This window comes from Salvelinus alpinus, chromosome 13 (genome assembly GCF_045679555.1).
Source record: "Salvelinus alpinus chromosome 13, SLU_Salpinus.1, whole genome shotgun sequence".
NCBI classification, from domain to species: Eukaryota; Metazoa; Chordata; class Actinopteri; order Salmoniformes; family Salmonidae; genus Salvelinus; species Salvelinus alpinus.
In genome coordinates, this window is record NC_092098.1 from 10,508,748 (window position 1) to 10,746,487 (window position 237,740).

Genomic DNA, 237,740 nt, shown 5'->3' on the forward strand with positions numbered 1-237,740 from the left:
CTTTGTTCCTCTTCATGTGGGGAGATTGCATGCCTGTGGTGGATGGTAGAGAGAACATCTGTCATGCACATCCTTAATTGCAATCTACACCACTACACGTCGCATAAAACTCTACTTTTATCAAAAACTTTGGCTTTCAGCACCCAAAGAAAAGCTTGCATTTACACAGGACAAACATAGGTACAAAGAAAGCATTAAAGAATGAAAATTTGTACTATCGACAGATAGGGACTCGATGTAGTCAGGGGTGCAGTCCGCCCACACTCGTCACCGCTGAACTCCATCGTATGACGTGGAGTTGAGTTTATGGTCCTTTCAAGACAACTGGGAACTCGTTAGGGATCTTCAGGTCCAGTTCCAGACTTGGAATTCTGAGTTGGATGACCGTTCAAAACGATTTTTCCCAGTCGGAGCTCGTGTTTTATCGTAGTTCCCATGTTGTGTTGAACGCACCGAAGTCGGAAGTCAGAGATTTCCAAGTTCCCAGTTGTTTTTAACGCGGCATTGTAGATCAGTCAGCCAGCAGTCGCCTTCACTGTCAGCTGCATTGTCGAACAATCCCCATTTCCACATGTTAGAAACAAACTGGCTAGTTATGAGGGAAATTCCACTCGAATTCAATCACTTTTTGACAGCATCCCTTTTGATTTAAACAAAACTTTCCCATACATGTTTGCCCATGGAAGAAGTGGTCAGAAAGTAAATTTTTGTACCGGAATACCAAAACATTTAGGAAAGAAAAGGGGCTCAAAGTTGACCCATTTTGCATAGGGTGAATTACGAATAAGTGGGACACTTTGCATTTCCGTCTTCTGTACCCTCTTTCGACATCTATTTAACATATTAACCCAGTACATGATACATTTCTGAAATCAAGATGTTTTCTAATTAAAAAAAACAAAACATTTTGATATCATATTTACAGGAGGCATGACACACCCATTTGTGTATACTGAGGCAAGACCATATTTTCAATTCACATTTGGTAGACTGGGACAGCAGGTTAGCTAAACTGGGACACTATTATTATAGTCCTAATTGTACCCCAATGACAATTCAATAAACTTTTGTGTGATTAGGAAACTTCTGAGGATTTCAGAAATGTATCACGTGTTGGGATAATATGTTGGATAGATGTCTGAAGAGGTTAACTCAAATAACAGTACTACAAGAACCAGAGCCCTGCCTAACCGAAGTACATGGGGTCTCTAATAAAAACTGGATCTCTTTTCTCCATTGGAAAAGTTTATTATGCTTTATCTTTATCTACTCCATAATGTCACTTTATCTACTCCAAAGATATCACTTTATCTACTCCATACTGTTCTACTTTAGCTAGCTATGGTTGGTAAACCAAAAAAATGACAATTACAAAATTGAAACATAATATTGGCAACTTTCTATATATTTTGATGCACCAGTACATAGTATGCACAGTGCATTATTTTGGACAGTTTTAGAACCTTAACATCAAAAGAGAAAAAAAAGCCTTACCTTGAGCTTCGTGTTTGAAGCTTGCTGTGCCCCCCTCTGTGATGTCACACCAATGAAGTGATGGAATTTTGATCATGTGGATTCTCTGCAAGGGTTTAGTAACAATAGTTTCGATTTTCTCTTGTCAGACCAAGAAATAAACACGGCAGGATTAAACTGTCCCAGTTTATATGATGTCCCACCATTTCCAAATTCACCCTACCACAACATACGATAACACATTCATGCCTTCATCACTGGAAAATATAAACGGTTGCGTTTGATATTATTTAATGAAAAGCTAGCAAACAGTCTTCTCAAACTATTTTATCATTTCTTTAAAGAAAATGTTTTTGAATGTTTTTGTTTTTTTAACCTTTAACGTAAATTATCTAAAAACGCTTTAACTCATATTTTTTTTGTGTTGTGCCTGCCATCGGTTGAGACACATCATGCTCTTGATTACAGTATGGGTGTCATTTTAGTCATAAAAATATAATTCATAGAATGGACATATTCCTTCAGGCCACTGCAATTTAGCTGGTACACAATTGACATTTCAATTGAATTGAAATTGTTACTTCTAATTACTGCCACAAAGATGGTCCTCCCACAGTCTAATTTAAACTTTAACGGTCATGTCTATTATTGTCTATATTTCTATGATTTCAATATGGAGGATTGACAGTATAATTTAAAACAACAAATATTCCCATTCAAGTCAACATTCTCTGATGTGTGAACCTCCAACAACCATTTTTGTGGTGCCATTCGAAAGTTGACATTTAATTTCTCCCATTTTAGTGAATTTATCAGCCTAAAAATGTATTCAAGAGAATGTTGTCAACCAATGGCAGCACAACACAAAAAACTCAGATGACAATAGGGGCTAAGCTACAATATATGTGAATATGAAAACAATTGGAGTTTACAGGTTTTTAGATAATTGACGTTTAAGGTTAAAAATGACAATTTTTTTCAACAAGTTATTAAATAGTTTGACAACCATGTTTGTAAGCTTTTAAATTATATCAATATCAACCGTTTATCTTTTCCACTGATGAAGACATGGATGTCTCATGGTATGGTGGGGTACGCAAAATAGGTGAGCTTTGAGCACCTTTATTTCTTGAATGTTTTGTCATTCAGGTCCAAAAAGTCACTTTCTGAGCACTTCTACAATAGGCTCAATATGTATGGAAGGTTTCGTTCAAATCAAAAGGGATGCTGTCAAAAAGTGATTGAATTCAAATGGATTTACCCAGGAGGGACATTTGCATCTTAAATTATATTTATTTTATTGACATAACGCTTGTTTACCCTTAACAAATCAGCGTTTCTAAAATACTTCAGACCATTTGAATGCATCCACCTGGTATTTACGACTTCACAACTGGTAAATTCCCACATCCCATTTGGTTACGAACGCAGCATACTTTCCAACATCAGATAAACAAATTCTCTAAAAGTATGTAGTATTCTCAATTTACTATTTCTTCAACGGTTGAGTGTGCATGAAAGTCAGAAAAGTGAATGAAGAAGAGGGAGTAATGGAGGAAAAAAATGTAAAGAGCTAGCCCAACCGGCCGCAGGAATGCGCTATTATTTCGCAATGGAATAATAGCGCCATCTTGCGGCCAGCTGAGCTAGTCAAGAGCTAAACTTTTCCCTATGAGTAATTCAATCGTGAGAGACATGCATAATACTCGCGGACTATTTGCCTATTAAACTAAATTCAGTCTCGGGGATAGGCTACATCATATCCAGCAGTAGTAGGTTATATTGTGAATTCGACTCCTGGAAGAAGAAAAACTGTTTCAATAATTGCTATGAATGGCATAGTCTACTCTCAAGGATAACTTTTTGGAAAGCGTCTGAAACCTTCAAGAAATAGTCTAACGTGGATACTGTGCGAGGAAGAAGATGACACATTTCTTGCCAGGAAGGATGTAAAGATGTCTGTCTGAGGCATAATTTTAGTCGTAGTAGAGACCAATCTTGTTCTTCAAGAGCAAACCTGAACGAGGATGAAGGGCAGCAGAGGGTGTTTGCCGTTATTTGTTCTTCTGTTGATGGGTACAGTGGTCCCTGTGCCAGGTGAGTCAGCATTGATGATAACAGAGATTCTGTTAACATTTTAGCAATATAAATTACCTCTCAGAAATGATCATAACGTATGTTTTATCATTTGAAAAACTTTCAAAATTGTATTATTTGAAAAACGTATGTGCTTTTCTTTCATTACGGTTTATCTTACTTATGAACGTTTTAGGCAGGTATATAGGGTTAGTCTAATATTACAGTTAATTGACAAGACAATTTTACACTATATTTAATGGTAAACTTAACTCATGCTTCCCCAAGTGAACTTGGTATTCATTAATCTAATTTAGGGACCATATTTACTGAATGTCAGTTTAACATTCAGATTAATATGTGTCCTTTGAATCAAGTGTTTCAGTTTGTGAAGAGCCCAGCCAATGTAACCTCATCCCTGGGTAAGCCGGTGCAGGTGCTCTGTACTCTCCAGGGAGATGGAGGTGGAGAGGAACCTCCGGATGTGGTGTGGTTCAGGGACGGTCAATCCCTGGATTACGCTGACACCAATCAAGTCCAAGTGCCTGTCACTGAAGGAGGTTGGCTGACCATCAGTGAACTCAGGTCATTCTCAATTATGACTCTCTCTCTCTCTGTTTATGTCACACATTCTTGGTCTGACTTATCTTTTTTTCAGCGATAGTAATATGTCTGTCTTTCATCAGAATTGATCATGTGAAACTGTCAGACATTGGGAGATACCATTGCATGGCAACAGTGGGGCGGAAGGACTTGATGTCTCAGGAAGGGGTCATTCAGCTAGAAGGTAGAGTTTCTGTCTGCCTCTTCGATAATCTGTCTTTTTATTTTCTCCAGTATCTTACTCACAGTTCATCGTCTTTTCCAGGAATCCCTCATTTCTCAGTGGAGCCTCATGACGTGACAGTAGTGGCTAATGTTAGCCTCAGCCTGCAGTGTATGGCCCATGGGCCTCCAGAACCTGTCAGGATCATCTGGCTGCAGAATGGAGGACCACTCAACACGCTCCAGGACCCGGTATCCCACTCTCCCTCCACTCTCAACATCACAGGTAAAGACTTTTCTCTTACTTTTGCATTTTGCTTACAAACAGCACATTATACAGGCTTAAAATTGAAACCGCATTCTGTAACTGTATATTTGCTTTTCTGTCAGTCTTCCCTCTGACTGAACACCTCCTTGCATCCCTGTTGTTAGGCCTCAACCATACAAGCAGCTTCTCCTGTGAAGCCCACAACAGTAAAGGTGTGGCTACCTCAGCCTCCGGAACAGTGACAGGTCCGTACCAACAGGGAAGGCGTTCAACGTAAACGACTTATGATTATGTTGATTTGTTTGGTCTTATTCATGACCTCCTCTCTTGTCTTGGTGTAGTGGTTCCCTCCCAGGCACATGAAGTCCAGGCTGTAGAGGTTACCATCTCGTCCCTGCTGATCTCCTGGGAGCCTGGCTTTGGAGGGGTGTATCCTGTCTCTGTGTGCTCTATACAGGCAGCTCCATCTGGTCCTGACCGCACTGCATTGCTTAATCACCTGATCCATAATCAGAATATAAATGTACCACCTGCCCGACACCTGATCCCAGACCTGGAGCCCTACTCCTCCTATGACGTGAGGGTGGCTTGCCGTAGCAGTCAAGGTGCTTCCCCCTGGACACCATGGGTAACACTGCGCACATCTGAAGGAGGTAAGCTGTTTGCCACAGTCCTCAGTCCCCACAGTTGCCACCCGCAACCCATCAGCGAGTGTTTATAGCAATTCTATTACTGATCATGTATTTTGTTATATGTATTCACATCTACAACTCTTAGGTATTCTAGCAGATGATTTCGTCCTGAGTGACTTACAGCACAATAAGTTAATGTTAAAGTGCGATACCTATGTAGCAGAGGTCAGTGACTTACAGGGGGAACAACGAGAGTTGAGTGACTGTGAAACTAGACTGGTTATGGGTCAAAGATTGTTCTGGGGGGGAAAAAACGTTTTGGAATTGGTTAAGGATTCTCAAGTGTTTTTGGTAGAACAGACAGAAGAGATACAGGTTTATGGTTTAGAAAAGCAGAGGGGTCTAGCGTTTCATCCAAAATATTCATCTGAAAAGGGCCAGATGGATGGAACCTGACGTTAAATCAAGATTTTCAGTGCTATTCCTCTGAGCTGGCAACAGACAGTCACATTTGTCAGTAAGAACACCCTCCTCTTCATCCTCAGTGTTTTAAAATATAAACTTCTATATTGAGAAAGTTGCTTGAGCGAAGGAGGAGGTACTGAGGGCAGGAGGGAAACAGATGAAACATTCTCTATTCATGGCTTGGCAGAGGTGGCTCAATCCTGCTGTGTCCATATAATGCCGCAGTGTGTTTGAATTATGGCCGGTGGAGAAGCGGTTTTTCCATGCCAACTCATGCTTTCCGCAGTCTGTAATGTAGACATGTTTGTGTAGAAGGGAAATAGAAAGAGAGACTTTCGGAGAGAAGGGGAAAGGGGGAAACAGCCAATTTCACAGTGGCGTAGTGCACATCAACCCACCATCAACTGACCAATAAAGAATTTTCCTCATGGAAAGAAAAGTCCTCCTTCTATCAAATCAGTTACCAGATGTCAGGCTTAAAAGAAAACACCCTTCTTGTGCTGGGAGAATGCGTGTTTGGATTCATTTGATTCCATTAGCTAAACGATGCTGACCGTGTGAAGCAAAAAGAAGTCACCGTCAAAATTGATTCATTTCAAACACTTTTCTGTTGTTGCATGCGGTAGATAACTCATGACTCCTAGTTCTTAGTGTAACCAAACCATTTAGACTCTTTGCTTTTGTCTCTCCTATTTATCTGAAAATAACATGCGCGCATGACGTGGCAGACCTGTAAGGTGTGTGTGTGTGTGTGTGTGTGTGTGTGTGTGTGTGTGTGTGTGTGTGTGTGTGTGTGTGTGTGTGTGTGTGTGTGTGTGTGTGTGTGTGTGTGTGTGTGTGTGTGTGTGTGTGTGTGTGTGTGTGTGTGTGTGAGAGAACGAGCGAGCTATATTCCTGACCTCCCCACAAAGTAAAAGTATCTTATCCCTCCCATCTACATCTCTCTCCACTGCTCCTGGGTCAGAGGTAGAGGGGAGTGAGAGGGGCGCGGGCTGAGGGAGCGAGCGAGAGAGAGCCGGGTAGATGGAGGGAGAGGGGAAGGTGCTTGTGTTTTTGTTGGCCGGGGTGGAGCCACATGTGGAAACGATCAGCAGTGGAACACTCACCGATGACATCACCAGGCAGGGTCCAGTACAGGCTCCAGCCGCAGCCCACGCAATGACTCACAACGTGACAGACAAAGATGCCTTTATTTACATTGTTGTCTTAATAAGATAAATATTACACACGGAACTTTGCACACTGGTTTTAACAACATGAGTCTGGTAGTGTGTGTTACAGGTCATTTGATATGTTGTAAACATTATTCCTTTTTTGGCATGGATCTGACAGTACCAGAGGCAGCACCAGACAATGTGAGTGGACTGTTTAATGGAACAGAGGTTATTGTCAGCTGGACCAAGCCACCAGGCAGACTGAATGGCCAGATACTAGGGTACATAGTGGAGTACAGAACCCCTAACAAGTCCAAGGTAACCCATATTACAGTTGTCAAAGTAAACATACATTGTAGGCATTCTCTCTCTCTCCCCCTCACATACCATCTTTGCTGTTGTTTTGTTTCCCTGCTTCAGGCTGTTATGGAGTCAGTTCAGTCCTCTGAGCTAGCTATCCCGCTCTCCAGCCTCCTGGACAGTGTGTCCCTGAGTGTGAGTGCCTGTACTGTGGCAGGGTGTGGCCCCTGGAGCCCTGTCCAAACCCTCAAACAGAAACAGCCTGGTGAGTCTGGACAGAACAGAGGGAGACAGTAGGATGGTTGGGATGGGCCAAAGGAGAGGAGAAAACAGCAGGAGATTCCAAATGTTCCCGGTTGATTCATTAGGTAGCATATTCTATTGTTCGTGTAATAGCTGACATACCTCTCTTTCCTGCCTTTTTAGATTTCTCCCCACATCAGGCATTTTCCTGGCATTGGTGGTATGTGATCATGGGGATTGCTGTCAGTCTGGCCTTGATAGGGTTCATCGTGGTATATGCAATCATACTGTGTCAAAGAGAGACATGCTTTGGGTATGTACCTATGGATCTCCCTGTATCCCTTTCTTCAATTGTTTTGTCATTACTGTTCGATGATCAGTTAAAAACACCTGTGTGTGTGTGTGCTGCGCGACAGGAAAACATTTTACCCTATGAGAAACGGTGGTGGGGACTTCGTAGTAAGATACAGCGCCCGACGCACCTACAATCACCAGTCGAATGAAGCCACATGTGAGTTGTCATGCCCGTGACGTAAGAGAAACAGTCACCAGTAAACGCCTTGGAACCAAATGGTGTGTCATGAAGTATGGGAGTTCAGGAACAGATGTTGAAGATCAGATTTCATCCATTTGCTCAATGTTGTTCTGTGCCAGATGTGGTGGGGCAGAGTGGTGTCATGATCTGGCTGTTAACACAATCCGCTGGGGAGCACAGAGTAATTCGTTTGAGAATGGAGTTCAAATCTTTGTAAAGTCACGCTGCTATTATTCAAAGGCGTCTAAATATTTTATTACATTTCTTTCAGGACAAATGGGAAATGTTCTAAATCATAGTTTTGGGATGTGTTTGTTGCCAGAGCATTTTGTTTCAACACACATTGTTGTGAAAAGGCAAACAGGAAGAGAAAACAGACTGTAAGCCTAGAACAGTTTCACAATAATGGACTCATATTCTGTATTGTTTTTCAAAATGGAATTTCTCATTTGTTTAAGGGCAATGGGAGAGGATTAACGCTAAAGTTATTTTCCAATATGTAATGTTTCAAGAATCCCTGTTTCTGTGTAAGAGAGAGTATTAACCCTGTCTGCAGTGAACAGCCTGGTGATCAGTGACGAACTGAAGCAGAAGTTGCAGGATGTGATGGTGGACCGACACAAGCTGACCCTGGGCAAGACCCTCGGAGAGGGTGAGCTCCGACTGAAGCCTTCATCATGCTCTATGTACTGTAACCTAGTCAGTCATTAACTACTCCATCCCAGGGCCTTAAGAGGCTTCGATCCCCAGCTACACCAACCCACCCGACTAACAACACGTCCGTGTCTTGATCTGCAGGGGAGTTTGGCTCCGTCGTGGAAGGGCTTCTGGTGCATGAAGAGACTGTCCTCAAAGTGGCTGTGAAGACCATGAAGAGTGAGTGATCGGACATCCCCACGTGTCTCCCCCATGGTGCAGTATGTGTCAGTTTGACCTCAGCCACCCTCTCCTTCTCCCTCTCGTAGTTTCCATCTGTACTCGCACCGAGATGGAGGACTTCCTCAGGGAGGCTGCTTGTATGAAGGAGTTTGACCACCCCAACGTCATGAGACTCCTCGGTGAGAGAGTGGGCTGATTTTGTTTTGTCACTTATCGAGCTACTATTAAGACGCGGTCGTTGTTGTCTCACAAGAGTCCGTTACCAAGTAGGTCTGACTAGATTCATTCTGTTGTTTCCCCAATCCTCCCTGTAGGAGTGTGTCTGCAGACGGTAGAGAGGGGAGGCTACCCATCCCCTGTCGTCATCCTGCCTTGTATGAAACATGGGGACCTGCACAGTTTCCTGCTCTACTCTCGACTTGGGGACAGTCCTCTGGTCAGTTCCCTTCCCTCCCACGCAGATCGGAAAAGTTTTTGTTACACAAATAAATTGTAGCGTTGTCCTCTATTCTCCTTTCATACATGTTCCATTTGTGCTGCTGTATAGCACCCCCTGTCTGTATCTTATCGTCTGTGTCTCCATTCATCAGTCCCTGCCTTCTCAGATGTTGGTGAAGTTCATGACAGACATCGCACGGGGAATGGAATACCTGAGCAACAAGAGGTTCATCCATAGAGACCTGGCAGCGCGAAACTGCATGTGGGGATTCTCACCTCTCTGTTCTGTCTGTGTCCTCCTGTTTCTCACACATACTCCTCAATGTTTTTCTGTGATAGTCTGAGAGAATGATTGTGAAACAAGTTGAGTGATACGAGTAACAGTACTGTTTTCTGTTGCTATTACGTTGTTTGTGCTCATCTGCATACACACTGTACAAAACATTCAATCAAGTTTATTTTAATTTTATTTTTATATAGCCCTTCGTACATCAGCTAATATCTCGAAGTGCTGTACAGACACCCAGCCTAAAACCCCAAACAGCAAGCAATGCAGGTGTAGAAGCACGGTGGCTAGGAAAAACTCCCTAGAAAGGTGTCGGACATCCCCATGTGCCCAACATTAAGAACACCTTCTTAATATTGAGTTCTACCCACCTTCTTTTGCCCTCAGAACAGCCTAAATTCATCGGGGCATGGACTCTACAAGGTGTCAAAAGCGTTCCACAGGGATGCTGGCCCATGTTGACTCCAATACTTCCCACAATTGTGTGAAGTTGGTTGGATGTCCTTTGGGTGGTGGACCATTCTTGATAGACATGGGAAACTGTTGAGTGTGAAAAACCCAGCAGCGTTGCAGTTCTTGACACAAACCAGTGCAACTGATACCTACTACCATACCCTGTTCAAAGGCACTTCAATCTTTTGTTTTGCCCATTCACCCTTAATGGCACACAAACACAATCCATGTCTCAATTGCCTCAAGGCTTAAATCATCTACACTGATTGAAGTAGATTTAACAAGAGTAAGGGATCATCGCTTTCACTTGGTCAGTCTCTCACGGAAAGAGCAGGTGTCCTTAATGTTTTGTACACTCAGTGTATATCTGTCCTGCAGGCTGAACGAGAATATGACTGTGTGTGTGGCTGATTTTGGCCTATCTAAGAAGATCTATAACGGGGACTACTATAGACAAGGACGCATTTCAAAGATGCCAGTAAAATGGATCGCCATCGAGAGCCTGGCAGACCGAGTGTACACCACCAAGAGTGATGTGGTGAGCTATCCTAACTTTGTCCAGCTACATTATGTGACCCATGTCTCCTACTGTATTTGGGTTTTAACATCCTGCAGCAGAATTCATAGCAAAGAGTAAATACAAGTACATTATTTTTGTGACGCTGCTTATTTCCCTCTCTCGAAGTGGTCGTTTGGCGTGACTATGTGGGAGATAGCCACTCGGGGGCAGACGCCCTACCCTGGAGTGGAAAACAGTGAGATCTACGACTACCTTAGACAGGGTAACCGCCTCAAACAGCCCCCTAGCTGCCTGGACACCATGTGAGTGCCTGTTTCTGGATCTGTACACATGAATCATTGAGTAGTATGACTTATCATTATTTAGTGGTGTATAGTAGAGGCAACCAATGTACCTTTCCTGGAGTATCTGGATTTTGGGGAATTCTGTATGTCCTCTATACTATAGCTACTCCCTGATGTTCTCCTGCTGGCTACTGAGTCCTAAGGACCGCCCGGGGTTCCCCTCTCTGCGCTGTGACCTGGAGAAAGCCCTGGAGGAGATGCCCGAGCAGGAGGAGGCCGATGACCTGCTCTACGTCAACATGGAGGAGCCCTTGGGCTCTCTGTCGGGGGCCGTGGGGGGCTGGGAGCCTTTTGGACTGCCTCACCCGTCCTACCAGAAGAACATGGACCCTCTGGAAACCGTCCAGGTGCATCATCATCATGCTGATCGCTATGTACTCTGCCCTCAGCGCGAGGCCCAGCCCTATCTCAATGACTCTATTGACAGCCTGAGCTGGATGGCCTCCTCGTCGAGCCCCACCCTGCAGCTCCAGGCCTCCTGCTCCTCCTCCCCCACCTCCTCTCTCCTGCTGGACGGGCAGGACAACAGGGAAGGAGAAGGATGGGACCGGAGGGTCTTCAGGAAGTGAGGTTTAAAGGCACACAGAGGGACTTCCAGTAGTTGTGAAGAAATACTGAAGAAAGTAGACAAGTTCACTACAATACGGTAGTCAAATGAACAAGATCAAAACAAATCAAGGATTAGTTGTGTTACGGACGGTTCAACAGTTGTGTACATACTGTATACACTGTAGTCAATTGTCACTAATGTGCAGCCACCAACCACATGCTAAATAAATATTTATCTTCCCAATATGAATATTAAGAAACCAAATCAACTAATCCGTTGGCACGGACTGTGTAATAAATTGGTATAATCCTTTCCTGAAAGGAAACTACATCAAACTGTAAGTGCATCAAAGCCTTTTATTTAATAAACCAATGAACAAACCCATTAATAAACCAGTATTTTTTTGTTTTAATAAAACAAAGTAGCGAGTTCCCTCAAACTAAACAATGTACTGGATACAATAATGCATTCCTGGCATTCAGACTAGCCAGGCTTAAAATACATTCAATAAATTAAAAACAAATAAATACACAAACCCTAGTTACTACGTCAACAACACATGAACCATCGTCGGTTCTGTTGAGAGAAATAGTGATAATTAAAACAGATGCAAAGAACATTTCAGGAAAAACCTTGTGAGTTGAAAAGCAGCAGTTGAAGAGCATTTGAAGTCAATGCTGTACTGTATGTAGTGGTTATAGCGCTTTTCCAGTGGGCTGGTAAATTATTATCTAAGAGACTGCTGTGTAAATAGTACCATCAACTATACTCCAGTTGTGTTTACAGTATATCTGGTACCGGTATCTCTTGCTTTATGAGTAGGAGGAGATAGCCGGGTATCAAAGTACTATACCAATAATGACCGTTTTGGTACAGTATCAAGATGCTGCTGTAGCATGCGACTAATAAAGTTTGTTCCAATCATTTAGGCACTGAAGTTTTACAAAATGTACATGCATAATGCACTTAATTTTTGAGAATATTTGTGTGTGTTGGCAAACGGGAGTATTTTCCCACATTCACTCGCACAATGACATTTGAAGAATTACTGTCACTGAATGTTTCAACTTGACATTGCTACAAACACTTCTAAACGCAGTTATTTAGTTTGCATGTGTTTGTGCCCAACTCTCTTCCATACAGTATAGTACAGCTATTTCAGTATGGTTTACTATGTTATTAAACCTACTAAATGTAGTAGTATGGTTATGCAAGCTGATCCTCATATTGCTTCCTGAAACAGTCCCCAGCAGGGAAGAAGTCCCACGCTCGCTCCTGGTACATCTTCCACACATATGACTCCTGGAACAGAGGAGAGGAGGAACCAGGACAGAGGGAGAAAAGAAGAGACAGCCAATTGAAATGAATGGCTACAAAATGTGAGGCATTTGGTGCCACGAACACAAAGACTGACTGACAGACTCACCTGGCCAGTGTGCTCCGTCTCATCTTTGTTGATGAGGTACATTAAGAAGAACCTGTAGAGAACAGACAGACAGGCAGGTCAGCGTGATGGCAGATGGTCATGGACACGCACTGTTGACTGATTACAGGGAGAACACATACATGTAGTTGGCCAAGTTGTGTTCCTCCAGGGTGTGGGTCTCGAAGCCGTGCGGCGTCGTATCAAAGTAGTCGCTTCCAATTCCACAGATGAAGCACTTGGTCTACAAGAATCAAATAAACAGAAACAGTAGGCAAGATGGTGGTATGTGCCTAACTATGTGACTGACTTAAACTCACCTAAAACTGATGAACGCCAAAGATACAATATATATATATATTTTTTAAAGATCTGTACCTCCATGTCTTCCTTAACCTGCTCTTGTTGGTCTCGGAGCTCTCCGAAGGCGTCAATGATCAGACCTGTAGGAAACACACAAACTCACAGCCATCCCATCCCTCACAGTCGAATGGAATGATGACTAGATATCTAGTCAATTATTTTAAATTATGACTAGATATCCGAGATTGCCCTTGCTTGAGGTACTGTACAGTGGTGGAGTAGTGTTTTGGAATGCATAAGAGGGACGGTGCCATACCCTGGATGATGGCCAACAGGATGACAATGACAAAGAAGAAGAAGGTGATGTCAAAGACCACCCGGTAGAGCTCGTACACGTCTCCCGCCGGGTCCTCGATCTCGTCCCCTATGCCACCGCCAGCACGCACGCCCACGTACATGTGGAAGAGGTAGCACTGACACAGGTGGAGGGAAGAGAGCACATTGAATATAGAAAAGTAGTAAGTAAACTCAAACATACTGTACGACTATAGAGTATATGGTATAGCATAGAGCTGGCAGAAAACATAGCACCGACTCACAGTCATCATGTCGTCACATTTCATATCCGGCTCATCCTCATCTTCACTCTTGTTGTAAAACTTGCGGAAGAAGATAAAGGCCACTACAGTGTAGAGATACACCACCACTGCCAACAAGCCCAATGTCATCATGAGCTAGGAGGGAGACAGGGAATGAGTCGTATCGGCAGCACAGTCACTGAAAAACGGAAGGGTGTTCCTGTTCAGCTTTTACCTGTTTCCCATTGTGGGTGACAGAGGACAGGATAGTACGCAGATCCTTCACACCGATGGCTATGTCCAGCAAGTGACAGGCATAGAAGAAGTTGTTGTAATGTCCAAGCAAGGACATGATCGTGTACCAACAGAGATAGAGAAAAGTCTGGGGGGAAGAGATTGAAATGATAATATAAAGGTTTGTCTTCAACCTACAGTATGAAAAGGTACAATTATTATAACCAATCTACAGCACAAATATAGAAAATACTATTCATCTATGATCCCTCTTACCCCGTCTGTGAACACAACTCCACATTTCCAGATCTGGTACTTAAAGTCAATAGATGTACACCTGAAAAATATATGATTGGATTTCAATGACAAAATGTTCTACTTTTTATGTAGCTAGTAGGGTTAACAATATACTGTTAATTTAAGTGGCTCAATAACCCCATGAAAAGCTCCCCTATCAAGATATGTGTATCTTGTGTGTATAACAGCATTGGATGTGTGTATAACAGCATTGGTTAATACCAGGCCAACGTGGAATTGTCTGGTTCCTCCGGCTTCTTATCGGTTTGTTGACTGACGTCCAACGAGGCTAAATCCATTCCTAAAAGCTCTGCGATCCTCTCTCTGCCGTAAATGTCTCCATACTTATCCAGGACCTGGCCACACAGACATACAACATGGACCATTCCATACAGATACCAACTCAACCAACTTCATCCCTATATAGCCTCCAAGACCAAAAAGTGTCTCACCTTTCGCTTGACAAACTTGTCCCAGTAGTTGTTTGGGAAAGAACTGTGAATAGAATTGTGAAAAGATGTGCATCATTTAAGCTGTAATTCCTCACATTTTCTGAAGAGAGATGATATAATATTATTGGTAGAGGTGGACTTCTAGGAGCTTGCTTACGGTGTGTTGAGGACCAGTCTGTCCCATTGACCTTTGATGTCATCATCCTCAGGCTGCTCTGTGATGTAAAGACCATCAAACTCCAGCTTCCTGGCCAGCTCCTTCTCCCTCTTAAAGATCACCAGAGGGATCTGAGAGGAACACACATTGTCTGTTGTCATTGAGATGTCAGATCACTCGTGTTCTTGATGAGAAAAAAAAATCCCACTCACTGTTATAGGGCAAAGATACATTTGATGTCTGTTGTTATTGTAGTTGTAGTAGTATGTATTAGTAGTGTGTAGTAGTAGTATGTAGTAGTAGTAGTATGTCGTAGTAGTAGTATGTAGTAGTAGTAGTATGTCGTAGTAGTAGTTGGTAGTAATAGTGTGACTCGCGCAATACGGATGTGGTCAGATGATGCGGATGCTACGCTACAGGATTGGAATATGTTCTGTGATTCATCCAATGGCATTGAGGAGTATACCACCTCAGTCACCAGCTTCATCAATAAGTGCATCGACGACGTCGTCCCCACAGTGACCATACGTACATATCCCAACCAGAAGCCATGGATTACAGGAAACATCCGCACCGAGCTAAAGGCTAGAGCTGCCGCTTTCAAGGACCGGGACACTAATCCAGACTCTTATAAGAAATCGATCTATGCCCTCAGATGGACCATCACACAGGCATAGCGTCAATAAAGGACTAAGATTGAATCCTTCTACACCGGCTCTGACGCTTGTCGGATGTGGCAGGGCTAGCAAACTATTATGGACTACAAAGGGAAACACAGCCGCAAGCTGCCCAGTGACGCGAGCCTACCAGACGAGCTAAATGCCTTTTATGCTTCGAGGCAAGCAACACTGAAGCATGCATGAGAGCACCAGCTGTTCCGGACGAATGTGTGATCACACTTTCCTTTGAACAGGTCAACATTCCCAAGGACGCGGGGCCAGACGGATTATCAGGGCGTGGACTCAGAGCACTCGCGGACCAACTGGCAAGTGTCTACACTAATATTTTCAACCTCTCCCTGACCAAGTCTGTAATACCTACATGTTTCAAGCAGACCACCATAGTCCCTGTGCCCAAGAACGCAAAGGTACCTGCCTAAATGACTACAGCCCCGTAGCACTCACGTCGATAGCCATGTAGTGCTTTGAAAGGGCATACCGCCCCAATAGATCCACAGATGACGCATTCTCAATCGCACTCCACACTGCCCTTTCCCACCTGGACAAAAGAGACAGCCAATTCCTGTTCATTGACTACAGCTCCGATTTCTACTCCATAGTGCCCACAAAGCTCATCAATAAGCTAAGGACCCTGGGACTAAACACCTCCCTCTGCAACTGGATCCTGGACTTCCTGACGGGCCGCCCCCAAGTGGTAAGGGTAGGCAACAACAATCTGCCACGCTAGTCATAGACTGTTCTCTCTGCTACCGCACGGCAAGCGGTACCGGAGCGCCAAGTCTAGGTCCAAGAGGCTTCTAAACAGCTTCTACCTCCAAGCCATAAGACTCCTGAACGTCTAATCAAATGGCTACCCAGACTATTTGCATTGCCCCCCCCTCTTTTACACCGCTGCTACTCTCTGTTGTTATCATCTATGCATAGTCACTTTAATAAATTTACCTACATGTACATATTACCTCAACTAACTGGTGCCCCCGCACATTGACTCTGTACCGGTACCCCCCTGTATATAGTCTCGCTATTGTTATTTTACTGCTGCTCTTTAATTACTTGTTACTTTTATTTCTTATTTGTATCCATATTTTTTTTAACTGCATTGTTGGTTAGGGGCTCGTAAGTAAGCATTTCACTGTAAGGTCTGTTGTATTCGGAGCATGTGACTAAGACAGTTTGATTTGATTAGTATGTAGTAGTAGTAGTAGTACAGTAGAGGCTGATGAGGGGAGGATGGCTCATAATAATTGCTGGAATGGAGTGAATGGAATGGTATGTTTGATACTCAGCGGCCTCCACTGTAGTAGTGTATGTATGTATGTATGTGTAGTAGTAGTAGTATCTACTATTGCATGAACCTCACCTTTAGACAGTTGTAGCCGATGATGCAGAGGAAGGCGATGACTGTGTGCAGGGCGGCCAGGAATGTGAGGGTGGGCTGCATGTAGCCAGTGCTCTCCTCCAAGAAGAAGTAGACTGGGCCCTCCTCCTCCTCCTCGTCGTCTCCTCCTTCATCCCCACCAGATCCCTCCATCTCTTCTGCTGAGCCCTCAAACAGCCCACTGCCCTCAAACAGCGCCCCCACCCCCGAGCCCTCAAACATGCCAGAGCCCTCCACCTCATCACCTTCTCCAGGGGGGCTGTCCGACACCTGAACAATGGACACAGGCAGAGACACAACACAGATGCATGTGAACATTTAACACTTGACGTGTTATGCAGGGATGAGGTCAATTCCAATTGAAGGAAGGCAGTCAATTCAGGAAGTGCTTTGAATTTACAATTCTAAAACCCTGGTTATATGTAATGTTTGGGTCAGAACACTATACAACCACATGTCACTTCCCACCTGGAGAGGGTATTACACATAAAACAAATCAAATGATGGTCAGATACACTACATGACCAAAAGTATGTCGGCACCTGCTCGTCAAACATTCTCATTCCAAAATCATGGCCATTAATATGGGTTTTTCTCCATTTTACTGCTATAACAGCCTCCACTAGATGTTGTAACATTGCTGCGGCCGGGGACTTGCTTCCATTCAGCAACGAGCATTAGTGAGGTCAGGCACTGATGTTGGGCGATTAGGCCTGGCTCGCAGTCGGCGTTCCAATTCATCCCAAAGGTGTTGATGGGGTTGAGGTCAGGGTTCTGTGCAGGCCAGTCAAGTTCTTCCACACCAATCTCCACAAACCATTTATGTACGGACCTCGCTTTGTGCACGGGGGCATTGTCATGCTGAAACTGGAAAAGGCCTTCCCCAACTGTTGCCACAAAGTTGGATGCACAGAATCGTCTAGAATGTCATTGTATGCTGTAGCGTAAAGATTTCCCTTCACTGGAACTAAGGGACCTGAACCATGAAAAACAGCCCCAGGCCATTATTCCTCCTCCATAAAACTTCACAGTTGACACTATGTATTGAGGCAGGTAGCGTTCTCCTGTCATCCGCCAAACCCAGATTCGTCCGTCGGACTACCAGATGGTGAAGCGTGATTCATCACTGCAGGGAACACGTTTCCACTGCTCCAGAGTCCAATGGTGGCCAGCTTTATACCACTCCAGCTTGGCATTGCGCATGGTGATCTTAGGCTTGTGTGCGGCTGCTCGGCCATGGAAACCCATTTCATGAAGCTCCCGATGAACAGTTCTTGTGCTGACGTTGCTTCCAGAGGCAGTTTGGAGCTCGTTAGTGAGTGTTACAACTGAGGACAGATTTTTACGCTCTACGCACTTCAGCACTCGGTGGTCCCTCTGTGAGCTTCAAATCAAATCAAATGGTAGGCTTGTGTAGCCTACTGTACCATGCTTCCACTTCACAATAACAGCACTTACAGTTGACCGGGGCAGCTCTAGCAGGACCGGAAATTATTCAAGTGGTGTCCACATACTTATGTATATTTTGTGTATTTCAAGTGACAGCTATTTTTATATATACTGTAAGAATTTGTTCACCTTGTAGAAGAGTAGAATGAAGTTTAGAGCAAATGCAATGAACAGTGCCAGAAAACGCAGATTGTAAAAGTTCCGAGAGAGGTAGTTCTGGGAAAGAAAGAGACAAAACGTTGTATTAATCACAGGTGGACAGAGGAATTGACAGTATCCAAATTGCCACATCAGCACGTCACAAAAACTATTAGAGGAGAGCAATTATTGAATTGCCATGTCTAACCAAGAATTTGTTTCTTTGGATGTCCAGCTCAGTCCAGAGTTGGAACCCTTGCTCCCGGTGTTGTTTCTTATTTTTCTTATCCTTGGCCTTCTTTTCCTTCGGTTCCTCCTGTTTCTCCTCCTCTTTGGTCTCGGCTTCCTTCTCAGCCTTCTCTCCATTTTCAGTGCTGAAAATTAGGTAAATGGGGTGTTTGGTTTATAGCACGTTCCAACAAACACCAAAAGATGAACGCATGTACAGTATTGGTTAATAAAGGGGGATGGGAAAGTGTAGGGAGGCAGGACATGTTTATCTACTGTACATGTAGGAAGATGGCCTGAGGTACTCACTCGGCCTTCTCAGGCTCTGGAGGGGGCTCCTCTATGGCAGGAGCAGGAGCAGGTTCAGCAGATTGGCCATCAGCAGCTGCAGCAGCACCCTCCTCTGGTTGCTGCAAACCACAAGAAAAGCTAATTAGTATAAGTGAATGTAGACATACTTTACTGGAAAGCTCACAATGCACTTTTTAGTCTCTGCATTAAATAGGAAAGGTGCCTCACCTGTTTCCTCCTGGTCAAAGGAGTACCCTCAGGAGTAGGAGGCTCAACAGTGGCCTCAATTCCCATGTCACCAAGTCCTCCTGGAGCATCAATGCGTGGTGGCCCCCCACCTTCCTTGTCTTGGTTGTCCACCTCCTCCTCCTCTCCACCGCCTGTGTCCATTTGGTCAGTCACGCCTCCTGCCTCCTGCTCCTCCCCAGTCCTAGGCTCCCCTGGCAGGTCCCCGTGCACCTCGTCCTGGGTGGGGTCGGGCATACTGGCCAAGATCTCTGTCACTGTGATGTTCTTGGCTCCCTCCACCAGGCCTCCTCCAAATAGAGTTTGCCAAATGAGCAGGAAGAAGCCCTTACATACACTGTAAATGAAGTGCAGGATGCCAATGAGGATAGTCCAGAAGAAGGTGGCCAGACCCACCACTATCTGCTTGATGGTCATCTTCCTCACTCTGCGGTACTGCCTGCGCAGGTTACGGAAGGTGAAGATACTCAGGAAGTTCAATAAGCTGTTGATGAAGTCTGCAAAGGCAGAGCTGGACTCTGGCTCTCCTTCCTCTCCATTGCCCTCTTCATCTCCCCCTCCACCTCCTCCTGCCTCAGCTCCTCCTTCAGCCGGCTCATCATCATCCTCCTCCTCCTTCTCCTCCTCCTGCTCCGAGATCTGGGAGGCAATGTTCATCTCAAAGATGGTGTCCTCGCAGAAGTTGACAAACATCTCCATCTTCTCCGACTCGCCCCCCTCATTGACCACATCAAAGATGAACTGTCGTTTGGACTCTCTGACCTGAGGCATCTCCCACTGTGTGCGGTTGACCTCGCTGATCTCAAAGTAAATACGCTCGATCTTCCTGCTGGCACCCATGATCTCTATACGGCCCAGGAAGGGGCGGAAGTAGTTGAGTACACTCTCTGCCTGCTCTAGGAAGTTCTTCAGCCTGAGGTCATGAGGGACATGTTCAGACAGGTTGGTCAGCAACACTGCAATGTTAAATCCAATGTCTTTAGCTGGCTCCTGGAAGCGGTCGGCAAACTCCTCAAAGTTGATCATGTCATTCTCATCGGCCTCTGAGCAGGACAACAGGAATTGGATCTCAGAGGGAGAGTACTGTTTCTGGCTGTCCATGGCCTTCTGAAAGTCCTTCTTAGAGATCAACCCTCGGGGGTCGGTCACGTAATCACGGAAGGCGTCTGACGCCACAATGTCCTTCAGTTTGAGAAACATGTCAAAGAATTTGAGGATCATCTCCACGTTGCTGGACGATTCCACCAGCATGTCCACCATCTGACGGGCAATGGTGCCATTCACAACATTACCTGAAACATGGCATAAAATGGAGGCAAATAATAAAGGAGGTGAGAGAAATTAAAGAGAAAAGGCAGAAACAGCAGAAAGATTCTGTCATAAAAATGCATTTTTACCCTCCAGTAGAGAGAGCAGCATAACCACCATGTCTTTTTGGAGGTCCAGTAGCTCCTTCAGCAGGCCAATCTGGCTGGAATCCTATGAGACAGCACAAACACATAGTGCCTTCAGAAAGTATTCACACCCCTTGACTTTTTTTGTTGCGTTACATAGTGGGATTAAAATTGATTTAATTGTCTTTTTTGGTCAATGATCTACACAAAATACTCTAATGTCAAAGTGGAAGAATTTTTTTTTAACTGTAAAAGAAATATAGATATAAAAAGTTTAACACTAATACATCTTGATTAGATAAGTATTCAACCCTCTGAGTCAATACATGTTAGAATCACCTTTGGCAGCGATTAAAGCTGTGAGTCTTTCTGGGTAAGTCTCTAAGAGCTTTCCACACCTGGATTGTGCAACAATTGCCCATTATTCTTGAAAAAATTATTCAAGCTCTGTCAAATTGGTTGTTGATCATTGCTAGACAACCATTTTCAGGTCTTGCCATAGTTATTCAAACAGAATCAAGTAAAAAATGTAACTCGGCTAATCAGGAACATTCACTGTCTTCTTGGTAAGAAACTGCAGTGTAGATTTGGCCTTGTGTTTTGGTTATTGTACTGCTGAAAGGTGATAACATCTCCCAGTATCTGGTGGAAAGCAGACTGAACCAGTTTTTTCTCTAGGATTTTGCCTGTGCTTAGCTCCATTCTGTTTATTTTTTATCCTGAAAAACTCGCCAGTACTTAACAATTGCAAGCATACCTATAACATGATGCAGCTACAACTATGCTTGAAAATATGGCGAGTGCACTCAGTAATGTGTTGTATTTGCCCCAAACATAACACTTTGTTTTCAGGATTATATTTTTGTTTTAAAGAATTACTTTAGTGCCTTGTTGCAAACAGGATTTTGGAATATTTTTGTTCTGTAAACGCTTCCTTCTTTTCACTCTGTCAATTAGGTTAGTATTGTGGAGTAGCTACAATGTTTATTCATCCTGTTTTCTCCTATCACAGCCATTAAATTCTGTAACTATTTTAAAGTCACCATTGGCCTCATGATGAAATCCCTGAGCAGTTTCCTTCCTCTCGGGCAACTGAGTTTGGAAGGAAGCCTGTATATTTGTAGTGACTGGGTGTATTACACCATCCAAAGGGTAAATAATAACTTCACCATGCTCAAAGGGATATTTAAATGTCTGCTTCTTTCCGGGGCATTGGAAAACCTCTCTGGTCTTTGTGGTTGAATCTGTGTTAGAAATTCACTGCTCGACTGAGAGACCTTACAGATAATTGTATGCATGGGGTACAGAGATGAGGTAGTCATTAAACAAATAATGTTAAACACTTATTGCACACAGAGTAAGTCCATGCAACTTATTATGTGGCTTGTTAAAACCTCTTAGGATTAGCCCCTTTTTTTTCAATTTTCACCTACAATTATATACCCAAATCTAACTGCCTGTAGCTCAGGCCCTGAAGCAAGGATATGCATATTCGTGGTACCATTTGAAAGGAAACACTTTGAAGTTTGTGGAAATGTGAAAGGAATGTAGTAGAATATAACACAATAGATCTGGTAAAAGATAATACCATGAAGAAAAAAAACATTATTTTGTCTTTTTTTTGTACCATCATCTTTGAAATGCAAGAGAAAGGCCATAATGTATTATTTCAGCCCAGGTACAATTTAGATTTTGGCCACTAGATGGCAGCACTGTATGTGCTGATCTAAAGAACCATTGCATTTCTGTTAAAAAAATTGTATCAAGACTGCCCAAATGTGCCTAATTTGTTCATTAATAACTTTCATGTTCAAAATTGTGCACTCTCCTCAAACAAAATAGCATGTTATTATTTCACTGTAATAGCTACTGTAAATTGGAGAGTGCAGTTAGATTAACAATAATTTAAGCTTTCTGCCAATATCAGATATGTCTATGTCCTGGGAAATTTTCTTGTTACATTCAACCTCAGCAGCATTAGCCTACGTTAGCTCAACCGTCCCGTGGAAGAGACACCGATCCCGAAGTTAAGCACAATTTTACTCCTGAACTTATTTAGGCTTGCCATAACAAAGGGGTTGAATACTTATTAACTGAAGACATTTCAGCTTTTCATTTTTAATTTGTAAACATAAAAAAAAACTAGTATATTTTGACATGATGTGGTATTGTGTGTAGGCCAGTTACAAAACATCTAAATGTAATCAATTTTAAATTCAGGCTTTAACACAACAAAATGTGGGAAAAGTCAAGGGGTGTGAATACTTCCTAAAGACACTGTACAGAACATATTAGGCCTGTAGATGTATAATGATAATGAAGATAATTCTTATGCCAATGGAATCTAGAAGTATTCATGCAGTATGACAGTAGTGGGATGGCCCGAACCCATATGGTTTGGATTTCAGTGCAAACACCTTTCATTAATGAGTATTCAATGAGTTCACCAGCACAATGAGTCTCCAAATCTAAAATGTCCTTTCCCACCGACTATGTGCTCTACCACTCCTGAGAGTCATGCTATATCTTCTTTGATAAATTCACCCACAGTGGTTGAATAACTACTCCTGTACGTCATCTGGGGTCTGCGCTGTATATACAGGTAACTGCCAAAAGAAAGGAAACACTTGAGTAAATGGGGGATACAAAGTATATTGAAAGCAGGTGCTTCCACACAGGTGTGGTTCCGGAGTTAAAACAAATAAAACATCCCATCAAGCTTAGGGTCCTGTATAAAAATGCCCCGTTGCCCATTATTTTTGCTACCATGGCAAAAGAGGTCTCAGTGACTTTGAAAGAGGGATGTCAAAGGAGCATAGGGGGTTTAAAGTGTGTGTGTCTCAGTCACCAGATCTCAACCCAATTTAACACTTATGGGAGATTCAGGAGCGGCGCCTGAGACAGCGTTTTCTACCACCATCAACACCAAATGGTGGAATTTATCATGGATGAATGGTGTAGCTCTGATAGAGTTCCAGAAATGTACGCAAGGCGCATTGAAGCTATTCTGGCGGCCAACGCCCTTTAAAGACACTTAATGTTGGTGTTTCCTTTATTTTGGCAGTTACCTATATGTGCTCCGAGAAATACATTATGAACTAGTACAAAACTGCCATTCGAGTAAATGTCTCCATGTTAAGACATAAGAAGCTGAAGGTTAAAGGGATATCACCTTACCCTTAAGATGATCCTTTGCTTGCATTTTATTGAGACACACATTTAAAATATTTCACCATAAACAATGAACAAATCAGGAGAAAAATTTACCACACACATCAAGTTACATTTTACATGTACGGAACTTACAATTCAAGAGAACCTGTGTGTTCACTTGGTTTTTTGGCCAACAACATTAGTTGAAAAACTATTAAAAGTGAAAAATAATATTAATTGAACACAGAAAGACTAGTAGCATGCAACTCCAACTTATGCTGTGGCAAAGTTAGAATTAGTCAGAAAGCATCAGGTCAGAAGTGAACAGTCTACAGCCAACCATCCATTACTGTGTATCGAGGTCATCCAAGTCATAAATGAGGTCACACAGAGGGGCAGATTAATACAGTGTATGCTCAATCAGGGATTGTTAAAGGGCTGTCTCTTTTCTCACTTAGCTTTACATTCACCTGCTTTTAAGCATTTCATGTTACTATGCCTAATGCAGACCGTTAAAAGGGGCAATCAGCAGTTGCTACATCCATTTGATTGAAATGAATACTGTAAATGTAAACAAAAACATGGTGACACCTGTCATTTTGATATAATGTATGGTCAATCCTTGCATCCATAGCTCGGTCTATGAATTTGAGAGTGGTTACATTTCTCCTGCCCCTTCCCTCAGCGTTTTACCCGAAACCGGGCAGGGAAAACGCTTTGTTATTGATTCTACTGCTGATTGCCACTTTAAAGAAGTTGAGTAAAGTCTGGAATGAGAATCCAATATACAGCAGGTAGGTTAGTAATGTAATTTTATAAAGCACTTGACGTTAACCAAATAAAGCAATGTGAACCTCTGCCTTTCATTGTTGCAGTAGGTTGTTTTCAGTTGTTTTAATTGTTTTGGATGCTGCATTACAAAAACAATGAGTACTTGTCTAGTTCTTATTCCAGCTTTAAAGGCAGGTGAGTATAAAACAAACCGGGAAAAAAGGAAACCAGGGATGAATCAGGAAAAGAACTGGTAGACACTCAATCACGTCAATGATAGATAAATAAAAGGAATACATACTTTACCCTGCATAGACCATGTGAAAGACAGTTTACATAATCATTATCTCATACGATTTGTAAGCAGAGTAAAAACGTAAAGACAGTGCTACATTTCAAAGTACTTTGGTTTTTCCTGTTCAACTTTTATCAAGGTGTTATGTACTGGCATTACATCACTAATATACGTAATTCTAAGTACTGTACATATACTTTATCAATCTACTAACTATTTCCTCGTACGTAACTAACATACTTAGAGTACGATACAAATATGGTGTTCATTTCTTCAATTGCCACTGTCCAATAGCGTGCCATAGTCATATACAGTGGGGAGAACAAGTATTTGATACACTGCCGATTTTGCAGGTTTTCCTACTTACAAAGCATGTAGAGGTCTGTCATTTTTATCATAGGTACACTTCAACTGTGAGAGACGGAATCTAAAACAAAAATCCAGAAAATCACATTGTATGATTTTTAAATAATTAATTTGCATTTTATTGCATGACATAAGTATTTGATCACCTACCAACCAGTAAGAATTCCGGCTCTCACAGACCTGTTAGTTTTTCTTTAAGAAGCCCTCCTGTTCTCCACTCATTACCTGTATTAACTGCACCTGTTTGAACTCGTTACCTGTATAAAAGACACCTGTCCACACACTCAATCAAACAGATTCCAACCTCTCCACAATGGCCAAGACCAGAGAGCTGTGTAAGGACATCAGGGATAAAATTGTAGACCTGCACAAGGCTGGGATGGGCTACAGGACAATAGGCAAGCAGCTTGGTGAGAAGGAAACAACTGTTGGCGCAATTATTAGAAAATGGAAGAAGTTCAAGATGACGGTCAATCACCCTCGGTCTGGGGCTCCATGCAAGATTTCACCTCGTGGGGCATCAATGATCATGAGGAAGGTGAGGGATCAGCCCAGAACTACACGGCAGGACCTGGTCAATGACCTGAAGAGAGCTGGGACCACAGTCTCAAAGAAAACCATTAGTAACACACTACGCCGTCATGGATTAAAATCCTGCAGCGCACGCAAGGTCCCCCTGCTTAAGCCAGTGCATGTCCAGGCCCGTCTGAAGTTTGCCAATGACCATCTGGATGATCCAGAGGAGGAATGGGAGAAGGTCATGTGGTCTGATGAGACAAAAATAGAGCTTTTTGGTCTAACTCCACTCGCCGTGTTTGGAGGAAGAAGAAGTATGAGTACAACCCCAAGAACACCATCCCAACCGTGAAGCATGGAGGTGGAAACATCATTCTTTGGGGATGCTTTTCTGCAAAGGGGACAGGACGACTGCACCGTATTGAGGGGAGGATGGATGGGGCCATGTATCGCGAGATCTTGGCCAACAACCTCCTTCCCTCAGTAAGAGCATTGAAGATGGGTCGTGGCTGGGTCTTCCAGCATGACAACGACACGAAGCACACAGCCATGGCAACTAAGGAGTGGCTCCGTAAGAAGCATCTCAAGGTCCTGGAGTGGCCTAGCCAGTCTCCAGACCTGAACCCAATAGAAAATCTTTGGAGGGAGCTGAAAGTCCGTATTGCCCAGCGACAGCCCCGAAACCTGAAGGATCTGGAGAAGATCTGTAGGGGGGAGTGGGCCAAAATCCCTGCTGCAGTGTGTGCAAACCTAGTCAAGAACTACAGGAAACGTATGATCTCTGTAATTGCAAACAAAGGTTTCTGTACCAAATATTAAGTTCTGCTTTTCTGATGTATCAAATACTTATGTCATGCAATAAAATGCAAATTAATTACTTAAAAATCATACAATGTGATTTTCTGGATGTTTGTTTTAGATTCCGTCTCTCATAGTTGAAGTGTACCTATGATAAAAATTACAGACCTCTACATGCTTTGTAAGTAGGAAAACCTGCAAAATCGGCAGTGTATCAAATACTTGTTCTCCCCACTGTAGGTGGTATGTCTGCAAGCCAGTGCATTTGTGTGAATGTCAGGTAAAAAGAGCATGAGGAGATATCTGTGAGAGGGGGGGGGGGTAAGGGCAGACACTTTGATGTAACAGGGGTTTTAGCATCACAATAATATTTAGTTCACCATTCCAGATTCAGTTTCTACAAACTACTTCTACCGTAAATATATATATTTTTTTAGAAATGACAGACTCAAACAATGCAACAAAATAATTCAAGTTGTTTACTTGAAAAGTGTTTGTTAAATGCAAAGTTGGCAGTCAAGTGTAAGTTCATAACAAATGTTCACCCCTGCAACGGTAACACAGATCACTTTGATTGTGAAACCACAATCTTGTAGGTGCAGTTGCAAGCTGATCGTGTCTTTTGTGCACAGCAAGCAGTGTATACTAGCTACGTACAGATGTGTACGTTCACATATCAGATACATGTGTGTGATATTTCAACTGTGTCATTTCCTCATGCACAACAAATCAATGTTCGCTTAAGGTAGACCATTTGAGGTTTCTAAATGCTGCTGGTGGTGTTTTGTATGGTGAGAGATGGGTACAGTATGTGTTGAGGTAGGCAGCTTGTACCTGTGCCAGCTTCATCATCATGTGGGCAAAGACGTGGAGGAAGCCCACCACTGCATCCCACAGCCTGCTGTGGGTCAGGGACTGCTGGTTGCCTGTACACGGACCCTGAGGGGGGGGGCACCAGGTACGGTCACACACATACCATACCCAGTAACATTCAGTCATCTACATGCTGTACAGATGAATGGGTTTATACTCACCTGGATGTACTCAGTCAGACTGTTGAAGATCTGCTTAGCCACTATCATGGCCTTGGAGAAGTTCTTCTTGCCTGGCTCATCAATGATATCTTTCCCAGAGTAATACCAGTAGAAATCACTGATTGACTCCTTGAGGGAGAAAGAGTAGAGAGAGAATGAAAGAGAGAGGAGAAGCGAAGAGAGAGAGAGAGAGCAGGAGAATGAAATATGTGCATGGTGAAAGGGATAACAGGACACCTCTTTAACAGGTATGTGTTAATAATCAGAGTCCTAGTACCTGCAGTCGGAGGAGGTAATCCACAGTGCAGATGATGATGTTTATAGTGGTGGTGCTGCCTGTCTGTGTCCGCAAGTAGTTCTGGAAATCTGAGACAACACATACAGTCAGAGTCCACTCAAAGACGGCCAACTTTTGATTAGCATTACAGCGAGTCATGATTCAAGTCATGATTCAATGATAAATCTGTTATTCCTTAAATAGAACACCATTGGCATAATTCCTCTCACCGTTATTGTGGCCCTCACAGAGCAGCTGCAACATGCGGAACAGATCACAGGTAAACTCATCATCCGCCATGACTTTCTCACCTGGGAGGGGGAGAGACAAAGGGACGGAGCATCAGACTAGTTCTAGGAATACTGGAAGTCTTTAAGATGGGGGGGGGGGGGGGGGGGGTTCAGTCAGGCTGCCTGTATTTGTATGAGGTGTAGGCTGGAGGCTAACTAGACAATTTGAGCCATTCATCGGAGTGTTAGCCTGTGTGCGCCATGGTCAGCAGCACACAAGCCTGCAGTAATAAGGTGAGCGTGATGATCATTGCACAGCTCTCCATCACGTCTGGGTAATCGTGTTAGTAAGAGCTGCAATGACCTCCTTACAGACTGTCCATCTTCCTGATCACCTTGGCAACATAGACGAACAACAGTTTTAGTTGGATACCGGGGTTGTTCGCTGTAACTACAAAACAGGAAACCTCAAACACTTGCTGGAATCACGGCCAAGAGGTTGGCTTGTACTGTAAAAGCACATTCACAGCAACAAGCTATGATAAGAACTTCTGCACTTTTAGACACACAATCAAACACCATTAACGCCACATACATAAAACACGTACAGAAACAGTTGTCCATAAACACTGAAAAACACAGTATACTCTATAGACAGTATACACAGATAAAAGGACATGGTCACATCAACATGGATAGATACAATGGACATCACGGTATACAGACATACAACGTAATGGAGAAGTTCACTCCCTCAGTTGCTTAGTCAGTGCATGCAGAAACACAGAGTCATGCAGCACAGACCTGCTATACTCCTTTAACTCCCCTGAGTGTAGGTTAGGGCCAGAGTTTGGTGTTCTGTCCAAGCAAGGTAAATAGGGGGGTTGATGTCATTGCGGGGGGGTGGAGCAGACACAAAGGGCTTATCGGGGAATCATGGCCAGGGACCAGGGTTAGCGAGTCAACACTGAGGGTGAATTTGAGAGATCGATGGGATTGAGATATTGCGCTGATTCCGTGCTCAGGAATTCTTATAAATCACAATAGTGGCGAGCTTCGGAGTTTCAGTAGATCTGCGGTTAGACACTCAAGGGGAAAGAATGCTTTTCAGTCATTGTCTGTTGCTCGTGCAATGAACTCTTTGAGAGTTTAATACGTACGAAGAAAACAACGGCATTGGCATTACTTGACATGACTGAAAATTTATTTCATAAACTCTTTGAGTGTGAAATTGAATAGAGGTGGGCGCCACAACACGAGATCATTCAAAAGAGCTGAAGGAGATGAAGAGACAGGGAAGGTGACAGGGAGAGAAAGAGAAAAAGGTAGAAAAACAGAGGGACAGAGGTATCATTTACCCCGTTCTGACTTCATGTCTGAGGACCAGCAAAGGACGGAATGGGAGAGGGGAGGGAGGGACGCAATGATGGCAAGGTAGGGAAAGAGAGGGGTAGTGAGTTGACAGACGACAGTAGAATACTTAGGAGTTGGGAGGGGTGGTTAACAACAGTCTATTGTCAACAATTCTAACTTAGAATTAGTTTACAAGTACATTAGACTTACAAAATATTCTACAAATAAACATTGAGTGTAAACACAAAATATTAGCAAGTCAAAATACAGTACTAGACAGACACTCTGTAAATTCAAATCACCATCTGACAAAATTACACAGTTAGATCAAAACATTGAATCATTCAATCATTATTGGACAGCAACGTTTATGGATGTTACTACTAGTTAACACTCATAAGATGAGGAATGAAGTGGAGGAACTATCACTCAGTGACCATAGGCCCTGATGCTGAACAAGTGTGTGTGATTTCCTGGACAGGACATGGATGCAAAGGTGGTGCAAGGTGAGGCAAAGGTGGAGAACCAGTGTCCAGTACGGTCAGAGCTTTAAACACTTACTTGTTCCCTCCTCCGACACCATACCCAGCCCCTCTGCCTTGTTCTGTCTCTCAAAGGCATTCAGGTCCAGGACACTGCCATGAAAAACCACACTTTTCTAAGCATACATAGTCACCTTTAATCAAACTTCATAAGCTGTTGACTCCGTTTTCTAGTGTGTATGTAAGTTCTATTCTATACTTGAGTAATTCAAGGGGTGAAGACAAAAACCTGCACGTCTGCATTAGAGCCTGGACACTCAAAAAGAACCCAACGTCCTTCTTATCCTTCAGGTACTCAAGCATTTTCTGCAAACAGATAGTGAGACCAGTCAATAACGATTATAACCTCAGGTCAGATAGACAGAGCCCACTGAGGTGACACTAACCTGTTGAACCTCAACGTTACCACCGTTTAGGATGGAGATGCCCAGTTTAAGAGTGGAGGACACCATGCAGCCAGTCTCACCTAGATGGAGCAAAAAGTACTCGTTACCATTCTAGATGACGGGTATAAATAATGTCTTCGTAATGTGTCGACCATGACAGGTATCCTTCAAATACGCGCACTGTGACTGAGAGACGTCGACTTGTAGGGTTAGCCTGTAGGGCGCATGCATGATGTACCGTACAGGCCGGGGAAGTACCTTTGCAAGCACTGATCATCTGCAGCACCATCTCAGCCGCCCCACGGTTGTGGAGACGGGACTGCTGGTATAGGAGCCTCTGCTTCTCCATCTCTTTTTCCTGCGATAAGAGACACAGATGCTGTGACTGTGTCCTGGTGGTCACACATCCCACCCCGCAGTCACTCTGCATTCACACAGCTAGTTCCTAGCTGGCTAGACGTTCTCCCTGACCCCCACTGACTTACAGCCGTAAATGTTTTTATTAGTGTAGGCCTATAGTTTTACATGCTACACATCACAGGCGGCTGGTGGCACCTTCATTGGGGAGGACGGGCTCAACGTAATGGCTGGAACGGAATAAATGGAACGGTATCAAACACATAGTTTCCATGTCATTATTATGAGCCATCCTCCCCTCACCAGCATCCTGTGCTACATACTGTATCCGTCTACATTTGATATTGTTTCTCATTCTCAGTATCTTCTCTGTCTCTATTTCTTTCTTGTCATTATCCTCTCATTGTGTGGAAAAAACGAATTCAAACCTGCATGCTTGGTGTGCTTTTTGACTCGTTTTTCCACTTTTCATTACCTTTATATCACCTGTCTGTCTCATTCTCTCTCCCCGGTTAATTAGTCATGGAGTCGTTACACTAGTTCTTCACGTTTGCCGACTTGAGCAAACGTTCGACTACAGCAAACAGCCCTGATGGCCTTGCATAATGCAGTGGTAGCAAATGCAAAAGGACCATACAGGATCTATTGAATAACCACAGCGTCTCCCCTGGTGTCTTATATCACATTTTGAACTTTACACAAGCCCTCAGAGTGGAGCTGTTCTGCTCAAAGGAATATTATGATGTTTCTATTTAAAAAAAAAAAACATCTCTTTGTCACAGAACCACATTTACTGTAATGCAGTTCAGCATATATAAGGTATAAAAACTAACCAGATCTATTATTGTAACCAACATTTTCTTTAAAACAAGATTTAATTCAAACAAAATACAAACATGTTTTATCAGTATCCCCACCCACAGCCTCCCACCCTCCTACCCCACCCACACCCACCCAAAGCGCCACCCACCGCCCGCGTATGCCTGACCATGGTCTACCCAGTAAGTGTGGTGAAGGTGCACTTGACATTACTTAGAGGGTTTCCAATCCATGGAAACAATAGGGATTTTTGGATAAGCCCTGCCTGAGGTGTAGTATACAGTTTGTCTACCAGTGAATGTGTTGTTGCTGTAACTATGTGTACACATACTGTTACTGTATGTGTCTGCCTATGTGTCTAGGAGAGTAGACTGGCTTTCACTGTAGTCTATTGGTCAATAGGCTAAGTAAGTATGGAAAGGAACAACATTGATTAGTAACATTCAGTTAATAGAAATGAACGTGTTATGCCAGAGTAAGTGGGAGAGTGGAAAGAGAACATGGAACTGCCACGGACAGAAGTCAGTCAAAGGTTCATTAGTTGGTTACGGTGTGAGAAACAGACAGGATCAGTTCTGTTAGAGATTCCCATCGGAGAAACAGACAGGATCTGTTCTGTTAGAGATTCCCATCTGAGAAACAGACAGAATCAGCTCTGTTAGAGATTCCCATCTGAGAAACAGACAGGATCTGTTCTGTTAGAGATTCCCATCTGAATCTACATGAAAGTCCATACAGTACACAAGGGGAGTGAGCTGACAGTGATAGGCTAGACTTGGGACAATGTGTAGTAGTATACATGTAGCTAACAACATGGCTAATGACCTCCTCCACTCTAAAGGTAACTATTTACAGAATTCCTATTCATCCAAACATACCACTTATTGTATATAAATATTAAAATATACCGATATACACAATTTATTAGGTACACCCATCTACTACCGGGTCGGACCCCCCTTTGCCTCCAGAACCACCTGATTCTTCGGGGAATTGACACGTTTCTCAATTGGTATCAAGGGACCTAACGTGTGCCAGGAAAACTTTCCCCACATAATTACACCACCAGCCTGAACCGCTGACACCAGGCAGGATGGGGCCATATAATATACGATATAAATGTAACCGATGTGAAATGGCTAGCTAGTTAGCGGTGGTGCGCGCTAATAGCGTTTCAATCTGTGACGTCACTCGCTTTGAGACCTTGAAGTAGTGGTTCCCCTTGCGCTGCAAGGGCCGCGGCTTTTGTGGAGCGATGGGTAACGGTGCTTCGTGGGTGACTGTTGTCTGTGTGCAGAGGGTCTCTGGTTCGCGCCCGGGTCGGGGCGAGGAGACGGACTAAAGTTATACTGTTACATAAAGGTAACCCTGACTCTGCTTGGTCCGACGAATCCCAGTTCCTGTTGCGTCATGCTGATGGCAATCTTTTTCCACTCTTCTTGTTTTTAGCTGATAGGACTGGAACCAGGCGTGGTCGTCTGTTGCAATAGCCCATCCGTGACAAGGACCGACGAGTTGTGCGTTCCGAGATGCCGTTCTACAAACCACTTTGCCTGTTTCTACAAACCTATATTTGCCTGTTTGTGGCCTGCATGTTAGTTTGCACAATTCTTGCCATTCTCCTTCGACCTCTCATCAACAAGCTGTTTTCCCCACAGGACTGGCAATGACTGGATGTTTTTTGTTTGTTGTACCATTCTCTGGAAAACTAGAAAATGCCGTGCGTGAAAAGCCCAGGAGGCCGGTCGTTTCTGAGATACTGGAACCGGCGCACCTGGCACCGACAATCATTCCACGCTCAAAGTCACTTAGGTCACTCGTAACAAACCTAACAAACTGGCCACAGTGTATATACAAATTATGGAAAATGTAATTTGTATTTCTGGCGAAAAAAAGTGGAGGAGCCATTATATCTTGACAACATTAATTTGACCCATGTAAACACATTCTGCCTGCCAAAATGAAGGAATACACAGTGAAACTTTGTGCTTAGCAGGTAGGTCGATGCTTTAGGAGGGTCCACATGATTTTTGTATGGTCTACAGCAGGGTTGCTGAACTGGCGGCCGAATTTGGCCCGCAGGTGGTTTCTGAGCAAACATTTTTATATATATATATTGTTGTTGTTGATGGACATAAAATACTGTAAAAACACCAGGAAATCAGCTCCAAGTGATTTTCATTTTGGAAATCTGTTCCCAAGTATTCCCATGCATAATAGAGAGATGTGATCATATACAAATGTAAGCAAAGTTTGAAATGATTGTTTTAGTCCAATATTATATCTGTTTGGGCTTCTTTCAATCAATTTGCAGTCTACAAATTATTTGTAATTATGTTCCACCCCCCCAACCATCAACTCAATTTTATTTTTTCCTGCGGCAGAATCTAGTTGATGATGCCTGGTCTACAGAATGTGTTTTTTTCCCGGATCACTTTGTCATGCAACATCTCCAGAATGTTAACCACGATGTTAACCACAATGGCAAGGTACAATCCAGAAACATTTGGGTTGACGCAAAACACACATAAGGAGAAAGAGGGACAGATAACATTTTTGATGAAGCAACACACATACAGTAGAAAGAGAGACGAAACAGACAGGAGAGACAGAAGAAAGACATGTGCAATGAATGATGTGGTCACTCGATGCGTTGAGAGCTACCGCTCCAGTGTCTCCCCGGTCCCCTGTCCCTGGTCGCCCCATACCAGTTCTGTCTGTCGCACCTCAAAGGACATCTCATCCTCAGCCCCTTCCTCCACCTCCTCTCCCCCTTCGTCCTCCTCACCAATGTGGCAGCTCTACAACACAAAGAAAATGAAGGAAAAAAACATTACATACTGTAAACAAAACATGAACATACAAATGAGCATAACACGCTAAAACGTTACCTCCTAAAATGTAATTCAAACAGAAAGATAACTCACCTTTGCCATAATATCAGCGTATGCCATATATAGGTAATCTGTATCAAGTTTACTGTAACAAAGAAAAGGAACAGAGGCTTAGGCAACATATCAAAAAGTGGAGATGTGTTGAATTCAATCCAAAAGCTGCTCAACTAAAATACTTGAGGGAGAAAAGGAGTCCCACCTCTTTTCTGTGAGAGCAGTACGGCTGAAATGCAAAATGAGCTGGTGAAGGGGGTCTGGCTTGGTCTCCGTCTCTTCCTCCTCCTCTCCTTCTTGCTCCATGGCTTTCTGTGTTAGAGAAAGAAATGTGGGAGTAAAACTATAGGAGGAAACTCGCAGATCCTGAAATCCTCAAAAGGTGAGCCAAGCATGCGGCGGCAGAGCTTACAGACAAGTCGTCTATCATTCTGTCCTCAAAGGAGTAGCCCTCAGTATGGATCCAGTTGCGTTTGTACCCTTCCAAGAACATATTGGAAGCTCTATGCCTGTGAGTCAGACAGAAAAACTATGTTAGTATCTGTATTTTACTTGTGGCTGGGTGTTATTAAATATACAGTGGCACCAAAAGATTAAAAAGTGTTGATAAGGGACAGAATGCGGTCGGGCCCTCACATAATTGGCATATATATTACTCCTACAGAATTTCCACATGGGCGAGGATATTGGAAATTTTACCAGAGCCCATTGGATGATAACTTGTTTTTAACTAGGAAAGAAGAATTTATAACCAACTTTTTCCGACATAACATAGGTACAGCAGATCCCCTTATTGTATGGGACACTTTTAAAATGTACATTTGGAGGCCATGTAATTCAGTACCCATCTCTAAAGCAAAAGCAATTTAGGTTGAAAGAGTCCATAGGAAAATGGAAGGACTAACAGTACAGATAAACAGCAATACAAAAACTGTACCATAGAGGCTCAGAATAAGTTAGAGGGAAAACAAAAATAAATGGAGGAACTTATTTCTAGAAAGATCAAGTGAATATACACTACCGTTCAAAAGTTTGGGGTCACTTAGAAGTGTCCTTGTTTTTGAAAGAAAAGCAAATCTTTTGTCCATAAAAATAACATCAAATTGATGAGAAATACAGTGTATACATGGTAAATTTTTATTTTATTTATTTTACCGTTATTTTACCAGGTAAGTTGACTGAGAACACGTTCTCATTTGCAGCAACGACCTGGGGAATAGTTACAGGGGAGAGGAGGGGGATGAATGAGCCAATTGTAAACTGGGGATTATTAGGTGACCGTGATGGTTGAGGGCCAGATTGGGAATTTAGCCAGGACACCGGGGTCAACACCCCTACTCTTACGATAAGTGCCATGGGATCTTTAATGACCTCAGAGAGTCAGGAAACCCGTTTAACGTCCCATCCGAAAGACGGCACCCTACACAGAGCAGTGTCCCCAATCACTGCCCTGGGGCATTGGGATCTTTGTTTAGACCAGAGGAAAGAGTGCCTCCTACTGGCCCTCCAACACCACTTCCAGCAGCACCTGGTCTCCCATCCAGGGACTGACCAGGACCAACCCTGCTTAGCTTCAGAAGCAAGCCAGCAGTGGTATGCAGGGTGGTATGCTGCTGGCCATAAATAAATAAATGACTATTGTAGCTAGAAACAGCAGATTTTTTATGGAATATCTACATAAGCGTACAGAGGCCTATTATCAGCAACCATCACTCCTGTGTTCCAATGTCACGTTGTGTTAGCTAATCCAAGTTTATCATTTTCAAAGACTAATTGATCATTAGAAAACCCTTTTGCAATTATGTTAGCACAGCTGAAAACTGTTGTTCTAATTAAAGAAGCAATAAAACTGGCCTTCTTTAGACTAGTTGAGTATCTGGAGCATCAGCATTTGTGGATTCGATTACAGGCTCAAAATGGCCAGAAACAAAGTACTTTCTTCTGAAACTCGTCGGTCTATTCTTGTTCTGAGAAATGAAGGCTATTCCATGCAAGAAATTGCCAAGAAACTGAAGATCTTGTACAACGCTGTGTACTACACTACTCCCTTCACAGAACAGCTCAAACTGGCTCTAACCAGAATAGAAAGAGGAATGGGAGGCCCCGGTGCACAACTGAGCAAGAAGACATGTACATTTGAGTGTCTAGTTTGAGAAACAGACACCTCACAAGTCCCCAATTGCCAGCTTCATTAAATAGTATCCACAAAACACTAGTCTCAACGTCAACAGTCAAGAGGCGACTCCGGGAACTTTTTTTGATATACTCAGAGGACCGTTATGTTTTAACCACTCCTAAATAAATGGTAGATTATCGGACGCTCAACAAGAAGGTCTGCTTTCATTATTGCTGAAACAGGATCCAAGTGGTACATATAAAGATATAGTCCATTAAAACAATTGGAGGCCTCTTACACTACAGTGTTGTGATGCAAAAATGATAGTAAACTGCTTAGCGCATAGAATTAAAAAGGTATTGTCGGATATTATTCATCCTAATCAGACAGATTTTTTACATGGACGATACATTGGAGATAATATAAGACAAGCACTGGAAACAATAGAACACTATGAAACATCTGGGAAACAAGGCCTGGTATTCATAGCTGACTTTGAAAAAGGCTTTTGATAAAGTCTGAATGGAATTTATATATAAATGCCTGGAATATTTCAATTTTGGAGAATCTATTATAAAATGGGTTAAAGTTATGTTTCGTAACCATAGGTGTAAAATAGTAAATAATTGCTACTTCTAAGAAAGTTTTAAACTGTCAAGAGGAGTAAAACAAGGTTGTCCACTATCGGCATATCTATTTATTATTGCCATTGAAATGTTAGCTGTTAAAATCAGATCCAACAATAATATTAAGGGGTTAGAAATCCAGGGCTTAAAAACAAAGGTGTCATTGTACGCTGATGATTCATGTTTTCTTTAAATCCACAATTTGGATCCCTCCACAGCCTCATAGAGGATCTAGATACTTTTTCTAACCTCTCTGGATTAAAACCAAATTATGATAAGTGTACCATATTACGTATTGGATCACTAAAAAATAAAACTTTTACATTACCGTGTAGTTTACCAATAAAATGTTATGACGGGGATGTGGACATTATCGGTATACATATCCCGAAAAAAAGAAATGATCTTACGCCAATAAATGTTAATCAAAAGTTAGCAAAAATAGATGAGATCTTGCTACCATGGAAAGGAAAATACCTGTCTATTTGAGGGGGGAAAATTCTCCCTGATTAACTCCTTAGTCATATCACAGTTCACCCATTTGCTTATGGTCTTGCCTAGACCTAGCGACCCGTTTTTGTAATTATATGAGCAAAAAAGATAACATTTTATTTGGAATGGCAAGCAAGACAAAATTTAAAGGGCCTATTTATATAATGAATATGAATTCGGAGGGCAGAAATGATTAAATATTAAAGCATTAGACAGCTGACTAAAGGCATCTGTCGTACAAAAGTTATAATTCAATCCAAACTGGTTCTCTAGCAAATTAGTAAGAATGTCTTCCCCATGTTCAAGAATGGCCTTTTTCCCTTTATTCAGATTGCAACCTCTCACTTTCGTTTATTTGAAAACGATACAAATATTATTATTTTTAAAACAAGCCATAGAACGTTGGTTGCAATTTCAGTTTAATCAACCAGAAAAAACAGAACAAATAATACAACAAATATTTACTCAAATATAAAAGAACCATTATTATTTTATTTTTTTATGTATAAACTTTGTAAATTATATCATAAATAGAACTGGTGGAGATATGTCACACATGCAGTTAACAAAAATATATGGAAATGTCTGCTTTACCCAAAATTACAACCAACTAATTGCAGCATTAACGCAAAAATGAAAGAGGAAAGTGGAAAAAGTAAGGAACTGGTCTGTCGGCCCTGCATTAAAGACCAACATTTGTTAAGGAAAATTGTGATAAATTAAAATATGTACCAGTTTCATTTAAGGACCAAAAAATAAAACAGCTGTACCATATAGATTGCAAAATAGTTGGGAAGACATTTTCGATGTATCGATTCCATGGAACGTGGTTTATGAAATTATACGAAAAACGACACCGGATTCAAAACCTTTTCAATTGAAATTATTATACAAAACTCTTGCAACCAATAGAATGTTATAAATATATATATATATATGGGTATACAAGCTTCCCAGCTCTGCTCTGACAGAGTCATTAGGTCATTTATTTTGGTACTGTCCATATGTAGCTAGTTTTTGGACACAGGTCCAGGAATTTACAATCTGTAGAAACTATGAAAATAGAAAGGTTCAGAACTTTTGTGAAGCATCACAGCGCAGTTGAAAAATATACGAAAAATAGAAATCCAATATGGATGGTGTTAAGAGATAGATGGGAGGAGTTGAATGGAGCTGAAGGGTGGGACTAAAACAAATTAAATATAACTATTGTAAAATAGTTACGTAAAATCTATATATGTATAAGCTAGAAAAGTAGAAGGATAAGTGTTGTTGTTCATTAGTTTACACCAATTAGGGGAAGGGGGGTGGTAGGGTTAAAGGAAAATATATTTTAAAAAGATGCATGTGTATACACACGCACATACATACATACATACATACATACATACATACATACATACATACATACATACATACATACATACATACATACATACATACATACATACATACATACATACATACATAGTTGAAGTCGGTAGTTTACATACACCTTAGCCAAATACATTTAAACTCAGTTTTTCACAATCCCTGACATTTAATCCTAGTAAAAATTACCGTTTTTAGGTCAGTTAGGATCACCGCTTTATTTTAAGAATGTGAAATGTCAGAATAATAGTAGAGAGAATGGTTTATTTCAGGTTTTGTTTCTTTCATCACATTCTCAGTGGGTCAGAAGTTTACATACACTCAATTAGTATTTGGTAGCATTGCCTTTAAATTGTTTAACTTGGGTCAAATGTGTCGGGTGTGTGTTGTAGTATGTGTCAAATTGCTATGCTTTATCTTGGCCAGGTCACAGTTGCAAATGAGAACTTGTTCTCAACTAGCCTACCTGGTTAAAAAATGTATAAATGAAAATGGTGCAGTGATCCGTGAGCTGCTCTGACAGCTGGTGCTTAAAGTTAGTGAGGGAGATATGAGTCTCCAGCTTCAACTGTAAATATATATACACACACACACACACACACACACACACACACACACACACACACACACACACACACACTATATATTTTCTACATTGTAGAACAATAGTGAAGACATCAAAACTATGAAATAACACATATGGAATCATGTATTAACCAAAAAAGTGTTAAAACAAAGCAAAATATATTTTAGATTTTAGATTCTTCAAAGTACATTTACATTTACATTTAAGTCATTTAGCAGACGCTCTTATCCAGAGCGACTTACAAATTGGGTAGCCACCTTTTGCCTTGATGACAGCTTTGCGCACTCTTGGCATTCTCTCAACATATATGCTCTGAATGTTCATATATGTTCTTAATATGTTCTGTTTTGTACACGCTGTGTATATGTGTTTGAATACAAGACTGTAGTAGTCTCTCTGACCTGGGTAGGTTGTAGAGTGGCGTCATCCTAAAGCAGGCTACCACAGCCTTGCGTCTCTGCTTGGACAGCAGTTTGTGCCACACCATCTTTTTGGATTTGAAGGGGTGCTCCGTCTAAGTGAGAGAAGAAAGAACTGAGAGAAACGGCACCACTGACATCATGCCATGTGTGTCAAGTAGGATTATAGGGACGCTGTAGGATTATATTGATGCTGTAGGATTGAAAATGGGTGTATTACTCTACTCACCACCTCAATGTGATAGAGCACAGCTGACACCTCCTGCACCCTCTTCACCACTTTCTCTGGAGCGTCAGCATCCTCAGCCTTCCCTGCCATCTCCTTATACAGGGACATCTGCCAGCGCATGGACGGGTTCTCTACCTGGACACAACACACACACACTGCAGCTGGGAGAACACGCACTGCAGCTGGGGGAACACACACTGCAGCTGGGGGAACACACACTGCAGCTGGGGGAACACACACTGCAGCTGGGGGAACACACACTGCAGCTGGGGGAACACACACTGCAGCTGGGGGAACAAACACTGCAGCTGGGGGAACACCATGTATCACTTTACTGTACCAACCCACTCCATCTTACCTTGCCTTGAAGATGCAGGTTGTTTTGCAAGAACTCCCTTACTTCCTCATCGGTGTCCCTCTGGAAGAAAATGTTTTGATATTTATTTTGGGAACAATTTCTTTGCCCTATGGTCCGGCACATAAGACTAGTCTACATGGTTACTATGGCAGAGTTATTCAAGACAGCCGAGGGCACACTACCAACGAGTATCGGATCTTGGCCAGGTTGATAAGCTCATGATCTGCAGGGGAGCACATGTTGAGGCCGATGGGGAGCATCTTTTTCAGGGCAGCCACAATAAGTGACGTCTGCACCGAGTAACGGTCTCCCCGTCTCTTCTTCTTGGTACGCTCCACGTCTGAGCCACCAGCCTGGAGAACATAAGGAGGGACCAAGGCGTTACGCATGTCTTCCTCATACATACGGTTGGCGCCACAACCACTATGTGGGGGCACTGTACCACGTATCAATTAACACTGCTTAGCATTGAACCCACGACAGCACTGATTCAATGTCACAACACGCATTATTCCCAACTTGCTACCTGTATTCCAGTGGACATGTGACCATTGCTTCTCATTTGAATGACCTGTTGAGTTAGATAGTGTCCACCTACCTGTTCAACCGGACAGTAGCTATCACCATACCAATAATTAACACCCTGTAATATCAAGAGCCATGGACTCCTCTCTGAACCCTTCAGTCTAGGTCACTTCCTTTACATTATCATAGCCTTCAGTGTTTGCCGCACGTGGACAAGCAATGTACTGAATGAGCAACCTACGGGATACCCAGAATGAGGGCTACATCTCAGCACCATAATGATCCGAATCTCTGAACTCCTGGCTGGTAAGGGGAGGGGAATGTGAGAATGTAATACTGGATTGAGAAGGACTGGGGGGTTGGGGCTAGGGTGGAAGGTGATGGGGGTTGGGGGACGACAACTGAAAGGAATCATTCTAATCTGTAGGACAGGAAATCAGTCAAACTGCACAGATAAAAACATGCTTACAACACACACATTACGTCCACATGAAACATCATCCAGCATTCGATGGAAACACTGGTGAAAAACAACCTTTTACAGTATGTTTCTCAGGTGGGTTTGGCACCAGCAGAACTAGGTGAAGAATGAATACGTTACATGGTGTCGGAGAGTAACAGACGCTCCTGTTGAAAACACACAAAACTATTTGCTGTTAGTAGCATCATGTTGATGGGAACTAGAATCAGACTAAAGGTGTTAGCTACCAACTAGCAAATCACACAAGCAAACCAAATGTCCGTGGGATACGTCCCGTCGCCCCTGTGCTCTCCTCCCGCACTCCTGTGCTGTTTCTGTGAGGGAACATTGTCTGTTGTCTGCCCTTTCTGACGTCCCCAGCAAGCGTGTATGTGTGTCTGTGTGTGTGTGTGTGTGTGTATATGTGTCATACAGCAGGCTGAGGATGGCCAAAGGAGTGAAGATAACAGAGGACCTCACAGTAATGGCCGCCCCACAGAACAGGAAAGGATGCAAAGCCCATAGAGATCCTTTTAAATTAGTATTCTAACTACTACTTCTATGGCAAAGTCGCTATGAACAGAGAATGTGTCGTAGATAAATGCACTGAAGGACTAAGGGAATCTGCAGTGGTGAAAAGTGAGAACAATGTGTTACAGTGACCGGCTCTATGTATCTGCATCTCAGAGTACGCCCTTCATGCCGAAAAAAGTGCATCTAGCTTTTCCCCGTTACGTTTCCCTGTGAGTGTGTGTGTGTGTGAGTGGTAGGAGTGTTTCAAAGCCACTGATAAGTCCAGGCAGATTCAACCGCTTCTCCAAACCAGTACTTCAATGCAAGGAGTGTGTTACGAATAAGGCTAGTTTAGAGGAAGGTGGGTGTGATGGTTTTAGGGGAGATTTTAGAAGACAGGTTTGATTAAAATAGAATGAGGTGAGGAAAAGTCACATCGGGCATATTCTACATAGGGTAGTATAGAGCTTGTCCCCAGAGACCTGCTTCAGTCCTGTTAAATATAGTGTCGGGTCAGGGTTAAAGTGGGACAGGTGGGTGGGTGGAGACTGACTGGGGGATATGAAGAAGCTAAGCCATGGTCTGACACAGTTAAAGGGAGTGAGTGCTGAGCGCAGAGAGAGGGGCTAACAACATCCCCTTGCGGAGGGAGCTTGATCACAAACGCTATAGACCAACCAACCTTCAACAGACAAGTAAAGACATGACAAGATGACTCCAACCCAACTACAATCAACTAAGTGCAAACTCATTGGCAGGATGATGGCACTCTGCTCCCACTGCTGCTTTGGGCAGGCCTCGTGCGGAGCCTAGTGCCATGAGCCCGACTCTAAGGCAGAGTACTTTCATCAAGCTCCTCCAGACTCCCCCCGTCACACACTGGCAGGACTGAGGGTGGCCCACGATGGCCCGGCCCTTCGTCCAATAGTGTTGTATCAGTATGCCGCTTTTATCTGGCCTTTTCTACTGTGCCTGTCACACAAGTGTGTTTATGAATGTAATTCTATGCAGATGACCAGTAAATGTTTTATGAGAGATTAAGAGTTGGACGTTTAGCTGAGTGTATGTCACCGTCTAGATATGTGAACACAAGCCTGTCTCCAGTGTTGTCGACAGTGTAACTGGATCCAAAGCATATCAGTGACGCATGTAAGTCAATTCAGACCAACTGTTTTCTATTTCTGTGTGTCACAGTGCAGATATAAACATGTGAAATACTGGACCCAGTTTCGTCTCATTGGTGTTGCAGTAGAGTGCGAAACACGTAGCTAGTTACTGAGTGGACATGCACACCTGTCTCTATATACAAAGTATTTGGCCGCTAGCTGTGTGTGGGTGTTGTATTGGAACACGCTAGAAGTGTGGTTGTGGTGTCCCGGTGTGCCAGTGTGTCGGAGGGGTTGATGAAAAGCCCCTCAAAGTGAGGTGCCATGCGGTCAGCACAGCGGTCGTGCAGAAACAAAAGTCTAACCTCTGAGTCGCTGCCCTGGAAACCCAGCATCAACACAGAGAAAGAGGACAAGGGACAGTCAAAGAGAGAACACTTAACACACCTGCTATCGCTACAATACCCGACCTCTCTACTGACATATACACGGCGTAATCTTATAGATTAGGATCGTATGCTTCTCTTAGTCCTCAAACGGAGAGAGAGAGAGAGGCCAAGGCCGGCATGAAAAACATGGCTGAAAAGTTGCCAAAATGATCTAGCAAAAAAAAAAAATTGTTTTTAAAGGTTTCCAATATACAATACCTGCTGAAGATGTCGTAGGGAAAAGACTTGAAAGAAGAGGCTTTTCTGTAGGGTTATTGTCAGTGATGATACAGCATTGTACTATGCAGATATCAAGTACAAAATTTTGAAAAAGATACACCCGAGTTGTATTGGTAAAGTAAACACAACATGGTTAGCTCCAATAGGCTAGGAGAAGATAAAAAAAAATTAATTGACAATTAAGTACGTGAGACATCTTTTTTTTTTTTTTGCTGTTGAAACATTTGAAAGCAAATGACGCAGGACGTGAAACGAAACGCCGGCTCCATTGTTTCTGAGGCGTAAATGATGACCTCACTTATGATCGACGTTTCAGAAATTCATAGTCTTGCCAAATCCTCTGACATCGGTCTAACATGTCACAACATTTCAACGCTGAAGGTAACTGAACGGCTCTTTAACCCCAGACGGTCTCACCTTGCTCATCTTGCTCTTGCTGTCAGCAGTGAGGAAAGACATGTTATTAATCTCATTCATCACCACAAAGTTCTGCTCCTCTCGCTTGAAGTTCTACAGAGACACAAGAAAGAGAAAGAAGAGGAATAACAATAATAATAATAATAATAATAGATTGGGTTTATATAGCACCAACTGAGGTACTCAAAGAGCTTGACACAGTAAGGGGGGAAACTCACCTCATCCACCACCAATGTGTGGCACTCACCTGGGTGACGCATGGCAACCATTTTGTGCCAGAACGCTCACCACACATCAGCTAGCATGGTGGAGCGGTAAGGAGTGATATATGCCAATTAGGAATGATTAGGTGGCCATGATGGAAATGGGGCCAGGTCGGGAGTTTAACCAGGACCCCGGGGTAAACGCACCTACTCTTACGAAAAGTGCCATGGGATTTTTAATGACCACAGAGAGTCAGGACACCCGTTTAACGTCCCATTCGAAAGATGGCACCCTACGCAGGGCAACGTCCCCTTCACTGACCTGGGGCATTGGGATTCAATCATTTTAAGACCAGAGAGAAGTGTGCCCCCTACTGGCCCTCCAACACCACTTCCAGCAGCATCTAGTCTCCCATCTAGGAACCAATCAGGACCAACCCTGCTTAGCTTCAGAGGCAAGCCGGCAGTGGGACGCAGGGTGGTATGCTGCTGGTGATATGACAGAAAAAGTTGTCACCTTTCAACCATTTACTCACATGAGATTTGGACCAAAAGATGAAGACCTCTCCAACCATTCTGAAGAGCTCCTCTGCATCTGGGTCCGGGCATGTCAACCACCTCGCCCTGCAAATGGAGGACATCTCTTTAAGGTCCTACTGACCGAGAGACCGCCAACACCACAACACACATGTAGGCAAAGACAACTGGCAGGGGGAATGGCTTCTGACATGGACTGTTACAGTAAAATACTGGCTATGAAAGGGTGTACATTTCTAAAGAAAAAACATGACTGGCCACTAGTTTGCCTGTGTGCTGTACCTGTTATTGTCCACATAGCGGATGAGGAGAGGGTAGAGGGCGTACAGGTCCCTGCAGAGCACAGCAAACTCATCCCTGATGGTGCCCTCCTCCTCGTCCCCCTCGGCCTTCCCCTCCATACGCAGGTGGTCCTCCTCGGCCACCACCTTCCCTGTCCTCTTCTTCAGCTTCTCCATGGTGGGGATGAAATGGGACTTGAGCATCTCTGGCCTGGCCCTGCTCACAATAGGCTGGGAGAAGACTAGGGATAGAAGAGGAGTGGCCATGGTGAGATGGCAAGAAAACACACACAGACAGGCATAGTACACACACAGCATTGTGGCAACCTCACCAGCCAGCCTCTTCATCCAGGAGGCCTCGTCAATGCCCAGGTTGTTGACCACGATCTTCATGATGCTGCCCAGCAGCTGGTTGAGCTGGTCAGAGGTGACGTCGGTGCAGATCTGGCCCTCCAGCTCAGGGAAGTTCTCTAATCCTCTCTCCCACCAGCGGGGCAGGTAGTTACACAGCATGGGCAGAGTGATCTCGATCACATGGGGCATCTCAGTGTAACGGGCACCTGACTCTGCCAAGTCCCCGATCTCTTTCAGCAGAATGTCTAGCTCTGGTATGTCCTGGCATAACTCCTGGACCTCGTTGGGCAGACCCAAGACTATGGACATGGACAGAGACAGAGCGAGAGAGACCGAGAGATAGACGGGAGGTTAGAGGATAGAGTGTTGAGGAACTCAAAAGTCAGGGGTTGGACAGAGAACACGTCACAGAAGCAGATGGACACTCACTGGCTCTTTCTCTGGGGGTCTTGGTGGTGTAAACAGAGAAGGCATTGTACTCATTGAGATGGGGCTCGAGGTAGGCCACAGGCATAGCAGCCGCCAGATGGGCCAGACACTCTCCCAGGGCTGGCCTCTGCCTGGAGGAGGGATGTCAAGGCCAGTCAAACTCACAGATGATCAGGTTTTTATAGCTGTACTGTTAACACAGAGAAACAGAGCCTAATCCAGTCTCACCTCTCCACATGAGGGTTCTTGACACTGCCCAGGGAGTAGATGGCGCACATGATGCGGTAACACGACATCTGGAGATCATCCACTGACCACCAAGAACACACAGACACAAAGAAGAAAAAATCTTTTACATTTTTTAAAATCAACAAGACACTTTTTCACAGTTTTGAGAGTAAGTAAACTGGAATGCTGTGTCATCACATGAATGCTGTGATGGCATATGACTCACGCATGACATCATCTCCAAACTGGTGCTGAGAGATGTGGTCGAACAGGGAGGTGAGGACTGGGAGCAGAGCAATGGTGGTGTAGTTGATGTTCTGGGACACGCCTTTCACCTGCTGTAGACGGACCATACAGTAGGACAAGACATGTCAGACCAAAAGGCAACAGTTCTGGAATAGTTCCATTCCTACCTGTTTCACTTGTAGACACTTTGCTCTTACCTGGTTGCCTTTAGACACCTTGCCCAGTTTGAGGTTCTCCACCATCTTCTCGATATCATCAGCTGCACCCTCAAAGAACGACCGGAGCCCTGCCTTCACAATCTCAGGCCCAGACTTCATCACCGTCCTGAGGAATAGGGAGCAGGGAGGAATAAGTACGGCTATGGGAAAATCTTGATCCAATACCTTTTGTATTCGGATTGTGAAAACGTTTCAGACAAGTGCCCGATTACCTTGCATCGAGTGATCGTGCCAGGATGTGAAGACAGTTGACAATAGCAGCAGCATCATTCCCTTAAATAGTGCAGAGGAAAACATAAGGGAAAAGACAGCGGCTGACTGGACGAGACAGAACTAAATCATCAGGACAATGCAGATGTCTTACCGAAGAGAGAAACTCTGTGTCTCACCAGAGCAGCCATTTTACAGAAGATACTACGACAGGAGAGAAATCCAACAGAAAGAGAAGGAAATGCAGAGAAAGGGAATGAATTATGAAAATAAAGGTAAGAGAAAAGGAGAAATTACAGCACAGGTTCAAAAGAGAGACTTGAGAGGATGAATAGAGATAAAAGTGGCTACAGCCGACTAACTAAAGTGAGGCGTAACAATATACTTAATACGATGTGACCGAGAGTTACCTGGCAATCATCTCTTTCTCCTTGTTAGAGGAATGTCCTCCACTACCCAGGACTTTGGCCGGTGTGGACAGGAAGTACAGACAGTGGTTTTTAAAGTACTGGTTGATCAGGGGCAACAAGATCTGAGACAAACACAGTTCATCATCACATATATTGTTATACCCCTGCAGTAAACATGCAACAGCTGAATCAAATGTCATCTGTCCTCCCCTCGACACGGGCCTGTTTCAAAGTGATTCTGCTCTCACCTTGGCAAAGAATTTGATCTCCTGCTCATGAGGCGACTTCTCCACTCTACCACTGCTCACCACAGCCTCTGGAAAAACACACAAGACAACATTTTGGAGTGTTGTTAACAAGTGAAATGTCAACACTGACATTAACTGAGCACTATTTCATTGGTTATTATCATCCACCCTCCTCCCAGAGCCCACTCTACCAAGATGAGCTATGAACTCTTGGGCGATCTCCATCCACTTCAACAGCTTCTGCAGGAAACCATAGGCAAAGCGCTTCTCGATAGATGAGATGTCTGACTCCATGTCTTTCATTCCCCTAGAGAAAGCATTAAAAAGCATGACTTGTTAATACATATTCAGTTGCTTCTATAACGTCAATGACTTCTATCACGTCAATGACTCTCCTTTTACCTGGTGACTGCAAATCCATTGAGTTGAAGAAATTTGAGAAGCTCATGAGCCTTTTCCCTGTCTCGTGCCTTCTCCTTTGCTGTCAGGGTGTCATAGGGCACAAGCAAAGGGTGGGCGCCTCCTCCTACACACAGTCAAAACACACACAGTTGCCATTTACGTTGCTAAAAGCAAAAGGTGACTGGTAACTCCGTAGTCTATATCCCCCCCCCCCCAGAACAGAATGACCTCTGACCTTTGGACTGCAGCTCCATCTTCTTCTTTCGACCCCAGGTGTTGTGATAGTTCTCTGCAAGTTGTTCTGCCATTGACTGGGCAAATGAGAAATTAAAAGAAGTGAAAAACATGGTCAAATAACAACGTGTGAAGCAAATAAGACGGGCGGTCCAAACTTCAGTGTCATCATACCTGCAGCTCTCTTGACAGTGCCGTGTGGGATATTTCAATTGGTTGGGGACTGTAGCCATGGCTGGGGTCATATGTTGCCTGAAATATACATACTTGTGTTCGTAACATTCATTAAGACTTTTCATCATCTCTGTCTGATCTGAAGAACGGTTATTCATCCTTTTTTGATCTTCCCACTTCTCTGTACCTGCGCAGTCTGAGAGATCTTCCGAGCTGCCTTCTTCTGCTCAGTCTTGGCTTCATCTCCTTCCCTCGTTTGATCCAGAGTCCACTCCCATGCAATCATGGCCTTCATGGACTCTTTGATGGGCCAACGGTAGATCTCCTTGTCCTATAAGGGAAGAGATCGTTTCAGACTGAGGGCATCAGTGAGCAGCAACATAAAGACCTGCGGTGGTTGACAGAAATCACTATGCATTGCGGAAGAAAATGATCAACTGTGCCTCTTACCTTCTCGGAGAATGTTTTGTACGGTCGGAGCATGGGGTGAGTTTTTGAATTTTCATCCAACATCTCTCCATACGTCCAGTTATTCTGAATCTGCAGGTGAACAGACATGCAGCAAATTACTTCAGTTACACAGTGCAACTGATGTTGATACACAAACACTTCAAGTTGATATTTTTACTGACCTTTTCAAAAGCCCACTTGTCATGTGTGTACTCAGCGTATCTGTTGATGAAGCCATCCAATCTCTCAGGGATGATAGTACTAGAATACAAAACATAGTAGACTTCAGTACGCCATAGTCATAACTTACTATACAGTAGCTAAAATCAGAGGATATTGCGTAATATTTATGAAAATATCAACACTATCCGTTGATACTGTGTCTTATCTATTTAAGCTATAAAGGCCCGAGGAGGTGTGGTATATGGCCAATATACCACGGCTAAGGGCTGTTCTTACCCATGACGCAACACGGAGTGCCTGGACACAGCCCTTAGACGTGGTATATTGGCCATACATCACAAACCCCCCGAAGAGCCTTATTGCTATTATAAACTGGTTACCAACGCAATTAGAGCAGTAAAACAAATGTTTCGTCATACCCGTGGTATACGGTCTGATATACCATGGCCTTCAGCCAATCAGCATTCAGGGCTCAAACCACCCAGTTTATAAATAGTTTTAGAGTATTCTCTTATTGGTTTACTGCCTTCTCACTTTGTGGTCTCCACTGGTTTGGGATCAAAGTTTCCCTCTGCATCCACCAAAGCTTTCTTCTCAGTCTTGGAGGAGTAGCTGGCATCTACATAATCTGGAGGGATGGCCCCAGCAATGGCGCATATGCACGGCATGGCAATTTTGAACAGCTCAGCATCAAATTTCTGAAACCAGAACCAGAGGACATGGCAACAACAAAAAAATCTACAATGATATACCATATCAACGTTTTCTTATTGGAGGCAAACATTTCCTAGGTTTCTATGCAGCTGACAGAGCAGTGTAATAGTGTAACCTTGTGGGCCAGGGACTCAAAGATGCCCCAGAAGAGTTTGCGGGTGAGATGCAGCTCCTCCTCTGACGACACTCCAAAGTTGCCCCAGCCGTTGGGCAGGCAATAGTACTTCCAACAACGCTCATAGTGATTGGTCAAAAGCTGCAGCCAACAAAATAAGAGGATGAAATCAGCTTAATCTGGCATACTAACATCTGGATGATAAATTCATTGACTATGTTGACGTGGCCATCTTCATTTATTTGTTTTGTTTCTATAACGTTTTGATTGTCCAATGACAGGTTACGACATGTCCATACCTTGAGTGGCATTTTGGCATATTCATTGAGAATTGGCACGTCAAATACCAGCCTTCTCAACAGGTGTTGTAACATGGATGGCCGCAGATTCCTAAGAAATAGAGGCAAATAAATAAGCACATGTAAATAATCTGAATAAATAATAATAAATAAATAAATGCATCAAGGTTAAACAACTCACTAAAAGTTCACTGTACAAATAGTTTACGGAAGAGGACATCCCAATGTCAAGGAGACATTAACATTAACTTATAGGGGAAACAAAGAAAGAAATTCCACTTACGCAATGCAGAAAGACAGATTTTAGATAACGACAGTTAGAAGGTGAACCGTGCCAGGGTAATAAGTCCAACTCACTTGCACAAAGCCATGAGACACTCCTCTATAACATCTCTCTGGGCCTTAGTGAAGGCTCGTCCGCGGGACAGCCGGTAGATGGTGTGCAGCATGGAGTCGATCATGATGGCCCGGTGGTCAGTGCCAGCGAACAAAAAGGCACACTTGGTGATGAGGGGCAGCACGGCCAGAGAGAGGTAGCGGTTCAGAGCCAGGGCCATCTCTGTGGTGCAGAAAGCCGCCTAGTGGGGAGAAATCCATTTAAACGGTCACATTCTCTGCATTCAAAAGACCACACACTACCTATTCAATACAAAGCAAGTGTTTATATGACACCTAAATCAAAAAGGAACATAAGAGCAGACAAAGTGAATGCCTTATGTAGTGTATATGAGTAGTGAGATAGAGAGAGGATGACTCACTGTGTCCAGAGAAGCAGCTGCCCTCATGTCAGGCAGGAAGCCTACCTCCAGCACGTGAAGCAGGAAGTCTTGGTTGTCAATACCATACACTCTGTCAAGGAACAGCACCATGGGAGCCTTGTGGTCCGGCACAAAACTGGAAGACATCTTGGGTTCAATGACGCTGTTATCTAGACGTCACAAAAAGACAGAGGGAATTTGAAGAGGAGAATAATGTTAGGATTCACATTATTTAACGATTCTGACTAATTACAGATATAAAATGGAATATATTGTGATCAAACTAAACTGAAACCCTCTTTAGTTCCATTTCCTCATCAATATTCTCCTTCCTTGAGCCAGCACAAGAGTTCATTGAATACAAATGGTTTTGCCTCTGACTCACCTTTTCCAAAGTCTGGTATCTGGACAGACAGACTGATGACTCCCACCAGGTCCTCCATAGGCACCAGGGACCTCAGGATGGCCCTGATCCTCAGAGCCTCGCCCTTCCCAGCCTGGATCAACTGCGGGGCAAACAAAAAATAGCAACGTCTTAGAATGAACCGCAGCAGCTTGCCATCTCCATTCCTTAACCCTTGGCTTCTCTCTGAATGTTTTCCAATGCTCAGTACTCACATGCATCTCTGGAGCGCAGCGTCCCAGCAAGTCAATGAGAGCTGAGTAGAAGGACATGATGGCATTCCCCAGGTGAACCTTGTTCTCCTCATGCTGCTCCTCCCCACCAGGGAACCTACCAGTGAAAAGGAAGAATCAACAAAACGTGTCAAAGGAGAACGTGTTCTCATCTACTACACTAGTAAATACTGTAGATATTCAATCAGTCCCTCAGTGGTTTGGCTCTTACATGCCGGGGAAGCGCCTGTCTTTCTTCACAGTGGGGCCGTCCCTGGCAGGATCTTCAGAGATCTTGATGGCCTCCTCTATAGCAGCCAGCAGGCCGTTCCCACCCTCTCCTCTCAGGGCCGGGCCAAAACACTCTGGCCGACGGATCAGAAGACGCACCACCACGTTGGCATTCTCCTCTACGCTCTCTCCTACAGGGGGGGCATAGAGCCAAACCACGCTCAGTGATGAAAGGTAAACAGAAAGACATCATCCCAACAGTAGTGTATTCCATTACGAGGTCCACAAACACAGACCATTGACGAAGACAGCGAAGCGGAGGAAGTCCAGGTATTTCTCCCCGCCACACGGGTTCCAGCCAATGTCAGGGTAACCCTTAGCCAGGAGCTGGGGACAGCTCTGGAGCCCACAGCCTGCGAGGTACTTCACCACCTGGGAGGAAAAACACAGGACAAAATAGACAGAAAGAAAGATGACCAATGTGCTATACACGGCTGCATCAGAGAAACTGCACGTGTTTGTTGAGGCTGTCCAACCTTCTCCAGGTCTTGTTCCTGTAGAGCCAGAGCCAGCTCATTGTTGTCAATGCAGGATGCTGCAGCCACATCTAGAGGGGTGGAGCCACGCATTCCTGAAAGACATCCATGACATGTTCAGTCCCAACACACAGCAAAACTACTCTGCCTTTAGAGGGATTGTGTCAACCTAACCTTATAAGAATACAAACTTGTATTGGCAGAAGATTTTTGATTTAACCCTTATTTTACCAGGTAAGTTGACTGAGAACACATTCTCATTTACAGCAACGATTTGGGTAATAGTTACAAGTGAGAGGAGGGGGGGATGAATGAGCCAATTGGAAGATATCAATGTCCCTCACCAAGGCCAATGCCACTGTTCTGTAGCAGGTAGCTGAGGTGGTCGAACATGGAACGCTGGTTCTGGCGACTGATACGACAGAAGTAGCACAGGAAACGACAGCAGTTGGTGACCATGCGAGGGAATCTGATCTCCTGCGGAGGAACACATGCAAGGGGAATCCACTGACTACGGTGTAATAACATTTAACGCATTCCCATGTTCAGCCAAGCATTGATCCTGTTGTTATGAGCCATGTAACCACTTTACCTTGGAGTCGCCACCACCCAGCACGTTGACCATCACCTCCATGACAGTCTCGTGCATGCCCAGGGCTCGCATCAGGTTGGGGTGCTGATAAAACACTTTGTTGCTCATGATGTTTCTGATGGAGAGAGAAGGCTCATGTTGACTCTCAGTTCCTCCAGTTGATCCTCAATCCATCCAGTTCTCTGTATAGTCAATTATTTTACTGGTCTACTGTGTACTACTGACCCGATGCTCTGGATCATGAGTCTCTCCTCCTCGGGGCCCATCTGGACGATGAGCAGCGAGCGGATCTGTCCCAGGCACTCCAGCAGGTCCATGGTATCCTTTATGGAGATGGCGTTGATGGTGTAGGCCTTGGGCAGGGCCCGGATCAGCTCCCCCAGCCCGTCATACTGACGGTGCAGCAGGCTGAACATCAGACGCACCAGCTCAGGGTTCTGGATGAACGATTCCTGGGCCCAGTGGATCATAGTGTGGGAGATGAGCTCCTGGAGAGTACCTGGAGGAGAGAGAGGGGAGGTTATAAACAAGAGGCATCACTTGATTGATTGATTGTTGAAACCGAATGAAATTATCCCATGACTCGACTGACATTTACATTTTGTAATGTTGTCTCCAGCTGGAGCAGCCTACTGCTTTTAAAGGTGCAATACGCAGGAATCGCTATGCCATTTGCTGGTTGCTAAAATTCTAATAGTTTGCCAAATGTCAGTTTATGTGACACAAAACAAGCACTCAGAGTCTAGAGAATCATTGTAAACCACTGTGAAATATCTTTTCAATAACCTATTTTTTTTTTGCAGCTGTTTGAAGCTAGTGTACAAAATCAAAAGTAATAGACGCAAAAACTAAACTTACAGTTGAAGTCGGAAGTTTACATACACCTTAGCCAAATACATTTAAACTCCTGACATTTAATCCTAGTAAAAATTCCCTGTCTTAGGTCAGTTAGGATCACCACTTTATATTAAGAATGTGAAATGTAAGAATAATAGTAGAGAGAATGATTTATTTCAGCTTTTATTTCTTTCAACACATTCTCAGTGGGTCAGAAGTTTACATACACTCAATTACCATTTGGTAGCATTGCCTTTAAATAGTTTCACTTGGGTCAAACGTTTCAGGTAGCCTTCCACAAGCTTCCCACAATAAGTTGGGTGAATTTTGGCCCATTCCTCCTGACAGAGCTGGTGTAACTGAGTCAGGTTTTTAGGGCTCCTTGCTCGCACACGCTTTTTCAGTTCTGCCCACAAATTTTCTATAGGATTGAGGTCTGGGCTTTATGATGGACACTCCAATACATTGACTTTGTTGTCCTTAAGGCATTTTGCCACAAATTTGGAAGTATGCTTGGGGTCATTGTCCATTTGGAAGACCCATTTGCGACCAAGCTTTAACTTCCTGGCTGATGTCTTGAGATGTTGCTTCAATATATCCACATCATTTTCCTGCCATCTATTTTGTGAAGTGCACCAGTCCCTCCTGCAGCTAAGCACCCCCACAACATGATGCTGTCACCCTGGTGCTTCACAGTTGGGATGATGTTCTTTGGCTTGCAAGACTCCCCCCTTTTCCTCCAAACATAACAATGGTCATTATGGCCAAACAGATCTATTTTTGTTTCATCAGATCAGAGGACATTTCTCCAAAAAGTACAATATTTGTCCCCATGTGGATATTTGTCCCCATTGAAGGTCAGTGTGTCTACTGCGTCACTTCCTGTTGAATCTGCAGACGTGTTGCTGTGCGTTTTGTTGCTGTGCGTTTTGCTGCCAACTTTACTTTGCTAGCTGACAACTTTACGTTTTTTTGTTTTGTTTTTGTTTTTAATTACCGTTTATATTTTTAGTTTTTTCCATCGCAACTTTTTTCCCTCATTCAACTTTTTCACTCCGGACGCTTTATCTGGACATGGTTCGTCAACACCTTCAACAGCCGAAGCTAAGTAGTAACATTAACATGATGTCTTCTAATTGCAGTCGCTGTACTCATAATATACAGGAGAACGATCGCCTTACGGCGAGAATAGCTGTGCTACAAGCCCAGCTTCAGACGCAATCGTTAGGCAAGGGTAATTTCAGTGTAGGAAAGGAAGAAACAGCGTCTGTGCCACCAGTAAGTACAGATAGTAACGTTAGTATAAATCCCCCCGCACAGTCCCCGCAGCCGGACAACTTTCTCATGGCTTCTGGAGGGAAATGCTGTTGGAATGCTCAACCGGTGTCGCTCATTCAGCCGACAGAAACTTTCAACCGGTTCTCCCCATTATGTAGCGAGTCGGAGTCTGAGTCTGAGTCTTCTCTTGTCTCTACTCCTCCCGTTACGGGGTCTGAGACGCCGAAGGCTCCCACCATTAGCTCTGACAAATTGAAAACCCTAGTCATTGGCGACTCCATTACCCGCAGTATTAGACTTAAAGCGAATCACCCAGCGATCATACACTGTTTACCAGGGGGCAGGGCTACCGACGTTAAGGCTAATCTAAAGATGGTGCTGGCTAAAGCTAAATCTGGCGAGTGTAGAGAGTATAGAGATATTGTTATCCACGTCGGCACCAACGATGTTAGGATGAAACAGTCAGAGGTCACCAAGTGCAACATAGCTTCAGCGTGTAAATCAGCTAGAAAGATGTGTCGGCATCGAGTAATTGTCTCTGGCCCCCTCCCAGTTAGGGGGAGTGACGAGCTCTACAGCAGAGTCTCAGCACTCAATCGCTGGTTGAAAACTGTTTTCTGCCCCTCCCAAAAGATAGAATTTGTAGATAATTGGCCCTCTTTCTGGGACTCACCCACAAACAGGACCAAGCCTGACCTGCTGAGGAGTGACGGACTCCATCCTAGCTGGAGGGGTGCTCTCATCTTATCTACCAACATAGATAGGGCTCTAACTCCTCTAGCCCCACAATGAAATAGGGTGCAGGCCAGGCAGCAGGCTGTTAGCCAACCTGCCAGCTTAGTGGAGTCTGCCAATAGCACAGTCAGTGTAGTCAGCTCAGCCATACCCATTGAGACTGTGTCTGTGCCTCGACCTAGGTTGGGCAAAACTAAACATGGCGGTGTTCGCCTTAGCAATCTTATTAGGATAAAGACCTCCTCCATTCCTGCCATTATTGAAAGAGATCGTGATACCTCACATCTCAAAATAGGGTTACTTAATGTTAGATCCCTCACTTCAAAGGCAGTCATAGTCAATGAACTAATCACTGATCATAATCTTGATGTGATTGGCCTGACTGAAACATGGCTTAAGCCTGATGAATTTACTGTGTTAAATGAGGCCTCACCTCCTGGTTACACTAGTGACCATATCCCCCGTGCATCCCGCAAAGGCGGAGGTGTTGCTAACATTTACGATAGCAAATTTCAATTTACAAAAAAAAAAATGGCGTTTTCGTCTTTTGAGCTTCTAGTCATGAAATCTATGCAGCCTACTCAATCACTTTTTATAGCTACTGTTTACAGGCCTCCTGGGCCATATACAGCGTTCCTCTCTGAGTTTCCTGAATTCCTATCAGACCTTGTAGTCATAGCAGATCATATTCTAATTTTTGGTGATTTTAATATTCACATGGAGAAGTCCACAGACCCACTCCAAAAGTCTTTCGGAGCCATTATCGACTCAGTGGGTTTTGTCCAACATGTCTCTGGACCTACTCACTGCCACAGTCATACTCTGGACCTAGTTTTGTCCCATGGAATAAATGTTGTAGATCTTAATGTTTTTCCACATAATCCTGGACTATCGGACCACCATTTTATTACGTTTGCAATTGCAACAAATAATCTGCTCAGACCCCAACCAAGGAGCATCAAAAGTCGTGCTATAAATTCTCAGACAACACAAAAATTCCTTGATGCCCTTCCAGACTCCTTCTGCCTACCCAAGGACGTCAGAGGACAAAAATCAGTTAACCACCTAACTGAGGAACTCAATTTAACCTTGCGCAATACCCTAGATGCAGTTGCACCCCTAAAAACGAAAAACATTTGTCATAAGAAACTAGCTCCCTGGTATACAGAAAATACCCGAGCTTTGAAGCAAGCTTCCAGGAAATTGGAACGGAAATGGCGCCACACCAAACTGGAAGTCTTCCGACTAGCTTGGAAAGACAGTACCGTGCAGTACCGAAGAGCCCTCACTGCTGCTCGATCATCCTACTTTTCCAACTTAATCGAGGAAAATAAGAACAATCCAAAATTTATTTTTGATACTGTAGCGAAACTAACTAAAAAGCAGCATTCCCCAAGAGAGGATGGCTTTCACTTCAGCAGTAATAAATTCATGAACTTCTTTGAGGAAAAGATCATGACCATTAGAAAGCAAATTACGGACTCCTCTTTGAATCTGCGTATTCCTCCAGGGCTTAGCTGTCCTGGATCTGCACAGCTCTGCGAGGGCCTGGGATCGGGAGAGACACTTAAGTGTTTTAGTACTATATCTCTTGACACAATGATGAAAATAATCATGGCCTCTAAACCTTCAAGCTGCATACTGGATCCTATTCCTACTAAACTGCTGAAGGAGCTGCTTCCTGTGCTTGGCCCTCCTATGTTGAACATAATAAACAGCTCTCTATCCACCGGATGTGTACCAAACTCACTAAAAGTGGCAGTGATAAAGCCTCTCTTGAAAAAGCCAAACCTTGACCCGGAAAATATAAAAAACTATCGGCCTATATCGAATCTTCCATTCCTCTCAAAGATTTTAGAAAAAGCTGTTGCGCAGCAACTCACTGCCTTTCTGAAGACAAATAATGTATACGAAATGCTTCAGTCTGGTTTTAGACCCCATCATAGCACTGAGACTGCACTTGTGAAGGTGGTAAATGACCTTTTAATGGCGTCAGACCGAGGCTCTGCATCTGTCCTCGTGCTACTAGACCTTAGTGCTGCCTTTGACACCATCGATCACCACATTCTTTTGGAGAGACTGGAAACCCAAATTGGTCTACACGGACAAGTTCTGGCCTGGTTTAGATCTTACCTGTCGGAAAGATATCAGTTTGTCTCTGTGAATGGTCTGTCCTCTGACAAATCAACTGTACATTTCGGTGTTCCTCAAGGTTCCGTTTTAGGACCACTATTGTTTTCACTATATATTTTACCTCTTGGGGATGTTATTCGAAAACATAATGTTAACTTTCACTGCTATGCAGATGACACACAGCTGTACATTTCAATGAAACATGGTGAAGCCCCAAAATTGCCCTCGCTAGAAGCCTGTGTTTCAGACATAAGGAAGTGGATGGCTGAAAACTTTCTACTTTTAAACTCGGACAAAACAGAGATGCTTGTTCTAGGTCCCAAGAAACAAAGAGATCTTCTGTTAAATCTGACAATTCATCTTGATGGTTGTAAAGTCGTCTCAAATAAAACTGTGAAGGACCTCGGCGTTACTCTTGACCCTGATCTCTCTTTTGACGAACATATCAAGACTGTTTCAAGGACAGCTTTTTTCCATCTACGTAACATTGCAAAAATCAGAAATTTTCTGTCCAAAAAAGATGCAGAAAAATTAATCCATGCATTTGTTACTTCTAGGTTAGACTACTGCAATGCTCTACTTTCCGGCTACCCGGATAAAGCACTAAATAAACTTCAGTTAGTGCTAAATACGGCTGCTAGAATCCTGACTAGAACCAAGAAATTTGATCATATTACTCCAGTGCTAGCTTCCCTACACTGGCTTCCTGTTAAGGCAAGGGCTGATTTCAAGGTTTTACTGTTAACCTATAAAGCGTTACATGGGCTTGCTCCTACCTATCTTTCCGAGTTGGTCCTGCCGTACATACCAATACGTACGCTACGGTCACAAGACGCAGGCCTCCTAATTGTCCCTAGAATTTCTAAGCAAACAGCGGGAGGCAGGGCTTTCTCCTATAGATCTCCATTTTTATGGAACAGTCTGCCTACCCATGTGAGAGACGCAGACTCGGTCTCAACCTTTAAGTCTTTACTGAAGACTTATCTCTTCAGTAGGTCATATGATTGAGTGTAGTCTGGCCCAGGAGTGTGAAGGTGAACGGAAAGGCTCTGGAGCAACGAACCGCCCTTGCTGTCTCTGCCAGGCCGGTTCCCCTCTCTCCACTGGGATTCTCTGCCTCTAACCCTGTTACAGGGGCTGAGTCACTGGCTTGCTGGTGCTCTTTCATGCCGTCCCTAGGAGGGGTGCGTCACTTGAGTGGGTTGAGTTACTGACGTGATCTTCCTGTCTGGGTTGGCGCCCCCCCTTGGTTTGTGCTGTGGTGGAGACCTTTGTGGGCTATACTCGGCCTTGTCTCAGGATTGTAAGTTGGTGGTTGAGGATTTCCCTCTAGTGGTGCGGGGGCTGTGCTTTGGCAAAGTGGGTGGGGTTATATCCTTCCTATTTGGCCCTGTCCGGGGGTTTCTTCGGATGGGGCCACAGTGTCTCCTGACCGCTCCTGTCTCAGCCTCCAGTATTTATGCTGCAGTAGTTTGTGTCGGGGGGCTAGGGTCAGTTGGTTACCTGGAGTACTTCTCCTGTCTTATCCAGTGTCCTGTGTGAATTTAAGTATGCTCTCTCTAATTCTCTCGTTCTCTCTTTCTCTCTGAGAACCTGAGCCCTAGGACCATACGTCAGGACTACCGGGCATGATGACACCTTGCTGTCCCCAGTCCGCCTGGCCTTGCTGCTATTCCAGTTTCAACTGTTCTGCCTGCGGTTACGGAACCCCTACCTGTCCCAGACCTGCTGTTTTCAACTCTTAATGATCGGCTATGAAAAGCCAACTGAGATTTATTCCTGATTATTATTTGACCATGCTTGTCATTTATGAACATTTTGAAAATCTTGGCTCTCTCTAATTTTCTCCTTCTCTCTTTCTTTCTCTCGGAGGACCTGAGCCCTAGGACCATACGTCGGGACTACCGGCCGTGGTGACTCCTTGCTGTCCCCAGTCCGCCTGGCCTTGCTGCTATTCCAGTTTCAACTGTTCTGCCTGCGGTTATGGAACCCCTACCTGTCCCAGACCTGCTGTTTTCAACTCTTAATGATCGGCTATGAAAAGCCAACTGAGATTTATTCCTGATTATTATTTGACCATGCTTGTCATTTATGGAAATTTTGAAAATCTTGGCTCTCTCTAATTTTCTCCTTCTCTCTTTCTTTCTCTCGGAGGACCTAGGCCCTAGGACCATGCGTCGGGACTGCCGCCCGTGGTGACTCCTTGCTGTCCCCAGTCCGCCTGGCCTTGCTGCTATTCCAGTTTCAGCTGTTCTGCCTGCGGTTATGGAACCGCCACCTGTCCCAGACCTGTTGTTTTTCAACTCTTGATGATCGGCTATGAAAAGCCAACTGAAAATTATTCATGATTATTATTTGACCATGCTTGTCACTTATGAACATTTTTGAACATCTTGGCATAGTTCTGTTATAATCTCCACCCGGCACAGCCAGAAGAGGACTGGCCACCCCTCATAGCCTGGTTCCTCTCTAGGTTTCTTCCTAGGTTTTGGCCTTTCTAGGGAGTTTTTCCTAGCCACCGTGCTTCTACACCTGCATTACTAGCTGTTTGGGGTTTTAGGCTGGGTGTCTGTACAGCACTTCGAGATATTAGCTGATGTACGAAGGGCTATATAAAATAAAATTGATTGAAAATTGATGTGCAGTTGCAAACCGTAGTCTGGCTTTTTTATGGTGGTTTTGGAGCAGTGGCTTCTTCCTTGCTGAGCGGCCTTTCAGGTTATGTCGATACAGGACTCGTTTTACTGTGGATATAGATACTGTCGTGTCTTTGGCATCATTAAACTGAAGATGAATCTTTATCAAGAATTCTCTGTAATTATTATTACGTGATTAAACTACTTAATCATGTAACTGTAATTAACTAGGAAGTCGGGGCACCAAGGAAAATATTCAGATTACAACGTTATAATTTTCCTAATATAACTTTCAGATATTTTAATATCTGATCACTTAGTCTTTTGATTAATGATTTATTCTTTACCTCACGTTAGTCTCATTCCAAACATCGTAAATTGCTGGTTATCTGCACGAACCCAGTCTTCACTATGAGTCATCCATACATCAATTGTCTTATTTATTTAATAACTAAGTACTCACAGAAATGCATAACTCAAACAAACAAAGTAGATATGGTTACAAATAAATGATAGGGGGATGTGCCCTAGTGGGCTAAACCGGCATGGCGGCTTGTTAGACAAAAGGGGAGTTGGGGTCAGCTGAGAAGGCACTACAGAGTTGATAATTATAACAATTGAAATGCTAATCCTTTGCACATGAACGCTCAGTCATTCGGGAATAATTGCAATCAATATATTTATGCTCAGTGTGTCGTCGGGATCTCTGTTGAAAAGTTTGTTTCTGTTGGAGAGTTTGTACGCCCTCTCTCTCTCTGTGTGGTGGTTAGAATGGAGAGTTCAGAGTGATTCATGTCGTTATAGAATAGAGGTTTCGGCGGTTGTTGGTCTTCGCGTCCAACGATACGAATTCCTAGCTGCAGACTAGTAATTAATATCAAAGACTTGTTCTTATTCTGTCGGTAACGATAGTCTAAGAGTTTAACCACGTGGGATGATTAAAAGATTCAGTAATCTACTTAAACCTTATTTCCCTCTATGATAGAGGTACTGGTCTCGTCTCAACCCTTAGCCCCCTCGAAATTGAGATAAGCTCGGTCTGATGATAGAAAACCCAGGTGGGGGTTTTATTCGGGACATAGCTGTCTAATGACACCAGGTTCTGTCTGTGCCCCTGGGGGCGTGCCAATGACTTAGTGAAACTTTTTAGGGAATTGGAGTTTCCTTCATTAAACAGTCCAAAATCACATTACACAATTTCACAAACAGTTCCATCCTCACTCGTTCATTTTATACAACAATTAGATGTGAGCCTCATAACTGAGACTATTGTATAAACAGCGTTATGGTAATGTGGCCGTATTGTCTCTCATGAGTTTCACAAAATTGTACCAAACGGACCAGTTCGTAGCTGGATTCTTCACCCATCTTTTATACATTCTCCAGAACATAAATACTGTTCGGACCTCCAGTTCTGTGAGGTGGAAGAAATTCCTTTGTTCTCTCTATACTGTCTGGCCATGAGGCAGAATCTTTCCTAGGAATTTACGACCTCTCTGACCACCGCAGCCTGGGTGTGGGAGACAGAGGTAGGGGGATGGTGCAGAGGTAGGGGGATGGTGCAGAGGGAGGGGGAAATAGTGCTCGCTGTACCCAAAGAGGGCAACGTCGTGACAATACTTTTGTACCTATGTCCTCCAGCATCTTCACAAGGTCCTTTGCTGTTGTTCTGGGATTGATTTGCACTTTTCGCACCAAAGTACGTTCATCTCTAGGAGACAGAACGCGTCTCCTTCCTGAGCGGTATGACAGCTGCGCGGTCCCATGGTGTTTATACTTGTGTACTATTGTTTGTACAGATGAACGTGGTACTTTCAGGCGTTTGGAAATTGCTCCCATGGATGAACCAGACTTGTGGAGGTCTACAACTTTTTTTCTGAGGTCTTGGCTGATTTCCCCATGATGTCAAGCAAAGAGGCACTGAGTTTGAAGGTAGGCCTTGAAATACATCCACAGGTACACCTCCAATTGACTCAAATTATGTCAATTAGCCTATCAGATGCTTCTAAAGCCATGATATAATTTTCTGGAATTTTCCAACCTATTTAAAGGCACAGTCAATTTAGTGTATATAGACTTCTGACCCACTGGAATTGTGATACAGTGAATTATAAGTGAAATAATCTGTCTGTAAACAATTGTTGGAAAAATGACTTGTGTCATGCACAAAGTAGATGCCCTAACCGACTTGCCAAAACTATAGTTTGTTAACAAGAAATTTGTGGAGTGGTTGAAAAACGAGTTTTAATGACTCCAACCTAAGTGTATGTAAACTTCCGACTTCAACTGTATGTGAATTTGGTCAGGTAGCGCAAAAAGTTACATTAATTCATTATCCAATAAACACAATCAATCAATCATTAAGATTGTCTTCTTGCATTGAATGTACATCTTTGGCTTGATTTTACTGTTTTTCAGTGGGACAAGTGATAAAGAGTGAGACTCACTGGGTTTGGTCTCTTCTACAGCTTCCGGCTCCTCCTCTACCTTCTTCTTGCGGAGGTGCCTCAACTTGTCCAATATTCTGAAGAGTCGTCCTTTGAGAGACATATCCAACTCCTCCTCCACCTCTTCCTCTTCAATGTGTACACCTGACAGTGACATGAGGGATGAAAGACCATTGACACTAGCTGCTCACCTCAAATTTAGGCTATATACATGTATACGTTCTAAGTTACATTTGGCGATATAGGTACTGAATGAGTTTGACTGACCGCAGTGAGCAAGTAGGTTCTTGTGAAAAGACAGCAGGGCATCGCGGACCTCGTCAGGCACAGGACACTCCTCATCCTCCGCAATGCTCTTAAAGTTCATCAGCATGTTGACCTGCAGGTGAAAAACAACACGTTGTTGTCACCGTTCATGTATTGTTAAAAGTGGGACAGTACACACAGGCTGAAGGTACCTGCTCCTGCGGTGGGGAGCGGAACTCGCGGGTCTTGCGGGCAGTCTCGGCAGCGCTCATGGTGAACGCCAGCATGAGCTCGTTGTAGCGGGCTCTCTGGTTGGCCTGCACCTGGCTCACAAACTGGTCTGAGAAGGCTATGATGGCCTCCACCCTGTGGCGCAACTCACAGTCACAGAAATACTGAAGCAGAGTGCACATCTGACAGACAGAAAGGAAAAGACATGAGATGTAGAAATATTGATTAGTATAAATCGGTCAAACTTTGGAGGATTTTGAAAGTTACAGTGAAGTGATAAGAGACACACACCAACCTGTAGCTTGACAGACTCTGGCAGCTTCATGTGCAGTAATCCCTCTTCCAGACCTACTTGTTCGTCTGCCTCTCCAGGCGTCGCCTCCTTCTCCGTCTCCTCAGCACCTTTCTCTCCATCCACTTTCTCTCCGTCCTCCTCTTCCTCTTTTTCTACCAGCTCCTCCAGCTCTGCCTCCAGTTCCTCATCTTCCTCACCCATCCCCTCGTCCTCCATTTCTGTTTCATGTCCGCTCTCCACTGCTCCCTCCTCTTCTTCCTTCACCTCCTCCCCCCCTTCTTTGAGCGCCAGCGTTTGGCTCCCCGCGCCCTTGGCTGTGGCTTCTGCTTCTTCTGCAGCAGCCTCTGCCTCTCCACTGAACACCGTGGGCTCTATCATCTTCAGGATGTGCTTGACATCTTCATTCTCGAACACGCCCATGATGAGCAGGGTGCTGATGAGCTTGAGGATGGGGACAAAGTGGAACTCAACACTGCCTCCTACAGGATCCCTCATGGCCTGACCACCGTCTTGTACAGCTTCTGTCAGCATGGTCAGGGCCTTCGCCTTCAGCACCTACAGGAGAAAGAGAGACATTAATCACCATTAGTCAGTTCAAACAGAAAACCCTTACGCTCTCCCTCCATCAGCCTGAGGCTTTTTACCTGTAGGGGGATGAATGGGCTGAGGGTGTAGATGTCCAGGTCTGTACCCACAAAGCCAGTAGGGGAGAAGTGGAGTTTGGGGCGCAGGCAGGTAGTGAGGCCCACCCCTGGTAAAGCATGGGAGTTGTCAGTGTCGGAGTAGAGGTTGATGCTGCGCGTCTCGTCTGTCATGGGCACGATGAACTCCTTGTTGGTCATGAGGCGGTTCCTCTTGGCCGACTCCAGGTGCATGCTGATGAGCAGGTCGTAGTAGCCGCTCCTCATTGGTCCAGGCAGGTAGGTGTTCTCTATGGCGTAGAACAGCTGGGACTCATCAACATGACTGCAGAGGGCGTGAGCCACGCGGTTGTTCCCCAGAGCACAGACCGAGCCGTACAGTTTCAGAGTGTGGTAGTGAAACTTCAGCAGGTCCATACGCTCCGACAGCTCCAGGACGTCAATACATCTAGAGGGGACAAAGGGAGAGAACTGTATGGCACAAGGCTGTATAGATTGACAAGTCTATTGCATCAGAGCCAGAGTGGGTGGCTATTGGTTATATTTATTTTCCAATACTATAGCAAACACTGAAATCAACTAAAACTTTTCCATTTCATCATGTGATCTTCGTTAACAGCTGCAGTGCCTTCAGAAAGTATTCAGACCACTTGACTTTTTCCCACATTTTGTTGTTTTCCACATTTTGTTGTTTTCCACATTTTGTTGTGTTACAGTCTGAATTTAAAATGGATTGAATGGAGATGCTTTGGTCACTGGCCTACACACAATACCCTATAAAGTCAAAGCGGAATTATGTTTTATACATTTTTACAATTTAATAAAAAATTAAAAGCTGAAAGGTATTGAGTTAATAAGTATTGGCTCACGAGTGGCGCAGTAGTCTAAGGCACTGCATCTCAGTGCTAGAGGCATCACTACAGACCCTGGTTCGATTCCAGGCTGTATCACAACCGGCCGTGATTGGGAGTCCCATAGGGCGGCGCACAATTGGCCCAACGTCATCCGGGTTAGGGTTTTGCCGGGGTAGGCCGTCATTGTAAATAAGAGTTTGTTCTTAACTGACTTGCCTAGTTAAATAAATAACAAATATTTAACTTCTTTGTTACGGAAAGCCTAAATAAGTTCAGGAGTAACAATATGCATAATAAGTTGCATGGACTCACTCTGTGTGCAATAATAGTGTTTTTGAATGACTACCTCATCTCTGTACCATACACAAACAATTATCTGCAAGGTCCCTCGGTCGAGCAGTGAATTTCAAAGACAGATTCAACCACAAAGACCACGGAGGTCTTCCAATGCCTCGCAAAGAAGGGCAACTATTGAATTTTTTTATTTAACCTTTATTTAACCAGGTAGGCCAGTTGAGAACAAGTTCTCATTTGCAACTGCGACCTGGCCAAGATAAAGCAAAGCAGTGCGACAAAAACAACAACACAGAGTTACACATGGAATAAACAAAAGTACAGTCAATAACACAATAGAAAAAATCTATATACAGTGTGTGCAAATGGAGTAAGGAGGTAAGGCAAAAAATAGGTCATAGTAGGGAAGTAATTACAATTTAGCAAATTAACACTCGAGTGATAGATGTGCAAATGATGATGTGCAAGAAGAAATACTGGTGTGCAAAAGAGAAAAAAAAGTAAATAAAAACAAGTTGGGAATGAGGTAGGTAGTTGGATGGGCTATTTACAGATGGGATGTGTACAGCTGCAGCAATTGGTGAGCTGCTCAGATAGCTGATGCTTAAAGCTAGTGAGGGAGATATAAGTCTCCAATTTCAGCGATTTTTGCAATTCGTTCCAGTCATTGGCAGCAGAGAACTGGAAGGAAAGGCGGCCAAAGGAGTTGTTGGCTTTGGGGATGACCAGTGAGAAATACCTGCTGGAGCGCGTGCTACGGGTGGGTGTTGTTATGGTAGATGACCTGGAGCCAGTGGGTCTGGCGACGAATATGTAGCGAGGGCCAGCCGACGAGAGCATACAGGTCGCAGTGGTGGGTGGTATATGGGGCTTTGGTGACAAAACGGATGGCACTGTGATAGACTGCATCCAGTTTGCTGAATAGAGTGTTGGAGAAAATTTTGTAAATGACATCGCCGAAGTCGAGGATTGGTAGGATAGACAGTTTTACGAGAGTATGTTTGGCAGCATGAGTGATGGAGGCTTTGTTTCGAAATAGGAAGCCGATTCTAGATTTAATTTTGGATTGGAGATGCTTAATATGAGTCTGGAAGGAGAGTTTACAGTCTAGCCAGACACCTAGGTATTTGTAGTTCAGAGTCAGAACCGTCCAGAGTAGTGTCCAGAACCGTCCAGAGTAGTGATGCTAGTCGGGCAGGCGGGTGCGGGCAGCGATCGGTTGAAAAGCATGCATTTAGTTTTACTAGCGTTTAAGAGCAGTTGGAGGCCACGGAAGGAGTGTTGTATGGCATTGAAGCTCATTTGGAGGTTTGTTAACACAGTGTCCAAAGAAGGGCCAGATGTATACAGAATGGTGTCGTCTGCGTAGAGGTGGATCAAGGAATCACCAGCAGCAAGAGCGGCATCATTGATATATACAGAGAAAAGAGTCGGCACAAGAATTGAACCCTGTGGTACCCCCATAGAGACTGCCAGAGGTCCGGACAACAGGCCCTCCAATTTGACACACTGAACTCTATCTGAGAAGTAGTTGGTGAACCAGGCGAGGCAGTCATTTGAGAAAGCAAGGCTGTTGAGTCTGCCGATAAGAATATGGCGATTGACAGAGTCGAAAGCCTTGGCCAGGTCGATGAAGACGGCTGCACAGTACTGTCTTTTATCGATGGCGGTTATGATATTGTTTAATACCTTGAGCGTGGATGAGGTGCACCTGTGACCAGCTCGGAAACCGGATTGCACCTCGGAGAAGTTACGGTGGGATTCTAAATGGTCAGTGCTCTGTTTGTTAACTTGGCTTTCGAAGACTTTAGAAAGGCAGGGCAGGATGGATATAGGTCTGTAACAGTTTGGGTCTAGAGTGTCCCCTTTGAACAGCTTTCCAATCTTTACTAATCTCGGACGATACGAAAGAGAGGTTGAACAGACTAGTAATAGGGGTCGCAACAATGGCGGCGGATGATTTTAGAAAGAGAGGGTCCAGATTGTCTAGCCCAGCTGATTTGTACGGGTCCAGGTTTTGCAGCTCTTTCAGAACATCTGCTATCTGGATTTGGGTGAAGGAGAAGCTGGGGAGGATTGGGCAAGTAGCTGCGGGGGGTACGGAGTTGTTGGCCAGGGTTGGGGTAGCCAGGAAGAAACAGGATGTTTTTATGCTGGTTGAGGGCAGTCAGGTCTGGAGTGAACCAAAGGCTATATCTGTTCTTAGTTCTCCATTTTTTGAAAGGGGCATGCTTATTTAAGATGGTGAGTAAATTACTTTTAAAGAACAACCAGGCATCCTCTACTGACGGGATGAGGTCAATATCCTTCCAGGATACCCGGGCCAGGTCGATTAGAAAGGCCTGTTCGCAGAAGTGTTTAAGGGAGCGTTTGACAGTGATGAGGGGTGGTCCGAGCCCATAACGGATGCAGGCAATGAGGCAGTGATTGCTGAGATCCTGATTGAAAACAGCAGAGGTGTATTTGGAGGTCAAGTTGGTCAGGAAAATATTTATGAGGGTGCCCATGTTTACTGATTTAGGGTTGTACCTGGTGGGTTCCTTGATGATTTGTGTGAGATTGAGGGCATCTAGCTTAGATTGTAGGACGGCCGGGGTGTTAAGCATATCCCAGTTTAAGTCAACTAGCAGAACGAACTCTGAAGATAGATGGGGGGCAATCAATTCACATATGGTGTCCAGGGCACAGCTGGGAGCTGAGGGGGGTCTATAACAGGCGGCAACAGTGAGAGACTTATTTCTGGAGAGATTCATTTTTAAAATTAGAAGCTCAAACTGTTTAGGCATAGACCTGTAAAGTATGACAGAACTCTGCAGGCTATCTCTGCAACTCCTCCCCCTTTGGCAGTTCTATCTTGTCGGAAGATGTTATAGTTAGGGATGGAAATTTCAGGATTTTTGGTGGCCTTCCAAGGCCAGGATTCAGACAAGGCAAGGACACAGGGTTGGCGGACTGTGCTAAAGCAAACTTAGGGAGGAGGCTCCTGATGTTAACATGCATAAAACCAAGGCTTTTACGGTTACAGAAGTCAACAAATGAGAGCGCCTTGGGACACAGGGCCTGTGTTAACCTCTACATCACCCGAGGAACAGAGGAGTAGGATGACGGTACGGCTAAAGGCTATCAAAACTGGTCGTCTAGTGCGTTGGGGACAGAGAATAAAAAGAGCACATTTCTGAGCGTGGTAGAATAGATTCAGGGCATAATGTACAGACAGGGGTATGGTAGGGTGCGGGTACAGTGGAGGTAAACCTAGGCATTGAGTGACGATGAGAGAGGTTGCATCTCTGGAGGTACTAGTTATGCCTGGTGAGGTCACCGGATGTGTGGGAGGTGGGACAAAAGAGGTATCTGAGGCAAGTTGAGTGGGGCTAGGGGCTCCGCAGTAAAATAAAACAATGATAACTACCCTAAACCACAGTATACAAGGCATATTGACATTAGAGAGACATAAAGGGAGGCATAAAGCAATCACAGGTGTTTATTGGGAGAGCTAGCTAAGACAACAACGGGTAAGACAACAACAGCTAATCAGAGTTCGAAGCTGGGGCCAACAGATAAACAAAATGGAGTACTATGATTAATGAACAGTCCAGCAGGCATCAGCTTTGTAGCCAGGTGATCATAGGGCCCAGTGAACAGCAATAGATGAAACAGGGAAGCCATTAGGTAGTCGTTCCTACGCTAGCAAGCGGGAGACATGGCGTTCATAAAAATAGCAGGCCGGGGCTAGCAGAAGCGTCTTCACCGATGTCCGGCAATGGCCGGTTGAGGGCACAATGGACGGAATTACGTCGGCAGACCAGTCCTGATGGATCAGCGTGGCTCCGTGTCGAAAAAGGGTCCAGGCCAATTGGCAAAAGAGGTATTGTAGTTGGAGTAATTTTGTTTTCTAGCCGGGAGATGAGCCTGGCTCGAGGCTAACTGGTGCTAGCTTCAGGACAAGGGTGTTAGCCACTATAGCCACTCGGTCGCAGCTAGCTGCGATGAACCGATGCAAAGGTCCAGAGCTTACGGCAGGAATCCGGTGATGTAGTGGCTTCTAGTCATGTTAGTGAAGAGTCCGGGAGGCATCAGCTGTGTAGCCGAGTGATTATAGAGTCCACTGAGCAGGCCGGGAGATGGGCCTGGCTCAAGGCTAGCTTCGGGGCTGGGCCACTCGGCAGCAGCTAGCTAGCTGCGATTATCTGGAGTAATGGTCCAGAGCTTACGGCAGGAATCTGGTGATGTAGTGGAGAAAAGCAGTCCGGTATGCTCAGGGTTGATATCGCGCTGTGCAGACTGGCGGGTATTATCCAGGCTAAAAGCGGCTGGTGTCTGAGCTAAAGGTAAAGGCCGCTAGCAGTGGCTAACAATGACTAAATAGCTAGTAGCTAATTAGCTGGTTAGCATCTGATGGCTAGCTTCTGATGGATGTTCTAGCTATAAGGTCTAAAAAATAGCATCTATCTATTGGTAGCTGAAAAAAAAGTATGAAAAAAATTTAATAAAAGCAGACATTGAATATCCCTTTGAGCATGGTGAAGGTATTAATTACACTTTGGATGGTATATCAATACACCCGGTCAGCACAAAGGGTCCTTCCTAACTCAGTTGCCAGAGAAGAATGCTCAGGGATTTTTAACATGAGGCCAATGGTGACTTTAAAACAGTTACTTTAATGGCTGTGATAGATGAGAAAACGGATCAACAACATTGTAGTTATTCCACAATACTAACCTAATTGACAGAGTGAAAAGAAGGAAGCCTGTACATAATACAAATATTCCAAAACATGAATCCTGTTTGCAAAAAGGCACTAAAGTAATACTGCAAAAAATTTGTTATGTTTGGGGCAAATCCAATACAACACTCTCCATATTTTCAAGCATAGTGGTGGCTGCATCTTGTTATGGGTATGCTTGTATTCGTTAAGGACTGGGGAGTTTTTCAGGATAAAAAAGAAATGGAACGGAGCTAAGCACACGCAAAAACCTAGAGGAAAACCTGGTTCAGTCTGCTTTCAACCAGACACTGGGAGATGAATTCACCTTTAAACAGGACAATAACCTAAAACACAAGGCTAAATCTATACTGGAGTTGCTTACCGAGAAGGCAGGGAATGTTCCTGAGTGGCCGAGTTACAGTTTTGACATAAATCTACTTGAAAATATATGGCAAGACTTGAAAATGGTTGTCTATCAAATGATCAACAACCAATTTGACAGAGGTTGAAGAATTCTGAAAAGAATAATAGGATAATACTGTACAATCCAGGTGTGGAAAGCTCTTAGAGACTTACCCAGAAAGACTCTCAGCTGTAATCTTTGCCAAAGGTGATTCTAACATGTATTGACTCAGGGGTGTGAATACTTATGCAAATTAGATATTTATGCCTTTCATTTTCAATACATTTGCAAACATTTCTAAAAACATGTTTTCACTTTGTCATTATGGGGGATTTTGTGGGTAGATGGGTGAGAAAAAAATATTTAATTTACGTGTAATCAGTCCAGGGGTATTAATACTTTCTGAAATATTTGTAAGTTCTCAACATATGAACAATTGCTACCATTCTTGATTACTTGATAATCAGTTCATCAAATAGAATAATCCTCTGCTTAGAGGTCAGTAACTGTGGCCGTGTTCTGACCTGTTCTCCTCAGGGATGTGCAGGGCCATCATGGTGAGAGGCTCTCTACACTCCACCATCCAGCCGTGCCTCTCGTTCACACGGCCCGTCTCTGGGGACAGGAAGTGGTTGGGCATACGGCTCCAGATGACTGGGGTCAGCATCTGGACGTCCAGCCTCGGAGGACACTGGGGGACCGGGTTCCTACGCTCACTGCGGAACATGGCTGCCGAGATGGGCATGATGTTCTGCGGCGAGAAGAGAGTACAAACACTTACTTTGGAGAGTAGAAGGGTGGTCGTTTGAAGTGACGTGATAGGTTGAGTGAGAGAATTAAAGGGAAAAAAACATCCATAACAATTTAAAAGCAGACAGTAATGAGTTAACACTGTAAAAGCAGACAGTGACAAATCTACTTGAGTGATTCTCTGTGAGTCTGACCTTGAGCTTGCCCAGCTCCACTTGCAGCATGTTCTGACTGGAGGGCAGGACAAAGACAGCTGGGAACAGTTTCGTGTTGGGCTCCACCTGGAACAAACAACCAGTGTCACAGACGAAGCCCATAGCAGTTTGTACTTTTCCCATTAAGTCCATTAACCCTTGACATGCTTCTGGGTAAATAAATACATGTTTACACTGTGAATACATCATCTCACCTGGTAGAAGGTGTTGATCTCTTTCCCGTTGGCTGTGAAAGTCATGAGGCCAGTGTCCAGGTCAATAAGGCAGCCAATCACAAAGTCCTCCTGACTGACACGGGTCTGCTGGGAGCTGCTGAACTCCCCTCCCCACACCATGTAGCAGTTACTGCGCTTCATACTGAGGGAGACAGGAGAGAAAACAGTACGCTAAGATAATATCTTAATATCTCTGTGTGTTTGTGTATGTGTGTGTTTGTGTGTGTGCCTCACCTGTCATGGATGTTGCCTTTGTCATCTCCCACGGTGACAGTGACATTTCTGACTTTACTGAGGTCAAAGTGCAGGTCGTACTGGTGGTAGTCCGGGGTGATCCAGCCCACCCACACACCGCTGGGTTCTTGTCCCGCAATCACTCGCACTGAATAATAGTACTGCACACAGAGGAAGTGGGCAGAAAACATGACTTAACAATGGATTGAACTAAACCAAACAACAAATAATAATCATCACTCCAAATGGTGAAGAGAAGTGATTATCCAATCAGAGAGTTAGGTTTAGACACTAGGGTCTGAAGAGGTCACATGTAAAAGGTCATACTGTGGTGGTGTTGAGGATGATGTCGTCGTCATCTCGATCGTCTGGTACAACTTCCTCCATCAGGCGGGGCATGGTGGGAACAACAGGGGGCGGAGTGAAAGCTGCCTTCTTGGCCTTGAACAGGAACCTGAGGGGCACACAATGTGGCAGTGTAGTAGGACCTCCTATACAATATGACTGAGAAAACATGACAATTATTTACAGTTAAAGTGCAGTTTTCAGCAGTTAAATTCAGGAAGTCAACTGAAACTTCCAATTTAATAGGGTAAAAAGGGCATCTGTGCTCAACGATTTCTCAATTAACTGAGAAGGAGAAGATATTTATTTCAAAGTTTTTCCATTTTTCGAATTTTCAATTCAAATCACTTCCTGAATTGGCTTACTTCAATTCAAATTGACCCCAACCCTGGTTTTCAGCATTCACTTAACACTTTTTACCAACAGAGTTGTTGTAGCCTGTCCAAAGACTACTGTCTTTCTCTTTACCCATCTGACCCCTGCTCAGTACTGACCCCTTCTTCTTGCTCTTCTCTGTAGAGGCATCTTTCACGTTCTCTCCTCCTTCGTTGACAGGGATCTCCTTTGGCACAGAGGGCTCCTTCTTCTCCTCCTCCTTCTCCGTGCGGCTGGCAGACTTCTTCAGCACCTCAAAGTCAGAGTCGGGGTCAACCTCCAGAACCTCGTCCTCAGGGATGGTCAGAGCTCGGGTGAGGGGGGTGGTCCCGGCCATAACCTTAAAGGTCTCGTGGAACTCCACGGGCATGCTGAGCCTCAGGAACAGCAGGTCTGTGTTGGCGTTCTGAGAGCCAAAGGTCTTGTGGGTCAGCTTCAGACACGGAGCGCTGTCCACTGTCCCATCCACACGGGACACCTACAAAGGGCACATGGGACGGTGGAAATCTAAGAGAAATCTAACTTTGACATTTGTCCATTTACGATCATGTAATATGGGAACAGAAGCCATTTCTAAGCATAACGAGCCACTGTTACTGAACAAGCTATGCTGTACCTCAATGTGAGGGTGTTCTGTAGGAACAGGGATGAACTGGGGCAGGCTCTTGCTGAACCACATGGTGATGTCTCGCTTCATGTTGATGGCGAAAGGCTCAAAGCCCTCCTGCAGGCCACAGATGGTGAAGTAGCGCAGGCTGCTGACGTTCTGGCCCAGGTTGAGCCGGCCAACCTGAGACAGGCCCAGACTACACACAGGGATAAAGCCTGGAGACAGAGAGACACAGTTTAATGAATGGCATAGATTTAAATGACACTGAATCATACTGAATCATACTATTCACCTCTTAGGCAGCAGATCCAACCTACAAGGATTTACCTGCCACAGCAGTCACTCACCATCTCCTGTGTCTATGTCCTTGAAGGCCATCTCAGAGCCAGAGTCGCTGATCAGCATCTCTCCGTTCAGGGTGAAGAAGATGTTCTGCTCTACCAGGTCGATCATACAGCCCACCACGTCACCTGGCAACCAGCTACGACCAAACGGCTCATTGCCCACATGCCAGCGCTGAGCCTACAAAAAAGAAAAGTCAAAGTTTAAAAGTAGGACACATTAGTAAATGTTTTCCCTAAAACAGACACAGAACAGATCCTTCATCACCGACCATACCTTGAAACCATTGAAGACATAGGCCAGCTCATCCGCCCCCAGCTCTGTGTCCGCGCGGACACTGGGTCGGGCCCAACCCACTCTCATATCCCCCACGGTGACAGCCTCAAACTCAAAGTACCACTTCCCCTGGGTCACCGCGTATGACTTCTCAGCCCGGAACACACGGATCTTATTTCCACGGGAATGACCTTCCCCATTACCACCTTGCACAAACAGAGATACAGGTGTCATTATTAAGATGATATATATATATATAGCAGTCAGGTACATAATTATTGGCACCCGTGTCCAGTAGTATATATATGTATGTGTGTGTACAGTATATCTCGCTGTATTTAACAGGACTAGTGGCTAGTTCAGTACAGTACTGAAATATGAACAACTTGGCAGACAGACAGACTCACTGCTCTCCTGGTCAGGTGGCTCAATGTTGTAACCGTAGCCGATGAGAGTGCGGACAGCTGCACAGACAGTGTCTCTGTTGGTCTTCTTGGTCTTTTCGTCCAGCAGGTTGTACGGCACCAGGCGCGGGTTGCGCTTGCTCATAATGTCCTGAACATGGAAATAAAGACTTGAGATCAACTCAAACGATTGTGGGAGTCATAGATTGATTCTGTAAGTCCTGGACTTACATCTTGATACATCTTAGAAAGAGTGATACTGTACTAGCTCCACAAAATAAAACTGATTATTATTCTATTTGTCTTGAACAGTTACATAAAATGTTGGCTCCGAAAACATCCCAACTTCAACGACTCATGAGTCAGGTATGAATAATGCTTCACCCGGAGTTCAACTTCTATAAAGTACTATAGCTGCGTCACTTTAGGTGAGCTTGTTGTGTGCCCACCTGCACGCCTACGTGCGCATTAAAACCCACCCCACAGAAACACTACTGATATTCAATAGTCCTTGTTTGAAAAGGACTTGAGCTACAGTATTACCACAGGTTTGGCCCTATCTGCTGTGTGCGAGTCTCCTGCGAGAACCAAGGACAGGCAGAGGGAGGAAAAGCTACCTGTACAATGCTGTAGGTCCATCCCTGGTGGACCCTGTCACGAGCCCACACGTTGTGCCCATTCTCTGCCAGTCTCTCCACTAGGTTGGTCTGGTTGGGTGTCAGCTTGACATGGTTGAGGTCCAGAGGGGCAGGCTTGTATCCACTACTCATCATATACCTAATGGAACAAACGGGATGTCATGATTACACTAGTAAGTCAGATGTCATTATTGCTATTCTATACATCTCACTAAAGTGAACCGGCCTCTACTTAAATGACAATCCAACATTTCACAATGCTCAGATCACGTAAAACAATTCACTTTTCAACCACGTAAGTGAATATCAGAGAATAATGGCGTCGTGCCTAAATAAGTCAGATCACAATCTTGAGGTATCGCTCACGTTTTGGGCATCTTGATGTTCTTCAGGTTCTCCTCTGCTTTCTCATCCCCCATGCCCACATGACAGCCCAGCGCCAGCAGAGTCCTTTGAGGAACAGAAGGAGAGGTGGTGAACACCTAGCACACACAGACATACTAGGCTGAGAGGGCGTGTCCAAGACCTTGAGAATGCGTGTCCATGACCTTGAGAGTGAGTGTCCATGACCTTGACTCACTTGAGTGTTTCTCCAGACATTGCAAGGTTGTAATTCTTCTCTGGCTCTGGCAGGCTCTGGAAATCTACCAGACAGGGGTGCAGTTTCTTGTTGTCATCTCGGAACTGGAGGAGAGGAAAGAATCAAGACGTTTGCCAGATTGGACTAAATAGATATCAGTAAGTCATGTGATCTCACTGAGGCAGTACGGGAAGCACTCACCGACCCGTAGGTCCATCCTTGTTCAATGCGAGTGGCGGCCCATAGCTCATGGCTGTTTTCCGCCAGCTTCTCCCGAATGCGCTCCAAGTGAGGCGGAAGCACAATCTGAAAGGACAACGCGGTGAATGGAGGCAAGAGATAGGAGAACGAGATGTGCACAGATCATTCAAGGGTTTTACCTGTACTGTGTCCACAGGGCAGGGGGTGAAGGCGGTGTGCGAGAGGGACTGTGTAGGCCCCAACAGATTGCGGACACCATTGAAATCATGCTTATACTCCTTGATGGGCTCAATACGCAGTCGGTCCTTGGGCAGCACAGCCTCATAGCATGGGGCATAGCCTGGCGGTGGGAGGAATTTGAAGTCCCCATGACGCCCTCCCAGGAGAAAACGAACCCTTGGCGTTTGCGAGAAGAACATGAACAGTGATCACTCATTTGACATCACTCATTTTCTTAAGACTCATTGTAAAATGACAGCAGCTCTATAAGCCCCATCGACGGTTCTCACCTGACGCCTGCAGAGAAGCTGACGACAGGGAAGAAGAGGCCGTCCAGGTTGAAGTTCTCAAACATGCCCTGCACCGGGTGCCCGTTGATACGGAACGAGATGCTGGGCACGCTCAGATCCAGGCAGCAGCTGACCACATCGTCTGCCGCTAGGATGTGCATGTTAGGGGAGGCGACATGCCGGAGGACTCGTCCTGTGGAGACACACGGATCTATAAGATGTCAACCAGTAATAGAGTTCTGTATTCTAAAGCGAGGCCCTGCGTGCCGTACCTGACCACAGGTGGAGTCCATCAAAGGCGTAGGAGTAAAGGTCGTCGCCAACCCCGTTGCCGCCCCAGCCCTCACCACCCCCAGGGTAGGGGCTGTAGCCCTCGGTCAGAGCCCAGCCCACACGCAGGTGGAAGGCCTGGGCGGTCAGGAAGGGCTCTACATAATCCACCATCACCTCAAAATACCACTTCTTATACTGTGTGGATCCCTCACAGGTTCCGAGGAAGATGTTGGGTCTCACACTGAGATAAAACACAGTTAATGGTTTGAAGAAAAAAACGAATTGCCTTGGTTGTATTGTCACAAAGGATATTTAGTACGACCAGATGTCTAGATACCTGGTGACATAATTGATGATGTTGGACTGCAGGAGGAGGTCGCGACCTGGAAGCAGATTCTCGGTGATGAGATTCTGATTGGACCTTACAGCCACACCGTTACACACACACAAAGAGCAGAGCACATCCAACACCTAGGGAGAGAGAAAATTCGAAAAATCAGCTCTCAAATCATAAGGAGATGGACTGTCAACAACATATGAACACTTCTCTGGATAAGCACAGGCCTAAATAATACAACTTAATAATAGTAATAATAAATATTAAAATAATAATAACAAACTTCAATGACCTGCACACGCATTCACTGACCTTGTGATTGCGTCCATGCTTATCCAGTAGAGAAATGATAGATTTAATGTGGTTCTCCTGGATGATGTTCAGGACCTCTGGACTCTCAATCAGAACGCAGTACAGCACCTCCAGGATGCCTGTGGTGAGCATAACACGCAATGAAACACAGAGGGCACTCCCGTAACACATTCAAGTCAATGTGATTCTGTGCTGAAAGGTGACGGAGAGTGTTGTAGTGGGACTTAACCTGAGGAGGCCTCCAGACGGTCCAGTTTGCTGACCAGCCAATCCAGGTTATCACAGAACAAAGCACAGTTGGCCCGGTTACCTCTGATGAGAGAGGCTTCACAGGAAGAGAACGACAGCGATCAGAGCTAGGTCATGTTCAGATTGAAAGGGCATGTTGCCACAGTAACCACAGCCATGCAGAAACATGATGGGACCTGAAATAACGGGATGAATAGAAGGTCACATACCCAGCAGCTCGTACAGGAGATTAACGATTTCCTTCCAAGACTCGGCAGCTTCCTCCCCTGCAAACTCGGAGAAGTGGGCCGCCGTGTTGTAGACATTGAGTCTGTCAATACAGTCCAGCACCAGGGTGATCATGCCCTGTGTGGAATGACACAAATAACATAGGTACACCAAAGGGAGGAGCAGTGCGGGGAAGAATATTTTCAACGTACAGCACATCTTCCTCATCTGTTGTGCGTGAGCACTGACCTCCTCTTGGAAGAGGTTCTGTCTGTTCTTGAGGGAGCGTAGTTTGGTCTGCTTCTCCTCGTGCTCCAGCTCCTCCTCAGGGGGCCGGAAGTAGAAGATGAGGTCCTGCAGGGAGAGGGCCACTGAGTCCATGGGGAGAGACGGGGGGCCTGAAGAAGACTTGTTCTTCCCACTCAGAGAGTCCAGCGCTCTGGAGACATAGGGAACAGGGAAAAACGTCACTGTACTGACCATGAGGTCAAACACTAAACCAAGGCGCTCCGCCCCTCCTGAAGGATAACAGTAAGTCAAAGTGGTCTATACATAATAATGTGTACAAACTCAAGAGATTCCTAGCTAAGTATTTTCTCAGATAGCCATAGCAAACGCATTGGGAGTGGAGAGGGGCCGTACTTAATGAACTGAGTGAAGAGGCCTGCTGTGTTGTAGATCCTACTTAATTAACTGAGTGAAGAGGCCTGCTGTGTTGTAGATCATACTTAATGAACTGAGTGAAGAGGCCTGCTGTGTTGTAGATCATACGGGCAGCCTGGAACTCCTCTGTCTGGGAGCGGGCCACGGTCAGGGCATCGTCCATGTGGCCCTCCTTATGAAGGATGGCCTGAGAGAGACATTGACAACAAGGATAAACACCAGTTGCACTCCAGGGGAAAGTGGAGTATTTGAAAAGCCTGAGCAAAATGCATTCACAGTAAATCACTATATTACGGGGTCTTCATTATCTCTTAGCATTCCCTTTGTTGTTGTTCTTCCTGTCCTTTAGCTCAGGTGTTTTTAGGCACCTTGCAGCACGATTTCTCCATACCTTCCTCTTAAGAGGTCCCAGGCGAGCGGACTTGGCATCGACAGAGGCGTATGTAAGCCAGAGGCCAGTGGAGACGTGCTGTACAAAACACATGGACTCCCCATACTTAATCTCTGGTGTGCCCATGCCCTCCACATCTCGTTTCTGAGCCACCTCGATCTTTTCCTGCAGGTTGGAACACGGAACAACAAGGAGAAAGAATGACTATCAACAGCGCTAGGTACGGAGGGATGACATGAACACTGCCAGAAGCTTTTGTTCCATTCTATGAAAAAGGACCACGTGCGTTTTTCACACTGCTCTTTATATTAACAGAGCGCCGTTCGGGACGACCCTGACCTTGGAGATTCTGAAGCAGAAGGCTGACATCTTGGCGTTGGCTTTTTCAGGGTCCACCACCAGCAGTCCTTTCTCTTCATCCAGGCAGAGATAGCGGCCTGTGGTTATATGACGCACTCGGAACGACTGGCCCCATTTCATGTGACCTCCACTCCATCTACACAGAGCCACAAGTACAACCCCAAGGACAGAACTCATGTAAGACAATTGTAATGTTCTTTTGTTACATAAAGCTGATGAACAGAAGGGCATCCACTCACCCAATCCGGAGGGGTTCTAGTCTCCATAGTGACCGGGCATGGCTACAGACAGCACCCCCTTCATAATGAGCAATTCTGAAAACAGAGATGGGCTGTTAGTGACAGGTGGTGTTTATGCAGTGTCAGATTAAATATCTGATTATCATCTGATTAACCTTCCTAAATTCTCCCATGTCACACCGCTCCTCCGCACACTTCACTGGCTTCCACTACAATACCATGGTGCAAGAGGAACTGCCCCTCCCTACCTTCAGGCTAAACTCAAACCCTACAACCCAACCTGAGTACTTTGTTCTGCCACATCAGGTCTCTTGACCCATCACCGCTACGGGAGGGCAGCTGCCGCTCAGCCCAGTCAAAACTCGTCTCTGTTCTGGCACCCCAATGGTGGAACCAGCTTCTCCCTGAAGCTAGGACAACAGAGTCCCTGCACATCTTCCCTGCCCATCTGAAACCCTACCTCTTCAAACAGTATATAAATTATCCCACAGCACCCCGCCTCCTCCCCATATATATATATATAAAATGTCAAATGTAAATGTGGAATAGTTCAACAGTGTTCATCACCTGCGCTGGTCGTCTCCTTGTTCGGCAGCAGGGATAGCCAAGCACTCATCCATGTGACCATGGAACAGTCTAAGAACGTAGCCTCCAGTCAGAAAGCCTGAGGGGTTGATGTTACACTGGCAATGAGAGAAAGACACGGCAGTCAAGTGTAGTGTTTCTAGATGATCAGCTAACGACTATGACATAGAAAAACAATCAAAACATATACACACCTTCAGCAAGCTCACAGCCAGACATCACAGGGCTCATGGTCCACAGCGTCTGCATGAAGGAGGCGTCCACCATGAGGTCACCACTGGCGTAGGAGAGATGCTGGAGAGAGAAAGAGCGGGGGGGGGGGGGGGGGGGGACATGTCAGCTCCGTCCATAACCTGGTGGGGTTGAAAGTCCACTTGGCAGTGTGTCACCAACGCGGCTCACCAGGTATCTCTCAGAGGACACGCTGACCAGGATGAGATCATCTCCCACCCTGACCTTTTCTCCCTCTGACCTCTGCTTGGACGCAGGGTGAATGGTCCACCAGCACGCCTCCCCTGTGGAGGAACACTTGTGTCACTCAACTGAACACTGTGCAGAAAATTAATATGAGCACTGTTCTCTATGGTAAAGGCCATACCGGTGGAATCTTCCTGTAAGCCCACATCAAAGGCCAGTTTGTCTGTGAGTGACCTTGAGGTAGTCAAACAGCTGAGGTACTGCAGCACACAAAGAGTAAAAATTACACACTGAATAATGAAGCGCTAATTGAAAAGCAAACCCATGTAACTGCAAAACAGCCTCCCACACTATCTCCCACACTACCACCCACACTAAAAACATAAAGGGCTGGTATAGTACACATTCAATGAATGGGACTTATGTGGCTATGACGAGTGAGATAGAGGGAGAAAGTGTGGGTGTGGGTGGTAGTGTGGGTGGTAATGTGGGAGATAGTGTTGGTGTGGGTGGTAGTGTGGGAGATAGTGTGGGTGATAGTGTTGGTGTGGGTGATAGTGTGGGTGGTAGTGTGGGAGATAGTGTTGGTAGTGGGGGAGATAGTGTGGGTGGTAGTCTGGGTGAGGTAGAAGTAGAAAGAAGTGGATGATAGTGGGTTGGTGAAATGAGAAACATGTGAGACTACGCAGTGAGACAGAGGAGGCTGATTACCATGCTGGAGTGAGTGTGCTTCAGTAGGATGGCATGGCCATACAGCAGGGTACGGTGGCCCCCTCCTTGAGATGACTGGGCAGAACACAGGAGAGCGAGGAGTTAAAAATCCAACCGAAGAGAGTCGTGTATGATTCAACATTCAGCCTGCTAAGGTCAGGCACACAGGACTGTTAAAGACTGAGGAGGGAGACAGGAGTTGAGGAAGTCATCCTCCTCGTACCAAACTGAGAACAACGTGGCAGGCAACAGAGAACCTGTGTACTGAACGTATCTGGCTGAGAGGAGTCAGAGAGCCCACCACAGAGAACCAACACAACAGCAAACATGTCTACATAGTGTCAATACAAACCAGGGGTGAGTGGAAAGGGAAATTGATTAACAAAAGTCAAATGATTAACAATACTGGAAGCAAGAAACAATACCACAGAAAGTCACATGTCACATTTAACTGGAAGGCAGAAAAACTGACATTCAGACAATCAAACAATATTGTTTCTTCAACATTTGTTATAATTAGTGGTTATCATTTCCACCGTCAACGTTGTTATCATCTTGATTATTCCATGAGTAAGTGGAGAGTCGGAACACAGCGCAAGACTGACTTCTAGGTCAGATTTAGTGAACCTGTGTGTGCGTGTGTGTGTGTACGTGCGTGCGTGCAGTTTGATATTTAAGGTTACACTTTGCCCTACATTCCAGACTTTGTGAAGATTAAGATGAATTGGCGTGATGGTTTGGTCAAACCCCAGTAACTCACGGGATGACGGAATAGCAATGATTAAGAAAACGTAAAGGGCTGGTCTGGTCCACATTCAATGAACGGGACTTATGTGGCTGTGAGGAGTGAAGATGGGAGTATGATGAAGGTTGTATAGGAGACTTTCAGAGGGACAAGAACACAGGGCAGTAAGAGCCCTGTTTCAAACGTCACCATCCAATACTAGGTCTGTGGTCCATGATTCTGCTGTTGGACTTAGTGTAGAGATTATACGGCAGCCAGAAGCCCTCGACGGCAGAGAGCTTCTTAGTTGCTCCTGTGTTGCTGACAGGAATCCTTCCTCGAGTGTCATCTGAAACGCCGCTCGGTATTTCAGCTATGACAACACTGAGCAAAGTGTGGAGTTAGGTAGTATGAGTGAGGGCAGACGAAAGAGGCGCATCACTGCTGGAGACAGGGACATTGGGTGAGAGGTGAGAGCACTCTCACGGTAGACAAGGGGTGGAGGAGGAGGGGAAAACTTTGGCGAAACGTGACAGGAAGGGAAACATGAGCAGACATACCCATTTGTCCAAATCGACTGCCTATGGTTGGCAGGTGGGAGGTGAGGGGTCAGAAAAGAGACAAAACGAAGTTAAGTTGCTAAATGAACAAGAGACCTTGACATAATATTCATATTTCAAATGCATCAGTGATGTGTCATTAGCACATAACTATTCACGACAACGCTACTTTTACAACGATGTGTCGATGACATAAGAGAGGATGTTCTCACTACCATATAAGGCATAACAGTATTTTCTGAAATGTTTAACCAAAAGTACTGATTCCCATATTATGGGAAAACATGACATCTGTTGTAATAGTTCGATTCAGAAAGAACTAAGCTCACCAGACACTACACAAAGACCACCTCTATTTCCCAGTCAAAGAAAAACTATTTCCATGTACTTTACACTGAGTGATAAAACATTAGGAACACCTTCCTAATATTCAGTTGCACCCCTTTTATTCCTCAGAACATCCTCAATTCATTGGGGCAGGGACTACAAGGCGTCGAAAGCGCTCCAAGGGGTGCTGGCCCATGTTGACTCAAATGTGTCCCACAGTTGTGCCAAGTTAGCTGGATGTCCTTTGGGTGTTGGACCATTCTTGATACACATAGGGAAACTGTTGAGTGTGAAAAACCCAGCAGCGTTGCAGTTCTTGACACAAACCGGTGAAGCCTGGCACCTACGACCATACCCCGTTCAAAGGCACTTCAATCTTTTGTCTTGCCCGTTCACCCTCTGAATGGCACACATACACAATCCATGTCTCAATTGTCTCAAGGCTTAAAAATCCTTCTTTAACATGTCTCCTCCCCTTCATCTACACTGATTGAAGTGGATTTAACACATGAAATCAAAAAGGAGTCATAGCTTTCACCTGGATTCACCTGGTCAGTCTATGCCATGGAAAGAGCAGGTGTCCCTAATGTTTCGTACACTCAGTGTATACTGTAGAATTGTTTAACATCAGATGCAAAAGAAGCTCCTTTAATCCCACAGAACCATCAGCCCCTCTGCTGGTCTCTTACCTCATTGAGCTCCATGGTGTTGGACAGCATCTCCTGTAAGGCTCGTACCGACAGGGATTGCTCCAGGATGAAGCAGCAGATCGCCAAATCAGGTGGCACATTCTACAACACAACACATCTGTCAGCAAAACCCAGGGAACGGCAACAACTAGCATATAGATGTAATCAGAGTGTGGAACGTGGTTCTCTCTACCTGAGCATTGGAGGTGGTCTCCAGGAAGCAGAGGCGGTTCCCAAAGCCCTCACATGAAAGACACAGTTTGATCTGTTCTTTCAGAATGGAGGCAGTGCATTGTAGCACAACCTGGTCATCCTACATTCAGGAAGAAAAGGGGTCAGAGGCCAAAACAGATGACGCTAATCAGCTGAGCTAGTTTATATCTTCATTATTATTTAATTGTTTTACATTAAGATGTTTCATCACTTGGGTAACATTTCAAAAGTAGTATTTTATATTTAACTTGCCATTCATAACCTTGATAGGCCCATATGACATGAATACTGGCCAGGGGTAGAGTTACAGCCAAAACCCATTTAGAGGGGCTTAAGTGTGGATGTGTAATGGTTGTAGTGGAAGAGAATATAGTAGAAGCGTGAATACGATTCCTGTGCACCAAACAGGCATATTTTATGTCACATAAGAACAAGGCTGCAACCCTGACCAACATATGGTAACAATAACGAGAGTAGATAGAGCCAGCAGAGTGATAAAGCCGTCGTAACGGGGAGCCTAAACATAGTAGGTCAAAAAGCAAACAAAGAGTGGTCAACAGACCCTCTCCGGTCTTGAATCTCACATTCCTAACCTTCACATCCACATTTTCTCTGTCATTCTGCTGTGCCTGGCCCTACCCCTGTCCTAACACTAATCTCCTTGGTAGTCGGACTGTGGGTAAGCACCCGCTCCTCCCGGACCTCTATTTCAGAACCCTGCACCTGCTGCTCACACATTCCTCTCAGTGGAGCAGTGGATATTTGAGACCCAGTCAGTCTGGCATAATAATTTGTAATGCACTCACATAGAGAGCAGTGAGACAGACAGACCCGGAGTCAAACTATCATTCTTAGGCTGACAGCTCAAGTCACACTAAATCTGGCCAAAGTCAACCATAGAGACCAGCCAGAAGTGGGTAAAAGCCATACTCCTTCGTTATGACAGAAGAACAGGGGACACCGGTAAGTTGTTGTAACAATAATCTTTTTACAAAGCCTACAGTGCTGTAGAACTCAGTGTCCTTCAGTTCATTTGTACTAGTACTACCACTGTCAATCATACCAAAACAATCAGAACACATGACATATATACGACGCCATCACTCTAACCTGGCAAAGATAATATAAACAAAAGCACTTCATCATACTCAATGTGTAGAGCGAGTGCAGTTCTCATAGGGCCAGAACTAAACAGGTGCTCCCATGGCCCTGGCTATAAACCTGCTAATCCCAAGACTCCGTAAATATAGAACTCAGCAGAGTTCAAGATGAACAGCATCAATGCAAGTGACGGGCAGCCTCTCTCACACCTCCACATTCAGCTGACCAACTCAAGAAAACGGTTCCCTTCTTGGCGAGAGCGTCATCTTCCACACACTGCTATAACCATAGCCACGGTACACTCACACACAAATGCATACATGAATACAGTAGATGTCTTTACACTACTTTATGTTCATTGTAAGTACTGTACATGTCTGCGGGCGGCTCTCTAATACAACTCCAATAAGAATCTAACCGACTCAAGTAACGATCATGAGAGAAGCACTAAACAGACTTAAAGGCCCAGTGCAGTCAAAAATGTGATTTGTCTGTGTTTATAGAGACACTGAGTGTACAAAACATTATGAACACCTGCTCTTTCCATGCCAGACTAGCCAGGTGAATCCAGGTGAAAGCTATGATCCCTTATTGAGGTCACGTGTTAAATGCACTTCAATCAGTCTAGATGAAGGGGAGGAGACAGCTTAAAGAAGGATTTTTAAGCCTCGAGACAATTGAGACATGGATTGTGTGTGTCTGCCATTCAGAGGGTGAATGGGTAAGACAAAAGATTTAAGTGCCTTTGAACGGGGTATGGTAGAAGGTGCCAGGCACACCGGTTTGTGTCAAGAACTGCAACGCTGCTGGGTTTTTCACATTCAACAGTTTCCCGTGTGTATCAAGAATGGTTCAACACCCAAAGGACATCCAGCCAATTTGACACAGCTGTGGGGAGCATTGGCGTCACCATTGGCCAGCATCCCTGTAGAACGCTTGAAACGCCCCCAGTTATTGACACTAACCGGTGCCCCTGGCACCTACTACCATACCCCGTTCAAAGGCAAATATATATTTTTTTATCTAGTCCATTCACCCTCTGAATGGCACACACACAATCCATGTCTCAATTGCCTCAAGGCTTATAAATCCTTCGTTAACCTGTCTCCTTCCCTTCATCTACACTGGCTGAAGTGGATTTAACAAGTGGCATCAATAAGGGATCATAGGTCAGTCTATCATGGAAAGAGCAGGTGTTCTTAATGTTTTGTATACTCAGTGTATATTTCCACACTATGAGGTTGGAATACTACTGTGAAATTGATGATAATGCCATTTTAGTGTAATAGCTGTTTGAAAAGACTGCATAACATTTCAGCCTGTTGTAGTGGGATGGAGTTTTGGAATGCCTGGTGATTGAATGAATAAACCAATAACATTAAGGTTAAGAACCTTGCTCACGGGTAGATCTTTCACCTAGTTGGCTCAGGGATTCAAACCAGCAACCTTTCGGTTACTGGCCCAACACTCTTAACCACTAGGCTACCTGCCACCCCAATAAGAAAAATAGTTCTAAACTTCTCTGCAAATAATAGCTAGTTTTCCATTTTCCCTTCCCCACTAAGACCACTCCCAGACAGCCTTAACAAAATTATTGCTTGAGAATTTGCTTTTTACTTAACAAGAAGCCATTTTTGTTTTAAATTAAAATGGGCAAAAAAATAACAGTAAGGTACTTAATTGTTACCCCCAAAAAAGATTGGATATTGATATAAAAACAGCTGCTCTGGACCTTTAACAAAGCAGAGGCAATGTAGGACAAAGCCAGCCTGCTCTGCTCTTTATATGCAGCAGGCACTATAAAAAGAAAGTGTTTGTGTTCTGTGGTGAATAATACCTCTACAAGTACACACAACACCCCATCTCTGCCTGGCATCAGTCAGGTTTGACACAACAATACATGTTATATAAAAGCCTTGCCTTTGAAATATGATTTAGCCCCAAGTCAGCATGGGAGTCCCTAATGAGGAAAAGAGCTCTGCCTAAATCGAAACAGGAGAGCCTTTTTCAGAGTCATGTTGCATGCCATGCTCTTTGTCAATGTCTTGTTGTGATTGTACATTCTATGTAGCTTACAGGTAGTCTTTGAGAGAGATATATTCACTTTGAAAATAATGTGAACAGTATCTAATACAGTATGCCAATGCCTGTTCCCCAAAATATCCGTGCTTAGCATTGGTACATTGTTTCACTTGCGTACTTGTTTCCACTAACTCGTTTCTCGGTGTATCTTAATATAACAGATATGAAATGCTACATGCTTGATTCATCCGAGGCCTTTGGTCCCTGTGAGAAAACCTTTACCCCATCAGTTTTCTTGTGTCTGCTCCACCATGTCCCCAGAGGTTCAGTGAGACGCAGTGCGAGAGTGTCTCTCCACACTGGCTCAGTGGTATGAAAGGTTTAACCCTCCACAAGCAGGCCAGTCTCTAATTACTGTACAGCTGAAGACGGAATTTCATCTAAGAACAGGTCACAACACACCATTAGGAAAAGGTGTCTAACACAATACCTCTTCTACATTCAGAAGATGAACAGTGTGGAAATCAGCATCTTTATCATACTGGTCTCAATGGTGTTGAGACAGTCACTAAATTGCTATGAAGACATGCCTTCTCTTGACTGGACCAACGTAACCTACCACTCCTTTCTATCATGCTGCCACCTCATGAATTGATATGTCAGTAAACCCATATTACTGTACCTAAAAGTAAAAACCAATATGATAGTCAATCTGATTTCGCATCCCATTACATCTTATGTTCATCATTCTTCGTTTTTTATTATTACTACCCCTCGTTTTCATGCGTTTCTATTTGCCAGCGTCAGCTGTTACTTGGCACCCAGCAAGCTGCCCAACTCCCAAACAGTAACATTTCAAGCTGCTCTGGTATATAAATAGATAACAATGCAGACAAGCCCAGCACCTGTCCATGTCAATCTGGTCTTTCCAAAGTCAAAGGGAAGCCATTAACAAAACGTATGAAACTTAATACATTGGACTATAAGTTACACCAAAGTCACACATTAGACCTACAGAAAGATAAGGCAACTTATCGTAGCTATACTGCAGTATGGTTTCTCTCACAGCATTTTCAGTTACAATCAAAACGAACAGCGCAAAGGGGGTCCAGCATCACTCACCGTACGTAAGAACTGAATCTCCTCCTCTCCATCTCCTCCTTCCGCCATCCTCTAATGTATTACTTATCACTCTATTCTCCCTGGTTGTTCCTCAGCAAGCCTCGCTGTCTCTCTCCCACCTCTTTTCTCTCACTCCCAGCGTCTGTCTGCGTGTGGGCGTACTGAAGGACAATGTAGGTCCAGTGGCTATGGCTGTGTGATGAAACAGCGTGACAGTTAACTAACTCCTGCTCAGTGCAAGATGAAAAGGGAAAAGTGGGTGGAGCAAACTGTAAAACATTGTGCCACCTTTACGAAGTCCTATAGAATTGTTGTACCATATTAACAAATTTACTGGTAAACGTGTCAGATTTTAAATATCTACAATATGTGTCAGTGACCAAGCCATAGCCTAAAACGTTAGCGTTGTTGCATTAGTCCCAACGAGATTCCCATTGGTGAGGTCTGCAACAGGTTTGTGAATACTGTACACAGATTTTTTAAACCTCGCTACTTACTAGGTCAGAAAAATGAAGTCAACCTCTAAACAATCAGGAAAACGCCTCTAGTTTTACTAAGAGGGATAGACTAATCTGATATAAATTAATAAATCAAAAATTAAAAGAAATAATTTTATTCAAACTGAAATACATACATTTACACAAATTATATATAGTCAGATATGTAAAACGCTACTTGACAATAATAAAATCTGCAATCAGCAGTTGCTACATAATATAATTTACTTGATATGATAATGATATTTACCCATTGATTGACAACTTAGTGACTGTTGTACACCATCAGAACCCAAAATAAGCTTATTTTACTCCAATGTTTGAAAAACAAAGTAAACAAACACGATATAGGCTCAATACATGATTAAAACTATAATTGTTATATTATGGACATGCAGTCCTTGCATCCATAGCTTTGTCTATACATTTGAGAGTGGTTACATTTCTCCAGCCCCATCCCTCAGATTTTTACCGAAACAGGGAGGCCACTTTGTTATTGTTCTACTGTTGACTGCCGCTTTAAAATACTACTTTTCTAGGATAACCTATCTTGGCATAACAGAAAATTACATATAAAAAAAACAAAACACATGGCATTCTTTGTGCGAGTGATCTTATTTTCCCAATTTTTAAACCCTACTACTCAAGACCAATGCGCTAGTTACGGAGTACCATTTAGTCTGTCCTGTACCCCTCAGATCTGTAATGGGTCCCCTGTGGCCATGCTAATCTCATGGACGGGCCAGCAGGGCGAGTCTCTGTAGCGTCTCTTGGTGGCCGGGAGCCTGATCTGCAAGGCTGGTGATGGAGAGAGTTCAACAGGGAGCGAACTCCCATCACTCTCACTGACCCCCATGTCTATCTCTATAAAGCCAAAGGTCGTGACAGAGGTAGGGGAGCAGTTAGCCACTAAGTGTGCAGTGTAGAGATCAGTTGATGTTGTGTCTATTGGTGTGGGAGAGGGTCCACTGGGAATGGGAGAGCATGTTTCTGTTTGAGAGGGAGAGGAGGGCTTGGAGGGAAAAGGGAGAGGGAGTTTGACTTCTGTACTTTTGGACTCCTGCTGTAGGGGGGCCATGGTCTGAGGTGGAACATCTAAGACTGTGTCGGTCAGAAACGGTCTATTCACCAGCATTGGAACTGTGATGTGTTTGTCTTGCTCCTCCTTTGGATTGCATGTATTCAAGTGCATCTCCAGCAGATCATGTAGCTCTGACTCCTTAGGTTGTTCCTCCACCGGTTCCAATTGTCTTTCCTTGAGATTCAATTGTGATTCTTTAAATTGCCCTTGGCAGGATTCCTTGTTCTGCTTTGGATTGGGTGACGGAGGAGCGCACAAATCCTGGATGGTCTGCATGAGGTTTTCCTGTTGTAGTTGAGGAGTATGTTGGATTTCAAACTGTCCCACTTGGGCAAATTGATAAACACTAAGAGTTGGCTCTAGAGGTGGACATAGGACTGGCTCACTGAGGCTTTGAACAACCACTGGCACCTCTTGATTTTTAGAGGCTTGTCCTGGCCAAGGTCCGGGAACACCATCATGACTGATGGAGCGTCCAAACCGCCGCGCTCCCTGCCGGCGCAGACGTACAACGCTCCGCTGACCTCCCTCCCGCTGACTCTCATGCAGAACATCATTGAGCTGAGGTTCAGGGGGCCTTGGAGGAACCCTGGGGTTACGGAGCAGCGTTGTCAGAGCGTTAAACCGCCTGATGCGCTCTGCTACAGACATGTGTGTCCTCTTAAAACCCAGTCCTGACTCTGTCATCTTCTCTTTCTTCACCGGCAGTTGAAGTGCGTCCCCAGAGACTCCATCTTCTTTCTTGATCATCCAATCTGTTTTCTCTTTCTTGTAAATTTCATCTTGAATCCTCAGTTGGTCCAATGTCACCTCTGGCATACTGATGGAGCGACGAGGTTGACGGGGCTTCTGACTGACAGATATATCCACTTCTGACTGCTTCTTGCTTAGACCCACGTCTACAGGGTCCTCTTTTATCCCAACCTGCTCTGGATCCCTCAATACATGGTTTGTTTCATACTGTCTAACGGTTTCCTCTATCGTCTCATTTTCCAACTTGACACCAGAGCATTCATATGATTCCCCAGCTTGTGTCCTGGTAGGTGAGTCCAATGTCGCGAGATCCAGGAAGTGATTAGGATTTTCAGCAAAGCTGTAATTCAGCAGATCAGGGTCATCCTCCACTTCATTCCCCACTAGAATTGAATACAGATAAAATGTCACATTGAGTATTTAAGTGACTAATATGTAGATACATGGATGTAACTGAAAAAATTTATATTAAAATCTAAACCTTGTCCATCAGTCATTATGACAGGAATCCTGGATGGTCCAATCTCAGAGCTGGATGCTTTAGTCATACCATCAGTGACCATTATACTGCCCATGATCCAATTCTCAGTGTCATTCCCAATGGACGTGGGGGAAGGGTCCTGAGAATAAAGTCGTAGAGAAACTAGATAAGTCCAACAATAGAGCTCAGCGTCAAAAGACAAGCATGAGCAACGTGAAGACGCAGTGTTATGGACATAATATTGGACAGCACCAGACTTACAGGGCTGCTCCAGACTGTCATGTTGAAGAATCTAAGAGATGTCCTTCGATGGACCTTGTCCTCCTGCACCGGATGCCTTCAGGAAACACAGACACAGTCAGACACAAAAACAAGGCAATAGACAAATAGAAGAACTAGAATAAATGCTTCTGATGCTGTAGATTGACTTGTTTGATGTTTTTTGATCTTTCTTGTGATTCCTCCTCTTCTCTGAGGCAGTGAGAGTGACAGAGAGCTCGTGCTCCCTACTGCCCTCCACTCCACTCAGGACAGAAGTGTGACTACGGGTAGGGCTTTGGCCGACCGCCGCCTCGGAATCTACTGGGACAGTCAAAACATAGAACTTGTCATACCGCATCTTATGCGAGTGACTAAAAGCTATACTGCAATACAGGCTATAAATACATCACCATTGGAGGGTTGTTTGCTCATGGATTGGTTGTCTTCTCTAAGGTCATGGATAGAGCGTCTGTATACAGAGAAGGATAATATTAGCTCCATAAAGTATTTAAAAACAAAATCTCAGAGATGTGGTTCATCAAAATATACACTACCGTTCAAAAGTTTGGGGTCACTTAGAAATGTCCTTGTTTTTGAAATGAAAAACACATCTTTGTCCATTTAAATAACATCAATTTGATCCGAAATACAGTGTAGACATAGTTAATGTTGTAAATGACTATTGCAGCTGGAAACAGCAGATTTTTTAGGGAATATCTACATAGGCGTACAGAGGCCCATTATCAGCAACCATCACTCCTGTGTTCCAATGGCACGTTGTGTTAGATAATCCAAGTTTATCATTTTAAATTCTAATTGATCATTAGAAAACCCTTTTGCAATTATGTTAGCACAGCTGAAAACTGTTGTGCTGATTAAAGAAGCAATAATACTGGCCTTCTTTCGACTAGTTGAGGATCTGGAGCATCAGTATTTGTGAGTTCGATTACAGGCTCAAAATGGCCAGAAACAAAGACCTTTCTTCTGAAACTCATCAGTCTATTCTTGTTCTGAGAAATGAAGGCTATTTCATGAAAGAAATTGCCAAGAAACTGAAGATCTCGTACAACGCTGTGTACTACTCCCTTCACAGAACAGCGCAAACTGTCTTTAACCAGAATAGAAAGAAGAGTGGGAGGCCCCGGAGCACAACTGAACAAGAGGATAAGTACATTAGAGTGTCTAGTTTGAGAAACAGACACCTCATAAGTCCTCAACTGGCAGCTTCATTAAATACTACCCGCAAAACACCAGTCTCAACAGTGAAGAGGCGACTCCGGGATGCTGAACTTCTAGGCAGAGTTCCTCTGTCTAGTGTCTGTGTTCTTTTGCCCATCTTAATCTTTTCTTTTTATTGGCCAGTCTGAGATATGGCTTTTTCTTTGCAACTCTGCCTAGAAGGCCAGCATCCCGGAGTTGCCTCTTCACTGTTGACGTTCAGACTGGTGTTTTGTGGTTACTATTTAATGAAGCTGCCAGTTGAGGACTTATGAGGCATCGGTTTCTCAAAGTAGACACTCTAATGTACTCGTCCTCTTGCTCAGTTGTGCACCGGGGCCTCCCACTCCTCTTTCTATTCTGGTTAGCGCCAGTTTGCGCTGTTCTGTGAAGGGAGTAGTACACAGCATTGTACGAGATCTTCAAAAACAAGGACATTTGTAAGTGACCCCAAACTTTTGAACGGTAGTGTGTGTACATTATATATTTTTTTACAGACAGTTAAATGCAAGTACCTTTTTTTAGCAGAGCTCTCAACATCAGGGACAGGATCTTCAGTCGATTTTCGTTTAGATGTGACTGGTGATTCAGGTGTGTTGTGGTGAGCGGTCTTTGTATTTTGCTGGCCTGTGAGGTCAAGGTTATAAAGTCAGAAGCAACACACTTATTGGCCCTTACTGACGACAATCCTTTCAGCATCACTTTATACTAAAAGCATTTGAACTTTGCAACCAGTTAACAAGCAGCAAAAATCATATCATTACCACAACATTATGCACGTACTGTCTGGGGGATGTAAAAGGCCAGTGTGAGTGCGGCCTGTCTTCAATTTACTGAGAGCATCCACAAATATCTCTGGAGAGATTAAGCAAAAAATTATAATAATCTGAATTGAATTCATACATTTTCCAGCAACGTATTTATTCTGAAATGATTATCACAGTATAAACCTCATTATCCAGTCATTGCAAAACTCTCACCTCCAACACTGCGCCTCCTTTGATGTGCTAAAAGTCTATACACACCAAGTCCTGCCCTCTCCTGAAACCTCCCCCCATCAACTGGGGGTGTGGAGGACTCTGCTACTGTTGCCATGTCCATAATAGAAGGGGGGACAACACCTGGGGACATATAGAAGAGTGAAATTAGTATCAACTTTAAGTCTAACATCCATCATCAGCTACTATACAAATGTATATTTCTCTAAACTTACCAATCCGATCAGCGTGTATTATGAGTTTCTTGATCACTGCTGCTTGTCTATGCAGTCGTCTCTCTGTACCTGCGGTCAGTTTAGAGCCCCCAGCTGGACAATGTAGCAGATTAGGTGCAATCACAAGAGCCAGATTGCCCACTTCCATACGATTCTCTTTACATCTAGTGAATGTGAGGGATAGGAGATGGAGAAACTTAGGCACAGAGAGACATAGACCTCCCTCTCTAAGCCCAGATAAAAGAAGTCATCATGAATTTCTGGAAACAAACCTTTGAGCCGTCTGTCTCAGGAAGGTACAGAAGTATCGGAGGGCCCGTGAATGCGACGGGGGGAACAAGGCTGTGAGAAGAAGAGCTCCATCCTTGCCCTGCTCCTGCCCCCCCTCCTCCTCTAAGCCCTGTGCACGACACAGTGGCACCTGTAGATCCATAGGGATGAGGGGCGAGGGCAGCTCCCGTAAGAACTGCTTCACAAGAGACGCCACATCACAGGGCTGCAGAGTGGCTGAATGTGGCAGAGAAAAGACTGTCTCCCCCTGCTCCAGGCCAGCCTGTCATGAGGAGGTAGAGCGTCAACATAGAAAAGATAGACCCATGGAGGTAAGAAAATTGACATTCCTGCACATCCCTCCTGTGCCGCCTCACCCTCAGAGCTCGCATCCGACTAAACGACCCGGTCTTTCGAAACAGCCCTTCAGTATGAAGATGCTGGGATAAAAATTCACAGGCATCCACCAAGAACCTATGGAATAGTTAGATCACTCAAATGGAAGTTAAGTCATGACCAACCAAAACTTTGGGCTTTCAGTTGTTCATTGTAATCAGAATAGGCCACATTAGATTTTTTTTTTTTATCACATCTCCCAGTTATGACTGTATTTAAAGCAACCATACAACTCAAGTTTACATACTTTGGCACTGTCCCACTCATATCAGTTAAATCACACTGTGGCAGCATTATCAGGTCCCGACCAAAAGCAAATTTAGATTGGTTCTCCTGAAAGACATCCATCAACAACAGATCATGGTGATGTGCTAAAAAGGCGTTCAACAACAAATCAATACCTCAACATTGGTCGTTTGCAAATTATGATGAGTAAATTTGAATATTTAAGAAACGTGACCTTGACAGTAATCAATCACGTAATCAATCAAGTCATCAAAAGTCTGTGGCAGCATATAGTGTTGTGGACAATGGAAAACATGCTTTATTGACGCATTGAGGTTGACTGTTGAGCAAACATATTGGCCTTGTTGGTTACCTGTCTGACAGGGTCGCTCGTGTATGGCCCATTCAAGAAGCTCTTCCAGTTTTTCACGCGAACTCCAGATGCTTTCAAAGCGTGTATCACGGCCACCACGCGTAGACGGTCGTCCATGGGGTTTGGCATTGGTAGATCCAGTTAGGATGTGTTCTTTAAAAATTAAATAAGTTGAAAGTAGTGGCTTTTGAAAACTCCATCACTATTAAAAACCGACATTTCGTCAGAGCTAGGTAGCAAAATGATGTAGCCTACGTTGTTGCGCGTCTTTGAGCCTTTCATCCCGCCGCCATCAAATTAGATACTTCCGGTCACCTGTGCCCAAATAAGGCGTAATGTAGGTGTGATGGGCACGGTTCACAGAGACGCTTGTCTGTTCTGAAGTCACAAATGTAGTTTGAAATGGTCAGTACATAATGAAAAAGAGCCCCATACATACCCGCCCTACAGGAATTGACATATTTCACATTTATTGACATTGATTCATAGGGCCTTTTCTTAAAAGCGTGTTAACCCTCGCAAGGCTGCCGGCCCAGACGGCATCTCTAGCCGCGTCCTCAGAGCATGTGCAGACCGGCTGGCTGCTGTGTTAACGGACATATTCAATCTCTCCCTATCCCCGTCTGCTGTCGCCACATGCTTCAAGTTGGCCACCATTGTTCCTGTACCCAAGAAAGCAAAGGTAACTGAACTAAATGACTATCGCCCCGTAGCACTCACTTCTGTCATCATGAAGTGCTTTGAGAGACTAGTCAAGGATCATATCACCTCTACCTTACCTGTCACCCACTTCAATTTGCTTACTGCCCCAATAGATCCACAGATGATGCAATCGCCATCACACTGCCCTATCCCATCTGGACAAGAAGAATGCTGTTCGTTGGCTATAGCTCAGCATTCAACACCATAGTACCCTCCAAGCTCATCGTTAAGCTTGAACCAACTGGGTCCTGGACTTCCTGACGGCCGCCCCCAGGTGGTGAAGGTAGGAAGCAACACCTCCACTCCACTGATCCTCAACACTGGAAAAGGAAATACCTAGTCAGTTGTTCAACTGAATGCCTTCAACCAAAATGTGTGTTCCGCATTTAACCCAAACCCTCTGAATCAGAGAGGTGCGGGGGGGCTACCTTAATCAACATCCATGTCTTTGGCCCCTTGGAACAGTGGCTTAACTGCCTTGCTCGGGCAGAATGACAGATTTTTACCTTGTCAGCTCAGGGAGGCTACCTGCCGCTACTGGTGCCCCACAAGGGTGCGTGCTTAGCTCCCTCCTGTACTCTCAGTTCACCCATGACTGTGTGGCCAAGAACGCCTCCAAATCAATCATCAAGTTTGCAGACGACACAACAGTATTGATTACCAACAATGATGAGGCAGTCTACATGGAGGAGGTGAGGGCTCTGGGAGTGTGGTGCCTGGAAAATATCCTCTCACTCAACAAAAGAAAGGAGATGATCGTGGACTTCAGGAAATAGCAGAGGTAGCACCCCCTATCCACATTGACGGGACCGTAGTGGAGAAGGTGGAAAGCTTAAAGTTCCTTGGCGTATATGTAACGGATGTGAAATGGCTAGCTGTTACATATACATCACTGACAAACTGAAATGGTCCACCAACACAGACAGTGTGGTGAAGAAGGTGCAACAGCGCCTCTTCAACCTCAGGAGACTGAAGAAATTTGTCTTGGCACCTAAAACTCTCACAAACTTTTATAGATGCACAACTGAGAGCATCCTGTCGGGCTGTATCACCGCCTGGTGTGTCAACTGCACCGCCCGCAACCGCAGGGGTCTCCAGAGGGTAGTGCGGTATGCCCAACTTGTCACCGGGGGCAAACTACCTGCCCTCCAGGACACCTACAGCACCCGATATCAAAGGAAGGACAAAAAGATAATAAAGGACAACAACCACCCATCCCACTGCCTGTTCACCCCGCTATCATCCAGAAGGCAAGGTCAATACAGGTGCATCAAAGCTGGGACCGAGAAGCTGTTTTTCAGTCTCTATCTCAAGACTGTTAAATAGCCATCACTAGCACATTAGAGGCTGCTGCCTATATAGACTTGAAATCCCTGGCCACTTTAATAAATGGAACACTAGTCACTTTAATAATGTTTACATAGCTTGCACTACTCATCTCATATGTATATATTCTATTATACTGTATCTTAGTCTATGCCGCTCTGACATTGCTCATCCATATATTTATATATTCTTAATTCATCATTCCTTTACTTAGATTTGTCTGTATTGGGTATATGTTGTGAAATAGTTAGATATTATTTGTTAGATATTACTGCACTGTCGGAGCTAGAAACACAAGCATTTCGCTACCGCAATGACATCTGCTAAACACGTGTACTGTATGTGACCAATAAAATTTGATTTGATAAAAGTTAACAGATCTTACTGTGCAAGTTGTTTTCTCATGATGACAAAACAAGAAAAAAGTACAAGGAAGTACTTGTCTTTATTTAAACAGATACAGCTTGATTACTTTATCTTTTAAGAAATGTCAATCAAACGATGAATAGACTCTACAGGGTGGTAGGTAGCCTAGCGGTTAAGAGTATTGGGCCAGTCACCGAAAGGTTGTTGGCTCAAATCCCTGAGCCGACTAAGTGAAAAATCAGTTGATGTGCCATAGAGCAAGGCACTTAACCCTAATTGCTTCTGTAAGTCGCTCTTGATAAGAGGGTCTGCTAAATGACTAAAATGTAAATATAAATATATATATTACCACGTATTAAAAAAAATACAATGACTTGTATCCATATACTCAAATTCCTATTTGTCCAACAAAAATAATATTTTATAAAACAGTTATAGTCTATCCTTATTTACACATGCATCATCAAACATAGTACAATTTAATTGAAAGTGCACATTCAAATCTACACATTGTTTATGAATTTTACTTTTTGTAAAATGTCAGGATGCCACTTTTGTGGATCTGCATGAATTATGTAATCTCCCCCCTTGTGGGTTTGTCTTTCTATCTTCATTTTGATCAATTCTGTCACATAATTTCAGTCTCGTTTCTTTTTTTCCAGAAAAGTTGACATTGCTGACGTTGCTCTCCACGTCCTCCTCCATGCCACCTGCCTCCTCCCTCTGTCCGGCCCTCCCACATGGGCGTGGGGGCCTCAATTTCTCTTGGCCGTCCACCCACAGAATGGTACACCAGCCATCAATACCTTCACAGAGACAGAGGAGAAGACAGAGGAGAATCAGAGCAGTTTCTCTCTTTATCTTCAATATAAAAAAGTCAAACACAAAACTCAGAGTTACTCAGCTATAGCATACCTTGTAGACTGCAGTGCTTTCCACTGCCTTTACTGGCAAAATGTAAGACTGATCCTTTCTTGCTGCAAGCAGAAGAGACAGGGAGACTTGGGAGACACGGGTAAGCGATGAGAGGGGAGGTATTGAAGCATGCACTGCACTGCACAGCTGTGGAGAACATGGAAAAAGGTTCATCATTAATATAGCCATTAACAATATAAATAAATATAACTAAACAATATATTTTGGGGATATATAAGCATTACTGTGAAAAGTCTACACCCATATGCACTTCATATAATTATGCTAAATGTTCATGCTGACTGACTTGCACAGACGTCCTCATACTAATTTTCTTGCTGACTCTGTGGAGCTGTACTCATCTTCTGGTTCTGACTTACTCACTGCACTTTGCTGTGCCCTCTTAAGTGCTCAAAATGATGTTGCTCTTCTGTTCTCTTCCCTGAGCTCACAATCGGAGGCCAACTTTTTGCTCCTGACTAACAAGATGTATTTTAGCGCTGTAAGGATACAGGTCAGTTAACAGGTCCGAGCCCAATTTCCCGATAGGTTGGAATTTAAGCTTAGGAATGTTTTAACTATGCATCTTTCACCGATTCGGCAGATCATTGCGCATATGTTAGGCTACACATCATGAAATATATTGAGACAAATTACAGACAGTAGCCTACAAGTAGAAAAATATAACGTGATTGAACATGAAACGTATTTCAATGTGATTGAAATAGGCCTATAGACTACTGTTTATTTCATTTATGTTTTCACTTGAAGCATATTTTATACATAGCTTGTTTGTATCAATTGCAAAGACATTGGCAACTTTGTATTTGTTGTCAACTTTGTTCTGAAGTTATCCGTGGTCCCAGAGAGACGGATAAACCATGTGAGGTTATGTTTAGCGAACATCTAAATATGTATATGTGACGCGGGAGGACAACAAAGCATCCACTGATGCACTTCTATGAGTAAGTAGTCTGACACCGAACCTAAATCGGCTGCGCGCGTGCGCCATCGTGCATAAATGTATTTTCTCCCCCCACACCAAACACGATCACGACACGCAGGTTAAAATATCATAACAAACTCTGAACCAATTATATTCATTTGGGGACAGGTCGAAAAGTATTAAACATTTATGGCAATTTAGCTAGCTTGCTGTTGCTAAAGGTATAATGCTAACCTGAACCTGAATAGAAGAAATGTGCATCCACAGCACAATTCTGCTGACACTTTGAATATCACATTCCTGTCGGAGTCCGTCTCATCCTTACCTGATGGCACACATCTGTAAGCAGAGAAGACTCTATGTTTAGCTGTCAAGCTCCCGCCTATTCCTCTTTGGATTGGTGGACACATCTCGTTATTTTAACACTTTTTTAAATATTCGGTGAGGGGTGTTGACATCAACCCCCTGTATTACAGTTTGTACTTAAATCGGCTGGGAAATCTATGGCAATACTTAAATGGCTGTTTAGCATTTACAAACTTAAAAGTTTGAAGAATTTAAAAATGTGTAAATATTGTACAATCCATGTCTGCAGAGAAAGACTTACCCAGAAAGACTCATAGCGGCAATCACTGCCAAAGGTGATTCTAACATGTATTGACTCAGGGGTGTGAATACTTATGTAAACTAGATATCTGTATTTAATTTAATACATTTGTTAATTTCTAAAAACATGTTTTCACTTTGTTATTATGGAGAATTCTGTGTTGATGGGTGAGAACAACAATTGAATCCATTTTGAATTCAGGCTGTAACACAAAATGTGGAATAAGTCAAGGGGTAACGTTATGAGTACTTTCTGAAGGCACTGTGTGTGTATATATAATTTTATTTTGCTACAGCAAATAGTGTTTTATTAGCTCATGTGGGCTGGGGATCCCTGAGAAGAGGCATTACACCATAATAAAATAAATCAATCATGCAATATGGCTTCTGCTAGCTTAGTCTTCAGATAACAAGTCAACATTATCTAATCCGTTTTCAATATACTCGCCCATATAGCATCTTGTTCCTATCTCTCCCCATTATATTCACAAAACCCTGAAACATGTAACTAGCTCTTGCACTTACTGCGAGTAATGTTCTTATTCAGGCTTTCGCAAATGTTTTGTTTACAAAGATACCGAAACCCTAACTTCCTGTTTCCAATATGTCGATAATTGAGTCAAGATGATGCACCGATGCGAATGTCAAATAAATTGTATCAAATCACCACACATGACATATACATGAGATATCCACTTCTGTGTAGTTCTTAATTTTACCTAAATTGCAATTAACTCATGTGCATTGGGGCATTTGTAATCATATTAGTTTATGCCTGCAGTGTTGGGGGGAAAACGACCCCTTTAAATGTATTTTATGAGAACCAAAAGCAACATTTGGTAAGATTTAGATATGTACATACAGTACTGGCTATCCGTAAGCAAACACTTTTTAAAGAGAAGTGGGCAGAAAAAAAAATATATATATGTTTTAGATCAGGGCAACCCCCCCTATAGGGCAAACTGACCGCTGAAGGTGTGTTAATCTATTTTATGTTTCACTTTGACATTTGAGTAATTGACACTTAAAATCTAAAGTCTAGGTATTTTAATTAAAAATATCAAAGTAAAAATGACATTACACATCTCACTATTAATATCCTCATTATGATGGGGGTTATATCAATGTACATCAAAATTGTTTTGAGATGAGACAAATACATTTTTAGTTGAGCAAGAGTAGCGGCAGCCAATGAAAGTGTTGAAATAATGGTTTCTGTGAGAATTACAGGAAGTTTAACCCAGAGAGGTGTTTAACCCCAAGCCACCTAATTACTTCTTTACAATGTGCCTTTAAAAAACACTAACTTTTAGGTGTCCAATGTTATAGCTGTGTGGTTCTTGTAATGATCCATAATTCAAATCTGGACTTTTGTGAGCCGTACTCAAGGAAACAAGACAGAAAAAAAAAAAAAAAATAGAGACAACCAAATAAAATTACATTTTGAAGTAAAAATCTTCAGATTATATTCTCAAACACAAAAAGATTACATTTTGTTTGAACACAGAACCATATGCAGATACTGTTTGACATACATGTTATACAGTTTTACAACCACACAAACTAGTTATTGATCACAAGATTCAAAAACGACTTTAGGGACATGTTACAGAATATTTTAAATGGTGTGAAAAATGCTGGTAAATGTGGTTTTACAATCACTCTCTCTCTTTATACAAGTTATTAAAAAAAGTAATCAAAATGTCAGTCTTCAATTTCAATAAATATGGGCAAAATATTAATGGTTAAATCAAAACGAGAATAATAAGTCCAGACTCTACACCAATTTCTTTAAAACGTATGGTTCTTTGATCTAAAACTAAAAATGTCATGTCAATAGCAAAATTTGAAAACAAAAACAATGTTGTCCAAAAATATTCCATCTCTTAAAAACACATTGAAATGTACACATGCAAATCCCAGCTACCTTTTATGAGCTCTAATAAACATTCACTGCGCAACACTGAACTGTCCTACATCTGCATGTTAAACTACACCTCTGTTGCTCATTTCAAATAGCCAACGTCTAGAACAGGCAAGAAAAATAAGCTGTGTTACTAAATTGCTGCAGGACCTACTGCAAAAATAATGCTAACATCGTGGCAAGAATAAAAATCCTGTATCTAAAAAGGCAGGGAAGAAAAACTGGACCCTGAACATTTTTTGAAAATATAAGCTATAAGAAAGCGAAGGCTAATCATTAAGGAGATGTATGACAATGAAAAGGTAGAGGTCTAGCCTGCAGGCAGGATAAGCAATGGAATGCTGCTGAGGGAATGAGATCCGTCTCATCAGCGCACTACTTTAGGCCTACTGTGTGCCCTGAGAACCCTGGCTGTAGTTTCCATATTGGCTGTAGTACTGATTCCATTGGCTCTGGTTCTGGTAATACTGCTGCCACTGCTGTGCATACTGGATCAGAGAGAGCAAGACATTATCAACAGAGCTTTAGACAGATGAACATGATATATGGGACAACCTAAGAAACTAGGTTGGCCCGACTCACCTGTTGATACTGCTGGTTGTAGGTCTGTTGCTGCTGGTTGTAGGTCTGTCCAGTGGCAACAGGAGCAGCGGAGGCGGCAGGAGTTTGGCTGTAGCTCTGGCTGTAACCTGGGTACTGGCTGTAGCTGCCATAGTTGTAACCCTGGTTGTAGTTTCCCTGATTGTATCCCTGGTTGTATGTCTGTGGCTACAAATTAAAACATACGATGTCAGAAAGTTTGAAGGACTGGTGAAGAGTTGACAGAGGAACAAATTCCAGAGGGAGAACCACATGTAGGGAGATGCCATTTAACACAGTTTACCTGTCCTTGGCTGTAACTCCCAGTGACTCCCTTGTTATATTGTCCTTGGCGGTGCTGATTGTAGCTCACTCCAGATTGCTGGTTGCGGTTGTAGTCATGTTGTCCTCCTGCAGCACCATCACGGTTGCTCCCCCAGCGGTTCTGCTGGTAGCCTCCATGGTTATACCCTGTAAAGCAAAAGCAGTAGGCTCACTAACAGCAAAAAAATTAAAAGTTTAAAAATAAATAAATTCCGCAGAACCCTTCCACCTCACCTCCTCTGAAGTTGCCACCTTGACTCTGATAGCCTCCCCTTCCTCCTTGTGGGCCACCACGGTTGTCATTGCGCTGATAAGGTGCACCGCGACCACGGAATTCTCCTTGGCGGTTGTCGAAGCGTTTGTCTGGGGGTGGGCCGGCCTTGCGGCCCTCCTCATTGTATTGCTTTACCAGCGTGTCAGCCTCTTCTCGTTGCAGCTCGATGAAGGTCACGTTGTCAAGAAACTCACCAGCTTCTGGGAGCACAAAGTTGGCTACAGGAAGCAGAGGGGTTGGACGTTGTCAGGACGAGTATAGCGGCGCCGTCGAAAGACAAAGAAAATCCTTATTACTATCTGATAGACAATACTAGGAAGGGGTAGGAAGGGAAAAGAGGGAAGTGGGGGAGAGTTATACCAGAATTATAGCAAAACATTACCTCAAGGGACAGGGGAGAATTTGATCCAGTTTAAGGAGGATTTCTATTTAACTAGGCAAGTCAATTACAATGCCGGCCTACCCCGGCCAAACCCTAACCTGGACGACACTGGGCCAATTGTGCGTCGCCCTATTGGACTCCCAATCATGGCCGGTAAGGATACAGCCTGGAATCGAACCAGGGTCTGTAGTGCCTTAGACCGCTGCGCCACTCAGGAGACCATAGGAAAATAACAAAACTAAGGAGAGTGATGAATATGTCGTTTTCAGTTGTAAACCACAAATATAGCTTACGGAAGCATAGCCTGTGGGCGTATGTCCTCAGTTAGTCCTTAAGTAATAAATGTTGATTTCTTTCTACTCCCCTGGTACTGGAAATTGCACTGCCAATGGTTTTGTTAAAATTTTCAATTGATAATCTATTAAAGATCTCATCCTTCAAGGGTCAGAATCAATACCCAACACTTGAAATGGACGTCACCCTGCACCCTGAGTTTGCAGTGCTAAATAGATGAATGAGAATGAGAAAGATGAAAGAAATGGTTCAAAATAAGAGAATGATAGATGATAAAGGGGGAAATAGTGGGAATAGCTCTTTAAAGGGGGGCGGGGGACAGGTGGGATCTTCCAAGTTTCGATAAAACAACAAAAAAAACATAGGAAATGCATTGTCTTTGTGTAGTTTTTAATTTTTGTTATCCATGGAATTCCTACCTTTCATTTCTAATACAGCATGATCGGGAACATCCTTCCCTTCCTCATCAGTTCGCTTTAACGTTCGCTCTTTTAAATCCTCGTCCGTGGGACAAATTACAATAGCCTTGCGTTGAAAACCTTCAAAAGGACGCATTTTTCGTCTCTGGGCTGATCCATATACATTTGTCTAGCAAAGTTGACAAGAAAGAAGTAGAAGCTGTTTATTATTGTTCACTTGTCTGCTTTTGTTATGGCTTTGCGTTCCATAGGAGGGAAATTGGATTCCTGCAACGATGAAAGTGAGAGTCCCCCCCCCCCCCCCATACTGTTCTGGAACTACATATGGTTCTCTCACAACCCAACAACTTACTTTTGTGTCTGGAATACATTTCCTGGGAGAAAAAACTTTGGGGACCCATGTTAGCCATCTATTGGGTAAATTCTTGCAAGTTCTCAACATTTCCAATGAAAAGCTGAGAGCGTTAGCTACTTAAGGCCAGATTCTACATTACAAAATAACAGTTGCATTTATTTTTTATTCTGTTACAAAAATATGCTGCATCTTTTAATCAATTTTTGCCATGTTTACAACGCACCCGTACAAGGTTGAGCAAATAGATGAATGTGCCCATTAATCCCTTCTGCCACACAGCTCACATTCACTTCCATATAATTAACAGTAGAGAAACTAAATCTGTAAAATCAATTGAATTGTCTCCAGGTAAACCCTTAAGGATAATGAACTGTTTTTCTAACTATTCTCAATGTGGCAGGTATTTGCTACGCCACTGCTCTGATAATGACCTCTTTAAAAATCAACAAATAATGAATCGTTTTTAAAGTTGGGTAATATTTCACCTACAATAACAGGGTCCCCATTTACTTACCAGAACTTACCTGTTTGTCAATAGCCCAACTGTCTCATGACAATAACAACAGACAATACCTACCTGTCAATACTCACTTACACTGTGGCACCCATTAGAATGTCCAGGACCTTACCTACTTTGAGTAACTTGAGCAAACGACCCTGAAAATTCAAACATGTTAGTTCACTTACCTTAAGGTTTTATTTATTTAACATACAACATTCAAAAAAGTTCCATATGCTGTCTGCATGTATAAATCAGCTATCATACATCAGAGGTGATGCGAGTTTAAACTTGAGCTAATCTTACAGTTAACGAACAACAGAAGGTGCATTTCTTACTCACCACCCGGCAGTGTTTACTTGTTTTTCAACATCTTATTATAGACATGGACTATTTGTACAGCGTATAGCTCTTTAAACAGGACATAAAGAGGATATCCCAAAAAATATTGAGTAAAAACATACAATTGCAATACCGCTTTCATTTAAGCAAAACAGAAAGAATGATTTCAGCAGCATGTTCAGGGTGATAACTTCCAGGAGTTCAGATGTTGATCAAGAGACCGCATCACAGAGTGCATTAATGGACATGTGCATCAGCAAACAACAGTGGGCAGGAGGGAAGGAGGGAGGGTGAGCACAAAAATATAGTATGGGATGAGAAATCAGACAGTACCTGATCCAGGATGTAGTTACGCTTCTTGCGGGCAGCGATCTGGATCAGCCTGTTCAGACACTGTGTGGCCTGCTGGATCAGGACATCCCACCGACCAGAATAGTTCTTCTGACGCCGCAGCCCCATCACCTGAAGGTGGAGGTTTTCATTACGTTAGAGGGGAACTTGACACTAAAAAAAGACCAAGACTAAAGGATTCTGTGTTCAAACAAAGATAACAACTGACCTTCATCTTCTCCATTATGGCGTTGGTGCCCAGGATATTGTATTTCTTTGCAGGGTGCTCCTCCGCGTGCTTCAAGGCCCAAGTGGTTTTCCCAGACGCAGGCAGGCCAACCATCATCAATAGCTGAGGTAAAACAAGAGGGTCAAACGTGCAATTGGTCATGGCATCTCACAGCTACTGATGTCAAAAGCAATCTAGTCTAATGATTTGAAAAAATTCATGATACACTTGATGATCTAACATGGCTGGCACTCACCTCACAGTCAGCCTTGGTGGCAGGCCCAACAGTCCCCCGCATCCTGTTCTCTAGAGGGACGTTCTGAATGAAGGTGTATCCCTCAGGCAGGGGGAAGAAGGGCTCCTCTTTCTGGCCAAAGTTGAATTCAATGGCACAGTTCTTCACAAGAACGTGGGGAAAGAGTGGCCGCTCGGCCAACTCCTCCCGTGACACACGGAAGGCCACATCCAGCCACTTGCCGTTCTTAGAGAAGGCCATGTCCACTTCCTCACCGCTATTGAAGTCCTGAACAAGACATGACAAGGAAAACGTTTATGCTTATTGAGTACTCGGCTCTATTAGTCAGATGAAGTGAATCTTCTGCACCATCACAAATACTTACAATGTAGCACCCAAGGACATCGTTTTCACCAAACTTTTCCCCGTAATCCTCGAATTTACACTTGGAAGATTTCTTGCCAGTTCCTCCATAGCCATAAGAGAATGGTTCTTCACCTGTAATAGCAGTAAAAATAGGAGTTTGTGTGTTGTTTCAAATCACATAAAATGTTGATAATAACAATTACATAATCCAGAATGTTCCAGCTCAAGTACAGAAGCATTTTTAAAAAACTGACCAAGCTGTGTGTTGCAGGTGTCCAGAGACCAGCCAATGCGCACTACATGAGGATCAGGCTCACTGCTGGGAAGGTGCTTCACAGAGATCTCCTCGTTTATCTGGGCAACAAAAACATGCACCAAATTATTATTCATAAAAATCGAATGAGACTCAACAGCAAAAAAAATAAAAAATAATGCAATATTCCACCTGCAAAGCACCCAAGTGAAATGCAACTTAATTTGAAAAGGAAATACTCTACCTTCATTTCAAAGCAGACACGCCCTTTGTTGACGCCATAGGAAGCTCGTGCACCTGACCACAGGTATGCAAAACCTTCAATGGTCAGCGGGTATCCACTATACCGGTCACGTGATACCTTGAAGTGCAGATCGCAATTATCTGTGAAAAGCAAAACCTCATCAAAAGTCAATAATAAACCATTTAAACCATTCAAACAAATCCTCCTACCATCCCGAAACATAGTACTTTCACTCACAAGTATCAATGGCCACAAGAGTGTCATCAAAATCTTCTTCCTCTTCCTCTGCTGGAGGCTGGGGAGAACGTCCCCTATGTGACGAGAGTGTGGAGCATAAGCTAGAGGTGTAGTTCTATAGAATGTTTTCAAGACACTTTAGTGAAGTAGTTTTCAAACTAGCCATGTGCACGGTTATTGGAATATCCGAACGGGCGTTAGTATTGGAATATTTTGTGAGTATAATTTGTTGTGCCAAAACATTTTATGGGCTTGTTTTAACACTGGAAATGCTTTTTCTAAATTAAATTATAATATCCATGTGATACAAGGATATACCATGACATTTCAAATATTTTATTTAATAAAACATAAAAAATACTGGTAGCCTTCACGTTGGTAGCTTGTTGTTTATGTTGGCCAATCAAAGCGGCTCAATGTGTAGCAAGTGTAGTGAGAGTTCACTATTGCAATGCAAAACGGAATAAAATGACTGAATTAAAAGTTAGCGAAATTAGAAGGAGTAGGCTACAACGAGCAACCAACAGGTAGGCTGTTTTATCCGAATGGGCTTGGGGAGAAATCACTAAATGTGGCCTCAACTAACTATACAGTGTAGCTAGCCTCTCTAGGCTACTCCAGTCAAGACAGGCACTGTTATATGGGATGATAAATAACATCGTGGCTGCTACAAGTTAGGTAGTCTTGGCTGTACTCGAGTAGTGGCTCTCTATGCCTCCATCTGCTCGCTCCAATCTCACAGGCATCTCCGCAGATGCAGCAATAGAGCGCCAGCCTTTCCCCTCGCACAGCAGTTAAAAAAAAAAACACATGCATTTCAAATATCCGGATATCCAACAAAAATTCATGATACTATTCGAATCGCAAAATTATTTTAAACCCCCATCCCTATTTCAAACTTGTTCCACTTAGAAACATTTTAACACACACAGTGTACCTTTTTTCCTCCCGATGTTCATAGTATCCATAGCCACGGCCTTCATCGTATGGCCTCTTACGGTTGTGTCGGTTATCCTCCGTTTTGACCTGGGTCGCCTGCTCAGCCTCCCGTTCATTGGCTGGCTCTGGATGATGAGCCCTTGGCGGCTGTGGCTCCTTCTCTTCCTTCAACTGCTCCTGCTCCTTTTTCAACTCTGCTTTCGTCACAAACTCCTCTGCACCAATGAGGTCAATGTTGTCAATAATTACTGCTTGAGCAACAGTGTGAATTGAGAGAATATACTAAGCATGAACAAGTTATTACTGACCTGGCTGAATTTCAGGCATCTCCACAGGCTCAATTGATGCCGACTCCAGAGGCTCTGGTTCCACAGGTTCCTCCATCTCCGGTTCCTCCATCTCCGGTTCTAGAACCTGCGGCTCTGGCTCTTGTCTTTTGTCTGACTCATACGCCTGCGGAATCTGTGGCTCCATCACATCTTCTGTGAAATCGACCATCCCATATCCCATTGCAGGGACTTGACCATACACCTGTGCCCCATCCCGGCTGTCTTCTTCACTCTTTTCATTATCACCATTCGCCTCATCAGCCTGCGGGACAAACTGTACTTCCTTGTCCTCAATATCTTTTTCTTCTTCCCCATCATCTTTAACTAATAAAGAAAACAGTGTCAGTACCACAAGCTGCTTGTTTTACATATTTGGAGCAGTACAGCAGTTTCATCTGCAAACAATCTGTGAACAACAGTGGACGTGGCTGTATTGGTGCAATCTTACAACTGTCTACATACACTTTGAACCCCCAATATTTGTACCGTTATCACCATCTCCAGCGTCTCCGCCAATATCGTTTTGCTGATCCCCCTCCTCCCCAACATCGGCAATCGGTGGCCCGTCCCCTTCACCTGCAGCCTCCGCCTCAAGTGCTGACTGCAACCTTGAGACAAGATCTGCCTTCAGCCCACGAGTATCCAGGCCTCGCAGCTGAAGCTCCTCCTTCAGCTCGTTGACTTTGAGCTTCTTCACATTGATTCCACTCATTTTTCATGCAACTTCTTCAGTGATCAGAAATTCCAATCTATACGAAATTAATGCACAGGCAAGGAATTCAGTTTAGAAATGTACTTAACCGCCTAGTAGTGGTAGCGTTAGTTTACTAGCTATTTACTGTAGTTAGTTACACATATTATTGTCCCATCTGAGCTAGCTAGTTCGCTATTTCGTTGCATTACAAGACCATGCATGGACATCGCTCGCGTAGCAAAAACATACTCCAAAACAACGCACGAGTCAAAAGCCAACAGTTTTCTTAAAGTTAGCTAGGTAGATTTCTACTGGAGAGCCAGCTTAGGTCTGACACACCAACACAACTAGCTGTATACAATGTTTTTTTATTTAACCTTTATTTAAATTAGGCAATTCAGTTAAGAACAAATTCTTATTTACAATGACGGTCTAACTCGTACTACCCTGGGCCAATTGTGCGCCGCCCGATCACGACCGTTTGTGATACAGCCTGGAATCGAACCAGGGTCTGTAGTGACGCCTCTAGCACTGAGCGCTGCAGTGCCTTAGACCGCTGCGCCACTCGGGAGCCCATAGATAGTATAGTGTGTCTACGATGTGTAGCTAAGTCATGTGAATTTACATTACTAACCTCTTTCCTCACCCCTATAATGTCCTTGCTAGAGATTCATGCAGCGACCAACTCAACTAAAACAAAATGGACGATTCTGTCGCTACCGAAGCACTCCCTCAGCGAAGCTGTATGTCTGTTTCTTCTTCTTTAAGTTTTTATTGGCGGATCGCAACCAACTGACAGCTGCATACATCGCCACCTACTGTACTGGAGTGTGAGGCCGGTCACGACCTATCTATGCCTCCATATTCTCATAACTAACCCAAAATTTATTATAAAATAATTCCGTACAAATCTCATTACTCCCATCACTCCATTCCCGTCCAACGTCTCTGACCCTGTCCAACAACCCCTTCCTTTCTACATCATACATTTCACAAAATAACAATACATGTTCAACCGTTTCCTCTACCATACAGCCATTACACAATCCAGTATCATGTTTCCCTATCAATTTCAAAGAGGATTTCAAACCTGTATGCCCTAATCTCGTCCTACACAACATAACTTCCTCCCTTCTGTTACCATTATATGACATTATCTCCCATACAGATTTCCTTGTACTATAAAAATGTCTTCCCTTACTACTTTCATCCCAATGTCTCTGCCAGCAATCTAACCCATTTTTCTGAATCAATATTTTAATTTCCCCTCTACCCAACTGCACCTGTATATCCACAATAGTATTTTACACTGCTTTTTTTGCTATTATATCTACTATATCATTTCTATAAACACCTCTATGATCTGGAATCCAACGGAACTGAATTTCAATATAATTTCTTTGTAACCTCAACACCATCATCAATCATCAACATTACTAAGATAGGAGTAATAGCACCAACCTGTGGAGTTCCATTTTCCAACTCATATTCTCTTGATAACGCTGATCCCACCCTGACCTGGAAGGTTCGGGCAAACAAGAAATCCATAATCCAGGTGTACATTCTCCCACTAATACCCAATCCATTCAATTTAATCAGTAGACCTTCCCGCCACATTGTATCATATGCTTTTTCAATGTCAAAATATACTAAAGTGGATTTAACAAGTGACATCAATAATAGATAATAGCTTTCACCTGGATTCACCTGGTCAGTCTTTGTCATAGAAAGAGCAGGTGTCACACTCAGTGTACATGTACAAAACATTAGGTACACCTGCTCTTTCCATGACACAGACTGACCAGGTAAACCCAGGTGAAAGATATGATTCCTTATCGATGTCACCGGTTAAATCCACTTCAATCAGTGTAGTTGAAGCGGAGGATACAGGTTAAAGAAGGATTTTTAAGCCAAATTCATAACATATAATACGAATTGTAATCCGTAACATATCGTACGAAATGGGTGATGGACATCACAAATGAATACAAACCATATGAAACGTTACATATAATTCCAAAATGTATCAGATTTACGTACAGAATAATACGAAATGCTCTGAGACCAGGTTGATTGCAACAATCCCACCTGTTGCAACCTTCGCACCCCATCCGGTACAAGCAGAACCTTTTCCAGCACAGCTGAAAGAGCCAGAGCCACCAGTCCAGCAGTTTGTGCCAAATACAAAGAGGAAGAGGAGCCCATGGAGGAAGGAGAAGCAGCCCCCGCTAGACGAAAGGAAACTGCAGACATAATTTTGCAGGTAATCCTATAATTTTTTGTCTCTGGTACAGTGGTTGGTTGTATTCATGTGAAAGTTTTGAAAAGGTATAGATTTAATGACACAACTGGTATCTTGCAACCGATAACAAGCAGAATAATCTACAGTCACTCTGGGTATCCCCTCAAAATGACACTCATAACAGCCATGCTGAAATATTATTAGATATACTGTAGATAGATGGCATATAATATAACTCAAATTAATTATGTTTCTACCAGGTGGATTTGCCAGTAGTGGAAGAAAACCCCACTCCGGACCCTATAGAGACAGTGGGAGCCAATGAAGGAGACACCTACCGATCCTTCAGATGTCACTGACCAATTAAAAGTGGTCATCGTGAGACTGGCACAGGAAATGCAGAATTATGCTCCATCTGAGGAAGGGCGTAAAGAACAATATTATAAACTGAGGATGAACAATTGGAAAATTGTGACTGCACCTCTATATTTGTACTGGCTCTTAACACCATGAACATATTGAAAGTAGACACTGATTCTTGTTCATCCCAAAATATCTATGTTATGTGTCCTTAGTTTTGTATTTGTCGAAATTGCCTGATGCACTGGGGCAATCTAGTGGGAAAAATATTTACTAAAATGTAATAGATTTTTCTTTTGAAAGTCCTTAATAGAAAATCTCTGTCATGAGAAAAAAAGAAAACAGCTTTTTGTTTGTTATATTTGTCCCATGTCTTTTAATTGTGGCCAATTTGAAACAAACAACGTATAGCCTATGCATATACTGATCAGCTCTCTGTCAAAGGTGGACATGAATTCAACCTTTATTTACGGTTTTTGATTGAGAATGCTGAAGAACAGAACAGAACAGAAAACAGAAGACTGTTTTAGGAGGGAAAGGCTATACAGACACACCTGACCTGCAAACTGACATTTCATTTCAGAATTGGTTAGGTTCAGAGTTAAGGGTTTAGTGAGGGTAAGCTAAGGATCAGTTTTAGAGTTTTGCAGGTCAGCAGTGCCAGGGGTGATGGATGTGCTGCCACTTGATGGACATTCTATGCATAGCAAAGTACCACGAGCACAGCAACAGTATTGTTTACCTTAGCAACGGGCTGCTCGTGGTGTTTTTTTACTGGTGAAGAACAAGAACTTGGATAGCTAGCATACCCCCGATGCCTATCGTTTGAGATTTTGGAAGTTTTAACGTTTGGGAAAAGTGTTGATAAACAACCTAAACTTAACCACGACACTAGTGCGTCGAGAACAGCAATCTGTTTTCACAACAGGACCGTTTTTTGTTGAGTTGTTAGGAACGCAAGAAAAATGGCAGAGGGAGCACTGAACGACCAAAGGGAGCACACAGCGAATAGCTTCAAGGCCTTTATGCTCAAGAATAGTACAAAAAGCAACCTCAACCTGTGAGTATGATTGCCATAGTGGATAGTGAAGGTAGCGTGCTAGTTAAGTGAGTATGACACTGTTCTCCAACCTTTCCAGCTATGACCATCTTTCACGATTACTGACCAAGGTGATGAATGAGCGTCCAGAAAATGTGGTTGACATAATTGAAGACATGAGCCGTGAGGTGAAGCAGGAATTTCTGCAGGACAAGCAGAGCACCTTGAGAGACATGCCACTGGCAATGGCTGCACAGCTCTTGGCTGAGCAGCAGAGGTTACTGTTTTCACGGAGAGGGGGTGATGATGGAGAACAAGAGGAGGAACTGGTAAGAGAAGAAATGACCAAGGTCCTTGCACATTCACTTTACCAAGACTGATTTGGGGAATGAATGAGCAAGTTGTATAGTGTAATCAATAATTATTTCAACTTGTCTGTGTCTCATTAGGTAGAAACACCGCTCCCCAATGTGAGTGAGCTTGGCTTCTTCCTGGAGCAGGCTGGAGTGGGACTGGGTAGAGAGGAGATGCTGAGGGTCTTCCTGGCACTCAAGCAGCTGGTGGATTCCCAACCACTAGTGCGCTGCCGACTTTGGGGCAAGATCCTGGGCACAGAGGGCAACTATCTCGTTGCTGAGTGCGAGTACAGAGAGGGGGAGGAGGAGGAAGAAGGTAATGAGGAAACAGTGGAAGACGAGGAAAGAGATGGAGAACCTCGGGATGATGATGAGGAAGCTGATGTGGTGGAAGTGGTGAGTTACTGAAAAAATAGCTGTCTTACAGTATGTTGCTTTCATATTACGTTTCTTCTAGTATGAAAAGTTTATGATGACTTTGCATTTTAGATTGATACGCTCCCAAGATCCACCTTCAAGCCCCCGCCTGTGGTGCCAAAGGAGGACAATCGCACAGGTGTGAACAAGTTTACTTACTTTGTGTGCAGAGAGCCTGGCCTTCCCTGGGTGAAGCTGCCCACTGTCACTCCCACCCAGATCACAGCCGCACGCCACATCCGCAAATTCTTCACAGGGAGACTGGATGCCCCCATCATCAGCTATCCTCCTTTTCCTGGCAATGAGGCCAACTATTTGCGAGCCCAAATTGCTCGAATCTCTGCCGGCACACAGGTCAGTCCCCTCGGGTTCTATCAGTTTGCAGAGGAGGAAGGTGAGGAGGAAGAGGAGGGAGCCCGAGACAGCTTTGAAGAGAATTCTGACTTTGAGGGAATTCCCGTTCCTGAAATGGCAGAATCTCTATCCACCTGGGTGCATCATGTCCAGCACATCCTTCAACAGGTAACACTCAAACAAATTCCTTTTCTAATGTGATTCTGATAAGCCATTTTTAACCCATTTTTTGTGCCCTGAAAATAATCACATGGCCTCTCCTAGGGTCGCTGTGTGTGGGTGAACCTGGCTGACAAGCCTGAGGATGACTTTGAGGAGGAAGCAGATGAAGAGGAGAAGGAGGAGGAGCCTGATGAGCCTGATCCAGAGGTGGGGCCTCCCCTCCTCACTCCACTCTCTGAGGATGCAGGTCAGTCTATTCCAGAGAACAACTGCCCCCTCTCATTGAAGCCACGGAAGTTAAAGTCCGACCGCGGTACTGAAGGCATTGTTTGCACAAAACATGATCCCCATTATAGTGAATGGAAATATGTCAATCTTCATGTAAATAAATACAACATTTTAAGACAATCATGGTACCAATAATTGCTTCTAATACACCAGATGTATGTCCTTGAACAAATTATTTTTAAATCGCATAGAGAAGAAGTTATAATTTAGTTGCTAATTGCAGCCTGCAGTACCCCGGTCAGTCTTCAACTTGAGGTACTCAATGAGAAGGGGCAGCACTGAGCTAGCCTGCAACGTCACTTCCTGGAGTAGCTCCAAATAGAAGAGACAATAAGCAAAGACAGTACGGTATGAAGATAGGCTTAAACTGCTCTCCAATAGAAATCCCTGATCAAACTTGTAGGCGATGTCATGGCGACGTTGGCTAGCTAGAAACACAGAATGTGCAAGCCGTCAAATCAAAGGCACTCATTTTTGATGAAAATAAAAACGTGTCACTTTCACAAGGTTGGAGTAATAACATGTTCAAATGCATATGACATTGGCTCAAATCTAGGTTGTGCCTTTAGATTTCGAGAAAATTCACAACTAAGGAAGAATTTTTCACTTCTCTCATTGACCTCTCAAACCCCAAACCCTGGTCTGCTAAGTCTGCTTCGCAAGCATTCCCAGAAGTCTGGCAATGTTTTGTCTTTGGGTTTAGAAACTCTGCTATAAGGACACAGCTGACGCTTACACAGACTACATGGTTTGGGGGTGCTGTCGAGAAATATCCGCCAACGGGCGAGGGAGGGGGATTGAGGAAAAATATTGACCTGCTTATAGAGTGCTGTCACCAGGAATAATAAAGGCCTAGTTCACTGATTTAGTTGAAAAAACACCATGCCGGAGTAATGAAGGCCTAGTTAGATGTTTTTTAATTATATACACTGCTCAAAAGAATAAAGGGAACACTAAAATAACACATCCTAGATCTGAATGAATGAAATATTCTTATTAAATACTTTTTTCTTTACATAGTTGAATGTGCTGACAACAAAATCACACAAAAATTATCAATGGAAATCAAATTTATCAACCCATGGAGGTCTGGATTTGGAGTCACACTCAAAATTAAAGTGGAAAACCACACTACAGGCTGATCCAACTTTGATGTAATGTCCTTAAAACAAGTCAAAATGAGGCTCAGTAGTGTGTGTGGCCTCCACGTGCCTGTATCACCTCCTTACAACGCCTGGGCATGCTCCTGATGAGGTGGCGGATGGTCTCCTGAGGGATCTCCTCCCAGACCTGGACTAAAGCATCCGCCAACTCCTGGACAGTCTGTGGTGCAACGTGGCGTTGGTGGATGGAGCGAGACATGATGTCCCAGATGTGCTCAATTGGATTCAGGTCTGGGGAACGGGCGGGCCAGTCCATAGCATCAATGCCTTCCTCTTGCAGGAACTGCTGACACACTCCAGCCACATGAGGTCTAGCATTGTCTTGCATTAGGAGGAACCCAGGGCCAACCGCACCAGCATATGGTCTCACAAGGGGTCTGAGGATCTCATCTCGGTACCTAATGGCAGTCAGGCTACCTCTGGCGAGCCCATGGAGGGCTGTGCGGCCCCCCAAAGAAATGCCACCCCACACTATGACTGACCCACCGCCAAACCGGTCATGCTGGAGGATGTTGCAGGCAGCAGAATGTTCTCCACGGCGTCTCCAGACTGTCACGTCTGTCACATGTGCTCAGTGTGAACCTGCTTTCATCTGTGAAGAGCACAGGGCGCCAGTGGCGAATTTGCCAATCTTGGTGTTCTCTGGCAAATGCCAAACGTCCTGCACGGTGTTGGGCTGTAAGCACAACCCCCACCTGTGGACGTCGGGCCCTCATACCACCCTCATGGAGTCTGTTTCTGACCGTTTGAGCAGACACATGCACATTTGTGGCCTGCTGGAGGTCATTTTGCAGGGCTCTGGCAGTGCTCCTCCTTGCACAAAGGCGGAGGTAGCGGTCCTGCTGCTGGGTTGTTGCCCTCCTATGGCCTCCTCCACGTCTCCTGATGTACTGGCCTGTCTCCTGGTAGCGCCTCCATGCTCTGGACACTACGCTGACAGACACAGCAAACCTTCTTGCCACAGCTCGCATTGATGTACCATCCTGGATGAGCTGCACTACCTGAGCCACTTGTGTGGGTTGTAGACTCCGTCTCATGCTACCACTAGAGTGAAAGCACCGCCAGCATTCAAAAGTGACCAAGACATCAGCCAGGAAGCATAGGAACTGAGAAGTGGTCTGTGGTCACCACCTGCAGAACCACTCCTTTATTGGGGGTGTCTTGCTAATTGCCTATAATTTCCACCTGTTGTCTATTCCATTTGCACAACAGCATGTGAAATTTATTGTCAATCAGTGTTGCTTCCTAAGTGGACAGTTTGATTTCACAGAAGTGTGATTGACTTGGAGTTACATTGTGTTGTTTAAGTGTTCCCTTTATTTTTTTGAGCAGTGTATATTTTTGTCATTACTAGACGAAACCTTCACCTTAACCAAACCCTTAACCCAGACCCTAACCTAATTTTTAATAAATTCTGACATTAAATATCAGTTTGGGCGTCAGGCGTATCCTATTCTCAGTCAGTTGGTTGGCCTACATTTTCACTCCATGCTGGTGGCATGTCTATTATGATCATTCCTCCCTATGTGTTAAACTCCTTTCAACTGCATTTCAGAGACTACCAACACCCCTCCCTGGAGCTCCAAGATGTCCTCCACCCTCATCTCTCAGTTTGCTATTGCAGTGCTGCGCTCAAACCTCTGGCCAGGGGCTTATACTTATGCCAGTGGAAAGTAAGATTGAGTGTCATTTATTTATTTTTAGAACTTTGTAGGGATAATGTATTATATATTATTATAACTGTGGGATACAGACAATATCCCCAATCAAATAAATATGTTTTTTTTTGTTTCCTAATTTAGGAAGTTTGAGAACATCTACATTGGTTGGGGCCTGAAATTTGCAGGGGAAGGGTACATCCCAACTGTTCCAACAATGCCCCAGAGAGAATACCCCAGTGGGCCAGAGATCACAGAGTCCCTGGACCCCAGTCTGGAAGAAGAGCAGGCCCTGAAAGCAACACTGGAGGAGCAGAGGGCTGCCCAAGAAGAGACAGAGGGCCTGGGTGAGGACGAAGAGGAGGAGGAAGAAGAGGATGATTAAAGATGACTTTGTAGTTAACAAACGCTACATTACAAAATAGGCAACATTTACTGTTGACTAAAGCCAGAGGGCTCTATTCAATCCGCGTTGCAAAGTTCAGCTTTACAGCGTGATTGAAATTTAAAGGCAATGTTCCGGTTTTAGCTGAGACTGCATTCATGGTAAACGCTGCGTATGTCGGCTCAAAATGACCTTTACATTTCTACTGCGGAATCTGTAACGCTTCAGTGATAGATTAAATAGAGCCCCTAATTTATTAAGAACAAATAAAACAATTCGCACAGCAATGTCCACTGAGAGAACAGTGCTTGTACATGTTTTTTTTATTAGTCATTTTTTAAAGATTATACAGACAAACAGGTAGAGAGCAAAACACACACTGATCCCCTACCAAATCCAACCCACCTTCACGCTCCAACAGTGTCCCACCCCAATACCAGGTTTTAATGAAACAATGTTTGTGCATTTAATTGACCTACTTTTTTAGACATCAGACCGTAGTCAGATGTGTTGGCAAGGCAGACTTCACTGTTTATTACTTATCACATGAAGCAGACAAGTAACTCAATACCTCAGTAATTGCTCCTGTCCTTTTCATATGCTTCCTGGCTGATGTTTTGGTCACTTTTGAATACGGAGTCTACAACCCACACAAGTGGCTCAGGTAGTACAGCTCATCCAGGATGGCACATCAATGCGAGCTGTGGCAAGAAGGTTTGCTGTGTCTGTCAGCGTAGTGTCCAGAGCATGGAGGCGCTACCAGGAGACAGGCCAGTACATCAGGAGACGTGGAGGCCGTAGGAGGGTAACAACCCAGCAGCAGGACCGCTACCTCCGCCTTTGTGCAAGGAGGAGCACTGCCAGAACCCTGCAAAATGACCTCCAGCAGGCCACAAATGTGCATGTGTCTACAGTTCTTCGGCTTGCAAGCCTCCCCCTTTTTCCTCCAAACGTAACGATGGTCATTATGGCCAAACAGTTCTATTTTTGTTTCATCAGACCAGAGGACATTTCTCCAAAAGTATGATCTTCGTCCACATGTGCAGTTGCAAACCAGTATGGCTTTTTTATGGCGGTTTTGGAGCAGTGGCATCTTCCTTGCTGAGCGGCCTTTCAGGTTATGTTGATATAGGACTCGTTTTACTGTGGATATAGATACTTTTGTACATGTTTCCTCCAGCATCTTCACATGGTCCTTTGCTGTTGTTCTGGGATTGATTTGCACTTTTCGCACCAAAGTACGTTAATCTCTAGGAGACAGAACGTGTCTCACTTCCTGAGCAGTATGACGGCTGTGTGGTCCCATGATGTTTATACTTGTGTACTATTGTTTGTACAGATGAACGTGGTACCTTCAGGTGTTTGGAAATTGCTCCTAAGGATGAACCAGACTTGTGGAGGTCTACAATTTTTTTCTGAGGTCTTGGCTGATTTCTTTTGATTTTCCCACAATGTCAAGCAAAGAGGCACTGAGTTTGAAGGTCGGCCTTGAAATACATCCACAGGTACACCTCCAATTGACTCAAATTATGTCAATTAGCCTATCAGAAGCTTCTAAATCCATTACATCATTTTCTGGAATTTTCCAAGCTGTTTAAAGGCACTGTCAACTTAGTGTATGTAAACTTCTGACCCACTGGAATTGTGACACAGTGAATTATAAGTGAAATAATCTGTCTGTAAACAATTCTTGGGAAAATGACTTGTGTCTTGCACAAAGTAGATGTCCTAACCAACTTACCAAAACTATATAGTTTGTTCACAAGAAATTTGTGGAGTGGTTGAAAAACAAGTTTTAATGACTCCAACCTAAGTGTATGTAAACTTCCGACTTCAACTGTATACTACGCGTTACCTCTTATTAAATCAAGCTACAAGATCATTTTAAACAAAATATTTAATCAAAATGGGAAATAAATAAAAATGGTTATGTGCAAGATTGTAATAAGCCACCACCTTTACGCACATGGGCAGGCTGCTAGGAATCATCTTAGTTCTACCCATAGCACTGAGGTAAATCTATCTCCCTGTGTGGAAATTTAAAGCGATTTCCTTTGGAATGACAACATAGAAATAGTATCTATTGGATAATAAAACAAAATTCAACATGTTAACATTTAAGAGATCAATAAATAATGATTAAAAAGGGAATGGCTGCTAGCAGACTAATCTGAAATAATGTATACTCTTCCAGAGTTGAAAAATGTGTACCATCTCTTCCAAAGTCTAAACCCAATATAAGATGCCCAACGAAAACTTCTTTGGCTGATGACGTTCCTATTTTGTAAAACAAGAGCAGCATTGAGCAATGCCCAACATACTTCAAATAAGTCAATTAGAAGCCTTGACATTTTACAACGGAAAACCAGTTCATGACAGTATGTTCCAGTACTATATAATGTTGCCTCTGGAAATGTCCAGGACGTACATTACCTAAAAGCATGAGCACTTTGAGAGTGACGTGGAGTTACTGTGACAGAAAACAACACATGACAAGAAATAAACTACGACAATGTTTAGTCTCAGGTAATTATCCATCTTATTTGGATGGGATAGCTAATAGCTACACTTCTTTATCTACCTGGTGCTATTCTACACAGGATTTTGCCAGTAGTTTATCTTTGGGGGTCTGGGCCAGGACCCTTATTGCTTGACAACACATCAGAGATTGATAAGTGGATAGACAGGAAACACTAATTTAAAGGGTTCAATGCCTGTGATTAAAGGATGAGACCAGCCAGAGAGAAAAATGGAAAGTTATTCAGGAATGTGACATGATATATATAGTGTTAAACTTCCAGGTGTGTTCTGATGGATTGGCAGAGGGAAGGATTAGCGAAGGTCGCTCTCATCATCCTGTATTTGTTTCTTGATCCGAAGTAACATAGTGGTGTTCCACTGATCCAATCTTGAGATGGAGTCAAAGTCTTTGACCTGTTAGAGAAGGAGAACTGGTTTAATGGACAAACATAATTTAAACATGTCATTCTGTCACCATGGAATGGCATGAGAAAAACCTACCGCATCAGTGAATGCATCCACATCATGTTCCTCATATGCATCTAGAAGTTTCTGTTAAAATTACAGCAGAAGACATTTTATTGTACACCGTCACAATACTTATCCCTCATTAAAAATGTGTCATGTTTGCTTTTATATCCACTCAGATTTAAAGCCATTCAAAGAGCTGTTTAACTTAGAAAATAAAGCAGAAATACAAAAAACACAAACATAGTGACCCATGATTTAATAATAGGCCTACCTTAACCAGTTTGCATTCTCTAGCGTCTGAGAAGGCTGGGAACATTTCCTCATATCTCTGTACAGACAGCTGACGGTAGACAAGAGATCAGAGCAGTCAAAACTACTACATAGAGGCAAAGTGTTGATGTGTAGGTAGGAGAAAATAAAGACTCACCCTTGCATTAAGCATGTCCACACAGAAGTGACAAAGAGCTGCTTTGAAGAAGTGGTCTTTAGCGCCATACTTCAACAGGACGCTGTCCATTGCATAAGTTCCGATCTAAGCATCACACATAACAAACTCAGAAAAAGGTAATTGGGAAAGCCCACTATAGCAGTTAATCGGTAATTTAATACACATGCATGGTTAAATACACACCTGTTCATAAATTTCAATGGCTTTTTGGTACTGTTCCAGTTGGGCAGCATAGGTGGCCACTTTCAAAAGGCACTTATTTGCAGCACTACAATTAGATTGGCAGGAAAATAATCAGTTCAAAAGACATTGACAAAACACTAAAAGAAATGTATGAAAAGTGGGATGGATTAGATCAATAAAACCATAAGAGATTATGCCAGAACATTGAAACACCTGTTTGACTCCTCCCCTTTGTAATAATCTGCTGCCTGTTCATAGTGAGCAATGGCCTGTGGATTAAAGATGCACATTTACTAGTCATGGCCTCTCATTAATATCAAAGGCTGAAATATGTGAAAGATCGATAAAAAAAACGGTACATACAACACTATAATGCTCTGGTAACTGACCTTATCAACGTCTAACAGCTCACTCTCGTAGATCTCAGCAATAGATATGTGGTGTTTGGCTGCAATGGTGAAACGGCCCTGCAGACCAGAAGAGGTGGAATAATGATCAACACCATACAGCTAGTGCTCCTGAACACTAGGCACAATTCTACTATCATTGAGCAGGCTTGATATTGAGTTATTTGTTACACTGTGTAGTAAATGCAGAAATACTCCTAGCTTCTCACCATGTCTGTGTAAATTTCAATGGCTTGGTTCAGGCAGTTGATGGCCTCTGTGGAGATGAAAAGTACATTCAAATGGAATCAAAGCCACATAGGAATCACTGTTTACCTTGGATCTTCAGTGTAGGATTCTAATAGGGCAGTGGTCACCAACCGGTCGATCGCCAAACATTTCTGTCAAATCCAACGATAAAGCCTTGTGTTCCTATTTTTTTTTATTGGTCTCGGGCTGTTGGTGATAGGTGCAGCCAATTCAGCTGCCAGAGAGACTGTCAATGAATACAGCAAAGAGCTGCTGTTTTTAATGAGTGAGTTCATGTTTAAGTTCTTACTCAGCACTGTCAACACCTCCTAGTCAACACTTATAAGCCATAAAATGCATGTTCTTTCTATTTCCACTCAGCGCTACAACAAGCAGTGCAGCAGTAATGAATGAGTAGGAAAGTGTATCTATAGGCTTGCATTGTTATTATTAGCGGTTTGGGTCTTTTTTAATATCACGGAATATTTCACTTTCTCTGTTCATAAGAGTAACAACATGAATTTGTGCATGAGACAGAAATAATGCGGTGCGACTCGAGTTTCACCATCAGCTGGAAGACGGTGTCCCTTTTTGGTCAGTGTCAGTGGAGGAAAGGGAGAACAGAGGGATGTTGAGAGACGGACCCTCAGTCTGCTGCTCCCTCCCTCCGCTGAGACTGACCATCAGATCCAGGCACCATCTGCCCAGTAAAATAAAAAGCAAATGATTTAAATGTATGCTCACTCAGCTGTGCCTCACAAGTAATACAACAATATATCTATTACTGGTGTGATCATATAGCCTACCTCAAATTTTGAAATATATTTTTTAATGTCCTGAACAACAATGCATTGGCAGGAAAATTCAAGCAAAGCTAGTATGTGGTGTTAATGTATTGGGCTTATAGCTTACTGCACAAACCTCATTGCTACAGTACTGTTTTTAATTGGTTAATGTTGCATAGGCTTACATTTTTTAAGTCGTGTTAATAAAAAAATCAGAGCGGTAGATCTCGGCTTGCATTTTGACTCAGAAAGTGATCTTGACTCAGAAAAGGTTGGTGACCACTGTAATAGGGCATATACAGTGGCACACATTGTTCAACCCTCGAGGATATAATACATTTTATATTTAATGTCTGTTCCATAAACCCAACTATAATTTTGATAATGCAATGGGATGTACCTTGTGGGTCTGCTTTTTTGAAAGCATTGCCTGCATTAAGTAAATTGATGGCTCCATCAAGTCTGTTGTCCATCTGCAGATGGAGGTGTGCTGCTTGGGAGAATGCGTTGCCAGCAGCTGGAACAAAATGTGAACCAATATTAGGTTGGTTACAGCCAACACAATCCCTCGTGTTCTAAATATCCACTATAAAACTCGAACCAAATCTTACCACTCCAATTTTTGGCCATTTTGAACATGTTTGCTGCCCTCACATACATGTCACACGCTTCCTCATATTTCCGGGATGAACCTCTGGAGAAATACACAGATAATGCTGTTTAGACCTTACGAATACTACATATCAATACCAAACATGTTTGGCATGGCAATGAACTAACAAGGAAAAAATTCGATATAGCCAGGCTAGATGAAAAGGGAATATTTGACTGAATACTCCCTGTGGCTCACAATTTGGTGTAGCATAACTAGCTAGCCAACGTTACCGTCACCGTATATATAGTTATTCTTAGGTGAGTATTTTCGTAGGCCCATACTTTGATGTTAAAATACTTATGGGATGGGGATTTGAATTAGTAGTAGCTAGCTAATACAATTCAAATAGACAAGCTAACTTGGATAGCTAAACTTAGTAGGCACATACCCGAACAACGCCCCAAATCCTCGTGAGGATTTCCTCTTTTTATCAGCCTCAGCGATGAGAGCCAAAGCCTCCTTCTCTTTCCCAGAATTATCCATATTTTTTAAACAATGTATTATTCGTTAGCTCTGGAAATTGTGCGTGGTACCGAATGCAGAACACAGTAAGCTCTGTATTTACATTTAGCCACGCGTCACATCCGTTGTTATTATACGGTCACGTCACACAAGCCGGAAGTACAAATCAGGTGATCTGTCATAAAAACACGTGATGATAGGCAGCACTGGGCGTTTCGTCTGTTGCAAGTTGCAAATTGCTTTGCAACAGAAACCGTTTACTACAAACGGAAACCGCAAACGACAGTTTCTATTGGACAAATCCCATTTCGTACCATCTGTTTCGGTAAACGGTTTCCATAATGAATACGCTCCTGCTGTGATACATTGTTGTAGGAAGAATAATTCTGGATACATTTGTGTCATTGCGCGTATCACCGAAATATTACTACAAACAATGGAGGACTATCAACCACTCAGTTGAAGTTTACATAGACGTTTTGGCTTTAAATTGGATGCTAAAAAAGCATAGTATACTGTTCTCATTGTGAGCAAAGCTTTTCCTACCATCACAGCAATATACGCTTGCAATACCATTTGCGGGGGGGAAAAACACAGGTATTTTAGGATATCATATATACGTTCATTTGTGCAAAATTGTATTTGGTTATTTGACGGTTTCTCGTTTTTAAGAGCTTATCTGGAGCGCATGAACGTTAGACTATAACCCAAAGTATTTGATCCTTTACGGGTCAAAGGTCTCCAGCTGTTGATAGAGAAACAACGGGCGCCGTAATTTTATGAAGCTATTCACGTGGGGTTCTTATATTTGTGTGAATGTTTTATTTTCCATATTCAAATTATTCTGGACTCTAGATAATTAGTGGCTGGTTGGACATAATTGTTTATCTCAGGTGATCAACGGTCCCTAGTTTGAGACAGGTTCCTAAACTCCTGGGCTCAAACTCCTTGGCGGTGAAAATATTTCAGTCAGGAGAACATCTTGAGGTCATTATTCTGTATTTATATATATAAAGAAAGGAAAATCTCAATGCATGCCAAAAATGATGGTGTATCATAATCCAACAATGTTTGCTGTGCCATTTTGAATGAGTTGTTGTTGTTACTGTGTAGGATGCTACTGATCGAGTTATATGGCAATTATTTGTACATCTTAATATTTGGAAGCTATGTAACAAAACACAATTTAACCGAACACTGAACAAAAATGTTTTTTATCTTCTATTCCAGTGATCTCCGACAACTCTAACATGGATTTCCGAGGGTACCCCCTGTCCAGCAGTCTGGCCCCAAATTTGAGGAGAAGGGGGGAACGGGGAGCAACAGGACTGGTTCTGGATAGGCGCAAGTCAACCGTTTGGAATTACTACATCCAGCTTAATGAGATGTATGTTGAGTGTAATATATGCAAGAGGCAGTTGTCTTTTCACAACAGCACTACGACTATGAGGGAACACCTTGTCCGCAAACATAATATACGCGACAACGCACCACCTGTACTTGATAACACAGCAGTGGCCGGGGCACCGATTCCAGCTACATCACTCCAGCCAATGGCCCAGCCCGGATTCCCCTGCAACATCTCTACTACATCTGCCACAGCCAACACATGCATGTTCCAGACAGATTTGCACATAGTTGTAAAAGAGGAGCAGCAGGATGCTGACTTATTTCCTGAACAAGGGACGGCCAAACGTGCCCGAATCACATGTGCTCCTCCCCTAGATGTAGGAGGCGGTGCCAATGCAATCCCTGTCACCAGCCAAGATCTGGAACCGTCAAACTCAAATACTGGATTACTATACAGTGAGAACAACAACTTTGGTGATACCAACCGTAGTGGTATCACCACCAAAGAATCCAATGGCAAGCGTACTGGGGTTCTGACTGACCTAATATTGGAAATGGTGTACAGGGACTTGCAACCACTGTCTGTGGTGGAGGAGAGGGGATTTCGTCTTCTATTGAGCTGCTTAGAACCACAGTACCCAGTGCCGTCTCCCTCTCAGCTTGGCAGCCTTCTTTGGCATCACTATGATGTTCTGAAACGGCACCTGCAGCAGTATCTTCAGTCTGGCCTGGCTCCACGTTGCATAACACTTTGCACTGAGTACTGGCAGTCCGTAGCAGGTTGTGCGGTGGGAGCAGGCGGTCGGCTCTTCTTCACTGTAAGTGCACATTTTGTTGACAAAGACTGGCGCTTGGCCCGTTGTGTGCTGCAGACCTGTCCCATGCCCGATATCAGAGAGAAGATTTGTGAAAGAGGTTTCCTTCAATTTGGGGACACGCTGAAGGCAGTTCTCTCTGAATTCCATCTTCCCCAGAGCTCTGTTTTCTGTGTTGTACATGACACTCCCAGGATCTCAGAGGCCAGAGGGACTGAGAATATGGGAGTCCCGAAAGAAAAAGTTAATCGTACTGCTGGACCACACCAATCACCTCAGCATCTCCCAGAAGGCTGGGTAGCGTTACACTGTGCAGGGGAAGCCCTCAAACTCTGCATCCAGGACGGACTATGGATGGAACCTGTCAGACAGGCTCTTGCGGAGGCCCGCAGGATTATCTCACATTTCCAGCATGACGCACCTGCTGCCGCCGCTCTGATCCACAAGGCAGAGGCGGCGAATAAGGCAGGCGCTTGTCTAGTGCTGGATGACCCAGGGCGCTGGGCAACTGCTATCGACATGTGTGAGAGTCTGCTCGAGCTGAAGTGGGTGGTGAGCTCAGTTCTCGAGGAGCAGAAAGCTGCTCCAAATTTAGCGGACCACCAGTGGCGCCTCCTCCAGGAACTGGTGCCAGTACTTAAGACCGTGCGCATCGCTGCCTCCTTCTTGAGCGAGGACATCAATTTGTCCATCTCCGCCCTTATGCCGTGCCTGCATGGCGTATCTCGTGTCCTAGAGCAACACATCGCAGAGACCAGCTGCCCTGTGGCTCGGGGAGTAATGGAGACGGTGCGGTCAGGGATGGAGCGACAGTGGAGACTGGGTGAAGAGGAAGCCTTACTGGACAGCCCTGCCGTCCTCTCCTCATTCCTGGACCCGAGGTTTAAGGAGCTGCGCTTCCTCAGCCCACATGCACGTAGTAGGCTGCACGACAAGGTCAAGGAACTATTATCTGCTCAAGCACAAATAGAGGTGGAGGAAATGAGCAGAGAGTGTGACAAAGGAGGCGAGGATGAGGATGGCGAAGAGGGAAGGGAAAAGGAAGTGAGGAATCGGGGATTGGATCACTCACAGTCAACCATCGCTCCTCTGGATTCACCTGTGTCCTGTGAATCAAATGAAGAGGGGGACATTATTGTGCTGCAGCAACAGTTAAAGAGGCTGTCCCAGACTGCCCCGTCACAGGTCAGTGGAGAGGGACTGGGTGAAGGCTCGCGCTGCAGTGCTGGAAATGGTCCCAGGAGAGTAGCAGGACTGTCTAGCCTGTTAAAAGGAGACCTGCAGCCCCCTGCTTATAGGCAAGTGAGTCATGTGGCCAAAAGCATGTACGACATACTGCTTGGAGAGGATCCCACTGAGCGAATGCCTGAGATCCACCAACAGCTGGAGAACTACATTGCAGAGCCGCTGTGCAAACGCAGCCTGTCACCTCTCCACTGGTGGCGCTCTAAGGAGCATCGCTTCCCTGCCGTGGCCAGACTTGCCCGCACATTTCTGGCTATCCCTGCTACTGCTGTGCCTGCAGACAGGGCCTTTGCTCCTAGAGAGACTACTGTTGCTCAACGCAGGGCCATTCTGGGGCCCCATCATTTAGATCATATTCTATTCCTTCACCAGAACAGCGACTATGTGGAGAAACTGATGGGAGGGTCTACGGGGCAAGAAGAGAGGGGCAGTGACAGGAATGGAGCCAAGCAGACTCTGTATCAGTCTTTAGTGTCCTACGAGAGCAAGGCTTGGGTGGGAGGGGAGAAGTTGTGATCAGTCTACATACCTTGTTTTCTAAAGTAAAGAACTATGTTGTGCATAGGCCTCTGAGAAAAGATCCATCCATTCATGCCCAAGATTTATCTGACTTCAACTCATCTAGGTGAAGAGTTTGAAAAATCAACGACAAGGCAAAGCAAATAATACAGCTACTGGACTCAAAAGACACACTTGTGTGGCGTCTGTATTTACATGTAAAATAGTGTCTGGCCTACATATCTACATTTGAGTTGTGATTTACATCATACATCATTGTAAAGTGCTTTCAAAAATATGTAGCCTATGTGTAAAGGTGTGCGAAGTTGTAGATGTACGGTCACTCTTGTTGAATGGCAACAGAAATGCATGTTATTCTTGGTTTGCATAAAGTAAAATCACTGGTTCAAATGAGAAGCTTGTACAGTAATTGCAGCATGATGTCGATTTAGAAATGAGAAGCGTCTCAAACACTAACTGTGAAAAACTGTTGTAATGAAAGGAATGGCTGAAAACAACATTGTTCAGACAAACACATTTATTTTAAAACACCTGAGACAAGTTTAACTTTCATCAACACTCTCACATAGAGGACATGCCAGTCAGGTAAAGGCCGTACACTTCCTGAACTAGTGGATTGTTCATCAAGAATTTTAACTTAAAGAACATAACACAAGATCCAATCCAGAAGTGTTAAACTCAGGCCAAAACGGTTTGTGAGGAGCGGGCCACAGTTCAGTAAATACATTCTCTGTTCTCAGCTGCCCAGGATCTAACCCTGATTCATATTCATTTTTTATAACCAATTGTCAATGTCTTGTAGTTGTATACAAAGAGTAATAACTCCAATAATAACTGAATTCTTTTACAATGGATTATTCAATTGAGCATACCAGGCAAACTTTGGCTTTCATATTGACACAAATGTAATTAAAACCACAGGACATTTTAGCAAGGATTTCAGGTTGCTTAAAAAGAGCATGTTGTTTAGAAACTTTAGGACAATGTGAACCAACAATAACAGAACCAGTTGTCCAACAACAGAGAATGACAAAGGAACATGAATGCAACATCACATAAAGTCCTAAACCTTATAGTAAGTAGGGTGTGTTTTTTGGAGAGAAAAAAAACATGTCAATTGTCGTTGCTTTCTATAGTTAAACATTATTTTTGAAGTGATTTTCAATAAATACCTGCCAATATGAATTCATAGTGAGTGAATTTCAGTCATGTGTAACATTTCGACGTATACTTGACATGTCAGTAACTGAAACAGTCCTGTGCTCACCACTATGTACTATAGAGGATTCCTCTCGTACAGTAGAGTAAAGGCACCTTGGCAGAGTCCTGACCTGGATCTCCTTGATGAGGGTTGTCTGCAGGGCAGCCCATAGGCCAGACATACCTGGTCAGCCACTCCCTCTCCTGCTGCCGGTGGGTTTTCATATGAGCACTACGACTCTTCACCTTGTCAAATACCCTGGAGGGGGACAGAATTATACATGTCAGTACGATGACGTGAGAACGATCAAAGGTGCTCAGAAATAGAGGGGGGTCAACATGTCATCCTGGATTAATTAACCAAGGGAATGCTCAACAAGACAGAAATGTTTTGCGATGTCATTGCGATGTGTCCCTGGCATCGTTTTAGTGAAGTTCCACTGACCGCCCACACTCTCGACAGATGTACTCCAAAGCACCTCCTGTGGTAGTCTGCTCCTCCTGTACCCCTTTAGTCCTGTTCCCTGGTTTAGTAAGTGTCCTCCTGGGCCCTCTCCGTCCCACATGGTTGTCCTCAGAACAGCCAGGTGACTCCATCTGCTGATATACAGGAAGTGGAAATTATTTCACTGTAAAATATTGGCCGACTTGTTTGACATAGTCAGTAAATCTGTTTCTGTAAACCTACAACTGTTTGTACTGTATAGGAGGTTTGATACATATTTTACAATACTATACAATACTACACAATACTATACTACACTATACACAATAATATACTACACACAATACTATGCTATACTACACCATACACATTATACACTATACTATACCATACACAATACTATACTACACACAATACTATACTACACCATACACAATACTATACTACACACAATACTATACTACACACAATACTATACAACACTAAACTCACAGGCTCTTCACCAACTGCTTCCTTTTTGTCTGATCCTCGACTGCGTTGCTTGAACTTCTTGAGCTTCTTCATCGCATAGTAGTACTCCACACACTGCGTCACGGACTTAGTCTGTAACTTCAGTGTGAGACAACTGTCAGGTCAATGCCATTTCTTCAGTCTTCCTTCTCTGTCTATACCCTGTCCAATGGCAGCATGACATTACAAGTATACACTGAGTGTACAAAACAGGAACACCTGCTCTTTCCATGACATAGACTGACCAGGTGAATCCAGGTGAAAGCTACGATCCCTTATTGATGTCTCCTGTTAAATCCACTTCAAATCAATGTAGATGAAGGGGAGGAGACAGCTTAAATAATTTTAAGCCTTGAGACAATTGAGACATGGATTGTGTATGTGCCATTCAGAGGGTGAATGGGTAAGACAAAAGATTTAAGTGCCTTTGAACGGGGTATGGTAGAAGGTGCCAGGCTTCACCGGTTTGTGTGAAGAACTGCAACGCTGCTGGGTTTTTCACGCTCAACAGTTTCCCTATGTGTATCAAGAATGGTCCAACACCCAAAGGACATCCAGTCAACTTGACACAACGGCATTTGAGTCAACGGCATTTGAGTCAACATGGGTCAGCATCCCTGTGGAACGCTTTCGACACCTTGTAGAGTCCAGGCCCTGACAAATTGAGACTGTTCTGAGGGCAAAAATGGGGTTGCAACTTAATATTAGGATGGTGTTCTTAATGTTTTGTACAGTCAGTGTATTTGGGCATTTCAATATTATGATTCTCTTACCACACTGTGAATAAGCTGGAAGTCCTTCTCATGGGTGAGCAGCGCTTTACGAAATAGTTTCTTCTCTTGAGGACTCCAATCATCTGACCCTGTCAGCCATAGGTTTTATGACGAGAAGTTAAAGTATTAGTAGCATGTATGGCATGGCTTGAACTAAACATGTAAACATCAAAGAACATAATTGAATAGTCTTGAAATGTGCGTCAATATTCATAACTCGTTTATCTTCATTCCACTTTTCAGAGTATCAAATTGGGTACCTGGGTAGTGATAGTCACACAAAGGGTGTGTTGAGGAACGAAAGTCTCCCCTGACTAACAGTAAATCAAGTGCAGCCTAGGGACACAACACACAACGTATACCATAAGTTGCCCTGAATCAACATTGTCTTCAATTTGAGCTGAGCTCAGGTACCAACCATACTGTTGTACTGCTCACCAGAATGTCTCCCTGCACCTCATGCAGACAGTGGAGGGCCAGCTCTGTGTTGGTGCCCCCTCCTGGCAGCACGCTGGAACAGCACAAGTCTATCAGTTCAGTCACTGGAAAAACAGTCAAGCAGACAAGTCACCTCTCACATTTCATGTCGATATCAGGTCTAGGTTGAAGATACCCAAGTTAGGACAAGAGAATTCTAATATCCCATAACTCTTTGCATGAATGCGGAACAATTCTAAACAATGGGACCAGCAATGCGAGCTAAAATTGCTGGAAGTGAGTTTCAGCAGAACAGAAATTTTCCCATCAAAGTGAAAAACGTTGTGAATTTCGGTTAACTACTCAGCAAACACATAGCATAACTGCTTTACTGTCATTCTATTCATTTCAAAGTTTTAAAAATGATCTACAGCAACTTTATTACTTGATTCCCCGACCGCGGGTCATTTTTTCAATGCTAATCCAGTAGAATGAGCAACGGCGCTGGTCCCATGAATTTGTCTATTTTCAAACTGGAATTATTATGTTATCCTAACCTTCATATATTCAACCTAGTATCAATTGTACTACCAATACAGTAGCTCATACCAATATATAGTACAACCGTGTGTGTGTGATCGTCAAAAAGAGAAACACACCCCCTTTTTGTGTTTCCACGTTGCTAGATATGTCTCCCCAGGGAGCCCAGACAAGCTGAGCAGGGTGCTCATCATATAGCATTAGAAGCAGGTTACGAATGGGTGGGATCTCAGCCTGGAAAAGTTGGCCCACGTTGATTCTCCTGGAAATCAAACAGGCTCCTTATACAGTGCCTTCGGAAAGAATTCAGGCCGCTTGACTTTTTCCCGCATTTTGTTACGTTAAAGCCTTATTCTCAAATAGATACAAATCCACAGGAATCTACACACGTCACCCCATAATGATGAAGCGAAAACAGATTTTTAGAATTGTTTGCAAATTTACACACACACAAAAAAAAAACGTATTTACATAGGTATTCAGACCCTTTGCTATGAGACTCGAAATTGAGCTCAGGTGCATCCTGTGTCCATTGATCATCCTTGAGATGTTTCTACAACTTGGAGTCCACCTGTGGTAAATTCAATTGATTGGACATGATTTGGAAAGGCACACACCTGTCTATATAAGGTCCCACAGTTGACAGTGCATGTCAGAGCAAAAACCAAGCCATGAGGTCGAAGGAATTGTCCGTAGAGCTCCGAGACAGGATTGTGTCGAGGCACAGATCTGGGGAAGGGTACAAAAACATTTCTGCAGCATTGAAGGTCCCCAAGAACACAGTGGCTGGCCTCCATCATTCTTAAATGGAAGAAGTTTGGAACCACCAAGACACTTCCTAGAGCTGGCCACCTGGCCAAACTGAGCAATCGGAGAAGGGTCTTGGTCAGGGAGGTGGCCAAGAACCTAATGGTCACTCTGACAGAGCTCCAGAGTTCCTCTGTGGAAATGGGAGAACCTTCCAGAAGGACAACCATCTCCGCAGCACTCCACCAATCAGGCCTTTATGGTAGAGTGGCCAGACGGAAGCCACTCCTCAGTAAAAGGCACATGACAGCCTGCTTGGAGTTCGCCAAAAGGCACCTAAAGACTCTCAGACCATGAGAAACAAAATTATTTGGTCTGTTTAAACCAAGATTGAACTCTTTGGCCTGAATGCCAAGCATTACGTCTGGAGGAAACCTGGCACAATCCCTACTGTGAACCATGGTGGTGGCAGCATCATGCTGTGGGGGTGTTTTTCAGCGGCAGGGACTGGGAGACTAGTCAGGATTGAGGCAAAGCTGAACGGAGAAAAGTACAGAGAGATCCTTGATGAAAACCTGCTCCAGAGCACTCAGGACCTCAGACTGGGGTGAAGGTTCACCTTCCAACAGGACAACGACCCTAAGCACACAGCCAAGACAACGCAGGAGTGGCTTCTGGACAAGTCTCTGAATGTCCTTGAGTGGCCCAGCCAGAGCCCAGACTTGAACCCGATCTAACATCTCTGGAGAGACCTGAAAATAGCTGTGCAGCAACGCTCCCCATCGAACCTGACAGAGCTTGAGAGGATCTGCAGAGAGGAATGGGAGAAACTCTCCAAATACAGGTGTACCAAGCTTGTAGCGTCATAATCAAGAAGACTCAAGGATGTAATCGCTCCCAAAGGTGCTTCAACAAAGTACTGAGTAAAGGGTCTGAATACTTACGTAAATGTGACATTTCAGTTTTAGATTTTTATATAGATTTTTATTTATTAGTAAACATTTCTAAAACCAATTTTTGCTTTGTCATTATTTGGTACTATGTGTAGTTTGATGAGGGGGGGAAAACTATTTAATCAATTTTAGAATAAGGCTGTAATGTAACAATGTGGAAAAAGTCAAGGGGTCTGAATACTTCCCGAATGCACTGTATTTAGACAGACTGACTCTCAAGGATTGTAACAATAAAGCTTTGGCTGAACACACTTCAGAGAGAAACGTACGGCTCTATGTTGACCACTGTGTCGTCCATCATCAAGGAGATTCCATCAGCTCCATCTGAAAAGCAGAAGCCATAAAACACAAAGTTCTTCATGTATTTCAGTGGCAAAACTCTGAACCTGGGAAGATACTTCCTAACGCGAAACAAACCCAAAGAGGCGGTGTAGCTGCTGGGCAGAGGAGGGCCGGGGTGAAGCCAAGGCACTGTGCTGAAGTACAGGCCGGTCCCTGGGCGTAGGGGGCTCAGCATGGGTGGGGGTGTGTAGGGAGGAGGCTGGAAGCTGGGGTTAAGCAGGTGGTCTGCCAGGTACATGGGGGAGCGTAGCTGACTGGGGTAGCCGCCTGCTGCACGACACCAGGTAGCACCCCCACCCTCCTCGTCTAGGAGCCTCCGTGGGGACGGCTGTGGGAGCATGGGGGGAGGAATGATCAGAGTCTTCATGAAGTCAAGACGCCGGCTCCTCTTTGACCTCCCTGAACCATTCTGAGGGTTCTCTGCCTGTCACACAACCAACCACAGGGGGGTTATCAGTGTACAAGTAATGATTTAAGAAGGCACTGACCGTTGTACTGAGCTCTTTTTTCCTATACTTACATTGAGTGATGAAGGAGTGTCAGGATCTGTCTTCGCAGAGACTGGAACTGAAACAGGGATGACCAAAGGAGACAGAGGCATGTCTTCTGTTCTAGATGGAGACCTCGGAGTCTGTGGTGCTCTCTCTCCAGGCTGCAGGAAACATCATAGGCACAAATAGACATACAGTCTGTAATGACAAAAGTTTGTACTTACAAAAAATACATTTGTGCTTACTTGACATGTAAGAAATATAGCGGCCCAAGATGACGAATGTTTAATAATATCATAATGTAAATAATAATATGGCTCAGTAAGCTGTTACCTCTGGAGAGTAAGGTTCCATTTTAAGAGAGGGTGCATATGGTCCACTTGAGGACCTGGCCTTGTAGCTCTGTTCTGTCTTGTGAGAGCTAGGGAATATCCTATGGGAAGAAGGCCAGCAGTTAAGAGGCCAATCTCTACTGATCAAAAATATAAACACAACATACAACAATTTCATTGATTTTACTGAGTTACAGTTCATATAAGGAAATCAATCAATTGAAATAAATTCATTAGGCCCTAATCTATGGATTTCACATGAATGGGAATACAGATATGCATCTGTCGTTCAGATACAGAAAAAAAAAGGTGGAAAAAAGGGCCTGAGGATCTAGATAAATTGCAATTGTGTTCGTTGTCTATAGCTTATGCCTGCTCATACCATAACCCCACCGCCACCATGGGGCACTCTGTTCACAACATCAACAACAGAAAACCGCTCGCCCACACGACGCCATACACATGGTCTGCGGTTGTGAGGCCAAATTCTCTAAAACGACGTTGGAGGCTGCTTATGGTAGAGAAATTAAACATTAAATGATCTGGCAACAACTCTGGTGGACATTCCTGCAGTCAGCATGCCAACTGCACGCTCCCTCAAAACTTAAAGACATCTGTGGCATTGTGTTGTGTGACAGAACTGCACATTTTAGAGTGGCCTTTAATTGTCCCCAGCACAAGGTGTAACGATCATACTGTTTAAACAGCCTCTTGATATTCCACACCTGTCAGGTGGATGGATTATCTTGGCAAAGGAGAGATGCTCACTAACAGGGATGTAAACAAATTTGTGCACAAAATTTGAGAGAAATCAGCTTTTTGTACGTATAGAAAATGTCTAGGATCTTATATTTCAGCTCATGAAACAGTGTATTTTTATTTCTATTCATCATTACCCGTCACTACACTGTTGTCCCTCTCCTGGCACACTGACATTTCTTCCCTGTACGGAGGAATATAGAAATATTATAAATACAGTATTCATAAACAAACTGGCAAGTGTTCAATTGTTGAGCACTGCTAGTAGTGCACATACCTGGAAGGTCTGACGAGGGTTGCTGTCTGAGCTAAAAGAGGCCATAGCCACCTGGCTTGGGGAGACGAGGTAGTGTGGCCGAGGGCGGGGACGTCGGGGAGCCAGGAGAGAGGTGGGGCGAGGTGTGGGGAGAGGTGGAGCAGGAAGCTCTACAGCCCTCCCCTTCTTCCTACTCTCTCTCTTTCTCTTACTGTCGCTCTTTGTATTACAAGTCTCTGACTTCAGCACACTGTAGAGGCAGGGTAGGACGATGGCTGGTGGCGGCGGGATAGGTGGGACTGGGTTGGGCTTGTTTGGAAGACTTGAGCTTGAGTGGATGAAAACAGTGTTGGGAAACGACGTAGATGTTACACTGGAATCTGAGCTTGCTGTTGGGTCAAAAGAGTGCAGCTGAGTGTTAACTTTGGGTTTCCCTTCCGAGTTCATCTGGCCATAAGTCGACTGCTCCTGCTTGGATGGAGAGTAGCTCTTCTCCGGGGACGCTGGCTTTACTAAACACTCCCGGTTACCAGCCTCACTACAGGGATGACAGGACAACATTTCTTCAAGCACTTGGAGGTCAGACACAGGGAAGTCAACTACACTCTCCCAGCCATGAGGACTTGGGCCATCCATTCCAGGAGGTAGTGATGGTAAAGTAGCAGTAGTGATGTTACTAGGCTCAGGGGCCCACTGGGGTGGATTTAATTCACCTGGGCACTCACTACAAGGACCTTTGTCAGACTGCTGCATCCAGGTGTCCAGGACTAAGATAGGCCTTGACTGAGAGATGTTCTGCTCTGAGTAGTTGTTCAGTTGTAGGCCACTTGGAGGAGCAAACCCCTTGTAACTGTTGAAGCTGAAAAAGCCAGAGTAATCAGCGACCTTCTGTTGAGTGTCTGATGTCTGTTTGGGTTGGGTCAGGAACATGGGGCGGTAATTACAGTGAGCTGTTGAACCTCCCAAATATGCAGCACTATCCACAGGCTCCCACTGGGTAGTAGCAGAGTGGGCTGGGTGGGTTGGGTGAGGGGGGCTTTGGGACATGGGCGGGATGAGAGGGAGACCATGCTGAGAGATATAGTGGCGCTTCAGGGAGTGAGAATCACAGTAGCTCTTCTGGCACCCAGGTTCAGCACATCGGAACTGCTTGCGTTTCTGATGGGTCAACATGTGGCCATTGCTGCAGAGAGAGATGTTATCATTTTCATCAGGACATTGAAATGTCAAATGACTGTATCAAAAAACATACGAGTGTATAAAACATTAGGAACACCTGCTCTTACCATGACATAGACTGACCAGGTGAAAGCTATGATCCCTTATTGATGTCACATGTTACATCCAATTAGTGTAGATGAAGGGGAGGAGACAGGTTACAGAATAATTTGTAAGCTTTGAGACAATTGATACATGGATTGTGTATGTGTGCCATTCAGAGGGTGAATGGGCAAGTCTGAATATTTAACTGAACGGGGTTTGGTAGTAGTGTCAAGAACTGCAATGCTGCTGGGGTTTTCACGCTCAAGAGTTTCTCATGTGTATGAAGAATGGTCCACCACCCAAAGGACTTCAAGTCAACCTGACACAACGGTGGGAAGCATTGGAGTCAACATGGGCCAGCATCCCTGTGGAACACTTTCAACACCTTGTAGAGTCCATGCCCTGACGAATTGGGTCTGTTCTGAGAGAGAAATGTGTTCCTAATGTTTTGTACACTCAGTGTAATTGTTAATACAGAATTATTGCTTCTAGAGCGAGGGGATATGACTCACAGGTGATCATGACGTTTAAATGCTCGTTGGCAGATGGGGCAAACATGTGGTCTTTCCTGTTGGTGGGTCAGTAAATGTTTGTTGAGTGTGTTGGCTGTTCCAAACATCTTATGGCAGAGCGTACACTCATAAGGTGAAGACCTGACAGGTACCGTCAATGAAAATGGCTCCAACAGAGTGCCCTCTCCCACGATGACAGGACCAGAGGTGTTATCTGAAGTGATATTGCAGAAAAAGGCATATAGCTAAGCACACCTAGCTAATACTCAAACATAAAACTAACACAAATAGGGATGGCATTATCGTTCTTCAATTCATTACTGCTCACTCTGAGAACACATTTATTTGGCTATATTCTGCTACAACAACAACTCACCAATCTCCATGTTTCTATTTGGCTCACATCCCATCCAAGGCTCTGGGTGAAATGGGTGCGAGAAGGGCAGTGGTGGGTTGGGGGCGTTGAGGACGTCAACATCATCAATAGTGAAGTGCTCACTGGTAGAATGAGGGGGAAAACACCCCTTGGTGCATTCATCAGTCTCCAACATTGTCTCTCTTAAGAGGCCTTGATACAGTATGTCTGCTGCTTTGCCATATCTGCAACCAAATGTAGTTACTTCCTTCATTGACAGTAACGTTAACGTTACACACAGTCATGTTGTCGAACACAAAATACAAGGTACCAGTCATTGAACAGAGTTAATTATTTGACATGTGTTAATTTGTAGGGTAAAGCCCAACAGCATGTAGAGTTGAGAGCAGTCTGAGCCTGTACTCACTGGGCACAGACTTCATGGTCTAGTTTTGATTTACATTTGGTTGAGATGTCAACTAACGTGAACGTGAAATCAATAAAAAATGTGTCACCATGTCATTGGATTTAGGTTAACAGTTTGGGTGAAAAAAATACGGTTGGTTAATCAATAAGCGAGCTACCTAGCTAGCTAAAAGCTAGAAAGACGTGCTTGCTTTTTACAGTACTTACTGTTAGTTCCAATTTGTGAATGATTCGCATCAAGTAGCTAACATTAGCTCGCTAAACAAATTGTGTTGTTTTAGCGATCGTTATTTCTTTTAAATCAGCTTTGACATACCGTTAGCTATCTGATTGGTTGGCTGAAAAATCTTCATCCACATGGTAGTAAGCAAACTTAGCTAGCTAGCTAAGTTACTAAAACAGAATCACCTCAGAATTTCCTATGCTACTAGAGAGTAACAGTTAGCTAGCTAGCATGCAAGGCGAAGAAGTTGATGTTGTGGTCAAAGACAGTAACGTTATTTGTGGTGCTGTCATGCGAAAGCTATCTATATATCACCAATTAGAAATATTTTTGACTGTTATCAGCCAATTTCGCTAAATAGCTAGTTAATAGTTTAGCAGGAACTCACCTCTTATCAATTCTACTCAAGTCATTCAGATATTTTCCATGGCAGGTAGCTAACTGCTAAAAACTGTAGGCCTACACTTCAATATCTGAATTGAGAGGGAAAACGGATGCCGACGGTTAGCCGTCTGTCTGTCTGTCTGTCCCCGATCTGTCTCACACAGGCCTGACAGGGTGGGTGTGAAGTTCAATGACTGTGCGGTATCACAGCCAGGTCAAATATATGTTTTTTTCAACTGACAGAGCACTGCCACTACAGCAAGCCTCCAGCCTTGGAACGTTCACCAGATGGTTAATTTGATTTTTCATTCAATATTACAATGTTACTTACACTGGATGGAATGGATTACTTTTAATATATATATTAAATCCCATTCCCATCCAGACTAACTGTCGTCACTGGCTGGTGAAATCCATAGGCCTACTTGCCTTCCTATGTATCTTCTGGTTTGGCATAAGGGCTACCAATATCAGTACCATGTTTATCCTACGCTGTACATTCTTATGTCTGAGCCCTTTCTTATTACCCTGTTTAGTAAAACATTGCAATCCTCCAACTAACCCCAACTGACAGTTTGTCTGTGTTAGTTGCACTTGAACAGCTGTGGTCAACACCCTCTGAGTATGTAACAGAGGCATCATAAGATCTGAGACCACTGTTCTGCTCACAATTTCCAGCTTTTTCTTCTTTTATTTTTTAGAGGAAGTGAAAACACGTTTTGGATACTTTTACTGCAGAATAAGAGACTCACCAACACTTCAAGGACTGTTATTTGTTCTACAGGACTAGGCCTACACACTCCACCATCATGTCTAGTGGGGGGATGAAGGACAAAAATGCTGAAACGCTGGAGGATGTCAACATAGTCACAAAAGAGCTCAAGTATCTATATTACAAGAGGCTGCCCATAGAGAAACAATATGGCTTCCATTACTTTCACTCTCCCAGCTTTGAGGATGCAGATTTTGACAACAAACCGATGGTGATGGGTCAGTACTCGACAGTGAAGACTACTTTCAAATCTATTGTAAGGGCTCATGGGCCTATGGCACAGATATTTGCCATGCAAATGTCATTCTTTATATGGTTTACCGCTGCCTTCATGCACAGGGAGGTAGAAGGACTGATCCCAGGCAATGCTCTGTCAGTAGACCCCAAAAATACCTTTGGTCACTTCAACTCTTTTGGAAATCCGGGCAAACTTTGACTGTCGGAAAAAATAAATGTTTGAAATGAGGTGCAGGGACAGGAAATAAAACCATGCCAACATTGCAAATAAAGGAGTGGATGGAAAAAGAGAGGACATGAGAAAAGAGATAGAGGACTCTATTTTAACAAACATAACGCAATGGTAAATCTAAGCGCTGACAGTAGCGCTATAGGTTCGGGGTGTGTCAGAAATATTTCAGCTATTTTCACCACCGCAATTATAGGTGCAGTTGCTGGAGGTGGCGTGAAAGGGCTGGGTTTTGGTGAATAAACCAGTTGAGTTGTGGGTGTGTCGAGGATTGGCCCCTCACTTGCCAATCAGAACGTGCTCCATGGCTACACGTTTGGTTGCTTCAAGTTGTGTATTTTATATATTGCGTTGTCATCAAATCCAATTCATTAAATAGCCTGCCCCTTATTTGCTAAATATGTTGAACATGTTTGCAGTCCACATTGTTCTAATTGCTTCTATGTGGAAATACATTGTTAAATATAGGCTATAGCATTTACACTGATATAGAGGCTAGGCCTACTGTAACTTGCAGTCTGGACATGCCAAACGTAGTCAATAAGCAATATTAAATTCACTAGGTTATTGATAAGGCCTAAAAAACAGTGTACGACTAATTCTAGTTGTTCAGGCAGGACACATTTCGTTTTCTCGGGGGGATTACTGGGATGGCAGGGGTGGGGTAGATGGGTGAGGGTGAAGTGGCAAGGAGGGGTAGGTGGAGGGGGGCATTGTCCTGGTGATTGAAGGGCATTTAGGTTTGTAGTTGGTCATTTGTTTCAGTCCTTTCCAGACAGACGAACAGTTGTTGCTGGATAACTGTTGCTCTAGCCTGTCTTTGTACTGCTGTTTGGCTGACTTAATTCCTGATGGTAGCTTTTTCTTGGTCTCTATATCAAATCAAATCAAATTGTATTTGTCACATGCGCCGAATACAACAGGTGTAGACCTTAACGTGAAATGTTTACTTTACAAGCCCTTAACCAACAATGCAGTTTTAAGAAAATAGATTTAAGAAAATATTTACTACATAAACTAAGGTCAAAAAAAGTAATACAATAAAATAACAATAACTAGGCTATATACAGCGGGTACCAGTAACAAGTCAATGTGCGGGGGTACAGGTTATTAGAGGTCATTGAGGTGATTTGTACATGTAGTTAGGGGTAAAATGACTATGCATAGATAATAAACAGTGAGTAGCAGCAGTGTAAAAGGGGGGGGGGGGGTCAATGCAAATACTGGCCATTTGATTAATTGTTCAGCAGTCTTATAGCTTGGGCGAAGAAGCTGTTAAGGAGCCTTTTGGACATAGACTTAGCTCTCCGGTACCGGCCATTTAATAGTGCTATAAACAGGGTCCAGAATTTCCATGATATTCAAAGTAGAATCCGGGTACTTCCTTTCCACCTCTGTGATCTGCGTCTGATCAACCAGTAGCTGTTACACTGTACGTGCACAGTGGCTCCGCGCAATGTAGACTCCGGCCAGAATGACTGAGGCAAATTCACAGGGTGAATGAAAGTCATTTTTGTCAAAAGTTGTAGCTGGTCGGTTTTGTTGCGAAGGGAACGCACATTGGAGAGGAAACTGCCCGGCAGAGGGGCACGGAGTCCTCGCCTTCTGAAACGCACTAGAGTCCCGGCTCACCTCCCCCTGTGTCTCCATTGCACAGTCCCATTGCTTTGGTTTAAAATCCGACAGTCGTATATATTCTGATGATGACAGAATTTTAGGACAAAAGCAAGCCAGTAATGTGTCCCTAATATTCAGTAGCTCCGATTTTTTTTTTTGCAATCCAAAAATGAACAAAGAAATAAGTAAACCCAACCACGATCATCGAACAAAACACCGTGGCTGCCACAACGATGTGTGTGCTCACCTCCGTCATCGTCAATACCTTATTTTCAAATCAATATGATATGAAAAAACGTGTCACTAGTGCATGCCTACTGCATATACCGTATCCATCTAGCATTTTGCCTTGAAGAGCTGGTGTTGATTTGAAGCAGAATGGATGATGACACTAAATTACAGTATGTATGGGATGGGAGGACAGATGGATTAATATATGTGGAGATATTGAGATATTAATGTGGATATATTAATCTATGGGTGAAGCTGCTAACAATACTCAATCAAATACAATATTTGAGGGTCACTGGGATTATACATGTTGACCTTATTCATATACTTTTTTCCTTCTGTTTGATGCACCTAAACTGAAGTTCTCTGGTGGGCTCACACGTGCCTTTGGGCCTCTGCATGGCTATGAAGACAAGTCGCATGTGGTACTGAATAAAGCAGACAGGGTCGATTGCCAACAGCTGACGTGAGTGTATGGTACACACTGGTCACTTAAGGAGATACCTGTACCCCTTCTGTCCACACAAGGCAACCATGAATGTGATGATCGTTCTGCTTCGGACCACTTTGTGCTTTGAAGTCCGCAATGCACAATGCCGAGAACCCAATAGGTTGAAAGAAGCAGACGGCGTGAAGTTTTGTGCGTGTATATTAGAGGACAGTCACTATTATTGCGAGCACATTTGCGCGGGAGAGTACCTTGATGCCTACCCACCCACTAGGCATGCATGCACTGGTTGAATCAACGTGGAATAGGTGTTGAATTGACGTCCATATCATCAACCGCGTCTCTTCCTTGGTTGTGACAAAGGGTTGCAGCCTCACTGTTTGGGACTACACCAAGAAAAGAGGAAGCAGATCCAAGTTCATGGCTGGAATCAAATATCGCCTCAAAGATGTGATGCAAGGTCTTTTAAGCTTATGGGGAAAAGACATCTCTGGATACTACTGTGTGTGCTAGAGGTAGAGATCCTGTCACCTCGCTCACCAGACACTTCTACCCATTCCTAGGAATTGCTGTATGTAATTATCCTGAGGTTTGAGATCATGCAAGAAATGAGCGCTAACAGGAGAGTCTGCCAATCAAGACAGAGACTATGGCCGCATGATGATGAAAGGGTAAGTGTTGAAGGACTTTACCTGGCTGTGCTAGTTGGAAGCCCTCTACTTGCAGTGAGACGACCAATCAATGCAGGGAAACACCTGCTAATGAGGCGCTTGGCATTAAACTATGAGGCAGGGACTGTCGCCCCTGCTGTAGCCTGGCAACCCTGCAAGCCCTGCTAGAGATACTGAAAATCCAGACAGTACTTAGAGTTACTGGAAGCTAACTGTACCTTCCCCTTCAGAGACTCCACATCACACTCCATTTTAGACCATCAGGATCCCTAACCACACAATATATGGTATTAGACACTATAACACTCCGTACTACACGAGTATTTAAGTCTGCCACAGTGTAGCACAACAACGGTGGTAGGAAGCCTCCCCCTTGTAATCTTTCAGGTAAATATTTGTTATGGGTAGTATGTGGAAAAGAACCACTAGGCTTATCTCTCATGACACCTCTCCTGCCTAAGGCTCTTGGTTAAATGCAAATCAATGACTTTTCCCACAGAACTGTAGTACAGTAATACAACAATACAAAATAAATACAATCTTAAACAGAAAATGTAAGAGCAACACAGATTATTTTCTGTTTATAATAAATAATAAGAACCAATAAGCATAACCCAAATTTGCCTGAAAGAAATTGATTAGGGGAAGAAATGACAACATTTTACAACAAAATTGTACGAGTCTCCTCTAAAGTAAACAGCTCAAATGACAAGTCTGATTGATGACAAGCAAATGATAGACACTGTCAAGAGAGGAAGGTCACACCCTATGTCGTCTGCTACCGTTGCATTGAGCCCAACATGGGGGAAGAACGAGAGGTAATTACTGTATGAGAGGAGGGAACCTATTCAAGCCCTCCTCCCCATCATACTCACTAATCTCTCTCCATTTGGAACTCTCCATTTGTTTGTAGAGAGATTGCCTTGTTCAACCATCCCACCTCAACTCGAGAGCCCTGGACCTACCAACCTGTCTGTCTTGTTTTTGCGGTAAGTGGCTAATTAGAATCCTTAAATTAGATTGATTGTGTTCTGGTCCATAGTGACAGTTGATGTTGTTGTTAAATAGAATATTGATATACACTGAACAAAAATATAAACGCTACATGTAAAGTGTTGGTCCCATGTTTCATGAGCTGAAATAAAAGATCCCAGACATTTTCCATACTCAAAAAAGCTTATTTCAAAAAAATTTGGCACACATTTGTTTACATCCCTATTGGTGAGCATTTCACCTTTGCAAAGATAATCCATCCACCTAACAGGAATGGCATATCAAGAAGCTGATTAAACAGCATGATCATTACACAGGTGCTCCTTGTGCTGGGGACAATAAAAGGCCACTCTAAAATGTGCCGTTTTGTCACACAACACAATGCCACAGATGTCTCAAATTTTGAGGGAGCGTGCAATTGGCATGCTGACTGCAGGAATGTCTACGAGAACTGTTGGTAGAGAATTGAATGTTAATTTATCTACCATAAGCCACCTCCAACGTTGTTTCAGAGAATTTGGCAGTGCGTCCAACCAGCCTCACAACCGCAGACCACGTGTAACCACGTCAGCCCAGGACCTCCACATTTCTGCACAATCTGTCTCAGGGAAGCTCATCTGGGTGCTCGTCGTCCTCACCAGGGACTTGAACCGACTGCAGTTCGGTGTTGTAACCAACGTCAGTGGGCAAATGCTCACCTTCGATGGCCACTGGCATGCTGGAGAAGTCTGCTCTTCACAGATGAATCACGGTTTCAAATGTACTGGGCGGATGGCAAACAGTGTGTATGGCATCGCGTGGGAGAGTGGTTTTCTGATGTCAACATTGTGAACAGAGTGCCCCATGGTGGCGGTGGGGTTATGGTATGGGCAGGCCAAGCTATGGACAATGAACACAATTGCATTTTATTGATAGCAGTTTGAACGCACAGAGATAACGTGACGAGATCCTGAGGCCCATTGTCGTGCCATTCATCCGACACCATCACCTCATGTTTCAGCATGATAATGCCCGGCCCCATGTGGCAAGGATCTGTACACAATTCCTGGATGCAGAAAATGTCCCAGTTCTTCCATAGCCTGCATAATTACCAGACATGTCACCCATTGAGCATGTTTGGGATGCTCTGAATCAACCTGTATGACAGCTTGTTCCAGTTCCCGCCAATATCCAGCAACTTCACACAGCAATTGAAGAGGAGTGGGACAACATTCCACAGGCCACCACAACCAACAGCCTGATCAACTCTATGTGAAGGAGATGTGTCGAGCTGCATGAGACAAATGGTGGTCATGTAACAGTGTAACGGATGTGAAATGACTAGCTAGTTAGCGGTGGTGCGCGCTAATAGCGTTTCAATCGGTTACGTCACTCGCTTTGAGACCTTGAAGTAGTGGTTCCCCTTGCTCTGCAAGGGCCGCAGCTTTTGTGGAGCGATGGGTAACGACGCTTCGTGGGTGTCAGTTGTTGATGTGTGCAGAGGGTCCCTGGTTCGCGCCCGGGTCGGGGCAAGGGGACGGTCTAAAGTTAAACTGTTACATTGATGCTGTTGACCCGGATCACTGGTTGCTGCGGAAAAGGAGGAGGTCGAAAGGGGGGTGAGTGTAACGCATGTGAAATGGCTAGCTAGTTAGCGGGACGGTCTAAAGTTATACTGTTACAGTCACACAATACTGACTGGTTTTCTGATCCACGCTCTTACCTTTTTTAAAGGTATCTGTGACCAACAGTTGCATATCTATATTCCCAGTCATTGGAAATCCCTAGATTAGAGCCTAATTTTTTTTTTTAAATTGATTGATTTCCTTATGTGGACTGTAACTCAGTAAAATCTTAGACATTTTGTTGCGTGTTGCGTTTACAGCGCATTGGGAAAGTATTCAGACCCCTTGACTTTTTCCACATTTTGTTACATTATAGCCTTATTCTAAAATGGATGAAATAATTGTTTTTCTTATCAGTCTACACAAAATACCCCATTATGACGAAGCAAAAACAGGTTTTAAGACATTTTTGTAAATGTATTACAAATATAAAACTGAAATACCGAATACTTTCAGAAGGCACTGTATGTTTTTGTTCAGTGTATATTTGGCTGTGTTCTGATGTAGACAACAAACTATAAAGTTTGAGATTGTTGTTGTACATTTTTCTTTAAAGCATTAACATGATACATGATCTACAAACTGTTGGACCAGGCTGAGGTACAGTGAGGGGAAGCAGGATGTCCAATAACATGGCAAAGATTGCAGATACCCGCAAGACAGTGGAACAGCTGAAACTGGAGGTCAACATCGAAAGAATGATGGTGAGCAAGGAATGGTTATTAGGCACAAGATCCTTTTTTGTTTTATTTTTGATCTCTTTAGGTACCAAAAAAGCGGTCCATTATCAATTTACATTGTAAATAGAGCACATTGGCTCCCACTCTCCAATCTGATAGCTTTGTCCTTGTTAATCATGTGTTCTATGTGCAGGTGTCCAAAGCAGCAGCTGATCTGATGGCCTTCTGTGAGGCTCATACCAAGGAGGACCCTCTGGTGATACCAGTGTCATCCTCTGAGAACCCTTTTCGGGAGAAGAAATTCTTCTGTGCAATACTCTAATCCCCACAAATTCACGTTATTAAATACAATAACCCTAAGTTTTGTGTCATTATTAGCAATAATTCATTGACAGTTCTCAGGACAAATAATGCTAACACATTTGAAGAACCCTTGAACATTTTGGTTTTGGTAGGCCTAATCAGTGTGATGATTTTGTATTTAAAAAGCTGTATATGTAAGTGCTTGAATTATTTATCTGGATTGATCTGATTGACTGAAATAAAACATTCTTTACGATGGGAGCAAAGTTCATTCGAGGCCTACAAGCCTACATACTAGCCTCTCCCTTTCTGCACACTGCCCTGGCAATTAGAGATTACACATTAACTTAAATTGCACCTATATCCTTCTAAAAACCTCAGCAATACTTTACTGTAAAATGTCTAACATCTAAGAGTGCTGTGAACCTTTTCAGGGTTTAAACACCATTAGTGCCAATAATAGCCCAATTTTGGTTATTTTGAAATGGACAACTTTAACACAACATAGCTATATTATATTGAGGATCAAACTGTTTGCATATAAAACTAGTATTGTATTATTGAAGTAGGCCTACACTGCAGGTGCCTCACATCATTCCATTGATGCATTACAACGATCAAAGAAAAATATATTAATTAAATGAACAGATAGTCAACATAAGCATATCATGTGTTATCCACTTGTAAATAGTACCCTGGGTGCTGTGCTCCTTGGTCGCAGTCAAGTCATGCAAAGCAAGCAAGGGCGGTGTCACGTGACGCTTACACTACAGGTAGATGAGCAGGTGTGTGTGGACACAGGTACTGTTCAATATTCATCTCAACTAACAGGATTCACTGATTTGAGAGGGAGAGGTCGGCCAACTGGGCCGTGACAACGAACAAGGTATGAACATTTAAAATTGTCTCTGTGTTTTTGTGGTTGTTGTGTAACTTATGAATAGCAGAGTTAAAACATTGTTCTCTCATGATTGATGAGTAAGGGTCCAAAGTCTATGGCGTTAACCCGACAATGGTCCAAATGTCAACAAGTCTGAAGGCTACATTTATAGGACTGGACAGAAGAGGAGAAATTGCTCCATTTAAACTTAAAATCAATGTTTCTTAGTTTTTCATTCTAATGAGAAAATACAAATTGACAGAAAATAAGACTATATTCTACGCAATGTCGAATGCGAGGCGACCAGTCGAGAAAACATTGTCTGACAAATAGTAATCCAAGTAGAAATACCTACCTCTCCTCTTCTATGTTAAATATGCACTCTCAAACGTTTGATTATTTCAGCCAGTAGTTTTGAAAGTGGTGCTCATGTAACAGTATAACTTTAGACCGTCCCCTCGCCCCGACCCGGGCGCGAACCAGGGACCCTCTGCACACATCAACAACAGTCACCCACGAAGCGTCGTTACCCATCGCTCCACAAAAGCCGCGCTCTTGCAGAGCAAGGGGAACCACTACTTCAAGTCTCAGAGCAAGTGACGTCACCGACTGAAAGGCTGCTAGCGCGCACCACCGCTACCTAGTTAGCCATTTCACATCGGTTACATTCACCCCCCTTTCGACCTCCTCCTTTTCCGCAGCAACCAGTGATCCGGGTCACGGCATCAATGTAACAGTATAACTTTAGACCGTCCCCTCGCCCCGACTCGGGCGCGAACCAGGGACCCTCTGCACACATCAACAACTGACACCCACGAAGCGTCGTTACCCATCGCTCCACAAAAGCTACGGCCCTTGCAGGGCAAGGGGAACCACTACTTCAAGGTCTCAAAGCAAGTGACGTAACCGATTGAAACGCTATTAGCGCGCACCACCGCTAACTAGCTAGCCATTTCACATCCGTTACACTCACGAGCCAAAAGTGGGCCCCGTTTTTGTGTACTACTTCCTCAAATTGTGTATTACAAAATCCATTCCGTAAAATATGTCACGGCCGGCAAATTATTATTATTATTATAAATATTTTTTGCAATTCATATGATATGTTATGAATCCAATTTGTACTATATGTTACAAATTTGTTGTGCTTAAGATCCTGGAGTGCATATTTAAGTCAACAAACACACCTTATTCATATGTCCTCTGTCGAAACAACAGTAAGCTTCAACCAACCAAAGGTATACAATACATTACATTACAGCGAAAGTAACAACCAACAAATAAAAAGGATGGCACTTTAGCCTAGTGTTAAGTCTAATAAACAAATAACAAACCGATATTCACTGCAAGTGACATCCCACCAGCATGACTTAAAGGACAATGATATCACCTACATCACTCACACAGCCAGTTTTCAAACTCTTGTTTTTCAAGTAAAGACAACATAGCAAAATGTAGCCTACCTCTCAGCACATAGTCAACACACCATTTTTAGTAAGGTACATTCACAATAATACCAGGTGCCTTTTTATAGATTTGCTGTCAATATCTCACAAACAAAATATTTTATGACATATTTTAACATCAATTATCTGACATGGCTGGAAACGACAAACTGGTGTGCAAACTACAGAATTGTCTTGCCTTGTTATCCTTTACTATCCACCTCAAGTTTCTTTCTACCCTTCTCTCCTTTGGGACTGCACAAATTAATAGGCATTTTCTATTTGCAAGACAAATGGTTTGAACTGGTATCTATCTTGTGGAGGGTCGGATTACCGAAAGGACATGCAGAGCAAGTTCCCCGGGGCCCCTGACCTCCAGGGGGCCCACAACACCCTCTAAAAAAAGATAATCCGGCCCTCCAGGAGATAGATCCCATTTCTCAAACTATTCGTCTTGAACACGTCATAAGCAATGGCAAAATGTGTAGAATTGCAGGAAATTTGCCCCAGGGCTTCAAATGCAGTAATCCAGCCCTGTCCTGGATGCATCGGAGGAACTACCTGTACACAATGTCTATTCTAAATTGACCTCACAAGATGAACAAATGCTAAAATCTGGATTACTAATGACAGAATAGGCCTATTTTTAAATAATTGCCATTTGCATTTGTAGGGGGTGGGTCCCAAAGACCCTACCCATTTTTCATTAAGGGGACCTTAAGATTCATATGTTTTGCTGCAGGCCTTATAATCAGATACTGTTGCTATGTGTCTAAAACTCTGCCACTATACGTTGCACAAGCTATCTATATTCGTTTTTGTGGTTAAGGCCTGGCTGTTGTGAGAGTGTGCTTGCAGGCTAGGTCTGAGTCAGACCGAAACTAGATAAAGAGCAGTAACCACCGTCTGGTTTGACATTTTGATCTTGTGTGACAGTGGGCAATGCTAATAAATTCAGAGAAGCTACTGTACTAGGATGCCTTATAAGGTAACCTCAGCTTATTGATACACACATACGTAGGTGATCATACCACTAGGGAGTGTATAAAATCAGCTGCGCCCTTAGGTGGGGTGCAGAACTTACTCTGAAACATGCGTCCTGTGTTTCCGTTGTCAACTTCTGCAATTGCATTAATAAAGGTTTGATTGATTTACATAAAGAAGATATTGTCTGATTGCTGATTTCACCAATAAGCCAATGATTGACAAGGAATAAGGAACCTACCAGGAGTGAGTGTCAAGTGTTAATTCCACACCATTGTGCCAGAGCTCCAAATCGAACAAGGCAAGCAGACACCTGTTTTAATCTAAGTCAGTAATTAATTGGCATTCACTGGTGTGGTTTCCCTCTAACAAGTAAGTGGCACCTCACTCAACCCAAATATATACATAAACTTTGAATATGACATAGTTGAATTCTAGATTGGAAATATTACATAACTGGCTATTGGTGAAATGCATGATGTCAATATATGATGAATGGAATGAATTATTATTATTATTTTTTTAAATTAGCCCTTTTTTTCTCCCCAATTTCGTGGTATCCAATTGGTAGTAGTTACAGTCTTGTCTCATCGCTGCAACTCCCGTACGGACTCAGGAGAGGCGAAGTGTTGTATGGCATTGAAGCTCATTTGGAGGTTTGTTAACACAGTGTCCAAGGAAGGGCCAGATGTATACAGAATGGTGTTGTCTGCGTAGAGGTGGATCAGAGAATAACCAGCAGCGAGAGCGACATCATTGATGTATACAGAGAAGAGAGTAGGCCCGAGAATTGAACCCCGTGGCACCCCCATAGAGACTGCAAGAGGTCCGGACAACAGGCCCTCCGATTTGACACACTGAACTCTATCAGAGAAGTAGTTGGTGAACCAGGCGAGGCAATCATTTGAGAAACCAAGGCTGTTGAGTCTGCCAATAAGAATGTGGTGATTGACAAAGTCGAAGGCCTTGGCCAGGTCGATGAATACGGCTGCACAGTAATGCCTCTTATCGATGGCGGTTTTGATATCGTTTAGGACCTTGAATGTGGCTGAGGTGCACCCATGACCAGCTCTGAAACCAGATTCCATAGCGGAGAAGGTACGGTGGGATTCGAAATGGTCGGTAATCTGTTTGTTGACTTGGCTTTCGAATACCTTAGAAAGGCAGGGTAGGATAGATATAGGTCTGTAGCAATTTGGGTCTAGAGTGTCTCCCCCTTTGAAGAGGGGGGTGACCACGGCAGCTTTCCAATCTTTGGGAATCTCAGACGATACGAAAGAGAGGTTGAACAAGCTAGTAATAGGGGTTGCAACAATTTCGGCAGATAATTTTAAAAAGAGAGGGTCCAGATTGTCTAGCTCGGCTGATTTGTAGGGGTTCAGGTTTTACAATTCTTTAAGAACATCAGCTATCTGGATTTGGGTGAAGGAGAAATGGGGGCGGCTTGGGCGAGTTGCTGTGGGGAGTGCAGAGCTGTTGACCGGGGTAGGGGTAGCCAGGTGGAAAGCATGGCCAGCCGTAGAAAAATGCCTATTGAAATTCTCAATTATAGTGGATTTATTGGTTGTGACAGTGTTTCCTAGCCTCAGTGCAGTGGGTAGCTGGGAGGAGGTGCTCTTATTCTCCATGGACTTTACAGTGTCCCAGAACTTTTTTGAGTTTGTGCTACAGGATGCAAATTTCTGCTTGAAAAAGCTAGCCTTAGCTTTCCTAACTGCCTGTGTATATTTGTTCCTGACTTCCCTGAAAAGTTGCATATCACGGGGGCTATTCGATGCTTATGCATAACGCCACAGGATGTTTTCGTGCTGGTCAAGGGCAGTCAGGTCTGGAGAGAACCAAGGGCTATATCTGTTCCTGGTTCTAATGTTTTTGAATGGAGCATGCTTATTTAAGATGGTGAGGAAGGCACTTTTAAAGAATGACCAGGCATCCTCTACTGACGGGATGAGGTCAATATCCTTCCAGGATACCCGGGCCAGGTTGATTAGGAAGGCTTGCTCGCTGAAGTGTTTTAGGGAGCGTTTGATAGTGATGAGGGGTGGTCGTTTGACCGCAGACCCGTTACGGATGCAGGCAATGAGCCAGTGATCGCTGAGATCTTGGTTGAAAACAGCAGGTATATTTGGAGGGCAAGTTGGTTAGGATGATATCTATGAGGGTACCCGTGTTTACGGATTTGGGGTTGTACCTGGTGGGTTCATTGATCATTTGTGAGAGATTGAGGGCATCTAGCTTAGATTGTAGGATGGCCGGGATGTTAAGCATGTCCCAGTTTAGGTCACCTAGGAGCACTAGCTCTGAAGATAGATGGGGAGCAATCAGTTCACATATGGTGTCCAGGGCACAGCTGGGGGCAGAGGGTTATAGGAGGTTTGGTGATTTTGGCTACTGTTTGTATTTGTAAGAAAATGACTGAAAATGCTCTTGAACATGCTGGAGTGATGGTGTTGGTGGAAGCTGATACAAATCGTGCTGAAGGTGAGATCTGTCAGGTTTTGGCCAGGACTGTTCAGGTTTTGGTCACTAGATGTCCCCATTGCACCTTTTTTGTACCTTTTGTTTTTTCCTTGCTCTATTATTGTTTGCACCTGTGTGTCGTTCCCTTGTTAGTATTTAAACCCTGTGTGTTCCTCAGTTCTTTGCTCAGTGTTTGTATGTTAGCACCCAGCCCCAGCCTTGTTGTGAACATATATTTCTCTTATTGGATTTTCCAGAGGTTCTCTGGTTTAGTGCTTGTGTATTTTTGAGTAGTCTTTTGAGGTTTGTTTTTCCCTGCTGTTTTTACCACTTTGTGGAGTTTCTTTGTATTTTGGAGGATATCCATTTTGTGCCTCTTGGCTTTATTTTTGGACGTGGTGGATTTATATTCTTTGCCTGAAGATCTTGTCCTTTTATTAAACCACCATCTCTAGTACTGCTGAGTCTGCCTCATCTTCTGGGTTCTGCCGACTTTAGTGACTGTTTCTCTCACCGGGTCCTGACAGAAACACTGAGCCATTAAAATGAACCCAGAGGCAGCCAGTACCCAGGACTTTTTTCCCATGCTGTCCCACCACGAGGGGACTGTCCAACGTCACGAAGCTGCTCTGGTTCAGCAAGAGGCCTTAATGGCTGGACATTCTCAACTTCTGTCGGAGATGATGACTTCCATAAAACAGATTTCTGATCAACTTTCCCCTGCAACCGCTTCTGCTCCAGTTCATCAGATTCAAGTGCCCGTGGCAGTTAACCCCCTGGCTGAACCTCGTCTGCCGCCTCCCCAACGGTTCTCAGGTGATCCGAGTGTTTGTAAGGGGTTTTTCACCCAATGTTCTCTCTCCTTCGAGCTGCAACCCTCGTCGTTTCCCACCGACCGGTCCAAGATAGCATATATCATCACCCTGCTGTCAGAAAAAGCCCTAGCCTGGGCTACTGCTGTGTGGGATGCCCAAAGTCCCTGCTGTGCCAGCTACTCTACCTTTGCTGAAGAATTCAAGCGAGTGTTTCAAGATCCCACCAGGGGTCCTGACTCAGCCAAACAGCTCCTGACTCTCAGCCAAGGTCGGCGCAGCGTGACGGACTATGCCATCCAGTTCCGCACGGTGGCAGCAGCGAGTGGCTGGAACGACGAGGCGCTCACAGTGTGTTTTTTGAAGGGTCTTTCCGACACCATCCAAGATGAACTGGCCACTCGGGAACCACCGGACAACCTCGAGTCCCTGATCAAGTTGGCTTCACGCATAGACCAGCGTCTGAGAGAGAGAGAGCTCAACCGTAGATCTCTCACCCTAGCTCCTATCGGTCCCAGCTCCGAGTCTCCACCTTTATCCTCGCTGACTCCACCGGAACCCATGCAGGTTGGACGCATCTCCCAGGCTGAGAGAGACCACCGGATAAGGGAGCGATGCTGTCTATATTGCGGCAAACCGGGCCATTTCCTCTCCACGTGTCCCGGGCTCCAGGGAAAACGCACTCTCCCGTGCAGGCCTGGGAGGACTGTAACGGGAAACATAACCTCCTCCCATCCATCCAACTCCCGCCTGCTTATTCCAGTTACCCTTTCCTGGGACAACCACGAGCTTCCCCTTCAAGCCTTGGTAGACTCTGGAGCCGCAGGTAACTTCATGGATGGTGTTTGGGCGAAGGAGAATGGCGTTCCCTCTGAACCTCTTAGTGACCCCATAAGGGTTACTACGTTGGATGGAAGCCCTTTGGGATCTGGACTTGTCACTCGTGTCACTACCCCCTTGCGACTTTCAGTTTCCCAACACCAGGAAGTGATGAACTTTCATCTGACCTCGTGTTCCGAGTTCCCTCTCATCCTTGGATACCCCTGGCTTCACAGCCATAACCCTCACATCGACTGGTCTGTGCGCACTATCAAGCAGTGGGGTCCAACGTGCCAAGCCACTTGTATCTTCCCTAGTTCCCCGAGTTCCCCTCCCGAGTCTCTAGAATCCATCGACCTGTCCCGAGTTCCCGAGTGTTACCATGACCTCAAACCGGTATTTAGCAAACAGAGGGCCACCAAACTACCACCCCATAGACCTTACGATTGCCCCATCGACCTGTTTCCGGGCACCTGCCCCCCCAGGGGTCGGATCTTTTCCCTATCTCCTCCCGAACGAGCTGCTATGGATACCTACATCAAGGACGCTCTGGCAGCAGGCCTCATGCGTCCATCCACCTCGCCGGCGGGAGCAGGGTTTTTCTTTGTGGCCAAAAAAGACGGTGGATTACGTCCTTGCATCGACTACCGGGGACTTAATGCCATAACCGTCCGTAACCGCTACCCGCTACCCCTTATGGCCACAGCCTTTGAGCTGCTCCAGGAAGCAGTGGTCTTCACTAAGCTTGACCTACGGAACGCATACCATCTTGTGCGGATCAAACCCGGTGACGAGTGGAAGACCGCTTTCAACACGCCTACTGGTCACTACGAATACTTGGTGATGCCCTTCGGCCTGACCAACGCCCCGGCTGTGTTCCAAGCGCTCATAAACGATGTGCTTAGGGATATGCTTAACATTTTCGTGTTTGTTTACTTGGATGACATCCTCATCTTTTCGAGCTCCCTTCAAGAACACACTAAGCATGTCAGACAAGTGCTCAAACGCCTCCTAGACAGCCATTTGTACGTTAAGCCGGAAAAGTGTGAATTCCATTCCTCTCGAGTACAATTCCTGGGATTTGTAGTGGAACCCGGTCGAGTCCAGATGGACCCCAAGAAGGTAGGGGCGGTAGCGGATTGGCCCACCCCCAAGTCCGTTAAGGAAGTTCAGCGTTTCCTGGGCTTCACTAACTTTTACCGCAAGTTCATCAAGAACTTCAGCTCGGTGGCAGCCCCTCTCTCAGCTGTAACCAAGGGTGGCAACACAAGGTTTCTGTGGGGAAGAGAAGCTGAGACGGCCTTCCAAGGACTCAAGCAGCGCATCCTCTCTGCTCCCATCCTGACACTACCGACGGCGGATTAACCTTTTGTGGTGGAGGTAGACGCATCAGAGGTTGGTGTTGGAGCTGTCCTGTCTCAGAGGGGGGAAGACAAGATGCTTCATCCTTGCGCCTTCTTCTCTCACCGGCTTACCCCGGCCGAGAGGAATTACGATGTGGGGGATCGTGAACTCCTAGCGGTTAAGATGGCATTGAAGGAATGGAGACACTGGCTCGAGGGGGCTTCTCAACCATTTCAAGTGCTTACGGACCACAAAAATCTGGAGTATATCCAGCAGGCGAAGCAGTTGAACTCCAGACAAGCTCGATGGTCTCTTTTCTTCAGCCGATTCCAGTTTATCCTCACCTATAGACCCGGGTCGAAGAATCTCAAACCGGACGCCTTGTCACGAGTCTACTCTCCTGCCATTCGAGAAGATACTGACATGACTGTTCTTCCTGCCGCTAAGATCGTGGCTCCAATCTCGTGGCAAGTTGAGGATACCGTGAGACAAGCTCAAGCCATCGAACCGGGTCCTAAGGGAGGTCCTGCCAATCGGTTGTTTGTTCCCAAGGCAGCAAGATCCCAAGTCCTTCTGTGGGGGCACTCCTCTCGCCTCACCTGTCACCCGGGCGTAGGTCGCACCTTGGAGTTCATTCAGCGTAAGTTCTGGTGGCCCACCATAAGAGAAGACGTTGCCACTTTCGTCAAGGCCTGTCCCGTGTGCTGCCAGGGCAAATCTTCTCACCTCCGCCCTCAAGGACTCCTTCACCCTTTATCTATTCCCCACCGACCCTGGTCCCATATCTCGTTGGACTTTATTACTGGCCTTCCTCCGTCCCATGGTAATACTACTATCCTAGTCATCATCGACAGGTTTTCTAAGGCGGCCAGGTTTGTTCCCTTGACCAAATTACCTTCTGCCAAGGAAACAGCTGAGTTGGTGATTAACCATGTGTTCCGAGTCTTTGGCATTCCGCAAGATATGGTTTCCGACAGAGGTCCCCAGTTCGCCTCAAGGTTTTGGAAGGCCTTCTGCCAACTCATAGGGGCCACGGCCAGTTTATCTTCAGGGTACCATTCGGAGTCCAACGGCCAAACCGAGAGGATGAATCAGGAGCTGGAAACCACCCTCAGATGTATGGTTTCCAACAACCCGTCCACATGGTCATCCTTCATTGTTTGGGCCGAGTACGCGCACAACACCTTGTGCTCCTCCTCCACTGGTATATCCCCGCACGAGTGTCAGTTTGGCTATGCTCCTCTATTGTTCCCGGACCAGGAGGCAGAAGTCAGAGTGCCTTCAGCCTCGAGGTTCATCAGACGCTGTCGGCTTACGTGGAAGAAGGCCCGTCTTAATCTTCTGCGTTCCTCACAGCAGTACCAGCGACAAGCCAACAGACGTCGCCGTCCCGGTCCTACCCTGTACCCCGGCCAGAGAGTATGGCTCTCAACAAAGAACTTACCGCTACGGGTGGAGTCTCGTAAGCTGTCCCAGAGATTCATCGGTCCCTTTAAGATTGCCAGGAGAGTCAATCCTGTTACTTTTCGCCTGCACTTACCCAGATCCCTTAAGATCAATCCAACATTTCACATTTCTTTATTAAAACCTGTTGTTTTTTCTCCCCTTATCCCGGCAGGCAGACCTCCCCCTCCGCCCCGTGTCATCGGAGGCCAGTCGGCTTATACCGTCCACCGGATACTGGATTCCCGCCGGGTGCAGCGTTCCTGGCAGTATCTGGTGGACTGGGAAGGCTACGGTCCCGAGGAGCGCTCCTGGGTTCCTGCCAAGGACATACTGGACCCTGACCTCATTCGTCAGTTCAGGGCCCTCCACCCTGAGAAGGCTGGTAGGAACGTCAGGAGCCGTTCCTAGGAGGGGGATTCTGTCAGGTTTTGGCCAGGGCTGTTCAGGTTTTGGTCACTAGATGTCCCCATTGCACCTTTTTTGTACCTTTTGTTTTTTCCTTGCTCTATTATTGTTTGCACCTGTGTGTCGTTCCCTTGTTAGTATTTAAACCCTGTGTGTTCCTCAGTTCTTTGCTCAGTGTTTGTATGTTAGCACCCAGCCCCAGCCTTGTTGTGAACATATATTTCTCTTATTGGATTTTCCAGAGGTTCTCTGGTTTAGTGCTTGTGTATTTTTGAGTAGTCTTTTGAGGTTTGTTTTTCCCTGCTGTTTTTACCACTTTGTGGAGTTTCTTTGTATTTTGGAGGATATCCATTTTGTGCCTCTTGGCTTTATTTTTGGACGTGGTGGATTTATATTCTTTGCCTGAAGATCTTGTCCTTTTATTAAACCACCATCTCTAGTACTGCTGAGTCTGCCTCATCTTCTGGGTTCTGCCGACTTTAGTGACTGTTTCTCTCACCGGGTCCTGACAGAGATCGGTGCATTTCTGGTTTCTCTTAATTCTGGTTTCTCTTAGTCCATCCATCTCGTGAGGTTCTTCCCAGAACTCAGGAGGAATGGGAATAAAGACAGACTCACCCCAGCAGCATTCCAGGAACCTCAGGAGTTGTTCCTCCCTTTAGCAGGCCATCCCTGGGATCAAATAGATCCTGAGGATTTGCCAACTCTGTTTGATTTCAGAAGAGAATATTATGATTGATCCTGTGAGACTAATTAGTCTCAGAGAGGGGAATGTAGGGGGTGGGTCCCAAAGACCCTACCCATTTTTCATTAAGGGGACCTTAAGATTCATGTTTTGCTGCAGGCCTTATAATCAGATACTGTTGCTATGTGTCTAAAATCTCTGCCACTATACGTTGTACAAGCTATCTATATTAGTTTTTGTGGTTAAGGCCTGGCTGTTGTGAGAGTGTGCTTGCAGGCTAGGTCTGAATCAGACCGAAACTAGATAAAGAGCAGTAACCACTGTCTGGTTTGACATTTTGATCTTGTGTGACAGTGGACAATTCTAATAAATTCAGAGAAGCTAGGTTGCCTTTATAAGGTAACCTCAGCTTATTGATACACACATACGTAGGTGATCATACCACTAGGGAGTGTATAAAATCAGCTGCGCCCTTAGGTGGGGTGCAGAACTTACTCTGAAACATGCGTCCTGTGTTTCCGTTGTCAACTTCTGCAATTGCATTAATAAAGGTTTGATTGATTTACATAAAGAATATATTGTCTGATTGCTGATTTCACCAATAAGCCAATGATTGACAAGGAATAAGGAACCTACCCCAACACATTGTTTAGTTCACACACACCTTTTTGCACATTTTTATGAAAGTTTCGTGAAAATAGTAAAGTTGCTCAAACAATTATTTGCCATGGTAACAAAACAACTTTCCTATCATTTATTTCACATTTAATGCATGATTCACATTTCTCATTTGTCAGGGTTGACTGGAGGATGGCCAACTTCAAGGGACATGCCCTTCCTGGCAGCTGCTTTCTGCTGTTAGGCCTGTGTTGGTCAATGATGTACCCTCTCCGACACTGCTGGAGGAGGCATCAGCCTAAAGGAAGACAAAAACTGCCCCTGTTCTTTAACAGAATAGACTTAATCGAGGGGGCACTCATGCTTTTCTTTGCCTTTGTGGGTGAGTGTCTTCCCTGGTGCACTTATTTGGACTGCTCTCTCTTTAAGATCTTACACTATGGAATCTCTCAACGTCTGAATGATCTGCCAGAGGCTTGCTGTTTGACCCTGATGTTGTCCTGTCACTCTGTAGGCATCATGGCAGAGCAGTTTGTGCCTGATGGGCCCCATGCCCACCTGTACAACAGAGAGACCCAGTCCTGGGTGAAGCTGATGAACTGGCAGCACAGCACTATGTACCTCTTCTTCAGTATCGCTGGAGTTGTTAAAGTCCTCACTATGTCATCGCTTCCAGTCCCACTTGGTCTTGACCGCCTTGCTCTCTCCCTGGCTTTTTTTATTGAAGGTACAGTCTCAAAAGTTTGAATGTTATTTGTTACATATCCCTTACCAGACTAGAGGCAGATTTTAATTAGCAGGTATTCCTACCATCAGTATAATTGTTTTGTTTTTATTTGACCGCTAGACAGATTAGATGTTATCTGCATATTGTATCAATATTCCAGGATGTTCCATTCCCCTCCAGGGCTCCTGTTTTACTTCCATGTGCACATGCGCCCTCCTCTGGATACCCACATCCACTCCCTGCTGTTTGTGCCGGTGTTTGGTGTGGCGGCCATCACCCTGTTGGAGGTGTTCATGCGAGATAACATCGTACTGGAACTTCTCAGGACCAGCATGACCATCCTGCAAGGCTCCTGGTTCTTTCAGGTAAAACAGTAACCACCACCAAATGAACCACTGTCATTTTCAAACGAGTCAATCGCATCACGCTCACACAGAGGAACTGAGCAAAGTGGGTACTCTTTCAGATTGGATTCGTGCTGTACCCATTAAACGGAGTACAGTGGGATCTGCAGGCACACGATAACACCATGTTCATCACCATGTGCTTCTGCTGGCATCTAGCTGTGGCCCTGCTGATCGTTGGCATCAACTACTGGATGGGCTGGTGGTGAGCATCTTCCTTTTTATCAATATATCTTTGTCATATCGCCTCTTTAATAGGTCAGTTTAACTTTATCAAATAAACTAATAACATTGACATAGCTTGGGTAAATTCACTGCCTGTATGAGCCAACTCTAATCCATGGCTTCTTCTTCTCTGGTCCTAACAGCTGTGTACAAAGATGTTCAGGAAGAGGAAGTGACATAGAGATCATGATGAGAAAGACATCTAGCTCCCAGAAGGCTCTGCTACAGGAGTCAGATGAAGAGTAGACAGATGCATTATGAAGTGTGTACAGTAGTAGATCACTGTTATGGGATTCTTCACAATTGTTTGTCTGAAATTTGATTAACTGGTTTCTCTTGTTTCAAATCAAATCAAATTGTAGTAGTCACATGCACCGAATACAACAGGTGTAGTAGACCTTACAGTGAAATGCTTACTTACGAGCCCCTAACCAACAATGCAGTTTAAATAAAATGTAAAAAAATCTGAATAAAATAACAATAGCGAGACTATATACAGGGGCGTACCAGTAGAGTCAATGTGCGGGGGCACCGGTTAGTCGAGGTTTGTAACCCTGCTACTGTGTATGTGTATTTTGAGTGTCATTTTATCAATGAAATAATGACATGCCTTGTCGAGTTCAGATTTAAGCCAAATTCATATTAAATAAAATGCTTTACTGAGCCCTGACAAATGGAATGTAATTCAAAGTATAAAAGCTAATAACTGATTTTCAAGACTGAGGTTGCTATGAGACCGAGGAAAATAGGTGAGATGTAAAAGTATTCCTTGGAGGTGAGAGAATTTCAACGTTTCTTGTGTGGTGACACATTAACACCTGTTGTGTATTCATTACGTTTGCAATGGAAAACCATTTAAAAACCAAACGGGGATAGGACCTACCTGAATTTGTCCAATAAAAAAAATGGTTTCCATTGCAATACGTTCTCAGTTTGGAGTAAACGGTTTCTGTTGCAAAATGACCAAACATTTTGAAAACGGAATCTGACTAATGAATACACACGACATCGACAATGCTACCTGCCAGAGTTTCCTCTCCTCTTAAGACAGTTGAAACATTTGCATACTCGTCCCGCCTATACAGAATGGAGAGCTACCGTCCTGTAGGTTTTCGCACCAGTCCAAGTTGTAACTAGCCTAATTCAGTTGATCAACCAGCTAAATATTAAAATCAGGTGTGCTAGGTTAGGGTTGGAGAGAATTTACAGGACAGTAGCTCTCCAGGAACAAGGTTGGAGAGCCCTGCTATAGAGCAACATGCTTCTTTCACTCCGGAAAACAGAATGTCTAATGATTGTCAGAGATATTATATTTCCAATAAATATTTTTTCATTCATTGTGTAGTTTTTAAAAACGTTTTTTAATTATTATTTACAAAATACTTACATGACCACATAAAAAAAATACTTTGACTACCAGATTCTTCAAAAATTAACACAAACAAATGAGACAAGATTATAGAGAGATTAAAATTCATATTTTCATCATACCATACCCAAAAGATGGAACTACAAACTTTGCACTCGAATCTTCAGTGATAAGATTAGTCTATGGAGGGCCTCATCACTGCATCCATGAGATTAAAGATACCTAGAACAATGTATCTGCTTACTGGATAAGACATCATACTAGTCAGACGTTAAAGTGGATGGAAATGAATAGCAAGTCAACTTGAAATGTTTTATATAGATCAAATACAAGATCAACAGAAAAAACACCTCCAGTCTGTTTACCATGAGTAGAAACTAGGGTAGTTTCAGTCTAGTTGGCATAATGACATTTGCAAGCTGTTGACCGAACCTTGCCTGACACTTACTGTAGTAAAGCAATTCCATGGTGATGCAAACTCTGCCCAACAGATGCCCAACAGATACAGTGCCCTCGGAAAGTATTCACACCTCTTTACTTAAAAAAATTGATTAAATGTAGATTTATTTTGTCACTGGCCTACACACCACACACACTAGTCAGTTGTACAACGGAACACATTCAACTGAAATGTGTCTTCTGCATTTAACCCAACCCCTCTGAATCAGGATTTCACCATGAGACCAACGGTGACTTTAAAACAGTAACAGAGTTTAATGGCTGTGATAGGAGAAAACTGAGGATGGATCAACAACATTGTAGTTACTCCACAATACTAACCTAATTGACAGTGAAATAGGAAGCCGATATAGAATAAAAAATATTCCAAAACATGCATCCTGTTTGCAACAAGGTACTAAAGTAATACTGCAAAAAATGTGGCAAAACAATTAACTTTTTGTCCTGAATACAAAGTGTTATGTTTGGGGCAAATCCAACAGAACACATTACCGAGTACCACTCTCCATATTTTCAAGCATAGTCGTGACTGCATCATGTTATGGGTATGCTTGTAATCAGTTGAGGCTGCTGAGGGGAGGACGGCTCATAGTAATGGATGGACTGGAATTAATGGAATTGTGTCAAACGCGCGGCTTCCATGTGTTTGATAACATTCCATGCACTCCATTCCAGCCATTATTATGAGCCGTCCTCCCGTCAGCAGCCTCCACTGCTTGTAATCATACATTTCTTCAGGATATAAAAGGAATGGAGTTAAGCACAGGCAAAATCCTAGAGGAAAACCTGCTTCAGTCTGCTTTCCACCAGACACCGGGAGAGGAATTCACCTTTCAGCAGGACAGTAACCTAAAACACATGGCCAAATCTACACTGGAGTTGCTTACCAAAAAGACAGTGAATGATCGTGATTGGCCGAATTACAGTTTTGACTTAAATCTCCTTGAAAATCTATGGCAAGACTTAAATGGTTGGCTAGCAATGATCAGCAACCAATTTGACAGAGGTTGAATCATTTTGAAGTGAATAATGGGGAGTGTTGCACAATCCAGGTGTGGAAAGCTCTTAGAGACTTACCCAGAAAGACTCACAGCTGTAGTCACTGCTAAAGGTGATTCTAACATGTATTGACTCAGGGGTGTGAATACTTATGCAAATGAGATATGCATTTAATCTTCAATAAAATGTGCTAACATTTCTAAAAACACATTTTCACTTTATCATTATGGGGTATTGTGTGTAGATGGGTGAGAAACAAAATATATTTCATCCATTTTGAATTCAGGCTGTAACAACAAAATGTGGAATAAGTCAAGGGGCGTGAGTACTTTCAGAAGGCACTGTATGTCAGGTGAAACCAAATGTCTCCAAAGGGTTTATGCTGTCCTGGGATTACTCCTCCGTTCATCTGCTGCAAACTCTCCAGACATCAGTGTCCTCCGAAACATTGAGAGAGCAGAGATGCGCTATGGCTCCCAAGCATCAGTTGCCTCTGAAGCGCAGGTCGTAGCACCGCACAGAGCAGTAGCAGGCTTTGGGACTGCGTCTCACTGTGCCGGCGGTGGCGGGTCCAGGGTTCGTTTGGGCGAGGGTGCGGTGGGGACTACGGCAGTGGACACAGACTTGGGGGAGCCTGCTGCAGAGAGCTGGGCTGGCACCGTCCGGAAACGCACCTGGGGGAGACAAGGCACGTCAACAACTCCTACACCCGATGCCTCGGGCCAGGAGTTTTCCCCCCCCATCACATGGTCAGGAAATGCTCCTGCATACTAAACGTTACTTTTCCTACAACTGAATTCAGTTTGTTTGTGTGCTGGGTGAGTATTGAAAAAGCTGCTGACTGACCTGAGTGGCCTGCCCCTGTTGCTGCAGCTGCTGTAACTCTTGAGCCGTGACAAAGCTGACTGGCTTGTTCCCAGCTATCAGCTTGGTGCCTGCAGGCATGGCGGTGAGGATGATGTTCCTGCCCAGACTGCTGATACTGCACAGAGCAGAGACCATAGAGAGACACCCTAGTCAGTCTATACCAGGCTGCTTACTGCCATGGGGAAGACTTGACACATATATTGTTACAGACCATTAAGGCTGAACATGAGGACTCACTTTGTACTGACGTTTCCTTTCAGTATGGGCGTGGTCATCCCACTCTTGCTTTTAAGTGGTTGGCTGAGGACAGACAGAGGCCCTGGGATCCGAGCTGGTAGCTTCCCCTGGGGAAATAAAGACCAAGATGGGGAGAATCATTGGAAGACCATTTCAAAAGGTGGGGTGGTGGGGGCTATAGAGAACGTGGCTAGATAGAATGTCTTGAAAATAAAACATATCCCTTTACGATAAACCTCCCGACTCCTAACTAGAGTGCTGTTATTATACAACCATCCTGAATCCCACAGTAAATAGAAGAGGTAGATAATAGTCATGTTGATGAAGCTGTGGGTCTTACTGGTCGTGTGGACACCACTGTGGCTGTGACGGGGACCTGGCGGACAGTAGCTGTGGCTGTTCCCTGAGTCAGAGAGCCTGAGGCAGAAGGGCCAATCGTCACCCCTTTAGCTACAGCCACTCCGCTGGTGGCTATGGGGACAGTCGCAGCCCTAGTGGAGACTGGTTTGCTGCCGGTGGTGGTTGTCACGGTGATGGCTTGACCCCGTTTCTGTGGGATGACCCCGAGGCCGGGCATTATTCGTATGGCGGTGCCACTCTTCGAGTCAGACGAGGAGACGGTGGAGAAGGTTCTGGCCTTCTGCTCGGCCATAGTGACTGCCAGGGTGGGCATCAGGCGCATAGCGTCCCCTGCAGCCTTCAGCAGGGTGGTGGTGCCAGCGTAGGTCTTGCTCGTCAGAACGTCACCCGAGGAGGAGGCTGGGCTGCAGGGGGAGGAGTGGTGGGGTGGGGTCAAATGGAGAGTAGCAGATATGCTCTTGGTGGTGGCGGTGCCTAACATGTCGGGGGTGAGTTTGAAGGTGGTGACGGGGGACTTGGTGAGGGTGGCCATCATTTCAGGTGTGATCCGCAGCACCGTCTGTCCTTTAGAGTCTGTGGTGATGGAGGAGAGGGGCAGGCGGAGCACATCTTTGCCTTGGATGCGGAGATTCGTAGCGGGTATTGGAATAGCTGCTCCACCTTGAGCCGTCACGCCCATCTGGCCTGTGATGGCCACCTTTAGAGACAGAAATGATGTGAGCATGAAACACAGGAAATTATTTCAACAAAATGTTAAAAGAAGGCTCTTTCGTGAACACATTACATTGAAACTATAAAGATTAAAATGTTCTCTTTGAAAGCTTATTTCCATGTAAACCCTTCTTAAAATGTCTCCTACGGAAATCTACCATTTTCCTGTTCACCTGTTGGATGATGTTCTGGCTGGTGACTCCCTGTAGGACAGCGGGGGAGGCAGGGTGGTGTGCAGGGCTGCCAGGGAAGCCAGTCTGAGCAGTGGTCAGGCCTGACATCGACAGGGTCGTCTGCCCTCTGGCTGCCTGCCCCTGGGTGGGGCTACCAAAAGACAGGGTCCTTAGTGGTAACGACACCACGGTCTGCTCACGGTAACAGTGTGAAGAGAGGAGAAACACAACCCTTCAATTACATGCACCGGTGCATTACAGCAAAGAAATGTCAAAAGTAAAAGTAAATCATTTCAAATTCTTCATATAAAGCAAATGATCCGGAATCATTTTATTTGTTAATTTACTGATAGCCAGGGGCACACCAACGCTCAGACACAATTTACAAACGAAGCATGTGTTAGTGAGCGCGACAGATTGGGGGCAGTAGAGATGACCAGGGATGTTCTCATGATAAGTGTGTGAATTAGGCCATTTTCCTGTCCTGCTAAGCGTTCACAATTTAACTAGTACTTTTGGGTGTCAAGGAAAATGTAGGGACATAAAAGTACATTATTTTCTTTAGGAATGTAGTGAAGTAAAAGTTGTCAAAGTACAGATACCCCAGAAAACTACTTAAGTAGTACTTGTAAGTATTTTGACTTAAGTACTTTACACCACTGCTGTCCATTACTGCTTATCACTTATTAACCATCATTTATTCACATTACTTTAATATTTGATGACTTTATTACTTCATTCCAAGTCATCTCATCTCTATAGAGCTGCTGCCTGTGTTGTCTGACAAAAATCACTATTTTAGTAGTTCTTCAAAGTAAATAAGGCATACTTTTATGACTGCTGAATAACTATCAATCACGTAGTATTTTCATGCTCTTGGAGCAAATGCTTTCAATCCCTCCCGAATGCGCATTCTCTCTTCTCTGCTCCGCACAGACCGGACAAGTTTAAGCGGCCGCGCAATGGATTATGGTCATTGTAGTTAATTACCATGTTTTCTGCACTAAACTATGTAGAATATTGGCCTGTAACTACAGCTCCTTACTACATCGCACAGTTCAGGCTTGATCCGATTTATCTCTACAGAAACTGCACATCGAGCTCACAGGAAAAAGAACAAACAAAATGGAAGACATCGGTCAGTTAGTTGTTTAAAAAACAAAAATGAACCAACGTTTCGGGTAATCGCTCAGCACTGCTGATTAATAGAGTTAAATACTGTGCAAATTCCCGGGAACTATTTTTTAGCTCTTCTCAAAATTAATTTCAAACTAAAGAGACTCAGTAGTCAGAATAGGATTGTTGGTAACAGAATGGTCAGTTATTCACCTGTGTGATGACCTTAGCACCCACGGTGACTGGCACTCTGATCTGTCGAGGGGTCTGGTGCACCAACATGGCCTGCTGTCCTCTTGCTGTCTGGGCAGAGACCACTCGTACCTGAGGCGGAGAGCCTGACTGGTGGCCCACTACCCTGGCTGAGTGCTGGGAGGTAGCTGGCTGAGAGATCTGTGGGCCAGACTGGCTGCTGGACAACAGGGTCCCCAGTTGAGGAATGGGGGGAGGAGACACTAAGAGAAAACTAAGAAAGAGAACAGGGCATTAGTACTTCCATAACATCAAGAATATACAAATACTGTATGTGTTTAATTGAGCCTGATAAGACTTCATCCACAGAAGCTGTTTTATACTGACCCAGGACCGGTCTTGACCGAATCTGGGATCCCAGCTTTGGTGGGGGTTGTGGCTACAGGGGCGAGGGGTGATTTGGGGGTTCCAGGGGTGCTGGGAGTTGGGGACATGGGACCCCCCATATCACCAGCTTCCAAGCCTCCAGAGGTCTTACCACCGTCCTCCTTACTGCCAGACTTATAACACACAGGATGGTTAGTCACCATCAACACACATACCATAATATACACTGAGTGTCCAAAACATTAGAAACACCTTCCTAATATTGAGTTGGGGCATGGGCTCTAGAAAGTGTTGAAAGTGTTCCACAGGGATGCTGGTCCATGTTGACGCCAATGCTTCCCACAGTTGTGCCAAGTTGGCCGGATGTCCTTTGGGTGGTGGACCATTCTTGAGACACACGGGAAACTGTTGAGTGTGAAAAACCCAGCAGTGTTGCAGTTCTTGACACAAACCAGTGCGCCTGGCAGCTACTACCATACCCCGTTCAAAGGCACCTAAATAGTTTGTCTTGCCCATTCACCCTCAATGGCACACATACACAACCCATGTCTCAAAGCTTAAAAATCCTTCTTTAACCCGTCTCCTCCCCTTCATCTACACTAATTGAATTGAATGGATTTAACAGCTGACATCAATAAGGAATCATAGCTTTCACCTGGTCAGTCTATGTCATGGAAAGAGCAGGTGTTCCTAATGTTTTGTCCACTCAGTGCATGTCAGGCAACAACAGAGCTCATTATATAGAAACAGTTTGACTAGTCCATCAGGATTCCATTGACAAGTGGTTCAGCCAAGACTTTCCACATTCAAAGATGCCAAGTCTCCAGAGAGAGTATGTAAGAGTATACAGTATAGAGGTTATGAACCATCTATTTGTCAGCAGTACAGTAGTCACAGCAGAGTAGAGGCGGTGGGACTCACAGGCTTGGATGCAGGTTTAGGTTTCTGCTGCAGTGTCTTTCTGGCCTTGGCAGCGGTAGCTTGAGCCTGGTGAATTTTCTCTGGATGGGGAAAGAATTACGACTTGTTGTTAAAGTAGTTGTAATAGTCAAACTTGGCGTTTCGTTAGCCAATACAGAGAGCTGGGAGAAACTCTTGGCGCATAGGCATTGGCTTAATCTACTAACAGATCTCCCACAACACCTTCACCCTAGCCTTAACCCAGTCGCTAGCACGCCAAAAGCACAGAGCCACGCCTCAGTCGTGCGATTCTCTAAAATTAAAAGACGACAAATACTTCACTCAGTAGGTCACTCCCACTAAGGCCAACTTTGAGTGGTTGATATCCCAGGTGTATATGCACTGTGCACAATAGCCTGGGGACGAGGTTACAGCATTTGTGACAATTCCTATCCTATTCCTCTCACATTCCATTGGCAGAATGTCCTGCTCACCAAACTCCTCCTGACCGCGGTCGCGGTGCAGGTAGTTCCACAGCTTGCGGACGATGTCATACTTCACACAGGGGTCCTTCTCATAGTGCAGCCTGTCCAGAGCCCCACTCACAACCGTGTTCACCTGCAGGAAACAGCACATCAGGTGCCTTGCTCCGTCACAGACAGACAAACACCGACCGAACAGCTGTGTCAAAACATTGTGTATACGAGTGACAACAACAACCCAGCAACAGTGAATCTCTAACCTGAGCACTGGTGACATCTGGTGCCAGGAACTGAGAGTCCTTGAGCAGCTCACAGATCTCAGCCCTGGTCCCCTCTCCGTTGGGCAGCCGGGCTGCTGCGTCCCGCACTGAGGAGGAACAGCAGTCCAGTCACATACCTCACATCTAACCTAAAGCTACTGCAACAACATCTCACACTGACAGGGTCAGTCTTACCCAGGGAGAGGATGGTGACATAGGCTGGGCGGTCCGAGCGCAGCAGAGTGTGTTCTCTGGCTTTGTTGAGAGACATCTTGTCAAAGACCCCTTTAACAGGCCCCACCTGAGACTCAAAGCCATGCATTCTGAAGGTGAAGGCTTTGTGTGGCTGGTCATACCGCTGTTGCTCCTGATGATCAAAACAAGAACATGGACACGTAACGATTGCAGAGAATGTGTGTGGTCTTTATGAATAATACTCGATACAGAAGAGATCCTAGACTAAAAAAGGTAGAGACGTGACACTGACCTGCACTTGAAAAACATGCCTCTCGTCTCCAGTGCTGGCCCGCACCACGTAGTCTGTCCAACTGCTTAGTTCCAGAGAGAACAGAAAAAATTATTACAATAAAATCCCTCTATGGCAATGAACACATACACCAAGTCATTCTGAGTAAGGTCATCCGTGACATGAGTAACATGGAAACTTACGCTCTAGGGGTGGGAGAAGTCATCTCTGTTAGTTCTTCACATTCTGCCTGTAGAGGACATTGTTATTTTAGTCAAAGTGTATTACAGGGAACAGAAAACGACCACCCTGACAGAGAGGAGATAGAGGTGAAAATGCGTAACCGTAATACCTTGACCACAACCAGGTCCTTGGAGTCGACCCACAGCTGCCACAGAGCACTCAAATCCTTCTGTCCATTCTGACTGGGACCTTCAAGACCTGAGATTGAGACAAATCTTTACATCTCAAACTTCTGAAATATTTTCATTTGCATTGTGCCAGAATTTGGACAAATCAGCTAACTGACAAAAGAGATCTTACCAATCCATTCCCATTGCTGTGAGTTTTCCCTGAACACAACATAAGGGGTGAAGCCACTGGGAAGAGCCATCATACCAACTGAATGAGAGATCGGGAAGATGGTGAGCAAAGAGCAGAAAGAAAGATAACGATAATGACACATTACTGCTTTAAATGATCCAGAGGAGAGGGAGTCTAGCGTGCTCACCTTTACTCTCCCCAGCCAGGAAGTGCAGGGCCGGCAGCACCATATCTGACCAGCAGGAGGCCGGGGAGAACCGAGGGTTCAGGGAACTAGCTGGAGATGTCTGCCACTGTCGGACCTTCTCCTCCAACTAACACCGGGACATGCATGATTCATTAGATCCTTTTCAAGCCTTACAACAGTTCCAATACAAAGTTAGAGTTCAGCTCATCACATACACCAGTGGTTCTCAAACTGGGGGTCGCGAGTGTAAAACTGACCCATTTTGATCTGGTTACTAACATAAGTTACTAACATATTGCACCAAATTGTTGTCTCAAAAACATCTCATCTGTGCAGAACCAAAAAGTTGCACGTCTTGACTGTTGACCAATGACCAGCCGTCACAATTGCTGGGCGCACATCCCTAGATTAGTGACATTTTCCCGGATTTTGCCTGGCAAAAAACTATTTCTCAAAACAGCAGTAACATCGCACTACCTTCAATACTTATGGGATGAAGATGTAACATGTTCTGGCGAATGAATTACGATATTTGTGAGGAAAGGCCATACTTTTCATCCACTCCTGCAACCTCTGCTGCATAGAAGCAGGCAGTATCCTACTGTAGCTGCTTGCTCTGGACTCCAGAGAAATGGCATGATATCTCTACTTCATATTGGCTCCTAACATGAATGACTTTCAGCTAAAAATGCAGGTATAAAATGTAGTTTATTTCTGTATCTTGCGTTTTCAAAATGCAAGATTTGAACCACTTCTTTTTGGGGGTCGAGGGTCAAAAGTTTGAGAACCACTGACCAATAAACACGAGTGGCACGAGTGAATACCATGGCTGTGCTGGCGAGCCCCTCTAGTCTCAGGATATTCTCCAGCAGGTTGAAGAAGGTCACAGCAATCTCCTCCACCATGACAGGGTTGTCCTGCACCTCCCCCAACGGCCTGTAGATGGCGATAGAAGATGCACATGAGAGCAGGCCTACGCAGAGTGAAAAGCATGGACTGCAGTGTGCAATTGAATTCATGACCGCATAGAAATATCGGTAGCACAGGAATATCAGTAAAGCTGCGATTTTGCTTCATTTCATCAAACGTATGACCACAGATGTCCTAACGTATCAATAGCATGCCATATTTAATTAGAAACTCTTGTCTGGTAAAAATGGCATCTTTGTGAGATGACTACATAAACTCACTCTTCCTTGACCCTGGGCAGTGGAGTGACTGGGGTGTCAAGTGATGGAGCTTCTGAAGGCATCAGAGCCTGACAGGGATCCTCGGACTCCACTTTAATTCTCCTCATCTTCTTTCTCCTCTCCTCCCTCATCTTCCTCTTGGGCCGAGCCGGGTCAAACAGTGCTAGATAATAGAAGGTTACAAGTTCAGATTGTTTCGACATTAGCTGTGATCACAGGATCTTATAGAGTCCGGCTATGTACGATTCATTTCGCTTTACGTTTACGGTGTTGGTGTTTGTACTCACCCATCATGGCGCCTTTACAACCCACGTCCACTCTAGACATCATGTCGCCCAAGTGGATGTCAGAGGTCATCAAATCTGGATGATCCTGTACAAATAAGAATGACTAGGATTAGGATGCGAGGGGATGTTGTACAAGATGATATTAGGTCGAGAGTGTCCCTCATATCCATTCACACATTGATTTCGGGATTCAAATGGGCGGCAGATTTCTGGGATGTTTTTGTGTATGGAGAAGCATAGAAGAAACTAACCGGTTGACGTCTCCTCTTGTCTCTATGTCTCCGTAGCATGGCTCTCATGTCATTCGCTCCCAGCTTTGGCTTATCTGTGTGAGCAAACGTCCCAAATCTTCAGTCGGTCTATCTGCACAGCCTATACATACACTACAGTAGCTGTATAAGATAGACTAACTGACCGGTGGTTTTCATGTCCTGGGTGGAGAGACTGGGCAGAACCCTGACAGAGACCGTAGGTGTGGGAGAGGAAGGAGACTGAGGTGTTGGCAGCGAAGAGGCTGTACCCGCAAACACAAAGAACAACATATGATTGGTTCAGATTGAGATTGACCCATAGCGAACAGGGAAAGATGAACAATATGACACTTAATCAATGCTGCTAAACGCAATTCCGTTTCAATCCAGGCTGATGAAAGCAGGCTCACCATCATCGTCAGATGACGGGTATCGGTCTCCACACTCCGTTTTAACTTCCCTTAGTATCCAGCAGACTCTTCCTCTGCCCCTCTGTTCCTGCATCTCACCAGGCGTCCGGGCGGGGCACTTTCTCTTTACCGCGATGTCAGGGCCACTGCGGACCGCCAACTCCAGTAGTTCCTAAACCCGCCAAAATAATATGAACATACTGACGGAGGCCATTCACCTTGTGCTTGAGACCGAAGCTTGAAGATGTCTGCCGTACCTTTCTAGAGACCAGGATCTGTTTGAGGAGTTTGTGGTAGTACTGCTGCAAAGAGTAGAGCTGACGTTTTTTCTGGGACTTGGCACACAGCTCTCTGTACATGACCACTTCTGGATTAAAATGGCCATCTGGGGAGAGCACAGAGTCACACAAAATCCAGAAACGTACTCAAAAAAACAAGCAGTTTGAGAGAGATGGGGAGTGTTACCTCTGAACAGTTTCTGTGCAAGGTGCAAGGGGTTTCCGAAGCAGAAGTTCTGGTTGTTGAAGAGGTCGCTGATGGTGCGGTCCTGCTCAGAGGTGTTGTCGTCGGGAAAGTGCGGTAACAATTGACGGAGATGCTGCCTCTGTTCATCGGTCAGTACTTTAGACCATGTGCTTTCACTCAGCACAGCGAAGAAGATTTCAGGCTGTTTGCAAAACAACATATACACAGAATTGTAAATGCAATGATCACGATACAGTAAACATAATGGATACACAGCATATAACGAGAAGCAATTCCACAAGTACCAGAATGATGCAGAGACTCCGATTATTCACTTTTTATTTAAATTTTATTCTTACCCCTTTTTTCTCCCCATTTTTGTGGTATCCAATTGGTAGTAGTTACAGTCTTGTCTCATCGCTGCAACTCCCGTACGGAGTCGGGAGAGGCGAAGGTTGAGAGCCATGCGTCCTCCGAAACACAACCCAACCTAGCCGCACTGCTTCTTGACACAACGCACATCCAACCCGGAAGCCAGCCGCACCAATGTGTCGGAGGAAACACCGTACACCTGGCGACCTGGTCAGCGTGCACTGCGCCTGGCCCGCCACAGGAGTCGCTATTGCGCGATGAGAACAAGGATATCCCTGCCGGCCAAACCCTCCCTAACCCGGATGACGCTGGGCCAATTGTGCGTCGCCCCACGGACCTCCCGGTCGCGGCCGGCTGCGACAAAGCCTGGGCTCGAACCCAGAATCTCTGGTGGCACAGCTAGCACTGCGATGTAGTGCCTTAGACCACTGCGCCACCCGGGAGACCCCGATTATTCACTTTTAAAAGTATGCCAAACAAAAACCATTGATTGCAAAGCTAATCAAACCATACAACTCTATCCACAAGGAATCATTTGAATAGAACATGTTACAAAGACACATTTACTCAAAGAACAGCGCAGATTCAGATGTCTGCAGAAGGAATGGTGGTGTCAGCTATGATATGACACCTTGAGTTTGAAGAAATCTATTTTGGTTATTGAATTACGGTAAGTGAAGTGGATGGACACCCAGTAACCGAATGACAGTAACAGAATGACATCGTGGGTCCTTGATCTGTACTATGCAGGAATGTCTAATTATGAACAGGCACACAAAAAGGTAAACATGTAATATCCTCCTTTGCATGTTTGGGTATTATTCGACACACTGGCTATTATGCTAATGAGCGCCGCCACCAAACAGTACCAAGTTTGGTTGGTCCAGATCAGACCAAATCTGTACCAAGCAGAGAAATATACACAAACGTGGATTCAGTGGGTTCGGTTATTTCAGCCACACCCGTTTCTGACCGGTGTATACAATCGAGCACACCGCCATGCAATCTCCATAGGGAAACATTGGCAGTAGAATGACCTTACTGAAGAGCTCAGTGACTTTCAATGTGGCACCGTCACAGGATGTCACCTTTCCAATTCGGCAGTTCGTCAAATTTTTGCACTGCTAGAGCTGCCCCAGTCAACTGTAAGTGCTGTTATTGTGAAGTGGAAACTTCTAGGGGCAACAACGGCTCGAACGTGAAGTGGTAGGACACAAAAGCTCACAGAACAGGACCGCTGAGTGCTGAAGCGCATACTGCATAAAAATCATCTGTCCTCGGTTGCAACACTCACTACCGAGTTCCAAACTGCCTCTGGAAGCAACATCAGCACAATAACTGTTCGTTGGGAGCTTCATGAAATGGCCGGCCAGCCGCACACAAGCCTAAGATCACCATGTGCAATGCAAAACGTCGGCTGGAATGGTGTAAAGCTCGCCACCATTGGACTCTGGAGCAGAGGAAACACGTTCTCTGGTGTGGTGAATCACGCTTCACCATCTGGCAGTCGGACGGACGAATCTGACGGATGCCAGTAGAACGCTACCTGTCCCAATGCATAGTGCCAAGTGTAAGGTTTGGTGGAGTAGGAATAATGGACTGGGGCTGTTTTCATGGTTCGGGCCAGGGGTCTTAGTTCCAGTGAAGGGAAATCTTAAAACAACAGTATAAAATGACATTCTGTGAGTCCAACTTTGTGCCAAAATTATGGGGAAGGCCCTTTTCTGTTTCAGCAAGACAATGCCCCTGTGCACAAAGCGAGGTCCATGGTTTGTCGAGAACGTTGTGGAAAAACTTGAAATCTCAACACAACACAGAGCCCTGACCTCAACCCCATCGAATACATTTGGGATGAATTGGAACGCCGACTGCGAGCCAGGCCTAATCGCCCAACAGCTTTGCCCGAACTCACTAATGCTTGTGGCTGAGTGGAAGCAAGTCCCTGCAGCAATGTTCAAACATCTAGTGGAAAGCCTTTCCCAGAAGAGTGGAGTCTCTTACAGCAGCAAAGGGGGACCAACTCCATATTAATGCCCATGATTTTGGAATGAGATGTTCAACAACCAGGTGTCCACATACTTTTAGTCATGTAGTATATACATATAAACAGTACCAGTCAAAAGTTTGGACACACCTTCTCATTCAAGGGTTTTTCTTTATTTTTTATATTTTCTACATTGTAGAATAATAGTGAAGACATCAAAACTATGAAATAACACATATGGAATCAGGTAGTTACCAAAAAAGTGTTAAACAAATCAAAATATATTTGAGATTTGAGATTCTTCAACAGTAGCCAACCTTTGCCTTGACAGCTTTGCACACACTTTCCATTCTCTCAACCAGCTTCATGAGGTAGTCACCTGGAATGCATTTCAATTAACAGGTGTGCCTTCTTAAAAGTTAATTTGTGGAATTTCTTTCCTTCTTAATGCGTTTGAGTCAATCAGTTGTGTTGTGACAAGGTAGGGGTGGTATACAGAAGATAGCCCTATTTGGTAAAAGACCAATTGTATATTATGGCAAGAACAGCTCAAATAAGCAAAGAGAAACGACAGTCCATCATCACTTTAAGACATGAAGGTCAGTCAATACAAAACATTTCAAGAACTTTGAAAGTTTCTTCAAGTGCAGCAGCAAAAACCATCAAGCACTATGATGAAAATGGCTCTCATGAGGACCGAGACAGGAAAGGAAGACCAAGAGTTACCTCTGCTGCAGAGGATTATTTCATTAGTGTTACCAGCTTCAGAAATTGCAGCCCAAATAAATGCTTAAGAGTTCAAGTAACAGACACATTACAACATCAACTGTTCAGAGGAGACTGCGTGAATCAGGCCATGGTCGAATTGCTGCAAAGAAACCACTACTAAAGGACACCAATAAGAAGAAGAGACTTGCTTGGGCCAAGAAACATGAGCATTGGACATTAGACCAGTGGAAATCTGTCCTTTGGTCTGATGAGTCCAAGTTTGAGATTTTTGGTTCTAACCACCATGTCTTTGTGAGAGGCAAAGTAGGTTAACGGATGATCTCCGCATGTGTGGTTACCCATGTGAAGCATGGAGGAGGAGTGATGATGTGGGGGTGCTTTGCTGGTGACACTGTCTGTGATTTATTTAGAATTCAAGGCACAGTTAAGGCACACAAACATGGCTACTACAGCATTCTGCAGCGATACGCCATTCCCTCTGGGAAGCTGTCAAGGCAAAGGGTGGCTAAATAAATAGATTTGGATTTGTTTAACACTTTTTTGGATACTACATGATTCCATATGTGTTATTTCACAGTTGATGTCGTCACTAATGTTCAACAATGTAGAAATTAAAAATAAATTAAAACCTTTGAATGAGTAGGTGTCCAAACTTGACTGGTACTCTATATGCTTTAATAAATAAAAAAATATAGACTCTTAGCTTTAATTTGAAACAATTTGATGTGAGCATAAGAACTTCGCGTTAGTGCTCATGTGGCCTTTTACATGGAAACGCTAGCTACTCACATCCTCAAGCAGGTCTTCTGGAATGCTCACTCGACAGTCTCCCAACATGCACTCTTCAGTGATGCGCCCATCATTGGCCTTCTCTGAGTCCAGGGGGTCTGTCAGCATGTGATCAAGGACATCCATTCTGATATTCCTATAGATCTATAAAAAAATGAATAAGAATGAATTGCATTGGTATCTAGCTAAAAAACACACGTGTCCGGCATTGACAGTTAGCTAACTAGCTAGGATAAGGTAAACTTAACTAGAAGCGCTTTAGCCTGCGTTAGCTACATTTCTACAGAAAACAGCTACCTTGCTAGTTAGCTGGCTAACTATATATTATATTCTCATGTCATGGATGAAGAACAAGCCAATGCAAACTAGCTGAATTATGAACGCTAACGACGTTAGTTAGCTAAAGCAAGATAAGACACCAGCAAAAGTACGATTCAATTGAGTATTCTGCACACTTTGGATAGCTATGCTGGCTAGCATTGTGTGCTTAAACAATATATAATTAGCTAGATTTGCTAATAAAGCCTAAATTAACGAATTTACCTGAAAATAGAGCACACTTACATCGAATAAGAGTCAGATGCCGGGGATCATAATAAAGACGTACCGATACTGTTTCCGGTCTGCAGCCTTGGGTACTTCCGATTTCCCAGATATGTTTATTTTTTTATTTTTTTATTAACAACAAATCAATACAGAAAGTACATGAGGGAACACAAGTATATATAGATTATATACAATGGACAATCGAGCTAGGGGGTACAATATCACATTACAATTACACAAGGACATATACATACACTTACAATTCTAACAGCTTTTTTGTTAGTAGAGTATTTAACTGTCTTAAAATACAGTTCAATTTATTTTTGTAGGGTAAGAAAATGTGGTTTTTTTTGTTTGTAAATTTACATTTGTGTATATGAAATTTGGCCAAAAGAATAATGAAATTAATGACATAAAAATGTTTCAGCTTATTTCTATGTCACGTTCCTGACCTTATTTTTCCTTTGTTTAACTTTGTTTAGTTGGTCAGGACGTGAGCTGGGTGGGTAGTCTATGTTTTGTGTTTCTATGTTGGGGTTAATGTGTTGCCTGATATGGTTCTCAATTAGAGGCAGGTGTTTGACGTTTCCTCTGATTGAGAACCATATTAAGGTAGGGTGTTCTCACTGTTTGTTTGTGGGTGGTTGTCTCCTGTGTCCGTATATGTCTACCACACGGGACTGTTTCGTTTTGTCGTTCGTGTATGTAGTCTGTTCCTGCGTTCTTCGTTATATGTAAGTTCTCAAGTCCAGGGGCCTGTTGCACAAAACTAGGATAAGGGATTAAGCCAGGATATCTTGGTGATCCTGGCTCAATTGATCCGTAATCCGGTTGCACTAAAGATGGATAGGGGGCAGGAGGATATGTTATGGTATAAATTACCATGGAGATTTATTCTGTGGAGCTAGCCTGCTCCAGACCAGGCTAAATTCCAGGATCTATTTAATCTCATCCCTAATGTCAGTCAGCAGTCACCACAAATGGAAACCAATAGTTATTTCACTGCTCACTATACATTGTTATCACATATAACTAGACCCACTGTTATTATTTAAACGTTTGTGATCATTAATTTCAATGATTTTGGATAAAAAATGATTTTTAGATGATGTTGCTATCATTAGATAATTTACAGTTTCCCATAGACTATAAGGCTATATATAAAATGATAGAATATTAGGGCCACAGGGGGGAAAAAAACACAAGTCATAATATTGTAACCAGTTGTTTTAAAGGAGGACAGTTGTTAAAATGACAGATGTGGGGCATTTCGTGAAATTGTACTTCAGTATGGTTTCATAAACAAAGACATGCTGATGTGCCAGAATATTAAGTATCACATTGTCATAAGTATCAAAACTGTAAAAACAATATGTAGCTTTTCTGCAGAAAGAACCAGCCTCATAAATTTATGACTTTATCCTTTTTCTTCAGTGTGGCCCTAGTACTCTGTCATATAAACAAATACACATTCCATATGAATATAAAAACACAATGTGTAACATTATGTTCCTTTATTGAATAAGGACAAAACAAAGCAGGTAAACCATCAGCTCCTTTCGAAACTGAAGTCACAGTGACTCTACAAGATGGAAAGCACAGAATCCAAGCATATTATACAAAATGATACATACACATTCAAAGGTCTGTATATAACACACCCTGCATGTCTGCACACTAAAATAAATGCAGGACAAATCCATACACATCAACTGAACAGACAAATGAATGGATGCAGTAGCCTCCCTGCAGCCTTGTATTACACACAGTATACCGCACAAACATCATAAGAGGCCAAATTCGTCAAAAAACGAACCCAAAAATACCCAAATTCCTCTGCCACCGCAGGACATATTTAACCAAAATTGAAAGCACACATACTAACTAAAATAATTCAACACATATTGGTCCCTCAGCAGCCGACCACTGTCGTCATCAGGGAAGATTGCCGGATTGTCCCAGTCCATGGCTGGTGGCACTCTGGGGGCCCTCTCCTTCCTCAGGCAGGCCACATTGTGGAGGACAGCACAAGCCACAGTAATATCACATGCCCTAACAGGGCTGACCCTTAATTTGTGAAGGCAGTGAAAGCGTGCCTTCAGGAGGCCAAAGGTCATTTCAACTCTGGCCCTGGTCCTGGCATGGGCATGGTTGTAGGCCTGCTGTGCTTCCTGGGGGTCTGTGAAAGGTGTCAGGAGAAAAGGCTGGCAGCCATACCCCCTGTCTCCCAGCAACACACCAGAGAATTCACCTGTCAACACAAAATCTCATCATTACTACCTCATAAACACAGTGATATTCTTGACACAGCCATGATGGTTATAAATAGGGGTTGTGTGGCTTACCTTGTGATAGGCACTGATAGATTTCAGAGGCCCGAAAGATTCTGGAGTCATGACTGAGCCAGGCCATTTTGCCACAACATTGCTGATCACACAGTCAGCATTGCAGACCATCTGAAATCATAAGATGAGGAATATTACACCAATCAATGCACATCACTGGCAATGCAGAGTGTTCGTCAATGGACAATATCAAAAAGTTATGTTCACCTGAACATTAATGCTGTGAAAGGATTTCCTATTCACAAAATCGGCCTCATGGGCACCTGAGGGGGCTTTTATCCTTATGTGTGTGCAGTCCACTGCACCAATGACATTGGGGAAACCTGTCACACAAAGTAATGAGTATCCTACTATGTGTTAACAGTTGTCCTGTAATTTGTAGATCCTCTTACCTGCAATCCTATAGAACTCCTCTTTGATGTCACAGAGTCTTCTGTGGCCAGGGAAGGAGATGAAGACATCTGCTAATGCTTTGATAGCCAGACACACACTCCTTATTGTGCGGCAAATTGTGGCCTTGTTCAGCTGTTCTGCATCCCCCACTGAGTACAGGAAGGCTCCACTAGCAAAAAAGCGCAAGGCCACACAAACCATTTGCTCCACACTCAGTGCATGGCTCCGTGCAGTGCGGTGCTTAATCCTGGGACCCAGTAGTCTGCATAGATACCTGATGCCATCTGCAGAAAACCTGTATCTTTCATATAGATGGTCATCAGGGAAGGCCAGTGGGTCCAACCGGTCCCTGAAGACCCTTTCTCGCCTGAAGGCTCTCCTCAGCACAAGTGCTTCTTCATCCACCACATCTCGCACGAATGGGCATGCCATTGTCAGAGCAGAAAGGAACACACAATTTTGGGCCTTCATATAGGCTAGTGGCCACACCTGGTGCTGGGGGGGTGGGCAAAAGAGGGCGATGCCTTATAACGATGACTTGGTTGTACTGATTGCTGGGAAAATAAAAAAAACCTTAGAAAGATGCCACCGTCCTGTGTGCTCACAATAAGAGCTCATATGTCATGGCTCACTTGACTTTACGAGAATATACCTAATTTTTATTTTGAGCTGTGTCATCTTCTTGGAGCTGGGGGAGGAAAGAAAAATAATGATTAATACATTTGTGTTACAGTTAGCATACAGTGTACATTGAAGGCATATCTCACCTCCCTCTCAAGTTTTTTTATTTCAAGGTCCAGTTTCCTAATTGTCCTCTTTTTTATTTCGGACTCCAGTGCAAGATTTTCCATCTTTTTCTTCTTGTACTGAATGTCTATGTCTGCCAGTTCTATTTGGCGCCGGAGGTGGTTGCCATACAACTTTCTGATAGCTTGTGAGCTCTGTGAACACAATACAATTAGCGCAGCTGGAATTTGGCAGGATGTGGTGTCCTTTTATTAATACGCACTATGTTGCCAGGCTGGTTTTCCCACTGTATAGCATCTGGGTCCTGTAAAAGAAATTAGATTTTTTGATTTTGATGAGGACTCCTCACCATTGTAGAGTAAATAGTACTTTCACAGTCTTAACATGATACCTCATGCCTTCTGGAATCCAGAGAGATGGTCTCCTCCTCATCATCGTCTCCATCATGTGCTGTTGCTGCTGCACTGGGGCCTTCACCCTATCACATTTAATCGGATTCATATTGAAGCTAGTAGACAAGACATGCCAGGCCTACAGTATGCCTTTGATGGAGTACTCACTGGATCAGCATCGTCTGGTGCTTGTGCTGGTGGCTCTAACAGGAACACAGTGCTGCCAGACACTGCAAGGCAATAGGTAAACCAAAGTCAGACAGTCCAAATTGATTCAATATGAATGTGGTTGTATCCCATGTAGAGATGGAAGGACATACCTTGAATGAAGCGGGTGGCATCTTGGGAGGAACCTATGCTCGTCTCTTTCCCCCCAGGGATCCCCTCTAAGACGGGCCTGCCTTTATTTAGCTCCAAGGCCATGTCCTCTGCTGGGGTAAGGTCAGCCTTTGGTGACCCACCACCCGTGCCTTGTCTGTGGGTATTCTTTTTCACTGCTAAAACAGTACAGACAATGTGTGAGCAGGCACCTTCTGGGTACAATATATGCTTGTGCTTTGTTAAATATTAGTCAGGGACCATACCATTCTGCAGAATGTTCTTGTATTTGATTTTGACCTGCTGCCATGTCCGTTTTGGCCCGTTCATGTTTAATCTACACACACACACACACACACACACACATTTAATGGAGTCACACTGCAAAAAATTACTTGGTATTTTTGTCTTGTTTTCAGTAAAAATATCAAAAAATTTATCATAGCTTTATACAGTGTGATGGAGTTACTTTACACAATTTCACTCATATCTGCAGTGCATTTCAATTAAAAATTTAACCGTTTCATAATTACAGTACAACTGCATTTTTGGAGATGTGAATTAAATATTTGAATTGTAATTGTGATGTTTCAGCGGAGCGGTGAGTGTGTAATTGTGCACTACTTACGCATTCAGGCGGTCTGCAATACTTTGCCACGCTTTTTCTCTTTGCTTTATCACTGTGGCGGTGTTGCCTTTCTTCTTAATTATATCTTTTACCTCCTCGTATGCCTCCATGAGGATTTGTGCTTCCGACGGGGAAAAGTACGCGGCTCTAGTTGCCATGGTAAATCAGTTAATCTGTGATCTGTGGCGGGGTCTATTTGAGTGAGCCGTGAGCGCGCACCTATCCAGGATTGGTTTCACCTGGCTTAATGAATCCGTGTCTGCTCATCCTGGCTTGGTCTTTGTGCAACCAATTAAGCCTGGACGCACATGTTTTGGCTTCATTGAGCTCAGCTGAGTCATTTATCCCGGATGTCTTAATTCTACTTTTGTGCAACAGGCCCCAGGTCTGTCTACGTCGTTTATTGTTTTTGTAATTCTCTAGTGTTCTTCGTGTTTTCGGTTTCGTTTAATAAATCATTATGTCTACCTTCAACGCTGCGCTTTGGTCCAATCCCTACTCCTCCTCTTCAGACGAAGAGGATACAACACTGTTTCTGGGTGGTCATTACAAAAGGAGCAATTTGAGTTGATGTTTTCCTTAAACTTCTTCATATAGTGGTTGGCAGGATAATATTTATGAATCATTTTAAAGGAAACTTCCTTCATTTTGTTAACAAGTAGGTATGTGTGTGGCAACATCCAAACTTTTTTCCAACAGATATTATCAATAAATCCATTCCAATAAGGCATGACATAAGGTCCTGCTACAACATCCTGCTGAAACAAGGTTCGTATCGCTCTGTTGAATGGACCAAAAGAGAAACAAATCTTTCCTACTGATGAGTCAACAGGGTCAATAGAAGGTAGGCTCTGAGGGTCAGGTCTTGACACGTTCCTGAATAACAGAGCAACACCTGAGGGAATGGCGTCTAAAAGACCCTCTGCATTTACCAGTTGGCTCACCAGGAAGATATTATTTCGGAACCAATATTCTAAAAACAAAGAAGTATTTTTATACAATATATCACAATTATTCCATATATAATATCTGTGTGGAGAAAAATTGTGTTTATAAATTAAGGACCATGACAAGAACCTGCCGATGAAAAGCAGAAAGTTTCACTGGAATTTTGTCAATATTATAATTGCAAAACAACATGAAGTTAAGGCCACCAAAAGTAGAGAAGACATGATGAGGAATAAAATTCCAGATAGAAGTGGGTCTTTTTAGGAATTGTTTTATCCAATTGATCTTAAGTATTATTTAAAGTAGTAAAGTCCAGAAAATTCAGTCCACCATTCTCATAAGTGTTCATTACAACAGTTTTCCTAATGTAATGGGTACGGTTTCTCCAAAGAAAGTTGAAAAGCATCTGGTCTATCTCCTTGCTTATTTTACTGTCAAGATATAAAGATATTCCCAGATATGGAATGTGTTCGAGGTACGGCCAAGCGATGACTAAAAAAATCTAGGTTAGTGGTAAGGGTTAAAGTTAGGGTTAACTTTAGGAGGAGGATTAGCTAATATGATAAGGAGTGGCAAAGTAGCCAAAAAGTAATTGAAAAGTTACTAATTAGCTCAAATTATAAAGTTGTCCGTGACGAAATCCGAACATGCAACCTTTTGGTTGCTAGACGTTCACGTTATAACGTTACCAGGCAGGTACACAAGCAGTCAGGTTTACTAAGGTACAGCAGTCTGAAGTGCAATTAAAAAATATATATTTACAGGCAATGAAAACATTCCCTTAAAAACCCCACTTTACTTTAACAAAACACGATACAAAAATGAGGTTATAATAATACACAAAACTTCATAGAACTACATTGTGTTAGCGCTGTGTTTGGAAAAACAAACGTCTTACTAGGGCTGTCAATTCATAAAAAACTATGTATTGAGTTAATTGCAGGATTTGCTGTGCATTGTCTGAATTTGCTCAAAAGTGAGCTTGAATTTAATATTTTTCATAAAAAAACAAGAACATTGACTTGATTTAAAGTAATGTTTAGCAAAATTGAGAAAGCGCACTTTCTTTAAAGATGGAATCCACCATAGAAGGAAACAGCGCCACTCTTTGCCCCACTGCCATTGTTATTGTTTTTGTTTAGTTGACAAAGCAGTGGGGAGCATGAAGGTAAAAAATAAATGCAGTATATATTATGCTGTTCTATCGCACATGCAATGATGTCTGAGACGGGAAAAAAGTGTTGCTTACACTAACTTCTTTTTTGTTGTAATATCGCAAATGGACGTGGCATTTTCAACATTAAGGATTTCACCTTTAACCTCAGTCACAACTTGTTCGGCCTCCCGAGTGGCGCAGTGGTCTCTAGAGATTCTGGGTTCGAGTCCAGTCTCTGTCTCTGTCTCAGCCAACTGGGAGACCCGGGGACAATTGCACAATTGGCCCAGCGTCGGTTGGGTTAAGGGAGGGTTTGGCTGGCAGGGATGTCCTTGTCCCATCGCGCACTAGCGACTCCTGTAGCGGGCCGGGCGCAGTGCACGCTGACACGGTGCACATGTGCGCAGTGTTTCCTTCGACACATTGGTGTGGCTGGCTTCCGGGTTATGTGGGCATTCTGTCAAGAAGCGGTGCGGCTTGGTTGGGTTGTGTTTCGGAGGACGCGCAGCTCTCGACCTTCGTTTCTCCCGAGTCCATATGGGAGTTGCAGCATTGAGACAAGACTGTAACTACCAATTAGATACCATGAAATTGGGGAGAAAATGGGGTAAAAAAAAAGACAACAAGCCTGTCCTCCCCAATTAAGGTGTCTCCAACCTCCTGTGCTGCACAGAGACACACACAAAAACATATTGGCAAATGAATGACATTCATAAGCCAAAAGTATGATTTCACAATCTAATCTGATTATTCTGACCAATTACCAGCCATCTTTTATTTGCATATGTATCCCCCTACTTTGAAGGGGTAAGCGGGGTAGGCTGAAGAGCAGGGATATTCAACTCTTAACCCATGAGGTCTGGAGCCTGCTGGTTTTCTGTTCTACATGGCAATTAATTGCATCCACCTGGTGTCCCAGGTCTAAATCAGTCCCTCATTAGAGGGGAACAATGAAAAGAGGTCCAGAGCTGAGTTTGAGGGCTCTAGAACTAACTGGCAATCAGGACTGTGTATGTAAATATATAAACACACTTGTATCAACATGCCCACGTGATCAGACTGAGCATTTAAATTGCTGAAGGAGGTTCAAGGAAATAAATGATTACAAATATATTTTGAGGTATTTTCATGAAATAAACAAACAGTGATTTATTAGACATACAGTGATGATTTAAAAATACTATTTAAAAGACTGCATGGGGCTTTAAAAATAAACAGATTCTCTCTCTAAAAAGTCAACAGCAGCAGGAGGAGGCTCCACAAACAATGTACATTTTTTATTTTGAGAAATCAGCTTAACTTCCTGCATTTCAACACATTTTGTGTAGAAAAATGTTTCCGTTTTATAATGCTATTCTACACATGTCATGAGGCTAAGAGAAAATGTTGCAGTTTCAAAGCTAATATCCTTCAATTCTACACTTCTGCGTGGCCGTTTGGTAATCTTGCCCTGCAGACACGCTTGATTAGAGGTGGGTAATGGGAGGGAACATTTGGAGAGGTGAAGGTGCCTTTAAGTCCTGATAGTTTACAGCCACAATCTATGCAGGAAGAGAAACGGATAAGGAGTATCACCACCATTGGGGACACAAAATGATATTTATTCCATAGTTTATCCACAGCAACCAGCTTCACCTTGGCTCTAGGGGAAGCTCAGAGTAAGTGGCTCTGAAGCCAGGGAAGTTCTTCTCCTCGTTGGTTACCAGCATCAGTAGCGTGACGTTTCCAGAGGAAATGAACGACAGATGCTCATTGTGTGTATAACATTCACATTTCCTGCACAGAGATCAAAACATGATTTAACTGAGGCAGACAATTGCACTTGGATGGAACTCATGAGTCATGAGCCAGGCATCTGAAGTAAATATCAACGGGAAAATGTTGACTGTTTCTTGTCTCCACTTTCTCACTCTGCCATTGGCACCAGGGAGTCATACACATTGATGAAGTCGTTCTGACGGTCATCCTCCGAGTTCAAGGTGTCAAACTCCAGTTGAACCTTGTAGCCTCGATCAGCATGTAGCCTCCACGCCAAGTCTGTGTTTGGAGGGTACGGAGAATCAGGAAAGCCAGGTGACTGTAAGGTGCCTGTGCGACTCTTACGGGTGTGATAGGAATAGGTTTGGGGGGGCTGAGAGACAGACGAAGAGACAGGCAGAGTAGACAAGGTTAGTTAGCTGCACATGGATGGCCTGTGACATCCAGAAAGATAATAGTTGAAACCTTAATAGCAAATGTTGTTTCTCACCATTGATGGCCTTTGTCATACATGCATTCAGAGCTGTAGGTTTATATGAGATATAGGAGTAGTATGGAGCAAAGCAAAAAATCTGGTCTGATTTTTGACATCATTTTCATCCTTGCAAAAGAGAATTAGAAGGAAATGACTACAAAAGGTCATAATAACCTATGCTTTAATAGATAGGGATGGAGATACTGAGGTAGTATAGGGAACATGTCACATCCCTGTACTGTACCTACAGACATTACATTGTTGATGAGCTGGTTGGCCGGCGGCCCATCCCCATGCCCATCCTCCCCTGCTGACTTCGCTCCAGAGGATCCATGGAGCCAAGAGTTTCACTGCAGAATCTTGACCAATCGGTACTTCGAACTCAGACAGGCAGTAGGCCACTACATTGTCCTCAATTCATCCGTTGCCTTCACTACAGTGGACAGACACATAGTGCATTGTGATTTCAATTTATATTTGAGAGATTAAGCAGCAAGAAACATAACAATCGTGGGTTGAATTTAAACAAATGTACATGTACTGTCTGCTGTAACGCCTGCTCCCGCTCTCCCCCCCCCAGGCACTCAAGGGCGCCAGGCTGCCCTGCATTACGCACTCCTGCCACCATCATTACACACCTGCCTTCCCTCGTCACGCGCATCAGCGATATTGGACTCACCTGGATTCAATCACCTGTTTATTACCTCCCCTGTATTTGTCAGTTCCCCAGCTCTGGTCCCCGCTGCTGCATTGATTGTCACCTGTCTTTGTGTTTCTAAGTTCTGACGTTGTTCCTGTCCTGTTGCATGTCCCTTCCTAATTAAACCTCAACTCCCCGTACCTGCTTTTCTTCTGCAGCTTCGTTCCTTACAATCTGCTACCCTTTGTTGTAATGTCTTCTTGGGAGTGGTTGAGTGGAGAACAAATAGCTAAAGGCTTGCACTGTGGAGCCTACAAAATATTTATCAATTTTTTTCATTTTAGAGTACATCACCTTCCCCTGAAAAGTAGCAAGATAAAACTGGTTATTGTAACTGGCAGGACCTGAAATGTACAGTACTGCTCAAAATAATGGAGAAGGTGATACAGTGAGTAGAAGCAACAGAAAACAATCTAACAAAGCCATTCCCACAAAGCCAATCCCACAAAGCCATTCCCACAAAGCCAATCCCACAAAGCCAATCCCACAAAGCCAATCCCACAAAGCCAATCCCACATGGCCAATCCCTCAAAAAGCTTGCGCCTTCTTCACCACGCTGTCTGTGTGGGTGGACCATTTCAGTTTGTCCGTGATGTGTACGCCGAGGAACTTAAAACTTTCCACCTTCTCCACTACTGTCCCGCCAATGTGGATAGGGGGGTGCTTAGGCCTAAGGCTGAGACAATAAGAAGACACAGTGGCAGAATAAATTCAACCACACATTTGTTTCATCACAAAACCAGAGAGCAAACTCCGGTGAAGTCCACACAGCATATTGCATGTAACAAACAGTACATGACCTACATCATGGGAAAAGCAAGTTAATGTTTCCGACATTTTCGGACTACAAAACAACTACTGATCGCAAAGAAAAATCACAAAGAAAACAGGAGCTGCCTCCACTATTCCAGCACCATTTCAACTTTAACATTTCAAAATCATCAAATCACTTATGCTTAGTCGAATACAGTGACAACTAAAAGAACCCCCCAAAAATGTGTCCATCAACATAAGCTAAATATGATGTAGCTGTCCGTGGCACAAATTTGTTTGTTTGTGTGTGTGTGTGCGTACTTGCGAGTAGAAAGACATTTCTGCACAAAATTTGAGAGACATTTTTGTGCATATGGAACATTTCTGGGATCTTTTATTTCAGCTGATAAAACATGGGACTATGCATTTATATTTTTGTTCAGTGTATATGACCACAAGTTGGTATGCTCATGAGGCCACATATGGTATATTTGTCTCTCACTGGAGGGCCAGTAGTCTGTCTGACCAAGCAGCACTAGAGGGCGTAGAATAGGCTACATGTGAATGTGAGTGTACGTGCTTATCATTGTTGTGCAGTTAACAATAGCTCCTGCATCATCAGAGTGGTTTGTTTTGTGCAGTTTGATTGCAGTTTTACAGCATCAGCAGTATCACAAAAACGACTGCCATATTTAGACCTGGGCAGAGCGGTGTGTACTGAAACCCCGTGGAAAAGACAGACGGCTGGATCAGTGGTTGGTTTGTTTCTAATTAAATAGATGATTGAGTCACCTTAAACTGTGTGATCTGACCTGGAGACCTCATTCTTTTGAGGGAATCGTTTGTGGTGGTAGTTTTGCTCATTCTTCTTCTGACTCACTTTGCTGGACTATGCTGCAGCTGTCCAGTCATAGAGGTTTATGTAAGTACAAGTAAATTGCCTCAGGTACTAAACAAAAGCCCAAATTTGCCTCTCCTCATGTCTCACAAATTTTGAGAAAAAGTATTTGGTAATTCAATTAGTTCTTAATCTATGCTGGACTCTATCATAGGATAGATTCCACAATGTTGTTCTGCCCATATAGTCAGAAACATTTCCCTAGTAACAAAAAGTAACAAAAACAGCCCCACATTTCCAAGAACCTGCACCTGATGTGTTCTGTAAGGATATAGTACCCATTGTAGCCCCCGAAAACACCTTTCTTTCAATAATACTCTGCAATTGTGATTTGGGCAGTGCCCATCGACTCCTCCCCCTGGGGTGAAATGCTGTATAAATGCAGCATCAGTCCTGGAAATTGCATTTGCCTGAGAACTTAGCGGTGCCAAAACATGAAGGGATTGGGCCTGGTTGTCCTTGTACTTCTCCTGATGCTCTCAGCTGTTGAGGGTAAGCAGTGGATACAGTACCTTGGCTTTGTTATGTCATGGTGCCGGTGTGCATCATACCTGTAAAATGGGATTATATTAGTGGATTTTCTGATGTGTATTGGGGAGAAATGAAACGGAATTCCTAACCGTTGATATGCTTTCGGAGTTATTTTACCATTAAAGACATTATTGCAAATGTCTTATTATACAGATCATACAGGAAATGTGTGATCTTCAATGTTAGTGTTTTAGCCTGACATCAATTATACTGTTAACATTGATTGATCAACATCAAAGCTCATATAATAACAGTTCCTGATTTGATCAGATGAACATTTGATGTGAAAGTATTCTAGTCATTAGCAAATGACGAAAATTGTATAGTTGAAAAGTTATTTTGCTACTTATTCCATGATGGTTTTACTATTCTAACAGCTGATGATGCAGAGATGCAATATTGGACTTGTGGTTATAGAGGACTCTGCAGACGGTTCTGTTATGCCCAAGAATATATTGTTGGACACCATGGTTGTCCTCGCAGATACAGGTATATGAAGGATCTATTTGAAATGTACACATGTAACATTTTGTATCATGTATATTGTCTGAGAGACCTTGATGGTGTCTGATCAGCATTGTCAGACATCCACAATAACAGTAGTATGTTGGATTTTTGCTGTTCTGATTGTAACACTTTTTTGTGCTATTTCTTGATCCTTCAAATTCTGTTGAGTTCTGTCAGCTAAGAAGTATCTGAGAGGACTTTTTGCACAAGCCCTCACTGTGTTTTTGTTCATTATTTGCAGGTGCTGTGCTGTGCGGTTTTAGCAGTGACTGACAGTCTCATACCTGCAGCAGGACATCACAGGCTGAGGACTGGTCTGCCTTTTTGACATGGATTGGATTGAAAGGGGTATAGAAATAGATGATCATGGTGGCACCTATGGAACTAATCATGGAGACTCCTTTGGATAAAGCCTACTGTGAACAAATTGCAAGCCTTATGGTAAACGACAATGACAATGTTTGTGGAAATTTCAGATGATGTCAAGATCAATTTACAGTATTTTGCTATGGAACCTGAATATGTGTATCTGAAAGCGTGTAGTTGTGACTGCTTTCATTACAGTACATGGAACATGATACATGGTAATGCAACTAAAATAGAGTTCATTTGAAAAGCAGCACTCAAAGTACTGAAATCATCTCTAAAATACTGTAGGCTCAATCTTATAGTCCACAGTGAAATTATTTCCATAGCTATTATTAATGCATTTTCAAACAGTGGATATTTAGCTTTGGAAATGAGTGGTTGACTGACAATAAAGGCATAATAATACTTTATTTGTTGTTTTGTTTTTTATTCAAAATATCAGGTATTTGAATATTAACGTTAGATGATAGATTCCACTCTGTTGACCAGAACTGATGATAATTCAATAATAAAGGTTGTACCAGATGCTTTCATTTGACATCCTTTGACTGATGCAATGCTGTTAGTCAATAACATTGTCATGTTGCTTTGGAAGGAAAGATATAAGATATATAGATAGACGCATGTACTCTGACCACTGGTTGAATCAATGAAAACAAAAAAACGGTTTCCTTTATTTTTTGTAACTTTCTACAAATAACTGGTGTGCTTTGTACAACGAGGGGACAATGACAGTCAAGTGACTGACCCCAATAGCAGCCAGCCAGCCAGCCAGCCAGCCAGCCAGCCAGCAGCTGTGGTGGAATGGTGCTTTTGTGAATGAAGTGTAATAATTCATGCTCATGTTTATGTCATCTCACCAGTCGTTCTATGTATGAATATGTTTGTTTGGCATATTCTATGGCATAACTCTGTCATAGGCCATTTTACTATGTTATATGACAATTTATTACAATGCCATACCACTGCCCTTTTAGTGGAATGGCTAATATCTTAGACACTGCAGATGTACAGTAGCCTCTAGACTTGTTCACCTGCTGCTATCTTGGACCAGGTCACCGTTCGGTATAGTACAAATATATTGCGACCAATTCACAAATAGTAATACATCACCAAATTATATAAAACTTGCCACGAAATTCTAATTGATAGCTACTCAGTGCTTTAACTAGTAACAACATCTTATGGTTGTATGGTCATAGCACTGAGACTGCACTTGTGAAGGTGGTAAATGACCTTTTAATGGCGTCAGACCGAGGCGCTGCATCTGTCCTCGTGCTACTAGACCTTAGTGCTGCCTTTGATACCATCGATCACCACATTCTTTTGGAGAGATTGGACACCCAAATTGGTCTACACGGACAAGTTCTGGCCTGGTTTAGATCTTATCTGTCGGAAAGATATCAGTTTGTCTCTGTGAATGGTTTGCCCTCTGACAAATCAACTGTACATTTCGGTGTTCCTCAAGGCCCCGTTTTAGGACCACTATTGTTTTCACTATATATTTTACCTCTTGGGGATGTCATTCGAAAACATAATGTTAACTTTCACTGCTATGCGGATGACACACAGCTGTACATTTCAATGAAACACGGTGAAGCCCCAAAATTGCCCTCGCTAGAAGCCTGTGTTTCAGACATAAGGAAGTGGATGGCTGCAAACTTTCTACTTTTAAACTCGGACAAAACAGAGATGCTTGTTCTAGGTCCCAAGAAACAAAGAGATCTTCTGTTGAATCTGACAATTAATCTTGATGGTTGTAAAGTCGTCTCAAATAAAACTGTGAAGGACCTCGGCGTTACTCTGGACCCTGATCTCTCTTTTGACGAACATATCAAGACTGTTTCAAGGACAGATTTTTCCATCTACGTAACATTGCAAAAATCTGAAATTTTCTGTCCAAAAATGATGCAGAAAAATGTATCCATGACCCCTCCTGTCTCAGCCTCCAGTATTTATGCTGCAGTAATTTATGTGTCGGGGGGCTAGGGTCAGTTTGTTATATCTGGAGTACTTCTCCTGTCTTATCCGGTGTCCTGTGTGTATTTAAGTATGCTCTCTCTAATTCTCTCCTTCTCTCTTTCTTTCTCTCTCTCGGAGGACCTGAGCCCTAGGACCATGCGTCAGGACTACCGGGCATGATGACTCCTTGCTGTTCCCAGTCCACCTGGCCTTGCTGCTGTTCCAGTTTCAACTGTTCTGCCTGCGGCTATGGAACCCTGACCTGTCCACCGGACGTGCTACCTGTCCCAGACCTGCTGTTTTCAACTCTCTAGAGACCGCAGGAGCGGTAGAGATACTCTTAATGATCGGCTATGAAAAGCCAACTGACATTTACTCTTGAGGTGCTGACTTGCAACACCCTCGATAACTACTGTGATTATTATTATTGACCATGCTGGTCAGTTATGAACATTTGAACATCTTGGCCATGTTCTGTTATAATCTCCACCCGGCACAGCCAGAAGAGGACTGGCCACCCCTCATAGCCTGGTTCCTCTCTAGGTTTCTTCCTAGGTTTTGGCCTTTCTAGGGAGTTTTTCCTAGCCACCGTGCTTCTACACCTGCATTGCTTGCTGTTTGGGGTTTTAGGCTGGGTTTCTGTACAGCACTTCGAGATATTAGCTGATGTACGAAGGGCTATATAAATAAAATTGATTTGATTTGATTTGATTTGTGGACTAGTAGATATCACTGAAAATATCAGCGCTGGAAAAAGTTCTCAATTGCTATACTTGAGTAAAAGTAAAGATACCTTAATTGAAAATGACTCAAGTAAAAGTGAGTCACCTAGTAAAATACTACTTGAGTAAAAGTCGAAAAGTATTTGGTTTTAAATATACTTAAGTATGAAAAGCAATGGAACTGCTAAAATATACTTAAGTGTTAAAAGTAAAAGTATAAATTGTTTCAAATTCCTTATATTAAGCAAACCAGATGGCACCATTTATTTATTTATTTTTATTCATAGCCTGGGGCACACTCCAACACTCAGAAATGATTTGCAAACTAAGCATGTCTTAAGTGAGTCCGCCAGATCAGAGGAAGTAGGAATGACCAGGGATGTTCTCTTGATAAGTGTGTGAATTGGACCATTTTACATTTTACATTCAAAATGTAACAAGTACTTTTGGGTGTCAGGGAAAATGTATGGAGTATAAAGCACATTATTTTCTTTAGGAATGTAGTGAAGTAAAAGTAAAAGTTGGCAAAAATAAATAGTAAATTACAGATAACCCCCAAAACTACTTAAGTAGTACTTTAATGTATTTTTACTTAAGTACTTTACACCACTGGCAGATACGGCTTGTGACTAGCCTGGTGCAGTAGAGGTTAAAGGCATGGATGTTATCTGTAAACAAGTGCCACTGCTTTGTGCACTGCTTTGTATTCTTCGTCTATCAGTCTATCTTTGTACCTCTGCTATTCAGTCAGCACAGCGTGACACTACCACAATGGGGTAAACCCCACAAATCTGTTTACATGAGGCTTTCTATCGTCACAGTTATATCACAGCAAACCACACAGACCTTACACCAGCTGGTTTAGCCCAGAAATTTAGGGGGAGTGAACAGGGTGGGTTTCTGATGTTATTTAGTAGTACTTTATTTTGATAAACTGAAACTTTTTCTTTTGAAAAGAGACTTTAACAAATACCCTGCTCTATTTGAAATTAAGAATAATTGTGTCGGGTTGAACGTTGTTTAACAGAATCATGAATGCTCTTTTCTGGAACAACACGGTGTAACTTTGGATAGTTTTCTCTTTAGTACTGTACTGTTTGATGTGTATTAAAATAATTAACATTAAAGAGTAATATTAAATTATGGGCAGATAATTAAATGATGCTTTGCTTTGAAAGTGAGTCATAAATACGTATATTTTTTGACTGGCAGAACAAACCTACCTCCATGTTATGACTGTTCATGGCCTTATCTCTGCAGATAGCTAACCTGTAACTAACCTGTATCTCTGCAGATAGCTAACCTGTATCTCTTCAGATAGCTAACCTGTAACTAACCTGTATCTCTGCAGATAGCTAACCTGTATCTCTTCAGATAGCTAACCTGTAACTAACCTGTATCTCTTCAGATAGCTAATCTGTATCTCTTCAGATAGCTAACCTGCTAACCTGTATCTCTGCAGATAGCTAACCTGTATCTAACCTGTATCTCTGCAGATAGCTAACCTGCTAACCTTTCTGCTCTAAACCAAGTGTAACGTTGCAACCATGACACATCATACAGTCAACTTCTTGACTTGCCATCAAGTGGGACAAGCGCCTAATCAACCACTACTTTTGACTATGGTTTACAGCGACAGTCTGTAAAGATTTCCAGGAATTTCAACTAATGAACAATCAAACCTGTTAAATCAAATCCTATCTTATTTGTCTCATGTGCCGAATAAGTAGACCTTACAGTGAAATGTTTACTTACAAGCACTTAACCAACAATGCAGTTATTTTTTCAAGAAAAATACCTAAAAAAACAAGAAATAAAAGTAACAAATAATTCAAAAGCATCAGTAAAAACAATCTTATGTTTTTGTTGTCATATTTAATATTAAATGAAGTGCTATGTGCATGTGAAAATGTAATGGGATGGATGTACTTGCTTCATTGTTTATGTTTTGGTTGGTGGACACGGCCCACTCTTTGACTGTATGCACATTACAGAGAGTTGCTCTGATCTACACTCCAATCCGCTAGGTGGCAACACGGCTGCTTATCTGCTACTAAACAAATACAGGCGGAGGTACAGAAGTTGTTTAGCGGTGGACGAGATGGGTGAAACCTCTTCGGTTGAGGATGAATTTGATGAGTGGTTTATCGAGTCTTTGAAAATGTAAGTACGAATTATTTTGTGAAATAGTGAAAGTGAGTTGAGACTTCCTTGATATATTTAAGTTGCTTAAATCATGCTTCACGTGTCTCTGTGGGAAAACAATAGGGGTAACGTTACATTCACAGGCGCAATGTTTTACAACGTTGCAGATAAGACTAGAATATCTCTAACAGTATATACTTGCTGCTTTTCTTATTAAATGTGATGCACCTGCTCTAAACCGAGCTCACCTTACACGCGTAGTTCTCTTTCAGATACAATCATATTCACGAGTATCAACTTGAACATCCTACAAGAGCAATTGAATGGACATCAGAAAAAAGTAGGCCTACTCATCATTTTCACATTTTACAAGGCTATAGTACGTTTTGATTATAACCAACCAACCACATTGATTGTGTTTAAATGACATTTTGTCTTTACCCCACAGCTATATGTGTTGCAGGTTACAATTCGGATAAAAATGAAATTTTAGAGCTGCTGTTGCCACTGAAACTTTTCGCTGATGATAATCAGGTAATGGATTGAAATGATTAAAGCATGAAACAAAACGTTTCAAGACATCAATGATGTATTGCAAATGTCACTGACTACCAATGTGTCTATTCAATGTGGGCAGGGTCTTTGTGCAGAACGAGATTTCAAAGTTGTCCATGGAGGTTTCTCAGATGGCTCCATTCATTGCCTCAAACACATTCCAGGAACAAGGTATATCATAGTAGCCATTGATTATGTAACTTCCTTTTGTTGCCATGAGCTTTCATCTTCAAACTGTTGTTTCTTGTTAAGGTGTGTCGTTACCAATGATGGCTTCAACTCCAATCTCCAGGTGTGGGACTTAGGAGGAGACGATTGTGGTGAGTAGATCTACTGTTTCCTTTTCTATGTATTACAGTATAATAAGACTGCAGTACCTATCTACTCTCCACTTTATACTGCACATTCAAATGATGATTTACAACCTGATTAGGCCCCAGTCAGCATCGGTCTTACCCACATTGAAATCTTATTTCTGTTGTGTGATTTGTCTTCAAATGCTAGATGTCATAAAGAGGACAGGAGTTTTACAACTGAAGAGTGCATCATCAGATAACGGTGTCAAAATAGCCCCTGGGTTAACTGGAGGCCCATGTGTTCTTCATGGCTCTCAGATCAGCGATATTCAACTGACTGAGCTGACGTCAGGAAAGCCACTCTACTCTCTGGGTAATAACCTGTTTTATACAGTGACACTGAAGCATTCCAGGCAACTCTAATGGCCTAATAGAGTATAATGTTGGTGTACAAACACGTGTATAACAGTCACGGATATCTTTTTTCCTTCCATCTCAGGGAAAGACATTCCAGATTTACTAAGCTCCCTGCAATTTGTGAGTGGCAGTGTATTTCTCGCTTGTGCCTGCAATGGCGACCTGTATGTGGGGGACACACGGAAGCCTTCCGCTCCTCAGAATAACCCAGCTGGAGGGAGAGAGGGCGCCCACTGGTGTATGGGTGTTAAGACAGACCTGTCCTCATCAGACCCATCCTCCTGTAGTGTAGCAAGGCTCTCATCCGCCTGCCAAGTGGTTGTGTCTGATCTAAGGGACCTGAGAGCCCCCTTGTGTCAAGCCCAGCTTCATGTCCAGAGGAAAACTACCAGTGATGACTTCATGAAGGTGACTTGGGCACCTGCTTTAGACAACTGTCTGGCTGTGTCAGGTGAGCAAAATGTCACGCCTTCATCCTGCTTTATGTGATTCATTCATGTCTTATGGATAGTACAAAGTTATTTCTTGCTTTCTAAATACATGTTCCAATTGAAGGCTCTTGTAATACAGAACTTATCCATTGAATTTGTCTTCCCTTCTAGGTTTTGATGGAATGGTGCAAATCTACGACACTGCCTCTTGGAGACCAGAGTTGATGGAATTCCAGCCTTTTTTTATCCACCGAGGTCACATGATGTCCGATGATCAGTTTGACACTTCATTAGCTGTGGTCACCACTCATGTTTGGCATCCAAGTCGGCCCAGGACTGTCCTCTCTGCTGCTGTAGACGGGTCTGTGCATGTATGGGACTGGGTCGACAAAGCCACTGCCAGCTGTTGACATTCAAACACACTTACAGCTCAATGTTAATCATTATGCAGCTTTGGACCTTGCCTGAAGTCTACATGTTCTTTTCATTATGTAAGGAATATGTAAAGCGCTATTTGTGATAAGATGACGTGAAAATGACACTTGTTCATCTTCCCATTCTTATGAGTAGTTGTTATTCCCATACTGTACACACATTTGCATGGAAGAGGTATTCTGAGTTTGTACTATTATATTTTGTAAGAGACATTTGATTATAACATTTTCATTAAACTGATCTCTTCATGTACCTGCTAAATAAGACAAACCCTGGACAATGAACCTAAAGGTGGACGGCAGTATCACTTGCATCGCATTTTCTTCGCTCACAATATTATGTCAATCAAAAAGAAACACAGCTTGTTAGATATTTTTTGTTCTGCATGCCATTCACATGAATGATTAACAAGATGTTTTTATGCATAGCCAAGGATGCAGGCAGGAGAGTAATGTGGAGGTAGTTGAGGCAGGACTAATTGTAGCATCATTTAGAGATAAGGAACATATTCAACAAATTTTGCACATTGGAGTTATCCCCTGTGCATTAGCAGGCACTACAGAGAGGCTCACTGTCAGTGCATTACATAGAGTCTGAACAACAGCATACATTTTTAACAAAAAAATGAAGTAGTCATACATTTACAGTGCTATGTGGACTGTTTGTGAACGGTCCAACATAAGATAGAAAGTGCTTTAAGACCAGAATGGGGTGTGGGGTTTAGGAAGCCAATGCCGTTTGAACAGATGAGTCACAGTAGATGAGCAACCACTTGATGATACAGGGATGTCTGTTCATTCAATAGGGCGCATGACTTACATTAACGCCTGAGGAGGTGTTGCCTGATCATGGCCTGTAGGTGGTTGTAGTCTTGAAAATGTGCTTGGCAAACATAAGGAATTGCATGACTACATTGAGGTGAAAAGAGTTACATTGTACAACTGCAAGTAAAAGTATGCCATTTAAATAGACCACTGCTTAGAGATTAGCATCCGATGGCAGCATGCATTGCAGTCCATACAGTCAGACGTCATAAAATGATCACATCTACATATTATATTACATTTGATTTAACTGTGATCGCATTTTGAGAAATTGTAGTGTCGGTTGCCTTTTTTACACAAAACAACTTTGATATAAATGATCATGTTTCATTATTTTCAGATTGCTTCTGTTTATATAAATTGAGGATAAAGACGATCGTGTGCCTCTACTGACCACTGAATCTGATTGGAATTGGAGTGTAGTACTGAAATAATAACCCAACAACAAACTAGAAGGTATTTCCTTTCTCGTCAACGCTCTGCATGACATCACTGAGGGGAAAAGACACAAAGGCAATCTGTTCAAGCTCACTATTCTCGCCACATTCCATCAGGCAAGCAAAGTGCTCAGTGTCCTCACTGTAGGCCAGGTCTGAGTAGCCACTGGGTCCACTGTGGACGATCCAGGGCCGGTCCCAACCTGACGTGTGCAGTGGGGAACGGTTCAAATACACCCCCAAGTCTTTCCTCGTCCTCTTATTGGTCGGGTGGGTGAAGAGTAGCCAGGTTTGCGTGTCTGAGGTCACTGGTGATGATGTGGTACCACCCATGCCCTCTTCACCTTGCTCAGGGGCAGGGAAGCCAATCACACTGCCTTGGCAACCACCATGGCACGGCTCCACTAACCTTGGAGCCAAGCGGGGCTTGTCAAAGTAAACCCCACTGCTCTCACTCAAAGCTTCCACTCTGTGACCTCTATGGCGGGCGTTGCAGTACAGGTGACTGCTGCCCTCGTGGTCTATGATCTCTGCCATCTCACATTCACAGGACTTTCTTTGAAGCATCCTGCCCATTTGCCATGTCTGACCGAAGTCGTCACTGTATATTGAGAGAGCATGTGGCTGTACCGTGAAGGGGAAGGGGAAGGAGAAGCATTTGAAGTGGATATAATAGGCATAGGTAGGAATGATCAATCTTCCATTCTCCATTTGAATGCCATGGCCTGGTCCCACAGCAAATGTAGCCCACCTTCTGACCGTTTTGCCAATCACACTCTCTGTCAAGTCCTTTGTCTGGCTCCAGCTCTGGCCCTCATCATTACTGGTGATGTAACACAGGTGGGCCTTATTCTTGCCTGTCCAGATCTGATGGTGCTCTGGAGTGTTCCCCAAAATGCAGATGAAAAAGAGGAATATAGTCTTGGTATTCTTTTCATACACCGGGCAGGGGTTCATGGTGCGGTGGTCTGGTAAACATGCTGATAACAGCTCCCGGGATTCTGACCACTGGGGAACAATGTGAAAGTAAAAAATGTAAGAATGTAACTCAACTAAATTAAACATGAAAACCTTCAACTGTGTATTATGATGTGTTTAGATTTGAAGTCGACATTTACCTGAGTGGATCCATTTTGTTGTGTGCCTCTCCTCATAACAATCATTTTTGCATCACTGTCACTGGGGGAAGAGCGCTTCTCTGCAAAGGCAAGGAATGTCTGACTCTCTTTTAGGTAGATGAGAGCTGGGATTCTGTATGTCGTCCCAGTTTGCTCCTGTTTGAACAGAGTCGTTTTAGCAGGTTGCATTTTGATTCCCGGAAAATAACTCCTTGATGAGGTATTCCCCATAGCTAAATTTCCTGGTTCCTGCAAACAGAGGGATTACTTACACACATGACAAATCACCTTAGACCCAAATTTCACAATATTCCCTGCCTGGACATGAAAACACTGTTTCTCAGTTGAATCGGCTAACGTTACGCTCTTATATCGCGACAGCTGACGTTCAAGAAAAATAATAAACAACATGCAAAAAAGATAGGCTAGTACTAACGTCGAAATTAGTCAAAACACATACTTACGGGAGCTGGCTTTTTAGGCTACAAATCACACCGTTGTGTCGTGAGACCAAGTTAAAATGGTCATAGTCTAGCTATCTCTAAAACAATTTGTACGCTAATTTGGAAGCGTGTCGTGAAATAGAAGCATAGCTGGCTCGTCGCTTGTGCTGTGTGAAGTCAGTAGCGCCGCAAAAGAGACCAAAATCATTCTATACCGCTAACCGCTGGCGGGAATGTGGTACTAGACTGCAAATGTTGCCGTGTTGCTAGGATACCTACAAATTCCCACATCCTGAAAAGGGTATTATTTATTTATTTATATATATGGCTGGTTACAGTTATGGGAGAGAAAGTAACATCGGAAAGTAAGTTGTGTAAATATTTAAACAGTACAGCACACAACAAACATAGGTTGCCTACTCAGTGGCGATTTTAGTATGGGATGGAAGTGGGATGCATGCCAAAGCCACTACACAACACTAAACAATACATTAATTGCACTATAACGCTGACAAACGGTGCCCACAAATTGTTAGGGCCTACATAAAGCTGTCCCAACAGCAGTCCCAACATCTTACCACTGCTACACCTGGCTCTCAGCAGAGCCTTGCCTGGCAGCGAAACAGTTCATTCAGCCTCATTTACTGCCGTTTAAAAAAAACATAGCTGATGACTGACTTGCTTAAACAAATGTGGTTTCTAATGACAATTGAGATGTACAAACTATGACATAAAGGGGACGACAAGCGGCTAAGAGGCAACCCGTAATTTCGATTAAGACATTAATGAGCGAGCTAGGACGGACGTAGTCAATATAACTATTTATTCAGCACTTTTGAAATGTACAGTTACAGAATTCAGAACATGGGCCGTTCTTACAGTGTTCTACCTGTACACCAAGTCAGAACCCTAGGATAAACAAAGGGGGTATATAAGTGTAACAGTACTCTGCTTGCGTTGTGTACAATCAATCACCGACACGAACTCCAACGTGTAGCACCAGTCATGGAGATTTATTCTGATAGGAACAGCACAAAATTGCACGTCATGCAATGCAGGCTCACCATCCAACTCTGTACTCACGCACGCTGGTTTGGTGCTTGTTCACTGGGCATATAGTTACCAAAAGAATACAATTACAATATACAATATAATATCTTTAACAATGTACCTGATAGGAACAGCACAGAATTGCACGTCATGCAATGCACGGCTCACCATCCAACTCTGCACTCACGCACTGTACAAAATATATGAACCCCCCCACCAGACACAGTAAGCTGCTAGCTAGTACTGGCGGGAATTCTTTACAACAAAATGCACAACCAATATTCTCCAAAAAAACACTGCATCTTATGTGTGATGTTCGAATAACATTTACAAACAAATTGATATAAATTGTACATTTAAATCATCACTTGGGAGTATAAAAATCACTTTTGAGTACAGTGCTTTGCAACCAACAACTTACCGCTGGTTTGGTGCTTGTTCACGGGGACGATTCTAACTGAAACATCCCCCCTCGTAAGCAAGCTACGCAAACCAGCCAATAAGATGCCATGTTGAGTAGGTGAAGGCAAGACAAAACTAAAACCAAAAACCCATTGGGTTAACAATAAAGTGTCAAGGGGAATCACCAATATAACCCTGTTACATAAGCAGACAATGAAAGTATCACACCCTGATCTGTTTCACCTGTCTTTGTGATTGTCTCCACCCCCCTCCAGGAGTCATCCATCTTCCCCATTATTCCCAGTGTATTTAATCCTGTGTTCTCTGTTTGTCTGTCGCCAGTGTGTCTTGTCTTGCTTACCAGAGTGTTTTTCCAAACTCCTGTTTTTTCCTAGTCTCTGTTTTCTAGTCCTCCCGGTTCTGACCTCTTGCCTGCCCTGACACAGCCCGCCTGCCTGACCATTCAGCCTGCCCTGAACTCGAGCCTGCCTGCCACCCTGTACCCTTTGGACTCTGACCTGGTTTATGAACTTTTGCCTGTCCTCGACCTGCCTCTTGCCTGCCCCTTGTTGTCTAATAAATATCAGAGACTTGACGCATCTGCCTCCTGTGTTTGCATCTGGGTCTCCCCCTGTGTCGTTATCGAAAGCTCTTACAATTTTCGATGATTACATTTCTCTAAAACAGGTTATAGGCTACATGTGCACCACCAAGTCAGAAAAGTAGGCAAAATTAAGAGGGGTAAATAGACCAAATTATTAGGGTGAGGCATATGGGCTACTAACATCTTACTACACAACATGCACTTAATATTGCTTTCTTAGCTACAGTATACATATCTCCCTGGTATATTACATAATTTATGCAGCACCATAAAAAAATGTTTTCAAAACTACTGGGAACTCAGGAAAAAAAACATTGTTGAATCATGATGACGTCATGATCTTCAGGTCGTAGCTCTAGAAAGAGGCTGGATTTACATTTCTGAGTTGGATGACCGTTCAAAATGTATTTTCCCAGTCGGAGCTCGTTTATTCCCGACTTCCCAGTTGTCTTGAACTCACTGAAGTCAAGTTTTCGCAGTTCAGAATTAACAGTTGTTTTGAGCGCGGCACAAATCATGCTTCATTGACAGCATGGCCAATGTTGAATGTTTATCATTTCAAACTTGGAAAAGAGACCCTTAATCCCAGATTTGGGACCACACAGCCACTCCACCGAATACCAGGCTAATGATTGCTTTGCAATGCTTGCAGTTAGCCACTGTCACTGATTCCTTCCAAACCACTCATTGTTGAATTTGCGATTTCCAACTTGTTGTGTAATGTTTATGTCCAATGGCCGATAAGCAACGATACGTTTTATCTATAATTTCTCTTCATTATTTCTCTTCATATGACAAGGATTAAAAAGGATTTGCCAGTATATTGTCGACTTGATTCATGATGATGACTGCTAGCTAAGATTTTGAAAGTATGATGTTGACATGATCAGTCCAATCAAAGCTGCTGTACATATAACGTGATTTGCCGTAATTTTATCTGTGGCCAATGACCTTGACTCTTCTTGGATGGGCACTTCTAATGTAACTCTATGGCAGCACCCACGGGGCTAGATTCTTCTAGCTCTACCCTTAGACTTGGCGGTGACGTAGTGTCCCCATGAGTGACAGAACACTGAGCCAATCACGGCGCAACGCTCCATATTTTCTGCTGGCTTGCCCCACCATCACAGAAAGCACTCCCAAAAAATTAGGATTTACTGGATTTGGAGAATGTTGCTTAAGTCACCGCCAACTGTCTAACCATAGGTATCATCTCATATAATTATGTGTTTTTATCATTAAACCTCCTAGACAAACATTTTAATTGGAACAGAATAGAAAAGTAACAAAAAACATGTTTTCTTTCTGACTGTCTCAGAGCCTTTTGGTAAATTCCCCTTCCTGGGGAAACTTGAGCTTTCATTGAATGGCCTCTGCAACGTGAAACTCAATGCTGAGGATTTCCCTCACCTGGAGGTAAAATGACTCTCTGGTTCTACAATACACTGTCCTCACATAATCAACATGTCATCAAAAGTCTATTGGAAAGGCATATACATTTATTGTTAACGCCAGATGTAATTAAATCGCTAGAATGACTTGGATTGATATGGAATTACCTTCAATTTAATATCTGTTAATCCAGAAGTAAAATCTTGCGTAATTTGGTCATCAGAATCTGCCCATGGGAGATTTCCTTCAATTTTTAACATTTGACATTTTAGTCATTTAGCAGATGCTCTTGCAACTTACAATTCAAATGACATTATTTTTGATCTGTATTGCATTTGACACAGGTGTTAGATTTGTCCTACAACAATCTGTCTAGAGATGTCCGTTGGTCTACTTCTCTATCTGAAAGTCTTTCATCTCACCGGGAATCAGCTTCAGGCCTTTCCTCCCAACAAGGCTGCCCCTCGCCATGACCCCTCACAGCTGTGAGTTCATGTTCATATTGGAATCACATGGTTTTTATTGTAGATTTTAAACTGTAGGTAAGTGCAGTTTTCTGGTCTAGTTCCCTCAGTCATAGATGAAAACTTCCTGCTCAACAGGGGTTAATCACTAGAATGAAATGAGTGGCTTCCTGGTGTGCAAGTGCTCAGAAATGTGGCTCTTATGATTTGTTATCTGGTAAAAGTTTATGGTGTAGTACCTTACATTCCACTGGGTGGCAGTATAGGATGACAAAGAGGAGAAATTTACCAAGTGCTCTCATCATACACTTTTGAACAGAATACCTGCTAATAGTGATGGACAATAGACACTTAAGTAACTTTTTGAATTCTAGAAGTATGTGGAATATGTTAATATTTACTCCTACTGAATAGGGCAAAGGATAATGGCATGCGATTTCAAACTCTTGAGGTGCTGATGCTACAGTAGATGACAATAAGCTGTCCCCTGGTGTCTTCAGAAGCCTTGCCAACCTGAAAAGGTCAGTCATAGTTTCAAAACGTAGTATTATTCCTGTCCACAGTATGGTAAATGAAAGAAAACAGTGTAGTACATTACAGTGCATAATGCACACCTACCTGCATTCCTGTCTATCTGTAAACTGCCGTGGTAATACACTGAGTGAACAAAACATTAAGAACACCTGCTCTTCCATGACATAGAACGGTGCTTCTCAACTCCGGTCCTCGAGTATCCCCAACAGTACACATTTTCATTGTAGCCCCAGACAAGCACACCTGATTCAATTTGACAACTAATCATCAGGCCCTCAATGAGTTGAATCAGGTACGTTTGTCTGGGGCTACAACACAAATGTGTGCTTTTGGAGTTACTCAAGGACTGGAGTTGGGAACCACTGACATAGACTGACCAGGTGAATGCTATGATCCCTTATTGATTTCACCTGTTAGATCCACTTCAATCAGTGTAGATGAAGGGGAGGAGACAGGTTAAAGAAGGATATTTAAGCCTTGAGACAATTGGAACATGGATTGTCTATGTGTGCCATTCAGAGGGTGAACGGGCAAGACAAAAGATTGAAGTAAAGGTGTTATGGCGGAACCTGCAACAAAAGGGATATTTGCAACACCAGCAGGTGTCTCACAAACAAAATTGTGATGAACAGGACTTCGGGAATCCTCCTGTCTCTGAGGGGTTGGAGACTGAATACATTAATGGTTGGTATACTATATTGTCAAAATAACGTAGCTGGCTTGTATAAAGTTGATTTTGCTCAATTTGCTTTTATTACTACTTCATGCTCTATAAAGCCAACACGTACTACTTGTTTTCGGCATGTTTTTGTCTCTTATAGGATGAGTGTGGTCAATCCAAAAACTATTCCCCCACTCACATTTCTTGACACTGGGGCTGAGGACAGAGGGGAATTGTATGGAGCGTACTGCTTGCTACTACCAGAGCTTTGTTTCCTCAATGTGGCTGACAATAAGGTACGTACATCGTCAAGATATATTTCGGGAAGACTATGTACTGAGTCAGTGAAGTCTCGTTATTGCCTCCAGATTGTTGAGGAAGAAGCACTGGTGTCTGTAGCTGTGTTTTCCTATGCTCGGTGAGCTTGTTATTCACTCACCCACTGACCACACAGGGGAAGTGGTATGCTAACTCTATACTTATGTGAAGCCATTATTAGCTATGAATTTGAGCTTTTGTAAAATAGTCCATTCTAGTATTAACACAGATTTTATTAACTTAAATGTTTGCTTATCATTCATTGTATTTCCATCCAGGTGACCCTGTATTGTTGACTTACTTCCTCCAGGAAAGGCTGAGTATTAGAATTGGGTGCAAGAAGACATCGGGGGCTGGTTTCCAAGACCCAGATTAAGCCTTGACTAAAACCATCCTCAATAGAGAATAGCCATTGTAAATACTTTTTTGTCCAGGACTAGGATATCTGTGTCTAGGAAACTGATGCCAGAAGTTGTGAAATCCCCTTTTGATATTATGTATTGATTCCAAACGAAAGGTTCAAATGCAAAACAAATGATCCACATTTTGGCTTTGCATTCACCTGGTAAGTTAAATATGACTGCACAATCTGTTTTCATTTCAATATTATTCAAACACTGCATTTTGGTCTAAGTGACTCACTTTTAAAATTGATTTATTTCACCAGGTAAAATTTTTAAAATTGATTTATTTCTTTATTTAACCAGGTAGGCTAGTTGAACAAGTTCTCATTTGCAACTGTGACCTGGCCAAGATAAAGCATAGCAATTCGACACACAACACAGAGTTACACATGGACTAAACAAAACATAGTCAATAATACAGTGAGTGCAAATGAGGTAAGCTAAGGGAGTTAAGGCAATAAATAGGCCATGGTGGTGAAGTAATTACAATATAGCAATTAAACACTGGAATGGTAGATGTGCAGAAGATGAATGTGCAAGTAGAGATACTGGGGTGCAAAGGAGCAAGATAAATAAATACAGTATGGGAATGAGGTAGATAGATGGGCTGTTTACAGATGGGATATGTACAGGTGCAGTGATCTGTGAGCTGCTCTGACAGCTGGTGCTTAAAGCTAGTGAGGGAGATATGAGGCTTCAGTGATTTTTGCAGTTAGTTCCAGTCATTGGCAGCAGAGAACTGGAAGGAAAGATGACCAAAGGAGGAATTGGCTTTGGGGGTGACCAGTGAGATACCTGCTGGAGCGCGTGCTGCTATGGTGAGCTGAGAAGGCGGGGCTTTACCTAGCAGAGACTTGTAGATAACCTGTAGCCAGTGGGTTTGGCGGCGAGTATGAAGTGAGGGCCAACCAACGAGAGCGTACAGGTCGCAATGGTGGGTAGTGTATGGGGCTTTGGTGACCAAACGGATGACACTGTGATAGACTGCATCCAGTTTGCTGAGCAGAGTGTTGATGTCATCTATAAAATAGCCTCCGTCGAGGATCGGTAGGATGGTCAGTTTTACGAGGGTATGTTTGGCAGCATGAGTGAAGGATGCTTTGTTGTGATATAGGAAGCCGATTAAAATTTTGATTGGAGATGCTTAATGTGAGTCTGGAAGGAGAGTTTACAGTCTAACCAGACACCTAGGTATTTGTAGTTGTCCACGTATTCTAAGTCAGAGCCGTCCAGAGTAGTGATGCTGGACGGGCGAACAGTTGCGGGCAGTGATCGGTTGAAGAGCATGCATTTAGTTTTACTTGCGTTTAAGAGCAGTTGGAGGCCACTGAAGGAGAGTTGTATGGCATTGATGCCCGTCTGGAGGTTTGTTAACGGTGTCCAAAGAGGGGCCAGAAGTATACAGAATGGTGTCGTCTGCGTAGAGTTGTATCAGAGAATCGCCAGCAGCAAGAGCAACATCATTGATGTATACAGAGAAGAGTCGGCCCGAGGATTGAACCTTGTGGCACCCCCATAGAGACTGCCTGAGGTCCGGACAACAGGCCCCCGATTTGACACACTGAACTCTATCAGAGGTAGTGGTGAACCAGGCGAGGCAATCATTTGAGAAACCAAGGCTGTCGAGTCTGTCAATAAAAATCTGGTGATTGACAGTCGTAAGCTTTGGCCAGGTCGATTTAATACGGCTGCACAGTAATGTCTCTTATCGATGGCGGTTATGATGTCGTTTAGGACCTTGAGCATGGCTGAGGTGCACCCATGACCAGCTCTGAAACCAGATTGCATAGCGGAGAAGGTACGGTGGGATTTGGAATGGTCGGTAATCTGTTAACTTGGCTTTCGAAGACCTTAGAAAGACAGGGTAGGATAGATATAGGTCTGTAGCAGTTTGGGTCTAGAGTGTCTCCCCCTTTGAAGAGGGGGATGACCGTGGCAGCTTTCCAATCTTTGGCAATCTCAGACGATACGAACGAGGTTGAACAGGCTAGTAATAGGGGTTGCAACAATTTTCAGCAGAATTTTAGAAAGCGGGTACAGATTTTGCAGCTCTTTCAGAACATCAGCTATTTGGGTGAAGGAGAAATGGTGGGGGCTTTGGCGGGTTGCTGTGGAGGGTGCCGGGCAGTTGACCGGGGTAGCCAGGTGGAAAGCATGGCCAGCCGTAGAGAAATGCTTATAGAAATTCTCAATTATAGTGGATATATCGGTGGTGACAGTGTTTCCTCGCCTCAGAGCAGTGTGCAGCTGGGAGGTTCTCTTATTCTCCATGGACTTTAGTGTCCCAGAACTTTTGAGTTAGTATTACAGGATGCAAATTTGTTTGAAAAAGCTAGCCTTAGCTTTCCTAACTGCCTGTGTATTTGTTCCTAACTTCCCTGAAAATTTGCATATCATAGGGGCTATTCGATGCTAATGCAGAACGCCACAGGATGTTTTTGTGCTGGTCAAGGGCAGACAGGTCTGGAGTGAACCAAGGTCTATATCTATTCCTAGTTCTACATGGGGCATGCTTATTTAAGATGGTGAGGAAGGCACTTTTAAAGAATAGCCAGGCATCATCTACCGACGGGATGTGGTCAATGTCATTTTAGGATATCCCGGCCAGGTCGATTAGAAAGGCCTGCTCGCAGAAGTGTTTTAGGGAGCGTTTGACAGTGAGGTTTGGTCGGAGGCAGTGATCGCTGAGATCTTGATTGATAACAGCAGAGGTGTATTTGGAGGGTGAGTTAGTTAGCATGACATCTGAGGGTGCCCGTGTTTATGGATTTGGAGTTGTACCTGGTAGGTTCATTGATCATTTGTGTGAGATTGAGGGCATCAAGCTTGGATTGTAGGATAGCCTTGGGTGTTAAGCATGTCCCAGTTTAGATCACCTAGTTGCACGAGCTCAGAAGATAGATGGGGGGGGGCAATCAATTCACATATGGTATCGAGGGCACAGCTGGGGTCAGAGGGAGGTCAATAGCAAGCGGCAACAGTGAGACTTGTTTCTGGAAAGGTTAATTTTTAGAAGTAGAAGCTCGAATTGTTTTGGTACAGACTTGGATAGTAAGACAGCCTGCAGAGTTCTATCTTTGCAGTAGATTGCAACACCGCCCCCTTTGGCAGTTCTATCTTGGCGGAAAATGTGAAAGTTAGCGATGGAGATTTCAGGGTTTTTGGTGGTTTTCCTAAGCCAGGATTCAGACACAGCTAAGACATCCGGGTTGGCAGAGTGCTAACACGGTGAGTATAACAAACTTAGGGAGTAGGCTTCCAATGTTAACATGCATGAAACCAAGGCTTTTCCTGTTACAGAAGTCAACAAATGAGAGCACCTGGGGAGTGGGAGATGAGCTAGGCACTGCAGGACCTGGATTAACCTCTACATCACCAGAGAAGTAGGATAAGGGTACAACTAAATGCTTTACGAACTGGCTGTCTAGCACGTTCGGAACAGAGTAAAAGGAGCAGGTTTCTGGGCACAATAGCATAGATTGAAGACATGGTGTACAGACAAAGGTAAGGTAGGATGTGAGTACATTAGAGGTAAACCTAGGCATTGAGTAATGATGAGAGATATAGTCTCTAGAGATGTTTAAACCAGGTGATGTCATCGCATATATAGGCGGCACTACATGGTTGGTTAAGGCATATTGAGCAGGGCTAGCGGCTCTACAGTGAAATAAGACAGTAACCACTAACCAGGACAGTAATGGGTAAGGCATATTGACATTAGAAGCATGCGTAGCCAAGTGAACATATGGGTCCAGTGAGTGGTTGGGCTGACTGGGGACACGGTGATTCAGACAGTTAGCAGGCCGACGCTAACACGTTAGCAGACCGGGGCTGGCAAGTTAGCAGACCGGGTTAGCAAGCAAGCAGTTAGCAGGGGCTAGCAGTTAGCAGACCGGGGCAGGCAAGCTAGCAGTTTATTGAAACTAATTGATGAACATCTTTCTCTTTAGGTAAAAATAAATTCCAAAGGTGCCTTTATTGATGCTCTTCGAAGCTGCTGGCTCTCTGGCGATGAAAGATGTTGAAGATCACAGTTGTCATCAGATGACACCTTCCAAAATTGAGTCATTCTTTGTGGTGGCTGCTGAGGGGAGAACTTTTCATAACAGGCGGTCAGTGCCGTTTATGATGGAGGAAGATTAATTTTTTTCCATGAGCATTTCCTTTTTTACAGCATGTTGGATGTCAGTCATATTCTAATCACCCAGTTCAATGTAACATTGATGGGTTTAGGCTATTACATGATTCTCAAATGTTCCCTATACCCACCATGATGTTGCTACAACCTAGTTTATGTAATTTGATATTAGTGACACATTCAATACTGCCTTGCCTGCAGCTGTCTTATCTAGGGTTTAATCATTAGTCCAACAGTTACAAACACGTTTCTATATGACAAATTCAAGTTTTTTTTAATCCCCATTGTATTTGCTTCCGTATAAGAAATGTTTTTCAACAGAATCGTCGGAATGAATAAACCCCTGATCACGAATAAACAAAGCTCACTTTCATAGCAGCGTCATTGTATTCCTCCTCGCCTCTATGTACTCATCCTTTCACCTTTCCCCTTCGTTTGTGGATTTCAATGAACACATCAGCTGTATGTGACCAGGTGGGGGGGGGGAACCATTCCAAGCCAAATCATGTCATAACCGCTACACACAGCCTACATTGTTGTCCCCATATTAGCTAAAGTAACGTCCTAGTCAGCGTAGGTAATAGAACTAACGTGTTAGTAAACACACTACAATCATGCTGTAATGTTACAGTGTACAGTCAGTAAGCAGATTGGCAATTTGTAAAACCAAAAGCTTACCTTAGAGTTCTAGTGTTTTGTTGGATAGCCAGCTAGTTAACATAGCATACCTCTGTTAAATCCAGGTGTTTGAGTAACTAAACTAGCCAAATTAAGGGGGGAAAAAGTGACACTCACTCATTTTTGAAAAAATTAATTTGTTAACCTGTTCAACTATTGTCTCAGTGGTTTACTATTTTTATGAAATTCACTGAGGATGGTCCTCCCCTTCCTCTGAGGAGCCTTCACTGGTTCATAATGGCAGAACAGCACGAATGGTATCAAACACAACCATTTGCTAGAAGTATTTGATATCATTCCATCTATTCTGTTCTAGCAAGTACCATGAGCCTGCCCTCCCCAATTAAGATGTCACTAACCTCCTGTATTTGTGACACAGGTGATTTTCATGGTCTCATGATATTCAGGAGGATAGTTATTTGCTTTGTGGTTTAACATGCCTATGTACAGTGGTGGCATGAGCATAATAGTTAACTTGTTCTCAGGTTACAGATTTACACGAATCTGAATACCATCTGCTATCTGACGACAGAAGTCAGAGTTTGAGAAAAATGAGTCAAATGATATTCCAGGAAAATTCAGAGGCTATAAATTGCTATTGGTTGCCAAACATTGGTGAGAGCCCTTTTATGATTACTTGACGTCTAGTTTTTCTACGAGTCAAAGCAATTTTGTGCAATTTCAATGCTACACTGCAGTACCTTAAGTAATGTAAATGTGTGTCATACAGGAATAGAACATATATAATGAGAATGTTGGAACAAACACTCAAGAATCTCCAAGTTTAAAGAAATCCCAAACCTAATCTTGATTGCATAGAGAAACCATATAGAAGAGGGGGAAAAAAGGTGAGCTATGTGAATAACTATTGAAGGATGTGCCTAATGAAAATGTCAACACATGATTTGATCTGTTACGAGGTATCTGCTTCAAAAGTAATGTCAGTCATCCATATTTAATAATGAAAAAACAATCTTTAATTCTCAGATTGGAAATCTATCATCTGAGACCAATACAGCAGAGAGGATAAATAGTTGAGATGCTCATATAAATAAAGGAGAGGACAACAATCAGCGAAATCCCTCTAAGTAGGTAGGTCTACTAAACCTATTTTTATCCTCATCAATTACATGAAGTGCATATCTATTGTATGTAATAGTATTTGTTGAATATGTAATCCTGTTTGTTTTGTAGCCAGCGTCTTAGAGGGCAAGGGTGTTTTTCAAGGAAGAGGCTTTGACTTTGCTGACTATGAAGAAAAAGTAGGCTACAAGATGGTTCACATGAAAGCAGTGGAGCAGGCAGCACGTATTGAGTGTGAGAGGACCGCTATCCGGAAGTAGACAAGTAGAGATTCACAAACTGTTACTTTTATCAAATTTGAACATGAAACAATTAACCAAACATTCTTCTTCCAAGTTATTGATCAGCTACAAATTATGATCAACTTCAAATAATTTTTTGGCTGAAGGGAAAACGTTTTTATTGAGTTTCTTTAGCCTATTACAACTGTAATGTATGACATCATGCATTTGTTTGCCTTGATAGTCTGTCATATTAATTCAAATAGCTGTTTAAACTTTATTCAACCTTGACAAGAGGTTGACAGTGGATCTTGCAAATTTCCTGGGCTGTCACCCAGGCTTGTGGAATACTTTTGTAATTCAGCTGGGTATCAATAACATCTGTGTTAATAAATGAGTTTATAAAACTGTCCATCTTTCAAGGGACCAATGTGATATAGCATCAACTTTGTGTGTCATGATGATTCTGTACAAATGCAATGCACAGACTCTGAACAATTGATGCTCTTGAACATATCCCACGCTAACGTATCCCACGCTAACGGATGAAAGAAAGTAAATAAAGCGCGTCAGTGACGTCAGTGTCTTCCCTTCCCGCCTGAAACAGAAACTGAGGTAGAAGAGCTATCTACCTGTTAGCTACATACATTGCGCAATGGATGACCTTTACTTGGATAATATTGATGAATTTGTCAACGACCAGAATAAAATCGTAAGTCACCTAGTTAACTAATATATCTCGATCTATCCACCTACTGTTAGCTTGCTGCTGGGGCCAATACAAGTTAACTACAGTAGCTATCTGACTGTGCTCAGGCTAGCTAGCTAACTTTAGCCATCACTCGCCCAGCTTGAATGGTGCAGTGGCTTTGGACAGCATCATCAGGCCCCACATTTTGAGACTAGCTAACTAGCTACAGTTGGTTGAATTGGGGAAGGTTGGCGCTGCAATCCTAGAAGATAGGAATACACCAGAGCTTGCAAAGCTCTCAGGGTTAAATACATTGTTGTGATGTAAATTACGTCGTTAGGTACTGTAGTTAGTTATGCATCCCTAATCTCTCGTGGACAGACAACGTTAGCTGCGTAAACATCTGACCAAGTACGCAATACTTTAGTTCTGGGTTAACCCGAGTTTAATGCATCCCGGCCACATCTATGTTGACAACAGACTGTTGTGTTCTTGTGTGTGTTCAAACAGGTGACCTACAAATGGCTGAGTCTCACCCTTGGGGTCCATGTCAACCTAGCCAAACAGTGAGTAACGTTATCCAGAACCACCCACATGACTTGCCTTCCAACGTTTTGTTGTGTTTAAACCACCACCTGTAAATGAGTCTATGGGTCCATCACAATGTGTCTATTTCAGAATGCTCTACCATTACTTGGATCAAAAGAGGAAAGAAGGCTCTGCTCGGCTCCATGCTACCTACCTTGTGTCTGGCAAGTTTGTTGAGAATGGTACCACGGTAAGAGAACAAGCCAAAATGCCAATTTTTATGAACAATGCACACAACTGCTCATCATGCCCCTTCAGAATGACATACAGCAGTGAGCCTATTTGGACTTAGGATTCTTGCTTTGTTTTAGTTCCAGTGTTTTACGCAGGGCTTAGGTCTTTTCAATGTTTTTTTGAATGCTTTCTTTTCAGAGTCACAAGGTGTCAGTAGTGCGAGAGGATCAGCTGGAGGGTAAGTTGTAAGGATTTAACGATTCACCGATATGCATCAATACCGTTTCAAATGTTTAAGATATGAGTGCATCGGTCCCCTGGAGTCCAAACCGATCCGAATGAAGTATTCATTGGTCAGAAAATTGATTCAAAGTCTATGAAACATACTATTGATGTGTCCTCTCCTTCTGTAGCCTATCAAACCTTTATGCGTGTAACTGTGTATTGATCTACAAGTGCATTTGGTCATTTTTACATGAACAGGGTAAAGTTGTAATTTCCTGACAAGGACAGCAATCATTTTGCAAGTTCCAAATGATCAAAACCGTTAGCTTTCGAGACTGGGTGAAATCTAAAGCTGTGTTAGAATTTACATGTTTTTGTATTTATCCTTTTATTTTACATGGGATGACCTATTGACACCTAGGTATTTTTTTCTTCAAATGTGCCCTGTATGATACAACATGAATATACACATTATACACCCCCCCCTCAAAAAATACAAATTTTATATATACAGTGGGGAGAACAAGTATTTGATACACTGCCGATTTTGCAGGTTTTCCAACTTACAAAGCATGTAGAGGTCTGTAATTTTTATCATAGGTACACTTCAACTGTGAGAGACGGAATCTAAAACAAAAATCCAGAAAATCACATTGTATGATTTTTAAGTAATTAATTTGCATTTTATTGCATGACATAAGTATTTGATACATCAGAAAAGCAGAACTTAATATTTGGTACAGAAACCTTTGTTTGCAATTACAAAGATCATACGTTTCCTGTAGTTATTGACCAGGTTTGCACACACTGCAGCAGGGATTTTGGCCCACTCCTCCATACAGACCTTCTCCAGATCCTTCAGGTTTCGGGGCTGTCGCTGGGCAATACGGACTTTCAGCTCCCTCCAAAGATTTTCTATTGGGTTCAGGTCTGGAGACTGGCTAGGCCACTCCAGGACCTTGAGATGCTTCTTACGGAGCCACTCCTTAGTTGCCCTGGCTGTGTGTTTCGGGTCGTTGTCATGCTGGAAGATCCAGCCACGACCCATCTTCAATGCTCTTACTGAGGGAAGGAGGTTTTTAGCCAAGATCTCGCGATACATGGCCCCATCCATCCTCCCCTCAATATGGTGCAGTCGTCCTGTCCACTTTGCAGAAAAGCATCCCCAAAGAATGATGTTTCCACCTCCATGCTTCACGGTTGGGAGGGTGTTCTTGGGGTTGTACTCAACCTTCTTCTTCCTCCAAACACGGCGAGTGGAGTTTAGACCAAAAAGCTCTATTTTTGTCTCATCAGACCACATGACCTTCTCCCATTCCTCCTCTGGATCATCCAGATGGTCATTGGCAAACTTCAGACGGGCCTGGAAATGCGCTGGCTTGAGCAGGGGGACCTTGCATGCGCTGCAGGATTTCAATCCATGACGGTGTAGTGTGTTACTAATGGTTTTCTTTGAGACTGTGGTCCCAGCTCTCTTCAGGTCATTGACCAGGTCCTGCCGTGTAGTTATGGGCTGATCCCTCACCTTTCTCATGATCATTGATGCCCCACGAGGTGAGATCTTGCATGGAGCCCCAGACCGAGGGTGGTTGACCGTCATCTTCAACTTCTTCCATTTTCTAATAATTGCGCCAACAGTTGTTGCCTTCTCACCAAGCTGCTTGCCTATTGTCCTGTAGCCCATCCCAGCCTTGTGCAGGTCTACAATTTTATCCCTGATGTCCTTACACAGCTCTCTGGTCTTGGCCATTGTGGAGAGATTGGAGTCTGTTTGATTGAGTGTGTGTACAGGTGTCTTTTATACAGGTAACAAGTTCAAACAGGTGCAGTTAATACAGGTAATGAGTGGAGAACAGGAGGGCTTCTTAAAGAAAAACTAACAGGTCTGTGAGAGCCGGAATTCTTACTGGTTGGTAGGTGATCAAATACTTATGTCATGCAATAAAATGCAAATTAATTACTTAAAAATCATACAATGTGATTTTTTGGATTTTTGTTTTAGATTCCGTCTCTCACAGTTGAAGTGTACCTATGATAAAAATTACAGACCTCTACATGCTTTGTAAGTAGGAAAACCTTCAAAATCGGCAGTGTATCAAATACTTGTTCTCCCCACTGTACATACATACATACACACACACACACACACTAGAGGTCGACCGACTAATCGGAATGGACGATTAATTAGGGCCGATTTCTTGTTTTCATAACAATCGCCAATTATGGCCGATTTATATTGCAATCCACGAGGAGACTGCGTGGTAGGCTGACCACCTGTTACGCGAGTGCAGGCAGCAAGGAGGCATGTTAAGTTGCTAGCTTGCATTAAACTTATCTTTATAAAAAAACAATCAATCTTAACATAGTCACTAGTTAACTACACATGGTTGATGATATTACTAGCTTCTCCTGCGCTGCATATAATCAATGTGGTGCCTGAAATTGTGTCACTTCTCTTGCGTTCAGAGTAAACAGAGTCAGGGTATATGCAGAGTCAGGGTATATGCAGAGTCAGGGTATATGCAGAGTCAGGGTATATGCAGCAGTTTGGGCCGCCTGGCTCGTTGCGAACTGTGAAGACCATTTCTTCCTAACAAAGACCGTAATTAATTTGCCGGAATTTTACATAATTATGACATAACATTGAAGGTTGTGCAATGTAACAGCAATATTTAGATTTAGGGTTGCCACCCGTTCGATAAAATACGGAACGGTTCCGTATTTCACGGAAAGAATAAACTTTTTTTCCCCCGAAATGATAGTTTCCGGATTTGACCATATTAATGACCTAAGGCTCGTATTTCTGTGTGTTTATTATAATTAAGTCTATGATTTTATATTTGATAGAGCAGTCTGACTGAGCGGTGGTAGGCAGCAGCAGGCTCGTAAGCATTTATTCAAACAGCACTTTCCTGCGTTTGCCAGCAGCTCTTCGCAATGCTTGAAGCACAGCGCTGTTTATGACTTTAAGCCTATCAACTCCCGAGATTAGGCTGGCAATACTATAGTGCCTATAAGAACATTCAATAGTCAAAGGTCTATGAAATACAAATGGTATAGAGAGAAATAGTCCTATAATAACTACATCCTAAAACTTCTTAACTGGGAATATTGAAGATTCATGTTAAAAGGAAACACCAGCTTTCATATGTTCTCATGTTCTGAGCAAGGAACTTATACGTTAGCTTTCTTACATGGCACATATTGCACTTTTACTTTCTTCTCCAACTGGTTTTGCATTATTTAAATCAAATTGAACATGTTTCATTATTTATTTGAGACTAAATTGATTTTATTTCTGTATTATATTAAGTTAAAATAAAAGTGTTCATTCAGTATTGTTGTAATTGTCATTATTACACACATAGATAGATATCTATATAAAAATCGACCGATTAATCGGTATCGGCTTTTTTGGGTCCTCCAATAATCGGTATCGGCTTTTTTTTTGGTCCTCCAATAATCGGTATCGGCCTTTTTTTTGGTCCTCCAATAATCGGTATCGGCGTTGAAAAATCATAATCTGTCGACCTCTAATATACACACACACACATACAGTACCAGTCAAAAGTTTGGACACCTACTCATTCAAGGGTTTTTATTTATTTCTACTATTTTCTACATTGTAGAATATTAGTGAAGACATCAACTGCTTCATGAGGTAGTCACCTGGAATGCATTTCAATTAACAGGTGTGCCTTGTTAATTTGTGGAATTTCTGTCCTTAATGCGTTTGAGCCAATCAGTTGTGTTGTGACAGATCGGGCTATCTTCTGTATACCAACCCTATTTGGTAAAAGACCAAGTCCATATTATTTCAAGAACGGCTCAAATAAGCAAAAACTTTAAGTCACAAAGGTCAGTCAATCTGGAAAATTTCAAGAACTTTGAAAGTTTCTTCAAATGCAGTCTCAAAAACCATTAAGCGCTATTATGGAACTGGCTTACATGAGGACTGCCACAGGAAAGGAAGACCCAGTTACCTCTGCTGCAGAGGATAAGTTCATTAGTTACCAGCCTCAGAAATCGGAAATAAACGGCACCCCAGATTGCAGCCCAAATAAATCTGATTTATTTAGAATTCAAGGCACACTTAACCAGCATGGCTACCACAGTATTCTGCAGCGATACACCATCCCATCTGGTTTGCTGTTAGTGGGACTATCATTTGTTTTTCAACAGGACAATGACCCAAAACACACCTCCAGGCTGTGTAAGGGCTATTTGACCAAAGAAGGTGAGTGATGGTGTGCTGCTTCAGATGACCTGGCCACCACAATCACCCAACCGCAAACCAATTGACATGGTTTGGGATGAGTAGGACCCCAGAGTGAAGGAAAAGCAGCCAACAAGTGCTCAGCATATGTGGGAAGCTTGTTGAGAGAATGCCAAGAGTGTGCAAAGCTTTCATCAAGGCAAAGGGTGGCTACTTTGAAGAATCTACAATATATCTTGATATAACTCTTTTTTTTTTTGTTACTACATGATTCCATATGTGTTTTCATCGTTTTGATGTCTTCGCTTTTATTCTATAATGTAGAAAATAGTTTTAAAAAATAAAGAAAAACCCTTGAATGAGTAGGTGTCCAAACGTTTGACTGGTACTGTGTGTGTCTGTATAAACAGTCATGGGAAGCACAGATACAACATCACAAATCAACCAGAACAATAGTTACATTCCTCCCCAAATAAGTCCCCAGTCAAAGCTTTAAATTGCCTGAATGGCACCAGAACATCAACATGAAATCTATTTAGAATTCTGTTCCAGGAATACGGTGCATTAAAACTAGACGTAGACTTACATAGTCGGAGACCCTAGGAACCTCGAGTTAACCAATCGTGTGAATGGGTTAAGCAACTCCCATACATATACTTCAGCAGCATAGTTTGTTAAGCTGGACGTTTATGAAGTAGGGCCTTCTAAACAATGTAGAGATTGGCTGGCCTGCTAAAGACCCGTCAATCTTTTGATACAGGATGCAGTGGTGAGTATCAAAAAAGGGCATCCAAAGGTAGCAGCTGCACTTTGATCAATAATATCACCATAATCAAGAACAGATAAAGATTGACTGAATAATCTGCTTCCTACTGCTTAGAGGCATTATCTGTTTAGGTAGAAAAAGACAACTTTAAATCTTGGCCTCTTAACCAGCTCATCTATATGTTTTTTATTTTTTAAACGTCAACTCCATATCAATCCAAATGAAAGGAGGTTGGTGGCACTTTAATTGGGGAGAACTGGCTCGTGGGTAATGGTTGGCGCGGAATCAGTGGAATGGTATCAAACACATGGTTTCCATGTGTTTGATGCCATTCCATCAGCTCCGTTCCGGCCATTATTATGAGTCGTCCTAAACTGATCCAAATGCCTAAGTATTTATATGCGGGAACAGGTGTGATTGGTGAGCCATCTAATGAGTGAACATGTAGTTCATCTGAAACATTCTTATGAGAGTTTAAAAACATTTTGTTTTGCCCGTATTAAGCACAAGTTAAAATTGTCAAGGGATTCCTGCACAGCTATAAATTCTGACTAGTTTTGACACAGCCAGATCAACAGTCGGGGCAATGGCTTACATACTAGTATCATCTACATATACAGTGCATTCGGAAACTATTCAGACCTCTTGACTTTTTCCACATTTTGTTACATTACAGGCTTATTCAAAAATGTATTAAATACATGTTTTTCCTTATCAATCTACACACACTACCCCATAATGACAAAGCAAAAACAGGTTTAGAATTTTGATAATTTATTAAATACTGAAATATCACATTTACATAACTTTTCAGACCCTTTACTCAGTACTTTGTTGAAGCACCTTTGGCAGCGATTACATCCTCAAGTCTCCTTGGGTATGACGCTATAAGCTTGGCACACCTGTATTTGGGGAGTTTATCCCCTGCTTCTCTGCAGAGCCTCTCGAGCTCTGTCAGGTTGGGTGGGGAGTGTTGCTGCACAGCTATTTTCAGGTCTCTACAGAGATATTTGATCGGGTTCAAGTCTAGGCTCTGGCTGGGCCACTCAAGGACATTCAGAGACTTGTCCCGAAGCCACTCCTTCATTGTTTTGGCTGTGTGCTTAGGGTCGTTATCCTGTTGGAAGGTGAACCTTCACCCAAGTCTGCGGTCCTGAGCGCTCTGGAGCAGGTATTCATCAAGGATCTCTGTTATTTTCTCCGTTCATGCTGCCACCACCATGCTTCACCGTAGGGATGGTGCTAGGTTTCCTCCAGACGTGACGCTTGGCATTCAGGCCAAAGAGTTCAATCTTGGTTTCATCAGACCAGAGAATCTTGTTTCTCATGGTCTGAGAGTCCTTTAGGTGCCTTTTGGCAAACTCCAAGTGGGCTGTCATGTGACTTGTACTGCGGGCGTAGCTTCTGTCTTGCCACTCTTCAATAAAGGTGTGATTGGTGGAGTGCTGCAGAGATGATTGCCCTTCCGGAAGGTTCTCCCATCTCCACAGAGGAACTCTGGAGCTCTATCAGAGTGACCTCCCTGACCAAGGCTCTTCTCCTTCGATTCCTCAGTTTGGCCGGTCGGCCAGCTCTAGGAAGAGTCTTGGTGGTTCCAAACTTCTTCCATTTAAGAATGATGAAGGCCACTGTGTTCTTGGGGAGCTTCAATGCTGCAGAAATGTTTTGGTACCCTTCCCCAGATCTGTGCCTCGAACAATCCTGTCTCGGAGCTTTACGGACAGTTCCTTCGACCTCATGGCTTGGTTTTTGCTCTGACATGCACTGTCAACCTTATATAGACAAGTGTGTGCCTTTCCAAATCATGTCCAATCAATTGAATTTACCACAGGTGTACTCCAATCACGTTGTAGAAACATCTCAAGGATGATCAATGGAAACAGGATGCACCTGACCTCAATTTCGAGTCTCATAGCAAAGGGTCTGAATACTTATGTAAAAAAATATTTCAGATTTTATTTGTAATACATTTTCCAAAATTTCAAACAACTTGTTTTCGTATTGTGTGTAGATTGAGGAAAGTTATTTTAATATATTTTTTACCCCCCTTTTCTCCCCTTTTTCGTGGTATCCAATTGGTTGTTAGTCTTGTCTCATCGCTGCAACTCCCGTACGGACTCGGCAGAGGCGAAGGATGCACGGCTCTCGACCTATCGAAACCCAACCATGCTGCACTGTTTCTTGACACACTGCTCGCTTAACCCAGAAGCAAGCCGCACCAATGTGTCGGAGGAAACACCGTACACCTGACGACCGTGTCAGCGTGAACTGTGCCCGGCCCGCCACAGGAGTCGCTAGAGCGCGATGGGACAAGAACATCCTTGCCGACAGAGCCTGGATTCGAACCCAGAATCTCTAGTGGCACAGCTAGCACTGCCTTAGACCACCGCGACACTCGGGAGGCCTGAGGATTAGTTTTTTAAATCCATTTTAGAATAATGCTGTAACTTAGCAAAATGTGGAAAAAGTAAAGCTGTCTGAATACTTTCCCGAATGCACTGTAGATGAAGTGCAGATTGACCAATGGTGTGTGTACATATAAATAGTGAGGGAAAAACTGTCCCAAAAACGCCCGCTGTGGTACACCTTTATGTACGTCAAGAAATTCAGACTTAACCCCATCAATCACGATGGCCTGAGTTCTGTCACTTAGATAATCATGAAACCATGAACAGCCGTCAGAGCTCATGCCTATCGAGGACAACTTATTCAATAAAATGGACTGATCAACAGTATCAAATCTTTTGACAGGTCCACAAACAAAGCAGCATTTCATTTTTAGTGTAAAGCATGGACAAGATCATGAACAACTAAAGTGGTTGCTGTGATGCTGCTATGCCCAGGCCTAAACCCTGATTGGTTTACATTCTAAATACATTTCTCAGATTAAAAAAAAAAAAAAAAAGAGCAAAGTTGTACATTTTACTAAAGATTCAATAATCTTAGCTAGACAAGGAAGCCTTGAAACGGGGCGATAATGATTTAAGATCACTACTAACCCCGCCCTTATGGAGTGACAGCACAAGCTGATGTCTATGCTTTTTTTTTGTGCTTTTTTTTTCTCTCGTGATAACAATGTTAAATGTGGGATGTTAAGCCAACAATGATGGGCCCCGCACACTAAAGCAGACCGGGATCCAATTGGTCGGCCCCTGTGGATTTCTTGTCTATTTCTAGCAAAGCGTCCAGGACTTCTTTTTCTGTAAATAGCCTAAAAGAAAAGCTTCAACTATAATTTCTCTGATCATTCAGCAGTTTTCCCATATTAGCATCCAGCCCAATATCATTGGGAATTGGCTTCAAGTTTTTTCAAAGAGAGAGAGCCCGCTGAAATAACATGGTGACTGAAGTGCATTAATGATGTGCTATGACAAAGCCAATATAAAGATATTGACATATTACTAGCTCAAACTATTTTTGCTGTTGCTAAAATTACAAGTTAATCAGTGGGGGGGGCAAAAAGCTAAATCAAACCAGATTGTTTGAAACTATCAGTATCGTATCAGTGCCTTCAAAGGTATTCACACTCCTTGTCTTTTTCCACATTTTGTGTTACAGCCTGAATTTAAAATGTATTAAATTGTGATTTTTTTTTGTTGTCTCAGTTCTACACACAATACCCCATAGTGTCAAAGTGGAATTATGTTTTTCGTTATTTTGATAAATTAATGACAAATAAAGCTGAACTGTCTTCAGTCAATAAGTATTCAACCCCTTTTGTTATAGCAGGAGTAAACATGTGCATAATAAGATGCATTGACTCACTCTTTGTGCAATAATAGTCTTTAACATTGAACGACTACCTCATCTCTGTACCCCACACATACAATTAGGTCCCTCAGTCGAGCAGTGAATATCAAACACTGATTCAACCGCAAAGACCAGAGAGGTTGTCCGATGCCTCACAAAGAAGGGCACCTATTGGTAGCTGGGTAGAAGTAAAAATAATAAAAAAAGCAGTGGATGGTGTATCTACAAAGATACAGGTGAAAAGAAAACACTTGGGAATTTCACCATGAGGCCAATGGTGACTTTAAAACGGTTACAGAGTATAATGGCTGTTATAGGAGAACTGAGGATGGATCAACATTGTAGTTACTTCACAATACTAACCTAATTGTCAGACTGAAAACAAGGAAGGCTGTACAGAATAAAAAGTAATACTGCAAAAAAATGTGGCAAAGCAATTCACTTTTATTTCCCTGAATAGAAAGTGTTATGTTTGGGGCAAATACAACACATTACACAGTACCACTCTCCATATTTTCAAGCGTAGTGGTGGCTGCATCATGTTATGGGTATGCTTGTAATCGTTAAGGGCTGGGGAGTTTTTCCAGGATAAAAAATAAACGGAATGGAGCTAAGCACAGGCAAAATCCTTGAGGAAAACCTGGTTCAGTCTGCTTTCCACCAGACACCGGGAGATTAATTCACCTTTCAGCAGGACAATAACCTAAAACAGATGGCCAAATCTACACTGGAGTTGCTTACCAAGAAGTGAATGTTTCTGAGGGAATGTCTAAATGTTTTCACTTTGTCATTATGGGGTATTTTGTGTAGATGTGTGGGGGAAAAATATATTTAATCCATTTTGAATTCGGGCTGTAACACAAAATGTGGAATAAGTCAAGGTAGGAATACATTCTGAAGGCATATCTACAATGGATGTGTATCGAATTGCGCTTGAAAGGAAAGATTCACCTAACTTACTAGGGATCTGTTCACCTGCCTCATTTCCTGACTTGATTTGATATGGTGTTTCCTTCTCATCAAGATGAATATGAAGTGTTCTGATATTGTCACCAAAACATAATCTGTCGTCCTTTGTAGATGCGAAGTCAAAGATGAGCCTGATGGTCAGCGTACACGTGTACAGTGTTCAGAAGGCTGTGCTGAAAGACAGTGGTCCTCTGTACAGTGCTGATTATGACGCTGTGAAAGAGAATCTAAGAAATTGCAGCAGGTACATCGGTCTTTACATTTTAAACTACACTTAAAGTGGAAATAATAGATTGGCGAAATTTTGGTGAAATATTCAAAGGTTTAGTGACCTAGGCTATTTATCAGGACATAATATCTATTTGCAGGTACAGTGCAATTCGTTGTGCTGATGCGGTGCCTAGGTCCTCGGCAGAGGTGCAGCAGGCCTGTGAGACGACACAGGCCCCACCACCAGAGACGGAGCAAATCAAAGCAAACCATTCTAATCTGGCCTCTAAACCCACCCCCAAGCAGCCCAAAGGCATTATGGGAATGTTTGCAACCAAGAATGTCTCCCAGAATCAAGATTCGAGCAAAGAGATTAAATTGGAGCAGAAAGAGGATGCACCTGTGGTATGTGTTTGTGTTTCTTTGGTTAGTGTGTACATGTGCTCAAAATTGCAAGACGTAATGTTAACTTGCGATGTCACATTTGTTTGCTGTTGTAGGTTGAGACCTCCAAAACTAAACCTGCTGCGAAGACAAATCCTGTGAGTAACTTCTTTGCGAAACAAGCAGTCAGTAAGTATTTCAACAATCCCATATCACATACAGTATCACATACAGTGGGGCAAAAAAGTATTTAGTCAGCCACCAATTGTGCAAGTTCTCCCACTTAAAAAGATGAGAGAGGCCTGTAATTTTCATCATAGGTACACTTCAACTATGACAGACAAAATGAGGGGGGAAAAATCCAGAAAATCACATTGTAGGATTTTTAATGAATTTATTTGCAAATTATGGTGGAAAATAAGTATTTGGTCACCTACAAACAAGCAAGATTTCTGGCTCTCACAGACCTGTAACTTCTTCTTTAAGAGGCTCCTCTGTCCTCCACTCGTTACCTGTATTAAGGGCACCTGTTTGAACTTGTTATCAGTATACAAGACACCTGTCCACAAACTCAAACAGTCACACTCCAAACTCCACTATGGCCAAGACCAAAGAGCTGTCAAAGGACACCAGAAACAAAATTGTAGACCTGCACCAGGCTGGGAAGACTGAATCTGCAATAGGTAAGCAGCTTGGTTTGAAGAAATCAACTGTGGGAGCAATTATTAGAAAATGGAAGACATACAAGACCACTGATAATCTCCCTCGATCTGGGGCTCCACGCAAGATCTTACCCCGTGGGGTCAAAATGATCACAAGAACGGTGAGCAAAAATCCCAGAACCACACGGGGGGACCTAGTGAATGACCTGCAGAGAGCTAGGACAAAAGTAACAAAGGCTACTATCAGTAACACACTACGCCGCCAGGGACTCAAATCCTGCAGTGCCAGACGTGTCCCCCTGCTTAAGCCAGTACATGTCCAGGCCCGTCTGAAGTTTGCTAGAGAGCATTTGGATGATCCAGGAGAAGATTGGGAGAATGTCATATGGTCAGATGAAACCAAAATAGAACTTTTTGGTAAAAACTCAACTCGTCGTGTTTGGAGGACAAAGAATGCTGAGTTACATCCAAAGAACACCATACCTACTGTGAAGCATGGGGGTGGAAACATCATGCTTTGGGGCTGTTTTTCTGCAAAGGGACCAGGACGACTGATCCGTGTAAAGGAAAGAATGAATGGGGCCATGTATCGTGAGATTTTGAGTGAAAACCTCCTTCCATCAGCAAGGGCATTGAAGATGAAACGTGGCTGGGTCTTTCAGCATGACAATGATCCCAAACACACCGCCCGGGCAACGAAGGAGTGGCTTCGTAAGAAGCATTTCAAGGTCCTGGAGTGGCCTAGCCAGTCTCCAGATCTCAACCCCATAGAAAATCTTTGGAGGGAGTTGAAAGTCCGTGTTGCCCAGCAACAGCCCCAAAACATCACTGCTCTAGAGGAGATCTGCATGGAGGAATGGGCCAAAATACCAGCAACAGTGTGTGAAAACCTTGTGAAGACTTACAGAAAATGTTTGACCTCTGTCATTGCCAACAAAGGGTATATAACAAAGTATTGAGATAAACTTTTGTTATTGACCAAATACTTATTTTCCACCATAATTTGCAAATAAATTCATAAAAAATCCTACAATGTGATTTTCTGGATTTGTTTTCTCATTCTGTCTGTCATAGTTGAAGTGTACCTATGATGAAAATTACAGGCCTCTCTCATCTTTTTAAGTGGGAGAACTTGCACAATTGGTGGCTGACTAAATACTTTTTTGCCCCACTGTATATGGTGGATGTCTTTCTATAGTTTCACATGTAAATACTACTATTGTCCTTTAAATCTCTTAAGATAAATCCTGTATATCCACCACAGAAAAACCTGACAAATCCATCAAGGAAGAGGTAGAAATAGCCCAGACATCCTCCTCAGTGGATGAGAAGCCCTCAAGTCCACCTCCTAAAGCAGAGACTCCTGTCAAGGAGGAACTAGCAAAGGATGCTGTGGTTGAGAAAGATATTAGAAGGTGTGTATCACTAAACCTGCTAGGAGTCCTTCTATGAATATACAACTTTTGTCCTAACAAAAGTAAAATGTGTACTTTAGCGATTTATAAAAGGTAGTATTTTTCGGGACACTATGGTTGTGTAGTATCTCAGAACAAAAACCTTTTTTTATCTTGTCTTTGTGGTCAACATTGACATTTTGAACGGAGTATGCTTTAACAGGATATTTTCCTCTCGATAGTAAGACCAAGCGTCTTGAACATTCGGATAGTGAAGAGGAGAAGAACGATAGTCAGAGGAAGAAGAGACGGAGGATAAAGAAGCCCGAGCCAGACAGTAGTGACGATGAGGGTAAGCCCAGCTGTAAAGGGAGGGGAAGCGTATTGCTCGGGCTCCCCTTGACATTCACACTGGACTTCATTATTCAATTGTTTCATGATTGAAAACAGAACTATTCTATTTTAACAGTTATTCCAGACTCTCCTCCACAGTTGCAAGAAAAGAGGGACCCATCACCAAGTCCTGAGATTCAAGTAAAGAAAGAACCAGTTGCTGTTTCACATTCAGATGTAAGCTTTCACATTTTACTGCTATTTTATTTGGGTACTAAACTGTTGACGTTGCAGGATATATAATTATCGTGTTTAATTTAGTTTTAATCACCAATTTGTGACCGACTACCTGTCGGTCCATGCAGGAGCTTTCAGCTTGTAAACGAAGGAAGAGAAGACGTGTCTTGAAATCGCGCACATTCGTGGATGACGAAGGATGCATGGGTAATTTATTGAGTTGGGAGATTTGTTTCTATTCAACTTTTACATGAAAACATTTTGCTTAGGCCCAACTCCTCTGACATAAACATGAAGGTTATTTACAGTACCAGTCAGAAGTTTGGACACACCTACTCGTTCCAGGGTTTTTCTTTATTTTTACCATTTTCTACATCTATTTACCAAATAGGGCTATCTTCCGTTATACCCCCCCCCCCTACCTTGTCACAACACAACTGATTGGCTCAAACGCATTAAGAAGGAAAGAAATTCCACAAATGAACTTTTAACAAGGCACACCTGTTAATTGAAATGCATTCCAGGTGACTACCTCATGAAGCTGGTTGAGAGAATGCCAAGAGTGCGCAAAGCTGTCATCAAGGCAAAGGGTGGCTACTTCGAAGAATCTCAAATATAAAATATATTTTGATTTGTTTTAACACTTTTTTTGGTTAATACATGATTCCATATGTGTTATTTCATAGTTTTGATGTCTTCACTATTGTTCTACAATGTAGAAAATATTGAAACCCTTGAATGAGTAGGTGTGTCCAAACTTTTGACTGGTACTGTATATTCCCCAAAGTTACTAAATCCCTTCCTTATATGCAAAATAAAAAATATATTCTATAGGCTGTCTGATCTGAAAATCATTTAAATATTGTCTACCTTCCAGTGACTGAGAAAGGCTATGAGAGTGAATCCTACTCAGAGACTGAGGATGACTTTAAGACCAGTAAACCAACTCCGAAGAATCCAAAACCATCAACTGGCAAAAAAGAGGAGAAGAAAAGTAAGAAAGCTGCTGCGGCCTGTAATAAATCTACTAAGCAGGCTTCTATTATGGGATTCTTCCAGAAGAAATGACATACTCATGTTGTTGCGCTGAACACTGATAAGGAGCTTGAGGCCCAAGTGAAGAGAATCTAGACTGACACGTTTTCAAATGCTCAAGAGGATGGTCGGATGTTCCATCATTTGGCAACATTTGGTGGAATGCTGTACTACTCTTTTTTCCCCCTCTTTTTTTTATCACACTTTTCAATCAATTTCCACTTTACTGTATATGATTGAATAAATATATCCACTTGCATTGTGAAGTACCATCAGAGCTAATTTATCATTGCAGCATTTATATTTGTTTTTTTACGTTTAGTTACAATTCTGCAAGTATTGAAGGGTTCATGTCTATGATGCTATTTTTGCTGGTAGAATATGTTCTTCAATGTTTGAACGTGTATATTCATTTAAATCTATTTTCATATCTTGTGTTCTGTGCAATATGTTAAAGCCAAGTTGAACCGTGTTCAATATTCACAACATATGAACAATCACGGAACTGGTTGGTGTAGAAAATACAGGTGTGGCATTTCAGCTGTATTCTGTCTTAGCTTTGAGTAATAGGTTTGCTTCCTGTGGTTTTGACACGTCACTCAGGCTCTCGGATTGTGATTGATAGGAAATGGTCAGCCGCTGGCAAGGCTTGAATCTGGAAGCACACTTTGGAATCAAATGAAGTGTCTGATCCAGTGCCATAGCGGTGTTATTGATACTGCATGGCTTACTACACCCGTTGGTGCAGGAGAATACCCTTTGACAGGCTGTATGTAGTCTGATCATTTATAAACCAACTGGCTGTAAGCAATTGAAAATGGCTCTCAGAAGTTCCCAGGATAAGATTAAACAACGTTCATGTGCTTTGGGAATGTATGTTTGGATTAATTTAGTACATTCAATGGAATCAACGTTTGCGCAGTACGGTAGTTGAGCTTTGACCGCCAGGAACAACATCTGAACTGACCCCAATCTTACTTTTGGTGCTCTGGATGCGTTTACACAGGTAGCCCAATTCTGATCTTTTGCCCAATTATTGGCAAAATGTCTGATCTGATTGGTCAAAGACTAGGCTATTTATTGGAAAATCAGCTTGTGTAAACACAGATTCTGAGTCACGAATATGAAGGTTCATGTGTCATTTTAGCAGCCAACATAATGAACGTCACATTTATAAAAGTAAATAAGTAATTTTTTCATGAGTAAAAGGCAGCTGTTAAGCAAACCCATGCAATGGAAACACAGGCCATGGATGGTCTGAACTGAGGCAGGGTTCCATCTCCGAGACTTGGCTATGCAATGAGGGAACATGATAAACGGTTTCCAGGTTTCTTCAAAGGTACGTTTGTGTGAGGGAGGACCTGGGTGATACATTTACTATCAAAAGCAGGCAGCTGGTTATAAATCTTTTGGAGGGGATGGGGCATGCAGGTATGTATTTTGGACTAATGAATTGTAGTTTGGTACATAAAACAATACTGTCAACATGTCTACATCTAGACTGACAAAAACCTATCAAAGAAACAGAAACAATGAAAACGAAACAATGTCAAAACAAAGGAAACCAGGCAAATAAAAGTTGCAACACTTTGAAGGACTTGTTATTTACAGATCTGAAGTTTCAGAGCCCAACAACAGCACAACATCAAATATACTCTATGGATAATTACCCGAGTCTAGAACGGGTGTCAAGCATACAGCCCAGCCCGCGTGTGGGTCCAATCCGGCCTGCTGGTGGTTTAAGTTTTTTTTTGTTTGTTTAAAAAAAGTATTCCTTAAAACTTAATTCAAGGAAAGAAAGAAATTAAGAGACAGTGTCAGCTATGTGTTAGTGAAAAGGAGGGACATAACTTTTCTCAATAATTGTCTACTTCAGAATTGTTCACATTTTGTTGCATTACAAAGTGGGTTTGAAATAGATTTAATTGTGTTTTTTTTTGGTTAATGATCTAAACAAAATACTCAATGTCAAAGTGAGAAGAAAATTCAAAATATAGTGGTTTCTAAGTATTCACCCCCTTTGTTTAGGCAAGCATAAATTAGTTCAAGGGTAAAAGTTGGTTTAACAAATCACATAATAAGTTACATGGATACCATGTGAAATAATATGGGTTGACATCATTTTTGAATAACTACCCATTCCTCTGTCACTCATACATACAACATCTGTATGGTCCCTCAGCCAAGTATAGAATTTCAAGCACAGATTAAACTACAAAGACGTGAGCTTTTTGAAGCCTCATAAAGACGGGTAGTGACTGGTAGATGGGTAACAATAACAAATCAGACATTGAATATCTCTTTAAGCATGGTCAAGTTAATAATTATGCTGTGGATGTATTAAACCACCTAGACCCATCAAATATACAGTAGTCCTTCTGAACTGAGCTGCAGGACAGGAAGGAAACTGCTCAGGGATGCCATCACCATGAGGCCATTGGTGATTTTAAAACAGCTACAGAGTTAAATGGCTGTAATGAGAGAAAATTGAGAATGGATCAACAACATCGTGGTGACTACACAATAATGACCTAGATGACAGAGTGAAAAGAATAATACAAATATACAGAATACAAATATTCCAAAACATGCATCTTGTATGCAACAAGGTACTAAAGTAATACTGCAACAACAAAACATTAAACACAAAATAATACACTTTTTGACCTAAATGCCTTATGTTTGGGGCAAATCCAAAACACAACATGTTGGAGCTAAGCACAAGCAAAATCCTAGAGGAAAACCTGCTTCAGTCTGCAGACACTGGAGTTGCTTACCAGAAAAACAGTGAATGTTCCTGAGTGGCCAAGTAAGTTTTGACTTAAATCTGCTTTAAAAAATCTATGGCTACGGCTGTAAAAAGGTGTTTCTAACATATATTGACTCAGGGTGGTGAATACTTATCTAATCAAGGTTTATTAGTCTTTTTTTTTTTTTTACATTACAGAATATTTTGAGTAAATTGTTGACAAAAAATGACAATTCAATTCATTTTAATGCCACTTTGTAACACAATAAAATGTGAAGAAATCCAAGGGAGGTGAATACTTATGTTAAAGATCTCTCTACTGTGTGACATACAGTCAATTACAAAGTACACCAACATTGTGGTCTTGTGTTACCACACCACTTGAATGTGTTAGGGGAGACCGGGGATGGTTGTAACACGGGACAATTCCTCCAATCAGGAGCGAGGTATAATCATATGATTCCCTGTGCACATGCTCAGTTTAGTCCTGAACCCTCGTGAAAAAGCAAGTCCCTGTGATAAACTCTGCAAATTCTATTGACAGAAATGTTGAGGTAAGAAAGTAATTATTTTGACCAAATTTGTTTTTGTGATGGCATAAAGTGCTTTGTAGTTTCATTCAGCAAACTTATATCTGGTTTATAACCAGTCTGTGTAGAGATATTTGATGAAAGTTAGCAATGCTAAAGTTGTAACAACTTGTGAGAAAATGTTACAACTAACCCAGACTAAAGCTGGATGTTTTGGTACATGTTATCTTTTACTTTCAGCATGCCTAGATCATGGAAAAGAAGAAGACGGGAGTACCTCTCCACACTTTGAAAAGAGCGTCAAATGATGTAACAGAGCAGGGGAAATCAATCAGATCGGTTGCAAAGTTGTATGGCGTATATCATGTGATGCTGTGCAGATTCTGCAAAGAGAGAAAGAAGCTACTGTAGAAGGGGTCGAGAGAGCTTGTAGGCTACCGTAGTGGAAATGGGGTCTTCATTGATGAGCAGGAGCAGAACTTGTCAGTGTATCTCTTGAGGGCAGCTGATGTATGCCAACTGTGCCCACTGCTATCCAGGCCACCTCTCCAGCTGCCTTCCAGGCCATATCTCCAGCTGCCTTCCAGGCCACCTCTCCAACTGCCTTCCAGGCCATATCTCCAGCTGCCTTCCAGGCCATATCTCCAGCTGCCTTCCAGGCCACCTCTCCAACTGCCTTCCAGGCCACCTCTCCAACTGCCTTCCAGGCCATATCTCCAGCTGCCTTCCAGGCCATATCTCCAGCTGCCTTCCAGGCCACCTCTCCAACTGCCTTCCAGGCCACCTCTCCAACTGCCTTCCAGGCCATATCTCCAGCTGCCTTCCAGGCCATATCTCCAGCTGCCTTCCAGGCCATATCTCCAACTGCCTTCCAGGCCATATCTCCAGCTGCCTTCCAGGCCATATCTCCAGCTGCCTTCCAGGCCACCTCTCCAACTGCCTTCCAGGCCACCTCTCCAACTGCCTTCCAGGCCACCTCTCCAACTGCCTTCCAGGCCACCTCTCCAACTGCCTTCCAGGCCACCTCTCCAACTGCCTTCCAGGCCTCCTCTCCAACTGCCTTCCAGGCCTCCTCTCCAACTGCATTCCAGGCCTCCTCTCCAACTGCCTTCCAGGCCATATCTCCAACTGCCTTCCAGGCCACCTCTCCAACTGCCTTCCAGGCCACCTCTCCAACTGCCTTCCAGGCCACCTCTCCAACTGCCTTCCAGGCCTCCTCTCCAACTGCCTTCCAGGCCATATCTCCAACTGCCTTCCAGGCCATATCTCCAACTGCCTTCCAGGCCACCTCTCCAACTGCCTTCCAGGCCACCTCTCCAACTGCCTTCCAGGCCTCCTCTCCAACTGCCTTCCAGGCCACCTCTCCAACTGCCTTCCAGGCCTCCTCTCCAACTGCCTTCCAGGCCACCTCTCCAGCTGCCTTCCAGGCCACCTCTCCAACTGCCTTCCAGGCCACCTCTCCAACTGCCTTCCAGGCCTCCTCTCCAACTGCCTTCCAGGCCATATCTCCAACTGCCTTCCAGGCCACCTCTCCAACTGCCTTCCAGGCCACCTCTCCAACTGCCTTCCAGGCCTCCTCTCCAACTGCCTTCCAGGCCACCTCTCCAACTGCCTTCCAGGCCTCCTCTCCAACTGCCTTCCAGGCCATATCTCCAACTGCCTTCCAGGCCACCTCTCCAACTGCCTTCCAGGCCACCTCTCCAACTGCCTTCCAGTTGGAGAGTTGAGATTACTCTTCTGATTTCAACCCAGTTGATGTACACCCATTCAAGCACTCAAAAGGCAAAGTTTTCCCTGCTTAAAAAATAGCTGGAAAGAAGCAAGCCAAAACAAACCACACTGAACAACAACAAAGACAAAAACAAAACAATGCAGATTGAACCAGAAGATTCAGATTCCTCCAACGAGGAAAACTTCTGCATTGTGTGCATGGAGTACTTTAACAATTCCAAGTCCAAGGAGGTCTGGTTGCAGTGCTGGGAATGAAAAGGATGGTCCCACCAAGCCTGTACCACTGTCACAACTGTGACTCTGATTAAGTGAACATGTCCTACATTGTCGCAACAACACCAGAAACGTTCAGGTGTTTAGTTTAGCCTAGTTGTTGTTTGGTTGAGAAAGACCATTTAGTGGAGGGTAAATAATAAACATTTTATTATTTATATTTATTATTATTTCTGCCAAACAAAATGTTAAACATGGCAATGTTGCTCTCATGGTCTCAATAAAGGCATGTCATGATTTATGCATTTTTTCAATGTTTCAATTCACCCCAAGCACTGTTACAACTAACCCAGACCATGGGGTAGATTGTAACACTTCACACCTTGTGTTTAATAATGTTTTAATATCTTACATTACTCATCTCATATGTATATACTGTATCTTATACCATCTAATGCATTTTGCCTCTGCCACTCGGCCACCGCTCATCCATATATTTATATGTACATATTCTTATTCCATCCCTTTGGATTTGTGTGTATTAGGTAGTTGTTGTGGAATTGTTAGATTACTTGTTAGATATTACTGCACTGTCGGAACTAGAAGCACAAGCATTGCACTACACTCACATTAGCATCTGCAAGCATGTGTATGTGACCAATAAAATGTGATTTGATATGATTTGATAAAGGACAGATGTAGGTTGTCTGTATCAAGTTCTGAACACACAAACGATCTCTGAGAAACTGATGAAAAGGTGAGAAGTGTTACAACCATCCCGGTCTCCCCTACTGAATGTGCACCCAAATTGATCCATGTAATTTCAAACCCCAAGCTATTCTGTTCTTTCCACAATTTGGTTTCTCTGTCCATCCCTTGCTCTTTCCCTCTCCTTGATTTCATGGTCTTGCCCACCGTACGATTTCAATTATACTCCAGCTAGGCAGATGTGGAATGTACTTTTAAGCCCAGGTGGAATAAATCAATAGGCATTAAAAAAAATATATCAAGTGATTCCACATTATTATATTCTAACAGGCCTTGGGCACTTGATTTCGTGCTAGTCTCTGAATAAATTAAATATGATGTTGTCTGTGGTAAACCAATGGGCCCTGCAAATTCCTTCTCCAGTCTTCATTACAAGTATCTCTGTCAATGCTCACATACAAAAACAGAACATACATTAATACTCTAACAAGCAGAAATGCATGATGAAATCCGAAGAAAAGATGTCATGGTAATTTACCTGCAAATGTTGGAGTAAAAAAAGTGTTAAAAGTGTGGACTTCATTCTTACAGGGGCAAGATGATTAAAAATCACTTGCCTGTAGAAATACATCTATGATAGATGTCATGCGTACAAAGAATAAATACAGGTAATTGCCAAAATAATGGAAACACTTGAGTAAATGAGGGATACAAAGTATATTGAAAGCAGGTGCTTCCACACAGGTGTAGTTCCTGAGTTAATTAAGCAATGAACCTCCCATCATGCTTAGGGTCATGTATAAAAATGCTGGGCAGGCCATTATTTTGGCTACCATGGTTATGCCCCCATAGGATGACAATGCCCCCATCCACAGGGCACAAAGGGTCACTGAATGGTTTGATGAGCATAAAAACTATGTAAGCCATATGCCATGGCCATCTCAGTCACCAGATCTCAAGTCAATTGAACATTTATGGGAGATTCTGGAGCGGCACCTGAGACAGCGTTTTCCACCACTATCAACAAAACACACCAAATGATGGCATTTCTAGTGGAAGAATGGCATCCAATAGAGTTTCAGACACTTGTAGAATCTATACCAAGGTGCATTGAAGCTGTTCTGGCTCGTGGTGGCCCAACGCCCTATTAAGACACTGTATGTTGGTGTTTCCTTTATTTTGGCAGCTACCTGTATGTTGCGGTCCTGTATGTTTAAATACATGAAATCCTAGGATTTACAGAGGACATCTGGAGGTTATTAGATGGTTAATTGCCCTCCTGTTTGTTTTTGTGTATAAAAGACTGTTTCATATTATATTTATGTTTATTTTTAGGCCTGGCAGAAAACCATAAGTATGAAGTTATCCCAAGGTAAAGCATGCTGTAATATACAAGTATGTCTACATTATGAAGACATACTACACTATACAAATACAGCACACATTTGACTACTAGCATAGTCACTGCTCAACTTCTTGATACTAGTGATTCAATTGCAAAGGCACGTATTGACAGTAACAAATTATTTACTTAACAGATTTCTCTCTCTGATTCCAGATCTTAGAGAAACACGAAGCTGTGAATTGCTTACAGCCAAGCACTTGAGAATTTTTTTTATTTCTATTTTAAGTTCTTGTTCAAGTCAACGTCAACTAACAACTTTTAATGCAAATAAACATTCACTGGTCATTTACTTTTATTATCCCATTCTTTCTCTTTAGAAAAACTCTTCAACAGTAAATAATTAATTGAAACCAGTTTTTTTTTTTACGCGTGCTCTTAGGACTTGGTGATTTAATAGAATCTGGCAAGAGAGAACCTCTCTGCTCTCTGTCCAAAAGACACATTGTTGATGAAGGCATTGAGGATTCGGAGGATCTTCAGGAATTTATATCCTCGGGTCCATTTCAGTGTATCTGTGTGCGCCAGTCTCTCCACATCTGGCATAATCGTTGTAATCAAGCCTGAGAGATGTTTGGATACAACTGTTTGGGGGGGCTCATACATTGAGACCTAACAGTTGTTGGAGAATACTACTGTGTGTGGAGGCTGAAACAGTACATTTGGCTCTGAGGCCAGGCAGCTAATTGCCTCACTAACACTCATTAATCAATGTGCCAAATGAGTTCATTCAAGATTGTCCCCATTCATCATAGTCTTTTTTATGCACAAGTATACAGTACTTGGAAACTGTAGTACACTTAGTATGTAATCATAGGGAGAGTGATTGAGTGGTCTGACCATGTTTTAAATAGATGCCTCCATAACTGTAAAGTTGTGCTCCATTTTTCCTAAACCCTTGAACAACAGTCATTCTTCTGAAATGTGGTCTTGGTCTGTCAGTCATGCGTCCATTACAAGCATGTGTTTAAAAACGTGAACCTCTAACAGTGGGGTTCAGGAAAGAGGGTGTAATGACTGAAGTGTTTATGACATGAATCCCAGTGTTGTCCATATTTTCTTGGCACGGCCCTGATCCTCAGCTGAAATGATCGGGGCCAACTTAATTAAGGAGAGGGGAAGGGTGTAAAAAACAGTGCCCTCAATAGATTTCGGAAGTATTTTGATGAAGCATAAACTCAGGGGTTCTCTTGAACACCTTAACCAGCTATGAAAGCAAACACACCTATCAGAATGAATTAACTGGACACAATTTGGCTAGCTTTGAATCAAAAGACTGCCTGCCTCAGTTCCTCACTAACACTGTATCTGTGAGGCACCATCTGGTGTCGCTGCCTAGGGGCAGATATTGTTGACATTTATTTTGTTTGCTCACCTCACCTGCCTCCATCTACTGCAACTAACAGCTCGCTGTAGCCCGTTATCCACAGGAAATGGCTACATTTAGGATAGTAAGTCGTGGGCACGTACAGTAGGCCTATATACTGTAGCTATCTAGCGTACAATAATATATTGTTGCTACTCACGTTGAGACACTTTTCAATAAAACACCAGAGAAGAGAATATTTCTAAAGGCAGATGTAATAGCAGTATTGTAGTGAGCACAGTAACTATTCTTACTTCCCATTCTAACCTTTCATTTACTTGACATCCAGTGAGGTTTTCTTCAGCTCTGGGAGAATTCCCTGGTCTGACATATTCTCTAACGATGGGCAGCAGCAGGGTTGACTAGACTTGCTCCTACAGAGAGCTGACCCCACTAGCTGATTTATACCCACTAACTGCCCCCAGCTGTTACTACTGCCTGAGCCAAAACTAATCATGCATAGCTGAATTGGCCAAATGCTACTTAGTGGGAATTTGAAACGTCCACTCAAAAAATGAACAGACCACATAAATGCTCAAAGTTTCAAGATTTTCCACCGGCAATATAATATATAATCTTTAGGTGAAAATGTGCTAAAATTGTCAGCTCCACCACCCTGTCCACTAACTGCCACAATGCTGGACTTTGCGTTATTTTCCAGGATTAAGTTACTTTATAAAAATATAACATTACAATCTGGCATATAGCAAATACTAATAACATATCAAGTTGGAAGAGAAATAAGCTGTGTTTACAATGGAGAAGGGTTTATAATGGAGAAGGGTTTATAATGGAGAAGGGTGTATAATGGAGAAGGGTGTATAATGGAGAAGGGTGTATAATGGAGAAGGGTGTATAATGGAGAAGGGTGTATAATGGAGGTTTATAATGGAGAAGGGTTTATAATGGAGAAGGGTTTATAATGGAGAAGGGTGTATAATGGAGAAGGGTGTATAATGGAGGTTTATAATGGAGAAGGGTGTATAATGGAGGTTTATAATGGAGAAGGGTTTATAATGGAGAAGGGTTTATAATGGAGAAGGGTTTATAATGGAGGTTTATAATGGAGAAGGGTTTATAATGGAGAAGGGTGTATAATGGAGGTTTATAATGGAGAAGGTTTATAATGGAGAAGGGTGTATAATGGAGAAGGGTGTATAATGGAGGTTTATAATGGAGAAGGTTTATAATGGAGAAGGGTGTATAATGGAGAAGGGTTTACAATGGAGAAGGGTTTATAATGGAGAAGGGTGTATAATGGAGGTTTATAATGGAGAAGGTTTATAATGGAGAAGGGTGTATAATGGAGAAGGGTTTACAATGGAGAAGGGTTTATAATGGAGAAGGGTGTATAATGGAGGTTTATAATGGAGAAGGTTTATAATGGAGAAGGGTGTATAATGGAGAAGGGTTTACAATGGAGAAGGGTGTATAATGGAGGTTTATAATGGAGAAGGTTTATAATGGAGAAGGGTGTATAATGGAGAAGGGTTTACAATGGAGAAGGGTGTATAATGGAGGTTTACAATGGAGAAGGGTTTATAATGGAGAAGGGTGTATAATGGAGGTTTATAATGGAGAAAGGTTTATAATGGAGAAGGGTTTATAATGGAGAAGGGTTTACAATGGAGAAGGGTGTATAATGGAGGTTTACAATGGAGAAGGGTTTATAATGGAGAAGGGTGTATAATGGAGGTTTATAATGGAGAAGGTTTATAATGGAGAAGGGTGTATAATGGAGAAGGGTGTATAATGGAGGTTTATAATGGAGAAGGTTTATAATGGAGAAGGGTTTATAATGGAGAAGGGTTTATAATGGAGGTTTACAATGGAGAAGGGTTTATAATGGAGAAGGGTGTATAATGGAGGTTTATAATGGAGAAGGTTTATAATGGAGAAGGGTGTATAATGGAGAAGGGTGTATAATGGAGGTTTATAATGGAGAAGGTTTATAATGGAGAAGGGTGTATAATGGAGGTTTATAATGGAGAAGGGTTTATAATGGAGAAGCGTGTATAATGGAGGTTTATAATGGAGAAGGTTTATAATGGAGAAGGGTGTATAATGGAGGTTTACAATGGAGAAGGGTTTATAATGGAGAAGGGTGTATAATGGAGGTTTATAATGGAGAAGGTTTATAATGGAGAAGGGTGTATAATGGAGGTTTATAATGGAGAAGGGTTTATAATGGAGGTTTACAATGGAGAAGGTTTATAATGGAGAAGGGTGTATAATGGAGGTTTACAATGGAGAAGGGTTTATAATGGAGGTTTACAATGGAGAAGGTTTATAATGGAGGTTTACAATGGAGAAGGTTTATAACGAAGGGTTTATAATGGACAAAGGTTTATAATGGAGGTTTACAATGGAGAAGGGTTTATAATGGAGAAGGGTGTATAATGGAGGTTTATAATGGAGAAGGTTTATAACGAAGGGTTTATAATGGACAAAGGTTTATAATGGAGAAGGGTTTATAATGGAGGTTTATAATGGAGAAGGTTTATAACGAAGGGTTTATAATGGACAAAGGTTTATAATGGAGAAGGGTTTATAATGGAGAAAGGTTTATAATGGAGAAGGGTTTATAATGAAGAAGGGTTTATAATGGAGAAGGGTTTATAATGGAGAAAGGTTTATAATGGAGAAAGGTTTATAATGGAGAAGGGTTTATAATGGAGAAAGGTTTATAATGGAGAAGGGTTTATAATGGAGAAGGGTTTATAATGGAGAAAGGTTTATAATGGAGAAAGGTTTATAATGGAGAAGGGTT

At 43.3% G+C, this 237,740-nt stretch overlaps 16 protein-coding genes and 1 long non-coding RNA gene across 38 annotated transcripts; 8 read left to right on the forward strand and 9 right to left on the reverse strand.

Moving 5' to 3' along the window:
* The first annotated feature begins 3,131 nt into the window (after nt 1-3,131).
* Nucleotides 3,132-11,761, forward strand: LOC139537029 (tyrosine-protein kinase receptor UFO-like). Its single transcript, XM_071337834.1, has 18 exons — nt 3,132-3,570; nt 3,927-4,134; nt 4,236-4,336; nt 4,418-4,600; nt 4,747-4,827; nt 4,924-5,235; nt 7,012-7,151; nt 7,254-7,398; nt 7,560-7,689; nt 7,793-7,887; nt 8,468-8,563; nt 8,710-8,787; nt 8,877-8,969; nt 9,105-9,226; nt 9,381-9,490; nt 10,346-10,505; nt 10,653-10,789; nt 10,935-11,761. Exons 1-18 carry the CDS (start codon nt 3,501-3,503, stop codon nt 11,398-11,400), a joined length of 2,727 nt encoding a protein of 908 aa, XP_071193935.1. The 5' UTR covers nt 3,132-3,500; the 3' UTR covers nt 11,401-11,761.
* On the reverse strand, nt 11,724-88,091 carry LOC139537028 (ryanodine receptor 1-like). Of its 2 annotated transcripts, XM_071337832.1 has the most exons (108): nt 87,899-88,091; nt 83,634-83,753; nt 83,441-83,542; nt 82,425-82,445; nt 81,141-81,215; nt 80,611-80,689; nt 80,415-80,527; nt 80,207-80,306; nt 79,995-80,091; nt 79,428-79,502; nt 79,168-79,324; nt 78,829-78,993; nt 78,503-78,624; nt 78,024-78,213; nt 77,777-77,912; nt 77,548-77,643; nt 77,319-77,437; nt 77,007-77,140; nt 76,669-76,910; nt 76,397-76,589; nt 76,067-76,283; nt 75,888-75,992; nt 75,687-75,790; nt 75,473-75,556; nt 75,086-75,245; nt 74,472-74,619; nt 74,065-74,270; nt 73,794-73,968; nt 73,453-73,661; nt 72,956-73,314; nt 72,444-72,570; nt 72,117-72,277; nt 71,862-72,024; nt 71,647-71,733; nt 71,227-71,453; nt 64,450-64,894; nt 63,806-64,360; nt 63,492-63,692; nt 63,301-63,412; nt 63,034-63,177; nt 53,193-53,466; nt 52,968-53,082; nt 52,720-52,852; nt 52,376-52,470; nt 52,136-52,271; nt 51,841-52,030; nt 51,612-51,726; nt 51,379-51,499; nt 50,994-51,163; nt 50,593-50,813; nt 50,236-50,326; nt 49,937-50,077; nt 49,642-49,805; nt 49,107-49,185; nt 48,925-49,014; nt 48,662-48,805; nt 48,475-48,552; nt 48,302-48,377; nt 48,067-48,190; nt 47,856-47,971; nt 47,665-47,732; nt 47,417-47,538; nt 47,161-47,210; nt 47,009-47,069; nt 46,776-46,902; nt 46,559-46,670; nt 46,333-46,414; nt 46,105-46,235; nt 45,654-45,974; nt 45,323-45,563; nt 45,040-45,127; nt 44,301-44,393; nt 43,581-43,595; nt 40,794-40,964; nt 40,612-40,671; nt 40,254-40,388; nt 40,007-40,119; nt 34,827-34,923; nt 34,620-34,726; nt 34,454-34,505; nt 34,235-34,327; nt 30,609-30,708; nt 30,351-30,430; nt 30,194-30,270; nt 29,984-30,057; nt 29,428-29,445; nt 28,070-28,150; nt 27,840-27,928; nt 27,563-27,691; nt 27,363-27,467; nt 23,807-23,824; nt 20,633-20,714; nt 19,218-20,527; nt 19,008-19,108; nt 18,679-18,844; nt 18,462-18,548; nt 16,866-17,153; nt 14,826-14,956; nt 14,669-14,711; nt 14,439-14,572; nt 14,196-14,256; nt 13,921-14,067; nt 13,707-13,841; nt 13,424-13,580; nt 13,183-13,247; nt 12,948-13,048; nt 12,808-12,859; nt 11,724-12,683 (listed from the first exon to the last, which is right to left on the reverse strand). In XM_071337832.1, exons 1-108 carry the CDS (start codon nt 87,944-87,946, stop codon nt 12,588-12,590), a joined length of 15,312 nt encoding a protein of 5,103 aa, XP_071193933.1. In that variant the 5' UTR covers nt 87,947-88,091; the 3' UTR covers nt 11,724-12,587. The 2 variants fall into 2 exon arrangements, with proteins under 2 accessions (XP_071193933.1, XP_071193934.1); XM_071337833.1 differs by lacking the exon at nt 23,807-23,824.
* A 404-nt stretch (nt 88,092-88,495) lies between these two features.
* LOC139537030 (uncharacterized) lies at nt 88,496-94,942 on the reverse strand. 3 transcript variants are annotated; one of them, XM_071337837.1, is made up of 13 exons: nt 94,667-94,942; nt 94,316-94,401; nt 94,050-94,146; nt 93,675-93,955; nt 93,403-93,566; nt 93,170-93,310; nt 92,973-93,044; nt 92,705-92,816; nt 91,382-91,440; nt 91,139-91,289; nt 90,972-91,047; nt 90,711-90,849; nt 88,496-90,612 (listed from the first exon to the last, which is right to left on the reverse strand). In XM_071337837.1, exons 1-13 carry the CDS (start codon nt 94,793-94,795, stop codon nt 89,090-89,092), a joined length of 3,030 nt encoding a protein of 1,009 aa, XP_071193938.1. In that variant the 5' UTR covers nt 94,796-94,942; the 3' UTR covers nt 88,496-89,089. The 3 variants fall into 3 exon arrangements, with proteins under 3 accessions (XP_071193938.1, XP_071193937.1, XP_071193939.1); XM_071337836.1 differs by having other exon boundaries at nt 91,139-91,292; XM_071337838.1 differs by lacking the exon at nt 94,316-94,401 and having other exon boundaries at nt 91,139-91,292; nt 94,667-94,826.
* Nucleotides 94,943-96,982: 2,040 nt separating this feature from the next.
* On the reverse strand, nt 96,983-100,255 carry LOC139537032 (uncharacterized). 3 transcript variants are annotated; one of them, XR_011667452.1, is made up of 3 exons: nt 100,053-100,255; nt 97,976-98,122; nt 96,983-97,866 (listed from the first exon to the last, which is right to left on the reverse strand). It is a non-coding gene; the product is annotated as an uncharacterized lncRNA (long non-coding RNA). The 3 variants fall into 3 exon arrangements; XR_011667451.1 differs by lacking the exon at nt 100,053-100,255 and adding an exon at nt 99,247-99,347; XR_011667453.1 differs by lacking the exon at nt 100,053-100,255 and adding an exon at nt 99,156-99,256.
* Nucleotides 100,256-100,963: 708 nt separating this feature from the next.
* LOC139537031 (heterogeneous nuclear ribonucleoprotein U-like protein 1) lies at nt 100,964-109,527 on the reverse strand. Of its 4 annotated transcripts, none has more exons than XM_071337842.1 (16): nt 109,422-109,527; nt 108,568-108,830; nt 108,061-108,405; nt 107,751-107,967; nt 106,814-106,887; nt 106,577-106,716; nt 106,334-106,433; nt 106,099-106,211; nt 105,735-106,001; nt 105,479-105,601; nt 105,253-105,381; nt 103,724-103,892; nt 102,589-102,846; nt 102,335-102,501; nt 102,034-102,219; nt 100,964-101,939 (listed from the first exon to the last, which is right to left on the reverse strand). In XM_071337842.1, exons 2-16 carry the CDS (start codon nt 108,791-108,793, stop codon nt 101,838-101,840), a joined length of 2,616 nt encoding a protein of 871 aa, XP_071193943.1. In that variant the 5' UTR covers nt 108,794-108,830; nt 109,422-109,527; the 3' UTR covers nt 100,964-101,837. The 4 variants fall into 4 exon arrangements, with proteins under 4 accessions (XP_071193943.1, XP_071193941.1, XP_071193942.1 ...); XM_071337840.1 differs by having other exon boundaries at nt 108,544-108,830; XM_071337841.1 differs by having other exon boundaries at nt 109,410-109,526.
* A 2,579-nt stretch (nt 109,528-112,106) lies between these two features.
* On the forward strand, nt 112,107-117,586 carry LOC139537033 (radial spoke head protein 6 homolog A-like). The gene is made up of 7 exons (XM_071337844.1): nt 112,107-112,437; nt 112,517-112,745; nt 112,866-113,168; nt 113,262-113,711; nt 113,808-113,952; nt 116,712-116,829; nt 116,959-117,586. The coding sequence occupies exons 1-7, from the start codon at nt 112,343-112,345 to the stop codon at nt 117,197-117,199; spliced, it is 1,581 nt and encodes a 526-aa protein (XP_071193945.1). The 5' UTR covers nt 112,107-112,342; the 3' UTR covers nt 117,200-117,586.
* Nucleotides 117,587-119,081: 1,495 nt separating this feature from the next.
* Nucleotides 119,082-123,484, reverse strand: LOC139537034 (alpha-soluble NSF attachment protein-like). The gene is made up of 11 exons (XM_071337845.1): nt 123,285-123,484; nt 122,853-122,935; nt 122,642-122,758; nt 121,438-121,484; nt 121,211-121,288; nt 121,035-121,090; nt 120,822-120,906; nt 120,618-120,722; nt 120,462-120,530; nt 120,221-120,271; nt 119,082-120,133 (listed from the first exon to the last, which is right to left on the reverse strand). Exons 1-11 carry the CDS (start codon nt 123,377-123,379, stop codon nt 120,032-120,034), a joined length of 888 nt encoding a protein of 295 aa, XP_071193946.1. The 5' UTR covers nt 123,380-123,484; the 3' UTR covers nt 119,082-120,031.
* Nucleotides 123,485-123,618: 134 nt separating this feature from the next.
* Nucleotides 123,619-128,472, forward strand: zbed4l2 (zinc finger BED-type containing 4-like 2). 2 transcript variants are annotated; one of them, XM_071337848.1, is made up of 3 exons: nt 123,619-123,955; nt 124,252-124,345; nt 124,589-128,472. In XM_071337848.1, the coding sequence occupies exon 3, from the start codon at nt 124,609-124,611 to the stop codon at nt 127,282-127,284; it is 2,676 nt and encodes an 891-aa protein (XP_071193949.1). In that variant the 5' UTR covers nt 123,619-123,955; nt 124,252-124,345; nt 124,589-124,608; the 3' UTR covers nt 127,285-128,472. The 2 variants fall into 2 exon arrangements, with proteins under 2 accessions (XP_071193949.1, XP_071193950.1); XM_071337849.1 differs by lacking the exon at nt 124,252-124,345.
* znf541 (zinc finger protein 541) lies at nt 128,460-137,135 on the reverse strand. Its single transcript, XM_071337846.1, has 13 exons — nt 136,828-137,135; nt 135,074-136,235; nt 134,934-134,980; nt 134,039-134,138; nt 133,735-133,866; nt 133,290-133,638; nt 133,142-133,196; nt 131,292-131,434; nt 130,654-130,757; nt 130,476-130,551; nt 130,216-130,304; nt 128,933-129,087; nt 128,460-128,746 (listed from the first exon to the last, which is right to left on the reverse strand). Exons 1-13 carry the CDS (start codon nt 136,932-136,934, stop codon nt 128,557-128,559), a joined length of 2,709 nt encoding a protein of 902 aa, XP_071193947.1. The 5' UTR covers nt 136,935-137,135; the 3' UTR covers nt 128,460-128,556.
* Nucleotides 137,136-143,268: 6,133 nt separating this feature from the next.
* On the forward strand, nt 143,269-146,229 carry LOC139537037 (guanine nucleotide-binding protein G(I)/G(S)/G(O) subunit gamma-8-like). The gene is made up of 3 exons (XM_071337850.1): nt 143,269-143,409; nt 145,574-145,721; nt 145,891-146,229. Exons 2-3 carry the CDS (start codon nt 145,638-145,640, stop codon nt 146,017-146,019), a joined length of 213 nt encoding a protein of 70 aa, XP_071193951.1. The 5' UTR covers nt 143,269-143,409; nt 145,574-145,637; the 3' UTR covers nt 146,020-146,229.
* Nucleotides 146,230-146,788: 559 nt separating this feature from the next.
* On the forward strand, nt 146,789-160,591 carry LOC139537039 (transmembrane protein 45B-like). Its single transcript, XM_071337855.1, has 6 exons — nt 146,789-146,886; nt 158,078-158,280; nt 158,413-158,625; nt 158,806-158,990; nt 159,092-159,234; nt 159,398-160,591. The coding sequence occupies exons 2-6, from the start codon at nt 158,091-158,093 to the stop codon at nt 159,498-159,500; spliced, it is 834 nt and encodes a 277-aa protein (XP_071193956.1). The 5' UTR covers nt 146,789-146,886; nt 158,078-158,090; the 3' UTR covers nt 159,501-160,591.
* A 6-nt stretch (nt 160,592-160,597) lies between these two features.
* LOC139537038 (nuclear factor related to kappa-B-binding protein-like) lies at nt 160,598-176,076 on the reverse strand. 3 transcript variants are annotated; one of them, XM_071337854.1, is made up of 26 exons: nt 176,004-176,076; nt 175,440-175,583; nt 171,566-171,767; nt 171,358-171,485; nt 171,101-171,272; nt 170,855-170,953; nt 170,691-170,764; nt 170,440-170,524; nt 170,153-170,315; nt 169,787-169,898; nt 168,963-169,089; nt 168,776-168,853; nt 168,585-168,673; nt 168,436-168,482; nt 168,254-168,314; nt 167,962-168,133; nt 167,767-167,873; nt 167,519-167,642; nt 167,046-167,125; nt 166,125-166,297; nt 165,759-166,011; nt 164,430-164,621; nt 163,526-164,242; nt 163,186-163,292; nt 162,928-163,063; nt 160,598-162,755 (listed from the first exon to the last, which is right to left on the reverse strand). In XM_071337854.1, the coding sequence occupies exons 2-26, from the start codon at nt 175,563-175,565 to the stop codon at nt 162,630-162,632; spliced, it is 3,750 nt and encodes a 1,249-aa protein (XP_071193955.1). In that variant the 5' UTR covers nt 175,566-175,583; nt 176,004-176,076; the 3' UTR covers nt 160,598-162,629. The 3 variants fall into 3 exon arrangements, with proteins under 3 accessions (XP_071193955.1, XP_071193953.1, XP_071193954.1); XM_071337852.1 differs by having other exon boundaries at nt 168,254-168,317; XM_071337853.1 differs by having other exon boundaries at nt 168,254-168,317; nt 175,983-176,052.
* A 1,408-nt stretch (nt 176,077-177,484) lies between these two features.
* LOC139537040 (putative nuclease HARBI1) lies at nt 177,485-181,192 on the reverse strand. 7 transcript variants are annotated; one of them, XM_071337860.1, is made up of 11 exons: nt 180,809-181,192; nt 180,447-180,517; nt 180,183-180,359; nt 180,031-180,092; nt 179,862-179,948; nt 179,733-179,774; nt 179,491-179,664; nt 179,376-179,411; nt 178,723-179,277; nt 178,331-178,441; nt 177,485-178,236 (listed from the first exon to the last, which is right to left on the reverse strand). In XM_071337860.1, exons 1-8 carry the CDS (start codon nt 180,964-180,966, stop codon nt 179,376-179,378), a joined length of 807 nt encoding a protein of 268 aa, XP_071193961.1. In that variant the 5' UTR covers nt 180,967-181,192; the 3' UTR covers nt 177,485-178,236; nt 178,331-178,441; nt 178,723-179,277. The 7 variants fall into 7 exon arrangements, with proteins under 7 accessions (XP_071193961.1, XP_071193958.1, XP_071193960.1 ...); XM_071337857.1 differs by having other exon boundaries at nt 179,376-179,664; XM_071337859.1 differs by adding an exon at nt 178,538-178,653 and having other exon boundaries at nt 178,723-179,664.
* Nucleotides 181,193-193,624: 12,432 nt separating this feature from the next.
* On the forward strand, nt 193,625-196,167 carry LOC139537042 (WD repeat-containing protein 73-like). Of its 2 annotated transcripts, none has more exons than XM_071337867.1 (8): nt 193,625-193,750; nt 194,005-194,072; nt 194,181-194,266; nt 194,370-194,458; nt 194,540-194,607; nt 194,792-194,956; nt 195,083-195,451; nt 195,603-196,167. In XM_071337867.1, exons 1-8 carry the CDS (start codon nt 193,689-193,691, stop codon nt 195,839-195,841), a joined length of 1,146 nt encoding a protein of 381 aa, XP_071193968.1. In that variant the 5' UTR covers nt 193,625-193,688; the 3' UTR covers nt 195,842-196,167. The 2 variants fall into 2 exon arrangements, with proteins under 2 accessions (XP_071193968.1, XP_071193969.1); XM_071337868.1 differs by having other exon boundaries at nt 194,196-194,266.
* Nucleotides 196,044-198,910, reverse strand: LOC139537041 (sialidase-3-like). Of its 3 annotated transcripts, none has more exons than XM_071337865.1 (3): nt 198,710-198,910; nt 198,246-198,494; nt 196,044-198,135 (listed from the first exon to the last, which is right to left on the reverse strand). In XM_071337865.1, exons 2-3 carry the CDS (start codon nt 198,474-198,476, stop codon nt 197,140-197,142), a joined length of 1,227 nt encoding a protein of 408 aa, XP_071193966.1. In that variant the 5' UTR covers nt 198,477-198,494; nt 198,710-198,910; the 3' UTR covers nt 196,044-197,139. The 3 variants fall into 3 exon arrangements, with proteins under 3 accessions (XP_071193966.1, XP_071193965.1, XP_071193967.1); XM_071337864.1 differs by having other exon boundaries at nt 198,706-198,910; XM_071337866.1 differs by having other exon boundaries at nt 198,246-198,401; nt 198,710-198,909.
* Nucleotides 198,911-211,137: 12,227 nt separating this feature from the next.
* Nucleotides 211,138-226,701, forward strand: LOC139537043 (DNA polymerase delta subunit 3-like). 2 transcript variants are annotated; one of them, XM_071337871.1, is made up of 12 exons: nt 211,138-211,349; nt 211,839-211,894; nt 212,007-212,106; nt 212,289-212,328; nt 222,128-222,260; nt 222,385-222,631; nt 222,727-222,799; nt 224,537-224,687; nt 224,909-225,018; nt 225,145-225,236; nt 225,365-225,443; nt 226,114-226,701. In XM_071337871.1, exons 1-12 carry the CDS (start codon nt 211,293-211,295, stop codon nt 226,302-226,304), a joined length of 1,329 nt encoding a protein of 442 aa, XP_071193972.1. In that variant the 5' UTR covers nt 211,138-211,292; the 3' UTR covers nt 226,305-226,701. The 2 variants fall into 2 exon arrangements, with proteins under 2 accessions (XP_071193972.1, XP_071193970.1); XM_071337869.1 differs by having other exon boundaries at nt 211,199-211,349; nt 225,136-225,236.
* Nucleotides 226,702-227,580: 879 nt separating this feature from the next.
* LOC139538024 (mucin-1-like) lies at nt 227,581-231,277 on the forward strand. The gene is made up of 2 exons (XM_071339944.1): nt 227,581-227,610; nt 230,522-231,277. The coding sequence occupies exons 1-2, from the start codon at nt 227,581-227,583 to the stop codon at nt 231,275-231,277; spliced, it is 786 nt and encodes a 261-aa protein (XP_071196045.1).
* The last annotated feature ends 6,463 nt before the right edge of the window (nt 231,278-237,740 follow it).

What these genes read in the sequence shown, in the direction of transcription:
- LOC139538024 (XM_071339944.1), top strand. Translation starts at nt 227,581, where the DNA reads ATGATAAACGGTTTCCAGGTTTCTTCAAAG. An exon ending in GTTTCCAGGTTTCTTCAAAG is followed by an intron (nt 227,611 to 230,521) that starts GTACGTTTGTGT and finishes ACTGCCTTCCAG; the next exon opens with GCCACCTCTCCAACTGCCTT.
- LOC139537043 (XM_071337869.1), top strand. Translation starts at nt 211,293, where the DNA reads ATGGATGACCTTTACTTGGATAATATTGATGAATTTGTCAACGACCAG. An exon ending in TCAACGACCAGAATAAAATC is followed by an intron (nt 211,350 to 211,838) that starts GTAAGTCACCTA and finishes GTGTTCAAACAG; the next exon opens with GTGACCTACAAATGGCTGAG. An exon ending in CATGTCAACCTAGCCAAACA is followed by an intron (nt 211,895 to 212,006) that starts GTGAGTAACGTT and finishes TGTCTATTTCAG; the next exon opens with AATGCTCTACCATTACTTGG.
- LOC139537042 (XM_071337867.1), top strand. Translation starts at nt 193,689, where the DNA reads ATGGGTGAAACCTCTTCGGTTGAGGATGAATTTGATGAGTGGTTTATC. An exon ending in CTTAGGAGGAGACGATTGTG is followed by an intron (nt 194,608 to 194,791) that starts GTGAGTAGATCT and finishes TTCAAATGCTAG; the next exon opens with ATGTCATAAAGAGGACAGGA. An exon ending in AAAGCCACTCTACTCTCTGG is followed by an intron (nt 194,957 to 195,082) that starts GTAATAACCTGT and finishes CTTCCATCTCAG; the next exon opens with GGAAAGACATTCCAGATTTA.
- zbed4l2 (XM_071337848.1), top strand. Translation starts at nt 124,609, where the DNA reads ATGGATTTCCGAGGGTACCCCCTGTCCAGCAGTCTGGCCCCAAATTTG.
- LOC139537033 (XM_071337844.1), top strand. Translation starts at nt 112,343, where the DNA reads ATGGCAGAGGGAGCACTGAACGACCAAAGGGAGCACACAGCGAATAGC. An exon ending in TCCAGCACATCCTTCAACAG is followed by an intron (nt 113,712 to 113,807) that starts GTAACACTCAAA and finishes GGCCTCTCCTAG; the next exon opens with GGTCGCTGTGTGTGGGTGAA. An exon ending in TATACTTATGCCAGTGGAAA is followed by an intron (nt 116,830 to 116,958) that starts GTAAGATTGAGT and finishes TTCCTAATTTAG; the next exon opens with GAAGTTTGAGAACATCTACA.
- LOC139537028 (XM_071337832.1), bottom strand. Translation starts at nt 87,946, where the DNA reads ATGGCGGAAGGAGGAGATGGAGAGGAGGAGATTCAGTTCTTACGTACG. An exon ending in GCCCATTCATCCCCCTACAG is followed by an intron (nt 64,361 to 64,449) that starts GTAAAAAGCCTC and finishes TTTCTCCTGTAG; the next exon opens with GTGCTGAAGGCGAAGGCCCT. An exon ending in AGGAACAAGACCTGGAGAAG is followed by an intron (nt 52,272 to 52,375) that starts GTTGGACAGCCT and finishes TTTTCCTCCCAG; the next exon opens with GTGGTGAAGTACCTCGCAGG.
- LOC139537034 (XM_071337845.1), bottom strand. Translation starts at nt 123,379, where the DNA reads ATGGATAATTCTGGGAAAGAGAAGGAGGCTTTGGCTCTCATCGCTGAG. An exon ending in AATGGCCAAAAATTGGAGTG is followed by an intron (nt 122,759 to 122,852) that starts GTAAGATTTGGT and finishes ATTTTGTTCCAG; the next exon opens with CTGCTGGCAACGCATTCTCC. An exon ending in TGGATGCATTCACTGATGCG is followed by an intron (nt 120,134 to 120,220) that starts GTAGGTTTTTCT and finishes CTTCTCTAACAG; the next exon opens with GTCAAAGACTTTGACTCCAT.
- LOC139537030 (XM_071337836.1), bottom strand. Translation starts at nt 94,795, where the DNA reads ATGCCAAACCCCATGGACGACCGTCTACGCGTGGTGGCCGTGATACAC. An exon ending in AATACACGCTGATCGGATTG is followed by an intron (nt 93,311 to 93,402) that starts GTAAGTTTAGAG and finishes ATATGTCCCCAG; the next exon opens with GTGTTGTCCCCCCTTCTATT. An exon ending in CCTTTTACATCCCCCAGACA is followed by an intron (nt 92,817 to 92,972) that starts GTACGTGCATAA and finishes TTGACCTCACAG; the next exon opens with GCCAGCAAAATACAAAGACC.
- LOC139537031 (XM_071337840.1), bottom strand. Translation starts at nt 108,793, where the DNA reads ATGAGTGGAATCAATGTGAAGAAGCTCAAAGTCAACGAGCTGAAGGAG. An exon ending in ATGTCCTTGGGTGCTACATT is followed by an intron (nt 106,002 to 106,098) that starts GTAAGTATTTGT and finishes TGTCTTGTTCAG; the next exon opens with GACTTCAATAGCGGTGAGGA. An exon ending in ACAACCAGCAGTATCAACAG is followed by an intron (nt 101,940 to 102,033) that starts GTGAGTCGGGCC and finishes TCTCTGATCCAG; the next exon opens with TATGCACAGCAGTGGCAGCA.
- LOC139537039 (XM_071337855.1), top strand. Translation starts at nt 158,091, where the DNA reads ATGGCCAACTTCAAGGGACATGCCCTTCCTGGCAGCTGCTTTCTGCTG. An exon ending in CCTGGCTTTTTTTATTGAAG is followed by an intron (nt 158,626 to 158,805) that starts GTACAGTCTCAA and finishes ATTCCCCTCCAG; the next exon opens with GGCTCCTGTTTTACTTCCAT. An exon ending in AAGGCTCCTGGTTCTTTCAG is followed by an intron (nt 158,991 to 159,091) that starts GTAAAACAGTAA and finishes GTACTCTTTCAG; the next exon opens with ATTGGATTCGTGCTGTACCC.
- LOC139537040 (XM_071337857.1), bottom strand. Translation starts at nt 180,966, where the DNA reads ATGGCAACTAGAGCCGCGTACTTTTCCCCGTCGGAAGCACAAATCCTC. An exon ending in TGCCACCCGCTTCATTCAAG is followed by an intron (nt 180,093 to 180,182) that starts GTATGTCCTTCC and finishes ATTGCCTTGCAG; the next exon opens with TGTCTGGCAGCACTGTGTTC. An exon ending in CACCAGACGATGCTGATCCA is followed by an intron (nt 179,949 to 180,030) that starts GTGAGTACTCCA and finishes TAAATGTGATAG; the next exon opens with GGTGAAGGCCCCAGTGCAGC.
- LOC139537038 (XM_071337852.1), bottom strand. Translation starts at nt 175,565, where the DNA reads ATGGATGTCCTTGATCACATGCTGACAGACCCCCTGGACTCAGAGAAG. An exon ending in ACAAGAGGAGACGTCAACCG is followed by an intron (nt 170,525 to 170,690) that starts GTTAGTTTCTTC and finishes TTATTTGTACAG; the next exon opens with GATCATCCAGATTTGATGAC. An exon ending in GCCAGAACATCATCCAACAG is followed by an intron (nt 164,243 to 164,429) that starts GTGAACAGGAAA and finishes CTGTCTCTAAAG; the next exon opens with GTGGCCATCACAGGCCAGAT.
- LOC139537041 (XM_071337865.1), bottom strand. Translation starts at nt 198,476, where the DNA reads ATGGGGAATACCTCATCAAGGAGTTATTTTCCGGGAATCAAAATGCAA. An exon ending in AACAAAATGGATCCACTCAG is followed by an intron (nt 198,136 to 198,245) that starts GTAAATGTCGAC and finishes ATTGTTCCCCAG; the next exon opens with TGGTCAGAATCCCGGGAGCT.
- LOC139537037 (XM_071337850.1), top strand. Translation starts at nt 145,638, where the DNA reads ATGTCCAATAACATGGCAAAGATTGCAGATACCCGCAAGACAGTGGAA. An exon ending in TCAACATCGAAAGAATGATG is followed by an intron (nt 145,722 to 145,890) that starts GTGAGCAAGGAA and finishes TTCTATGTGCAG; the next exon opens with GTGTCCAAAGCAGCAGCTGA.
- LOC139537029 (XM_071337834.1), top strand. Translation starts at nt 3,501, where the DNA reads ATGAAGGGCAGCAGAGGGTGTTTGCCGTTATTTGTTCTTCTGTTGATG. An exon ending in CAAAGAGAGACATGCTTTGG is followed by an intron (nt 7,690 to 7,792) that starts GTATGTACCTAT and finishes GCTGCGCGACAG; the next exon opens with GAAAACATTTTACCCTATGA. An exon ending in GGGCAAGACCCTCGGAGAGG is followed by an intron (nt 8,564 to 8,709) that starts GTGAGCTCCGAC and finishes CTTGATCTGCAG; the next exon opens with GGGAGTTTGGCTCCGTCGTG.
- znf541 (XM_071337846.1), bottom strand. Translation starts at nt 136,934, where the DNA reads ATGTTTGGAACAGCCAACACACTCAACAAACATTTACTGACCCACCAA. An exon ending in TTTAAACGTCATGATCACCT is followed by an intron (nt 136,236 to 136,827) that starts GTGAGTCATATC and finishes CTCTCTCTGCAG; the next exon opens with CAATGGCCACATGTTGACCC. An exon ending in GGACAACAGTGTAGTGACGG is followed by an intron (nt 134,139 to 134,933) that starts GTAATGATGAAT and finishes TTCTTCCCATAG; the next exon opens with GATATTCCCTAGCTCTCACA.